The sequence below is a fragment of the Saccopteryx bilineata genome, chromosome 1 (assembly GCF_036850765.1).
Source record: "Saccopteryx bilineata isolate mSacBil1 chromosome 1, mSacBil1_pri_phased_curated, whole genome shotgun sequence".
Lineage (NCBI taxonomy): Eukaryota > Metazoa > Chordata > Mammalia > Chiroptera > Emballonuridae > Saccopteryx > Saccopteryx bilineata.
Window position 1 is genome coordinate 60,449,005 of NC_089490.1, and position 286,877 is coordinate 60,735,881.

The 286,877-nt window shown below is 38.7% G+C and overlaps 5 protein-coding genes, 1 non-coding gene and 1 pseudogene across 10 annotated transcripts in view; 5 read left to right on the plus strand and 2 right to left on the minus strand.

The window, feature by feature from the left end:
* The first annotated feature begins 18,344 nt into the window (after window positions 1-18,344).
* ZNF292 (zinc finger protein 292) lies at window positions 18,345-149,681 on the plus strand. Of its 2 annotated transcripts, XM_066254232.1 has the most exons (10): window positions 18,345-19,459; window positions 21,545-21,705; window positions 22,175-22,371; window positions 94,503-94,657; window positions 94,847-94,925; window positions 97,812-97,947; window positions 115,285-115,487; window positions 122,657-122,793; window positions 125,081-125,222; window positions 140,221-149,681. In XM_066254232.1, exons 3-10 carry the CDS (start codon window positions 22,204-22,206, stop codon window positions 147,355-147,357), a joined length of 8,157 nt encoding a protein of 2,718 aa, XP_066110329.1. In that variant the 5' UTR covers window positions 18,345-19,459; window positions 21,545-21,705; window positions 22,175-22,203; the 3' UTR covers window positions 147,358-149,681. The 2 variants fall into 2 exon arrangements, with proteins under 2 accessions (XP_066110329.1, XP_066110330.1); XM_066254233.1 differs by lacking the exon at window positions 18,345-19,459 and having other exon boundaries at window positions 21,036-21,705.
* Window positions 149,682-165,722: 16,041 nt separating this feature from the next.
* GJB7 (gap junction protein beta 7) lies at window positions 165,723-173,828 on the minus strand. Its single transcript, XM_066253017.1, has 2 exons — window positions 173,741-173,828; window positions 165,723-167,488 (listed from the first exon to the last, which is right to left on the minus strand). The coding sequence occupies exon 2, from the start codon at window positions 167,459-167,461 to the stop codon at window positions 166,766-166,768; it is 696 nt and encodes a 231-aa protein (XP_066109114.1). The 5' UTR covers window positions 167,462-167,488; window positions 173,741-173,828; the 3' UTR covers window positions 165,723-166,765.
* Window positions 173,829-184,908: 11,080 nt separating this feature from the next.
* LOC136319887 (ubiquitin-conjugating enzyme E2 variant 1 pseudogene) lies at window positions 184,909-185,348 on the minus strand (annotated as a pseudogene).
* Window positions 185,349-185,975: 627 nt separating this feature from the next.
* SMIM8 (small integral membrane protein 8) lies at window positions 185,976-196,515 on the plus strand. Of its 3 annotated transcripts, none has more exons than XM_066253018.1 (3): window positions 185,976-186,022; window positions 193,557-193,711; window positions 196,094-196,515. In XM_066253018.1, exons 2-3 carry the CDS (start codon window positions 193,577-193,579, stop codon window positions 196,250-196,252), a joined length of 294 nt encoding a protein of 97 aa, XP_066109115.1. In that variant the 5' UTR covers window positions 185,976-186,022; window positions 193,557-193,576; the 3' UTR covers window positions 196,253-196,515. The 3 variants fall into 3 exon arrangements, with proteins under 3 accessions (XP_066109115.1, XP_066109117.1, XP_066109116.1); XM_066253020.1 differs by lacking the exon at window positions 185,976-186,022 and adding an exon at window positions 188,180-188,318; XM_066253019.1 differs by lacking the exon at window positions 185,976-186,022 and adding an exon at window positions 188,180-188,272.
* Window positions 196,516-209,891: 13,376 nt separating this feature from the next.
* Window positions 209,892-231,174, plus strand: C1H6orf163 (chromosome 1 C6orf163 homolog). The gene is made up of 5 exons (XM_066252582.1): window positions 209,892-210,039; window positions 214,226-214,320; window positions 216,009-216,116; window positions 225,037-225,239; window positions 230,594-231,174. The coding sequence occupies exons 1-5, from the start codon at window positions 209,892-209,894 to the stop codon at window positions 231,024-231,026; spliced, it is 987 nt and encodes a 328-aa protein (XP_066108679.1). The 3' UTR covers window positions 231,027-231,174.
* Window positions 214,487-214,562, plus strand: TRNAS-GCU (transfer RNA serine (anticodon GCU)). Its single transcript has one exon. It is a non-coding gene; the product is annotated as a tRNA-Ser (tRNA).
* Window positions 231,175-286,629: 55,455 nt separating the features above from the next.
* Window positions 286,630-286,877, plus strand: part of CFAP206 (cilia and flagella associated protein 206) — a 58,018-nt gene continuing 57,770 nt past the window's right edge. For both annotated transcript variants that reach the window (XM_066253021.1, XM_066253022.1), the window contains exon 1: window positions 286,630-286,877. This exon is cut by the window's right edge and continues 7 nt beyond it. The gene's annotated coding sequence lies outside the window, so the exon portion shown is untranslated.

The window sequence follows — 286,877 nt, forward strand, 5'->3', positions numbered from 1 at the left end:
AAAAAGTCCACACCAAGACACATCATAATTTAAATACGAAAGGTTAAAAATAAAGAATGAATCTTAGAAGAAGCAAGAGAAAGACAGCTATCTACAAGGGAGTTCCCATAAGACTTCCAGCTGATTTTTTGCAGAAACTTTGCAAACCAGAAGAGATTGGCATGAAACATTCAAAGTGATGAAAAGCAAGGATGCACAACCATGATTACTCTACCCAGTAAAGCTATCACTTAGAATTGAAGGAAAGATAAAGAGCTTCCCAGAATAGGAAAAGCTAACAAAGTTTATCATCACCAAACTAGTATTACAAAAAAATTTTAAAGGGTCTTCTTTAAAAAGGAAAGAAAAATATTTTAAAATATGAATAATAAAATGGCAATAAATACATGTCAATTAATAATCACTCTAAATGCAAATGGATTGAATGATCCAATCAAAAAACATGGGCTGGCTGAACAGATAAGAAAGAGGACCCTTGCATATGCTGTCTATAAGAGACTCCCTCAAATAAGAAAGAAAACACATACAAAGTAAAGAAGTGGTAAAAAATATTCGTAAAAATAGAAACAAAACAAAACAAAAAAGCTGGGTAGCAATACTTATACCAGGCAAAATAGTCTTTTAAACAAAGGTTATAATAAGAAACAAAGAAAGACCCAGCAATTCTACTTCTGGGCATTTATCCAAAGAAATCCAAAACAATAAATCAAAACTACATATGCATTTGTATGTTCATTTCATCATTACTTACAATATCCAAGAGATGGGAGTAACTTAAGTGTCAATCAACAATGGATAAAGAAGTAGTGCATATATAAAATGGAATATGACTCAGTCATAAAAAAAGAATGAAATCTTGCCATCTGCAACAACATGGATGGATCTAGAGGACATTGTGCTAAGTAAAATAAGTCAGAGAAGACAAATGCCATACAATTTCACTTATATGTGGAATCTAAAAAAACAAACAAAAATGAACAAGTAAAATAGAAATATACTCATAGACACAGAGAACATTTTCACAGTTGTCAGATGGGAGGGGCATTGGGGAAATGGGTGAAGGGGAGAGGGGATCGAGAAGTACGAATTAGTAGTTACAGAATAGTCACGGGGATGTAAAGTACAGAATAGGAACATAGTCAGTAATATTGTAAAACTACGTAGGGTGTCAGAGGGATACTCAATTTATCAGGGTGATCAATTAATAAGTTATATAAGTATCTAATTACTGGATAGTATACCTGAAACTAATATATTATATGTCAACTATAATTGAAAAATCAGAAATTATTTAAAAAGTAAATAACATAGAAGATAAAATATTATATTCACCAAGGTGAATTGACATTAACAGTTTTTCAATTTTCCCAACTCATTTTGTATGTATTGAGCTGCCTCTAAGTGAATGAGTAAAAGAAAATAACGCTTATTTGAAAACTCTTAGAAAGCCTCTTTGGGAGATTTCCTCCCAAATGAAAAACTAATGACTGAGTAACAAATACTATGCAAGTTAGGTGGTTTCTAATTCTGTGTTTTCAACAAAATTGAAGAAGCACATTATTGAGTTGTCAGTTGCAATACTTTTAGCAAGTAACTTGAAAAAGTTTTTAAAATTGAGCATTATAGAGTCTGACCAGTGGTGGCTCAGTGAATAGAGCATCAACCTGGGATGCTCTATTCCCAGGTTCAAAACCCCAGGTCGCTGGCTTGAGTGCAGGCTTACCAGTGGGGTCATCAGTTTGAGCATGGGACCATCGGCTTGAACCAAGTAAAATAGAAATATAGAAACCTGAAGTAACTGGCTTGAGCCATGGTTGCTGGCATGAGCATGGGGCCACTGGCTTGGCTGGAGCCCCTCAGAAAAGGTATGTATAAGAAGCAATCAATAACCAACTAAAATAACACAACTAAGAATTGATGCTTCCTGTCTCTCTCACTTTCACTAAAAAAAAAAAAAAAATTTTTTTTAAAGTAATATTGCCACAATAAAACTTCTTCCATTCCTTTTACTTTTGGGAATAAATATTTCTCAGATCATTACAGTAAAAATATAGAATAGAATTAAGACTGAAAATCTCAACTTCTTTTAGTCATAAGCAGTGATAAGTAATACAATAGCTACCCATAGATACATGTAAAAGGTGAGAGTCACCATATTATAGGATTGCCATGAAAAGTAAACAAACACAAAATGGACTAAGACAATAAGTGGCACAAAATGAGTGGCAATACACATCAGCTATTACTATTACGTAAAAAATTTATGACAGAGACCTTAACCTAGACCTGAATCGAGAGGGCCTAGAAAAGGGACTCGAGTGCAACTGGCTTCTCTAGAGATACTACACATACTAAAAATTATTTTTTTGTGGCCTGCTTCTTTACTCAAATGTTAAAACCATTCTGTTCTTTGCCTTAGTCTCTTCATGTATAAAGTGTGAACTTTGCCCTGGTTGGATAGCTTGGTTGGTTAGAGCATTGTCCCAAAGCACAGAGGTTGTCAGTTTGATTCCCAGTCAGGGCACATATAGGAACTGATTGATGTTCCAGTCTTTCTCTCTCACTCTCCCTTCCTCTCTCCCTAAAATCAATAAAATAAACATTTTAATAAATAAGTTCTGGCCAGATAGTTCGGTTGGTTGGTGCATCTTCCTGAAACACAGAGGTTGCTGATTCGATTTCAGTCAGGGCACATACAGGAACAGTTAGAAGTTCCTGTCTCTCTCTCAAAAACAAACAAACAAACAAACAAATAAATAACTAAAACTAAAAATAAATAAATAAAATGCGAACTTTTACTGTTGCCTCCAGAATCCCTCCCTAGGCCTGAAGGGGTCCATGATTCTCTTGACCCTTTAGTTGTTCTAAGGAATGTAGCAGGTTGGTTCCAATATTCAGACTTTTTTTTCACCTTTGTTTCTGTGGCTCAAGATTTTTAAAATCCTGTTCTGCTAATCTGCCATCAATTCTTTTGACATTTTCCTCTTTTCTGTTTGCAATTCTCTCTTTCCTTAATTGCACCAAAATAATCATTCACCTATTTTGGAAATAAAATTTTTATACTTACTAAAATGCATACAGCTATAAAATTGAATACACTAAAATTTCATATAAAAAGAACTTGCACTTAAAGAAGGATTGCTGGTTTTACAAGCTTTTAAGTATAATTTCTAGTCACTACTTTTTTTATTTTTTATTTTTATTTTAAGTGAGAGTAGGGAAGATACAGAGAAAGGCTTCTGCATGCACCCTGACTGGGATCCACCTGGCAACTCCCATCTGGGGCCAATGCTCTGCCCATCTGAGGCTGCTGGCAACTGAGCTATTTTTAGTGCCTGAGGGGGAGGCTCAACAGAGCCATCCTCAGCACTTGAGGCCAATGTGCTTAAATCAATTCCCCTTCCCCATAGTTGTGGGAGAGGAAGAGAGAGAGCAATGGGGAAAGGGGAGGGAGGGGAGAAGCAAATGGTCGTGTGTGCCCTGACCAGGAATCAAACCCAGGACATCCACATGCTGGGCAATGCTCTACCACTGAGCCAACTGGCCAGGGTCTCTAGTCACTACTTTTATGCAGACAGCCCCAGATTCTGTTTCTGTAACACAAACACAATAATTTACAGAATAATGTGACTTTCTCCAAAAGGCGAAGCTGATAATTTGTATTCTGGCTTATGAAAAGCTTAAATAACTCAAGCAGTTTCTCTCCTGCGCTATCCTCACACTTGGTTCAGTCCTTTAACCAATCTGGAATTAGTTTCCTCATTCAGTCTAATCCTTCTAATCCTGAAGGTTCTTGAGACCATACTTTCCATTCAAGAAGAAATTTCTACAGAGTCTAGCATTTACTGTCGTAGGTGGTTCAAATCATGAACAGTATGTTGTTTTTTTAGGTTTATACTTGTTCAACTAGACATACCTATTAAGCAAAAAATTTTGAGCTCTTTCTATGTAATAATAATTAGGCACAGAGGATTATTTTCCATAAGACTCTCAGAGAAAGTTTGTGATCTCTAAAAATTGTAAAAATATGGCCCTGACAGAGGAAGACGTGAGACTTACTAATCCCTGAGATAATAACATTAGGGGTTTCTCTATCATTTGTGCATTTGTGCATAGTTCTGTTCTCTGAGAAATATACTCTGTTAAGTAACAATTGGTGTCTCTTCACTACTGGCATTTTATGACTAGACCCAGCTTCAGCACTGACATAATGATTTATAAGTGGTAAGAAGCAGTAGTTTGTGTTCGTCATGCATTCCTGTAGACTAAAAGTCAATAACCACTTGACATTCAGAAAACGTCCTCATGCTGGCAAGTCCAATGCTGCTGTCGTAGTTTGCTCAGGCTGCCATGACAAAATACTAGAGATACGGGGGCTTAAACCACAGAAATCAATTTTCTCACAGTTCTGGAGGCTGGAAATTTGAGACCGACCAGGGTGCCAGCATGGTCAGGTTCTGGTGAGGATCCTTCTTCTGCCTTGAGGTGGCTGTCCTCTGGTTGAGTCCTCACATAGAGGAGAGAAAGGGCAAGCTCTGGTATCTCTTTCTCTTTTTTAATAATAAAAAATTATTGATTTTAGAGAGAAAGGAAGAGAAAGAGAAACAGGGACATTGGCTTTTTCTTATACATGCCCTGCCCAGGGATTGAACTGGCAACTTCTGTGCTTTGGAGCGACACTCCAGCCAGCTAAGATATCTGGCCAGGGAAGTATCTCTTCTTAAATTGGCACTAAACCCATCATGGGGGCTCCACCCTGATGAGCTCATTTCCCAAGGGCCCCATCTCTAAATACCATGACATTAAGGGTTAGGGCTTAAACATATTAATTTGGGAAGGGAACACAATTTAGTCCATTGCACCTTTATAATACCTTTTCCAAATATATAATGAAATAGTTATGCAGAGACTTCGCTTTGTGGGAAAAGCACCTGGAGGAAGTGATGTAGCAATAGAGGTACAGATGCAAGAGTTTTATCATGAACTACAAACACACACACAGGCACACACAGACACATACAGTATCACAACATGACATCTTAGAAATTCCCTCAAATCGCAGTGCCTGGACTTTTAACATAAGCAATGCACTTTCCAGTTGGTGGATCCTATGAAGGAAATTTATATTGCAGAATAATTTTGGCTGTTTTGTTGTTGTTGTTTACAATTCGACCTGAAGACCAGCCAGAGAAACAAAAATAAGGAGCAGTATTTCTCCCTGTGTGCCTGTTGAAGTGAAGTCACCTCATGTATCTGTATCCATGACTGAGTCTTCACAAAGGAGGAAAGGAGCTGTTTGTCATTTATTGTTAGTTCTTAATTCTTTTCAGTTTCTATATAGCCATGCTTCAGTGATCATGTTTTACTTAGAGGAATCCCAGGAATAAAATATTACCCTTTTGAAGACCTATTCCTTCCTAGTCTGGTTTTGTGTTTTTGGTTTGTTTCATTTTTACTAATAACTAGTATGTCTCCACCTCCCAACCAGATCTAGCTCCTCCATGAATCTGAATATTCCTTTCTCTGGCTCTTCAAACATGCATTGCATGGACTGTACTTTAACTTTCTCAAGAATTCTCAAAGGAGGTCACACACAGCATTAAATTAATATTTTATTGATTAATTGACATGTTTTATAAATAGCTCTAGTCCATTAATTATGTATCTGCTATGTACAGCTTTTAAAAAGAGAAAGCAGCAGAAAAGAGAGCAAGTTGTGTGCAATTGGACTTCTTGGAAGCTTCTTTATTGTTCATGCCACCCAAAGCGTATCATCGGATCCATACCCCCACCTGGCATAACACAGAACACCAGCCACTCACACTCTTGGATGCCCAAATTTATCTAGAGAGTCTGTCACCCTTCTCCCTCTGCCAATCCAGGGCTTTGATTGGAAAGGTGCAGACCTTCTTTTAAGGGGCCACTCACTAATATCTAATTAACTCTTATTTCCTTTCCAACGATCTCTTTCTCTCCCATTGCAGGATTAAGTTTTTTTTTTTTAATTTTTGTGTTTGCTTTTAAATTTGCTCTCGGGTAGGAACAAAGGGAAATAGGGGCAAAGTGGAACTGACTTATCTAGTATTCTTTCTAATTTTCCTGGCTTATTCTTGGTCCTAAAGATTTGAACTTAAAAAGCAAGTAAACAAAGAAACAAACACAGGAAGTTGCTGCCCTGGTTCTCTGCTTCTATTGTCCTTGAAGCAGTGGTGTCCTAACATCCAGTAGCTCTACTGGGGAAGAAATAGGGGAGCAAAAATAGTTGGGGGGCCACAGTCATTCATATTTTGAAACATCATCCAGTTGCAGACTATGGCAATTAGGTTCAATATTAAAGGTAACCTAATAATTATTAGAACACTTATTGAAGTAATACTTTTAAGAAACAGGATTTAGTAATAGATTTAAACAAGAATTTTTAAATGAATTATTTAAAAAATTAAGTTTGTCTTAGAGTCCTTTTGTTTTTCCCAATTCTTAGCTCAAGCAACAATTTACTCTACGAACAACTTTTTTTCCTATGAAAAATTTCCTTGTAATTTTTTATCTGTAAAATGAAGTTTTCATCATTTGATTGCTTGAAAAGCAGTAGTTTACTTCCAGCAAAAGTGACATCTTGCCCTAATCAAGTAATAGAATAAGTGTGTAAAGAGCTCTTATCTTGGTGTTAATAAAAACAACTTAGAATATACATTCCTAATAAAGAATGTATTTGCAAGTCATTGATCTCAGGGGAGTTAGTTATACAGGAGGAAGGTCATAATTTTTTGCTAAATTTTCTATCACCATAATATTATGAATTAATTGTATATAATGCAGATATTTGTATGAGTGCAAATTATTGATATATGAAGAGCTGTGAGAAGATATATAGCTGTGAAGATAGTTATAAAGCTTTTTATTAAGAAATGTTTAACATTACATTCTTCTCTCAATGTTTTTACATTCTTATTATTTCTAGCCAACTACATCACTAAAGAAATTTATTACATTCATTGTATTCCCGTTAATCATTTTTAAAAATAAATATTATATTGCTTTTTATTTTATCATTTACAGCTATTGTTTTTCCACTAGCAATGATTTTTACCATAAGGCTGAAATCAATAGACATTTAACAAGTCATGTGCACAGGTTTATCATCAATCAAAAACTCCAAGGACCCTAACAGCACTTATTAAAATTGAGTTTGAATTCATCTTTGCTATTATATTTTATGCAAAAATCTCTTAAAGGCTTTGGTTTGTTTTACTAAGAAAATAAGGCAATTCTCAATACTAATTGACAAGAGGTTTAAAAAGATATAATTCAAAAAAATACTGCACATAGCTGGAATGTGAAAATGTGGAACATTTTTGGCCACACTTGCTCTGCCTCTGGCAATATAAGATAATAAGATAATTTGAGACTGCTATGATTTTGTATAATTTTAACCTTCACTTAAAAAAAAGGATTGGAGATAGAATGTTTGCTTTCCAGGAAGGCAAAATCAAACTAATATCTTCAGGAAAAGCTACCTGAAAAGTGAAATTACCTTTTGTTTTCTGATTATAGTACCTGGCTCCAAGTCAAGGAACTAAAATGAGACAAGCTAAAAACTTAAACATCAAATTATAAAGAGATGGGTATACCTACATTAGACTATAACCCTAATTAAAAGAGACAGGAAGAGAAAACACAGTTAAAAATTAGGAAAGTTGAAAATATACCGCTATATCAAAAGAATCTAGCCAGCAATTAGAGGCCCTGGTAATGAAAACAGACAACTCCAGGGTATAGAGTATACAGAGATGATGAAATGAGCTGCTATGTCAGGACCTCACACTTTTCATACATCAGTTTCTTTATCTAATCTCTCTTGAGGTCCTGGCTGGTTGCTCAGTGAATAGAGAGTCGGCCTAGCATGTAGAGGTCCGGGGTTTGATTCCCGCTCAGGGAACACATAAGAAGTAACCATCTGCTTCTCTCCCTCTTTCTCCCCCTTCTCTCTCTCTTCTCCTCTCACAGCCAGTGGGTTGATTGGTTCTAGCATTGGTCCCAGGTGCTGAGGATAACTCAGTTGATTTTAACATTGGCCTCAGACAAGGCTTGCTGGGTGGATCCCAGTCTCTCTATCTCCCCTCCTCTGATTAAAAAAAATAGTAAAGTAAAAACAATACCCCTTGATATGGTTACCTAGTCTTTTATCATAGCCCATCATAGTCCACCCTGCACTACTTCCTTAGGTTCTGGAAGCCACCTGCATGTTTCTGCCACCTGCCAGGACAAATATGATGGTTGAATGTTTACCAAAAAATAATTCTCACTTTTACTGACATGACACAGCAGCAACAGTGCTAGAAACACTCTCCTTAGACCTGAAGAAACTTGCAGCAATTATTTTGGCACAATTACCTTAAATTGTACTTAGTAAAATGGCGATGCTGCATGTATATGCATGTATTTAAGGTTCTAGAGGAAACTTCTCAGGGAATGATTTGACAGTAAAGGAGAAGAAAGGAAGGGATTCAACACTTTTTACAGAATAAAGTAACAACTGGAAATAAATCTCTGCAAGAAATTGGGAGTTTTATAATACCAACCATAACAACTCTGGGTTCATAAACCTTTCAGTAGTCATTCTGACCGCTCCATAAAAGCTCTCAGAGAGGTATTCCTCCCCCTCCTCTTGTATTTTGGTTTATAAATTAGAATCAGAGGTATTTTATTGAAAAGGACCAACAAACCTAAAGGGCTGTAACCAAACCCATTTAAAATTTGTGGTTTATGAAAAGTCAGGACCTCTAGTCTGGGCCAGAAACTTTTTGACTTTTCTACAGCTAATGTTATTTTTTCTGAATATGATACAACTTGAATATACAATAATCTATAAAATATTAGAAGTAAAATGAGGGTGAATGAGAGTGACATGCATCAATCCAAGCTTTAGTTACTATTTCTTCAGAATAGGACGATTTTTCTTAATTGCTTGAAACTGAAAACAGCTTTCATGAATAAAAATAAGATAGAGTCTTACCAGATCAATACCTTGTTTTCCAGGGGCCAGGTTCTCATTCTATGTAACTATAGAAATTAGACTGCACAGGACAGCAACCTTCCCCAGAGAGGGAGTGGTTACAGGTGAATTTTCTGATACTGCTAGTAAAATTGAAATTCTAAACCCAGCTATGTTGAATGAAATCAGCACACTCTAATGGGCACACACATCATTTTAACAAGTTTTATGTTGGTAAAGGGGAACAAAGTACAAATCATATGTTTGAAAGGCTTCCTTGGGTTCTAAATATATGCTACTGAACAAATATAGAAACATTCTCTGAATCAAGAATTTCTTGTCAATTTAATGTAACATCCTTTAACTATCTCCAGTACTAAACACATTAACAATTTATTTTGATAAATTATTATTTGAGCCAAATTACTGGGTTTTTTAAAATGTCTACCTTAAATATATTGATATCTATTGGAAGTTTTAAGTTGTTGTTCCCAATGATACTAAAATTAACCAGTTTACAGACTATCTTCCTTTTTTTATATATAACATTTGCATTTGCATAAGGTTCTTATGACTGCTGTTATAAATTACCACAACACAAATTTGTTAACTGACAGTTCTGGAGATCTGAAATTCTAAATGGGTCCTCCTGTGCTAAAATCAAGGTTGGGCAGGGCTGCCTTCCTTTAGGAGTGCTAGGAGAGAATCTGTTTTCTTGCCTTTTCCAGTTTCCAGAGGCTGCTGCATTCCTTGGCTGCCAGCCCCCTTTCACCTGCAAAGCCAGCAATGGCTGTTCAAACCCTTCTCCCATCAGATCATTTTGACCTCTTCTGCATCAATGTGGAAGCACATTTAAAGGCCACTTGTGACTATATTGGGCCTATTTTGAGAGTGGTCACCTTATCATTAAGTCAGATTAACAACTGTAATTCTATCTGCAACCCTAATTCTCCCTTGTCAGGTAACCTAATACATTCCCAGTCCTGGAATTAGGATGTAGATATCTACTGAGGGATGAGGGACATACTATCCTGACTACCATAGCACTCTAGTATTTACTGTGATTTATCAATATCATATCCTTACAGATTCAGTTTTGTACTAAAATATATTTACACTTCAGAAGATCTTTGTAGGTCATAATCTTTCATGGGTTGTTCCCCGAAAAAAGATATGCTGAAGCCCTAACCCTGGTACCTGTGAGTGCGACCTTATTTGGAAATAGGGTCTTTGCATATGTCACTGAGTTAAAATGTAGTTTTTAGGGAAGGCCTTAATCCAATATGACTAGTGTCCTTAAAAGAAGAGGAAAACATCATGTGACACATAGACAGATAGACAAAATACCACATAGACACACAGGGAGAAGTGATAACAGAGGTAGAGATTACAGTGGTGCAGCTGCCAACCAAAGAATGTCAAAGACTGACACTCAACCACCACCAGAAGCTAGGAAGACACAAGAAAGGATTCTCCCCCTACAAATTTCAGATTAAATGTGGCCCTGCCAACATCTTGATTTTGTACCTCTAGCCTCCAGAACAATGCTTTTCTGTTGTTGGAGTCATACAGTCTGTGCTATTTTTTTTACAGCAGCCTTTAGAAACTAACATATAGTCTCTATTCTTCTTACCACACTCTGTATGGATACCTTCTACTGTATCAGCAACTTTCTCCTAAAGGGCCCCAAAGCACACAAAGCTTTACATAAAAAGGAGTTAACCCGGTGAGTTGAGATGACATCCTGCGTTTCTTCAAAGTTCCCTTGTTTAGATACGTTCAAGTATTTCCTTCACTTTTTGGCAAAATTTTCCATTGCATTGTGAGGTCTTATAACTTCCAATCAAGCTTATATCATTTTCTGCAAAGTAAATTATAAGTTTGACTGCACTTTTATTGTCAGTATCATGTTTAGCAACTTCTCAGTTGAAAAGTTCAGATCTTTCTACAAATATTTTTTGAAGGCACAGTTGCAAGAAAAATGAGAAAATATAAAGATGATAAAAACGCTACTGATACTCTAATGATCTTATTTTCTGATACCTCAAATATCTTTGGAGCATCTTACTCTGAATGGACTTTCTCTAAAAACTGCCCGGCACACACAGGGTGGGCCCCGGCAGCCAGCTTGGTCTCAGATAATCTGCCTTGCTGGTATAACTGACTAGATTGGAATGTACACCAACATGATTCTCTTTCCCAGAGATTTGAATTGGGATACAGGGTCATTTGAATGAATGGAAATAAAAGATATAAATCTGACAGGTGTGTTGCTGCTTGATGTAAGAATCAGGGAAAGCCAACGTGTTGGGTCACAAATTAAGCTGATATAGAGAAAGAAGTGGAACCCATGTGGCCCAGAGTGACTGAGTGAGTGCCTTCCGTGGTTCCTTACAGCTTTCTAGATCCTGGAGAGCCCACATACATAAGTTAAAATTTTCTCTCCATTTTTTTTTAACTTACTGTGAAAGGAGTATAGGTCAGATGCAACTAACTAGTTGTTGACTAAGGTGGAAAATTTAATAAATAGCAGTAAGTCAAACTTGAAAATAAGCAACATCTGAGATAAACAAACTGTATACAGTGAACAATTCAATAGGCATGACTGAAAAAAATGTCTGTGAAGGTCAGAAAGCAGAACTCAATGCTAGAAAGGTACATTATAGCCACACCATTTATTGGGCATTGTGGCACCACAGACAGCTTTGAGCAGTAAATTGCTATGATGATAATAACTGTTAACATTTATTGAGTGCCGACTAAGTATCAGGGATACGCATTTTATGTGCATATTTTTATTCAATCTCAACAGTTACAGTGCGGGAATTCTTATTATCCACTATCCAGGGAAGAAAATAGGATGTGAAAAATAAAGTGGCTTAACCAAACCCCCACACTTAGCTCATCCCAGACTTGGGGGTTCAACTTTTCTAGATTGAGTTGCCTTAAAGTCAGAGTTGTCTTTCAGAAGAAAAGCTCTATCTAGACACTCTTAGCACAAAATAGAAGAGGCAGAAGGTAAAGAGACAAGTTAAGAAACTTTTCCTTAAGAGAGATTTATGAGAACCACTGGGGGATGACATTGAGAAAGGAGAAGAGAAGTGATACAAAGACTTCTTTGGTAAGTCTGCATAGCTGATATAGCCTTATTATATCACTGGAGGCAAAAAAACAAAGGAAAAGGAAAGCAAAGAGTCAAAGCTGAACTCAAGATTGCAACCTAAAACTTGTAAGGACAGCCATGCCCTGTACAGAAATAGGAAAGCAAGAGACAGCTTAGCCTGGCTGAGAGCAAGGGTGGGAGGGAAACTTGATCCACTTATTTGGGATTGAGAAGCCCGCAAGAATCTAGTGGAGCTGTCCAGCAGGTGGATGTGTGAAGCTGAGGCTCCGGGAAAAGTTCAATTTGAAGATATTGATTTAGGAGTTACGTTCATAAAAATGAAAATTAAAGTCATAAAAATGGATGAGATTGCCAAAGTAGAGGATAGAATGAGAAGGTTGATGGCAGAAACTTAGAAAAATATTTAGCAACCTGAAGGAGTTTCTAGTGAGATCAAAAATCGAATGTAATAGAACCACATTATATCACCAGAAACAAAAAACAAAGAAAATAATTCATCAATAAATATCCTGAGCAACTAAGACAGAAGTTCAAGTCTTAAGAATCTTAGAAAAAAAGAGAAAAATCTCATGGACATGGACATCAGTGTGGTGTTTGCGGGGGGTAAGGGAGTGGGAGGTGGAGGAGGGTATAGAGGGGAATGAACGGTGATGGGTGGAGACTTGACTTCAGTGAACACACAATACAGTGTGCAGGTGATGTGCTGTAGAACTGTGCACCTGAAACCTGTATAATTGTGTCAACCAGAGTCACCCCAATAAATTCAATAAAAAGGATAAAAAGAACCTTAGAAGATATGCCTCACAGATCTTGATAACATTATATGAAGTGAAATAAGTAAATCAGAAAAAAATAGGAACTGCATTATTCCATACGTAGGTGGGATATAAAAGTGAGACTAAGAGACATTGATAAGAGTGTGGTGGTTACGGGGGGGGGGGGGAGAGGAGAGGGAGAGGAAAAGGGGGAGGGAGAGGGGCACAAAGAAAACTAGATAGAAGGTGACAGAGGACAATCTGACTTTGGGTGATGAGTAAGCAACATAATTGTTTGACAAGATAACCTGGACATGTTTTCTTTGAACATTTGTACCCTGATTTATTGATGTCACCCTAGTAAAATTAATAAAAAAAAAGAAGATATGCCCCACAAATAGAAACTTGACAGTGTAAAGATATCAAAAGGAAGCTCTTTTCCAAAACAATTATACAGAAAATGGCTTTATGAGAGCAAAAGTGAAAGTGAAGGTCTTGGGCTTAATTCATAAAGGTCTTCACTGCAGATTTTCTGGGCATCCCATGCTACACACTGCAAGGCACATGTATTAATCTGCAGTCCTCTTTATCTGAATGAGTTACTTTACTTTCACTATGTTTTGGGGCCAAAGTATTAGGAGTAACTGAAAACTCTTGGTGCAAAAAACTTATACAGGGAAGTAATGATAATCAATTACCTTTTTAAAAGTAATCTTTTGCTTCCCATATAAATAAAGTATATGAAAGATGCAAAATATGCCAAAAGATTGAATTTGTCATAAAACTAACTTTCATATTTACAGACTTATGGACTCAAACAAGTATGTGCAGAGCAGTTTTTAATAATTCTCTGAGGAGCAACACATACTGATCATTTGGAAGTTAAAAATTAATGTTTTAACTTGAATCTTGAAAGTTCGTTTGAAGCATATTTGGTTCGTTTTTAAGTCCTGGTCTTCTGCATTTGACAGGAAACCCAAGCAGAAAGAAAACAGAAATTTCTCATGGTTTCTTCTTTCAGCTTTACTCCCCTGCTGTGTTGTGCCAGTCAGCACTTGCTGAGAAATGAGTCTTGCTTTCTAAATGATGCACCAAAGCTGCACACAGTTGAGTGTTTACAAGTGTTCTGTTACCTTCTACACTGGAAATAGGGCAGAGCACCAAAGAAGAAAATCCTACAGTGGAATGGAAATAAGAACAAGCCTGGGATAACCTGAAGGAAAGGTAAAGGAAGCAGCCTCCTTGCTTCACTGAATATTTCATGCCTACAATAAGTAACTCTTCGAGGAATCACATCATTTACCTTCTGTTACTAATTCAAAGGGAGAATAATATACCAAAAACCTATTCTATGGACAAAAGTATTAAATAAGAAATAAACATTAACTCCATTTCAATAATCCCCTATTGACTTAACAGAATAAATTATCATCCCCTTAAGGCTGTATTTTAACATCTTAGTTAACAAACAATTTAAAGCATAATATGTCATGACATTTTATATTAATGCTGTATGGAGTTAAGATTAATGCCTGTATATATAGAAGAAAATTTCCTAAGAATAAATAAACTGACCAGGCCCTGGCTGGTTGGCTCAGCGGTAGAGCGTCGGCCTGGCGTGCGGGGGACCTGGGTTCGATTCCCAGCCAGGGCACATAGGAGAAGCGCCCATTTGCTTCTCCACCCCGACCCCTCCTTCCTCTCTGTCTCTCTCTTCCCCTCCCGCAGCCAAGGCTCCATTGGAGCAAAGATGGCCCAGGTGCTGGGGATGGCTCCTTGGCCTCTGCCCCAGGCGCTAGAGTGGCTCTGGTCTAGGCAGAGCGACGCCCCGGAGGGGCAGAGCATCGCCCCCTGGTGGGCAGAGCATCGCCCCTGATGGGTGTGCCGGGTGGATCCCGGTCGGCCGCATGCGGGAGTCTGTCTGACTGTCTCTCCCCGTTTCCAGCTTCAGAAAAATACAAAAAATACAAAAAACAATAAAAAATAAATAAACTGACCAGGTCAGATAGCTTGGCTGGTGAGAGCATCATCACGAAGAGCAGAGTTTGCCAGTGAGTCCTGATCAGGGCACATACAGGAATAGATCGGTGTTCCTCTTTCTCTCTCTCTCTCTCCCTAAAATCAATAAGATAAACATTTATTTTAAAAAAAGAATAAATAAACTGTTACTGAGTCTAGTGACAGGGTGGGCTTATAGATTAGAAATGGAATATTTTTATTTTTTATTCTAGGTCTTTCCTTACTTCTTGAAAATTTTTTCCAAGCATGAATTATGTTTATAATTTTTAAATTAATGGTACCCATCAGCAATTACAGGAACTAATAAAACCGTGAAATTCACAGATCAAATTTTAAATTGTCTTTCTTTCCTCTCCACTTACCTTTACATGTATAGAAAAATGCATTCTATTAAGGCAGATAATTACAAGAAAAGCTTTGAAGTCTCTTTGTCTTATCCCTGTACATACTTTATGATAGGGCTGTTAAGAAGCAAGGAAGTTCTGCTTAACAAGAAGCATCATCAGAGAAGGCATGAGTAGTTGAAAAATGCACTTTTATTAAGAACACACCTACTGTGTGCCAAACATTGAACTAAGGGCTTAGGCTCCAAATTATTCACAAAGTAGATGCTTTGACCTGAGCTGTGGTGGTGCAGTGGATAAAGCATCAACCTGGAACACTGAGGTCACCAGTTCTAAACCTGGGCTTGCCTGGTCAAGGCACATAGGAGAAGCAACTATGTATGAGTTGGTAATTTCTGCTACACTCCTCCTTTCTCTCAAAAACAGAAACAGAAACAAACAAACAAACAAAACAGGAGCTTTGGGTAATTAGGATGATTAGAACAAATTATGAAAAATTGGTTTTAACTTTTTAAAAATGTGGTTTGTGTGCGCTTCCCTGGTGGGTGGAGCAAGAAGGAAGAAGTTCAGGCATTTTTTTACAAAAATAGTGCAAGGCCTATGAGCTAGCAGAGAGAAAGGGAAGGCAGAATTAGACAACTACAGTCTGCAACAGTATAATCTGAAGCACCCTGAACTGGTGGTTAGAAATGTAGGTTTTCAGGGCCCAGTCTACAGAAGCACACTTTCTAGATGTGTGGCCTGAAATTGCTTTTCAATTAAATTGTCTAAGTGACCTAAAGTTTGAGAGGTTCTGCTCTAAGATAATTCAGATTCTGAAGAATTAGTCCTACCTGGAGTCAAAGGTAATCTTCTTACATTTATTTTCTTCTTTGATTTCTAGGAAGGTAGTAGATCCCATATTAAGCAGTGCCCTAGATATTAATGGATACTCATGGTGAAGAAACTGAGAAAAGATTCAGTCATGTTAAGAAAACAATTAGCTTAGAAATTTATAATTTCTTGAGAGGATGATAAAAAAATCCATATTGTGACAAAATGTATGAGCCAAGACAAAATTAAATTAGACCTAAAGCACAGATTAAATTTGTAAAAGAGAAAGCTCGAGCCCACATTTTTGCAGTTTATCTGTTACAGTGAAACAAGTGAGCATATCTCTTGTCTCCTTTTGATTATACTATTATAACATTACAATTTTATTAATAAAAGATAGAGCCTCAAGATATTTAAAAGAATGTTGTAAATAAGTTCCTAAAGTTTGAAGAGCATCTGATCTCCCTGTGTAGTCTCGGATAATTAAATAGTGATGGGTATAAATACTGAGCTGAATTTAGTTCAGTGGGCATTAATTGACTACTCATCACTACCTTGCAATATGCCAAAGGGTGTTAGAGAAGGGAGACTGGATTTAACACAAGGTCTCTATCCTCAAAGGGCTTACAGGCTTGTGAGTGAGGCTTATCTATTGATGAACTATGATAAAAGGCAAGATGACAGATTCCAAATCAAGTACAGTAAGTGGTCAATCAAAGATACCAAAGTTTTAAGGCGTGGTTATGTCTGTATAGGAAGGGTGGAGAGGTTAAGGGAAGTAGAACAAATCAGTGAAATCTACTCTGGTGACAGATGTTTTATTCAGACTTCACCCAAGCAAAGAAAGTCTTCACAGAGGAGCTCTGATTAGAGAGGAGCTTAAGAAGATGAGGCTATGGGGGGAGAAGAGTGAGTAAGAACATTTGTGTAAAGGTGTGATAGATGGTAAATGCTTGGTGGGACTGATACTGGTCCAGTATATGAATAGAATACTTAATATTCAAATTCATATTAATTGAATTATTATTGTTGCCATTATATTTAAGAATATGTCTGGGCCTGGCTGGTTGGCTCAGGGGTAGGGTGTCTGCCGGGCGTGTGGAAATCCCGGGTTCAATTTCTGGCCAGGTTACACAGGAGAAGCGTCCATCTGCTTCTTCCCCCTTCCCCCTCTCCTTTCTCTCTATCCCTCTCTTCTCCTCCCGCAGCCAATGCTCCACTGGAGCAAAGTTGGCCTGGGCGCTGAGGATGGCTCCGTGGCTTCTGCCTCAGTTGCTGGAATGGCTCCAGTTGTAACCAAGCAACACCCCAGATGGGTTGAACATTGCCCCATAATGAGCATGCCAGGTGGATCCCTGTCAGGCACATGCGGGGGGGGGGGGGGAGTCTGTCTCTCTGCCTCCCTGCTTCTCACCTCAGAAAAATACAAAGAAGAAAAAAGAAAAGAAAAGAAGAAGAAAAAGAATATATCTGTAGGAATCACTGACATCAGCAAAACTCCTAAGAAGTTGATGTCCTCAAGTGTGGAGAGATCTGTGCATTTCTAAGTTCACCACACTGACAGTTCTATTTTTTAAAATCTATATGCCACAAAAGTGATATTCTCTAATGGATTCTAGTGAGGTAAATAAGATACAGTGATTAAAACTTAGAAATATAAATAAAGTCACTTTCTATATTTCTTTATGTTTTTGCTTCTTTGGAGAGATGTTGTGAACCAACTCAAGGATTTTCTAGAGACAGTATATACCACATTTATGCTTACAAGATTTTATTTTGCTTCATTTCTCAATTATTTTCACCTTGGTTAATTTATAAGTTTGAGTAATTGAAATTCTATTAAAGGTATTGTATTTTCTTTAAAATGTTATTACTCTTTCTCATTCACATTGGCTTTTCCTTATATGGGAGGAAAATAAATATCCAAATAGGCAATACACACATCATTCATCATTTAATTACCTGCTTATTTAAATATATATGCTATTATCTTCCTGGGAAGAACTTAAGGACTTAAATATGGGTCCAACGTTTCCTGTGCCTTTGGAGTTATTTCAGTTCTGTGGTATAGCACCTGCCTGTGTTTTCAACATTTTATTTGACTCCGCTTCGCTATCCCTCTCAAGGAAAATATGTTCCTAGAGAAAGTGTAGTGTTTTTAACAGATTCCATAGAGCTTTAACCCGTGCTCCCTCTTTGTGTCTGCACAAACACAACACTGGTTCCCAGACTCTGGAGAGGACTTTCTCCTGGACCAAGCCCCAGACAGACGCCAGCCCTCCTTCTCTGCTCCAGGAGGCGGCCTGTCTGGGGCTGGCCGCCCAGACCTTTGGAAGTGAGCAGATTGAGTCAGTGAGCCCCGGCTGCAGGCTCCGCGTCCCGGCCTGCGCCGGACAGACTCCAGCATCTCCACGGGGTCGGCTTCCGAGGCCCGGCGCCCCGCCGCACCCTGGAGAGGCTCCAGCGTTTCTCGGCCTGGAGGCCCCGGCAGCCGCTGCTCCCGGGCCAGGAGCCACAACCGTTCTGTGGGCTTAATACGCAGCCCTGGGTGGAAGAGCCGCCGTTGCAAATGCCGGAGCGGAGGCTGCTGAGCGCCGGCGGCCGGAGACCAACGATCCGAGCACTCACGCGGTTGCCGAGCGGGCGAGCGCCGGGCCCCAGCCCACAGAGCTCGGGCTGGCCTCGGCCAAGGGAGGATCGGCAGACAGGGTTAGCGGAGCAGAGCGGAGCCAGCCTTTAGCCCGGCACCCGCCTGCGGACCTTCTCGGCCGCCGGGGCCTACCCAGGGAGAGAGCTGGGGGAGGAGCAGCAGCAGCTGGAGCGCGGCGCGCGCTCTCCGCCACCTCCTGGCTTCGCACAGTCTGCCCGCGTGCACGGGCCGGGCTATAGGGTTTCCCTGGGCCCGGGGTCGGAAGGACCTGCGGGTCCTCGATCCTGAGCGATCCGTCAACTGAAAACGCTGTTCTGGCTGCGTTCGTGGGGCAGCCTCCCGTCTCTGTTAGCAGGCACTAACCTTTCCTGACCCTAGGTCCTGCTATTTCAAGAATTTTAGAGAAAAAAATGCGCACTAGCGTGGTACGGGTCTGGACAGCCCAGGGAACTGTGAAGCAAGGAGGAACGCGCGGCCTGCTTGCAGACACATTTGTCCCCTCTTGTCTTCCCAGCTTTAAGATCGCAATGGTGGAGTAGAGGTCTTTCTCTTTCTCCCAGATTTACTCTGAGATCAAGTCTCTTGAGAGTGAAGGTTCATATGGTTATATCACCTCTCCGTAGCAGTCGCACTGTGTCCAAAATGGGCACCGGCACTAGCCTCACAGAGTTCCCCGCCAGTCGCGGAGTCTCTTGGCCCTGGAGTTTATTCTTGTTTTCTCGATGGAATGGGCCTCCGAATTCCCCCAGGAATGTCTCAGTAAGTACGTGTGTAATGTTTCCCATTAACTGACAGCTTGGGACTTAGGTACAATAAGCCATGAGTACTTGTTGGTACACCTTTTCTTTCCCTTCCTTCCTTTCTTTCTTAATGTTTATTCATTTGAGAGAAAGACAGGAATATCAATCTGTTCCTGTATGTGCCTTGACTGGATATTGAACTGGAAAACTCTGCGCTTCTGGTGGATGCTAACCAACTGAGTTATCTAGCCAGGGCAGTACACCTTTTCTATAGACAAGGATATTTCTGAGATCTCCAAGACCAGGTCGACCTGTCAAGAGACAGCATATCCAATCCTTCTCATTTCATCAAAAACCTGCACTTCTATAGAGATTTGGTGGACAATCTAATAACCTTAGACTACTTGAATGTTCTGTGTTAAATCTGTATGAATTTTTTTTCATGATACAGCACTTATAGTGTATGTATTGCCATTGCAGCTCACTCTTCCACAACACTGTAAGTTTCCTCAAGGAAGAGAGTTTTTATCCACCTTTTGATTTTCCCACCAAGCAATGCCTGCACATAAGTACTCAATAAATAATTATTAAATAATTACACAATTCACTTTTAGTTCTTATATTTCTACACACTGAAACAGAAGAATGAAGGAATGGGAAGACAGGTCTTAAAGATACCAAATAATCCATGCTGAGCAACATTTGCAAGACAGTAATAGTGCTCAGAATCAATTTGCTAATCAAATCTTCTTGATTTTTAGGACTATCATGCGCAAAAAATGGGAATGACCTACATTCTCAGGCTAGTTTTTCTTAACATAAATATTTGGATATATTTTCTTTCTACAAAGTAAGTGTGGTGTATGCCATTATACTTGAAGGGAAAATGTGCTTTGCTAACCTATAATGCCTTATTTGTCCTTGGATTTACTGATATGATACATTTGGCTAACCCCACATTTCTCACTTTTTATATTTTCACTAGCATCCTAAGATAACATAAAATGGAGAAACCGGATTTGGATATCTAAAATACTTAACTTGGAAAAGTGTGCTGCAAATGTTAAAATCCATTAGCTGTCTGCAGTGTTGCTTTTTCAGCTGTCAGTGATACTTTTAAATCCTTGTGCCTTAGCCTTTGAATGTATTCCCCAGCTTCTTCCATGAGTAAATACATATTTGAAGAACCTGTCTTGTTAGTATGTAGTATCAGCACACATACATTGCTTGTACTAATAATATTTTAGCTGGTGCCGTTTTTCATAAAGGGTTCATTTGTGCCCTCTCACCTTACATAACGGCACTTCAAAAACATCACCACTACTGTTGCATTACTAAACATTCATTCTAGGCAACATACTACATAGAACACTTTCTATTAATACCAGAAATCTCTTGAGGAGGATGCTGCACACAATAGGAATTCTTATTTTAAATGCTTGTTCTAGAAAAATATACCTCATTTGGAATATGATGGTGAAAAACTACGTGCCTCATCAATATCAATGTTTCTGATTTTCTGTAGATAATTCAGTAAGAAGTCTCCTATTTTCTGCTGCCAACAAATTAATTTTATTCTGAACTTAAGGGTTAACCACTTGAATTTTTGTAGTATTTCTTTTACTCTTTGTTCAAGTGCCAAGTATTCATTCTTTCCGGGTTGAAAATAAAATATGGTTCAGAATGCTGTTTCTATTTGCAGAACCAGAAAAAAAATGCTGTTTAATTTATAATCTCGATAACCTTATTATTTTATTTTGGCATCAATTTCTTCTCCTCCGTTGTGACTTTTAATGGAATCCTTATTGCTTTTTTCCTTGACCTACTTTCATTTTAAGTACTTTCATATGTAGCATGTTTTCAGTGATAGTGATTTCTGTAGTGTAGGAGAAAGAATCTTGTATCACAGTGAAACAGATTAGTTGACTATCGCTTATTCTAGAAATAATTTCGTGGTTTAAAAATGTTGTTACAATGTCCACAATTCATAGTCTGAAATCTTTCAAGCTATGCTTTTCACGAGTTCGCTCCGTTCTCTCAATGAGGATTTAAACTTCATTCTGTTCTGATCCAATTATTTTTCTTTGTTGCGTCCACCTCGTAGAGACTGTGTTTCCAGGGAAGAGGCGTTCTTGGGGCTGAAGAGGAGAGTGGAGAGAGAGCTGGTACCCCAGGCACTAGTTCCCTCCTCCCCAGCTTGATAAGAAGGCAGACAATTTTGACAGTTCTTAGTCTCGCATTGACTCTCACGCTTCTGGTCCAAGGGTAGGTTTTATCTTCTCTCTCTTCCCCTGCCTCACGCCTGCCTACAAGGCCAACCGCAAATGCAGCCATTGCCCAGCCCACCCAGAGCTTTCCCACACCCTTCTCAGGGACCTAGGGCATAAGTCGGTAGAAGACTCCGGGGACTGGGAAAAGCCACGCCAGGATAGAGACGCTTTAGAGCGCAGCCCCTCCCCACACTTTTCTTCGGTGAGGCGCCCACGTGACCGAGAACAGGCCTGAACCGGCCCGCCCCTTTCGGCCGCCGCTGCCCACTTACCGCCCCGGGAAAGTAAACCGCAGTTCTCCGCACCGCCCCAACCCCGCCCTCCTCCTTTCTTCTTCCCTTTACCTCCCCCTACCTCCCCCGCGCCATCCTCCCCACCGGGCCCTTTGTACGTGCTCGGCGGCGTGCGAGCGCCCTCGGCACGTGACCCCTCCGAACGTGGCATTGTGTTATCACGTGACCCAGGTGCGTACGCGACGGAGCGGGGTGTGAAGATGGCGGACGAAGAGGCCGAGCAGGAGAGGTTGAGTCGCGGCGGCGGCGGCTGCGTCGCGGAGCTGCAGCGCCTGGGCGAGCGGCTCCAAGAGCTGGAGCGACAGCTGCGGGAGAGTCGAGTGCCGGCCGTGGAAGCGGCCACGGAATACTGTCAACAGCTGTGCCAGGTGAGAGCGCCTGGGGGTCCCCTCCCCCTTTCTCCCAGCGAGAAGGGGAAGAGGGCGAGCGAGCGCCTGCTGGCCGAGCGGTGGTCGTCCTTGCCTTGGCGTCGTTGGAGCCGCCTTCCGGGCGGGAGCGAGGCGTACGAGGAAGGCGCCTTTGTGTGGCTGCCGTTGTGGCGGCTGTTGTCGGCAGCTACCGGCTGGGGGAAGGGAGTTGTGGTCTGGGCGGAAAATCCCCCACCTCTTTCACTCCCCGAATCCGGGCTACGCGGTCCCCGGGGCCGAGGAGGATGTAGACGGCGAGGACTGGAGCGCTCTCCGCTGCAGGGAGAGGGCAAGGGGGAATGGAGGCCAGGTACCCTGCCTTCTCCTCCTCTTATTGTGCGCTGGGGATTACGCGGCCCCCGCCTCTACGCTTCTGTTTCCCACTCCGACGGGCCTCCGCCCCCTCTGGTTTGATTCCTGTGCCTCCCCCTGCTTTCATCCGTCCCGCCTCCGGCCCCGTGCTCGCTGTCTGCGGGCCTTTGTTGTTCGAGTTTCGCCTTGAGACTGAAGGGGCCTTTGTTGATGTTCGGAGGAGCAGTCCCTGCCGATCTCTTCTAGCTGGGCGAGAGGTCGGGGTGGGGGCGCCGAGGGTGTCCCTTTCTGCCTTTGCTTGCTCGGTACACCACTTCCATGGTAAGGTTGCTGTCTTCGGTAGAGAGAAGCTGTGTGTATGCATCCTAGGCTCGAATGTCCCGGTGGGGCGGCTTTTCCAGAGTCCGCTTCTCTTTTGCTTTCGCTCTTGGAGGAGCACGGTTGCCTCTGCCTAACCTCCTCCATCTCCGCACTCCCCTGTTACTTGAAGTCTTCTTCTCTGTTCGGCCTCCTGGTGAAATCAAGGGGACTGAGGTTCTTGTCGACCTGTGCTCAGGTCAACTCCAGACCTTTCTTTGCACAAGGACACTGCTTTCCAGTAATTGCATGCTAACCAGGATTTAGAATAACACTTTGATAAAAATCTGAGGGTTTGGGTCTACATTTGGACTTGATTATAACACCTCCAGTAATGTCTGAAATTGCAAGGAGCTGCTGCTGGCTATGGTGAAGATTTTGGTTAGAGTATTTTCTTGAGGAGGAAAAAGATGGTTTATATAGGTCACATTTAGAGTTAGCTTGTGAATGTATTATGCAAAAGTTATTTTGAAAAGATACTGAATTTAAGGTGGAACAATTGTGGACCATTTTAGCATTTCAGAGTATTGGATTACATTTTCACTTAATTCTTAACTTCTTTTATATCAGGGATACTTGATACTATACAAAAAACTTTCTATTGCTGTGTGTACATTATTGTCACTAATTGGGTGGTGGTTCATTATCTTAAACAACAAAAGAACAAAACTGTGAGATCAAATGGGACTTGTCTAGGAGGATGTATAGGCAGTGGGAAAGCTCCCCTGAGGTAACATACGTGAACACCTATAGCAAAATTAGAGGTTCTGTTATTCTTTTGAATCATAGTTTTAAAGAATTGTTGGAATTTGTGAATTTTGCTACCCTGGTAGTACCCACTCTTCTTTCTTACTTGGTCCTTTAGTTATAAATTATAAAGACTTATTTTAGATTTAGAAATACGCTTCAGTAAGATTCCCATAAAAGGAAGTCTTTCATTTATAAGTTAGGTCAGCTTTTTAATCAGTGAAAAGTATTAAAGTCTTGCTTTGCCGAAAGACATTTTTTTCTCACATAATAGAAGTCCATTGATGGGTTTAACACTATTTATTTTAAGTACTCTTGGCCAGCAGTATTTATGTGGAGGATTAATAATTTTGGGAAAACGGAATTTCATGCAAGTTGGACTTTTTGGGGGATGTGCAACATCATAAAGTTACACTTTAAAAATATTTTAAATGGATGAAACAGCATTATTTATCAGTATGAAAGTAATTTCCTGTTTTAGTTTAAGTGATTAGTCTTATAACACATAAATTATTATTATTGACCAGTGCTGTATGAAGCAGTAACAAAGCACATTCTGGGTTTGGGGATTTCAAAAAATAATGAAATTTCATACCCTAAACTCAGATAATTTAAATGCATTTGAAAGTGATCTCCATTATTTGAGTAGGTGCAAAATGTATCTAATGTTTGATACCCTGTAAAACATTTTCTATAGTTTTTTAAAAAGTAACCTATTTGTGTTAGTGATCTTGACAAGAGGGAGTAACTTGAAGCATAGTTGTTTCTAAAATTGTATCCTAGCCATTATTACTTAACCTTCTGATGTGAGAACAAAGCAGTGGTTAACAATAGTACATTTTATTGGAATAATCTAAAAGCAGTACTAGAAATTCTAGGAGCTAGAAATTGTCTTGGTTTCTAACTTTAGGATTATTATTTAATGTTCTCTAAGCTTTTCTTGTAAAACTGAGATATTTACAATACTTCAAGAAGGCAAAGGAGAATGAATACACATTTGTCAGTGGGTTTCAGAGTTAATATTCTTTAAGTGTTGATGCTTAATGCTTGTGTAATCTTCATTGTTGCATTTACTTTTAAATGAATTAGTTTATATTATGAATTTTTACTTCAGCAAAAGGTGAATTTTTGGAGAATACAGTGAAAATTACAAAAACAAGCTGCTTACACTTTCTTTTTGGGGGGGTATTTTTCCGAGGTTAGAAGTTGGGAGGTGGTCAGACAGACTCCCGCATGCGCCCCACCGGGATCCACCCTGCATGCCCACCAGGGGGTGATGCTCTGCCCATCTTTGGCCTCGAGAGCCATTCTCTCGTGCCTGAGGTGGATGGAGGCCATGGAGCCGTCCTCAGCACCGGCCAACTTTGCTCCAGTGGAGCCTTGGCTGTGGGAGGGGAAGAGAGAGATAGAGAGGAAGGAGAGGGGAAAAGGGTGGAGAAGCAGATGGGTGCTTCTCCTGTGTGCCCTGGCTGGGAATCGAACCCGGGACTTCCCACACGCCTAGCCAATGCTCTACTGCTGAGCCAGCCGGCCAGGGCCTTACATTTTCTTTTTGAATGAGGCAGGATACTAGATTTCTTGAATTCTGAAAAATAAAATAGCAATGAGAGACATTACTGACTGTTAACAGTATTGTTTTTTTATATTGGGTTGCTTCCTGGAAGTATGCTCCACTTATTACATTAACATTTGCATAAAGCTTAATGTGAAAGAAGGGAAGGTGGTGGAGGATGTGGGCATATTAGGAGTGGCTGTCAAAAAATTTAAATTTCCTCATATCTTTACAAGCTAGTTTTAATCTGAGTAATGTAGTTGACTTACTAGTTTTCTTAATTTTTTGCATTTCTTTCAGGATCATTGCTATATATAAAATTGATTAGAGTTGGAACTTCTTGGACCATTTATTGCATTAGGCTGAGCCAGTCAGTATTCACTCACACATTCAGCATTGTTATTGACTATCTGAGCAAGGCAGCCATGATTATGGTGTCCCTGGCTTCAAGGAGCCTATAATCTCTGGAGGGAGGTAGAGCAAATTATAGTAAACTGTGATTTATATGTTTTATTTCTGAGATGAGTGCAGTACAGTGGAAGGTTGGGGGGTGGGAGGTTAAACAGGAGCATTCCAAAAGAAGAATTCTAAAATGATTTTTAAATAAATATTTATTTTAAAAGTTCAGCCATTGTAATAATTAAAGAAGGATTTAGGGGAGCATGATATTTGTTGATGGTGTTATAAAGTGAGTTGGATGACTTGTTGGTTAATACATGAGTTAAGACTTTTATTGGTTATCTTCTGGTGGCTGATGATTGTTTTAAAAGGTTGAATTGCAGCTTTGGAAGTATGTGTATAACACACACACACACACACAACTTTTTTATACTTTAGTTCATATAAGCAGTGTTTGTCAACTGGGCATAGTATATATTTTTTGCCTGCATTTCTCCCTTCAAGGGCATTTGGAAATATGTGAGGTCAGTTGTTTGGTGATTGTAGTGACTGAGTATGTGATACTGGCATTTAGTGCCTGTGGACCGTGGATGGTAAATTTTCTGAAGAAAACAGGACAGTCCCACCCCATTGAAATTTATCCCTCTCCCTAAATACCCACAATGCCCTTTTGAGGAACACTGAACAGAATGAAAAAGAATGTATTTATATCAATATAAATCATTGTGCTCTTTTCATGTTAAGATAATATATAGTTATATTAAGAAATGTAGTTAATCTTAATCACGTCCAGGTAAATGATCTTCAACCATATTTAAATTCACACTTGCAAGGTCAAGAAAATTTCTAATTCTGTAGCACAGATTACAAACAATTACTAAAATAATTCACTTTTACTAGGTTGAAGTTGGTATTAAATTCAGAACTTAATTGTTCTGATTGAAACAGATTTGACCTTTTGATATTTTAATTAAATTGATCATTTAATTCTGTACTTTTAAGAAAACATTTAATGCAAGGGCTAGGTTTAGATGTTAGCAAGGGATTTAAGATGCAGGAGAAGCTAGTACATTATACTGTACACTAGTAAGGTAAAATTTAAATAGCACTTCAGGGTAACAGTTGAAGTCATTAACCAATTTGTTTATTTTTCAGTTCTCTATTTTTTAAACTGAAAATATAGGACATTGTTTTTAAAAATTCAAAACACCAAGAAAGGGCATACAACAGAAACTTAAATTTCTTTTCTACACTAGACCTCTGGTCCCCTTCTGCAAAGATAGGCCCCTAATATTTAGTTTGTTGTTGTTTTTGTTTGTTTGTTTTAGCGAGAGAGATAGAGAGACAATCAGGAAGGGAGAGAGATGAGAAGCATCAATTCTTTGTTGTGGCACCTTAGTTGTTAATTGATTTCTTTCTCATATGTGCCTTGACTAGGAGGCTCCAGACAAACCAGTGACCCCTTGCCCAAGCCAGCAACTTTAGGCTCAAGCCAGTGACCTTTGGGCTTAAGTCAGCGACCTTGGGGTCCTGTCTATGATCCCATGTTCAAGGGGGCAACCCCACACTCAAGCTGGTGAGCCCGCACTCAACCTAGCAACTTTGGGATTGCGAACCTGGGTCCTCTGCATCCCACGCTGATACTCTATTCACTGTGCCATCACCTGGTCAGGCCCTAATAGTTTTTTTATGTATATTTTCAGAAATAGTTTGCTCTTTTAAAAAAAAAAAATCTCAAGATGAGGACATAGTAATACTGCATCTTGTTTTTTCACCTCCCCCAAGTGTCTTTGAGTTCATTCCATAGCTGTCTATGTAAAATTTATGTCTTTCTGTTTCAAATATCATAACTACAGTCCTCTTGTGTCTAATTAATCAGTTAATTATTGGTGACTATTTAGAGGAGTAAGTTAATTTTATGTATAGTAATTTCAATAAAGCGTTCAAGGTAGGTAGTAAGCACTTTAGGCTGGGGTATCAAAAGGTTTTCCTGAGGCAGTAGGGTTTGAGCTAGACCTTAGTACCTTTATTAGTTATTCTTAGTGCCTTATTGATATAAGAAACAAGAATCAAATTAACACTATCAGTAGAACCACTCAGTATTTAAATTATGTAGCTGAAATACTTCTTTGTATATTTTTTGTGTCATCTGATACATGTTGATTGCTTATCTGCATGTTTAGCTTACCTTTAGTTATAATGGCAAGAAGTTTGAAAATGCTTGAACATTTTTCCTAAAAACTAGATTTTTTTCTTTTGATTATTAGAGGATATCTTAAGTTAATTTTTGGGACACTTCAAATCAGAAAAAAAGATGGCTTGCTTGTTAATTAGTGATAATTACTTTAGGTATTAAGGGAATGATAAGTCATTTAAATTTTAAAAGTTTTGGTAATGCTCAGGGGAAATAATTTTTAAAGTGTTCATAATTAGTATGGCTACGTGCTAGAGACTAAATTTTACTTTTCAACCAGTTTTAGCTAAGGAAAATTTTTACCAAATTTTGCTTACGTTCTTGCCACTTTCTGGTCCTAAAGTAAAAAGGGGGAAGAGAACATATTCTGCAATTACCTTTTGTGATACTTTATTATATATGACTGACCTGAAAAGCCAAGGATTTTTTAAAATATATATTCTTAATACAATATGAAACTGCTGCTGTACTTATTTTCCTTGAGAGTCTGTCATAGTGGAGAAATTATCTTTTTTTTCCCAATTCCCACACATAAATCTAGTGTTTTTTTTTGTTTGTTTGTTTTTTCCCTGAAGCTGGAAACAGGGAGAGACAGTCAGACAGACTCCCGCATGCACCGGACCGGGATCTACCTGGCCCGCCATGGGGCGACACTCTTCCCACCAGGGGGCAATGCTCTGCCCATCCTGGGCGTCGCCATGTTGCGACCAGAGCCACTCTAGCGCCTGGGGCAGAGGCCAAGGAGCCATCCCCAGCGCCCGGGCCATCTTTGCTCCAATGGAGCCTTGGCTGCGGGAGGGGAAGAGAGAGACAGAGAGGAAGGAGAGGGGGAGGGGTGGAGAAGCAGATGGGCGCTTCTCCTGTGTGCCCTGGCCGGGAATCGAACCTGGGTCCTCCGCACGCTAGGCTGACGCTCTACCTCTGAGGCAACCGGCCAGGGCCTAAATCTAGTTCTTAAATCAATATGTGTGTAGCCTCATTTATGAGATGGAAAGTTTGCTCATTAATGTGTCACATACCCCATGTAACTTTTAACTATATACTGTATTGTTTTCTAGGAGAGCATCTTGATTCATTGTTTCTCCTTTGGCATTTAGAGTTGCAAAGTGCACCTCCTGAAAAAAAAAATGATACCTTCCCCCCCTTCACATTACAAAATTTAATAGTCTCCATGTATGCATATCTAGCTGAGAAGAGTTGTAAAAATTCAGTCAATTCTGTATGTTATTTTAAAATAAAGTTCTGTATTTTATTTTAATCAGACATTTTAATTTCTCTTATGCGGGAACACTAAAGGAGCTGTGGAGAATTATAGAGTAGATATCTGCTTTCAAAGAATTTACCAAATCTCTTGCATATATTAATAGTTAAGCAACAGTATTAGGTACTAAAATATTTAGTAATAAACATATAATAAGAGCCTGAATTTAGAGAACTACAATGTTTTGAAATTACTTAATTTTGCCGAAAATTGAGAAGGAAAGGAAAACACTTTACATTGGGTTTTGAATTAATATCTATAACCGGAGGGAAGTGGGAAGGATGGGAATAAACACTCAGAGAAATGAAACAACTGTTCAAGTTGTCATCTTGGAGGAAAATGCCAAGTTTGGGATGCTAGATTGTATAGAAACACCAGACAAAAGGTTTAGAATCCAAACCAAGGAATTTTAATTAATCTTGTAAGTGTTAATAGTAGTACATGGTTGTATGACTTAAAGATTCACCCATACATGTTAGAGATGTTGAAATAAAATTAAGTTCAGAATACTAGAATCTTCTTTTAAGTATCTTGTAACAAACTATCCCAAAACTTAGTGGCTTTAAAAGAACAGAATTTTTTATTACTTTTCTCAAATCTATGAGTTTTTTGGGCAGTTCTGCAGTCACTTGGTAGGTTGTTAGGGGCTGAATGGTCCCAGAGGGTCTAACTCATATGTCTTATGGTTGTCAAGTGGGTTGGTAGAGGTACCTCAGTTAGGTTGGCTCATCTCTGTTTACTCTTCTCTAGAAAGGTAGCCTGGGTTTTGAAATTTACATGGTAGCAAGAGGGCAATAGAGCACAACTGTTTTTCAAGACTCTGCTTGTATCTTGTTTGCCATTGTCTTATCGGTTACATCAAGTGACCAAACTCAGCCTATGTTGGTGCAGGTAGATGTGATTCTTTAGGAACCACTGCTGTTACAGTCTACTATATATCCTTTTTCCTTTTATTCCTCAATGCGAGTCCAGGCACTTTTATGGGCTAACCTTAATTTTTTTTCTCTCTGTAGCAGCGGTTCTCAACCTGTGGGTCACGACCCCGGCGAGGGGTCTAACGACCAAGACACAGGGGTCACCTAAAGCCATCGGAAATACATATTGATGGCTTTAGGCAACCCCTGTGTTTTGGTCGTTCGACCCCCACCTGGGTCACGACCCACAGGTTGAGAACTGCTGCTTTATAGCCTCTGCTTTCTTTTCTGTTACCCATATTCTATTATCAAAATACATCTAACCCTTCCTTTTCCCTTAGATTGGCAAAAGTTATTTCCATCCTACGTTCTAATCTTAATCTAAATAAAAGAAGGGCATCCCATTCCATCACTGTCATTTTGGTATTTTTGTGGGACAACCTCTTTATTTACATGGCTCATTACCTTAATATAAAATCTGGTCTGAATTTGGTGTTCTGTATTGTTTCTACCATATAGTCTAATAGTAGCATCCCAGTCCTTGTCCCAATCTTTGGCCTTCTTTCTTCTTAACTGACGAACTTGCTTTTAACTTTCATTTGTGGAATTTCCCCAACCTACTGCTTTTATCTTTCCACCTCATTGGGAGTCCAGTACTTATAACAGTGTTTCACAAGTTTGAGTTTGCTGAAACCCAAGAAAGTGAGTCTATAGATCTTCCAGTTAACAAGATTTTGAACTCAGCTCAAAATAAGTTGTAACTTTTTTCATTTCACTACTTAGTTGTCACACTAAAACCGTTATCACCAAAAGTTACTTATCCTTATTATGTGTGACGCATTCTATTTTATTTATTAGTTTTAGTTTTAAACACTACTTTTGATTTTATGGTCATTACCAACAGTTTGAAAAACAATAGTTTTAAGGGATTACTGGGTTCAGTTCAATAGTAAACACAAATGCAGGCAGTTTTAAGTTTTAAAGTGACCTCCAAACTAGTTGATTTTAAACATTCTTATATTTTATTAAGGAAGTGCTTCAAAATTTAAATACAGTTTTAAGCTTCTTACTGTAAATATTAGAAATCCAGCATTATATATATGGAACCCAATTTGAGAAATATTGGTGCATAGGATAAAATACACATTTAAGCTTGAGCCCAGTGCAAACATTATGCCTTAATGCCACCTTTAAGGCAGATAACATTAATACCTTCAGTTGATAGATGAGGACCCAGGCACAAAGCTAGGCCTGAAGTCCCACAGAAAGTAACATAGTTGGAATTAAAATCATAGTTAAAAATCTATGCTTTTCTAGTCCCCAGACTCTCAAATCCCAGGTTTAACATTTTGGGAAAAGAATAAGTTCTTAGAAAATAATTAAAGATGTACAAAAAAAATCTAAAAATAAGTAAAATTTTGAGTAAAAAAAGGTTTCGATTATAAAGCCAGTACTCTCTGACACATTCATGTACCCCAGTTATCTGCCCTCCATCCCCAAAATAAAACAGTCTTTTACAATAAAATTTAATCATGCTTTATCTGAAATGTAGCCTTCAAACAAGTTGGTAAGTAATGTTATTTTTCAAAGTAATAACAATAAATGACTTGAAAATTACTGAATTATCAATGCGTTGCAATTGTACTAGGCCATTATCATATATAAAACATCAAATGTGTTTCTAAAATACTCTCTAAGTATAAATGAAAATGTCACTTTACCTTACAACAGTCATTTTAAATAACTGTCTTTAATCAATTCTTATAACACTATATCATCTCCATTTCTATGACAAGGAAATGAAAGTTATAAGTGGCTTGCCATGGGTCACAACAATTTTGTTAAAATTAAACGTTGTTATAATGCCATGCCTTTAATTCACACTATCAGTGAGTTGTCAAGCAAAGTATACGGCAGGGGTCCCCAAACTTTTTACACAGGGGGCCAGTTCACTGTCCCTCAGACCATTGGAGGGCCGGACTATAAAAAAAACAACTATGAACAAATCCCTATGCACACTGCACATTTTAATGCACATCTTATTTTAAAGTAAAAAAACAAAACGGGAACAAATACAATATTTAAAATAAAGTACAAGTAAATTTAAATCAACAAACTGACCAGTATTTCAATGGGAACTATGCTCCTCTCACTGACCACCAATGAAAGAGGTGCCCCTTCCGGAAGTGCAGCAGGGGCCGGATAAATGGCCTCAGGGGGCCGCATGTGGCCCGTGGGCTGTGGTTTGGGGACCCCTGGTATATGGTCTACCGGAAAGTTCTGTCCGTTTTTGGAATAAAACAAAATACAAATTTTTCTTACCGTCAATAAACTTTATTAAATAATATAATTGCCATTATTATTAATGATTTCTTGCCAGCATGAGGGCAATTTGTATATCACATTTTTGAAAAATGTTTTATCTTTTGATGCAAAAAATTGAACCAGTGCTTGTTTGGTATCTTCTTCATTTCTGAATTTTTTGCCCTTCAAAAAAATTTTTTTTTATAAATAAAATTTTATTTTAATGGGGTGACATCAATAAATCAGGGTACATATAGTCAAAGAAAACATTTCCAGATTATCTTGTCATTTAGTTCTGTTCCATACCCATCACCCAAAGAGAGATCGTCCTTCGTCACCCTCTATCCAGTTTTCTTTGTACCCCTCCCCCTTCCCCTCTCCATCCTTCCCTCCCCCCACCCCCCATAACCACCACACTCCTGTCCATGTCTCTTAGTCTCGTTTTTATGTCCCACCAATGTATGGAATCCTGCAGTTCTTGTTTTTTTCTGATTCACTTATTTCACTCCGCATAATGTTATCAAGATTCCACCATTCTGCTGTAAGTGATCCGATGTCATCATTTCTTCTAGCTGAATAGTATACCATGGTGTATATGTGCCCCATCTTCTTTATCCAGTCTTCTCTATTTTTTTTTTTTTACAGTGATTAAAAGCCTTTAAGCAAACTCTTGGCCAATACAGCAAGAATCCATAAAAGAGTAGTGTCCTTAACATGTTCACCAAGTCCAAGTTGGCCCCATCACCATGCCAAATCCCTGAAAAATGCAACCCAACCACAGTTCAGTCTGTTAGGAGCTGTCACAGGGAGCAGGAGTCCAGGAAAAGTCCACATCCAGGAAAAATCCGCATGGCACTGGAGTTGTCACCATTCTATACTTTGCAGCTCATGTCCAAGTCCCAATGACCGCTGCTTCTAGCTGGTAATGATTCAGGTAGACTGGAAAAGCCATTTGCAGCATGCGTGAATATGGAGCTTCTGTTCTCTGCCAGTCTCGGTGTGGCTTCTTCACTGTTCCATGGTTGAAGAGTCCTCTTAGTTTAGTCCAAAGTTGGTTTTTCCAAATGATAGTTCTTAAAATTAGTTTGTAATCCACTTTGGTTCTGGGAGGTAGATGTTGGTAAGTCCGCCTACTCCAGTGCCCTGAGGGAAAAAGTCCAAAAAAAATTTTTAAGGACAAAAACAAGTGATAGTCGGAGGGTGCTAACTCCGGGGAATACGGTGGATGCGACAGCATTTCCCAGCCTAGTTCTGCAATTTTTTGACGTGTCCCCAAAGCAGCATGTGGCCTGGCATTATCATGATGCAGTATGATGTTCTTCCTATTGAACATCGCCGGCCTCTTTTCTTGGACTGCTGTCTTTAAATTATCCAGTTGCTAACAATACTTCTCCGAATTGAGCTTTTCGTTCGGTTTTAAAAGCTCATAATGTATTGGTCCTCGAATGTCCCACCATATACACAACATTCTCTTATTCAGAGTCAAATTTGGTTTAGAGGTGGGAGGGCTAGATTTTCCGGGTTCACAAATGCCCTTTTCCTTACGATGTTTTTGTAGGTAAATCCACTTTTCATCCCCAGTTATCATCCGGTTCAAGAAGGGCTCGATTTTGTTCCGAGCAAGCAGAGATGTGCATATGACGACTCGATCATCCAAATTCTTTTGACTTAATTCATGTGGCACCCATCTTGAATATTTCCACACCAATCCTATCTTCTGAATATGGTCCGAAATGGTTTGCTGAGCTGAATTAAGCCTTTCTGTGATCTCCGATGTTGTCAGAAAAGGATCTTGCTCCAACATGGTCTTAACAACATCGTCATCGATCAAAGATGGTCGCCCAGAACGTGGCTTATCAGAAAGGTCGAAATCACCTGTTTTGAATTTTTCGAACCATCTTCTGCATGTCCTATCAGAAACTGTACCTTCACCAAACACTTGCAATAAATTTCTACATGCTACTGTAGCATTTCTTCCTTGTTGAAATTTATAAAAATTACAGTGGCATAAATGAACTTGATCAGTAGCCATGGGTACACTATCGCTTCACACATAAGACTAACGTGAATCAACTTTGTTTTAATTTGCTACGTCAGTATGTATACATTAAGTGATAAAAATAGAGGCACACATGCGCCAAATAAACATGTGCTTACATGTTGAAACTTGTGATAGAAACGGACAGAACTTTTCGGTAGACCTGATATATATGGAAATCTAGAGTATAGGTCTTTTCATTAAGAAAAACAATATGTATGAGAGAGATTCTTGGGAGGGTGTCATCAAACATCACAAAATACTGGGCACTTGGCATATTACAATACCTTTAAGAGGACTAGGTTGGAAATTTTCCCTCATTAACGAACATTGATCTTGGTGTTATAGTAAAATACGCTTTAGTTTCTTGTCATCTAAGTATTAGTATTCAAACTTTAAAAAGTCAGGGGAACACTCTTTCCCCCTAACATCTTACTTGATGGCTTGATGTATACAACAGAAAAGTTAATTCTACAGAACAGTTTGAGAAGTCCTAATCTAGACTATAACAGCATCGCCTGACCAGGCAGTGGCGCAGTGGATAGAGTGTCAAACTGGGATGCAGAGGATCCAAGTTTGAAACCCCAAGGTCGCCAGCTTGAACGCAGGCTTATCTGGTTTGAGCACAGCTCACCAGCTTAAACCCAAGGTCGCTGGCTTAAGCAAGGGGTCACTCGGTCTGCTGTAGCCCCCCTGGTCAAGGCACATATGAGAAAGCAATCAATGAACAACTAAGGTGCTGCAACAAAGAATTTATGCTTCTCATCTCTCTCCCTTGTCTGTCTCTATCTGTCCCTCTCTCTTTCTGTCTCTGTCACAGGAAAAAAAAAGAAATCTATAGTAAAAAATATAATAGCATCATTGCTAAAGGATGTAAAGGGAGCTCAAGCATACTTCTGACATTTTCTTCTTAAACAGGGGTTTTTCCTATTTTTCTTTGTTCTATGGCTTCCTTCTCCCAAAGATAATGAGTGTTTCGTTTTAGAGACATAGTAAAACCATCACTGAAGACTTTCATATATTTAATTTTGAAAGACTTAATTGTGCTGCTTATTCTTGTCTCACATACTAAGGCACATTAAATAATATTATTTTATTGTACTTAAGCTTTAAAATAAATTTATGACATTCTGGAAGCATGGAACTTGACATGCATATAGTATGAATGGAGACATTGAACTTTACAAGAGGAACAATAAATAATTACGTACTAGTGAAACTTAATGTACAAACAGTTCCACAGATATACTCAGTGCTAATGTTTAATTCTTTCTGAAAATTTATTGAGACCTAGGCATGTACATTCCTCCAAATCATCTTTATCTTATATGGGTCATATTTTCTATGGATCTTTCCTTTTCTTCCTTGGGTTTCCAAAGAAGTGGCAGTTCTCTGGAAAGTGGATCTTTTATCTGTGCACTTCATCCTCACCCCCCTTAGATGACCTTTCCACTTTCCTCTCTTTTCATCAGTTTTCTTTTCATCACTCCTGTCTTTTAGTCTATAAGTGAGTGTGTCTCCTTTGGGTTTTTTTGTTTGTTGGTTGTGTGTGTGTGTGTGTGTGTGTGTGTTGTTGTTTGTTTGTTTGTTTTTACTTTGATCATCTTCAGGTTTCTCTCTTTTCTCTACTTCTCTCCACATATGAAATTTCTTTTATCCTAAAAAGTATTCATATTTTCTTTAGACTTTATTGGCAGGCTTTTTGGAAAGGTACCATATTTATTGCCTTCATTTCTTCCATTGCAGTTTGGACTCTCACCACATTTAAGAAAATGTCATTTGCTTCCCATATCTGTAATACTTTATTAACTGTAGAACTGAGTAGTATTTCAGCAGCTCTGATTACTTCATGTTCCTACATACTGTTTTTAAGAAAATTTAATTGTCAGCTTTTTTAAGAAATCATCTTTTCATGTTGAGATGAAGATGTTTGGCCTCTCTTGGAAAGTCAGAAGATCTGGTAATATTGGACTAGTGACTTACAGCCTGAAATTGCTACCAGCTTAGACCCTGTTAGCATTTTTGAATGTTTGTGACCCCATCTTAAGTTCACATCCCTTCAATTTACAGTATTTACACTGCACTCCTGATTCTATTACCTTTGTGACTGCTCCTTACTTGACTTTAAAGGAAAACTCCATTTTCTCTTTTCTATGTAGGATAAAATGCAGTTCTTTTGTACTGTGAGTTTCTTCCCTGTGAATCTACTTTACTACTCACAAAGTACTGTGGTCACCAATGTATGAGGGTTTTTTCCTGTAACAAGCGGGAAGTTCCTGACACCAGCTGGGTGTCCTACAATTTAATTCAATTCTGATAACTGTAACCCAAAGTGTCAGATCTCACAGCTTAAGGCAGTGGTTCTCAAAGTGGTGCCAGTGTAGGTGCACCCTAAAAGATTTCCAAGTGTGCCCTATGGTATTCCAGAGAAATATGTGCCTGGGGACCAAAACACCATCAGGGTTTTAAGAGTTTAGATTTTGGGGGGACAGAGGTGTGGGGAATTGGCTGTAAGCTGACAGTCTGCCCAACCCCCCACCTCACTTGCCTGATTAGGTTGCAAAAGGCTGTTAAGCTGTGGTGCTGGATTGTTTACACTACCCCCCATGTTCCCTGGAAAGTCTAGTGGCAAGTTTCTTCTGTCCTTTGTTTGGTGTAAAGTTAAGATGATATGTATGGTGGGGGTTTTCTGCATTCAACACAATTAAGAGTAAAAAGAGAGGAATTCTTCAAAGTATTGACGAGGAAATGAGAGTTTGCCATTCAGATATATGCCCAAACATTGAAGAAATCGCTAGGACACATCAGGCTCATGTTTTTCATAAACACAAGAATGAAAAAACTTAACACATTCGTGCTGGGACCTGCTGAATTTACTGAATCTTACGAAGAATGTATCTATATATATAAAAAGATTATTTTTTGTCGTTTTTAAATTTTTTAACCCCTCTTATGAATTCTAAAAAGCATAACAAAAAATGTAACATAAAAATGTTTTTTAATGTCAGAATAAATTTAATTTTGTCGTATTTATTTCATTAAATTACCATAAAAGCATGCTTGGGCTTTTTTTTTCTTTAATATTTGACTTAATTATTATAACATTTCTCAGAAATTTGTATATAGTGCACCTACAATTATTTGTAGGATTTTAAATGTGCCCTGACTTCAAAAAGTTTAAGAACCACTGGCTTAAGGGCTCAGTTCCATAACTGTCCCTCCCCACCCACACTTCAGAGGTCAGTCACAAAGTCAGGTTATCACTTGAACTTCTGACCAGATCGGTTATAAATCTGAGGTTCCTGCAACCTTCTCTTCAGTTCGATTAATTTGGTAAAATGGCTCACAGAACTTGGAGAAAGATTTGCTGTTCTTATCTTGATCAGTTTATTAAAGGATGCGATAAACAATACAGATGAACAGCCAGATAAACAGATATATAAGGTGAGGAATGGGAGAGTCCCAAGGGTAGGAACTTTTGTCCCTGTGGAATTGGAGTGCATCACCCTCTTCATGTAGATGTGTTCACCTAAGTGGAAGCTCTGTGAACCCCACACTATTGGTATTTTTATAGAAGCTTCCTCATGTAGGCATGGTTAATTATTAACTCCATTTCTAGCCCTTTTCCCCTCTCTGGAGGATTGGGTATGGGGCTGAAACTTCCAAGCTTTTAATAATGACTTGGTCTTTTGGTGACTAGCCATCCTCCACTCCTCTAGGAGCCTTCCAGATCCACAGTAGAACAAAAGTGCTCTTATCACTTGGGAATTTACAAGGGTTTTAATAGTCCTGTATCAGGAATGGAGGTCAAAGACAAATATTAAAACAAGAGATGCTCCTAATGTTCTTATCACTTAGAGAATTGCAAGGATTTTAGGAGAGACCAATATATGTATTTTTTCTATTATTTTATGTCTTCACTATTCCTTTAATCTGGTAGAAGTGCACAGTAATTATTACCTAGTATTAATGTATTTAAGAGTACTGAGCTTGACCTGTGGTGATACAGTGGTTAAAGCGTTGACCTGGAACACTGAGGTTGCCGGTTCAAAACCCTGGCTTGCCCGGTCAAGGCACATATGGGAGTTGATGCTTCCTGCTCCTCCCCCCTTCTCTCCCTCTCTCTCCTCTAAAATAAAAAAAAAAAAGTGCTAAGTTCAAAATTTCAGAGTGTTTGTGTGTGATTTCTTCAATGTTCTTTTTTTTTTTAAGAAAAATTTTAAAGTATTAATTTTTTTGAGGAGGGAGAGGGAGAGAGAAGCATCAACTCATTGTTTCACTTACTCATGCCATTGATTGCTTCCCATATGTGCCCTGACTGGGGCTTAAACCGGAATCCTCAGAATCAAGTCGGCAACCTTGGTGCGCCGTGCCGATGCTCTGTCCACTGTGCCACTGGCCAGGGCTCCTCAATGTTCTTTTCTTCCACTCTTCATTAGTGAATCTCAACTGTTTTCTCCACCTTGTTATGGCATCTGAAACAGGACTCCCCCAAGTATCTCATAATGCCCTGGTTTATAATCCATGCCTTACATACTAGTCTTAAGTAGTCATCCACTCTCACAGCATCCCCTGTCACTCATGCTGGGTATGATTTCCAGGTGTGCATTGTTTTATTTAATTAACTAGTTATTGCTGCAAAAACCTTTATTTCCGTTTGGCCCAATGCATGGGAGAGGGCTCTAGGGAGGTTAAAAGGATACCTAATGGTTTTAGAGAGAGGATCAGGCAAAAGCCAAACACTAAGGGAATGCAGAGGGGCCCCTCAAAGGCCTCTGGGCTCCAAAGGCTCCTAGTTGTGCTTTAGTGGTCATGCTTGAGGGTGAGCCTGGCAAGCCTTTCGAAGAGATACTTACTTGTCCAGCCAATGTTGGATGCCTGCCAGCCTGAGGGGGTTGGTTAGGTGGTCGCCCATATTCTACATAGATGAGTTTCACCTGCTCAGCCAGGCAGTGGTTCTTGAAGTCACAGAGGTGAGGGTCTGTACAGGTAGAAACGCCCAGGGCATGCAGATCCAAAAGGGCCTGGTTTAAGTTCTCCAAGGCCATGGTGACCTCTTTGGCATCCTGAGTTTTACCTCACTCATCTTAGGAAGGCTTTAGAGAGGGAGGGGTAGGTATAGGAGTCCCACAGATACAGGTTGACCTGTGATTGATGGCAGCTTCCACCTCAGTGGAATAATTCTAACAAAGTCAAGTGCTCATGGTTGTTCGGCAATAAGGAGTCAAGGTCAAACAATGTTGTTGTATGGTCTCGGAGGCTGAGGATGGCTGAGGTGGTTCTAAAGGTGGTGACTAAAAAGCGGTTTGAGGGTGGCTAAGGTTAGAAGAAGAGGTGTTCTTGGGTCTCTTCTGTCCAAGCACTGTTGAAGCAAGAGACAGATGCAGGGGACCACAGAAGGCACTTCTAAGTGTGCACTGTATTAGACATTACCACTTTTCTTAGCTCTTGGCTTCTGTTTGCAACCACTTGTGAAACTTTTCCAGTGTTTAGTAGGTACTTTAAACTATGTCTGAAATTGAAACTCATCCATACTCCTTTCCATTTCCTCACCCTCCAGCAAAAAGAAAGCCTGATGGTGTTGCTGACAGCCCTTTCACCCCCAAATTTAGGTTTTGAAATCATAAATCATTTTTACCTCCCGCTTACATCTCCACAGCCTAGGCGCCAAGTTCTGTCAGTTTTATTCATGCACTGTTTACTGTATCCTTCTCTGGTTAGATCTGATGTGTTATTATTGCCCACTTAGTTTTTTTAAACAAAAACGTTTTCTTTAATGAAGATACTTTTCTGTTCTGTTCTTCAATCTGTCTTCTGTATTGTCACTAAGATTATCAGTTATTTTTTCAAAGAACAGAGTCATATTCTGTCCTTGAACACTTTAAAAAGGCAATGCCATATTAAAGAATCCATACGTTGAAATCCTGCATTATCATTTACTAGCTATGGGTTCAGTACCTTAACCTATTAAATGATAATAATACCTATTTCATAGGGTTGGGGTTTAATGAGACATCAGCATGGTGCCCATCACATAAGTACCACATAAAATGCTGTTCTGTGAAAAATAAAATTTGTTTACTAGTCGCCTTAAAGGACTCCAGTGTTGCCAGCTCGGCTGATTGGCAGCCATATCTCTTTTTTTTCTTATTGGCAGCCATATCTCTTATTTTCTTTGTAGCCTTTGGCCTTTATAGTCTGTTCTTATAATATACTTTACCTATCCTCCCACTCTTCTGCTTTGGCTTTAACTGTCTCCGTTAGTGTTTTCTTCTTGTATCAACCCCATTTCTGCATGTTTCTTTTCCTCAATCTGTGGTGAGATTATTAGATAGTATTACATTTTTCCTGAGTCTTTCCTATAGTCCTAAATAGATGTATTCCTCATTTTTTTAATTGGACTGTGTGTTTTTTTCTGGTTTTATTATTGTTTCTCAGTGTTATCATTGTGTATCTCCTTACCCCCTTCTCCCAGATTGTAGCTCCTTAAAAGGGGCCGTGCCTTATGTTATTGAATGATTGTCTTTTCATTTTTCCTTGAATAAGTGGTTTTAAATTGTTAAAAGGAAGAGTGAAATTTCTGTTCATGAGAGGCCATTACTTACTGAAATTACCACATTTCCCCATGTATAAGATGCAGTATTCCTGAAAAATTTGGAATCTAAAATCTGGGTGCATTTTATACAGTGGTTGTAGATTTTTTACTTGCATTTCCCACCTTTTCATGCTTGTTTTTGCGCTCCTTGTTGAAGACAATGATTCATCATCAGACACAGATGAAGAGAAGCTAATGGATGGGAATTTTGACAGTGATGAGGAGTTGTATGAATTTTATGATTAAAATTTGAGTTCAATAACTTTATGTAATACATTTTTTTTTTTTTAATTTCAGGCCCCAAAATTAAGATGTGTCTTATACATGGGGAAATACAGTAGGTTTCTTCTGACCACTGTTGTTTCATTGCAATTCTGATGTTGGGTTCCTATATTCAGGGCAGGCAAGGATTCAGTTTGATCATATATATTTACTTTATAGTTCTTTTAAAGTAAACGTGTATATGAGTGAACAGGAGGGGGTAGGGAGAGAGAGAAACTCATTTAATCTATAACAATCCTCTTTAGTTACTATCCGTCCCTATTTTAATAGTAGAGACTGCTGAGGCACAGAGAAGTAAAATAATTTGCCCAAAGTCAGGTAACTAGGATTTACTTTTTAAAATTATTTTCAAAAGATTTATTTATTTTTAGAGAGAGTATATATAGAGAGAAAAGTCGGGGGACGAGTGGGAAGCATCATTTTGTGGTAGATGCTTCTCATGGTGCCTTGATCAGGGAAGGCTGGGGTTTAGAACCGGCAACCTCAGCATTCCAGGTCCATACTTTATCCACTGCGCCACCTCAGGTCAGGCACTAGGGTTTAATTTTTAAAAAACAAACCAACCAAAACCCAAATTAAATAAAACGTTTTTGTTTTTGGAAGGTATTCATACATTATTAATTGTTAAAATTTGTTTTATAGGGTACAAAGGTTATTTAGAATAGTAAATTTTAATCATGGAAAACTAAACTTCAGAAAACAGAGAGTAATTATAAATCTTTTTTTTTTTTTTTTTTTTTTTTAAGACAGTCAGAGAGGGATAGACAGGGACAGACAGACAGGAACGGAGAGATGAGAAGCATCAATCATTAGTTTTTTGTTGCACATTGTGACACCTTAGTTGTTCATTGATTGCTTTCTCATATGTGCCTTGACTGTGGGGCTACAGCAGACCGAGTAACCCCTTGCTCGAGCCAGTGACCTTGGGTCCACGCTGGTGAGCTTTTGCTCAAACCAGATGAGCCTGTGCTCAAGCTGGTGACCTTGGGGTCTCGAACCTGGGTCCTCGACATCCCAGTCTGATGCTCTATCTAGTTCGCCACCACCTGGTCAGGCTAATTATTGTATATAAATCTTATATTTACACACGTGCATAAACACATGAACTATTTCAACTTATATAGTTATTCTGGTCTGCTTATTAAATAAAGTTTGTTTTAGATAAATTTAATATAAAAAGACATTTCCCCTCTGAAATTCATTGTATACTCTCTCTTTGGAAACCACAGGTTATAGTGCTGTGACTGGCTGAAGTTTTTCTGATGTATTGTTAAATAACTGTCTGAGTTATTTTCCCCTTTTTCAGAATGTTCTGGAGAAGTGACAACAGTGACCCAATCAGACTTTTTATACTGGTTTTTTTTCATGTTTTGTTTTGGTTTTTTTTTGTAAAATTTAATGTAATATATATTTACCATTTATTGTTTTTTTTTTGTTTTTTTTTATAAACTTTTACTAATTTTAATGTGGTGACATCAATAAATCAGGATACATATGTTCAAAGAAAACATGTCCAGGTTATCTTGTCATTCAATTATGTTGCATACCCATCACCCAAAGTCAGATTGTCCTCCATCACCTTCTATCTAGTTTTCTTTGTGCCCCTCCCCCTCCCACTACCCTCTCCCCCCCAACCACCACACTCTTGTTAATGTCTCTTAGTCTCGTTTTTATGTCCCACCTACATATGGAATAATGCAGTTCTTGTTTTTTTCTGATTTACTTATTTTACTCTGTATAATGTTATCAAGATCCCACCATTTTGCTGTAAATGATCTGATGTCATCATTTCTTATGGCTGAGTAGTATTCCATAGTGTATATGTGCCACATCTTCTTTATCCAGTCTTCTTTATTGAAGGGCTTTTTGGTTGTTTCTATGTCTTGGCCACTGTGAACCATGCTGCAATGAACATGGGGCTGCATGTGTCTTTACGTATCAATGTTTCTGAGTTTTGGGGATATATACGCAGTAGAGGGATTGCTGGGTCATAAGGTAAGTTCTATTTTCAGTTTTTTGAGGAACCACCATACTTTCTTCCATAATGGTTATATACTACTTTACATTCCCACCAACAGTGAATGAGGGTTGCTTTTTCTCCACAGCCTCTCCAACATTTGCTATTACCTGTCTTGTTAATAATAGCTAATCTAACAGGTGTGAGGTGGTATCTCATTGCAGTTTTGATTTGCATTTCTCTAATAACTAATGAAGATGAGCATCTTTTTATATATCTGTTGGCCATTTGTATTTCTTCCTGGGAGAAGTGTCTGTTCATATCCTCTTCCCATTTTTTTATTGGATTGTTTGTTTGTTGTTGAGTTTTATGAGTTCTTTGTATATTTTGGATATTAGGCCCTTATCTGAGCTGTTGTTTGAAAATATCATTTCCCATTTAGTTGGCTGTTTGTTAATTTTGTTGTCAGTTTCTCTTGCTGAGCAAAAACTTCTTAGTCTGATGTAGTCCCATTCATTTATTTTTGCCTTCACTTCCCTTGCCTTTGGAGTCAAATTCATAAAATGCTCTTTAAAACCAAGATCCATGAGTTTAGAACCTATGTCTTCTTCTATGTACTTTATTGTTTCAGGTCTTATATTTAGGTCTTTGATCCATTTTGAATTAATTTTAGTACAAGGGGACAAACTGTAGTCCAGTTTCATTCTTTTGCATGTAGCTTTCCAGTTTTCCTAGCACCATTTGTTGAAGAGGCTTTCTTTTCTCCATTGTGTGTTGTTGGCCCCTTTATCAAAAATTATTTGACCATATATATGTGGTTTTATTTCTGGACTTTCTATTCTGTTCCATTGGTCTGAGTGTCTATTTTTCTGCCAATACCATGCTGTTTTGATTGTTGTGGCTCTATAATATAGTTTGAAGTCAGGTATTGTAATGCCCCTAGCTTCGTTCTTTTTCTTTAGGATTGCTTTGGCTATTCGGGGTTTTTTATAGTTCTATATAAATCTGGTGATTTTTTGTTCCATTTCTTTAAAAAATGTCATTAGAATTTTGATGGGAATTGCATTACATTTGTATATTGCTTTCGGTAATATGGCCATCTTGATTATATTTATTCTTCCTATCCTAGAACAAGGTATATTCTTCCATCTTATTGTATCTTTTTCGATTTCCCTTAACAATGCTTTGTAGTTTTCTTTATATAAGTCCTTTACATTCTGTGTTATGTTTATTCCTAGGTATTTTACTTTTTTTGTTGCAGTCGTGAAGGGGATTATTTTTTTTTGTTCATTCTCAAATGTTTCATTGTTGGCATATAGAAAGGCTATAGACTTTTTTTTTATTATTATTAAATTTAATGCAGTGACATTGATAAATCAGGGTACATATGTTGAGAGAAAATATCTCTAGATTATTTTGACATTTGATTGTGCTGTATACCCCTCCCGCAAAGTTAAATTGTCTTCTGTCACCTTTTATCTGGTTTTCTTTGTGCCCCTCTCCTCCCCTAATCCTTCTCTCCTTCTTGACCCCACCCCCCGTCCCCCAACCCCCCGCCCCTGTTGCCATCACATTCTTGTTCATGTCTCTGAGTCTCATTTGTATGTCCCTTCTATGTATGGATTCATCTCAGTTTTTTTTTTCTGATTTACTTATTTCACTCCGTATAATGTTATCAAGGTCCATCCATGTTATTGTAAATGATCCAATGTCATCATTTCTTATGGCTGAGTAGTATTCCATAGTATATATGTACCAAAGTTTTTTAATCCACTCGTCCTCTGATGGACACTTGGGCTGTTTCCAGATCTTCGCTATTGTGAACAATGCTGCCACAAACATGCGGGTGCATTTCTCCTTTTGGAGCCGTTCTATGGTGTCCTTGGGGTATATTCCTAAAAGTGGGATAGCTGGGTCAAAAGGCAGTTCGATTTTCAGTTTTTTGAGGAATCTCCATACTGTTTTCCACAGTGGCTGCACCAGTCTGCATTCCCACCAGCAGTGCAGGAGGGTTCCCTTTTCTCCACATCCTCGCCAGCACTTATTCTGTGTTGTTTTGTTGATAAGCGCCATTCTGACTGGTGTAAGGTGATATCTCATTGTGGTTTTAATTTGCATTTCTCTGATGATTAGTGATGTTGAGCATTTTTTCATATGCCTATTGGCCATCTGTATGTCCTCTTTGGAGAAGTGTCTATTCATCTCTTTTGCCCATTTTTGGATTGGGTTGTTTGTCTTCCTGGTGTTGAGTTTTACAAGTTCTTTATAAATTTTGGTTATTAACCCCTTATCAGACGTATTGTCAAATATGTTCTCCCATTGTGTAGTTTGTCTTTTTATTCTGTTCTTATTGTCTTTAGCTGTGCAAAAGCTTTTTAGTTTGATATAGTCCCATTTGTTTATCCTGTCTTTTATTTCACTTCCCCGTGGAGATAAATCAGCAAATATATTGCTCCGAGAGATGTCGGAGAGCTTACTGCCTATGTTTTCTTCTAAGATGCTTATGGTTACACGGCCTACATTCAAGTCTTTTATCCATTTTGAGTTTATTTTTGTGAGTGGTGTATGCTGGTGATCTAGTTTCATTTTTTTGCAGGTAGCTGTCCAATTTTCCCAACACCATTTGTTAAAGAGGCTGTCTTTACTCCATTGTATTTCCTTACCTCCTTTGTCAAATATCAGTTGTCCATAGAACTGTGGGTTTATTTCTGGGTTCTCTGTTCTGTTCCATTGATCTATATGCCTGTTCTTATGCCAGTAACAAGGCTGTTTTGAGTACAGTGGCCTTGTAGTATATCTTGATATCAGGAAGTGTGATACCTCCCACTTTATTCTTCTTTTTTAAGATTGCTGAGGCTATTCGTGTCCTTTTTTGGTTCCATATAAATTTTTGGAATATGTGTTCTATATCTTTGAAGTATGTCATTGGTATTTTAATTGGTATTGCATTGAATTTATAAATTGCTTTGGGTAATATAGACATTTTAATGATGTTTATTCTTCCTAACCATGAGCACGGTATATGCTTCCACTTGTTTGTATCTTCCTTGATTTCTTTTATCAATGCTTTGTAATTTTCCGAGTACAAGTCTTTAGTCTCCTTGGTTAAGTTTACTCCTAGGTACTTTATTTTTTTGGTTGTAATTGTGAAGGGGATTGTTTCCTTAATTTCTCTTTCTGACTGTTCATTGTTGGTGTATAAAAATGCTTCTGATTTCTGAGTATTGATTTTATATCCTGCCACTTTGCTGAATTTATTTATCAGGTCCAGTAGTTTTTTGACTGAGACTTTAGGGTTTTCTATATACAATATCATATCATCTGCAAATAATGATAGTTTTACTTCTTCTTTTCCAACTTGAATGCCTTTTATTTCTTCTTCTTGTCTGATTGCTGTGGCTAGGACTTCCAGGACTATGTTAAATAAGAGTGGTGAAAGGGGGCACCCCTGCCTTGTTCCTGATCTTAAGGATATTGCTTTTAATTTTTTTCCATTGAGTATGATGTTGGCTGTGGGTTTCTCATAGATGGCTTTTATCATGTTGAGGTATGTTCCCTGTATTCCCACTTTGCTGAGAGTTTTGATCATGAATGGGTGCTGGATTTTATCAAATGCTTTTTCTGCATCTATTGAAATTATCATATGGTTTTTCTCCTTTTTGTTTATGTGATGAATCACATTGATTGATTTACAAATATTGTACCAGCCTTGCCTCCCCAGAATAAATCCCACTTGATCATGGTGTATGATTTTTTCCATATATTGTTGGATCCGGTTTGCTAATATTTTGTTGAGGATTTTAGCATCTCTATTCATCAGAGATATTGGCCTATAATTTTCTTTCTTTGTGTTGTCTTTGCCTGGTTTTGGAATCAGAATTATGCTTGCCTCATAAAAGGAGTTTGGAAGTCTTCCTTCCTCTTGAATTTTTTGAAATAGTTTGAGAAGGATAGGAGTTAGTTCTTCTTTGAATATTTGGTAGAATTCCGTTGTGAAGCCATCGGGCCCCGGACTTTTCTTTGTTGGGAGTTTTTTGATAACTGTTTCGATCTCCTTTGGTGTAATCGGTCTGTTTAAGTTTTCTGATTCTTCCAGATTGATTTTTGGAATATTGTATGTTTCAAGGAATTTGTCCATTTCATCTAGGTTGTCTAGTTTTTTGGCATACAGTTCTTCATAGTATTTTCTTACAATATTTTGTATTTCTGTTGTGTCAGTTATTTCTCCTCTCTCATTTCTAATTTTATTTATTTGAGTCCTCTCTCTCTTTTTCTTGGTGAGTCTACTTAAAGGTTCATCAATCTTGTTTACCTTTACAAAGAACTAGCTCCTAGTTTCATTGATCCTCTGTATTGTTTCTTTAGCCTCTATGTCATTTATTTCTGCTCTGATCTTTATTATTTCCTTCCTTCTACTACATTTGGGCTTTACTTGCAGTTCTTTTTCTAATTCTTTTAGATGCAGGGTTAAGTTGTTTATTTGAGCTTTTTCTAGCTTCTGAAAGTGTGCCTGTAGTGCTATGAACTTCCCTCTCAGCACTGCTTTCGCTGTGTCCCATAAATTTTGAGTTGTTGTATGCTCATTATCATTCGTTTCTAGGAATTTTTTTATTTCTTCTTTGATCTCATTCTTAATCCATTCATTATTTAACACCCTGCTATTTAGTTTCCATGTGTTTGAGAATTTTTGAGCTTTTCTGCTGTGATTCATTTTTAGTTTCATGCTGTTGTGATCGGAGAAAGTGCTTGATATGATTTCAGTCTTCTGAAATTTGTTGAGAGCACTTTTGTGCCCTAACATGTGGTCTATCCTAGAGAATGTACCATGAGCACTTGAAAAGAATGTATATTCTGCTGCTTTAGGGTGAAAGGTTCTGAAGATATCTATTAAATCGAGTTGATCTAGTGTTTCCAATAAGTCTGCTGTTTCTTTGTTAATTTTCTTTCTTGAAGATCTATCTAGTGATGTTAGTGGGGTATTGAAATCCCCTACTATTATAGTATTGCTGTTGATCTCGCCCTTTAAATCCATCAAAGTCTGTTTTATATATTTGGGTGCTCCTATATTAGGTGCATAGATATTTATAATAGTTATATCTTCCTGTTGGATTACTCCCTTTATCATTATGTAGTGGCCTTCTTTATCTCTTACTATATCCTTTGTTTTAAAGTCCAATTTGTCTGATATAAGTGTTGCTACCCCAGCTTTTTTTTCATTTCCATTTGCATGAAACGTTTTTTTCCATCCTTTTACCTTCAATCTGTGTGTGTCTTTTGTTCTAAGGTGTGTTTCTTGTAGACAACATATGTATGGGTCCTGTTTTCTTATCCACGCAGCTACCCTATGTCTTTTGATTGGATCATTTAATCCATTTACATTTATGGTTATTATTGATATGTAGTTGTTTATTGCCATTTTCTTCTTTAAAGGTGTATTCCTTTTTTTTTTTTTTTTTCTGTATTCTTTTCCCACTTTATCTGTTTACACCAGGCCCCTTAATATTTCCTGCAGCATTGGTTTGGTTGTAATGAATTCCTTGAGTTGTTTTTTGTCTGTATAGCTTTTTATTTCTCCTTCAATTTTAAACGATAGCCTTGCTGGATAAAGTAGTCTTGGTTGTAGGTTCTTGTTCTGCATTACTTTGAATATTTCTTGCCATTCCCTTCTGGGCTCAAGTGTTTCTGTTGAGAAGTCAGATGTCATCCTTATAGGGGCTCCTTTGTAGGTGATAACTTTTTTTTCTCTTGCAGCTTTTAATATTTTCTCTTTATCGCTTAGCTTTGGGGTTTTAATTATGATGTGTCTTGGTGTAGGTTTCTTTGGGTTTCTCTTTAATGGAGTCCTCTGTGCTTCTTGGATTTGTGAGAGTTTCTCTTGCATTAATTTAGGGAAGTTTTCAGCTATGATATGATTAAACAAAGTCTCTATCCCTTGTTCTTTTTCTTCTTCTTCAGGAACCCCTATGATGTGGATGTTATTTCTCTTCATGTTGTCACAGAGCTCTCTAAGAGTTTCCTCTGACTTTTTGAGTCTTTTTTCTCTTTTCTTCTCTGCTTTCATGCCTTCATTCCAGTTGTCTTCTAACTCACTGATTCGATCCTCTGCTCTATCTATCCTGTTTTTAATTTTTTCCATTGTGGTCTTTATTTCTGATATTGTATTTGTCGTCTCCAACTGATTCTTTTTTATACTTGCTATTTCTTTATTTAGGTTTTCAAACTGCCCCTCCATTGTTGTTCTAAGATCCCTAAGCATCCTTACAATCATTATTTTGAACTCCGCATCTGGAAGTTTGATTATTTCCATATCACTCAGTTCATCTCTCGAAGGTGTCTCTTGTGGTTTCATTTGGATTGCACTCCTTTGTCTTCTCATCTTCTTTATTTATTTATTTATTTATTTATTTTTATTTGTAGAGTTGGTTGAGTCTAGGCTTGGTGTTGTCTGCCTCCAGTTTTCAGTTGTGTTATTTTTAGGTCTTCGTGGGTTGGTATCAGCTATTATTTGTAATCCACTTTTGGATTTGGGCAGCTTTGAAGTCTTGATTTGTTTGTTTTCTTAACAGGTGATAGTCTTGTTAACTGATCTCAGCAGGGGGCTTCCTTGAAACTGTATTCAGGAATGCTGTGGGTGTAACCTGAGACGCTGAAGGTCTCTTCCACCAACTAATCTCACTGGGGGCAGGGTTCTTTCTCAGCTTCAGTAGGGGGAAGTGTATCTCAGATCTCCATGGAGACCTGAGTTACTGCCCCTCCTCCCCACTTCTTGTTTTCAGCTGTGTCTTGTTGTGCTGATTGGAGCTGGATAGATGTCCGGAGATCTCTGATCCGGAAGCACTTCAGCTCTGTTTTGTGAAAGGTTCAGTCCCTCCCCCAGCTATGGCCGCCTCCAGCACGAATGAGTCAGCTTTTTTATTTCGTTTCTTGCATACCTTAGCCCCTCACAGTCTGTCCCTCTCCCTGTCTTTTCCACTTGGGAGATAAGCTGGTCTTTTCAACCCACCTTGCTCCCTGGTCGCCAGGTAAGTGGCTGTGAGCAGTAGTTTCTGCTCTTTTTCCTCTGTGAAATCCTCTCTGGGTTCTCAGCCTCACCCCCCTCCTTCCGTTCCTGTAAGCAGAGGAGATTCAGGCACTCCTTACCAGGATTATTGTGGCTTCCTCTTTGCTCCTTGGTTTTTGAGAGCTGTTCTTGCAGTTCAGTGTTGGTTTTTCATGCTGATTTTTTCTAAATTGATTTGTATTCCAGTTTGGTGTTGAGAGCTGGGCGTCTGTGCATCCGCCTACTCCGCTGCCATCTTCTCTCAAGGCTATAGACTTTTGTATGTTAATTTTGCATTCTGTGACCTTAGTGTATTGGCTTATTGTTTATAGTAGTCTTTTTGTAGATTCTTTGGGGTTTTTGATGTATAGGATCATGTCATCTGCGAAAAGTGATACCTTTACTTCTTCTTTTCCAATATGGATGCCTTTTATTTCTTTGTCTTGTCTGATTGCTCTGGCTAGAACCTCTAGTACCACATTAACTAAGAGTGGAGAGAGTGGACAACCCTGTCTTGTTCCTGATTTAAGGGGGAAAGCCTTCAGTTTAGTGCCATTTAATATGATGTTAGCTGATGGTTTATCATATATGACCTTTATCATGTTGAGATATTTTCCTTCTATACCCATTTTTTTTTGAGAGTATTAAACATAAAATTGTGTTGTATTTTATCGAATGCCTTTTCTGCATCTATTGATAAGATCATGTGGTTTTTGTTCTTTGTTTTGTTGACATGGTGTATTATGTTAACCGTTTTGCGTATGTTGAACCATCCTTGAGATTCTGGGTTGAATCCCACTTGATCATGATGTATTATTTTTTTAATATGTTGTTGTATTCGATTTGCTAGTATTTTGTTTAGTATTTTAGCATCTGTATTCATTAGAGATATTGGTCTATACTTTTCTTTTTTGTGCTGTCCTTGCCCAGTTTTGGAATGGGGGTTATGTTGGCCTCATAAAATGTGTTTGGAAGTATTGCTTCTTCAATTTTTTGGAAGACTTTGAGTAGAATAGGAACCAAGTCTTTTTTGAATATTTGATATAATTCACTAGTGTAACCGTCTGGACCTGGACTTTTATTTTTGGGGAGGTTTTTTTTTTTTTTTTTCAGAAGCTGGAAACGGGGAGAGACAGTCAGACAGACTCCCGTATGCGCCCAACTGGGATCCACCCGGCACGCCCACCAGGGGCTATGCTCTGCCCTCCGGGGCGTCGCTCTGCCAGAACCAGAGCCACTCTAGCACCTGGGGCAGAGGCCAAGGAGCCATCCCCAGCGCCCGGGCCATCCTTGCTCCAATGGAGCGTTGGCTGCGGGAGGGGAAGAGAGAGACAGAAAGGAAGGAGGGGGTGGGGGTGGAGAAGCAAATGGGCGCTCCTCCCATGTGCCCTGGCTGGGAATCGAACCCGGTCCCCCGCACGCCAGGCTGACGCTCTACCGCTGAGCCAACCGGCCAGGGCCTGGGAAGGTTTTTAATAGTTTTTTCTATTTCTTCCCTGCTAATTGGTCTGTTTAGGCTTTCTGCTTCTTCTTGACTTAGTCTAGGAAGGTTGTATTGTTCTAGGAATTTATCCATTTCTTCTAGATTGTGGAATTTAGTGGCATAAAGTTTTTCATAGTATTCTACAATAATTCTTTATCTGTGATATCCGTGATAATTTCTCTTCTTTCATTTTGGGTTTTGTTTATATGAGTCCTTTCTCTTTTTTCCTTCATAAGTCTTGCCAAGGGTTTGTCAGTTTTGTTGATTTTGTCAAAGAACCAGCTCCTTGTTCTATTAATTTTTTCTATAGTTTTTTTGTTCTCTATTTCATTTATTTCTGCTCTGATTTTTATTATCTCCTTTTTTTGGCTGGTTTTGGCTTGGCTTTGTTCTTCTTTTTCCAGTTCCTTAGGTGTGAAGTTAAGTGGTTCACTTGGGCTCTCTCTTGTTTGTTCATAAAGGCCTGAAGTGATATGAACTTCCTTCTTATCACTGCTTTTGCTGCATCCCATAGATTCTGATATGTTGTATTGTCATTTTCATTAGTCTGTATAAATCTTTTGATCTCTGCACCTATTTCTTTCTTTCTTTCCTTTTTTTTTTTTTTTTTTTTTTGTATTTTTCTGAAGCTGGAAACGGGGAGAGACAGTCAGACAGACTCCCGCATGCACCCGACTGGGATCCACCCTGCACGCCCATCAGGGGCGATGCTCTGCCCACCAGTGGCGATGCTCTGCCCACCAGGGGGTGATGCTCTGCTCCTCTGGGGCGTCGCTCTGTTGCCTGGGGCAGAGGTCAAGGAGCCATCCCCAGCGCCCGGGCCATCTTTGCTCCAATGGAGCCTCGGCTGCGGGAGGGGAAGAGAGAGACAGAGAGGAAGGAGGGGGAGGGGTGGAGAAGCAAATGGGTGCTTCTCCTGTGTGCCCTGGCCGGGAATCGAACCCGAGACTTCTGCACGCCAGGCTGATGCTCTACCACTGAGCCAACCGGCCAGGGCTCTCTGCGCTTATTTCTTCTTTGACTCATTCATTTTTTTAAAGGATGTTGTTTAGTTTTCACATTTTTGTGGGGTTTTTTTCCTCTTTTTTGCAGTTGAATTCTAGTTTCAAGGCTTTATGATCAGAAAATATGCTTGGTACAACTTTGACATCTAAATTTGATTACATTTATAATTTTCATATTTATGTTTTTTTGTGGGTATTTAAAATCATTAGCTTTGTTAATTTTAAGATTCCCTTCATATGTTGAATAATATTAAGTACATCTGCAGTTATTTCTATGCAGTATACAGTTGTTTTGTATTACATTATTCCCAGGAACTTTTCTCAATTGAGTGTTTAATGGATCTCTGACTTCTTTGGCTTTTGTGTACCCTTGTTCTAATTTTTTTTTTTTTAAGTTGTGATATCCTATATGTAAAGTGGGTAATGATGATGTTTCCAGAAATTGAAGGAAAAAAGATTAAAAGTAAATTAATGATCAGATTATTGATTCTATTGCAAAATTTAATTTGCTTTAGCGAATAGGCTTTACACTGGTACAGAAGTAATGATTCTGCATATTGAATTGAATAAATTATATTATTTTTAAAGAAATCAGTAAAACAGCCTGACCAGGTGGTGGCACAGTGGATGGAGCATCTGCCTGGGATGCTGAGAATCCAGGTTTGAGAGCTGAGGTTGCTGGCTTGAGCACGGACTTATTAGCTTGATCACGGGGCCTCTGCTTGAACGTGGCATCTTAGAAATGACCCCATGGTCTCTTGCTTGAGCCCCGAGGTCGCTGGCTAGAAGGGCAAGGGTACTGACTTGAGCCTAAGGTCACTGGCTTGAGCAAGGTGTCACTGGCTTAGCTGGAGAGCCCTCCTCTAAGGTGCTGCAACTGAGTTGATGCTTCTCATCTCTCTCCCTTCTTGTCTGTCTGTTCATGTGTGTCTCTCCCCTCTCCCCTCTCCCCCTCTTTCTCTTAAAAACAAACAAACAGTAAAGCAGTAGGGTACCAGAATTTTATTTGAGAGGTTTCCTACCTCCTGGTCCCACTTCTTTTAGCTTAATTATTTGTGACAACTTTGGTTAGAGATATTGTTGAAGATAATACTGATAGTCCTGACTCTATAGATGATAGTCTTCCCAGTGGAACATATTTCCAGTTAATATTTAAAATAAAACTTTAAAAGCAAATTATGTTTTCTGTAGAGGAGCCAATTGTATAAATATTTTTAAACTTTAGTTATAATTACTATGTTTGCAGAAAAAAATGCTTTTCAATAAAGTTATAAATAAGATTTTTTTACTCTTGCAGTGGTAAAAGTAGTACTTTATTCAAGTCTGACCTGTGAGATCTAGTAAGGGTGTGATGTACTGGAGAAGGATTATGATTACAAGGAGATGACTCTAATCATTAATCATCTTAAAAGATAATAGAATTCTTTGCAACAGTAAAAATAATGGGAAGGAAAATATACTTGCTATCAAATACATTTTATTTATTTATTTTAGCATTGGAGAGGGAGGAAGGGAGAGATGAGAAGCATTAACTCATACTATAGTTGTAGCACTTACTTTTTCATTGATTGCTTCTCATATGTGCTTTTGATGGGGGGCTTCAGCTGAGCCAGTGACCCCTTGGCTCCAGCCGGAGACCTTTGGGCTTAAGCTCAAGTCCACAACCTTGGGGTTTCGAATCTGGGATCTCAGCATCCCAGGTCAGTGCTCTATCCATTGTGCCACCATTGGTCAAACTCAAATACATTTTTTATTGTAGGCTGACCTGTGCAAGAAAATATAATATGAAATTTAAGTATATTGTATGTATTATATCTTTCTAAAAAGTTACTGTTTTGCTTTTAAGGTCTCTTTAGTTGACACAGTATGGCATTGTATACAGTAACAGTTTTTATTTTGTTGGTGTTCTATTTATATTCTTTCAGAACTTAAAGCATACTCTTTCTGTGTTAATGGAGGTAAAATTCCCAGGCTAATCATGTCTTTCTTTATTCACAATGTGTGCTTTAATGTTATTTTGTATTCTAGGAACAGGATGTCATGTAGCAAAGAAGGATTTTCTACCATTTTTCTGAGTATAAGGCAAGTTTACTCTCCAATTAAGAAGTAACAGTTGTGTTCTTTGGAGGGAGGGCATTATTTATCACTTTATTTTTATTCCTTCTTCCCCTGTCTTCTTTCCTCGGGTAGCTACTGTTCTCATATTTCTGTGAGCCCCACTTTGCGTCCTTATTCAAACCATCTATTCTGGCAGTATAGGAGAATTCACATAACTGTTGAGGAACATCCAGACTAATTTATGATAAAGTGTGGATGTGTCATAAATAAAATTTCAAGTTGATAGTGAAAATGGGAAAAGATATGTAATTTGAGAAAGGATAATTTGGAATAGGAGGATCTCCAAAAAGACAAGCCACCCTGTTGCTGCTGCCTAAGTCCAGTCTTTTTAAGGAGTTGTTCCTATACTCCTGAACTCAGTTTCTGTGAAAACTTGAACTCAAAACTTTCTCCGGGCTACTACCATTACATTAGCAACAAGGGTTCATGGGGGGGATAAATAGGATAAGACTGGAGCATTTTGTGTGTATAATTTAGTAAATTCAGAATTCCAGTTGTGCTGTCGCTGTCACTCTGGTATTTTTGGTTGTTAGGTGAGTAAATAAATTATTTTCTTTTAATTAAGTGAGGTATTGAATTTCTAATCCTAATAAAAATCCAGAATTTTAGGGGGGGGGTATTAAGAAAATTTAACAAGTTGTCAGCCCTCTCTGTCATAAATATGTAACAAGTACTGTCAGTTATGGGTCCAGATCAGTCATGATAAATATCTGTAAACTTGTAAAAAATTTATCTTGTCCAATATCTCACCTGACTAAATCTCTGGATTCCAAGGCCTGGCCACTCAATACTGAAAAATAGACTTATCCTCAGCCAGATCTTTAGTTGAAGAGCTGTTGGATGAACCTGTTTTGTGGGTAAATCTTTGATATTTACTGATAACTTAATGTAGTTTAGTTCTCCTGGATTCAAAACTCCTTTCACTACTTGTTTGCTTATGCCAGCAGTAACAACATTAATGCCTATAAACTCCAGGAATGTAAAGTAACAAACTGACCTGGATAGGAGAAGAGCAATGAGGAACTAGAAAGCCCCCACCCTGGTTCACCCAACTGCTACCTAACTGCTGTTATTACTCCTATATAGGATGAGATTTACCCAGCCCATTGTTGCTAGATCTTGTGATTTTTTCAAGAATAAGCTAGAAATCCAGATTCTTATGTGTAATGTCCCAATTTGAAATATTGGCAACTAATTCCAAACGTCTAGGGGAAAAAAAAACCCAGAACACTATGTGAGCCAAATAAAGCATGTCTGGGGAATTTATTCCTGGATATTTTGAGCAGTCTATGGTTTGCCAGAAACAGTACATGAAAAACAGCTCTTCCTATGGAGTGAGTTTTGGTTCTATATAACATCACAGTCTGGGTGCTTCTGTTCTTCATTTGCATTCCTGGAAATTGTAGTCTCCTGAAAGCATCTGGAAAGAGGGGTGTGTGTACAAATGGCCATTACAGTAGGGAGAGGGAAACAACTCAGATTGTTTTGGCACTTTCTTTAGAGTGATCTTTAAGGTGATGATACCCATTTGCAAAAAGGTAGAAATCTTTTACTATTTCCTTGGTCTTCTATTCATAGAACTTTATGCTTTAATTTATTCTGAGGCCTGACAGATGTGTTTGTGTGTGTGTGTACTTCAAAAAATATTTTCATAATTGAGATTTTATTGTTTGGTTTGAGGATAAGTACACAGACATTTCAGTTTGTACATCATTCTAAACATTGCAGACCCAAAACCTAAAAGATCATGTAGTTGTGATTCTTTTCTAAACAGTTATTCTAGTTACTTTCCAGCTTAAAATTTGGAGGCAAAGTTTTCCTTAATAGAATATCAAGTACCAATGTCTTTGAATGTTGATACGCTGTTATATCAAAGTTCCACTAATTCACAATTTAATATCATATACATTACATAACCAAATTTTCAGTCTTTCACAGCACATTAACAGTTAATAGGAAAACTGGACTACCACACCAAAGATGTTAGAATGCATAAAATTCTGACAGGGAGAGCCAAGAGGAGTGATTTTCTTAAGGAAACAATTCTACCAAAAATGGAATAGAAGTAATCTAAAATGTTCAAGAAAAAATTAAATGCACGAATAACTGCATGTTGCCATTTAGTATGCTTTGTATTAGAGGATATAAAAATTACCCCATCTGTGGAATGAATATTAAGCTAATAACCAAGACAAAGTCTTCATAGTCAGTATTGCACTATTTTCTGGTTGCACAAACAACTACACATCCAGTAAACGATTTCATCTCTGTTTTTAAAAAAGGCATTTACACTTTAAAAATGGGATTAGGGAATTTTCTCCTTCAATAAAAGATTTCAAGAGCTTCTAAAAACCTCGCATTTACAAAATAGTTGATAAAAATATTTCTCTGGATTGTACAAGAAGGGAGACAGGGACCATTGATAATACATGGTATATATTATTAATCATACTTGGCTTTTGTTTCTAAATCATCAGAGGCTGGACTCTACTCATTTTTAGTTTCTTACTTTGCTGCAGGTAAATCTTTGTTAGTTTCTTGGTTAGCCTCTTTGGTCCGTTTTCCCTTTGCTCCCCTTTTCCTTTTTTGTTTGTAATTTTGTCTACAGATTTTCCTTCCCTGCTGCCTTTTTGGCTTTGTTTCCAATTTTGTAGGAGCAGATTTTACTGACAACCTCACAGATCTGTTGGACTACTCCTTTGACGCCTCCTGAGCAGAGGTGACCTTCTCTTGGGAATCTTGGTGGTAGGCAAGGCTTGCAGGAGCACTGAGGGACTTCCTAGCTGCTACCACTTCTGCTTCTGGAGCTGCTGGGACCTGCTCTCTGATAGAATTTAACCAGTAAGCTAAGTTTGCAGAAATATTTAAACATTGTGTATATCCAAGGGTTTTGTGTGTATGTGACAGAGAGAAGGACAGACAGTCAAGAGGGAAAAAGATGAGAAGCATCAATTCTTTATTGTGGCACCATAGTTGTTCATTGATTGCTTTTTCATATGTGTCCTGACTGAGGGTGCGGGGGTGGGGGGGGTGGGAGGGGCTGCAGCAGTCCTAGTGACCCTTGCCTAAGCCAGCGACCTCCGAGTCTTGAACCTGGGTCTTCTGCGTCCCAGTCTGACGCTCTATCCACTGTGCCACCGCCTGGTCAGGCATCCAAGGATTGTTTTAATGAGTATTTAGTGGAAGGATAGAGGAGATCAAATCAGATAACACTAGCACACTAGCTTACAACCATGTTAACCTTAAGTGATCAAAGTATAAAAATTTTACTTATGTTAAAATTAGTTTTTAGAATATCAATATTCTTACTTAACTTTTTGCATTATGTAAGAAAAATTCTTAAGTTTAGATTAATACATGGCCAGCTGTATTATCTTTTATTTTAGAAAGTATAGTTCAGTTGTCTTTCAAGTGAAAATGGCCAAATATCAAGTTTGAAAATGTACATCATAATGAGAGGGATTTAAAAAAATGCAGTAAGCCCTGGCTGGGTAGCTCAGTTGGTTATAGCATTGTCCCAAAGTACAGAGATTACTGGTTCAATCCCTGGTCAGGGCTCATACAGGAACAGATCTCTATTCCTGTCTTTCTCTTGCTCTCTTCCCTGCCTCTCTAAAAGTCAATAAACAGTGAAAAAATTTTTAATGAAGTAAATTTTTATTAGAATAGTTTTAGATTTATAGGAGCATTGTGAAGACAGTACAGTGAATTGCCATGTACCCCATAGCTAATTTCTCACATTAGTCATATCTTGCATTTTCATGGTACATTTGTCACATTTAATGAACCAACATTGAAACATTATCATTAACTGAAGTCCATACTTTGTTCAGATTTCATTAGTGGTGTGTGTGTGTGTGTGTGTGTGTGTTTTGTATTTTTCTGAACTGAGAAGCAGGGAGGCAGAGAGACAGACTCCCGCATGCTCCTGGCTGGGATCCACTAGGCATGTCCACCAGGGGGTGATGCTCTGCCCATATGGGGCATTGCTCTGTTGCAATCAGAGGCGTTCTAGCACCTGAGGCAGAGGCCATGGAGCCATCCTCATTGCCCGGGCCAGCTTTACTCCTTTGGAGCCTTGGCTGTGGGAGGGGAAGAGAGACACAGAGGGAAAGGAGAGGGTGAAGGGTGGAGAAGCAGATGAGTGCTTCTCTTATGTGCCCTGGTTAGTAATCGAACCTAGGGCTTCCACACGCCTGGCCAACGCTCTACCGCTGACCCAACTTGCCAGAGCCTCCATATTGCTTCTTGACTGGTGTCCTTGCTTGCTGTTTTTTTTTTTTTTTTGCTTTTATCCTAGCATCATGGGCTGTGTGATTTATCCTTAAGCATCTTTACACTGTAGGAGTAGGATCCCATTCTTTTAGGGTAGGGTAGGCCAAATGTTCATCTTTGAAAAAAAAACCTTTCTTTCTCCTTCTGCTGAACTTGCATCAATTGTTCTTTTTTTTTTTTTTTTTTTTTTTTTAGCTCTTTGAACACTTTTAGGAATTGGCATAGTTCTGGGAATTTTTAAAAATGTTTTCCATGAAATCTCGATAATCATTAATATCAACTTGATAATTAAAAATGTCATTAAATACAATCAGTTGTTCTTTCACTGCTTTCCACGGGAACTAGTGCTTCTTCAATATTCCAGTAAGCCGGCTTCAAAAAGTTGAGAAATTATAATTTATTTCTATCTTGAAATTGGCTACAACTTGCTTTTAAATGTTCACAATCCATTAGTCTTTTATTCAAATTTGTTACGATGTTTTCTAAAAGTCTTTCCTGAGGAAGCCCTACAAATTGATGATTTTCTACAATTTTTATATTTTTGAAGGTTTCTGAAGTAATTACTGTATTTTTCGCTCCATAAGATGCACTTTTTCACCCCCAAAAATGGAAGGGGAAATGCCTGTGCGTCTTACGTAGCAAAAAATATGGTATTTTATTAAATGTTTTAACACCATTTGGTCAGAATATTTTTTTCTTATTTTTGTCCTTAAAACTATAAGTGTGTCCTACGGTCAGGTGTGTCTTATGGAGCAAAAAATAGTTATTCGTCAGCTATTTTTTTCATATGGACCCTTTCTAAGCATTTGAAATGCTTTAATATATCTTACCACGAGTATTTCAGATTTTATTATGTCTGTATTTCTTGCAGTACATTTGAAAGAAGTGAAATTTCATTTAAAATATCAATCATCAATGCCAAGTCAGTTATAAAATACATATTTTCAAGATGGGCAGCCATACCTAAGTACTTTTTATTTGAATAAGAATAGTGATGTAGTGCTGGATAAGTGTGCTGCACAGCTAGGGTTGACCTTAAACTACAGGCAGTCCATCTTGGTCCCAAAGTTCTACCAATCTTTATCATTTCACTTCCAAGTTTAGGTATTTTGGTAAGTTCAATTTGGTTCTTATTGGTTTGATGAAAATAGTGTATATCTTATCAATAAATATTTTTAAATGATTTATTTGCTTCATTTACTTTATCAAATAATCTAAAACAAGATGGAGATGATGGTTTAAACAGTGCCAAACTCTTTTGCTATCTTAGTGCTCACTCCCGCTTTTCCCGCAAGCATAACACTGGCACCATTGGAGGAAAATCCTATTAATTTTTTTTTAGGTAGTTCTTGGTAAGCCCAACATTATCTAAACGTTCCATAACTGAAAAACATACTGTCTCTGCATCTTGTTTTTCCCATTCAACTAGCTCAATGAAAATTGTTGGTGATGAAACTGAATTCTCAACTTTTAAGAAAAGTATAATAACTGGTTTGCAAGATAATCATTGAAGCTTTGTCAGTAATCAGACATTTTCAGACTATTTTCAATAATTTTAGTAAATATTTCTTTTTAAATTTTCTTTGCAATAAAATCAACTACTTTCACAGCATTTTTACGTGAGTGTAATCCTATTCCTGTATCTAATCCATTTTTAATTTGCACTTCTATCTCATCTTTTATGTCTAAAAACAGTTTACATCTTTTTGCCAGGTTGTGTAAACTATATTAAATACTCTACAAGTAGAACTTAAATATTTTTCATTCATTGTATCTATTACTTTTGTTATTAAATCCTGCTCACAATTTTTTAAGTTCTCTTTAAAAATGTTACAAGCTTTTGATGAAAAATGTTCTTTCATTTTTTCCTTAGAGAAGTTTCTTTTAGTTCTTTATTTTTTCCTGATGCCTCATTCTGAAAACATTTCCGTTCTTTTGACACGTGAACACTTTTCTCTTTTATGAAGTCATATTTTGCATAATACACCTAACTTTTTCTTAGAAATTACCAGTCTGTTGTATTTTTCTTTAAGACTTTTTTTTTAAAGATTTTATTTATTCATTTTAGAAAGAGAGAGAGAGAAGGGGGCCAGAGTAGGAAGCATCAACTCCCATATGTGCCTTGACCAAGTCTAGGATTTTGAACCGGTGACCTCAGTGTTCCAGGTCGACATTTTATCATTGTATTTTTCTTTAAAATTGTTAATTTTTTAAGGTACTATACTACAGTACTGTCTTCATAATGGCTGTACCAGTTTCCATTCTCCAAGCGGCACCTTACCAGATTCTCAAGCTTGGACCTCAAGTCGACAAACACCTGAGCTCAGATGCTGTCTTGAAATTCTACAAGTTGCATCTTATGTAAATTAAGACAGCTGCTGCTATTTCTAATGACAGAAACGGCAACCTTAGCACAGGCCCTCGCCTCTCCCAGCTTCCCCCTCACTTATCTCAGTAAGATGGTCAATTAGAAATTCAAGACACCCCAGAACAGTAGATTGGATGATCTCTTTCCATAGGCTTGGGAAGTTATCAATTATTTGTTTGAATAGGCTCTTCATTCCCTTCTCACTCTCTTTTTCTTCTGATAGACCCATTATTTTTATGTTCCTCTTTCTGATGGAGTCAGACAATTCTCCTAGAGTTCTTTCATTTTTTAAAAATTATTTAGTCTCTCTCTTCTTCCCTCTATATCATTTCTAGTTGCCTTTCTTTGATGTCACTTATTCTCCCTTAGCTAAATTTGCTACCTCAGTCTTCATGTATTGAGTTACATCATTTTTTAAAAGTTTCAGTCTCCTTGGTGAGGTACTCATTTTGTTTTCTGAGGTTAATTAAGTTTCCCATCAGTATTTTCTCACATCTCATTGAGTATTTTCAGAACTTTAATTTTGAATTATTGTTTAATTCCAAGATTTCTGTGTGATTGAAGTTGCTTTCTGGAGAGTTTTCATTTTCTTACTGAACTGTGTCTCTTGAGTCACAGTGGTATTTGATTTTCTCTGTCTTGAGGGCATTTGAGAGTGCTATTATTAAGAAATCAAGTAGAAAACAAAGAAAAAATAAAAATAAACTTAAAAAATGAAAATAAAGAGTAAAACCAAAAGAAGAACAAACACCCAAAACAATAAAAAAAACAACAAAGACTAAAGAAAAAATCACCCCCCCCCATTCTGAATATCCAACCAAGCAAAACGTTTTCTCTAGTTTTTTTCCAGTCGGTAAAGCTGGATTACAAGTTTTAGTTCTGTGAAATTCCCAGGATGCTCTGTGCTGATAGCTGGTGTTGCAATGATAGAGGCAGGGCTGCAGTTGCAGTGATAGATGGGAGTTGATGTGAGGGCTTTAAGGCTTTAGCAATGGCGATCTCAGGCCTCTGGGTGCTCCTCGTGTCATAACAGACCTGGGGACAAGACACAGAGCACCTCTTTTCTTCAGGGGAAGGAGTGGTTCAGTAAAACTAGCTGTGGTGTATGTCTCTGACACTCTCTGTATCTGCAAGGGCAGGGAAGTGGGCTATAGGAGGTGGGGTTGGAGGGCGCACTTTGTATTTTTGCTTCTGTCTGGGTGCCAGCTTCACTTTGGTTCAGTACCTCCAAAATTGCCCCCAGTCTCGCTGCTTCTCCCAGCAGGAGGAGACCCAGTCACTCCAGGTTTCTCCCCTCCCAATCATGAGTATATCTTTTCTTCTGCCCCTTTCTCAACTCTTCCCACCTTTAGTCCAATTTGTGTGTGCATCTTTCAGACAAGCCTGCAAGCCCAGCTGGGATTCTTTGCTGAGTTATAGCTGTTCAATTTATTGAAATTTCAAGGGAAGAGACCAAGGGTATCTCTCATACCACCATTACTCTGATGTTATCCTGAAGAATCTTAAGTACGTATTAACTTGACCTAACATTGTTGATGTTATGATCATGTGGCTTAGTAGTGTTTTTCAGGTTTCTGTAATGTTAAGTTGTTCTTTTTTCATTCTTGCATACTGTACTCTTTGGAAGGAAGTACTAGGTACAGCCCACACTTAGAGGTGGGAAATTATGCTCACTGAGGGTGGAGTCTTAATAAATTATTTGGAATCCTTTTAAAATGGGAGGTTTGTGTCTTTTCCTGAATTTATTTGTTCAGTCATTTATTTATGTCATTTTGGACTTGTGGATATTTATTGTGTACTTTGGGTTATAATCCAATGCTGTTATATTTTGTTCCTCAAATTGTTTCAGTTTTGGCCATTTGGAGTTCTTTCAGTTGACTTGTGTTCCTTTGACATGCCAGGCCCACCTATCTGTGTGTGTATGTTGTGTGTTTTAGCACCGTATATCTTTTGATATAGAAGAAAGATTTTAAAGATAGGCAATCTTTCCAATTTTACACCCTTGCTAACCTTAAAATCCATAGTAAATAACAAATTCAGCTACTATGGTTATGCCTTACTCAGCATTCTTATTCAAGTACTTTCAGAGAAATTGGTAAATGTTATCTTAGAAGTGAACATTGTCAAGATAGAAGATCTTAGAAGAATGTGAAGTTCTTGAAGCAGTAAAAATGCCTCTGCTTGCTACAGGGAAATTTTCCAAGTAATAGAGTTCTTAGGCCAGTGGATATACATTTTTAGGAAAACTGTAGAAAAATTTCTTTAAAGAAATATTTAAATAACTAATAAACATATTTGAAGCATATGGTTGTTTCACTTTCGATCAACTTAACATTTTAGGTGATGTAAAACTCATTTCCAGCAATTGGATTCTAGAATATTATTGACTGCAGAGTTTGATTTACTAGGTATTAGTGAAGTTGGTTGGGTTGAGGTAGGGTGGAGGTAATATTTCCATAGAAATGTAATTTAGTCAGCATCTTTTGAAAGTCAATTTTAACACAGTTTTCTAGATAGTAGAAATATCCTTTAAATCAGATAAAATATTTTTGTGTGATTAGTTTTTCTTCATTCTCCAGTACATAATATTACGTCTTTCCATTTTTTAATTTTATGAGAACATTTTTTGTTATTGAAATTTCAAGCAACACAAAAGTGTTATCCTCTTCATCCTGTTCCAGTCATCACTCCAGAGGTAACTAGTTACAAAATTGAATATCTTTCTAGACATTTCCTATGGCTTCACATAAATATAACTTAAATGTTCATACAATAGTGGGATCATTTAATACATAGTGTCCTATACTGTGCATTTTTTTCACCTGACATTATGTTCTGGTTATGCCATATCAATAAATATAAACTCATTTTTAAATAAAACATTGCATAGTATGGATATATCATGATGATTTTTTAAAACAATGTCCTATTAGTGACATTTAGGTTGTTTCTAATATTTTGGGTTACAGAAAGTGTCATAATATTATTTCTCAATATCTTTGCCTGTGTAGCAGTATTTGGATTGTTTTATGGAACCAGAATCTTTGGTTCAGCTATATGCCTATGTTAAAATGATTGTTTTACCACATTGACCTCCAAAAGACTACAAACTATATGAAGGAAATTAAGAAAACAATCATATTCATAGAAACAAAAACAAAACTATCCAATTAAAAATGGGCAATGGTTCCTGATCAGGGCATACAGGAGAAGCAACCATCTGCCCCTCTCCCCCCCCTTGCTACCCTGCCTTCTTACCCTCTTTCCCTCCTACAGCCAGTGGTTCAATTCGATTGATTTGAGCATTGGCCCAGGGTGCTGAGGATAGCTCGAGTGGTCTGAGCATCAGCTTCAGGCACTAAAAATACCCCAGTTGGGGTGCATGTGGGAGTCTATTTCCCCTCCTCTCTCTTAAAAAACAAACTACAAAAAGGGAGCCTGGCTGGTATGCTCAGTGGTAGAGCATTGGCCTGGCCTGGCATGTAGAAGTCCTGGGTTCAATATCTGGTCAGGTCACATAGGAGAAGAGACCATCTGCTTCTCCACCCCCCCTCCCCCCGTCTCATCCTCTTTCTCCCTTGCTTTCTCGCAGCCATGGCTTGAATGGTTAGAACAAGTTGGCCCTGGGTGCTGAGGATGGCACCATGCCCTCTCCTCAGACACTAAAATAGCTCCCAGATGGGCAAAGCATCATCCCCAGACAGGGCTTGCTGGGTGGACCCTGATTTGGGTGCATGCAGGAGTCTCTCTCTCTGCCTCCCTGCCTCTTCCTTAATTTAAAAAAGTGGGTGGGGAATGGACGGGGGTAGACATTTTCCCAAAGAAGACATACAAATGGCCAGCAGGTATATGAAAGGTGTTAAACGTCACTAATCAGAGAAAAAAAGAAGATACCACCTCATACCTGTTAAGATAGGTATTATCCACCATTGCTAGAAATGTACACTGCTGCAGCCATTACAGATGTTTAATCCTTGCAGTTGCCACAGACCACAAAGTTTACCAGTCTTCACAACTCTTGGTTAAATGAGATGAGCATCTGACTTTTAATTCTCTTAACACAGCTTTCCTTTTGCTTGCAGAAAACGAAACTGTGCTAGTTTACATAGAAAGGGAACTTATTAAAGCATTTCATACACCTCAGTGAAACATTTTAGAGAACCCAATAGTGAAACTTGGAGGCTGTGTAGCCAGGACCATGGCCATATCACACGGCAGGGCATCTCCAGCAGAGACTCTACGCTCTAGCTGGCAAGCCTGCGCTCAAGCTAAATGAGACTGCGCTCTAGCTGGTGATGTTGGAGTTTCAAACCTGGGCCTCCAGCATCCCAGGTCAATTCTCCAATGCACCACCACCTGGTCAGGCTTATTATTTAAATTTTAAACAAATTAGAGTCATTCAAGGCATAGATCTGCTCTCTGGATTTTCTACTGATTTAACTCATGAAATATACCGAATCAATTTGAAACTAATGAAAAATAAAATACCTATCAATATATATTAAACATATTTAAAACATTAATGTTCAAAATATTTTTTCAGAAAACAGTAACTACTCAGAGGTACCCGATACAAAGGATTTAAAAATACTCTTAAAATAGAAGTTATCTGAAAACCACTTGACCTGTATAGCACCTTCATAACCTGAAATCATAGATGAAAAACAAAAACTTCCAAAAGGCTTCTCCATCACAAAGCATGAAAGGAAATTTCAAACCTTTCTAGTTGTCAGGAATATAAAAAATAAAGATTAAAAGTAGCAAAGAGATGCCATTTCACCATTCAAAATTGAAAAAAATATATATAAACCTTTTAAAATAACCAGTGTTATAAAATGTTTATCAGTACAGATCTGGAGGTTGGGAGTCTTATGAACAAGGTACTGGCAGATTAAGTATCTGGTATTCCAGTTCCTGGTTCAGAGTGCCTTCTCACTGTATCTCATATGGTGGAAGAGGGAAGGACGCTTTCTTGGGCATCTTATATAAGGACTGTCGTCACATGCAAGAGGGCTTCACTGTTAAGATGTAATCACCACCCAAAGGCCCTAACTCCTAATATCATCACTTCTGGGGTTAGTATTTAAATATATTCAGTTCATAGCGGTAGGGATGTCATATGTGTGGCAGTTAGTTCATGACAGATACAGTCAGTAGACTCTGGTGCCTTTTCTGGCTGAGAGCTAGCTAGTTGAGATTGAAACTCATGCTGTTATTGAGTATAGCAGTTTGACTCTGCTGCCTTTTTTTTTTGTGACAGAGACAGAGAAGGACAGATAGGGACAGACAGACAGGAAGGGTGGGAGATGAGAATCATTAGTTCTTCGTTGTGGCTCCTTAGTTGTTCATTGATTGTTTTCTCATATGTACCTTGACCAGGGGGTGAGGGCTACAGCAGAGCGGGTGGCCCCTTGCTCAAGCCAGCGATCTTTGGGCTCAAGCCAGGTGAGCCTGTGCTCAAGCCAGAGACCTTGGAGTTTCAAACCTGGGTCCTCTGCATCCCGGTCTGATGCTCTATCCCAGTGGATGGCTTTAGGCGACCCCTGTGTTTTGGTCGTTCGACCCCGGCCAGGGTCGCGACCCACAGGTTGAGAACTGCTGCTCTATCCACTGTGCACCACTTGGTCAGGCTGACTGCTGCTTTGAATGTGATAATGAACATATACTCACTGGGCTTGTAGGTCCCTGGTGATATGAAGGTTACATTCTGGGTAGAGGATTTCCTTTCTAGGATTATGGACCTACCTTATGGTGTTTAGCTATATGATGGAATGAAATTGATACTCTAGATTTGAACTATGTATTCACCAACATTGAGACTGCTCGATGTTGGAGTCATGATATGTTGGTATAGGCCAGTTAGACATACTGTCATGATTTTTGGAATATAAGTTCAAAGTTAGAAATATTGTGGAGACTAAAGTCAGAATTGTCATTTTTAGAGTGAGCTATACTGAGAAACAGTTATTTAGCGTTGTGAGAATTTAATAGATGGAATCCAAAAACATTTCCTCTTTGGATTATATACTAGACTTTAAAAAAAATCTCTACTTTTATTACAACTTTCTTAGGTAAGTAGTGTCATTTTGGGCATTACGAACAGGTTAGTGTCAAACATGTTCATATTGGTCCAAGTGTGAAACCGTCTATGCTGAGAGAGTGATTTGGTTGCTTCTGAAAACCTTCCCTATAGCCAAGGATGTATTCTACCAGAACTAGGGAAATTAATGAACTACTCCATGATCTTCATGCCACCAAAATGCTGCAGAGAAGTAGGCCTTGGAATCTGAGAAACTCTGGAAAGGAGACATTTACAGCATCCATATGGGAGATTATTTAAGTTTTAAAACTGTCAGTTCACCTGATGAATGATTATTTCACTCCCTAGAATGAGTGTATGGGAGTGTGATTTTTTTCAAATTCATAATTGATTTTTTAAAAATTTTTTATTTTTCTGTAGTTTTCTGAAGTGAGAAGCGAGAGACAGACTCTCGCATACACCTGGCCATCATCCACTCAGCATGCCCACTAGGTGACGATGCTCTGCCCATCTGGGATTTACTCTGTTGCAACCAGAGCCATTCTAGCTCCTAAAGCGGAGGCCATGGAGCCATCCTCAGCACCTGGGTCAACTTAGCTCTAATGGAGCCTTGGCTGCGGGACGGGAAGAGATAGATAGAAAGGGGAAGGGGAAGGGTGGAGAAGCAGATGGGAGCTTCTCCTGTGTGACCTGACCGGGAATCAAACCCGGAACTTCCATATCCTATGCTGACGTTCTACTGCTGTGCCAACCGACCAGGGCCGATTTTTTTTTGTTGTTGTTCACATCCTACTAAAATAACTGCCACAATGGGCATTTGCCAAGGTCAGTAGATTAAAGTTTATGGAAGTAAGTACCTGGACCAGAACAATGTGAAAGTAAAAATTTTAAATAACCTTGAATTTTATCACAAGTAAAAGATTCCTGAATTTGCAATGTTTCGGAGAAAGATGATATAAAAGCAGCACCCCCATAAAAAATATGGTGATGGACATGTTCAAACATGAGATGCTAAGGCAGATTTGAGAATTGGAGATGATACAGATGAACATCAGTTCTTTGAAGTCAAACTTCGAAGTCAACCTGTGGTTTTAGTTGATCACAGAATTTATCTTTATCTTGGTTTTGGGAAGGAAAAAAATTTACCCTTCTAGGTTCTTCTGACTGGTCTAATAACTAAATCAACATAAAACAGATTTAACTGGAGAGAAAAAATCATGCACATATGGGAGCTGCATAAAAGGTTGAGACTCAATGACCAGTAGGGCAGCTGAGGTTGGCCAGTATGCCATCCTGAGGTGAGGAATGAGAGTCTTGGGGCTCTAAGTGGAGGAGAGTACTTCATAGGACAAGAAGAACAGATGTTTGGTAATTATGTTTTTATTCTGCCATACAGATAGGTCATTCAGATAAAAGTTCTCTCTGGTAATAGATCTCTCTCTCTCTGAGCCAAGCCTCCTATCTAAATTCTTCTAGGTAGTTAAGGGAGAAGTTAAAGTTTTTCATGAGTCTGCTGAATCTTGATTGCCTTCAGCTCAAAATAACCCACATGCCAAAGTGGCATTATTTTGGTTTCACATATTCGGCTCCCCTTCACTGGATTAGCTACTTGTTTCTATCCTTGGCCCATTTCTGTTGGATTGTTTGTGGATTTGTTGGTTTTGTTTTTTATTTTTTTATTGATTTATGAGTTATTTTCATATTATGAATATGTTAATATGTATTTGGGAATTTAGGTTGCTAACATTTCTTCCCAGTTTGTAGCTTTTCATTTGATTTTTGTGTGTGTGGGATTTTGATGAACAGAAGTTTTAAATTCTAATTAGCTGCCATGGTCATTGTCGTCTTTCTTCATCATTGCGTGTTTTGTGTCTTAAGAAATCCTTCATTACCTCTTGAGATACTCTTGTCCGGTGTATTCTTCTTAAAGTTCTAAAGTATTGCTTTTTACATTTGTGTATACTTTCATTGTATGTTGGGAATAATTGTAGCCCCCTCCCTTTCCCAGTATAGCGGGTTGTTTCAGCATTATTTATGGAACAGTCTACTTTCCTCACTGATTTCTAATGCCACATATGTTATGTTCAGTTAGACCTCTCTCTAACTCTTTATCACCTATTTGCAGTGTTTAGAAGAAAGATGATATAAAAGCAGCACCAATATCACATTCTCCTAATTTCTAAATAAATGTTGTATAAATGTTGCTATCTGATTAGTGCAGATACTTTCACCTGGCTCTTCAAAATTGGTTTGACTGTGTGAATTTTAGAATTTTTAATCTAAAAATAAAAGTCCAAAGTGTGAGGCAATGAGCATTTATTTGAAATGGAAAAGAATAGCTATTTGAGAAGTACTCAGATTGAGGTGGAAACCCAAATAGTGTTCTGATTAGGATAAAAAGGCAAGCAATATTTATGAGAAAGCATAGGGGAACAATTATATCAATAGAAAGAATGCATTTCTGGTGGTACAAATAAGCTAATATAGTGATACCAATTTTATTTACCTATTTATTTTTCTTATTATCCAAGTGAGAGGGAGGGAGATAGACTCCCACATATACCTGGACCAGGATCCACCTGGCAACCCCTGTCTGGGGCCAATGCTCTGCCCATCTGGGGCCATGCTCATAACCGAGCTACTTTTAGCACCTGAGGCAGAGGCTCCATGGAGCCATGACTGTGGGAGGAAAAGAGAAAGAGAAAGAAAAGGGTGAGGGTGAGGGGTACAGAAGCAGATGGTCACTTCTCCTGTGTGCCCTGACTTGGAATCGAACCCAGGACATCCACATGCTGGGCTGATGCTCTACCATTTAGCCAACCGGCCAGGGCTGCGTGATGAAAATTTTAAAGTGTTTTTAATTTTCATTCTAGTAGTTATTAGTCTGGTAGTCATAATACCTGCTTCCTTGTTATCTTTGCTAACAGTTCTTTGAAATACAGTATTACTTTATTCCAGTCCAAAAGTTATTTTGCCCTGTTTTAACACTCCAAAGTTTAAGACCTAAGACATTCAAGGCAGTTCCTCTAGGATGAGAACTCCAGCTGTATTTTAATGTGTGTGTGTGTGTGTGTGTGTGTGTTTTATGTGTATTAAATCAGAGTCAACTTGTCAGGTTATGTGAAAAATCCTATGGGGAATATAACTGGCATTGCTTTGACTTCATAGATTAAATTTGGATCATATTAAATCAAATTTTGTCTTTCAACATCCATGCATGCAATAATTTCATCTATGCAGACAGACCTTTTATATCTTTTGTGTGTGTGTGTGTAAAGGTTTTTTTTATTTTATTTATTTTATTTTATTAAATTTAATGCAGTGACATTGATAAATCATGGTACATATGTTGAGAGAAAACATCTCCAGATTATTCTGAAATTTGATTGTGCTGTATACCCCTCCCCCAAAGTCAAATTGTCTTCTGTCACCTTCTATCTGGTATTCTTTGTGCCCCTCCCCTCCCCCACCCCCTCTCTCCTTCCTCGCTGCATCCCCCCTCCCCTAACCCTCCCACCCCCGTTGCCATCACATTCTTTTTTTTTTTTTTTAAATTTTATTTATTTATTCATTTTAGAGAGGACAGGGCGAGACAGAGAGAGAGAGGAGAGACAGAGAGAGAGAAGGGGGGGAGGAGCTGGAAGCATCAACTCCCATATGTGCCTTGACCAGGCAAGCCCAGGGTTTCGAACCGGCGACCTCAGCATTTCCATGTTGATGCTTTATCCACTGCGCCACCACAGGTCAGGCAACCATCACATTCTTGTTCATGTCTCTGAGTCTAATTTTTATGTCCCATCTATGTATGGATTCATATAGTTCTTAGTTTTTTTCTGATTTGCTTATTTCACTCCGTATAATGTTATCAAGGTCCATCCATGGTATTGTAAATGATCCAATGTCATCATTTCTTATGGCTGAGTAGTATTCCATAGTATATATGTACCAAAGCTTTTTAATCCACTCGTCTTCTGATGGACACTTGGGCTGTTTCCAGATCTTCGCTATTGTGAACAATGCTGCCACAAACATGGGGGTGCATTTCTCCTTTTGGAGCTGTTCTACGGTGTTCTTGGGGTATATTCCTAAAAGTGGGATAGCTGGGTCAAAAGGCAGTTCGATTTTCAGTTTTTTGATGAATCTCCATACTGTTTTCCACAGTGGCTGCACCAGTCTGCATTCCCACCAGCAGTGCAGGAGGGTTCCCTTTTCTCCACATCCTCGCCAGCACTTATTCTGTGTTGTTTTGTTGATGAGCGTCATTCTGGCTGGTGTGAGGTGATATCTCATTGTGGTTTTAATTTGCATTTCTCTAATGATTAGTGATGTTGAGCATTTCTTCATATGCCTCTTGGCCATCTGTATGTCCTCTTTGGAGAAGTGTCTATTTATTTCTTTGCCCATTTTTGGATTGGATTGTTTGTCTTCCTGGTGTTGAGATTTACAAGTTCTTTATAAATTTTGGTTATTAACACCTTATCAGACGTATTGTCAAATATGTTCTCCCATTGTGTAGTTTGTCTTTTTATTCTGTTCTTATTGTCTTTAGCTGTGCAAAAGCTTTTTAGTTTGATATAGTCCCATTTGTTTATCCTGTCTTTTATTTCACTTCCCCGTGGAGATAAATCAGCAAATATATTGCTCCGAGAGATGTCGGAGAGCTTACTGCCTATGTTTTCTTCTAAGATGCTTATGGTTTCATGGCCTACATGTAAGTCTTTTATCCATTTTGAGTTTATTTTTGTGAGTGGTGTATGCTGGTGATCTTGTTTCATTTTTTTGCAGGTAGCTGTCCAATTTTCCCAACACCATTTGTTAAAGAGGCTGTCTTTACTCCATCCACTGTATGCTCTTACCTCCTTTGTCAAATATCAGTTGTTCATAAAAGTGTTGGTTTATTTCTGGGTTCTCAGTTCTGTTCCATTGATCTATTGAATATATGTCTGTTCTTATGCCAGTACCAGGCTGTTTTGAGTACAATGGCCTTGTAGTATAACTTGGTATCAGGAAGTGTGATACCTCCCACTTTATTCTTCTTTTTTAAGATTGCTGAGGCTATTTGTGTACTTTTTTGGTTCCATATAAATTTTTGGAATATGTGATCTATATCTTTAAAGTATGTCATTGGTATTTTAATTGGTATTGCATTGAATTTATAGATTGCTTTGGGTAATATAGACATTTTAATGATGTTTATTCTTCCTAACCACGAGCACGGTATAGGCTTCCACTTGTCTATATCTTCCTTGATTTCTTTTATCAATGCTTTGTAATTTTCCGAGTACAAGTCTTGAGTCTCCTTGGTTAAGTTTACTCCTAGGTACTTTATTTTTTTGGTTGTAATAGTGAAGGGGATTGTTTCCTTAATTTCTCTTTCTGACTGTTCATTGTTGGCACATAAAAATGCCTCTGATTTCTAAGTATTGATTTCATATCCTGCCACTTTGCTGAATTCATTTATCAGGTCCAGTAGTTTTTTGACTGAGACTTTAGGGTTATCTATATACAATATCATATCATCTGCAAATAATGATAGTTTTACTTCTTCTTTTCCAACTTGAATGCCTTTTATTTTTTCTTCTTGTATGATTCCTGTGGCTAGGACTTCCAGGACTATGTTGAATAAGAGTGGTGAAAGGGGGCACCCCTGCCTTATTCCTGATCTTAAGGGTATTGCTTTTAATTTTTGCCCATTGAGTATGATATTGGCTGTGGGTTTCTCATAGATGGCTTTTATCATGTTGAGGTATGTTCCCTGTATTCCCACTTTGCTGAGAGTTTTGATCATGAATGGGTGCTGGATTTTATCAAATGCTTTTTCTGCATCTATTGAAATTATCATATGGTTTCTCTCCTTTTTGTTTATGTGATGAATCACATTGATTGATTTGTGAATATTGTTCCAGCCTTGCCTCCCCAGAATAAATCCCACTTGATCATGGTGTATGATTTTTTCCATATATTGTTGGATCTGGTTTGCTAATATTTTTTTGAGGATTTTAGCATCTCTATTCATCAGAGATATTGGCCTATAATTTTCTTTCTTTGTGTTGTCTTTGCCTGGTTTTGGAATCAGAATTATGCTTGCCTCATAAAAGGAGCTTAGAAGTCTTCCTTCCTCTTGAAATTTTTGAAATAGTTTGAGAAGGATAGGAATTAGTTCTTCTTTGAATATTTGGTAGAATTCCGTTGTGAAGCCTTCAGGCCCCGGACTTTTCTTTGTTGGGAGTTTTTTGATAACTGTTTCGATCCCATTTGGTGTAATCGATCTGTTTAGGTTTTCTGATTCTTCCAGACTGATCTTTGGAAGATTGTATATTTCAAGGAATTTGTCTATTTCATCTAGGTTATCTAGTTTTTTGGCATACAGTTCTTCATAGTATTTTCTTACAATATTTTGTATTTCTGTTGTGTCAGTTGTTATTTCTCCACCCTCATTTCTAATTTTATTTATTTGAGTCCTCTCTCTCTTTTTCTTGGTGAGTCTAGTTAAAGGTTCATCAATCTTGTTTACCTTTTCAAAGAATCAGCTCCTAGTTTCATTGATCCTGTGTATTGTTTCTTTAGCCTCTATGTCATTTATTTCTGCTCTGATCTTTATTATTTCCTTCCTTCTATTACATTTGGGCTTTACTTGCTGTTCTTTTTCTAGTTCTTTTAGATGCAGGGTTAAGTTGTTTATTTGAGCTTTTTCTAGTTTCTGAAAGTGTGCCTGTAGTGCTATAAACTTCACTCTCAGTACTGCTTTTGCTGTGTCCCAAAAATTTTGAGTTGTTGTATGCTCATTGTCATTCGTTTCTAGGAATTTTTTTATTTCTTCTTTGATCTCATTCTTAATCCATTCGTTATTTAACAACCTGCTATTTAGTTTCCATGTGTTTGAGAATTTTTGAGCTTTTCTGTTGTGGTTCATTTCTAGTTTCTTGCCATTGTGATCGGAGAAAGTGCTTGATATGGATTTCAATCTTCTTAAATTTGTTGAGAGCACTTTTGGTACCCTAACATGTGGTCTATCCTAGAGAATGTACCATGAGCACTTTAAAAGAATGTATATTCTGCTTCTTTAAGGTGAAAGGTTCTGAAGATATCTATTAAATCGAGTTGATCTAGTGTTTCCAATAAGTCTGCTGTTTCTTTGTTAATTTTCTTTCTTGAGGATCTATCTAGTGGTGTTAGTGGGGTATTGAAATCCCCTACTATTATAGTATTGCTGTTGATCTCGCCCTTTAAATCCATCAAAGTCTGCTTTGTATATTTAGGTGCTCCTATATTAGGTGCGTAGATATTTATAATAGTTATATCTTCCTGTTGGATTACTCCCTTTATCATTATGTAGTGGCCTTCTTTATCTCTTACTATATCCTTTGTTTTAAAGTCCAATTTGTCTGATATAAATATTGCTACCCCAGCTTTTTTTTCATTTCCATTTGCATGAAATGTTTTTTCCATTCTTTTACCTTCAATCTATGTGTACCTTTTGTTCTAAGTTATGTCTCTTATAAACAGCATAAGTACGGTTCCTGTTTTCTTATCCACGCAGCTACCCTATGTCTTTTGATTGGATCATTTAATCCATTTACATTTATGGTTATTATTGATATGTAGTTGTTTATTGCCATTTTATTCTTTAAAGCTGTATTTCTTTTTTGCTATATTCTTTTCCCACTTTGATCTGTTTACAATAGGCCCCTTAACATTTCCTACAGCATTGGTTTGGTTGTATTGAATTCCTTGAGTTGTTTTTTGTCTGGGAAGCTTTTTATTTCTCTTTTGATTTTTAAACGATAGCCTTGCTGGATAAAGTAGTCTTGATTGTAGGTTCTTGTTCTGCATTACTTTGAATATTTCTTGTCATTCCCTTCTGGCCTCAAGTGTTTCTGTTAAGAAGTTGGATGTCATCCTTATGGGGGCTCCTTTGTAGGTGATAGCTTTTTTTTCTCTTGCAGCTTTTAATATTTTCTCTTTATCACTTAGCTTTGGTATTTTAATTATGATGTGTCTTGGTGTAGGTTTCTTTGGGTTTCTCCTTAATGGAATTCTCTGTGCTTCTTGAACTTGTGAGAGTTTCTCCTGCATTAATTTAGGGAAGTTTTCCTCTCTGATACGATTGAACAAAGTCTCTATCCCTTGTTCTTTTTCTTCTTCAGGAACCCCTATGATGCAGATGTTATTTCTCTTCATGTTGTCACAGAGCTCTCTTAAGAGTTTCTTCAGACTTTTTGAGTCTCTCTTCTTTTTTCTTCTCTGCTTTCATGCCTTCATTCCAGTTGTCCTCCAACTCTCTGATTTGATCCTCAGCTCTGTCTATCCTGTTTTTAATTTCTTCCATTGTGGTCTTTATTTCTGCTATTGTATTTGTCATCTCTGACTGATTCTTTTTTTATACTTGCTATTTCTTTATTTAGGTGTTCATAATGACCATCCATTGTTGTTCTAAGATCCCTAAGCATCCTTACAATCATTATTTTGAACTCCGCATCTGGAAGTTTGATTATTTTCATATCACTCAATTCATCTCCTGAAGGTTTCTCTTGTGGTTTCATTTGGATGCACTTTTTTGTCTTCTCATTGTCTGTGTTTGGGTATTTTGTTTGTAGAGTTGGTTGAGTCTAGGCTTGGTGTTGTCTGCCTCCAGTTTTCAGTTGTGTTATTTCTAGGTCTTCTTGGGTTGGTATCAGCTATTATTTGTAATCCACTTTCGGATTTGGGCAGCTTTGAAGTCTTGATTTGTTTGTTTCTTAACAGGTGATAGTCTTGTTTACTGATCTCAGCAGGGGGCTTTTCTTAGCAGGTTAAGGATTATTTTTTTCTATTTCTTGAGGTAGAATTAGTAATTTTTTCTAACACACTAATCATTATATACTGAATATAAGCTATTTCATTGAAAAACAAGTAAATAGTGAAAAAGATGTGCTATTTAAATTTTTAAAAAGGATATTGAGTATATAATGATTTTATAAAAATTCATATAGCTTCAGTAGTTATGGCTTTTTTGTCATTTCTAGTTCTCTTTATTTGTTTTGTGCCTTCTCTTTCATTCTTAATTTTGCCAGAGAATTTTTTTAGCCTAATGACTGCTGTTTGGTTTTGTTGATCTTTGTATCTTTATTTTCTATTTTTTTATACTTACTATTTTTTAAAAATTGTATTTTTTTTAGTTCATTCTGTTTGTTTAACTTGAGTTGGCTACTTCACTCAGTTTTTTACAGAATTCAGCAAAAGTAACTACAAATACTGTAGCGGTATGTAACAGTAAGCATGTATTGCTCACTTCTCTGAGGTCAGGGGACTGTTGGCTGAGCATCTGATGGTCTTAACAAGAGTCAGACATAGATTTGGGGTTGGCTGGATGTCAACTGATATAGGTTGGCTTCAACTAGAGCAACAGGAATGATATCTGCTGCTCATTCTCATCATTTCTGCTCCATTCTTTTGGCCAAAACAAGTCACATAAGCTAGGAAAATATACTCTTCCGTTATGAGAAGTACTCCACAGCTGTGTGAGTAAGGGCTTGGCTATAAGGAGGAGTGAAGAATTTTATGAACCACTTTTACCATCGCCAGTATTTTGCTTTTCTAAACTTTATTACAGAGAAGTTATAAGACTTGTACAATGAATACCCATATACCTTTCACAATAGTCACCAGTTGTTAACATTTGGCTCTTCTTTGCCTTGTCTCACGCTTTCTTTTCTCTATTTTTTTTCTTTTAATCCTTTAAGATTTAGCAGTTCATGGCCATCATATATCTTGTGAACTGAGATAGCTGGTACATGTTTGAATTGTGTGGATTTTGCATATTTCTACATAGTTCAGCTGGGTACAGTTTTCTGTTTTTACTTAATGTTTCTCACTGAAAATATCGTATGTAAGCATATGGAAAATGCATGTTTTGTTCATACTGTGTTGTAACAAATTTGTGTGTTTTTAAATCTAACAGAATTTAAAGTATAAACATTTGCATCTACAAATTTCCCTCTTAAGCTTGCCCTAGTTGAATTTTACCAATTTTGATATGTTATATTTTTGCTGTAGTTCAAGTTGTAACTATTTTCTGATTCCTTTTATGATTTCTTCCACTAATGATTTGGAAATATTAAAAAAAATTTTTTCAAGTTTGTAGTTTTCTTTATAGGGGTATTCTTTTGTTAATAGCTCCTAGTTTGATTACATTGTGTAAATGTCTAATATTAACTCTTTGTTATTTCTTGGAAACGGTCTCTGGCCTAGTGGTCAGTTTTTATTAATTGCTTTGTGTTTGTAAGTAGTGTGCATTCTCATAATTGTTGAGTACAAGTTTCTGTAGACTTAAATTATCTAATTTCCTTAGCTGAGTATATGTATATCACTAATTCAGTCCAAACTCTCTCAGTTATATAAATTTCCTCTGAACTTATTCAGGCGCATTATAGTCTTTCAGGTTCACCTTGAAGAAATTTCTTAGAGTCGCCTGGTATGCTGTAGTTATTCTTTAGGCTCAGGACACAGTTGTCTTTGAGGGGAATCTTGATCATCTTTCTCATGTGTTAAATTCCCTTTTTCCTGTATACTGTTCTCATTCTTTTCCTGGCTTATCCCCTCATTTTGGTGGAATTTCCCTTTCAGTAACATCCTAAAATAATGTGCTTAGAAGGTAAAATTTTTAAGACGTTTTATACTAAAAATGACTTTTCTGTCTTAATACTTACTACAGTTGTATGGAAATAATTTCCCCTCAGTTATTAATGCATTGCTTCATGTTCCTTTGACCTCCAGTGTTGCTGTTAAGAAGTCTGCTGTTAACTGCTTCTCCCACCTTATTTTGTTCTTCTTTGTCCTAGAGTCTGAAATTTTATGAAAAGATACTGTGGTCTCTAATTCTACCATCAGTAATTGTGCTGGACACTCACTGGGTCTTTCCAATCTTAAAAGTTATTTCCTTAGGTTCTAGGAAATTGACTTAGTTCTTTGATTTCTTCCACTCCATTTCTCTGTTCAGACTTACTGGAATTACTGTTAGATTATGGGACCTTTGGCACTACTCTCCAAATTTTCCTATCTTTCCTATCCCTTTTTAACTTCTGGGGAAATTTCCTCAGTTTATATTTCAACTTTTTAATTGAGGTTTTCATATCTGCTATTATTTTTAATTTAAATCTTTTTTTTTCTATAAATATTCCTTTATGATACAGTGTTTTTGTTCATAGACCTAATACATTGTGTCACCTCTGACACTAGTAATGATAGTTTCTTGGGATTTTGTACTCCTCTTGCATAGTCCCTGCTTACTCCAACTTTCTCTCTTACTTTTTTTCTTATACACTGTTTTGATCTATCACCTATTAGATACTTCCTTCAAATATCTAGTAGTCCTTAGCCATCTACATTGAGAGCCTCAGAGATGAGGTCTAAGCCCATGAGTTATTGTAGTCTTTATAAGGGGACTTAGCTGGTTTCTTTCCTGGGGAAGTCCTGGTGTCAGAATCTTTGAGTGTTTTCTCTTGAGTTCCCAGAGAGAGCTCAGCTAAGGACTCTGGAGGTTCTGGCCATGATATGATGAAAAGGACTTGAGAAGGGAGCTGTCTCTACCTAGTCAATATGTAAAGCTGACTTAATACCCATTAAAGGTAAGATACCTCCCCTCAATTGTGTTTAGACACCTTTAAAAAAAACCCCACTTCTCTACAGAATAAACTTATGCTGGTGTAAAGAGGAATAGTGGCTAGCTTAGGTTACCAAGCTGTGAACAGAGGCTTAACTGCTTTTTAAATAAACTTTCTCACTCTTATCCTCACTCTTATCCTCACTCTTATCCTCACCTTTACCCCATTTCCTGAGGCACAGTAGTGCTATCAATTCTTGAGCCCTTGGTGATTTCTACAGAATTAGTGTTATGTTAAAACCTATTTAGAGGGCCAATATTCATCTGCTTTCCAGTGTTTTAATTTTTGTTTCTTTTTTCTCTATTACTGTTAGTCTAGTTGCCATTTTTTTTAAAATTGCTGTTTTGGTGAGGTTTGGAGAAAGCAAGGTGCAAAAGGTATATGTCTAATTTTGTCACACAAATATATATATTAAGATAAATTTTAATAGCTTTGAAATTTTAAATAGTATTACACATTCACCAAAAGTTCAGGGGATAAAAAGATCAAAACTATAAAATATTTGTCTTCTTTCACTGATGGATGGGGGAGTGTTTCAGAGATTACAATACACATCATGTGAGAGAACAACAAACTAAATGCAGACATGGATATAACTCCTCTTTTCTTTCTTTTTTCTCTTTTTTTAAAATTTTTGGACAGAGACAGAGAGCGGGACAGATATGGACAGACAGACAGGAAGGGAGAGAGATGAGAAGCATCAATTCTTTGTTGTGGCTCCTTAGTCTCCTTAGTTGTTCATCGATTGCTTTCTCATATGTGCCTTGGCAGGGGGGAGGAGGGGAGGCTACAGCAGACCAGTGACCCCTTGCTCAAACCAGATGAACCTGAGCGCAAGCCGGTGACCTTGGGGTTTCAAACCTGGGTCCTCCATGTCCCACTCTCACGCTCTATCCACTGCGCCACCGCCTGGTCAGACCCCTCTTTCCTATTAAGTCAAACGTTGAAGAGATCTGAAAAATGTAAAACAATGCTACTCTTCTAATTTTTTTGAAATGTTTATTTTCATTAAAATTGCCTTATTTATAGTAACATGTGATAGGTTTATTATTTTAATTCTGTTAATAAATAATTTAAAAATCTTAGTTTTTCTTTTTAATATGGTGAATATCAATAGTTATAACCCAATAAACAAAACAACCTCTTGATTCTCAGTAATTTTAAGAGAATAAAAGTTTATGAAACGCCAACACTTTTCAGAACTTCTAGAGAATCTTAAATGTAAATTGAAACTGAAACATGACTCTTAACACTACAAACATATTCAACATTCCACTATTTTTATCTTTACATAAGACAATAATATAATTAATTTTCACGTTCATTAAGTTTACTACCCTCTGCGGTTTTTTCTTTTTTATTGAATTTATTGTGGTGATACTGGTTAACAAAATTATGTAGGTTTCAGATGCCCAATCTATAATAAATCATCTTTACATTTTATTGTGTTTATCACCCCACGTCAAATCGATCATACTTATCCTCATTCCACTCTCCTCCGCTCTCCTCCACCCTCCTCCACCCTCCTCCACCCTTCTCTGCCTTCCTTCACTTTTCTAGAGCCTGTAAATCACAGCACTGTTGTCCTTGTCCATGAATTTTTCTCTCCCCCTCTTTTTTGCTCAATCCTTCTACCATGCATAGCTGTCAGACTGCTTTCTTTTTATGAGTCTGTCTAGATTTTGCTTGTTAGTTCATTTTGTTCATTATATTCCACATAGGACTGAAATCATATGGTACATGTCTTTTTCTGACTGGTTTTTTTCACTTAGCACAATACTCTCCAGATCTCTCCACACTGTTGCAAAAGGTAAGATTCCCTTCTTTTTTTATGGCCTATTAGTATTTATTGTATAAATGCACCACAGTTTTTTAATCCACTCATCTATTGATGGTCACCAGGGCTACTTCCAAATTTTGACTATTGTAAATAATGCTACAGTGAACATTTGGGTGCATTTATTGTTTTTCAAATTAACATTTTTGGTTTCTTTAGATAAATTTCCAGAAGTGGAATTTTGGGTCATAAGGCAGTTCCATTTTTAATTTGTGGGGGTTTTTTAAAGAGAGAAATGGAAAGTCAGACAGGGACAGACAGACGGAAAGGGAGAGGTGAGAAGCATCAGTTCTTCATTGCAGCACCTTAGTTGTTCATTGATTGCTTTCTCACATGTACCTAGACCAGGGAGGGGGGGGAGCTCCTCAGGGCCAGTGACCCCTTGTCAAGGCAGTGACCTTTGGGCTTAAGCCAGCAACCATTGATCATGTTTGTGTTCCCATACTGAAGCCAGTAACCCCTCACTCAAGCAGGTGAGCCCATACTCAAGCCAGATGAGAACTCAGGGTTTTGAGCCTGAGTTCTCAGTGTCCCAGGCCAACCCTCTACCCATTGCACCACCACCTGGTCAGATCATATTTAATTTGTTGAGGAAACTATAAATTGTTTTCCACAGTAGCTATACCAGTCTGCATTCCTTCATATTGTTTTCCACAGAAGCTATACCAGTCTGCATTCCTACCAGCAGTGCACAAAGGTTCCCTTTTCTCCACATCCTCATCAACACTTGTTGCTTGTTGATTTATTGATGTTAGCCATTTTGACAGGTGAAATAGGTTTTGAACATCTTTTCATGTCTATTGGCCATCTGTATATCCTCTTTGGAGAAGTGTTTGTGCAGATCCTCTGCCCATTTTTTAATTGAATTGTTTGTTTTTTTGGTGTTGAGTTTTATAACTTCTTTATATATTTTGAGTGTTAACCCCGGATCAAATGTATCATTTTGAAATGTGCATTTTCATTAAAATTGTCTTATTTATAGTAACATGTGATAGGTTTATTGTTATTTTAATTCTGTTAATAAATAATTTAAATATATTCTCCCATTCAGTGGTTGTCTTTTCATTTTGTTGATGGTCTCCTTTGTTGTGCAAAAGCTTTTTAGTTTGATGCAGTCCCATGTGTTTATTTTTTTTTCTTTTGTTTCTCTTACTTGTGGAGATAGATCAGAAAAAATATTCCTATGAGAAATGTCGGAGATTTTACTGCCTGTGTTTATATCTAGGATTTCTATGGTTTAGAGTGTAGTATTTAAGTCTGTATCCATTTTGATTTTATTTTTTATTTTTTAGAAAGAGAGACAAAGTGTGGGGAGAGGAGAAAAAATCAAAAAGCATCAACTCATAGTTTCATCACTTTAGTTGTTCATTGATTGCTTCTCATATGTGCCTTGAAGGGGGTGCTCAAGCTGAACCAGTGACCCTTTCTCAGGCTAACAACCTTGGGCTTCCAGCCAGTAATCTTTGTGCTCAAGCCAGCAGCCTTGGGATCATGTTGATGATCCCGTGCTCAAGCCAGTGACCCTGTGCTCAATCTGCCAAGCCTATGCTCAAGCCAAAGAGCTTGTGCTTTAGCTAGTGACCTTGGGGTTTAGAACCAGGGCCCTCAGCATCCCAGACCAACACCCAAACCATTGTGCCATCACTGGTCAGGCTGAGTTTATTCTTGTCTGTGGGGTCAGAAGGTGGTCTGGTTTCATATTTTCACATGTATCTATCCAGTTTTCCCAACAGCATTTATTCAGTAGACTGTTTTTACCCTATTGTATGTTTTTGCCTCCTTTGTCAAATATTAAGTGACCATAAGGTGTGGGTTTATTTCTGAGCTGTCTGTTCTCTTCCATTGTTATATGTCTGTTTTTGTGCCAGCACCATGCTGTTTTGATGATATGGTCTTATAGTATATATTTTGATATCAGGTAGCATGATTCCTCTGATTTTGTGCTTCTTTCTCAAGATTGCTGTGGCTGTTTGGGATCTTTTGTGGCCCCATATAAAATTTTGGAATATTTGTTTTTATTCTGTGAAATGCATCATTGGTATCTAGATAGAAATTGAACTGAATCTTAGATGCTTTGGGTAGTATGGACATTTTAATGATGTGAATTCTTTCTGTGCATGTACACAGTATATGCTTCCACTTATTTGTACCTTCTTCAGTTTCATTCTTCAGTGTCTTATAATTTTTGTGAAGCATCTGTGAATGGAATTTTTTTTTTCCTCAATGCATATGCAGGCACGAGAGAGACAACCAGGGACAGACAAGAAGGGAGAGAAATGAGAAGCATGAACTCATAGTTGTGGCACTTTAGTTGTTCATTGATTGCTTTTTCATGCGTTCCTTGACTGGGAGGCTCTAGCTGAGTCTGTGACCCTTTGCTCAAGCCAGTGATCAAGGGGTCATGTCTGTGATCTCACACTCAAGCTAACATCCCCACACTCAGGCTGGTGAACTCGTTCGTGCTCAAGCTGATAACCTCAGGGTTTTGAACCTGGGTCCTCAGCATCCCCGGTTGATCCTCTATCCACTGTACCACCGCCTGGTCAGGCTGGGATTTTCTTATTTTTTCTTTCTTATAGTTCGTTATTGGTTTAGGAAAATGCAACTTATTTCTAGGTATTTATTTGAATCCTGCTACTTTACTGAATCAGTGATCAGTTTGTGTGTGTGTGTGTGTGTGTGTGTGTGTGTGTGTGTAATCTTTAGGGTCCTCTATGTACAATATTATGTCATATTCAAATAATGACAGTTTTACTTCTTCCTTTCCCGTTTGGATGCCTCTTACTCCTTCTTCTTTCTGATTGCTGTGGCTAGGACTCCAGTACTGTGTTGGATAAGAGTGATGTACTATAGTAGACATATCTATCTTGTTCCTGATCTTAAGGAAAACACTGTAGTTTTGTCCTTTTTTTTCTTGATGAATCTGGATAAAGGTTTGCCAATCTTGTTTATCTTTTAGAAGAACTAACTCTTGTTTTAGTTGATCTTTTGTAATGTTTTCTTAGACTCTATTTTATTTATTTCTGCTCTGATCTTTATTTCCTTCTTTCTGCTCACATTGGGGCTTCGTTTGTTATTCTTTTTCAAGTTTCTTTAACTGTAAAGTTAGATTGTTTGAAACTTTTGTTTTCTGAGATTGATTTGTAATGCTATAAATTTTTCTCTTAGGATTGCTTGTTCTGTGTCCCATAGATTTTGGGTTGTTGTGTTCCCATTTTTATTTGTTTCAAAGTATCTTTTGATTTGTTCCTTGATCTTATTAACCCATTCATTGTTTAGTAACTTTATTTAGCCTCCATGTCTTTGTGTGTTTTTCAGTTTTTTGTTTGTTTGTTTTTTGTGATTGATTTCTAGCTTTATACCTTTATGGTCAGAGAAAATGCTTGATATGATTCCAATTTTCTTAAATTTATTGAGACTTGTTTTTTCTAACATGTGGCCTATTCTAGAAAATGTTCCACGTGCACTTGTAAAGCGTATGTACTCTGCTTTGGGATGAACTGCTCTCAAGATATCGATTAAATCCATCTGATCTGTTGTGTCATTTAAGGCTGCTGTTTCCGGCTGATTTTCTGTTTGGGAGATCTCTCCATTGATGTCAATGGTATGTTAAATTTCCTGCTATGACTGTATAATTGTCAGTCTCTCCCTTTATGTCCATCAAGATTTGCTCTACCTATTTAGGTATTCCTATGTTGGGTATATAAATGTCTACTAGGGTTATAATCTCTTGTTGGATTGCTCCCTTTGTCATTATATAGTGTCCTTCTTTGTCTCTTACTTCAGACTTTGTGTTAAAGTCTATTTTGTCAAGGTAATTTTTTTCCTTTCTGTTTGCACGAAATATCTTTTTCTGTCCTTTTACTTATAATGTATGTATCTTTGTCCTGAGGTGGGTCTCTTGGAGACAGCATAATACATGAGTCTTGTTTTTTATCTATTTAGCTACCTTATAGTCCTTTTGATTGGAGCATGTAAGCCATTTATCATATTTACCAATGTATAAGACGCACCCCTTTTCAAAAAATTTGGGGTCTAAAAACTGGGTGTGTCTTATATAGTTGCAGATTTTTTTTACTTGCATATTCCACTTTTTTGCACTTGTTTGTGCACTCATTGTTGAAGACAGTGATTCATCATCAGACACGGATAAGGACAAGCTAATGGATGGGAGTTTTGACAGTGATGGGGAGTTGTATGAATTTTATGATGAATAAAACTTGAATTAAGTAATTTTATGTAATACATTTTTTTTTTCAAATTTTGGGCCCCCAAATTAAGGTACGTCTTATACATGAGAGCGTCTTATACATGGGGAAATATGGTACATTTAAAGTAATGTACCATATAGGTGTGTATTTATTGCCATTTTATTTTTTTAACTCTGTTCTTCTGGGTTTTTTTTTCCTTCCTCTTCTTTCTTCTCTTTTCCCCCCTCTTCTTCAGGCAAGCCATTTATCACTTCTTGTAATACTGATTTGGTGGTGGTAAACTTTTGCTTTTCTTGTCTGGGAAGTTTTTTATTTCTCCTTCAATTTTAAATGATAACCTTGCTGGGTAAAATTGTCTTGGTTGTAGGTTCTTGCTTTCTTTGAATGTTTTATACAGTCCATTCTGGCTGAAAATATTGTTGAGTATATTTTTTTATTATTGTTTTTTAAGATTTTATTTATTGATTTTAGAGAGGCGGGAGGGAGAGATACGGGAAGCATCAACTTATAGTTGTAGCTTATCATATGTGCCTTGACTGAGCAAACCTGGAACTTCAAACTGGTGACCTCAGCATTCCAGGCTGACCCTCTATCCACTGTGCCACCACAGGTCAGGCAAGAAATCAGTTTTATGGAAGCTCCCTTGTAGGTTACTATCTCTCTTGTGGCTTTTAAGATGCTCTTTTTAATTTTCACCATTTTAATAATGATGTGTCTTGATGTGAATCTCTTTGGGTTCATCTTGTTTGGGACTCTTATGCTCCCTGGTCTTGTGTGTCTTTTTTTCTTCACTAGGTAGGGGAAATTTTGGTCATTATTTTCTTCAGCTAGATTTTTTATCTCTTTCTCTCTTCTCCTTCTTGTACCCCTATAATATGGATGTTGATCATGTTGTCCCAAAGGATTCTTAAACTATCCCAATTCTTTTTAATTTGGGGATTTTTTTTTTCCTGCTCTGATTGGATGTTTTTCTCCACCTTGTCTTTCAAATCACTTATTTTATCCTCTGCTTCATTCAACCTACTGTTTATTTCTTCAAGTATATTCTTTTGCTTTTTTAGTGTATTCTTGATGTTGGATATTATTCATTACTGATTGGTTTATTTTTTATACTTTCTGTGTCCTTTCTTAAGCTTGCTCTGTCAAAGAGGATGTACCATCCTCCATTTTTTTACCTCTATATCTGATAAATTGCTTGTCTCCATTTCATTTAGCTTTTTTTCCTGGAGATTTCTCCAATTTTTTCACTTGGGCCTATTTTTTTGTCTTCATGTTTTGGCAGCCTCTCAGTGTTTGTTTCTATGTATTAAATATATCTGCTCTGACTCCCATTCTTGTGGGAGAAACCTGTCCTCCCAGCTCACCTTGATGTTGGGAAATTCGGTTACTCCCCTTATGTCTTTGCTGCCATTCAAGCTGCTACCCATTACTGGAGCTCAGAGTGATTCTGAGTAAGTCAGTGTGCAGGTCCTTTAAGAAGAACACCTGGACTCTGGCAGCTCCCATTTACTCTCAGTTTCAATCCCTGCTGGTTTTTACAGTTAGAAGTTATGGGAACTTTTGTTCCTGCACTGGAACACTGGATGGGGGTCTGGTGTGTTGGGACTTTTCACTCATCAAGTCCTCTGCAACCAAGGTGTATCTCCCAATTTTTATTCACTACACATGGGTGTGGGACCAGCCTGTTCTACATCGCTGCCACTCCTACCAGTTTCCGTGAGGCTTCTTTAATTCTCTAGTTGTGGGACTTCTAACAGCCAGATTTCAGGTGGTTCTGAATATGGTTGTTCTGTAGTTTAGTTGTAATTGTGATATGGTTGTGGGAGGAGGCAAATAAGGTGTATGCTGCTCCTTGGACTGGCCTGGAAGTTTTCTCCTCTTTGTTTTGTCTCCTAATAATCCTTAGAGGAACTAAAGGAAGCTCTGCTCCAAGTTGATCTGTACTGTTTTTTGCCCTAGAGCAGATTATCAATTGGTATGCAGCAGGAGTTTTTAAAACATGCAGTACCTGACAATTTAGTGAGTGGCCCTGACCTCTTTTCCCTTAGATTGTCGAATACACACACAAAAAAGACAACAGCCAACAAACACAATAATAGCTGTCTGGTATAATGAATCAAAACAATTATTTTGTTAGACTGGTAAAAAACATAGTTTTTGGTGCGCCGCAAAATTAGTAGTTCATATGTGTCAAGATGAAAGAGGTATAAATTGCTGCCCTAGAGTATATGTGTTCTAGTGATTTAGATAATGAGCAATCACCTTTGTACCCACATGGTAAAACATGCATTTTTCTTCCCAAGGGGGGCAAAAATTGTCTTGGCAAACAAAAAGGGAAAAGAATCTTCAATATTATAATAGTTTATGGTCCATAAACAGATATATTACAGTACAGCTATAGTATTAAACATCATTGGAGATGTGGACAGTTAGGGAAAAACATTAAAAGAAAGACGAGGGGGTGTTAATGAAGAGGTTAAGTAATACTGTTAGAGATCTCATTAGAGCATGATCCTTTAACCTTTCTTTTGTTTGTATTTTTTATTCGTATTTCTTTCTCTAATTTCAGGGTTGTCTATAATACACACTATAGACTAGAGAGTGTCACCACTAATACCCTGTAGGGGTCCAATAGTTACCTTAAAGAGGGAGACAGCTGTGTGAGGCTTTTAGCAACCAGGGAGCTCATGACTGGTCTCAGTTCTGGAAGCTTGGCTCTTTCATCACTGAGCTCCGGCTATTTGTTGCCATACTGGAATATGGGTTGCCTAATTTTCCAAAAACTTTTAAAAACTCGGATCTAAAATTTATGTAAAACAGTATTAAAATATTAGTAAACTAATTAAAATTATTTTTAAGCAATATGTATATTAGTAAAAACTTATGTAAACCCCTACATACTCATAATACACACCAGTGTAGTTTCTTTTCTGGTATGATGGACTATGTCTACAAAATATGACTTCTCTAGAGCTTCCTGAACTCAGAGTCATCTTGCTCCAGCTTGAATAACTTCAGTGCTTAGTACTTTTGTCCCAGGAGGCTAATTTATTGTTTTTGGTTAACTCTAATAGTTCCGTTGTATCTGCCTCATGTGAAGCAGAAATGTATTTTCTTCAAACTTGAACCAAGAGGTCTTGGTTTGTCTTGTGAGACCACAAAGATAAAACTCTTATGTGACAAGTTTTCAGATTTGTGATTTTGGCTGTGAATCAAATTTCTATTTGTCCAGAAATGTAGAGCATAGTAGTTAAGAATTTAAACTTTGAAATCAGACTACTAGGGTTTGAATTTTTTCTTTGCCTCAGAACTAACTCTGTGTTCTTGGGGCTTGTTACTTTATTACTTTATCCTGTTTATGCCTTTGTTTGTTCATTTTTAAAAGAAGCATATTACTGGCCATGGCCAGTTGGCTAGGCAGTAGAGTGTCAACCTGGTGTGTGGAAGTCCCAGGTTCAATTACTGGCCAGGACACATAGGAGAAGCAACCATCTGCTTCTCTACCCCTCCCCTCTCCCTTTCTCTCAGTATCTGTCTCTTCCCCTCCTGCAGCCAAGGTTCCTTTCATTGGAGCAAAGTTGGCCGGGACTCAGGATGGTTCCATGGCCTATGCCTCAGACGCTAGAATGGCTCCTGTTGCAACAGAGCAGCAGCCCAGATGGGCAGAACACCGCCCCCTGGTGGGCATGCCAGGTGGATCCTGGTTGGGTACATGCGAGAGACTGTCTTTCTGCCTCCGAGCTTCTCACTTCAGAAAAATACAAAAATAAAAATAAATAAATAAAGCATATTACTATAATTTATCTAATTACCAATAGGTAACACATGTAAAGCTCTCAGAACAGTCCCTAGTTTATAGGAATATTCAGTTATTTGTTATCCAGATTATATATTATTTGTTATCCTGATTAAGCATCCTTAGTTCCATCAATCTTCATATAACACAGTTTTAAATATTCTTACTATGCTTAGTTTATCGTTTACTCATTGATATAAGCAATGTGAGGCCTTATAGGAATACTTGGGCTTCTTTCCTCTCTTATTCTTGTCCCATCCTCCAAACCAAATCACAGTGACTTTTATCTTTATATGTGTATGTGTATATAATTATAAACATACATATATACACATACACATTCACTTATTCATTCTTGAGGGCATGTGTGAATAAAAACCATTGGTGAAACAGCTGGTGTGAGACTTTGGCTCCTCCTCCTCTTCCCTAATAAAACCCTGATTTTATTCAGACATTTTCCTTCCCCTACATGGCTTTGTGCTTCAGAGATGCAGGCCCTTTCTCTAGCCTTGGAGAGTAGAATCTGATTGGTTTAAGAGTCAGGTATGGGGTCCCATTATTACTGTGTGATGTGAAATAGATAACGGGTTTCAATTCTGGCCAGTGAGACCTGATGAGAAATCTGCTGATAGGAATTGGTTTGGGAGATTCTGGGAGAGGTTTCCTTATTCCTGAAAGAGATGAATGAAGAGATGGTCTTATCTTTTCTCATTATTACTGTGTCTGGGTTTAAGAAGCCCGTTTCACTAACCTGAGACCTGGGTATTGGGTGGGGGCATCACCTGCTGATGGCAGAGTGAAGACATAGATATGTGGGTCCTTCAAGACGTTGTTGACCATCTAAACTACCCAATCCTGGAAATGTCCTTTCCTCTTAATTTTCTGTTATACGGTGAACTTCCTTATTGTTTATGCTGCTTTGAAGTGGATTTTCAAAACTTTAGCTAAAATAATCTTAACAGATAAAGAAGTCAAATTATTCTATTTTAGCCGGCAAATTGGATAAATATTATTTAACCTATTTCTGATTATAAGGATTAATCGAAATAATATAGGTCAAAGGCATTTTGTAATTATGAAATAATTCCACAGATTACATTACTACAATCAGTATTTGTAGTGGACAGAACATTTCACAGAGAATGAGGCTGTCTGGCTTTGCTAATTACCAATTGTATTAATATGGTGCAGGTCACTGGACACTTTAATTACTGCTCTGTAAAACAGAATTAAATGATCTTTCTGTGAAAAGAATGAGTCTGATTGTTGTGGGGTTCCTACCTGAAAGCCCTTGTATAGATAAGGCAGTTAGTACAAATAAGTAAGTATTTTAATTGAATAAAGCATAATTTATTAACCAGTTATGTTAGGGATGTTTCCAATTTTATAATGGTTCTACTGTATTAGAATCTTGAGAAACTAGGGAAGCTCTACCATCAGTATACTTACTGGCTATGAATATCAACTCTCATAGCTTTAAACAGATAGATATTTGCTTTTTAACCAGACTTTCAGTATGAGCATGTCATCAGTTTTCTTTTTGGTGCCATCATAATCTGCTGTCACATTTTTTCTACCCTCTCCCTAGTTATATTATTCCTAGTCCATTCAGTAGCCACCTAAATGGTCTTCTTTTCACCAAAAACTGCTTTCTCTCCCTCTTTACTCATCTGTAAAATAAAGTGAAAAGATAATTTTTAAGGTGTTTTCTGGTCCTAACATTCTGTGATCTGTCAGTTATTTTTCTCATCACTTCAGATTCTTTTGTATCCAAAAAAACTCAGCCTTGATTATGTACTAGAATTAAGTTGTAGAACTCAATAAAGCAAAGAAGTAATAATGTGTGAGAACCCTTTGCAGAACTAGACATATCAAGAAATGTAGGGCCTGACCGGGTGGTGGCGCAGTGGGTAGAGCGTTGGACTGGGATGTGGAAGACCCAGGTTCGAGACCCCGAGGTCGCCAGCTTGAGCATGGGCTCATCTGGTTTGAGCAAAAGCTCACCAGCTTGGACCCAAGGTCGCTGGCTTGAGCAAGGGGTTGCCCGCGGTCAAGGCACATATGAGAAAGCAATCAATGAACAATTAAGGTGTTGCAATGCGCAAAGAAAGACTAATGATTGATGCCTCTCATCTCTCCGTTCCTGTCTGTCTGTCCCTGTCTGTCCCTCTCTCTGACTCTCTCTCTCTGTGTGTAAAAAAAAAAAAAAAAAAAAAAAAAGAAAAAAAGAAATGTAGGGCTTGGGCAAACTGTAGGTATATGTAGCTGTGTATGATTTTTTCCCCCCTGAGGTTTGGGAGATAAGAAAGGGGAGAAGCTTATAATTTTAAAGCTCTCAGGAAATTTGTCTGATGCGTTTTCTTTTCTTTTTCAGCAAAAGTTAAAACTACAGGGTGGGGCACAAGTAGCTTTACAGTTTTGAGTATGCAAAAGCTTAGTTTTGTAATATATTATTTTCCATATGAACAACTGTAAATGTACTTTGTCTCACTTTGTGTTATGGAAATTGATTTTGTTATTTAAAGAGCACCAATAGGGAAAACCTGAGTGTTCATTCAGTTTGATCTATATTAGATTGGGATCATTTGCCAGACATGAAGGTCCCTAGATATCTAATCTTGTTCTTCCAGAAAAAGAAAATATTATTTAATAACTTTGTGTAGCAAGATGAATGAAAGCTAAAGTAAGAATTGTATGCATAGTTGAAGTTAATTCTGATATGTTTGAAGATGTGAGATATCACTTACCTCTGTTAGATTATCATAAAATGCCCAAGGAAAATATTAAAACCAACCATGCCAACATTTGCCCTTGTAACATTTTTTAGACACAGAACATCATACTCAGTCTTATTCCTAAAAGTAGAGGGATAATCACAAAAGAATCTCAGAATACAGACTTTTCTTTGTTCATTTGGTGAGTTTTGTTTAGATTTTTCTAAGTCCTGTTCAGAGATTTTTTTTAACTGCTGAGACCAAATACGTGGTGGCTTTTCCAGTACTACTACTCCAGCTCTCCAACACTAAAGAAGTGTCCTACAATTCAGTCCAGTTCTGACCCTAGGTTGAGTTAGTGTCAGACTCCACAGGTTAAAGGGCTCAGTATAACACGGTGGCCCCTACTTCAGTTGGAAGTACTGGGTCTTTGGGTTATTTACACTTCTGTCCAACTTGTAGGAGGTCAAGGTCTATGGATATATGATTACTCAGAAAATGAGTTATTATGTTGCCCTTTAATTTACCAGATTACCTTATTCTTTTCTTTCTTCCTTATTCTCTTACTACTTCTGCTAGTTAGAGGTTAGTAGAGAAGACAAGGCAGTGTTTTTTTTTAAATATTTGGTAGTAGAATGTAATTCATTCTTTCCTTCCTTCCTTCCTTCCTTCCTTCCTTCCTTCCTTCCTTCCTTCCTACCTACCTACCTACCTACCTACCTACCTACCTACCTATGGTCTTTTCTTCCTCTCTACCTACCAAGACTTTTTTTTTCCAGGCTGCTTCTGTATGCCAAAGGATATAATCTTTCATGGAGTTTTCCTTAGCTACCCTCTTTCCAAGATATGACATCTATAATGTCTCATATGATGATGAAATGAGTCTTAAACCCTAAAGTGTGAAAAGGGCTGTCTTTTATATTATAAAAATAAAAAAATAAAAACATTTAATTAGAGTCATACTTTGTTTAGCATAATTGTAGGACCTTTCAGATAGTTTTTGGTGACTCGCGGTTTTAGTATAGAGTCTTAACATGTGAGTATTTAACTACTGTAGCCAGGTTCTTCTGTCCTTTATTCTGTAGGATAAACAGCATTTTTTTATTTTTAGTAGTTTTGATAAGGTGAATTTGAAGTACGTACTTCATTAATGGATGAGGAGTGCTTTTAATTTAATAAATAAGCACTGTATTACAAAAATATCACTTGACCTTATAATCAGTCTTTAATATTGATTACATATGTTGAAGGTCTTTAGATGATTTTTAAATGATAAAATGACATTAAAAGCAGTCATATGTTATACAGTATAATTTTTTTTTTTTTTTTTTCTGAAGCTGGAAACAGGGAGAGACAGTCAGACAGACTCCCGCATGCGCCCAACCGGGATCCACCCGGCACGCCCACCATGGGGCGATGATCTGCCCATCCTGGGCGTCGCCATGTTGCGACCAGAGCCACTCTAGTGCCTGAGGCAGAGGCCACAGAGCCATCCCCAGCGCCCGGGCCATCTTTTGCTCCAGTGGAGCCTTGGCTGTGGGAGGGGAAGAGAGAGACAGAGAGGAAGGCGCGGCGGAGGGGTGGAGAAGCAAATGGGCGCTTCTCCTGTGTGCCCTGGCCGGGAATCGAACCCGGGTCCTCCGCACGCTAGGCCGACGCTCTACCACTGAGCCAACTGGCCAGGGCCAGTATAATTTTTTATTAACTGAAAAATTACATGTCTTTTTGACCATAGTGATTCATTTATTGTTATGTGTTGAATTTTATGCTCCTTATATAAAATATAGGTGGCTGCATACAATACAGTGTATATAATATATATATATATCTATATATATACAGTGTATACAGATGTGTTGTAGAATTGGGCACCTGAAACTTTATAATTATGTTAATCACTGTCACCCCAACAAATTCAATTAAAAAGAAAACAAATATTCTTTGAAATTCTTCACTGCATGTCTTGTCTGATTCAGTATTACTTGCCCAGGTGTATTCTATTAAAATAACTTAAATCTTAGAAATTTTGTGTTTTTGAAAGATGACATTTTAATGAGGGTAGAGAAAAGATAATGCTTACACTATTTAAAACCAGCCTTCATGTAATGATGCTATTGTTGGATGAATTAACAGGTTTTTTTTTTCTATAGAATTATTCATTTCCTATAAAGAACTACTAGAAATAAAGCTTTATCACTTTATGCCTGACCAGGTGGTGGCGCAGTAGATAGAGCGTGGGTCTGGGACACGGAGGACCCAGGTTCGAAACCCCAAGGTCACCAGCTTGAGCCCATGGTTGCTGGCTTGAGCAAGGGGTCACTTGGTCTACTGTAGACCCCTGGTCAAGGCACATATGAGAAAGCAGTCAAAGAACAACTGAGTGCTGCAACAAAGAATTTATGCTTCTCATCTCTCTCCCTTCCTGTCTGACCCTATCTATCCCTCTCTCTCTCTCTTTGTCTCTGTAAAAAAAAAAAAAAAAAAAAAAAAAAAAAAGGCTTTATCACTTTAAATGTTTTAATGAAGTATAAACTAGTTTTTGTTCTTATAAATAAAAATATTTTTAAAATTTTTCAGGGAGGAAAAAGAAGTTGATTAGTCAATCTGTATTTTGATTTACATTGAATACTTTTTATTATTCCCTTCAAAACAGACACTCCTTGAATATGCAGAGAAATGGAAAACTTCAGAAGATCCCTTACCTTTATTGGAGGTATACACAGTGGCTATCCAAAGTTATGTTAAAGCCCGACCTTATCTTACCTCTGAATGTGAAAATGTAGCCTTGGTTCTGGAACGCTTGGCATTGTGAGTAGACCTTTGAGTGAATAAAAATTTAGATTTAGCTTTTATGTTTTAACTTTATACCTTAGCTCTTATTATAGTTTAATTTTAAATAGTTATGGGAAATCTACTGATGATGATAGAATTATTCTTTTTTTTTTTTTACTTCACATTTGAATAATTATGTGTATTCTTACTGGCTTTGTTTTTTAGAAGCTGTGTTGAACTTTTACTGTGTCTGCCTGTTGAGTTATCAGATAAACAGTGGGAGCAATTTCAGGCACTGGTACAGGTGAGAATATTTACCTATTTTAATATAGGTACATTTTAAGTTAGTTTCTTTATTCTTAATAAATTATTGGGTTAAAATTTAAAACATCTAAGGAAAAACAAACATTAATTGCTGTTATTAACTCTAGTGTCTTGCATATAGTAGATGCTCAATAAGTGTTTCCTAAATGAATATATACACTTAGTTTGGTTGAATAATGTACTGCTCTTTAAAACCTGATAATTAGAGGACTTTGCCAGAGCAGTAAGGGAACACAAAAGAAAATGTCCTCATTTGAATTTAGAAACAGTTTAACTGATGCTAAATATCTGTAATATGCATTATAAGAATTTAATATATCTCATTTAATTCTTATGAAAACTTTATGGGGATAGGTATATTTTTCCCATTTTAAAGGTGAGGAAACTGAGGCTCATAACTCTAAAATATTTTATCTGCTCATACTTATACAGCTAATGTCATGGAGTAGTTTTGAACCCAGATTCTTTATTTCAAAGCACGTACTTTTTTTCCTAGAGCTGAAAACACACTCTTTGTCTCTTCTACTTAATATGAATACTACGCAATTTTGCATTTACTGGTTTTAGAGCATTTTTAAGAATGTTAAATTTTGTTTTAAGCACTAGATTATGCTGGCTGTATTATAGATTCTGAGTAAATTTTGATAATTGGTTAAAAAGAAAGTTTCTGCTACCTGGTTTTAAAAGTATAGTTGTAATTTTCTCTAGCCAGAACTCTTAAAATATCCTTTGGCTTTATGTTTTCCTGTAAGAGATATGTATATTAAAGAGGTTTAGTCTCAAATTTTGGAAACATGTGAAATAAACTATATAGTTAGAGAAATCAATTTTCCTCTTAATATTAAACATTAACATCTATATAAAATGCAAAATTCTTGAAGTTAGGATTTATATCATATTATCATAGGATTCTATTATGTCTGACACATAATAGATACTTAAAAACTGTTTGTTGAGCCTGACCAGGCAGTGGCGCAGTGGATAGAGCATCGGGCTGGGACGCAGAGGACCCAGGTTCGAAACTCCAAGGTCACCAACTTGAGCATGGGCTCATCTGGTTTGAGCAAGGCTTGCCTACTTAAGCCCAAAGTTACTGGCTTGAGCAAGGGGTCAGTCGGTCTGCTGTAGCCCCCTGGTCAAGGCACATATGAGAAAAGCAATCAATGAACAACTAAGGTGCTGCAACAAAGAATTGATGCTTCTCATCTCTCTCCCTTCCTGTCTGTCTGCCCTATTCCTCTCTCTGTCTGTCTCTGACACACACACACACACACACACACACACACACACTGTTGAAAGTGTCTTGTCCTGTTTGTCACGTTGCAACTAACTTTTTGATCATGCAATTTCTCTTCAGCATATTAGTACCTTGTGTCTTAGATATTTTTTCTCAATGTGTTTGTTTTTAAATAAATCAGAACTTTTCATTGTTTGGCACTCAGATACGCTCTTCCACAGAATTAAATAAGTTTTTTATATACAAATATAATACTGAATTCCTCATGTTACTTTTTTTGTCAGCATAAGATAAACTTCTAAACTTTACTTTTTGAAACAATAGCAAAAGTTGATACTTTTTTATATGAGTTAATGAGAAGAAAATAACTCTTTAAATCCCTTTATGATAACTTTTCAGTATTTGCCCAAAGAAAAGTACTGAAATTGTTGCAGCCGGAAAGTTTTTATGATATTGAGGAATAGATGTTTTGTATAAACATAGCATGAAGTTTTAAGAGTTTCTATAATAGCTCTTATTTTAGAACTTCCTCAGGGTTATTTTATACTTGCTTAACAGTATTTGTTTCATTTTTCCTGTGTGTTAACGGTTTAAACCAGTGGTAGTCAGCCTGGTCCCTACCACCCACTAGCGGGCGTTCCAGCTTTCATGGTGGGCGGTAGCGGAGCAACCACAGTATAAATAAAAAGATAGATTTAACTATAGTAGGTTGTTTTATAAAGATTTATTCTGCCAAACTTAGCAAAAATCTAACGTAAAGTACTTGGTAAGTAATTATTATTATATGCTTTAACTTGCTGTAACTCTGCTTTATAAATTTCATAAAGTAAAGTTACTTCCCTACTTTATAAATCACCATTACTGTGGAACCGGTGGGCGGTTAGAAAATTTTACTACTAACAGAGATACAAAAGTGGGCGGTAGGTTATAAAAAGGTTGACTACCCTGGTCTTTACCACTAGCGATTAAACCCCATATATGCAGGGACTAGTTCTCTTCCCTAGTACTTTGCTTACAAAAATTCTCAGTAAACATTTTGTGAATTGAATAAAAACTATCTGTCTTTTGTGGCCTGAAGAATATATCAATTGCATGAATACTTGGGAAAAATAATAAGATTTGTATTAGCTTTAGTAGGATTTTGCCAAGTTTATTTAGTGAATAAATGAAAAATCATACATTTAGTTGTTTCTGTTCATAAGTCTCTTACTGGAATGCGTGTAAGTAAGTTGTCACTTAGGCCTTAATGCTGGCTGTCATTTATTAATGGTAGAAGTTCTGGGGACATTTTTTTACTGACAAGATGTAAAATGCCTAAGGTTTTTTGTGCTATAGATACCAATAGCTTCCTTGAGAAATAACTTTGCTCTTGGTTTATATTTTGGGAACAAAATAATATGGACTTATTCATAAAACTACATTGTATTTATTTAAAATTTATAATTGATATAATGCCTATCCTTGAAATTTGACTTCAAAAATCAGAAGTAAAGGAATTTAGCACTTTGTAATATGATGTGAAAATTTTAAAATGAAAGTGTTGTTTTTCAAAAGTTTAGTTTTAAAGCCTGATAAGCTTGCTTTTAAAAATCTGTTGTAATTCTTTGGATGTTTATTTGATATTTATAGGTAGCTCATGAAAAGCTGATGGAGAATGGCAGCTGTGAATTGCATTTTTTAGCTACTCTAGCTCAAGAGACTGGGGTATGGAAAAACCCGGTACTGTGCACTATTCTTTCCCAGGAACCATTGGATAAGGATAAAGGTAAATTTTCTAGAGAGAGAGACAGAAAAAAAACCCAAAAAGAATTATTAAACCAGAAAAAAAATAAGTGCTTAAAATTTGTTTTGATATAATTCATCTTAAGATATCCCAAACAAGAAGCGTTTAATTAAATTTTATCTGATGTGGTTGAGGCCCTTTATTTTTATTTTATTTGGGAGAATGATGTACTTATAGGACTTTACAATCTTAGCATTACAGAGAAACTAATTTTTTTCCCCAACATCTTTTTAACAGAGGAATTCCTCTGCAGCATCATGACAGGTAGAAATCTGGCTTCTATTTGAGAACTTACTGACTTGACAGATGGAGATGCAGAAATAGGGTAGTTAAATGATTTTCTTCAAAATAAAATAACAAATTAATACTAGAATTCCCAAGGCCTCTGTCTCTAAGATTAATACTTTTTCTCAAGCAACTTATTGCTCAGTCTTACTTTACCCTACTTTGTTATTGTATGAGTGGCTCAGGCAGTAAATATCCCAGTTAAACTCAGAGTGGCTGATGTCCTATTGAAATAGATGACTAAATCACTAATATGCAATAACAAGTGTTCAGAGTTCAAAAAGAACCACAAAGAAAAGCACAGTAGTTGTCTTTGGTACTTTTCTTCAAATTATTTTGGGATGTGCCCAACTTTAATTATAACCTTTCCCAAGTTACTTAATTAGAGAATTAAATAAGTTGCTTTCATTGTTTATTGCTGCTTTTCCTGTTGATTGATGGCAAGCTAAGTATTTTGCAGTGTGATAGCAAATCATGAAAGCTCTGATAAGGGAGTATAAAGCCCATTGCCTCAGAACTCTTCTGGTACTATGATATTTACTAAAAGACTTACCAGCTAATCCCCAAACCTCTCTTAAAGCTGGTTGTTCCTACTTAACATCCCTTTTTTATTTTATCATTTCTCCATGCTTCCCTGATAGTTCTTAGCATTGTTCTCTGTTTTCTTAGTTATCACAAGAGGTTATTTTTAATACCCCCTTCCTTTGTGGATGTCCATGAATTAGCTATAGTGTACTCAAGACCTTACAGAAATAGAGTAGACATTCATTATTTAAAATAATAAGACATTTAAAAGTTGAGAATCTTAGGGGTTTTTGCCTTTGGCATATTAGTTTTATTTTTATATTAATACCACTATGTTTTTATTCTTATGATCAAATTATACTTTCTAATATTGTCAGCTTTTAAACATATTGGATGTAATATATTAATAATTTTATCCAATTACGTTGTATAGTTCCTAACAGTTTGAAATGTGCTTTTATATGCATGGTTATATTTAACCTTCACAATGAAAAAGGTAGGCTCTCTATTCCTATTTTACAGATCAGAGAATGGAGGCTCAGAAAGATTACTTGTCTATTCTACATCACATTGCCAGTGATGTGAGGCAGAGCCAGGAAATGAAATCAGATCCTCAACCTCTCTCCTTTTTGTAATATGCCCTGTTGCACCTAGCCTAATAAAATAAAATTTCATTTGGTTAAATAAAGAATTAACTTTTTTTCTGTTGTCAATTTCTAAAGAACGTTTTTGCCAATTCATGCATTATGCTAATATAGGAAAATGAGACTTTTTACCTTAGCAGAGATTTAAAATTTATTTAAAAAGAAATTGTGCTCTATTTCCTTATGTGTTTAAGTGTGCCTAACATTGTTTCTGATAACAAATGTCTGCCCATCTCTGTGCTGCTTTATATCTTGGTCTTCACCTGACATAGCCACTGACATAATTTATACTATACAATCAAGAAGAATTTCTACAATAGGAAATGGATTGTAGTGGCCAGACTTTAATACAGCTCATGAAGCAACTAGAGAAATAGCATATAATTAAGAGATTTCACAGCCATATCTTTCCTTGGTTCTCTGTTATTTAGAATGCTTCTTCAATGGAAGTTATTTTATGTATAATCACACAAACTAGAAATGTATATTCATTTTCTCCTTTGAAAGAGTTAAAGAAATGAACATTTTACACATATATACTAATTTATTTACATTTTTTAATTTGATGGTTCAATAGGATGGGCACTTTTAGGTTTTTTATATTATATATTCAGCCCTTTTGTTTAACTTAATCTAAACCTACATCACATTTGAAGAGAACAGCTAGATTTCAGCGAACAGTGAGTACACCTCAGTAGGCATTGCTCATTAGTTTATAATGAAGCCTTTAAGTTTTGATGTAGTGTTTCAACTGTAGATAATCTGCTTTATCTCAAATTGTTTTTGGTATTTTGTTTTAACTTTTTTTAGACCCATAAAACCTAGCTAAACCAAGAACTGTTCTTTGATTTGGGGAGATAGAGGGTAGGCACATCTCAAAATTTAAATGCTGGTTTCCCTTTAAGATGTAGCCCTCCTAGAATAAGGTAACTAATAACTAAATCAACATAATTCAAGTAGATGGCCTTTGACTATTACAGGAACTTGATTGAGGCTTACAAATTACTCGTTCCTTCCTATTGCTCTCAGGATTGGAAAGGCACTGAATGCTCACTTATTTTTTACTCAATTTTAACTCTCTTCTAAAACATCACTGATGAATCGACCTTTGCTTGAACACTTCCAGAGAAGGGTAACTATATAGTTCAGTCCATTCTTAGCCATCTGTTAGAAAATATTTGTTATGAAAACTTACAGTCATTCCAAATGAGTATAAATCCATCATTTGCTCCATAACAATTGAGATGTTTAAAGATTGCTGTCATGTCAATGTTTAGTCATCTCTTTTTTTGTGGACTACAAACCTTTCAGATATGGGATGCTTAACTCTACAATCAGATACCTAATTTTTTAGTGCATTTTGTTGGTTGTTGTTCTCTTTAATGTGTAATTCTCGGAACTTAATGTGTACCCTAAATATGAGCTGGCCAGCTTCGAGGTCATTGGTGCTCTCTCCTCTATCCTAACAACTTATACTGGAGTTAGTATAACTTAAGATGGCATTGCCTTTTTGGGCAACCATATCTTTCTCACAACTCAGAGAGGTCACTAAAACCACAAAAAAACATTTAAAATAAATGCTATTATTTACATGGATGTACTTTGTGTTTTGGCATATAAGGTATTGCTTTTTTCTCTTTAATTTCACTGTTTAATAAGATTTATTCTGTTTCTAAAACTTGTCCAGATCCTTTTAAATCCTGATTTTGTTATTCAAGGTTTTTTGTTTGTTTGTTTTTGTATTTTTCTGAAGTAAGAAGCAGGGAGGCAGACAGACTCCCACATGCGCCCGACTGGGATCCATCCGCTATGCCCACTAGGGGATGATGCTCTGCCCAGTGGGACGTTGCTCTGTTGCAACTGGAGCCATTCTAGCACCTGAGGCAGAGGCCATGGAGCCATTCTTGGTGCCAGGGCCAACTTTGCTCCAATGGAGCCTTGGCTGTGGGAGGGGAAGAGAGATAAAGAGAAAAGAGAGGGGGAGGGGAGAAGAAGCAGATGGGCGCTTCTCCTCTGTGCCCTGGCTGGGAATCGAACCCAGAACATCCACAGGCTGGGCTGATGCTTTACCACTGAACCAACCAGCCACAGCCTCAAGGTTTTTGTCATTCCCAGTTTCCTCTAATTACCAGACTTAATAGTGTACATTCTGTTAGCATCTAAGTCTTTGATAATAATCATGAAAAGCTCATATCTAGAAACCTAGCCCCTAAAATACTTACAGAAATTTTTCTGCTTGCCTTCAGTCCTTTAATCTGTACTTTCTGAATATTATTGATTAATCAAAAACACCTATTTTACTTTATGTCTGACCCGTGGTTCTCCTTTTTTGTCTGTAAAGATTTTTTTTTCTTTTACATAGTCAAGAGAGAAAGAGTTAGAAAGAGGGATAGATAGGGACAGACAGACAGGAAGGGAGAGAGATGAGAAGCATCAATCATCAGTTTTTTATTGCGACACTTTAGTTGTTCATTGATTGTTTTCTCATATGTGCCTTGACCATGGGCCTTCAGCAGACCAAGTAACCCCTTGCTCAAGCCAGTGACCTTGGATCCAAGCTGGTGAGCTTTGCTCAAACCAGATGAGCCCGCACTCAAGCTGGCGACCTTGGGGTCTTGAACCTAGGTCCTCTGCATCCTAGTCCGACACTCCATCCACTGCACCACCGCCTGGTTCGGCTTGTCTGTAAAGATCTGATGAATAACTTTAATATTTGGCTAGAGGTTTATTAAAGTTAGACTATTTAATATTAAGATTAGCCTGACCAAGAGGTGGTGCAGTGGATACAGCATCAGACTGGGACACAGAGGACCCAGGTTAGAAACCCTGAGGTTGCTGGTTTGAGCGTGGGCCTCATCTAGTTTGAGCACAGCTCACCAGCTTGAACCCAAGGTTGCTGGCTTGAGCAAGGGTCACTTGGTCTACTGTAGCCCACCAGTTAAGGCACGTATGAGAAAGCAATCAATGAACAACTAAGGTGCTGCAACAAAGAATTGATGCTTCTCATCTCTCTCCTGTCTGTCTCTGTCTGTCCCTCTCTCTCTCTCACAAAATAATAATAATATTAAGGTTAGTCTGACCTAATTATTTTTTAAATGAACTTTTCATTTTAGATTTATTTTAAAAAATTATGAAGTTTTCACAACTGGTGGCCCTAATATTGATATCTTACATTATTATGATACATTTGTCATAATTAATAAATTAATGTTGGTACTTGGTTATTAATTAAAGTCCATACTTCATTCAGATTTACTTAGTTTTTACCTAATATCCCTTTTCTGTTTAAGATCACATACAGGATTCCACATTACATTTAGTCATTTTGTCTCGTTAAACTCCTCTTGGCTGTGACAGTTGTTCAGACTTTCCTTGTTTTTGATGACCTAGATAATTTTGAGGAATACTGGTCAGGTATTTTGTAGAATGTCTCTTAATCAGGATTTCTCTGACGTTGCTCTCTTGACTAGAACCTGTCTTGTAGATTTGGGGGAGAAAGGTCACAGAGGTAAAGTGCCATTGTCACAACATTATATCAAGAATGCATACTGTGTACATTGCTTTTGACTGTTTTTAACCTTGATCACCTGGCTGAGATAGTGTGTTTATCAGGTTTCTCACTGTAAAGCTACTCTTTCCCTTCTCATGCTGTACTCTTTAAAGGAGGTTACTCTATGCAGCCCATGCTTAAAAGGTGGAGAATTAAGCTCCATATCTTTGAAGGGACAGTATCTACATAGATGATTTGGAATTCTACACAGGAGATTTGTCTTTCTTCCCCATTGATTTATGGACTCATTGATACTTATTTTATACTTTTGTCATAATCCAATACACTTTGTTGCTCCAGTTGTTCCAGGGTGGGCCATTTGGAACTGTGAATTAACTTCTTTGTTCCTTTGACATAGTCTCATCTTTGTGAGTTTGCATATTTCCTTGCTTCCTGGTACTACAAGATGCTTCAGGGTTATATTGCGTATTTCCTGCCTATCCTGAAATCAGCTGTTTGTCCAAGGAGCCCTAGTTCCTTTTATTGAGAATAGTGTTAGAAATGAAGATCTGGTAAGTGGGTGTGCTTATTGATACTGGGATGACATTGCTTCTAGGACCTCTCAGTGGACAAAGCAAGAAAATTTATGTTGGTATACTATCAGGGGTCCCCAAACTACGACCCGCGGGCCACATGCGGCCCCCTGAGGCCATTTATCCGGCCCCCACTGCCCTTCCGGAAGGGGCACCTCTTTCATTGGTGGTCAATGAAAGGAGCACATTGACCATCTCATTAGCCAAAAGGCCCATAGTTCCCATCGAAATACTGGTCAGTTTCTTGATTTAAATTTAAATTTTTTATTTTAAATATTGTATTTGTTCCCGTTTTTTTTTTAATTTTTTTTTTTTTTTGTATTTTTCTGAAGCTGGAAACGGGGAGAGACAGTCAGACAGACTCCCGCATGCGCCCGACCGGGATCCACCGGGCACGCCCACCAGGGGCAATGCTCTGCCCACCAGGGGGCGATGCTCTGCCAGGACCAGAGCCACTCTAGTGCCTGGGGCAGAGGCCAAGGAGCCATCCCCAGCTCCCAGGCCATCCTTGCTCCAATGGAGCCTTGGCTGCGGGAGGGAAAGAGAGAGACAGAGAGGAAGGAGAGGGGGGTGGAGAAGCAAATGGGCGCTTCTCCTATGTGCCCTGGCTGGGAATCAAACCCGGGTCCCCCGCACACCAGGCGGACGCTCCACCGCTGAGCCAACCGGCCAGGGCCTGTTTTTTTACTTTAAAATAAGATATGTGCAGTGTGCATAGGGATTTGTTCATAGTTTTTTTTATAGTCTGGCCCTCCAACGGTCTGAGGGACAGTGAACTGGCCCCCTGTGTAAAAAGTTTGGGGACCCCTGGTATACTATTCTGTGTGTGTATATGTACATGTATACAAATATTTCTATATGTAACCAGCTTTATCTATATTAACTAAATATGTGAGTTTATAGTGGTCTCTAACCCTAGTTTACACCATATCCACATTGATTATTATCCTCCTCTTGCTTATCTGTAACCTTCACTTCAACAAAATATCATATAGTTGGAATCATACAGTGTGTAGTCTTTACAGATTGGCTTCTCCTACCATTGACCATGCATATACTTATTCAGTCCTAGTATACATGTATAATGGTTTCAGAATTGAGAACCTGTATCTCTGTTGAAAACATATTTATCAGAGTACAGTGCTGTATATTCTAACTTTTGCCATTATTCTTAAGATTTCACTTATCCAAAATTAGTTAAATAAGCACTTTATTTCTCCACCTTTCAGTGAAGTTCTTTCATTACATTGTTAATACAGTTAGATTCTTTTGCCATATTTTGCACTCCATCCTAAGGTCCCCAAAACTCCTAAATTTTTTTCTAATTCCCATACCTTAAGATTCCCTCTGTGCTGTAAAATTCTTTAGGTTTAGACAAATGCATTGTGTCTTGTATCCACCATTACAGTATCATACAGAATAGTTTCACTGCCTGAAGAAAAGCAACTGCTTCACCTGCTCAACCATTTCTTGCGCACCTGACAACTTCTGACCTGTTTACCATCTTTTCCCTCTTTGAGAAGGTCATATTTACAACCTTTTTGGTCCACTTTCTTTCACTTAACAGTATGCATTTAAAATTCATATGTCTTTGGCTTAATAGCTCATTCCTTTTTATTGCTGAATAATATTCCATTGTACGAATGTGCCATAGTTTATCAGTTCACCTAGTAAAGACATCTTGTTGACTACCAGCTTTTGGTGTTCTGAATAAAGCTATTATAAGTTACATGCAAATAAGTTTTCACATTAGTTGGGTAAATACCTAGGAGTACGATTGCTAGATCATATAGTAAGACTGTGTTTTGTTTTGTAAGAAACTACCAAACTCTCTTTGAAAGTGGCTGTACCATTGTGCATTTTCATTAGCAGTGAATGAGAGTTCCGACTACCAGGGGTTGGGAACCTATGGCTTGCGAGCCAGATGTGGCTCTTTTGATGCCTGCATCTGGCTTGCAGACAAATCTTTAATAAAAAAATAATGTTAAAAATATAAAACATTCTCATGTATTACAATCCATTCATTTCCCACCGCTCATGTTCATGGTTGCAGGTGGCTGGAGCCAAACACAGCTGTCTTCCAGGACAACACCAAATTTTTATTGGATAATGCCTAATTTACACAGGTCGTTGTATGGCTCTCACGAAACTACATTTTAAAATATGTGGGTTCATGACTCTCTTAGCCAAAAAGGTTCCCGACCCCTGCTTTAGACCCTCACCAGCATTTAGTATTGTCTATATTTAGAATTTTAACCATTCTCCTAGGTGTGTAATTTGCATTTAAAATTTTTGTAAATTTTATTTATTGATTATAGAGAAAGGGAAAGAGAGAGGAACCTTGGTCTCTTCTTGTGTGTGCCCTGACTGGTGATGGAACTAGCAGCCTGTTCTTCGGAGTGATGATCTACCAACCAAGTTATCTGGCCAGGGCTAATTTGCTTTTCTGTAATGACAGATGATCCTGAACATTTTTTCATATGCATATTTGCTATATTACATCTTTCATGAAGCATGTGTTTAGTTTTCTGTTTGGTTTTTGCCTAATTGTGTTGTTCATTTTCTTACTGTTGAGTTTCAGCAGTTCTTTGTATATTTTGGATACAAGTACTTTATCAGAGATGAGCTTTGCAAATATTTTCTTTTATTCTGTGGTTTGTCCTTTAACAATGTCTTTAACATAACAAAGCAGGAGTTTTAAATTTTAATGAAGTCCAACTTACTGATGTTTTATTTCATGAATCATGTTTTTGGCATTTTATTTAAAAAATTATTATTGAACTTAAGATCAACTTGATTTTTCTCTTAGAAGTTCTTTTATTTTGCATTTTACATTTGGACCTGTGATATATTTTGAGGTAATTTTTGTAAAAAGTATATCCTAATTTATGTTTGGTGACTCTTGTCTTGGCTTTTACCAGTCACACTTCTCTTTCTGAATAATCACATGCTATGTTGTTAGTGTAATTAATTTTGAGACTCTTAGGATTATATCTATTCCTCTAGTCTACAGTTTGTACAATGTAACTTTAGCCTCATTTTGTGAAAATGTTTGTTTGCTCCATTATTATTCTACTCTTTTCAGTATAAAGCTTATCAGAACCACCATAAGAATACAGAAATTTTTTAGCTTGACCAGGCGGTGGAGCAGTGAAAAGAACATCGGACTGGGATGCAGAGGACCCAGGTTCAAAACCCCGAGGTTGCTGGCTTGAGTGTGGGCTCACCAACTTGAGCGCAGGTTCACTGGCTTGAGCATGGAATCATAAACATGACCCCATGGTCACTGGCTTGAGCAAGGGGTTACTCTCTCTGCTCTATCTAGCCCCCTGGTCAAGGTACATATGAGAAAGCAATCAATGAACAAGCAATCAGCGAACAACTAAGATGCCGGAACAAAGAATTGATGCTTCTCATCTCTCTCCCTTCCTGTCTGTCTGTCCCTATTTGTCCCTCTCTCTGTCTCTGTCAAAAAAAGAAAAAACACATTTTTCTTTTCTCTGTCACCATAAATAATATATCATCAAACTCAAGCAGCAGACCTTTTTCCTCCCCTCAAGAAGTTACTCAACCTCCACCAATTTGATTGTTCTCAGCATTCAGATTTCCCCATTTGATTGTAAATTTTGGTGAGCTAGGGTTCATCTCGGGTCCTAGCTTAAATAACATTTTGCATACTCATGGTGTATCCTTGGTCCTTTTGAGGACCAGTTGAGATTTGAACATCTCAATTCTGAGATAATTCCCCTCACAGTCACAGTGATTCCCTTTAGCTCTTTCCTTTCTACTTTTATATTGTGCTAGTCCTTACTTGAACCTAAAAGCCTTGTAGTTTTCTTTTTATGACCCCGTTCGTTTTCAAAGGCAGTTTTCCTTCCTCCTTCCTCCCTCCCTCCTGTTTCTTTTCTTTCTTTTCTTCCTCCCTCCCTCCCTCCACCAATTTGAGAGAGAGGAAGTGGAAGTGGGGATGGGAGGGAGGGAGAGAGAGAGAAAAAAGCATTAACTCATTGTTCCATTTAGTTTTGCACTCATTGGTTGCTTCTTATATGTGCCCCCAACCAGGGATAGAACCCATGACCTTGGCTTGCAGAGATGATGCTCTATTCACTGAGCCAACTGGCCAGGGCCTCAAAGGAAGTTTCTAAAGCTTAAGCATTTCACAGTACTTATAAATACTTCAGAGCTTTGTGAGAAATTATGTCTTTATTTCAGTCATAAACTTTGTATTTTAAAGTGAACATGGAAAAATTGGTACTTGATTTACCAGACATTAGCATATGCATAGATGTAATAATATCAGAAAGAGGGAGGAAATGGGAGGATGGAGCAAGTGATAACCTACACTTTCCTTGTAAATAGGACAAGGCCAGTCCTGATGATTGCATATAGGCACAGCTGCATTTGCTTTCAGATGGTAAATCTTCAGTTCTTTCGTTCTTGGATTCATATATAGACAGGTAAAAATAGATATGCACATGCACAGCATATTTTTCCTCAAGAAGTTACCTCCACCAATTTGTTCTCAACATTTTTGGTGAGGTGTAGGGTTCATCTTGAGTCTTAGCTTAAATAACTGCATTCTCACGGTGTAACCTTATAATTATATTCTATTATAAAATTATATATAAATATAGTGATCCCAAGTTTTTCATTTTTACTAAAAAATGATTTTAAAAGTTATTGAAACATTCTAGAAGAATATATTAATGTTTTAATGAGTATTTTATAATTTTATATGAGTTGATTTTTTAATGCATAAAAACATAACTGTATATTTAATTGTTCTTAAGTGTGCAGTTCAGTAGTGTTAAGTATCTTCAAATTGGTGTGAAGTAGATTGCCAGCATATATATATATATATATGTGCATGTGTGTGTCTGTGTGTTCCTGTGTGCATCTATTTGTATTTGTCTTTACCTGTCAATACAGAGAATTCCAAAAGTAGTAACTTTGAGACCTAGACTTAAATCTTTTGACAGTGTTTTTTGTGTTAAGGCATGTCTTATAGGGAGTCACTGAAAGAGCTCCTTAAAATAGCCTTTTACTTATATAGAACCCTTATGTCATTGAGAATCATTGACTGGATAGAATTAAGTTGATAGAACCTAACTGCAGTAAGCTTATAACTTTTATAAACACTTTTATAAAAGTGTTCATTGCCCCATTTTAGGCTGGTGAGATGTTTTGTGTTTATTTTGTGTTTTGTCAATATTCTATTATTATAAAATTATATATAGTGACCCCACATTTTTTCATTTTTACTAAAAATTATTTTAAAGTCCATACTTATTAAATATTCTAGAAAATATATTATGTTTTAATGAGTTTATTTTATAATTTTATATGGATATCAGTTATTTTATTTCACAAAAATTTTGCTGTCTCTTGCTAACTAGGTAGATCTAGGGCATGAAATATTCAATCTTTAAAAATTAATGTTTTTTATCAATCAAAAAATCATTTATAATCATGAAGTTTACCATAATTATTTACAACCATAAAATTTTAGACTTAATAAAAAAGGAGCCAACATGATTTTAGAAATTCTGCAATCTTGAAGTGAGATTTTTATTTCTTGTAAATGAAATAGGTTCCCTCAGGAAAGGGGGAGAAGGGTGAAGATTAATACTCTCTAATTGGTAATTTTGACAATGAAATATACTTACCGAGGGCAGTTTTTCAGTCCTGGCTTGCTTAACTCTCATGGAGACTTTTTAGACATACTAGTGGGGAAGGCTTACCTTAGGTGAATTACATTGGAGTCTCCACATGTGAGCCTCAGGCATTAGTACATTTATAGATGTTCAAGGTAATTGTACAGCCAGGATTAAGAATCTAGAGCTTGAAGTGTTTTATTAACTTTCCAAATTTGTTTTTTTTGGACTAATGCTGAATTGATTTTTTTTGATGCATTAAAAACACGTAACTGTACATTTAATTATTCTTAAGTGTACATACAGTTCAGTAGTGTTAAGTATTGTATATTTCAAATTGCAAAAGTAAGACTATATAATCAAACAACTCCTTTTTTTCCTCACCCTCCACTTCCAGCCCGTTAACCAGCATTCTATTTTTTGTTTTTTGTGGCTGCTTACTTTTGCTTTCTCATATAAGTGGAATCGTACCATATTAACTTTTGTGTGACTGGCTTATTTCACTTAGTCAGATGTCCTTAAGGATCATCCGTGTGGCATGTGACAAGATTTTCTTCCTTTTTATGGGTGAATAATATTTCATTGTACATATATACCATATTTTGTTTATTCATTCATCTATTGATGGACATTTGAATTGCTTCCACCTCTTGGCTATTTTGAGTAGTACTTCTGTGAAGATGGGCATGCAAATATTTCTTCAAGACCCTCCTTTCTATTCTTTTGCATTTGTACCTAGAAGTGGAAGAGCTGGACCACTTGGTAGTTCTTTTTTAATTTTCTGAGGAATTTCCAGATGCTCCCATAAGGGTTATACCATTTTACACTCCTGTCAGTAGTGCACAGAGATTCCAGTTTCTCCACATCCTCGTAAACACTTGTTTTTTTGATAGTAGCCATTCTGATGGGTGTGAGGTGATAGCTCATTGTGGTTTGATTTGCATTTCTCTGATGATTAGTGATGTTCAGTATATTTTTATATGATTATTGGTCATTTGTATATCATCTTTAGAGAAATACCTGTTCAGATTCTTTGTTCACTTTTTAATGGGATTTGGATTTTTGTTGTTGTTATTGGAGTCCTTATGTATTCTGTATATTAACTCCTTATCAGATACATGATTTGTAAATATTTTCTCCCATTATGTACATTTTTCACTCAGTTGACTCTGTCCTTTGATGGACAAAAGTTAAGTTTGATGTAATCCAATTTGTCTATTTCTTTTGTTGCCTGTACTTTAATGTTATATCCAATAAATCATTGCCAGTCCAGTGTCTTAAAGCTTATTTGTTTGTTTTCTTCTGGGAGCTTTATACTTTTGGAGTCTTAAGTTTAAGTCTAAATCCATTTTGAATTAATTTTTTATATGGTGTAAGATAAAAAGGCAGCTTCATTCTTTTGCATGTGGATATCCATTTTACCCAGCACCATTTGTTGAAAATATTGTTCTTTTCCCATTAAGTGACTTTGACACTCTCGTTGAACATTATTTGACCAATATGTGAGGATTTATTTCTGAGATTTCTATTTTATTGTATCACCTATATATATCTCTATGCCACTACACACTATTTTGATTACTATAACTTTAAGAGTGAGACCTCCTTGTTCTTTTTCAAGATTGTTTTGGCTATTTGAATTCCCTAGAGATTACAATTGTAGTATAAATTTTTCTCTCTGCAAAAATTCCCATTGTGATTTTTATAGGAATTATTGAATCTATAGATTGCTTTGGGTAGTTGTACATCTTAGCATTAAGTCTTATAATCTATGAACTTGGGGTCTTTACTGTGTATTGTGTCTTGATTTCTTTTAGCAATATTTTGTATGATCCAGTGTATAAGTCTTTCATCTTGGTTAGATTTATTTCTAAGTATTTTTTCCTTCTGTTGGTATTATAAGTAGAATTTTTTCTTAATTTTCTTTTCAGATTATTCATTATTAGTGTATAGGAAAGTCACTTATTTTTGTGTTTAGCTTTTTGTGTTCTGTAACTTCGCTAAATTTGTATATTCTAATAGTTTTTTCTTGTGGAATCTTTAGACTTTTCTACATAGAAGAACATGTCGTTCTGCAATCAAATGATTTTATTTCTTTTCCAGTTTAGATATATTTCATGCCCAAATGCTGTGAATTTTTTAAGAGAAAATAAAAATGTATTTTTAAAAAGGAATTTGTGGTGCCGATTCATGTGGACAATGAGAATTTTGGAATTGACCCTTTGAAGGCAGAGGGAAACCATTGGAGAGTTTTAAACTGGGAGAAGATGATTGTTAGCTTAAAAATAATAATAATAATAATAAGCCCTGGCCGGTTGGCTCAGTGGTAGAGCATCGGCCTGGCATGGAGTCCCAGGTTCGATTCCCGGCCAGGGCACACAGGAGAAGCGCCCATCTGCTTCTCCACCCCTCCTCCTCTCCTTCCCCTCTGTCTCTCTCTTCCCCTCCCGCAGCCGAGGCTCCATTGGAGCAAAGATGGCCCGGGCGCTGAGGATGGCTCTGTGGCCTCTGCCTCAGGCGCTAGAATGGCTCTGGATGCAACAGAGCGATGCCCCAGATGGGCAGAGCATCGCCCCATGGTGGACATGCCGGGTGGATCCTGGTCGGGCGCATGTGGGAGTCTGTCTGACTGCCTCCCCGTTTCCAGCTTCGGAAAAATGAAAAGAAAAAAAAAAAGAAATTAAAATAATAATAATAATAATAATACCCTGGATCCTAGTGAAAATATGATGGAGAAAGTAAGAGTGGATGCTGGAGGATACTAAAGTACTACACCTCCTGGCCCAAATGACGAGTAGAAATGGAGAAGAGTGAGTGGGATTAGGTATTTAGAAGTTTAAAAGTAACAAGTTAGGTGGTGGATTGGACGTATGGGAGAGAAGAAGGCAGGAGAGCATTTTTAAGGCCAGCTTGTTTCTGGTCTTTAGTTGTGCTTGTTTCTGAGCACAACTAAGTGGACTGAGATAACACACAGTGCAATATAGAGATTTTTGTATGCAGTTCCAGGTCTTTGTGAAACAGCTAGTCAGATGCTATGAAGGAAATTCTGTGTTAGTTTGATCAAGGAAATGATACAGCCAGTAAATAAATTGACTCCACTTTGGGGACAATTCAGGAGCTAATCTTAAGTTTTGGTGTATTAATTGTACATGTTCAGTTAATATTTATATAATGATTTCTCACAGAATTTCAACTCGTAATACATTTAATTATCTTTAATGTGGGAGCTAATATTTTCTTTTTTAGTATTAAGTAAGTGGCATTTTATGTGAAGAAGGCCATTATTTGTTAATTGAACTGGCTTTATTATGTTTATATTGCCATTTTATGTCATCCTGCTCTCTTGTAAGGTTCAAATGTAATATAGTAAACTCTGCTTTTCTATTCAAGTTCATAAATATAGAGAAAATAAATTAGAAGGTTACACACAAGTAAAATTCCAGATATTTTCTTTTTCTGGGATGGGAGTGGAAAAAGCAGGGCACAGAGTAAAATTTGATGTGACTATCCACTGAAGGATAAAATGGTAGAACTTTTTTCATAAGCCTGGTAGTCTTTGATGTGATATTGTAACTACAAGGAGAAAGATGTTCTGGATTAGAGAGAAGTAGAGTAAAATACAAAAGAATGGGGGGAAATGAAAGCAAAAGAAAAATAAGCAAAGAAGATGGGGAGAGGAAAAGAGTTTTTAACAGGTTCTCGATTGAGTATTAGAATGTAATCCACTTTTGATCCGTTTGAATCATGAGCATCATACATAATTTTTTCATTTAAAAGCTAATACTACTCACAGCTCTTTACTGCTATGAAGTGTCATTCTAATTTGTAGACAGTAATTAAATGAGAATATTTTTTTTTCTCATCTTACTATTATATAAAGCTGGAAATCAGAAGATTCTATTATCTGGTCCTGGTTCTGTCATTAAACTGGCTTTATGATCCTGGGCAGTCACTTGCCTTCTGTGAGCCTCAGTTTACTCACCTGCCAAATGATGGAGCTGGACAAAATGATCTATAAAATTCCTTCTGCTCTAATATTCTGTATTTCTTTGAAATCAGTTTTGCCCTGAGTATGGCAGTGGTTTCCCATGTTTAAATAAAAAACACACAACTATGCTTCTGAAGTTTATACTATTAACATATATTCTCCTTTACATCAAGTTAACACAGAAATTATTTTGCACATTCTGACGTATATTGCTGCTATTTGAGATTTTAGGGGCTATTTGAGATTCTCCTATTAAAATTGTCATCAGTTTTGTTAAATACTTGCCACCTGTAGATAATTTCTTTGCATGATCTTCAGAATTTGTTGGTTATGAGTTTTTGTGGAAATTTTGAAATAATTTCTAGACTTGGTATCATTAGTTTCCTTTTGAGAGAATTATTGTATTAGGAAACTAAAGCCATTTTTTTTCAAGTCTATGACTTATTTATAGCCAGAATAACTTTATTTTAACTTTACTTTTCTTAAAGTTTTTTAGGTGAGAGGAGGGGATATAGTAAGGCAGACTCCCACATGCAACCCAACTGGGATCCACCTGGCAACCCCATCTGGGGCCAGTGCTCAAAAGTACTGAGCTACTTTTAGCATCTGAGTCTGATGTGTTCCAACGAAGCTCTCCTCAGCACCTGGGGCCTCACTTGAACCAGTCAAGCCACTAGCTGCTAGAGGGGAAGAGGCAGTAAAGGGAGAGCTTCTCCTGTGTGCCCTGACTGGGAATTAAACCCGGGACATTCATACGCCAGGCCAACGCTGTGTCCACTGAGCTGCTGGCCAGGGCCTTAAAGTTTCTTTTTTTAATCCTTACACATTTTGCTTTGATAAAATGAACTGAACTATGAAAATATATTAGCAGTATAATTGACCTAATAGGATCATATAATATTAAAAAAAGTAATGCCCCTGTATATGTAAGGCATAGACAGAGGCACCAGAAAGTTATGCATTTATAAACTTTGTCTTCGGTCTTCATACTTTTTAGTTTAGTTTAATGTAGTAAAGAATAAAGAGTAGAAGGTACAAAGGTCTATACTTCAAGAAAAGGATGAAATTTGGCATCCTTTGTTAAATTGGTTATGTGCTCATGGTTTTACTGCTGAGGAGCATTGACCATATTATCTCCTAGACTTTAGAGGGCAGCAATGAATATTTATAGAAGGGAAGATCGTCTCTCATTCTTCATCTTCTAACTTGCGAATTACATACTAGACATATCTTCTAGTCTGTTCATAAGTAGTGAAATTGTGTGTTTTATTTAAAGGACATTTATATTTTTATTACTAAAAGCCTTCCAAAGATTTCAGGCCAGCCATCACCAAGTAAATTTTTCAATGTGATTTTCATCCTAATAAAGAAATCTTTAGGGAAAAGTTTAAATTTGCATTTGTTTAAATTCTTCACAAAGAGAAAAAATGTAAATTCTTATGTTTAGTGGATCAAACAAGCACTAGAATATTTTAAAAAATGAACAGAATAGAAATTTATGCCTAAGTGATACTTAAGCAGATGTTGAGGTTTACTGATTGATGGTTTAAAAATAACAGCAGAAATCTACAGAAAGTTCAGCAGACTTCCCCTGCCCCTTTATTTTTCTGTATATTTTAATTTGTTCTAAAATACCTAATAAAGCAAGATAGACTTGAGTCTTTAGTATTGAAACACAATTGTAGTTGAATATCATTTTCTTGAGTATCCAAACATTCATTTGTGATTGTCTATATAACTATGTAATACCTTTCTTGCACTGCTAATTTCTAGGGATGCTAATGCCTGGTATTTAAGAATAAATACTGTAGGGGGGGAATTAGTATAATTTTAATAACATTGACTATTAGAATTTAATGTGAAATTGTTTTTCTCACCAGGAAGTTAATTCACCCATTTTAAATGGTACTCTCAGGGGCAAAAATACTTATCTAACTGTAAAAAGTTAGCTATATAATCTCATTTTGCATGTATGGTATCATATGTTTTGTGATAGCCTAACAGCCTAACAGCAATACATAATTCCAAAAAAGGGGGAGGGTGTAGTTCCTGTTTTTCTAAAAAACATTCCTGATAAGTGTTTTATTGCAAATGAATTATTACCAAATGTTAATAATCTATTATGTCTTATTTTTTAAAGTGAATGAATTTTTAGCTTTTGAGGGTCCCATCTTGTTGGATATGAGAATTAAGCATCTAATCAAAACAAATCAGTTAAGTCAAGCAACTGTTCTAGCAAAGCTGTGTTCTGACCATCCAGAGATTGGTACAAAAGGTAGTTTCAAGCAAACTTACCTTGTCTGTCTTTGTACATCATCACCAAATGAAAAGTTAATCGAAGAGGTGAGTATGTTTTCTTTTGTTAGTAATTATTATTAAAAGTGAACAGACTTGTAAATTAGATTAGAATGCTTTGACTTCTCTGTCTCTTAGTGAGGGGCCATTATTAATTTAAAATTTTTGGTATGCTCTTGGATAGTGATTCTGAACAACTTTTAGAATTATATGTGAAGTGATTTCATCTAACTTCTACTTTAAATAATTTGGATCTTTTAACTGCTTTGGCTAAGTTATGAGAAAAATAGTGGTCACTTAACAATTTAATAGGATGTTTTTATATGTCAGCATTTGGGCCTTAGCTTAGTTTTACCTGACTTCAAGATACTTTCAGATCTTTTAACTGTGGCTAATCTAAGTAACTTTATAGAATTTATATGACTTCCCCCAGTAGTACAGTAGTATATTTTTTGTATTTAATGTGTGTATGTATATGTAGCTATATATAGTGATCATTCTCTCACAAGAGCTATATCTATATATCTCTCTCTAAATATATCTCTCTATATGTAAAGATAAAGTTTATATTTGCATATTTAATGTAAAACCTTTTTGTGAGACTTTTTTTACTTCTAGTTTGACATAAAGCATAGTATTCACATATTTTTATGTTTTATATTACAGAATTCTGAGAATAGAATCATGGTTCAAATGGGATTTTTGCCTTTTGAATGATGCATAGTTCCAAAATGAAGTTGGAGACAGTTGTAGGAGAATTAAGTTGGTGATCAAGAAACAGGGAATATGTATTTAGAGAAAGCTATAATACATTAAACAGTATTGTGTGAGAATATAATGTATAAGTGTCTTGTATCTAATAAAGTATCCGTCAACTCCAGAACAGTAGAGAAAGAACAGAGGGACTGTGGGACAGACTTAAGGGTATGTAAATGAAACGTTGAGATGCAAGACAGAGGACAATTAACAGAGTATGCATGATTACCTGAGTAGCCAGAGATTGTAATCAGAGTCCAGAAGGAGAATAGCCTCAGACAGAAAGCTGAATGCCCGTATATAGAGGTTGTAATTATAATGGGGATTGTATCATTTTTTTTGAATAGGAAGTGAAGAGGAAGATAGTAAGTAGGCTTGGACCAGGTTTAGAAATAAGCCTTTTGCGTATGGCAAGGATAATGACGATACTGGAAGGAGTGATTTCAGACAATTTCTAGGTTGGATGGAACAGAGACACAAGTGTTCTAGCCTAGGTGATTATTTATTAGTGTGAACATTGGCTAATCTATAGATTTTTTTCTTTACTATTTCTCTTTTACCTCAAGTAATTAATTGGCTTTTTAATCACTGTATTTCAGAGCAAAGTAGAAGATAGCAGTTTTCTCATTAGTTCAGGATAACTGTGTAGATGGTAGGCAGATTGTGTCAAGTTTCTTGAGATAGTCTTTGATATGTGTGTAACATTTTTTTTTATTTCTTAAATAAATTATTGTGCTGCTACATCTGAGATGTTTTTCAGTTCCACTAAAATTTTTATAATTGATTCAGTCTTTGCCCTTAAGTCAGTCTGTCCATCTGTCCTTTCCTCTAACAATTTTTATGCAGAGAATGATGTGTGCTGTCTAAGCACTGGGGGGAAGGAGGGTTAAAGGTGAGTGAGGCATAGGCCCTGCCCTAAAGAAGCATCCCTTCTACTAGGATATTATCTAAAGATAGGGTTGTTGGGTTAGCTTTGAAATACTATTTGTAATTCAAATAATACTTCAAATAGTACTTCAGAGAACTTGAAGACTATGAATTTGTAATCTCCAGGGAAAATATTTAGCTGTCTTGAATAATCAAAAGATTATGCAATACTGAACCTAAATTAAATTCCAGAGTTGAGTAGCAGCCGCTCAGCGTGCTCTGGGAGATCCTAAGAAAAATTCTCTAGGAGGACCCTGGTAACTCTGATGTCATATGAAATGACTTTTTTCCTTTCTCATGTTAAGCAGGAAGAATTAATACATTTCATGTTCTTAAAAAGAATTCACTGAAGTCTCTGTACCCTACCCCAGGCACAAAACTAGATCACAGTACAGAATATATGTAAAATCTACACATTTTTTGTTAAACATCCCTTTTTGCTTAGATTGTTCGATTATTCTTTTATATTTCTGTTACAAACATAGAAACATTTTCTTCATCGTTCCATGTGAAGTAAGTTCTCTTATTTCTGCTCCATGCTAAGATCGTCATTTTGAAACAATTGTTCAAAGACATTGCCCCCTTCACAGTAGGTATGCACACATGACCCACTTCATTTATTTATTTTACCTGGCTGGTTCTTGTAAGCGTTTGTGTTTTTTACCCATTCTTTAAAATATATTAGAAATAAATACTGGAAAGAGTCAACCAAACCCTGAATCTGTGGTCCTTTTGTAGAAATCGTTATCCAAGTAAGCCAGTTTGGCATGGGGTTGGCTATTTTTCAGGACACTTTCAATGTGATAAAAGTAGCAGCTATCCCTGGCAAAGGAGTTGTGGCTGAAGGAAATTAGTGTTTACCTGGCTTCTCTGGAAGGAATGAAGTTTGTCCTGGATTCATAGTTTAGGTATGAAAGCAAACTTGTCAGAAACCATGTTAACACAATAAATTAAAAATTTTAATAAAATACTTGAAAACAAAGTTAACTGTTTATTTTAGATTCAGTATTTCTGTTGGTTTTGTCATTAAAGTAAACTTAGAAATTTGAATGATAGAAACCTCTATTTCTTCCTAGCCATCATATCTCCACTTAATACTCCCCAAAGTATTCAAAATTTGAAATTTAATATATAACCTTTCTGACATTTTCCTTTGTTTATATGTATTTATTTTATATACTTAAAACATACATACACACACCTTGGGTGCTAGTCACTTCTTTCCTCTTATTATGGACATCTTTTTATATCATCCAGACAGATCAACCTCATTTTTTTTTTCATGACTGCATAATTTTATATTACAAGTTTGTAATATCTTTAAGTCGCTGGGGACATTTAAGTGGCTAGCTTGTACATACATCCCTTATTCTTATGGATGCACTGATAGGATAAATTTCTAGAAGTGATGAATTGCTGTATCAAAGAACCTGCACATTTTAAATTAATACGTAGAGCCATACTATCATCCAAAACACATTATGCCAGTTTATGCTTCCAAAAATACTAGATGAAATTTTTTCTTTCCTAACATTAGGGATTATTTATCTTTTAGATCTTTGGTAGCCTGAGAGTTAAAAAAAAAAAAAAAAAAAAAAAAAGTGGCTCATTATTTGAGTTTATATTTTCTTAGTATGACAGGTTTACCATTTAAAATTTTTTCTGGATGGGAAGATATTTTATTTTAATAAGCAGAAGACTATTTTTGAAATGTGATTAGAGCCAGTACATTTTAAAAGTACACTTGGTAAAATATTTAATAAAGTACTGATGAAGTGTTCTATATTTTCTGAATACCTGACATATTAAAACATAAAAATTATTCACGTTTTTGAAGTGATTTTTTTGCTATGCAAAAAGACGTAGTGCTGTATGTTTTTAACAAACAGATCAACCTAATTGGCTTTAAGAATTTTATTTAGAGTTCTAAATTTTCTGGTGTTTAAATTTTTGTTTACTTTTCAAAGCAATAGAGAGTAGTTATCTGTAATATATACATAGTCCCTATATAGGTAATATATTGCTAATTCCTACCTTATTCTGCCTTAGATTTTAACGATAATTGTTGGCCATTGGGTTATATTTGTTTGACCTGTTCAGCCATTGATGAAAGTTTGTATAGTTTAATTTCCTCTGCCATTCTTTTTAGTATCACATTTTTTTTCAAGGGGGCCATCTAGTGGCAAATCGAAGATTTAATCAAGGCTCTCAAGTGTACAATAAAAATTGTCTTAGTATACCTGTAAAAAGTGAGGTGTTCTGTATTATTGAATTTAGCAAATGTCTCAGTTGGTATTTTGTATTTTTGTGACTAAATATACAGAGGCTACCTTACAGATATACAAATATGTTTTATATTATTAAGCATAAGATAATGTAGGTGCTATCATTAGAAAAATAAATTTTTTTCTTATACATAATGAACACATTTTGCATCATTTGAGCATTTAGCAAAAATAGCTTACTTTTAGAAGAACAAAAACAAATAATCAGAATCAAAATAAATCAGACTTTCAAGATATAAGAATTTTAGTTAAGCCTAAACATGTGAAAATTTTTATTTAACAGGAAAGGTCCTCAATATGCTTGTGTCTGTAGAACTCTGGCAAATACATAGACTTTGAAGCTAGACCAAGGTTGCAATCTTGACTGCTGCTAATTAAGCATGTGACTTTGAACAAGTAACTGCCTCTTTGAACCTTATCTTTAAAAAGAAGCAGTAGAATCTACCAGGCAAGCTGTTGTGCTGATTAGCAATGCTATTTCTGAAGAAGCTGGCACTGACAAATAAGTGGTAGCTGTGATTGTTATTATTAATATCTTACAAAAAAGTAAAGTAAAAATAAACAACAACTCATGGGTTGACTTCCTAACGTTTGTTTACATGGGTGTGCCGAGATAATTGTTTAAAATTAGTACAACTTGTAGTAAAAGATACTGTGATAAAATGGAAAGAGAATAAGGTCTCTAATGTCAGACATCTTGATTTGTGATTCTACCACTTAACTCACTGTGGTAACTTTGGCAAATTATATAATTTATTTAAACTTCATGTTCATTATATATAAAATGCTAATGATAATACTTAGTGGGAAAGTGGACATTAAATATATATATAATGTCTGACCCTGGCCTGGCTGGTTCCAGCATCGGCCCAGCGTGTAGAAGTCCCGGGTTCGATTCCTAGCCAGGGCACACAGAAGTGCCCATCTGCTTCTCCATCCTTCCCCCTCTCCTTTCTCTCTATCTCTCTCTTCCCCTCCCACAGCCAAGGCTCCATGGGAGCAAAGTTGACTTGGATGCTGAGGATGCCTCCATGGCCTGCCTCAGGCGCTAGAATGGCTCTGGCTGCAATGGAGTGACACCCCAGATGGGCAGAGCATCACCCCCTAGTGGGCTTGCCAGGTGGATCCCAGTGGGCGCTTGTGGGAGTATGTCTCTGCATCCCCGCTTCTCACTTCAGAAAAATACAAAAATATATAATGTCTGACAATGCATTTAGTATTGTAGGCATTTGAAAATATTTACTGTACACACACATACATATTTAGCCCCCTTTTTTTGTTTATTTGTTAAATGGGATAACTTTGTAACATTTGTAAGAAAGAGGCAGACAGAGAAGTAGTGGAAAGAACAAGGCACCAAGGAAGTTTCAAGACTTAGGTTTCAGTCTTAACTCTGCCATTAACTGCCATAGTTGCTTTAAGAAATGATTGTTGTTCAACACAGACTCAGAATTGGGTTTTTTTCTTGTCTTAGTTTTCTAGCCCAATTTAATGTATAAAATGGAACCTCTGAATCTATCTCCATGCAAACTTTATCATCATCATCGAAGATCAACCTCAGGATTACCCTCATTTCCAGTTAGACACTTGTTCCATCCCAAACACATTACATTTTACACCAGGGGTCCCCAAACTTTTTACACAGGGGGCCAGTTCACTGTCCCTCAGACCGTTGGAGGGCCGGACTATAAAAAAAACTATGAACAAATCCCTATGCACACTGCACATATCTTATTTTAAAGTAAGAAAACAAAACGGGAACAAATACAATATTTAAAATAAAGAACAAGTAAATTTAAATCAACAAACTGACCAGTATTTCAATGGGAACTATGCTCCTCTCACTGACCACCAATGAAAGAGGAGCCCCTTCCGGAAGTGCGGCAGGGCCGGATAAATGGCCTCAGAGGGCGGCATGCGGCCCGCGGGCTGTAGTTTGGGGACCCCTGTTTTACACACACGCAACACACATACTCAAAAATGGGTGGGAGAGATAGAAGATCAATAAGGAGGGGTGTGATTACCTCTTGTACACGGGTGCTGATAGTCTGTATTGGTCTCCAATTCTTTTTGCCATTTATCAGTTGTACCATGTTGGAATTAATCTTTCTAGTCTGTGAAACACCATTGGTTTGTGATTGTATGCTATCTGTTACATCCTTGTATCAAAGCAAATTCATGTGGAGATTGTAGGTAAATTTAGTTCATTTTATTGCAATTTTAATTTTTTAAGAAGTAATAGATGTAAGTGCGTAATTAAATGAAGCAAGTTGCCACCATCTAGGTTATTATACCTTTGCTTGCATGACTGTTAGCAAGCTTTGAGATGGAACAATTTTATATGAAAAGTACTGGAGATTTATAGAAAACTGAAGTGAGCTTAATTTAAAACTGTTTAAAAGTGTTTTAGCCCTGGCCGGTTGGCTCAGCGGTAGAGCGTCGGCCTAGCGTGCGGAGGACCCGGGTTCGATTCCCGGCCAGGGCACACAGGAGAAGCGCCAATTTGCTTCTCCACCCCTCCGCCGCGCTTTCCTCTCTGTCTCTCTCTTCCCCTCCCACAGCCAAGGCTCCATTGGAGCAAAGATGGCCCGGGCGCTGGGGATGGCTCTGTGGCCTCTGCCTCAGGCACTAGAGTGGCTCTGGTCGCAACATGGCGACGCCCAGGATGGGCAGAGCATCGCCCCCTGGTGGGCAGAGCTTCGCCCCTGGTGGGCGTGCCGGGTGGATCCCGGTCGGGCGCATGCGGGAGTCTGTCTGACTGTCTCTCCCTGTTTCCAGCTTCAGAAAAATGAAAAAAAAAAAAAGTGTTTTAAACATACTACGCTTTTTTTCCCTCAGATGAATGGATACTATTTATTAGTCTATTGCCATTATACCTTTCTTTATCTTTCTGCTAATTCTAATGCTTTTTAAATCTTTTGGATAAAGGGGGAAAATATAAGTACTGTAGCTTTTCTTATTCAGTATCATAGACATGATTTAATAGGTAGGGTGCTTATAGTTAGCACTAATTATTTACATATAAATGCATGCTTGTAAAGTTCTTGAAAATAGTTGGTTCTCTGGCTTGAAGAATGATTGTTTCTTTAAACTGCAGCCTGGTAATGGCAAATTATGAATTGATAGTGCTTGACTTATGAAGTTTTACTGGTGTAAATGATCTGTAAATATTTAATGAAAAATTTGAAGTATATTACTATCTGAAGATTAAACCATTTTATGACATATTTCTATATCCTTTTTCTATAGATTTCAGAAGTTGATTGCAAAGATGCACTAGAAATGATATGTAACTTAGAATCTGAAGGTGATGAAAAAAGTGCTCTTGTTCTGTGTACTGCATTTTTGTCACGTCAGCTCCAACAAGGAGAAATGTATTGTGCTTGGTGAGTTGATTTTCTTTTGTAAAGAAACATTTGTTAAATAAGAACACAAGATAAGTCATGAGAATTCAGATAGCTTACGAACATACTTTTTTAAATCTTGTTTTAGCAAGAAAAAAGCTTATTTTTAGATATTAATATGCTATTTAAAATGATTATTAAGTAGTTCATTTTATAACTTCAAAAACTTTTTGTATTAAGGACCACACACTGCTTAATATACCAGTAATGGTCACATAATGATCAGGAAATTTGTAAATGTTGGAAGATGAAAGGTTTATTTTGTCTAATGCCACAATAAAAAATTCTTCAGATATGTAGGCACCTTATGATTGAAAGGGTGTATTATTTTTCCTCTGAAGGTTACACACTTTTAACTCTTATGTAACTATTATTTATGTATGGAAATATGGTTTATTTTCTTTCTATGAAAGATCGTTCTACTTCACTAACTTTTACAATACACACTTCTTTGTATGGTAAATTTCCAAGTGGGAAAATCTTGTTATATAGTCTTTTGGGTGGGTGGATGGGGGGATACAGCTAATAGAGATAGATGTTCACTTCTGTTAACTCAAAAACCTTTATTTTAGACTATGTTAGCTAAAACTAACCATTTATATGGTCAGTCATTTATTTTCATTGTTGTTTCTGTTATTATGCAAACTAAAAGGAAAATTTAGTTTATAATATCTGACATTTAAGAATGTTTAACCAAGTGATACATGGCATACAAATGAGTATAGGACAAACAAGCTAAATAAATGGTAGTGTAATCAAAGAATAATGAAGTATACAATTATAATGGATTTTTTGAACAATTGTGCTATATTATGAAGGAAAAATTATATATGCAATTGAATTAATATAAAAGGTAGAAGATTCTAAAGGGAGAATAAATAATGTGTATTTATTGAAGACAAGTAAATTTTCTATAACAAGTATCAGTAATGACTAAGAAATTAATGTATTATATTGGTTTTAAAAGTCATCTAAGATTATATGTGAAAAGCAAAAGCATACTCATTTTAAGCTCTTAGGTAGAAGGAGAGCAAAATAGAAGTGTATGTTTAAGAAACATTGTTTAAGACAAGTAGTTGAGGATGATTGGGCATTGAATGGTGAGGACCGAATTAGGGGGAGCGGGATGGCAATATAAGAAGTTGAGTTGAGACAGGGAAATCCACTAGAAAGCCAGTAAATAGTCCAGCTGGTAAGTTATGAAGGCTTCTTTATGGATGTAGGATATAGTGAAAGATACATAAGGTAACAGCAGTCTTGATAATAAAAAGCAGAGAATCATAGGGTCAGTGATAATGATGCATTAAATTAGAAAGATGATGAACTGGAAAGAATGTATATCATTTTTTTTATACATTAAGTTTCAGGTTTCAGAAGAGGTTGAAATAGAAAAGTTACAAAGAACTAGAGGTGAAAGTGGTAAAGACTAGAGAGACACATTTTGAAGTCTTTATATAGCTTAAAATCCAGAAATGAACAAATTATTCAAGTGGATGGTGAAAATATCAAAATTTCTAGGAGTGAAAGCAGGAAATACTAATAGTTTGGCCTGTATTGAGGAGAGTAAATGGTAAAAATGTTGAAGCAAGGGAGATTAACTGTGGCAGACAGAAGAGAAATAGTACAATAGGTAAAAGGGAGAAAAATTGACAACTTCTATAAGATTTTTTCTATGAAAATACATTGTATTATAATTGCATTTGATATACATTTCAAAGTTCATTTTTCAAATTTTCTATTATTGTTTCATTGCTGTCACATAGGTTAGTTATTTTCTTCTGAGTTCTGTGTCATCATTGATTCTTAACATTTACCTAATAATTTATTTGAAATTTTAAATGTAATTGACCAATTTAAATATATTAGTTTTAAATTTGTTAGAAGATAAAATTAAATGATTGTAAAAAACCAGTATACCATCAGAGCATTTTATATATACACACATATTTTGCACTCTTCTTATTTCATATGTGGCTCAAAGTTACTATAAATTGTATATATTGTTTAAATGTCAGGTACTTTCCTAGTAAAAGTCCATGCTTTCTGTCTGAAATTGAAAAATATAATCAATAAAGTGATAAATTTACCCTGGTTTTATTTAGTCTTTAGAAAAGTGAGATCTGTATTTTTTATTTCAAACTTAATTATACGTGTAGAATTGAAATCTATAACCAATGTTAATTTCAAATGTAATGACTGCACTGATGTAGTCCATGATTAGATTACTGCTCCAACTTATTTTTTGTGCTTTTTTTTTTTTTTTTATTAGGGAACTCACTCTCTTTTGGAGTAAATTACAGCAGAGAGTGGAACCATCAGTACATATATACCTAGAAAGGTGTCGTCAACTTTCTTTGTTAACCAAGACGGTATATCACATTTTCTTCCTGATTAAAGTTATTAATTCAGAGGTAAGAATAATACAGGTATCTGTTCTTAATTTAAAATACATAAATTATCTTTAGTAAAAGACTTTATTATTTTGTCACCGTTTCCAATGATTTTTTTTTTAGTGCTTTGAACATTGATTTTTTTTATTAGTCATTTAAAATATTTGATACAGAGAAACAAATGTAAATGAGAACCACAGGCTTGCTTTTAGTCTGTAGAAAATTAATATTCTTAATATTTGTAATTTTTCATTTTGTAATTTTAACACATAGGTGTCATACTGTTTTCATAATTTGCTTCTATAGAAATGTAGAATAGAGTTAGCTTCCTTTGCCAGCCATCTGGCAGATCATATATCTGAAAATCCTTCTTTTACAGAATGCCCAGAAATAGTTGATAAAATAAAGCAAACATCTTTTTTTAATGTATAGCTGCTGAGATTGCAAGAATATTAGAAAAATCCCCAGGTTTTCCTATGGATTTCAGTTCTTAAACAGAAAAGTCTAGGTTAGCTAAAAGTGAATCTCCTCCCTCTCAACCTTACACCCCACTCACAAGGATACCTTTTTGTAGGGAGGAAAAAACAAAAGCTACACATTGTTGTAGCTGTTAGTCATTTGTGGCTGTTTAAATTAAATAAAATGTAAAATTCTTTTCTTCAATCACAGTAGCCATATTTTAGGGGCATAGTAGCTCCATGTGGCTAGTGACTACCGCATTGAACAGCACAGATAAAGAATATTTTCGGTCCTGGCCGGTTGGCTCAGCGGTAGAGCGTCGGCCTGGCGTGCGGGGGACCCGGGTTCGATTCCCGGCCAGGGCACATAGGAGAAGCGCCCATTTGCTTCTCCACCCCCCCCCCCTCCTTCCTCTCTGTCTCTCTCTTCCTTTCCCGCAGCCGAGGCTCCATTGGAGCAAAGATGGCCTGGGTGCTGGGGATGGCTCCTTGGCCTCTGCCCCAGGCGCTAGAGTGGCTCTGGTCGCGGCAGAGCGACCCCCCGGAGGGGCAGAGCATCGCCCCCTGGTGGGCAGAGCATCGTGCCGGGTGGATTCCGGTCGGGCGCATGCGGGAGTCTGTCTGACTGTCTCTCTCCGTTTCCAGCTTCAGAAAAAAAAAGAGTATTTTCATCATCACAATTCTGTTGAATCCTGTTTTTCTAGAGAGATTTTGGGTTCAGAAGTAAAGCACAAAAAAGCAGTTAACAGCATGAACCAGCTTGGTTTTCAGAACCATGGATGAAAACCAAAATATTTATGTATTATATTACAGTATCATGCCAGTATCAAGACAAATGAGAGAATGGCTTATTTGGGATGACAGTTACCTCAGTTTGCCTGGAATTAAAGGATATTTGGGTAGGGGTAAAGGTAAAAGATGAAGCTAGACAACGTGAGACAGGTGAATACCCTTTTGTATTCCATGCTTAGTTATATTTTAATCTGAAATACATAAGCAACCATTTAAGAATTTTAAAGCAGAATAAGACAGGGTGCTGTGTATGGCTAGGGAAGTGCTAATGGGATGTACATGTAGAACTAATATCAGCATGTGAGCCTTGGGTAGCTTTGGGTCAAGAATGCTAGGCAGCCAGAGGAAAGGAACAGAAAACGGGGATACCAAAAATAAAACCTTGCATTTTTTAGAGGTTTGCTTGGTGCTTCCCAGTGCCAGAAGGGGGGATTTGTCTCTAATCCTCCTTTGAATTGATATAATTTAGCTTTCTGATCCTGTGGCTCATAAATTTAAACTGATGCTATGAGTACTTATATCAAATAAGTTTATTTAAGTAGATTTTTATGGACTAATTTTTTTTTTTTTTTTCTTTCATTTTTCTGAAGCTGGAAACAGGGAGAGACAGTCAGACAGACTCCCGCATGCGCCCGACCGGGATCCACCCGGCACGCCCACTAGGGGCGACGCTCTGCCCACCAGGGGGCGATGCTCTGCCCATCCTGGGCGTCGCCATGTTGCGACCAGAGCCACTCTAGCGCCTGGGGCAGAGGCCACAGAGCCATCCCCAGCGCCCGGGCCATCTTTGCTCCAATGGAGCCTTGGCTGCGGGAGGGGACGAGAGAGACAGAGAGGAAAGCGCGGCGGAGGGGTGGAGAAGCAAATGGGCGCTTCTCCTGTGTGCCCTGGCCGGGAATCGAACCCGGGATGGACTAATTTTTTAATTATGTGAAATTGTAATTTCAAACTCAACTTTAAAAACACTTCTTATATACCCAGTTCATGATTTAAATATTACTTAGAAACTTAATTTTTAATCACACACAAAGTTGAAAACTCAGAGTAAAAATATTCATATAGTTTATTGTTTTGCTGGTGTTATTTGTTAAGGTTTCATATTTATTTACAAAGTAAAGATGTTTTTATTGATTAATTTTTTTAGAGAGAGAGAGAGAGACAGACAGGGACAGACAGGACAAGAGAGAGATGAGAAGCATCAACTTAGAGTTGTGGCACCTTAGTTGTTCATTGATTGCTCTCTTATATGTGCCTTGACTGGGGGGCTTCCGCTTAGCCAATGACCTCTTGCTCAAGCCAGTGGCCTTCAGTTTCAAGTGAGCAAGCATGGGATCATAGACATGATCCTGCCAGCAACCCTGTCAACCCAGCACCAAGAGGGTAAGTCTGTGCTCAAATCGGCTACCTCAGGGTTTTGAACCTGGGTCCTCAGCATTCCAGGCCGACACTCTAGCCAATGCACCACCACCTGGTCAGGCTACAACATAAAGGTGTTTTTAAAGCAAATCTATTCAAAGCTATTTGTCCTTAACAAGTTGAAATGGACCCTTGAATCCAGTAGTAGACTATTAAAATAGAAATGTCAGTTGAATTCCTCTGAAATAATTTTCGTTATGTTTTCTAAATAGTAAGTAGATTTTTTGAATCCATTTTTGTGATCTAAGGAGAAAAGGCTTGATATTTTGCTCATATGACAGAAAATAGTTAACCTTACTCATAGCATATATCTTTTATCCACAGATCCACTGTACCCTGAATACTTTCTTAAAGTCGTTTTTTTCTTCAACATTTTCTGACTTTTCTGAATAAGTACAGTTTTTTCCAGAATTCTCACTTTCTACACATTTACCAGTTTTTCTGGCATGCTTTCGTTACTACTTCAGATCATCTTTATGTTTGACTTGGTCTTTGATTCTTCCAAGAGTTCATTCTTTAAACCCCATTCTTTCCAGTATGCAGCTTCACTGGTGATATCTTTCTTCCCTCCCATATCATAAGTGGGAGTGCCCTAATTATCTACTATTATTAATAGTCCCTAAGGAACATAATAGAGATGCAGATGTTTTTACTATAAAAGCTATCTGGCTCAGATCTAACTCAAAACATATAGTATAAAATAATGATATAAGGTTATGTGAAAACTAGAGACAACCATAAAGTCCCACCTCTTTCCCAGTTGTCCTTTCTTCACTGTCATTCTTAAAAATAGGTTTCAACCCTGGCCAGACGGCTCAGTTTAGACAGCATCATCCTAAAGCACAGAGGTTGCTGATTTGATCCCCAGTCAAGGCACATACAGGAACAGATTGATGTTCCTCTCTCTCTCTCTCTCTCTCCCCCCCCCCTTCCTTCCCTCCGTCTCCCCTCCCTCCCTCCCTCTCTCTCTCTCCCCTTCACCCTTCTCTCTCTAAAATTGATAAAGGTTTTTAAATTAAAAAATATAGGTTTCATATCTATTCTTTTTTTTAAAATTTTTTATTTATTCATTTTAGAGAGGATAGGGAGAGACAGAGAGAGAGAGAGAGAGGAGAGACAGAGAGAGACGAGGGGAGGTGCTGGAAGCATCAACTCCCATATGTGCCTTGACCAGGCAAGCCCAGGGTTTGAAACTGGCAACCTCAGCATTTCCAGGTCGACGCTTTATCCACTGTGCCACCACAGGTCAGGCCATATCTATTCTTTTTGTTCATTATTTTCTTCTTGGTCTTTGTACCCTTTTTTCCCCCTGAAATCAAGTTTACTTCAGTATCCCAGCCTTCTTCCCTCACTATCTTTTTGGCCTACAAATCTAAGCTTTTGTTTTTGTAAAATAGTTTATTTCCTTCTTAAGCTATGAAAATACAGACCGTATCAGCTTTTTTTTTTACCTCTTTCTTGCTTATTGATCTTATGCCTCACACATTTCATTCTTATAAATGTGGCCACATTTTTGGCTGGTTTATTTTTCATATATTTATGTTCCCATTTAGCCTTTTAAGAACTTTTTTTGTCATCACTACATGTTTCTTTCAAGTGACTCTTACATTCATCTATGCTATCTTATAATAACAGTTCAAGATACTAATTCAAAAGGAAAAAAGTTTACTGTCTCCTATTCCTAATTCTTAAGCTGGTCTGGCCATAAGGTATGTGACTTAGCATTCAATTTTATGATAGAACTAGAATCTCCACTATAAGGGATAAAATAACTACTCTGTTAACGAAAGTTTTGTTTCATTATTCAGTTAGAAAATATGAGGATAGTCTCAGTTTTGTAATTGGGTTAAGAGAATTTCAAAAGGATTGTAAAGCAAACTTAGGAAATGAGATTTGTGATAAAGTTAATGGCATTTATTAATCATTTACTATGTGCCAGACACATAACCAAAACTATACCAAGTACAGTGTGTTCGTAAAGTCATGGTGCACTTTTGACCGGTCACAGGAAAGCAACAAAAGATGATAGAAATGTGAAATCTGCACCAAATAAAAGGAAAACTCTCCTAGTTTCATACCTATTCAGTGCAGTTCAATGTGGGCTCACGCACAGCTTTTGTAGGGCTCCTTAGGTAGCTATCCCGTATAGCCTCTACAGACTCGTCACTGACTGATGGCCTACCAGAACGGGGTTTCTCCACCAAACTGCCGGTTTCCTTCAACTGCTTATCCCACCGAGTAATGTTATTCCTACGTGGTGGTGCTTCGTTATAAATGTGCCAATATTCACGTTGCACTTTGGTCATAGATTCAAATTTAGTGGGCCACAGAACACACTGAACTTTCCTCTGTACCGTCCACATCTCGACTGGCATGGCCGTGGGCTGCTCCACTGTATACATGGTGTTAAGTCATCATCTGAGCATGCGCATATGCTGCCACATCATCCTATAGAAACTGGGAGGGTTTTCCTTTTATTTGGTGCAGATTTCACATCTCTATCATCTTTTGTTGCTTTCCTGTGACCGGTCAAAAGTGCACCATGACTTTACGGACACACTGTACTTTAGATACATAATATCCGTTAATGCTCACAGCAATTTTACAAACTTTGTACTGTTTGAGCTCTATTTTGTAAGTAGGATATGAAAGGTCAGAAAAGTTAAATAACTTCCCAGTTTGCCTAGCTTGTTATTGAATAATCTTGGCTGTCTGTGCTAATGCTTGTTCTGCGCACACATAACACACACACCTCCCCACACCTAGACTAAGCCACAGTGCTTTCGAAAGAGCATCATTTCACATATTGACTCGCAAAAATTTGAGAAAAGCAAACCTCTATTTTTAATTTCCAAACTTACAAATCTGTATTGATTAGTGTAGATTGTTAACATTTCCTTTTTTCTTTTTTATTATATTTAATGGGGTGACATTGGTTAATAAAAGTACAGGTTTCAGGTGTACAATTTTATAACACATCATCTGTATATTGTATTGTGTGTTGACCACCCCAAGTCAAGTCTCCTTCCATCATTATCCTCCCATACCCTCTTCTGCCTTCCCTCATCTCCTTTCTCTGGTAATCATACTGTTGTGTTTGTCTATGAGGTTTTTTCTTTCTTTTGTATGCTTTGTTTAATCCTTTCACCTTTTTCACCCAACCCAGCAACCCCACTCCCCTCTAAGAGTTGTCTATTTTCTATCTTTGAGTCCATTTCTATTTTGTTAGTTTATGTCAGGGGTCTCAAACTCGCGGCCCGCGGGCCACATGTGGCCCGCCGAACAATTTTGTGCGGCCCGCAGACTAATCCACGAAGTTCAAAATATTTTGGATAAAATTAAGTAAGCCTAGGGGCCTACTTGTATTTTTCATTTCTCTAGCATCCTAGCTAGATATTAGCTTAGTTAACAGCAGTTGTGATGCGAACTACAGTTTCTGGTCGTTTTGTGACACTGAGTAAACTGCATGTACGATTGTGCTTGTACTGATTTTTTTTTGTTTTCAACTGCAGTGAGAAAAGTGTTGCGTAACAGTTGCCTTTTGTAGACCTAGTGCGGCCCGCCAAACGGCTGTGATCTTGCTCTGCGGCCCACATGCTGAGTTGAGTTTGAGACCCCTGGTTTATGTTGTTCAGTCCACATATCAGTGAAATAATACGGTACTTGTCTTTCACTAACTGGCTTATTTCACTTAATATAACGCTCTCCAGGCCCATCTGTGCTATCACAAAGGGTAAGATTTCCTATTCTTAAGACTGAATAGTATTCCATTGTGTAGATGTAGCATAGATGGGCATGTCGGCTGCTTCTGAATCTTGGCTATTGTAAGAAACACTGCAATGAATATAGGGGTTTATATATTCTTTAGAATTAATGTTTTGGGCTTCTTCAGATATATTCTCAGAAGTGTGATTACTGGGTCATGAGGCAGTTCCATTTTTAATTTTTTGAGGTAACTCCATACTGCTTTCTACAGTGGCTGCACCAATCTGCATTCTCACCAACAGTGCACAGGTATTCCTTTTCTCCACATCCTCACCAACACTTGTTGCTTATTGATTTATTGAAGATAGCCATTCTGACAGGTGTGAGTTGATATCTCATTGTGGTTTTAATTTTCATTTCTCTGATGATTAGTGAGATTGAGCATCTTTTCATATGCCTGTTGGCCATCTGTATGTCCTTTGGAGAAGTGTCTATTCAGTTTCTTTGCCCATTTTTTAATTGCATTGTTTATTTTTTTGGTGTTAAGTTTTAGAAGTTCTTTGTAAATTTTGGGTATTAACTCCTTATCAGATTTGTCTTTGGTGAATATATTCCCATTCTATGGATTGTCTTTTAATTTTGTTGTTGATGGTTTCCTTTGCTGTACAAAACCTTTTTAGTTTGAAGTAGTCCTATGTGTTTTATTTTTTCTTTTATTTCCTTTGCCCAACAAATTTTATCCAAAAATAATATCGCTATAAAAAGTGTTCAGCCTGACCTGTGTTTCGTGGCACAGTGAATAAAGCATTGACATGGATCACTGATGTGTCACTGGTTTGAAACCCTGGGCTTGCCTAGTCCAGGCACATGTGGAACTTGATACTTTCTGCTCCTCTCTTTTCTCTCTCTCTCTCTTTCTCTCTCTCTATAAAAATGAATAAATAAAATCTACCAAGAAATGTTCAGATTTTATTGCCTATGTTTTCTTCTAAGATTTCTAACATTTAAGTTTTCAATCCATTTTGAGTTTATTCTTCTTGTATATGCTGTAAGAAGGTGGCCTAGTTTTATTTTTTTGCACATGTCTGTCCAGTTATTCCAACCCCATTTATTGAATAAGACTATCTTTACCTCATTGTGTGTTTTTGCCTCCTTTGTCAATATGAATAGATGGAAAGGTATGGATTTATTTCTAGGTTGTCTATTCTGTCCCATTAATCCATATGTCTGTTTTTATTCTAGTACCATGCTTTTTGATTACTGTGACCTTTTAGTATAGTCTGATATCAGATGGCATGATTTCTCCAAGTTCTGTTTTCTCAAGATTGTTGTGGTGGTTTGGGATCTTTTGTGGTCCATATAAATTATTAGAATATTGGTTCAAGTTTTGCGAAATATGTTATTGATATTTTAATAGGAATTGTATTGAATCTATAGATTGCTTAAGTTAGTATGAAAATTTTAATGATGTTAATTCTTCCTGATCATGAACTTAGTATATGCTTCCACTTATTTGTATCTTCAATTTTTTTTCCAATGCCGTACAATTTTTTGAGTACAGGTCTTATACATCCTTGGTTAAATTGATTTTTAGATATTTTATACTTTTTGAAGCAATTGTGAATGGGATTGTCTCTTAGTTTCCTGTTCTGATAGTTCATTATTGGTGTATAAAATGCAACTAATTTCTAGATATTTATTTTGTATCCTCCTATTTTACTGAATTTTATTTATTAGTTTTAGTAACGTTGTGATAGAATCCTCCATATGCGGTATCATGTTATCTATAGATAATGACAGTTTTGCTTCTTCCTTTCCAATTTGGATGCTTTTATTTCTTCTTTCCTCTTCCTTTTTTTTTTTTTTTTTTTTTTTTTTAATGGGGTGACATCAATAAATCAGGATACATATATTCAAAGATAACAAGTCCAGGTTATCTTGTCGTTCAATTATGTTGCATACCCACCACCCAAAGTCAGATTGTCCTCTGTCACCTTCTGTCTTGTTTCCTTTGTGCCCCTCCCACCCCCTATCCCTCTCCCATTCCCCCCTCCCCCCCGTAACCACCACACTCTTATCAATGTCTCTTAGTTTCACTATTATGTCCCACCTACGTATGGAATAATACAGTTCCTGTTTTTTTCTGATTTACTTATTTCGCTTCGTATCATGTTATCAAGATCCCACCATTTTGCTGTAAATGTTCCGATGTCATCATTTCTTATGGCTGAGTAGTATTCCATAGTGTATATGTGCCACATCTTCTTTATCCAGTCATCTATTGATGGGCTTTTTGGTTGTTTCCATGTCCTGGCCACTGTGAACAATGCTGCAATAAACATGGGGCTGCATGTGTCTTTACGTATCAATGTTTCTGAGTTTTGGGGATATATACCCAGTAGAGGGATTGCTGGGTCATAAGGTAGTTCTATTTTCAGTTTTTTGAGGAACCACCATACTTTCTTCCATAATGGTTGTACTACTTTACATTCCCACCAACAGTGTATGAGGGTTCCTTTTTCTCCACAGCCTCTCCAACATTTGCTATTACCTGACTTGCTAATAACAGCTAATCGAACAGGTGTGAGGTGGTATCTCATTGCCGTTTTGATTTGCATTTCTCTAATAGCTAAAGAAGATGAGCATCTTTTCATGTATCGGTTGGCCATTTGTATTTCTTCCTGGGAGAAGTGTCTATTCATATCCTCTTCCCATTTTTTTATTGGATTGTTTGTTTGTTTGTTGTTGAGTTTTATGAGTTCTTTGTATATTTTGGATATTAGGCCCTTATCTGAGCTGTTGTTTGAAAATATCATTTCCCATTTAGTTGGCTTTCTGTTTATTTTATCAGTTTCCCTTGCTGAGCAAAAACTTCTTAGTCTGATGTAGTCCCATTCATTAATTTTTGCCTTCACTTCTCTTGCCATTGGAGTCAAATTCATAAAATGCTCTTTAAAACCCAGGTCCATGAGTTGAGTACCTATGTCTTCTTCTATGTACTTAATTGTTTCAGGTCTTATGTTTAGATCTTTGATCCATTTTGAGTTAATTTTTGTACAGGGGGAGAGACTGTAGTCCAGTTTCATTCTTTTGCATGTGGCTTTCCAGTTTTCCCAGCACCATTTATTGAAGAGGCTTTCTTTTCTCCATTGTGTGTTGTTGGCCCCTTTATCAAAAATTATTTGACTATATATATGTGGTTTTATTTCTGGACTTTCTATTCTGTTCCATTGGTCTGAGTGTCTATTTTTCTGCCAATACCATGCTGTTTTGATTGTCGTGGCCCTATAATAGAGTTTGAAGTCAGGTATTGTTATGCCCCCAGCTTCATTCTTTTTCTTTAGGATTGCTTTGGCTATTCGGGGTTTTTTATAGTTCCATATAAATCTGATGATTTTTTGCTCTATTTCTTTAAAAAATGTCATTGGAATTTTGATGGGAATTGCATTAAATTTGTATATTGCTTTGGGTAATATAGCCATCTTGATTATATTTATTCTTCCTAGCCAAGAACAAGGTATATTCTTCCATCTCATTATATCTTTTTCGATTTCCCTTAACAATGGTTTATAGTTTTCATTATATAAGTCCTTTACATTCTTTGTTATGTTTATTCCTAAGTATTTTATTTTTTTTGTTGCAATCGTGAAGGGGATTATTCTTTTGAGTTCCTTCTCAGTTGTTTCATTGTTGGCATATAGAAAGGCTATTGACTTCTGTATGTTAATTTTGTATCCTGCGACCTTACTGTATTGGCTTATTGTTTCTAGTAGTCTTTTTGTGGATTCTTTGGGGTTTTCGATGTATAGGATCATATCATCTGCAAAAAGTGATACCTTTACTTCTTCTTTTCCGATGTGGATGCCTTTTATTTCTTTGTCTTGTCTGATTGCTCTGGCTAGAACCTCTAGTACCACATTAAATAAGAGTGGAGAGAGTGGACAACCCTGTCTTGTTCCTGATTTAAGGGGGAAAGCCTTCAGTTTAGTGCCATTTAATATGATGTTAGCTGATGGTTTATCATATATGGCCTTTATCATGTTGAGATATTTTCCTTCTATACCCATTTTGTTGAGAGTCTTAAACATAAAATTGTGTTGTATTTTATCGAAAGCCTTTTCTGCGTCTATTGATAAGATCATGTGGTTTTTGTTCTTTGTTTTGTTGATATGGTGTATTACATTAACCGTTTTACGTATGTTGAACCATCCTTGAGATTCTGGGATGAATCCTACTTGATCATGATGTATTATTTTTTTAATATGTTGTTGTATTCGATTTGCTAGTATTTTGTTTAGTATTTTAGCATCTGTATTCATTAGAGATATTGGTCTGTAGTTTTCTTTTTTTGTGCCATCCTTGCCTGGTTTTGGTATGAGGGTTATGTTGGCCTCATAAAATGTGTTTGGAAGTATTGCTTCTTCTTCAATTTTTTGGAAGACTTTGAGTAGAATAGGAACCAAGTCTTCTTTGAATGTTTGATAAAATTCACTGGTATAGCCGTCAGGGCCTGGACTTTTATTTTTGGGGAGGTTTTTAATGGTTTTTTCTATTTCTTCTCTACTGATAGGTCTGTTTAGGCTTTCTGCTTCTTCTTGACTCAGTCTAGGAAGGTTGTATTTTTCTAGGAATTTATCCATTTCTTCTAGGTAATTCTTTGTATATCTGCGGTGTCCGTGGTGATTTCTCCTCTTTCATTTTGGATTTTGTTTATATGAGTTCTTTCTCTTTTTTCCTTGGTAAGTCTTGCCAAGGGTTTGTCAATTTTGTTGATCTTTTCAAAGAACCAGCTCCTTGTTCTATTAATTTTTTCTATAGTTTTTCTGTTCTCTAATTCATTTATTTCTGCTCTGATTTTTATTATCTCCTTTCTTCGGCTGGTTTTGGGTTGTCTTTGTTCTTCTTTTTCTAGTTCCTTAAGGTGGGAAGTTAAGTGGTTCACTTGGGCTCTCTCTTGTTTGTTCATATATGCCTGAAGCGATATGAACTTCCCTCTTATCACTGCTTTTGCTGCATCCCATAGATTCTGATATGTCGTATTGTCATTTTCATTAGTCTGTATATATCTTTTGATCTCTGCACTTATTTCTTCTTTGACCCATTCATTTTTTAAAAGTATGTTGTTTAGTTTCCACATTTTTGTGGGATTTTTTTCCTCTTTTTTGCAGTTGAATTCTAGTTTCAAGGCTTTATGATCAGAAAATATGCTTGGTACAACTTCAATTTTTCTGAATTTGCTGATATTGTTTTTGTGGCCCAACATATGGTCAATTCTTGAGAATGATCCATGTACACTGGAGAAAAATGTATACTCAGTCACTTTGGGATGAAATGTCCTGTAGATGTCTATCATATCCAGGTGCTCTAGTGTTTTGTTTAAGGCCACTATGTCTTTGTTGATTCTCTGTTTGGATGACCGATCTAGAGCCGTCAGCGGTGTATTGAGGTCTCCAAGTATGATTGTATTTTTGTCAGTTTTTGTTTTAAGATCAATAAGTAGCTGTCTTATATATTTTGGTGCTCCTTGGTTTGGTGCATATATATTAAGAATTGTTATGTCTTCTTGATTCAGTGTCCCCTTAGCCATTATGAAATGGCCATTTTTGTCTCTAAGTACTTTTCCTGTCTTGTAGTCAGCATTATCCGATATGAGTATTGCTACACCTGCTTTTTTTTGGATGTTATTTGCTTGGAGTATTGTTTTCCAGCCTTTCACTTTGAATTTGTTTTTATCCTTGTTACTTGGCCTTTGCCCTGCCCCCGTGTGTGACGTTATGCTCGGTCCTGAGGGCACTGGCGAGCACCTTTGCTCAGCTGCGGGTCTCCGCCTGTTTCCGGGCTTTCACCCTGCCTTTGCAGGAGGAGCCTGCTCGAGGAACAGCTGCTAGCCTTGTCTCTACCACCGGGCAGTACTGCATGCCCAAGCTCAGCTCAGTAGCGGAACTCCGCCTCTTCTGGGCTTTTGGCTCCACCCCTGCGGGAGGAGCCGGCTACCAAGTCAGACCAAAAGCCTGGGTTGCACGGGTGGGGCAAGACTGTGCTCCTGTGCCCTTGTTCAGGGGCTGGTCTCCACCCTTTCCGGGGTTCCCGCCCTTCTCCCGGGATTACAGGCTGCCGTTGACTGCTTTTGCACGCCCCCAGCCGGGCAAGATTGAGCTCACACCTGAGCCCAGTGGTGGCCAGCTGGCTTCCACCCCTGTGAGCAGAACCGTGCTTTTGTCTCCCGCTGCCACCCGCCCTCCGGCAAGCCCTCAGCCGCGTGGGCCCCAAGACTCACTACTGTAGACCCAAAAGCTCCCTGCTTCTGTGCAACTCTGCTCTGAATGTCGCGGGGGAGCTTGTTTGGCTGCTCTCCTGCTTCCCTTTGCTGGTATTGCTGTTTTCAGGGGAAATATTCACTTCAGCTGACTCATCCCAGGGGTTAGGGTGGCTATCTCCCAAAATGTTTCTCCCTGTGCCTCCTAGATTACACTCTCTTCCTGTTACTCTGGTCCTCTCCTCTCTCCCCATCCCCAGGAGCCCCGGGTGAGTGGTTGTGAGAGAGATGTTCTGCGCGGTCCCTTTAAAAAGGATCCTGGGTCTGAGAAATCAGACTCTTTCTCACAAACAGTATCCTGACTTGTTTCCAGCTAAATACCGTCCTTACGCCTCTTCTAGGCTCTGGGTCTGCAGACTTGGACTTTGTTCCTGGGGCTCAAGACCCTCCCCTCTCTGCTAAACTCACTTCCCGCCACACGAGTCTCTCCCTGCTGCCGTTCGCTCTGGGGAGCTGGGCAGCCCTCTCCGCGTTTCCGCTTTTCCTACCAGTCTTGGTGTGGCTTCTTCAGTGTTCCTTGGTTGAAGAGTCCTCTTAGTTTAGTCCAAAGTTGGTTTTTCCAGATGATAGTTCTTAAAATTAGTTTGTAATCCACTCTGGTTCTGGGAGGTGGAAGTTGGTACGTCCGCCTACTCCAGCGCCATCTTGTCTCTCTGCTTCAGTTTTTTTTTTCAAGGTTTGACTCAGTTCTTGGAGTGTGGATAGTTAACCCAGGGCATGGCTTGTTTCGTTACCTTGCCTTCCATATCCTAGAAAATGCTTAGAATTGCTGCATTCTTTGATGTCCCTTCAGGTTATGTCGGATCATGTGGTTTTTAATCTTTCATTTTGTTTATGTCTTTTCACTTTGATCTGCGTATGCTGTACCAACTTTGTATCCCTGAAGTAAATTTCTTTTGATTATAGTGTGTGGTCTTGTTAATGGATAACTGGATCTTGTATTCTAATATTTCATTGAGGATATTAGTATCTATGTTAATCAGGGATATTGACCTATAATTTTTTTTCGTTGTAGTATCTTTGGAATTAGGATAATACTGGCCTCATAAAATGAGTTAGAGAGTCTTCTCTCGAATTTTTTGGAATAGTTTGAGAAGGATAGGTGTTAGTTCTTCTTTTAGTGTTTGGTAAAATTCACCTGTGAAACTATCTGATCAGGAATTTTGTTTGTTGGAGTTTATTTCTGCTTCAGTATTACTAGTTATATTCTGTTTACTTAGGTTCTCTTACTCTTCTTGATTCAGTTTTGGAAGATTGTATGTTTCTAGGAATTTATCCATTTCTTCCAGATTGTCCAACTTGTTGGCATATAGTTGTTTGTAATATTTTCTTAGATCCTTTGTATTTCTTTGGTGTCAGGTATTACTTTTCCTCCTTTATGTCTGATTTTATTTACTTGGATCCTCTCTGCTGTTTTCTTGATGAATATGGTTAAAAGTTAGCCAGTATTGTTATAGTTTAGTTCGTAGTTTCATTGACTTTATATATTGTTTTTTAGACTTAATTTTATTTCTGCTCTGATATTCACTTCCTTCTGCTTACTTTTGGCTTTATTTATTGTTTTTCTTCAAAGTTATTGAAGTGTAAAGTTAGATTGCTTATTTGAGATTTTTCTTATTTTTTGAGATAGATCTGTAATGCTATGAATTTCCCTCTTAGGACTGCTTTCTCTGTCTCCCATGGTTTGGGGTTGTTGTCTTCTCACTTTCATTTGTTTCAAGGTGTCTTTTGATTTGTTCCTTGATCTCATTGTTAACCTACTCATTGTTTAGCCCTTTGAGCAGTGAGTTTTTTTCATGCTCGCTGACCCCCGGGAGTGAGTTGTTTTTTGTTTTGTTTTGGTTTTTTTCAAGAAATGAACTTAGTTCCAGTTACAGTTTTATTAACTTAAATCATGGTTGTTTGATAACCAATTTATGGAAACCAGAACATACATTTGCCTTTTTTAATGTTGCCTTACACATTTTTAAAATAAATCAATTGTACTCTGGATGGTAATGTACTCTGTATATACATGAATGTTTATACTACTGAAAGGGTTAGTAACCTGTTATTTAGCTTCTATGTATTTGTCTGTTTTCCAGTTTTTTTCATGTTTATGATTTCTCGTTTTATACTATTATGGTCTGAGAAGATGTGTGGTATGATTTTAATCTTAAATTTATTGAGACTCATTTTGTCCAACAAGATTTACTTTACACATTTAGGTATTTCTATGTTGAGTACATAAATGTTTACAAGGGTTATATCTTTTTCTTTTACTGTTCTCTTTTCATTATGTAGTGTGTTTTTTTTCTTTTTAAGGTAACAATTTCTATTTGCTTTTTCACAGACTGAAGGGGCTGGACTTGCTACCTGTATAGAACTATGCATAAAAGCTCTTCGCTTGGAGTCTACAGAAAATACTGAAGTGAAAGTATCTATTTGCAAGACCATTTCATGCTTGTTGCCTGATGATCTGGAAGTTAAACGTGCTTGTCAACTGAGTGAATTTCTTATTGAGCCTACAGTAGATGCATATTATGCAGTGGAAATGTTGTATAATCAGCCAGACCAGAAATATGATGAAGAGAATCTTCCAATACCAAATTCTCTACGCTGTGAGCTCTTACTTGTTTTAAAAACTCAGTGGCCCTTTGATCCAGAATTCTGGGACTGGAAAACCTTAAAGCGACAATGTCTTGCATTAATGGGAGAAGAAGCATCTATTGTGTCTTCAATTGATGAACTAAATGACAGTGAAGTTTATGAGAAAGTAGTAGACTACCAAGAAGAGAGTAAAGAAACTTCTTTGAATGGACTTTCTGGTGGAGATGGTGCTAATTCTGGCCTTTGTGATGAAAAGCAGAAGAAGAAAGAAATAAAACAATCAAGAGAGAGGGGATTTATATCTGCCAGGTTTCGGAATTGGCAAGCCTACATGCAGTATTGTGTGCTATGTGACAAAGAATTTCTTGGTCATAGAATAGTACGACATGCTCAAAAACATTACAAAGATGGAATTTACAGTTGTCCCATATGTGCAAAGAACTTTAATTCTAAAGAAACTTTTGTCCCTCATGTCACATTGCATGTTAAACAGTCTAGTAAAGAGAGATTAGCAGCTATGAAACCATTAAGAAGATTGGGAAGGCCTCCTAAGATCACAACTACCAGTGAGAATCAGAAGACTAATGCTGTGGCCAAGCAGGAACAGCGGCCTATAAAAAAGAATAGTCTCTATTCAACAGACTTTATAGTATTTAATGACAATGATGGTTCAGATGATGAAAATGATGACAAAGATAAATCTTATGAACCAGAAGTGATCCCAGTCCAGAAACCAGTACCTGTCAACGAATTTAATTGCCCTGTAAGTTTTTGTAAAAAGGGCTTTAAGTACTTTAAAAATCTAATTGCTCATGTAAAGGGGCATAAGGATAATGAAGATGCCAAGCGCTTTCTTGAAATGCAAAGCAAAAAAGTTATTTGCCAGTACTGTAGGCGGCATTTTGTAAGTGTTACTCATCTCAATGATCACTTACAGATGCACTGTGGCAGTAAACCATATATCTGTATACAGATGAAATGTAAAGCTGGTTTTAATAGTTACGCAGAGCTCTTAACCCACCGAAAGGAACATCAAGTCTTTAGGGCAAAGTGTATGTTTCCTAAATGTGGCAGAATTTTTTCAGAAGCTTATTTACTATATGATCATGAAGCACAGCATTATAATACCTATACCTGTAGGTTTACAGGTTGTGGTAAAGTGTACCGTTCTCAGAGTGAGCTAGAAAAGCATCTGGATGATCACAGTACTCCGGAAAAAGTGCTGCCTCCGGAAAACCAACTTAATTCATCTGGAGCTTCTGTTCTTCAGCCTTCTGAAGTGAATCAGAACTCAGAAGGGAACACTGAGAAAGAGAGGTCTATGCTTTCAGAAAATAACATTAAAAATACCTCATCAGCAGATAGAGATGATGCTTGGGATAAAAGCAAGGCAGAATTAGCTATGGCCAAACAAGACCAGACTTCTGCTTCCGAGCTCAGGCAAGTTGATGCACCACCATCAAATGATTTGGACAATCCTACTACTCCTCTGCTACAGGCCAGTGAGGTAGCTGTGTCCATTAAGGTGTCCCTCAATCAGGAGGTTGAGGATAACTTTGGAAAGCAAGAAAACTCAACTGTGGAAGACACTGGTGAATCACTGGTCACAGACTTACATACAGTAGTTGAAGATACTTGTAATGATTTGTGTCATCCAGGTTTCCAGGAGAGAAAAGAACAGGATTGCTTTAATGAAGCCCAGATTACTGAAAATTCTTTAGTAAATTCAGAAACCCTCAAAATAGGCGACCTTACCCCGCAAAACATAGAAAGGCAAGTGAACAGCTTGATGACTTTTTCTGTGCAAAATCAGGCAGGATTTCAAAACAGTTTACCAACATCCAAGTTTGAATGTGGAGGTAATGTGAAAACATCATCCAGTCTTTATAATTTACCCCTTAAGACATTAGAAAGTATTGCATTTGTTCCACCACAGCCCAACCTAAGCAGTTCTTTAGGAATTCCATCAGTGCCCCCAAAAGCGCCAGTTCAGAAGTTTAGTTGCCAGGTTGAGGGATGTACTCGAACCTACAATTCTTCACAAAGTATTGGGAAACACATGAAGACGGCACACCCTGACCAGTATGCTGCATTTAAAATGCAATGTAAAAGTAAAAAAGGTCAGAAATCTAACAATTTAAATACACCAAATAATGGAAAGTTTGTTTATTTTTTGCCATCACAGGTGAACACCTCTAACAATGCATTTTTTATACCACAGACCAAAGCCAATGGGACTTCTACTTGTTCAAATCAGTTGCAGCACATCTCATCTTCCATTTTTCCAGCTCATTTAGCCAGTATGTCAGCTCCACTGTTACCCTCGGTGGAAAGTGTCATAAATTCAAATATATCTTCTCAGGATAAAAATGAACAAGGTGGTAGTATGTTATGTTCCCAGATGGAAAATTTGTCTAGTACTACCTTGCCAGCACAAATGGAAGATCTAACCAAAACAGTTTTGCCTTTGAATATTGACAGTGGCTCAGATCCTTTCCTTCCTTTACCTGCAGAAAGTAGTTCAATGTCTCTCTTCCCTTCACCAGCAGATAGTGGAACTAATTCTGTTTTTTCCCAACTGGAAAATAATGCAAATCATTTTTCCTCACAGATTGAAGGAAACACTAATTCCACCTTTCTAAAAGGAGGTAATGGTGAAAATGCAGTTTTTCCCTCACAAGTGAATCTAGCAAATGACTTTAGTAACACCACTGCCCAACAGTCTGCTGCTGAAAAAGTTAAAAAAGACCGTGGGCGGGGCCCAAATGGGAAGGAAAGAAAATCCAAGCACAACAAAAGGGCTAAGTGGCCTGCAATTATCAGAGATGGGAAATTTATCTGTAGCAGATGTTATAGAGCTTTCACCAATCCCAGATCTCTGGGTGGACACTTGTCTAAGCGATCTTTTTGTAAACCACTGGATGGAGCAGAAATTGCTCAAGAACTTCTGCAGAGTAATGGACAGCCTTCGCTTCTTGCCAGCATGATTCTCTCCACAAATGCAGTCAATTTGCAGCAGCCACAACAATCTACCTTCAATCCAGAAACATGTTTTAAAGATCCATCATTCCTGCAACTTCTTGCTGCTGAAAATCGCTCATCAACATTTTTACCAAATACATTTCCTAGGACTGGTGTGACTAACTTTAATACAAGTGTTAGTCAAGAAGGAAGTGAAATCATTAAACAGGCTTTGGAAACTGCTGGCATTCCCAGTACATTTGAGGGTGCTGAAATGCTTTCTCATGTTCCAACAGGGTGTGTCTCAGATGCAGCACAAGTAAATGCAACAGTGATACCAAATCCAACAGTGCCACCATCCATGTTACAGACTGTATGCCCTCAAAACTCCCTCCTGACAAACCAGAATAGAACACCAAACTCCAAAACTCCCTCCATTGAGGACTGTAGCAGTTTGTCTGTTTTTCCAACAAATGACTTACTACTGAAGACTGTTGAAAATGGTTTGTGCTCTAGTACATTCCCTAATTCTAGTGGGCCATCACAAAATTTTACCAGTAACAGTTCACGAGTTTCAGTCATAAGTGGTCCTCAGAATACAAGGTCCAGTCATTTAAATAAAAAGGGAAACAGTGCTTCTAAGAGAAGAAAGAAAGTTACTCCTCCACTAATTGCACCCAATGCTTCCCAAAACTTGGTAACAAGTAACTTAACAGCAGTAGGACTTATAGCAAAGAGTATTGAGATACCAACTACTAACCTTCATTCAAATGTAATTCCAAATTGTGAACCTCAGGGTTTGGTGGAAAATCTAACACAGAAATTAAACAGTGTTGACAATCAGTTATTTATGACTGATGTAAAAGAAAACTTTAAAACCAATCTTGAGTCTCATACAGTGTTAGCTCCTTTACCATTAAAAACTGAAAATGGTGATTCCCAAATGATGGCTTTGAATTCATGCACAACTTCAATAAATTCTGATTTGCAGATTTCTGAAGACAATGTTATGCAAAACTTTGAAAAGACTCTTGAAATTATTAAAAGTGCTATGAATTCTCAAATACGTGAGGTAAAAAGTGGACCTCAGGGTATTGGTGAAACATCACAAAATGCTCAAATAAATTATAACGTTCAGCTTCCTTCATTAAACACTGTACAAAATAACAAATTACCTGATTCTTCTCAGTTTTCCTCCTTCGTAGGTGTCATGCCAACAAAAAGTAACATTCCTCAGTCTGAATTATTACATAAGGAGGATCAAATACAGGAAATTTTAGAAGGCTTACAGAAATTAAAATTAGAAAATGACATATCCACTACAACATCCCAATGTGTACTAATAAATACATCAGTGGCACTGACTCCCACTCCTATTAAATCAATTCCAAATGTTACAGCTGTTCAGCCAGTTTCTGAAATGCTAAATAATATTCAGTTTAGTGACAAAGTTAATAAGCCCTTCGTGTGTCAAAACCAAGGCTGTAATTACAGTGCTATGACAAAGGATGCACTATTTAAGCACTATGGTAAAATTCATCAGTACACTCCAGAGATGATTCTTGAAATTAAGAAGAATCAGTTGAAATTTGCTCCATTTAAATGTGTGGTACCTACATGTACAAAAACATTTACAAGAAATTCTAATCTCCGGGCACACTGTCAGTTGGTACATCATTTTACAACAGAAGAAATGGTAAAGTTAAAAATAAAAAGGCCTTATGGAAGAAAGTCTCAGAGTGAAAATTTGTCAGCCCCACGAGTAACACAAGTAAAGAGACAGCTAGCTACAACAGAGGAAAAGGAATTCCTGTCTTCTGTGGAATTGGGAGCAATGGAGGAAAATGCCTTCAGTAATATAGCAGTGATTCCAGAAAAACAACTTGTAGAAAAAAAAAGTCCTGAAAAAACAGAAAGCTCTTCACAAGTGATTACAGTTATTTCAGAGCAATGTGATACAAATTCACTCTCAAACATACAAACCAAAGGACGGAAAATCAGGAGACATAAAAAAGAAAAGGAGGAGAAAAAACGCAAGAAGCCAGTTTCCCAATCCCTTGAGTTTCCAGCAAGATATAGTCCCTACAGACCTTATCGATGTGTTCATCAGGGTTGCTTTGCTGCCTTTACAATACAGCAAAACTTAATTCTGCATTACCAGGCTATACACAAATCAGATCTTCCTGCATTTTCTGCAGAGGTTGAAGAGGAAAGCGAAGCTGGTAAAGAAAGTGAAGAAATTGAAACTAAACAAACTGTGAAAGAATTTCGATGTCAGGTGAGTGATTGTTCTCGCATTTTCCAAGCAATTACTGGCCTAATACAACACTATATGAAACTTCATGAAATGACTCCTGAGGAAATTGAAAGTATGACTGCTTCTGTGGATGTTGGGAAATTTCCATGTGACCAGTTGGAGTGTAAATCTTCATTTACCACATATTTGAACTATGTTGTTCATCTTGAGGCAGACCATGGAATTGGGATAAGGGGAAGTAAAACTGAAGAAGATGGTATATACAAGTGTGACTGTGAAGGCTGTGACCGAATATATGCAACTCGGTCTAATCTCCTTCGACACATTTTTAATAAACATAATGACAAACATAAAGCTCATTTGATTCGTCCAAGAAGATTAACACCTGGTCAGGAAAATATGTCAAGCAAAGCAAACCAAGAAAAGACAAAATCTAAATATCGGGGGACAAAACACAGATCTGGAAAGGAAGGAACCAAAATGCCTAAGACCAAACGAAAGAAAAAAAATAACTTAGAAAACAAGAATGCAAAGATTGTACAGATTGAAGAAAATAAGCCTTATTCTCTGAAACGTGGAAAGCATGTATATTCTATAAAGGCTAGGAATGATGCTTTATCTGAATGTACAAGCAAATTTGTAACCCAGTATCCATGTATGATAAAAGGGTGTACATCAGTTGTTACAAGTGAAAGCAATATAATTAGACATTATAAATGCCATAAATTATCTAAGGCATTTACATCACAACACCGCAATCTTCTTATTGTCTTCAAACGGTGTTGTAGCTCACAATTAAAGGAAACTTCTCAGCAAGAAGTTGATAAGAATGATGTGAAAGAATCTGACACATGTGTACCAGAGAGCAATGATAACTCAAGAACAACTACAGTTCCTCAGAAGGAAGTTAGTGAAAAAAATGTAAAAGATGAAATGGATGAGCTAGCAGAACTATTTATTACAAAATTAATAAATGAAGACAATACAAGTGTGGAGACCCAAGTTAATACCTCTTCAGATGTAAGTAATGATTTTCAAGAAAATAACCCCTGTCAGTCAGAAAAACAAAAAGCAAGTAATTTGAAGAGAGCTAATAAAGAAAAAAATGTCTCCCAAAATAAAAAGAGGAAAGTTGAAAAAACTGAACCAGCACCAGCAGTTGAGTTAAATAATTCTCATAAAGAAGAAGAAACTGCTGTTGCAATACAAACCACTGAGGAACATCCTGCGTCTTTTGACTGGAGCTCATTTAAACCAATGGGATTTGAAGTGTCATTTCTGAAGTTTCTTGAGGAGTCTGCAGTGAAGCAGAAAAAAAATACTGACAAAGACCATCCAAATAGTGGAAATAAAAGAGGGTCCCATTCAAATTCAAGAAAAAATATTGACAAGACTGTGAATAGTGGAAATCATACATGTTCTTATAAAGAGAGTGAAACTTTTGTACAGTTTGCCAATCCATCACAGCTTCAGTGCAGTAATAATGTAAAAATTGTTTTAGACAAGACTCTAAAAGATTGCACTGAGCTTGTCTTAAAGCAACTTCAGGAAATGAAACCTACCGTCAGTCTGAAAAAACTTGAAGTACATTCAAATGATCCAGATATGTCTGTTATGAAAGAAGTCAGTATGGGTAAAGCCACAGGAAGAGGGCAGTACTGATAACTAATGTACTACAAATACATTATTTACAATTTTATTTTAAATAGAAAGCCATCAAGCATGCTAGAATTGTGAAACTTTTTTCATTATATTTTGTTGACATGAATTAACCTGGCCAAAAAAAGGAAGAAAAAAAAACATGACATTTGTCATGTAAAACATTTTTTTTATCCCTATGGGACTTGAAGAACAGAATCAAAACTTCAGTTATTGTAAATAATGAACTAAACCTCATATTTCTATCAACCAGTTGCCCTTTTCATGAACTAAAATGAATTATCTGTGATTGATATGTTTTACCAGGTCACTGCTCATGTATAACAGTACTCTTTGTTTGTAGATATTTTTTTTGTATATATTTATTATTGTAAATCATTTACTGCCATCAGCAGTATGTAAGTCTAAACTATTAAATGGCACATTTATATTTGGAATTTTAATTTTTAACTAATCAAGTTTTTAAAACTTCTTTTATTGTTTTAAATTAAGAATTTTTTGTACTAAACTAGAAACTCTGCCATAGTTCATTGATTTTTACATAAAGCATTTATTTACAAAATCTCAAAATTTTCACAAAGTAGGCACTTTCTATCAACACCTTGCTCTGCTTTGTAAATTTACCATCCAGGATTTGAGGTGGTATTCATGTGAAATTAAAGCAGATTCTTTAGTAGTTTCCTATAGTTACAGTTTTTTCCCATGAGTCCATAAAATATAATGGAAATGTGAATAAAGAATTTTCATAAAAGATTTTAAACATTTGGTATTAAAAAATCCTTTGTGAATGTGATAGAAATTAGTAGTGTGAAGCAGTGTAAATATTTGAGGTGGTGATTTGTGAAGTAGCCCAGTATTGCCTTAAATAAAATCACATTTCATTTCTTGTTTTATACATGTGATCTTATAAAGGTTTTTTTTTCATTTTCTGAGATTTATAGATTGGTGTATAGCTTTAAACAATATAAACTTTTGTGGAAAAAATTTTTAAACATTTTTATAAATCTTAAAATTGGTATCATCAAAGTGAACCCATCTTGTATTTATAAAATGCAAGAGTCCTTAACATTTATAAATTACATAGATGAAACACTTTCTATAAGGAAGTTGGATGTTTTTATTTTACTGTTTATAGATGTTAGATTGTACAGATTTGTCTGTATTTTCCCACCATATTTAATGATACTTTTTCATTAGATTGGTCTTCCAGAGCAGTATTAGTTGTTATAATTGATGATTTTGGTTATTCAGTATATAGTTAGCTACTATAGGTTAGCTCTATTCACTATATTTATACTGTGGATTCACAGCCAGTGAAAGACGTTATTTCAGGAGAGTTTTTGACCACCATTTGAAGTCCAACAAAAATCAGTGCTGGAAACAAAAAAAGCATCCTTTCAATTTGACTTTTGTTTCTGTTTGGCATAAGTAGTATCATTGATTTTTGACTTTGTTATAAACTATTTGTATTTACATTATTATTAGCCTGAGATATTGATGAAATTGTGCTGATATGAAAATATGTATATTCCCTGTGTAACATCAGTTTTACAGGAAATATGAAGCACTTAACAACTGAAATCGCTGGTACTCTGAGTAAATAAGCAAATATTATAGTTTTATTTTTAGGGCCTAGTAGGTTACATTGAATAGTTAGTTTCACCTTCTTAAGGTTTATTACCAATATGCATAAAACTTGACACATTAAAATCCCTACCCTTTGGTAAGTCCACTGTTATTTATTAAAATAAAAGTTCTTATGGGTGGTTAATACATGTTTTTTTTTCCCTAAATTAACAATAACTTAACTTTGAGTAATTTTAATATTGAAATTTTGTTAACTTATGTTTTTGTACAGTTTTCTTCAAAGTTGATCTATCTCTTAAAGGTAGGCATTTGGCAAAACTGCCCTGTATAGTGCAGCAGCAAGTAAATTTATTTCTGATGAACTTGGTGATGAGCCACTGTTAAGGTAAAATGCCAACATATTGGGGCTTTTTCTTTGCTCATTAACTTAAAAAAATTGACCACTAGACATTTTTGTTATTGTTCTGTATGTTAGGGGAAAGAGTTTGCCAACATTGAGTTACATTTTTTTATATTCCAGGTTTTTATACTAAAAGTGATTATGAAAGAGGGGGCTTTTTAGCATGGAACAGAAAAAATAAATTATGGTATAAAATGATGAATTTATAGAATAGCATGTTGGTAAAATTTGGTATGGAATGTAATGCCTAAGTATTAAAAGAAAATCATAAAGCATATATTTTTCATGGTATACTTCTCAGTCATTTGTCTTGAGATTTATTTTTCCTACAGCCTAAGTTTGCCTTAGATTTGTTTCATCATTAAAAATTGGGGTTTTTTTTTCTAAATCCAAAGAATTTGAATCTTATACATCAGAACATTGTATTTATTCAAAATATGTCACTGTTTTAAGTGAAATATAACAGTTTGGGAGATTTTCAGCAATGTTAAATACAGCATAAATTATTTTAAAGGCTAAACAGAATTTTAAGGCAAATTTTGATGGTTAGCAAATACACTTGCTGTAACTATGAAGATAAGTGTACATAAATAATACAGCTAAACACATCAAAGCAGGAACTCTCTTATTTGAGGGGAGAAAGATTGGCAGTTATGAGAGTCTTGTAGAAAAGATGAGTCTGGAAAGCTGAATGAGTAGACAGGATGGTCAGAGGAGAAAAGGGAATGGTAGGCATGGGGGGATAGTGCATTTGCAGTAGTTCAGGCGGTCCGTGTGTAAAGGGAGTGGGAGAAGCTGAAGCTGAAGAGGTATGTGGGACGTATTATGTGTCCTTTTTAAAAAGTAGTTAATTAGTGCATTTAAGTTGAACAGTTTGATCAGGTGCCAATTTTATTTTATCTTTGAATTTATTATGGTGACATTGGTGAATAAATTTTATAGGTTCCAGGTGTACAGTTTTATAATACATAATCTGAATCTTTTGTGTTAACCACTCCAAGTAAATTCTCCCTCCATCACCATTTATCCCTCCATGCCCTGCTCCACTTCCCCTTAGCAGTCACCACAGTTACTTGTTTCCATGACTTTTTTCTCTTTTTTAGTTCTTTTGCTCAATCCCTTTACCTCTTCACCCAGCTCTCTGCCATTAGCTCTCAGCCTGCTCTCTATGTATGAGTCCATCTCTGTTTTGCTTGTTTGTTTGTTTTCATTAGATTCCACATTTGAGTGAAATACGGTATTTGAGTGGCTTATTTCACTTAGCATAATGCTCTCCAAGTCCATCCATGCTGTCACAAAGGGTAATTTTTTCTTTTTTATGGCCAAGTAGTAGTCCATTGTGTAAATGTACCACAGCTTTTTTTTATCCACTCATCTACTGATGGGCACTTGGGCTGCTTCCAAATCTTGGCTATTTTAAGTAATGCTGCAGTGAACATAGGGGTGCATATAGTCTTTCAAATTAGTGTTTTCATCTTCATATATATACCTAGAAGTAGAATTGCTGAGTCATAAGGCAGTTCCGTTTTTTTGTTTTTTTTTTTAAGTGAGAGTAGGGGTGATACTGAGACAGACTCCCACATGTGTTCCCACTGGGATCCACTCAGCAACCCCCGGCTGGGGCCGCTTTCAACCAAACTATTTTTAGCACCTGAGGCAGAGGCTCCATTGAGCTGTCCTTAGCACCTGGGGTCTTTGTATTCGAATCAATCAAGCCATGGCTGTAGGAGAGGGAGTGGGGAGAAGTAAATAGTCCCCTCTCCTGTGTGCTCTACCTGGGAATTGAATCCTGGACATCCACATGCTGGGTCAACACTAATGCTGAGTAAATTGGCCAGGGCCTCTCTTAAATTTTTTGAGGTAACCATACTGCTTTCTACAGTGGCTGCACCTGTCTGCATTCCCACCGACGTGAGGGTTCCCTTTTTTGCCATATCATCACCAACACTTGTTCATTGATTTATTGATGATAGTAGCCATTCTCACAGATGTGAGGATATCATCATGGTTTTAATTTTCATTTCTCTAATGATTACTGAGGTTGAGCATCTTCATATGTCTTATAGCCATCTGTATGTCCTCTTTGGAAAAGTGTCTATTTGGGTCCTCTGCATATTTTTTAACTGGATTGTTTGGTTTTTTTCTTGGGAGGGGGGTTGTTTGTTTTCTTGTTTTTGTTTTTTTTGTGTGTTTTGTAAGTTCTCTATAAATTTTTAATATTAACAGCTTATCATATGTGTCATTAATGAACATGTTCTTGCATTCTGTGGGTTTTCTTTTTATTGGTGGTTCCTTTACTGTGCAAAACTTCTTAAGTTTCCTGTAGTCTTGTTTTTCTTTGTGTCCCTTGGCCAAGGGCATGTATCAGAAAAAAATAATGCTAAAAGAAATGTCTGAGGTTTTACTGTTTGTTTTCTTGTAGGGTTTTTATGGTTTCGAGTCTAACATTTAAATCTTTAATTTGTTTTGAGTTTATTCTTGTGTAAAGTGTAAGGCAGTGGTTTTCAACCACCAGTCTGCATACCCGTGCTGGTTTGCCAGAAATTTCATGCAGGTCTGCAAAAGAGTTAACTACCCTAATATTGTTTGAAGAATATAGACCCAGGAATTATAAATTCTATAATCTTCATGCAGACCAGTGGTTGAAACACTGGTATAAGGTAGTCTAGTTTTTTCTTTGTTTATTGACACATAACTGTCCAATTTTCTTAACACCATTTATTGAATAAGACTATCTTTGCTGCATCATATGTTCTTACATCCTTTGTCAAATATTGACTGTGAAGGCATAGGTTTATTTCAGGGCTCTATTCTGTTCCCTTGATCTATATCAGTGGTCTCCAACCTTTTTTGGGCCACAGACCAGTTTAATGTCAAAAAATATTTTCACGGACTGGCCTTAGAGTGGGACGGATAAATGTATCACATGACTAAGACAAGCGTTAAGAGCAGGTCTTAGATGGATGTAACAGGGAGTCTGGGGTTTTTTTTTGTTTGTTTGTTTGTTTGGTATTTTACTGAAGCTGGAAACAGGGAGAGACAAGACAGACTCCTGCATGCGCCCGACTGGGATCCACCCAGCACGCCCACCAGGGGGCAATGCTCTGCCCCTCCGGGGCGTCGCTCTGTTGCCACCAGAGCCACTCTAGCGCCTGGGACAGAGACCAAGGAGCCATCCCCAGCGCCCGGGCCATCTTTGCTCCAATGGAGCCTCGCTCCGGGAGGGGAAGAGAGAGACAGAGAAAGGAGAGGGGAGGGGTGGAGAAGCAGATGGGCGCTTCTCCTGTGTGCCCTGGCCGGGAATCGAACCCGGGACTTCTGCACGCCAGGCCGACGCTCTACCACTGAGCCAACTGGCCAGGGCTGGAATCTGGTCATTTTTTAAAAATAAAACATCATTCAGACTTAAATATAAATAAAATGGAAATAATGTAAGTTATTTATTCTTTCTCTGCAGACCGGTACCAAATGGCCCATGGACCAGTACTGGTCCACAGCCCGGGGGTTGGGGACCACTGATCTATAGTATATGTGTTTTTATGCCAGTATCAGGCTATTTTGATTACAGTGACATTGTAGTGTAGTTAGATATCAAGTAGCATGATTTCTCCGTTATTCTTTTTCCTCAAGATTGCTTTCGCTATTTGGATTCTTCCATGGTTCTGTATAAATTTTTGGAATATTCTAGTTCTGTAAAATTATACCATTGGTATCTTTTTTATATATGTATTTAGTGAGAGAAGGGGAGGTAGAGACAGACTCCCACATGTGCCCCCACCAGGATCCACTCTGAAAGCCCACTAGGGGGCAGTGTTCTCCCCATCTGGGGCCCTTGCTCCATTGTTAATCCTCCCACTTGCTCACACTTCTTCAGCTCATTCCTGTAATAAGCTGCTTCAGTTTACAGACTAGGTCCCACTGTTATACACACTCCTTTGCAAATATCCTGAGTCTGAGACCATGTCACACTCTGTTAAAATCTAGAAAAATCTCAAAACTTTTTGTCTACTCTTGAGCAGTTGAATGGGAGAAATTACACCATGCAGGTTTATCTAAAAACTGCCTGACAGTTTTTTGTGGTTTTGTTATAACTAATTTCCACAACTTAAATGATGTTTATGCTCTTTCAGTCTATATTCTCCACTCCTTTCATCTGACTCTCTTTTAATCACACTTTGCTGTGGAAATAAAAAAATTTGACTATAAAATTTTCACCTTCAAATTTATAAACCCATCTATATCTGCACTGTCTTGTACTTACTAAAAAAGCAACCCCTCCTCAAACAGTCTGGATTCCATGTCCTCTCAGCCTTCTTTTACTAGATCCTTTCTAACAGTTTATAAATATTCCTTACTAGCTACTATTCTTGAAAGAAGGGACTGCTTTTTATTTGGTTCCCATCATAGCTAATCTAAGTTGCCTACTCAGACACCGCATTTATTCGCTTCTGATTTACTACCACTTGTGTATCCCTACAACTCTCCTGCAGTTGCTCTCATTATCCCCAGTCTCTTCCATGTTGCCGTATCTGTTGGGTTTTCTGCCCTCATTTACTGCCTGAGGAGCATTCAGTAAGGTTAATGACTTTCTCTTTGAAATATTCTCCTAGATTTCTCAACATTTTCTTTTGGCTTTCTCCTTACCCTTACTGGTTGCTCCTTCACTTGACTCCAACCCTGTTCCTCTCCCAATACCTAACTGTGGCTCATTGTGTATGTCTTTGAACTCTCTTTGGATGATTTAGTCTATTCCATGGAGGAATAGACTTACCAAATACTTGTTACCCACATTGATACCTCTGAGACCAGATTTTTCATAGGTTAGGCCTATACTCAACTGTCTATCCCTTAGTTAAGCATATCACATCCAAATCATTATTTCATTCCCACCCCACCCTCAACCTGTTTCTCAATCGTCTACCTGGATAAGTAAAGTCACTACCTAAATTTCTCAGGCTGGGTTCTTTAATGTTGTCATAGTAATCCTTGCACTTTCCCTGTGTTTGTTCACAATTATAGTTATGTCTACATCCTGAGTTAAAGGAAGCCTTTCACTTCTCTTCATGTCTCACCCAAATCACCGTTATTTCTTGCCTAGTAACTATAACGTTTTCCTGAAGGGCTTTATTCCAGAACATTCCCCATCAGGCAGCTAGGTTAATTTATTTTTAAGTAATATTATTGGGTGAGGAGGCAGGCTTGAGGAACTCACTTGTTAAATTTGCACTGCCCTTTGAATAAAATATGGTTTATTTTTTAAACTGTGATTCCTGCCTCTCTAAGCACAGTGTTACTCTCTTTTGTCCATTATGTTCTAACTGCATTGGTTTATTTTGACTTCCTCAAACCAGCCCATCTCTTTCACTTCTCAAAGACCTACTGTTATATTTTCTTAGTCATTCCTCAGGTCTTAGGACTCTAACACCATGAGTGGTTACTCCCATTACAGCACTAAATTGACTTGATAACAATCACAAGTTATAATTGCCTTTTATTCTGCTTTATTTTCTTTACCCCCCAACCACCACCATTATTTGCCAGGTGCCTAATCCAGTACTTTGAATATAATAGGTACTTAACAGTAGTAAAAATTATTGAATGCTTAAATGGGAGCTGAAGTGAACATGATTCTGACTCGCAGAACTCAAGAGTCTACATAGGCGTTACAAGGTTATTATAAGAATAGATAATAGAGTGAGAATATGATGCCATGGAATCTGTGGTGAGGGAGAGCAGTTAATGACTTTCCTAAAGAAGGAGAGATTGAGGAAGGAAGGCAGAGGAAACTGTAGTACAAGATAAGTTTTGATAAGAATAGCTTTTGGGAAAATGGCTGACAGCTGGTAAATAGTTTAAAACCAGGAAAGGTAAGGACCAGGTCACACAGTATGTTATACCTAATTGTACTGGACTTCACCCTAAGTGTGGGTTAACATTTGAATTGTAAACAAAAGAATGAGATTCTTAACATTTTCACTTTAGAAGTTTACAGTAGTGAGGGTAGATTCCAGTGTGGAATTCAAACACAATTTGGAAGGCTGTCCAAGTCATCCAGGGAAGAATGGATACTGTCTTGGTATAGAGTGATAATGGCTGAGGGAGAAAAGTGGACAGACTTGAGAGATCTAGAATATTTGGCTAAACTTGATCATTGTGGATTTATAGGAAAAAAGGAAGGGGGAAATCCAGAACATTTCCAAGTTTTTGGTTTAAATAAATGTTGGAGAAATATTACTTATTTGGGTTGCTGAGGCTGAGAGAGGAGTAGCAGTATTGTGAATGGGTGGTTGCTGAGGGAAAGAGTATATAGAAAAGAGTAGCTCAGTATTTAAAAGATGAAATAGGAAAAATTTATGAGACTAGCAGAATGGAAGTATTTTAAAAAAGGTATGTTTAATTCTGTCACATTCTTCTGAGATAAGATAAGAATTATAGAGCATCACTTGGATTTAGTGGTAAGGAGTGATTAGTGACCTTTGCAATTACTGAGTGAATGGAAGTCGGTTTTAGGAATGTAAACAACACATGTAAATGCCTATTTTTTAAATATTTGGTCGTGAAGGAGAGTAGCGATTATGGAGGGTATCATACCCAGTTTTTCAAATTATAGACAAATAGGACATATTTGAATGCCAATGAGAAGGATTTGGTAGAGAAAAGGTTAAGATAAGAGTCAGCAAATATTATAGAATACTTAAGTTTCTTGCTTGGTTAATTGTGAATAGCAATGCTGTATTCTGAGATAATACAGGAAATACGGTTGGAGGAAAGGTTAATGTTGAGTTTGAGGTACTTGTAGGTCATCAAGGCAGAGAGGTATAGTGATCAGTTTATTATAGGAGTCTGAAACTGCAGTTCTGGAATTTAAACCCCTTGAGCACAAGCATTCTGGCTTTTTCTTCTGTCTCGTGAGCATTTAGCCCAGAATCTGAGATATTGTAAGTGCTTAGTACATATTGCTGGAATTGAAAGAAGCCGCAAGCAAGCATATAGGAGAAGGTAGATCACAAGGAAAGGACCCTGAAAAGCACCAACACTTGGCAGAAAGAAAAGAAATTAGCAGAGAGGAGTTGGGAAGGAAGGGTTACGTGAGAACCAGGAAAGGAGGTAAGTGTATGAGCATTATGGAACACAGAAGAGAGAATGATGAAGGGTAGATGGTCATACCAGATGCCACTGGGAGATCAAGTAAGAATAAAGAGGCTACTAGAATTAACCATTTGTGGCCACCAATCTTTAAAGAAGTTTTCGTGGATGCTAACTAATGGATTATTGTCCAATTGTGTTCAATTGGCGAATGAACTAACTAAAGAAGTGAAGGCAATGAGTTATTTATCTTTCTCTAAAGAAAATGAGAACACTTGAATCCATGTAAACACAATTAATTTAAAAAATGAAATTGGTTAGTACTTGACCTTATTTGAAGGCTTTTAAGATTAGTCTTGAATATTTGGATTCTGGAAAGGTGCCCATTAAAGAGCTCAAAGTTGAAATAGAAAAGTGTATAGAACCTGGTCCCAAGAATGTAAGTAGGTAGCAGTTTAGCATACAAAATAGAATGGACATCTCTTAGATGAAGTCTGTTAGGTAGAAATGTTGAGCTCCTTGTGATGGAAAAAAACCATTCCTGCAACAGCAAGCCTTGGAAGAGTAGGAAATCAAAGTGTAAATAGTGACGGCGGGAAATGAATGGAAGAAGGAGCAAAGTAGAAGACATGAATTACTGATCATCATTCCAAGCTTAGCTGAGCTATGAGAGCATAATCTTGCAGCACTGCATGTTATGTAATCTATCCAGTAGTAGTCTTCAGCTTGAGTGGAGAGGAAAGAGGTTGCATAGTCCAGGTATCGGTAATGCATCAATTAATTGAGTCTAGTTAGGGTTAGGAAACAAAGCCAAGAAGAAAGGAAGTGGTCAAGGAACTGGAGGTCTTACGCTGTCAAAGGGAGAGTATAGTGGGAACAAGGGCAAGAAACAGATATGAAAGACAAAGGCAGCCCTGGCCAATAGCTTGCTTGGTTAGAACATCGACCCAACACAGAGGTTGCCAGTTTGATCGCCCACCCCCAAGGTCAGGGCATATAAAGGAACAGATGTTCCTATCTCTTTCCTGCTTTTCCCCCTCGCTTCTCTAAAATCAATAAACTAAAAAAAAAAAAAAAAAAAAAAAAAAGCCTGACCAGGTGGTGGCACAGTGGATAGAGTATCAACCTGGGATGCCGAGGACCCAGGTTTGAATCCCTGAGGTTGCTGGCTTGAGTGCAGGATCTCTGGCTTGATCATAACAGGACTCCATGATTGCTGGCTTAAACCCAAAGGTCACTGGCCCAGCTGGAGCCCCCACCCCCAGTCAAGGCACATATGAGAAAACAATGAACAACTAAGGTGCTGCAACTATGAGTAGGTGCTTCTCTCGTCTGTCCATCTCACCAATAAAAAAGAAAACTAAGACATTGAAATTGAAGATTTACAAGTAATGCAGCTAGCTTGCAGTGTCTGGAAATGGCTATTGAAGTAGATTGCTGCATTAGAATGTAAATGGAGGTGGTTGTAATTGAGAAATTAAAGAACTTTAGTCTAATTTACTGGACTGTACACAGGAGCATTCTGTAGAAACTGGTTTAAGAAGACCAAGTGAGAGAGTGTCTCCAGGCTATGTGGACCATTGTAAGGAGTTTGGGAAAGCTTCCAAGTATCCACTTGGCCCAGAAGTCTTGGGAGACACAGGTTAACCTAAGTAGCATAATGAACAGGCTTGTAAGATTTACACAGATAATCAGGGACAAGAATTAGAATAGTAAGAATGTTAGTATAAGTAGTATAGAGCAGTGGTCCCCAACCTTTTTTGGACCATGACCGGTTTAATGTCAGAAAATATTTTCACAGACCGGCCTTTAGGGTGAGACGGATAAATGTATCATGTGACCGAGACAAGCGTCAAGAGTGAGTCTTAGACGAATGTAACAGGGAATTTGGTCATTTTAAAAAAATAAAACATCATTCAGACTTAAATATAAATAAAGTGGAAATAATGTAAGTTATTTATTCTTTCTCTGTGGACCGGTACAGGTCCGTGGCCCCGGGGGTTGGGGACCACTGGTATAGAGGCTATCTTTAGTAGCAATACTTATGGGCTGCTACAGTGCTAGACACTGCTAAGAGCTTTCCTTTTCGTTTCCATTTGTTCTTAAACCACCCTGGAGTGTTAGGTGCTCTTATCCTCATTTTAAGATGAAAAAAATTAGTAAGATGAGGAAAGACTGGGTAATACAGCTATTGTGTGACAGCTGAGAGTTGAAAACAGGGAAGCCAAATTCAGACCTTGTGTGTGCCTGAATTTGGAGAGCATGGGCAGCCAAATGATGTAACAGATGGTTCAGTGTCTTTAGTTGGAATAATGCTGTAAAAATTCTTCTGGTAGTTGAAGAAAAGTCTCTCCAGGTTATTAGAAAATGATATTAGGAGGTAATTTGTAGATGACTCTTAAACCCACATGTATTTTATATTTTTGTTTACTGTTTAATTAATATTGATTACAAAGGGAAAAAGTTGAAATTCTGGAGCCATGAAAGAGGTGATGAACATAAGTAACACAGAACAAATGGCTCACTACTAAAGATCTTCACTGAAGTTACGTACTCTTAAACCAAAGAAGTTAAGAAAAAAGGAAATGAGAAGCAATTATGGAGAGATTGAGTGGATACTGACCAGCCCTCTATGCACCCTTGTCAGTTGACCAGTGGCTTGAACCCAAAGGTCACTGGCTGGAGCCCAACATTGCTGGCTTGAGCAAGGGGTCAGGGTCACTGGCTCATCTGGAATCTCCCAGTCAAGGCACATAATGAGAAAGCAATGAATATAATTAAGGTGCCGCAGCTATGAGTTGATGCTTCTCATCTGTCTCCCTGTCTGTCCCAGTCTGTCTCCTCTCTCACACCAAAAACAAACAAAAAAACATGAAGGCACTGTATTGGGAGCACTGTAATTGAAACTTGTAGACAGGTTTGTTTGCTGCCATCTTCGCTAGCTACCAGGTTCTTTTGTTACTCCAAATAGCTATGGGCATGGGAAAAGAATATCCACTGTGAAGCTGCACTTACACAGGCTTTAGAGCTACCACTCCCTGATCCCGTGAAGAGCCCTATGTCCTGGGTTAGTTGAAGAAGAACATGGCATTGCTAATAACAGTTGCCCTCCTGTGTCAAGCCCCTCTATAACAAAGTGTTTTAGAAGTCAGTGGGCATTTGAGGACACAGGTGTATTTGAACTGTTCAGGAGCAGATCAGTCCAGGAAAATCATTTGAAATGAGTCCCTGGAAGTTATAAGGGAAGTGACCCCCCTTTGCCAAGTCAAAGTAGCCTCTTTTACATGGAGGCTTTAAGATGTTAACCAAGACACAAGGATTGAAAGGGGGGTAGAATATGCCAAGAATCAATCTCGTATTTCCAATTCATTTGTAGGCAGTACAGTCCACATGTTCAAACAATGAAGTCATTTTGGTAGTTCTTGTTTGCTACCTCTAACCCTAAAAAACCAACTTAGGTAAAATTACATTTATTTGAAAATTTCAAAACCATCTTTAATGTATTTACTAAATCTCCTTACGGCTACTTAAAACTGGAGCATTACGAAGTTTTCACTCAAGTGTATATGTCCTCAAATTATATAATCCCATGATGGCAGTTGTTTTATTAATGCAGTGTAAAACAATTCTCAACCCTGACTCATGAGAACAATAGGGAAATGAGGAACCCCATTTTATAGATGAATGCCAACATGGGAGATTTAATGGTTTGGCACCAGCCAACCTACAAAACAGGTCTCCTGGTCTCAGATTCATAATGCTTTTTCTGCTGTCCTGGTTGTAGGTATTTCTATTTCAAAGCAGAAAGACAAAAGTGGGTAGTGTCAGGATTATATGGGGAAGTTTTCATTGCAAGTACTAGAAGCAGTGTGATATAGTACTTATTTCTGTAAATTAAGGTAAAATTGTAAGTTCTATCACATGGCATGCATTGATGTTTTATACTTTAAAAATGTAGTCTACTTTGTTGTCAGTATAAAATGAGAAGCAATTCACTGCTCACAAAAATTAGGGGATATTTTATAGCTTCATATTCATTTTGAAATATCCTCTAATTTTTGTGAGCAGTATAGTTTATTCGAACAAAGTCTTGATCTCACACCAGCTCCCAGCCAAAGTAGACGAACCAGGAATATGAAAGGCAACAGATAGCTCGCTACTTTGCTGTAAGCGAATAGTCCAGATTATTCTACTTGATAGTGGTGTGGGCCTTTCCAACCACAATATGCTCGTGTTTTTAACTGTGTTATTGTACTCTTTCTCTTTCCCCATGTATAATATATATGATAATGAGAAAAATCTGACAAAAATAGATAAATCTATATATCTGACAATGAGAGAAAATCTGAATTTTTATTTTAAAACTATAGGCTTGAACCCAGCATTCTGAATGGCCTAGCTGGGTTTCCCCCTTTTTTCCTTTTCATTGGCTAAGCTATAATATCTATATAGGCAGCTTTTCTCAGTACAACATTGAACTGAAGGGAAGGCATGATCCAGCAGATTCAGCCTGACACGTTGCATTGGGTGCTCAGTGAAGCAGCAGTTAGAAAGTGCTGAGTTCCAAGGTACTGGAAGGGAAGGTTAGGAAGCCCAAGACTGAATTCTGGCGCTCTCTAGTAAAGACACTGTAATATTTAATCATGTGTCAGGCCCTGCTTTAACCTCCTCACATGTCAACTCATTCCATCACAACCACAGAAGGGAAGTAGCTGGCATTGGAGTTTATTGCCACAGTTTTTATTCAAGTGCCTGGCTGATCTAAGGAGTCCTTGTGTTCTTACTAATGCTAACAATCATAAGAATACTTCTTGAAGGAAAATGTATATAGTAGTCACAGAACTGTGTGTGTGTTTTGTGTGTGTACACCTTAAGCAGAGAAAGCATGCGTTGTTCTAGATTTCATAACTTTGTCAAGGTCAAAGTGAGAAGAAAGGCCACCTCATCATTTGGACCTGGTAAAAATTACATTTAAATCCTGTATTGCCTTGCTTTCCCATCTTTATTAAAAGCTGTGTTCACATTGGCTTCACCAAAAAAGTTAAGTACACTCCTTTTTAGAAAACATGTATGAATGTTTTATTCAATAAATATTCAGATGTTTTTTGAGCACTTGTCTCATAGAGCATATTTTTAAAATTAGTTAACTTGTAGCTAGCCAGCATCTGCCTTTCTGACTTAAGGTTTGTCAGTCTTTCTTTGCTGGAAGGAAATTGGCCTGGGAGTGAAGTAGGAGGTGTGATTAAATAAAATATGTTTAAAAGGGGATTTGTATGTATAAAACTCTTGAGTTTCATAGGCCTTACCCTGTGTGATAACTCAGATATTGAGCTGCACAAGAGTAAGAGGCCACAAGATGGCAAGCTAACAATGGTAATATGTGTGTAGCTAAGGTCTGGGAATTGGGAAATTACCTTTTCATTTTTTATGATAGATGTAGGCTAATATGTGGTGGTCATCTATAGTTTTGAATACTTACAAAAAAATCTAGCTGAACAGTTATTGAAGTCCAGTTTTAAAAACAGATGACAATGATACTTGGGTAGAATGACTAGACAACTGTTTGTAATGGACACAGGCCACTGTGTGTGGACTACAAATATTTTAAACTTGTTCCAAAGCACTAGTCAAAAATCTTGTAATTTGACAAGGTAGTCACACTGTTACTTCTCCATGCAAAGAAGACTTGGAAATGTGCTTTTTTTCTAAGTTGGCACATTGACACCCCCAACAAAATCAGTTAATACTTTGTCTAATGGGGTTAAAAAAAAAAACACACCGGGTGTAACGCAGTTGGTCATTACATGAGATACCAGTATTCTAAAGATATCTCACACAATTTTGTACAGGAAATCTTGGAGACTAGATTTGGAGTTTTAAAAAAAATTGAATTCTGTTACTTTATGAAACATTAGGCAAATCACTTTATCGTCCTGAGTTGTAGTCTTCAGATTTGTTAGTATTTTAAATTTTCTTCCAGTTTCAGAATGTTATGACTTTTTAGTTTGTACATCATAGGTTTGCTGTAAGACTGATGAATTCCTTAATGGTTGCTGAGTAGCTACTGTGGGTTAGGCCCTGAGGGTACGATGAAGGATGTGGCTCTTCCCTGCATTCAAGGTACTCATAATTTACAGGGAGGATACAAATATATAAGCTAATAAGAGAGGGATAAGTGATATGATGTGAATTACAATATCTAACATTTTAAATAACCTTTATAAGTGCCAGTGCTAGCCCTGGCCGATTGGCTCAGCGGTAGAGCGTCAGCCTAGCGTGCGGAGGACCTGGGTTCGATTCCCGGTCAGGGCACACAGGAGAAGCGCCCATTTGCTTCTCCACCCCTCCGCCGCGCTTTCCTCTCTGTCTCTCTCTTCTCCCGCAGCCAAGGCTCCATTGGAGCAAAGATGGCCTCGGGCGCTGGGGATGGCTCTGTGGCCTCTGCCTCAGGCGCTAGAGTGGCTCTGGTCGCAACATGGCGACGCCCAGGGTGGGCAGAGCATTGCCCCCTGGTGGGCAGAGCGTCGCCCCATGGTGGGCGTGCCGGGTGGATCCCGGTCGGGCGCATGCGGGAGTCTGTCTGACTGTCTCTCCCTGTTTCCAGCTTCAGAAAAATGAAAAAAAAATTTTTAAAAAGTAAAAAAAAAAAAATAAGTGCCAGTGCTTTGCATGGATCATCTCATTTAATCTCTTTAACAACCCTATGAGATAGGTGTTATTTACCCCCATTTTACATAAAAATTTTGATCTCTGGTAGAAATAATTTGATCCAAGCTTTGAAATGAACTTAGAATTTCTCAGGGTAGAGAAAAGAATGAAATTATACAAAATAAGTATCTTACATGTCACTATAATGTCATGATTTTAAAGATAAAGCTTATTATACCCAGTTCTGTGGAACTGCCTAAATTGTTCATTGTAATAACTTGCTATTTACTGTACATAAAGTTTGTTTTTTTAAAGGTAACTAATCAGAGATCTGTCTGTGGTACCAGTTCTATATAGTGGTATAGCCAATACAAAGTCTCATTTTGTCATTACCCAGTATATGTTCTAGGTATGAATATCAGAGGATCTTGAAGAATTACAAGGAAATTTAGAGGTCATCTGGCGATAGTTCCATATAATCCAGGAATATTTTTTATTATCTCTTTCAATGTTAGGGGTCGCACTACTTTATTGGGCAATCATTTTACTGTGAGGCAGTTCAGTTTACTAGAACATTTTTGTATTAGGCAAGAATTTTTATCTCATTTTCAGCCATTGATTCTAGTTCTAAAACCTTGAAAAAGAAGCTGTTTGTCTCTCAAGTATTGGGAGAAACATTCCCTATAGTCTGCACACAAACATCTAACACAGGATTAAATTAACTATATTTCAAGTTTCATACTATTGTGTTAAGGTGATGGACAGCTAAAACTCCAAGGATTAGGGATTTTATATCATGACCTAATATCAATCCTAGTCTCATGTTAAGATTAAATGTTGATGCAGAATTTCACCTGACTTGATCTGAACAAAATAATACTGAGATTTTTTTTAGAATGGAAATTGTTATTAGCTCTTTTTAAAATTTTTTACTTATTTTAATTTATTGTGTTAACATGGATTCAAGTGTCCCGTTCAATATAATTCCCTCATATACTGAGATTTTTAAATCATGTTTTGTTTCTGCCATCTAACATTCTGGTCATTACTTTGTTTAGTATATGTGTCTTCTGTGTTTTCCAGATCACTAACATGAATATAGTCAGGAAATGTGTTTGCCTTTCCCTCTTCCTTCTCATCTTTGCAGTCTGTCTGTCTTAAGGAAAGTGGCTTAATTTCCTTGGGAAGACTGGAGCCACAGCCACTTGTAGCCCTAGGTGTTCTTTTGTACAAGCACTTGAAAAAAAATGTTCTTCTAAAGCCTGTAACCAGAATGGTTTGGGGTACAAGTGCTAGGGAGTTAAAATAACTTGAATGAGATTATGAAGACACCTGTTTAGTGATTGGGGAAGCCTGATGTAGTGAGTAAGTGGTTTAAGGAAGACCAATGGTTGATTGTTAACTTTTACTAGATATATGGTCCTGAAAAAAAAAGTGACTGCCTTGTTGGGTCTCACTCTCTTCATCTCTAAGGTTATTGTCTGCTTTCTGAGCTCCAGAAAAGTGTAGAGTGGTCGAGTGAGGCAAACAGGCAAATACCAGGTACAGGTGTAGGGTAGGTACTCCACCCCATCTTCGCATTCATGCTTCTTGATAAAAGTGGAAATTTTCTTTAGACAAGAACCATGTATCTCTGAAGGTGCGTAACACAGTTTCTGACTTCTATTTATCATTGCTCTATAAATATTAGTTTATTGATAAGAAACAGAATAAAGATGGCAAAACTTGACTGTCAATTTTCTCTCAAATACTTTGGGTCTTTGCTGACACCAAGACAGCCTCCAGAATGTTCTTATAGGAAACTCACTTTGTAATTTATGCTTAAAGTAGAAAATATTCCCTTTTATATCTAAACAACCTCATTCACAGCCCTTTCTTTTGTTGCCTTTCAGTCTTCCCTCTGTGCACAGTGGAAAAGTAAGGAACGTGCGTATTCCACCAATCTTCACTTGAGCAGAATTTGTCATAACAGATGGAAAGAAGCTGAGCTTCCTAAGAACATTTTTGGAAGCAAGCTTGTCCTCAGACTGAAAATTTCCATTGTCTCCATTACAGTTCTGTGCACTAAATTCTATTTCCTAGATTTTCATGTCACGATGAGGGCTTCAGAAACATTAAACCTCTTTACCTATCACTGTCAATATATATATATTCCCTTAAGTACTTCAGTGCTTACCTGCATTTGAGAAGGCAAGATGTTTTATGTAAAATAAAGTATGTGGATATAACTCATGAGCCCAACAGTGATCTGGGCTGTAAACTGAAGGGAAAAATTACAATGTTGACTTTCCTCTCCAGTGTCAAGGACAGTCTTTAAGACAGATGACCATTGTTGGTGACATGGTCTGTAGACTGCATAACACAAATAACCTTCATTATACAAATTGTAGTGAGACATTTTATGCTAAAGAGGGCAGGCCATGGAGGACATGACATAGGTTTTATTTAAAATTACATTTTTATGCACTGAGTTTTTGTTTTAAAATTCCCAGTGGAGAAAAATGATTTCTGAGCTATCTTTACCAAGCAGAGTTGCAAATCCTGTCTAAAATTGTCAGAATAAGTTTATTTCATAAAATAATCATAGTGAAGCTGAGTAAAGATATCAATGACAGCCAAATAACACTACAAAACCATTTTTATTCTGGAGAAATGCCCGTATGTTAAAATATTCAATCCAAAGAGAATATATCTGTGATTTTATGAAAACAGGAAAGCAACAGCATAGTACACAATTATTCTAGAGGGAGGAGAGATGTGCTAGGAAATTGCAGGCAAATGGTGTCATATTGTATGATACATTGTGAATTCCTCGTTACAAAAACATCCAATAATATGGAACTTTATAAAGTATTTTAAAAGTCTATGGTTAAAGAGAAGTATTAAAACAGATGGGCATATTCTTTTTCTGGGTCCTCCCCTACTCTTATCAATGTGCTTTTTTCTGTGAAGACTGCCTTTCATTGTTACTCTACAGTGACCCTTTCAGATGTTAGTTCAGGCTTAAGTGGGATATCCCCCAGTAATATGTGTATTTAACTTGGAGACCACTAAATGATGGCTTGCTCTTCTCTATCCCCTTGTCCACTCATAGCCAGGGACACCTAAACTGCAGAGAGCTGTGGGCTCTGGTCTTGTCCCCAGGCTGGGCCTTCTCATTGAATACAGTTCTGTGTGCCCCTGGTTAGCTGTTACGCCACCCTCAACATAATATTTCTCTATAAGGATTGGGGAGGGCTGAGTGAATAGAGCCTTGGCTGCGGCCTTGGAAAGGTTGCCAGTGCATCAACTGCAGCCTAGGGGCCATCACATTTGTCAAAAGTATCACTTTTTATGTTTTCCACTTGACACATCTAAGCACTTAGAAGAATGTTGTTACATTTCTTCAGACTAATTTGCAATAAACTATTCAAACACAATTCATGTACCCACATGAGCGCTACAACAAAAGCAATGAGACCTCTGTTTTGTATACATGGCTGAGCATATACTGAAAAAAATTTTAATTCCTCCCAAATTATATTAAGGCTGACACCCTTTGTTTTCCAACCCAGCCTTGATCTTGCTTAAGAGGGATGCAGGGTTTTTTTTTTTAACCTTCCTGTGTGACACAAAGTAGCTTTGTTTCACTTCACTGGGGTGTGTTTATGGTGGAAGCTGAAGGGTGTTTCTGGAGTAGCAGAGAAGTTCCTATCTCGCCACATTCAGTATATCTGAGGTCGGGCTGCTCACACACTGAAGACTTGAGTGGTTTTGGAAATAGCACTTAATAAGACACTTGAAAACCAAAAGGCTCAATTCAGTGAAATTCAACACAATGCACAGGCATGAAGTAGTCACCATGAAGAGGATGAAGATAGTTTTTTCAGTGGGTTTGGACATGAAGCAGTCCACAGTGTTAGGACAAGGCTTCAAATCACACTTAATAAGGTAAGAAACACTAAAACCATCATACAGTTTGTAAAATAAAACCAGGAAGCCAATTTCAAAACCAATTTTAACAATGAGGCTGATAAGGTAAGTATACCACAGGCCCCCATCCATCGTACCTAGGCTAACATATAGTTTCTTTCTGTACCTTTTCTCTCTACCCTCACGATAAGCTACATGTAGAACCACCAGAAGTGAAGGCGTGGACACCATGATCAGTTGTAAGGCCCAAAGCCTGACCTGGGAGATGGGGAAGAAGTAGTCAAAACACACATTTTCACAACCAGGCTGTCTAATGTTGCACTCAAACTCTTTCTGCTCATCTTTCCACACATGCTCTGCTGCCACCATGTAGACCAGCAAACGGAAGATGAACACAACAGCCAGCCAAATTCGCCCAATCCCAGTTGAGTATTTATTTACTCCACTTAGGTCTCTGAGGAACATCCAACTCATGGCTTAGTCTCAAAAGAAGGCAAGATTCTGCAAAAGAAAATAATTTGCATCATGATTCATTTCCATTAATCATTTATTTCTACTGTCTTACTTGGTCATGGGATTATGGGAGAGAAACTCAAATTTCCACATCATTACAATTCTGGATGTTGAAAGCTCTTCAAGAATCCCTTAAGATATGTTCACTTTCATACAAGGGGATGATACAACTTGTCCACAGATCCAGCTGATCCCATGCCTGTTTAATTGGGAATTTGGTTGGTCATCCCACACACCTTACCGCACTTTCACACACTTTTAGTTTGTCGCTTCTAAGGATGAATCAATTCTGTTGCTGATCTAGAAAGAAGTGGATATAAATCTCAAAATTACTTTGGTACCTTGAGATATCCCTGACATGCCAGCTTCTTGAAGTTGCAGTCTCTACTCACTTGCTCTAATTTGTCAGTGTCCATCCCCAATCTTTAAAGGTTATTCCTTGCCCCTACTGCCTCTCATGTTCTGTGTCCCGTACCAGTAGCTGAGCTTTCCTACAATGTGATAGTAAAAAGTGAGGTTCTACAATATAAACTCTCAAACTCCTGCTTCCTCATCCCTCCAGACCTACTTAATCCATGTCCAAGTTACCCTCTTTACCGAGTTTGGAGAGAAGAGATCAGTCTCCTCTTGTCTCCAAATGATCATTCCACCTCTACACCACATTCTTGATTTAATTTCCCTGCCCTTTGATTTCTTTCTCTAGTTGAGTGTCATCACCAACACCCAAGTCAAATCTCATATTCATTCTGGAGTCCTTTCATGACCCTTTGTAATTGCTCAACAAGTTCTTCCAATTCCTCCTAATTATCTCTCAAATTTATCTCCAAGTCACTGCTGGAATCATTCTCACCTATACAGCTCTCCCACTGCTTTCTATCTTTAGTGTCATCATCTCTTCCCTTATCCTCTTAGTACATATTCCATGCTGTTTAATTCTATTGTGCATCTCTCCATCTCTTGCTTTTTCCCCCCTATAAAACCTGATAAAAAGGTTTTTTCCTTTTTAAAAATTTCAGTGACATTATCTTTCTGGCATTCTCTGTTTTTCTCTTGTTTATAATTGAACTTCGTGGGCTGGGCTCTGGTTTTTGTTTGTTGGACCCCAACATATGTTCAGTGCTTTCTGTTCAGTGCTTTTGAGTTGGTCTCTAACAACCACCCTAAAGTTGGGCTTTGGTTTGTTGTGGTTTGTTTATAGTGGTGGCGGTTTTTTGTGTTTTTTTTTTTCAGATGAGAAAGTAGACTCTTAAAAAAAAAGCCACTTTCCCAAGGTCACAAAGTAAGGTGTAGAGCAGGATTTAAATCCAATTTCAATTGCTTTATTTTATTTTCGGTTAAGGGTACAAGAAATTTATTAGGGAAAATGCCTGTGAAAGAAAAGAGGAATCTGGGAGAGGCTTGGAAAGCTGTCAGACTGTCATGCAAGTCTGACCCCAGGGAAGGAAGAAATGAAGCTTGGGTACAAATGACAAACTGCAAAGCAATTTTTCTTTCAACCACAGTGCACCTTCAATATTATTCCTCATTGGGTTCAGGTGTGCAGCACAATGGCCAATCACATACCTAACAATGTAATTTGTTATTTTAAAACACTTTCTTAATGATGGAACCATTGACATGTTGGACTGGAAAAGATTTTGTTGAAGCTATCCTGTGCACTCCAGGGTGTTTAGTAGCATTCCTGGCCCCTACCAGCTAGATGCCTGTAACACCACCTCCCGCCCCCATTTGTGACAACCAAAAATATCTCCAGACATTTCCAAATGTACCCTGGAGAAATAAGGCAAAATCTCTCCAGCTGAAAACTGCTGCTCTTAACTTTCTACTATAGTCAGATGATGTATGTGGGTTGGAGCTCCAGGCCTGCCACTAATATACTTTGTGATGTCTCAGATGAAACCTTGCCATTCAGGACTTGTTATCTATTACAGAAATAATTACATCTTACTGTCTTCATAGACTCAGCCAAAAGTATCACGGAAATGGTGCTGTGAGGGGAACCAGGAGGTTAAGAAAATTGGGATATTGTTATAACAGCACAGCTGTTGAAGCACATTCTGTTTTCTCTTACTGAGGGAACAATATATAGCAAGCCCATATGCTAGAGCCCTGAGGAGATGTATGAAGGTTAAGAGCCATTTTCAGAAAAAAACAGATTCATGTACACAGGCCCTGGCCAGTTGGCTCAGCAGTAGAGCATCATCTGGTGTGTGGAAGTCCCAGGTTCAATTCCCGGTCAGGGCACAGAGGAGAAAGGACCACCTGCTTCTTCACCTCTATCCTTTCTCCCTCCCTCTCCCTCTCCCTCTCCCTCTCCCTCTCCCTCTCCCTCTCCCTCTCCCTCTCCCTCTCCCTCTCCCTCTCCCTCTCCCTCTCCCTCTCCCTCTCCCTCTCCCTCTCCCTCTCCCTCTCCCTCTCCCTCTCCCTCTCCCTCTCCCTCTCCCTCTCCCTCTCCCTCTCCCTCTCCTCCAGCTGCCATGGTTCGAATGATTCAAGCAATTTGGCCCCAGGTGCTGAGGATGGCTCCATGGCCTTCCTTCAGGAGCTGAAATAGTTTGGTTGCCCAGCAACGGAGCAGCGGCCCCACATGGGCAGAGCATCGCCCTGTGGGGGGCTTGCCAGGTCAATCATGGTTGGGACACATGCAGGAGTCTGTCTCTGCCTCCTGCCTCTCACTTAAAGAAAAAAATATATACATAATGCTCTTCAGTAGGGAATAAATACTTCAATGTCCTTGATTTGAAAACACAAAATTGTATTAAATAAAAAGGATTCTCAAGTCCTTCTGAAAGGTTAATGTTTCTATGAATTATTAACACAAAGCTTCAAAGATTATAAATGAATAAAGGTACTATGTTTCCCTAGACCTGTCATTGGGCATTTGTCCATATTACTAAAGCAAATATTTATTATGTATTGTTACTAAACATTTGAAAGTAATCGTTAGGCATTTTAGAGAAGGGAGGAAGGTAAGAGTGGATACAGTCTGTTCTGTTAAAAGCAGGGGGAGGGAGTGGCATTTGAACAGAATCTGAAGACTCATGTCTTCAAATGTGTTAGGATAATGAAATTTTTTTATATGTCCAATCTATTTTTATTTTTTTATTCATTTTAGAGAGGAGAGAGAGAGAGAGAGAGGAGAGAGAGAGAGAGAGAAGGGGGATGAGCTGGAAGCATCAACTCCCATATGTGCCTTGACCAGGCAAGCCCAGGGTTTCGAACCGGCGACCTCAACATTTCCAGGTCGACACTTTATCCACTGCGCCACCACAGGTCCGGCTATGTCCAATCTATTTTTAAATTCTCTGCTGATGGACAGTGGTTTTTCTCAAGAAGGAGGGGTGTTCTCAAGAAGGATTATTATTATTTGTCATTAAAACCTCTTCTTGTCAAAGTAAAGTCTTTCCAGTTGCAAATGAAATACATATTTTTTTCTCTATCTCTGTTTCTGTGGGAAGGTGGAAAATAGAAATCTCTAATAGCCTTTAAGCATTTGAAAGCAGTGAAGTTATTAGCTCAATTTTTTTTTTTTTTTGGTATTTTTCTGAAGCTGGAAACGGGGAGAGACAGACTCCCGCATGCGCCCGACCAGGATCCACCCGGCACGCCCACCAGGGGCGACGCTCTGCCCCTCCGGGGCGTCGCTCTGCCACCACAAGAGCCACTCTAGCGCCTGGGGCAGAGGCCAAGGAGCCATCCCCAGCGCCCGGGCCATCTTTGCTCCAATGGAGCCTTGGCTGCAGGAGGGGAAGAGAGAGACAGAGAGGAAGGAGGGGGGGGGGGTGGAGAAGCAAATGGGCGCTTCTCCTATGTGCCCTGGCCGGGAATCGAACCCGGGTCCCCCACACGCCAGGCCAACGCTCTACCGCTGAGCCAACCGGCCAGGGCCAGCTCAAATTTTTTAACATTTTATTTTATTTTATTCAAATGTTATTGTTTCTAGAGAAAGGGAAGGAAACAGTGAGAGAACATCGATCTGTTTCTGTATGTGCCCTGACTGGGAATTAAACCGGCAACCTCTGTGCTTTGGAACAATGCTGTTCTAACCAACGGAGCTATCTGGCCAGAGCAATTTTTAAAAATATTTTAATATAGATTGTCTTCTTATTTTAATAAGGATCATTAATATATCCCTTTTACTAAATTACCAAGGATTACACTCAATTTTAAAGTGTTTCCACTTACGAATTCCAGTGCAGCAATTTTTTGATTTTCTTCTTTCCTTAAGAAGTAGCAGTTAACTGCATCAGAATTCAATCTGGAAAATTTGATTACTCAAATACTTTCAGAAAGTAAATAGTATTCTCAATATCAAGAATAATTTTGTAAAGTTACAAAATTTCCTCAAACATTTTGTCTAAGTTAAAAGTAAGGTGAGAAAGTGCTAGATAACCAGATTTTCACATGCATAAGAATGAAGTTGGATTCATACAAAAAAAAAATTTTTTTTAAGGGTCAGAGATGTTATATACCAGTGTTCATTACAGCATAATTTTCAATAGCTAACAGGTAGAAACAACTCAAGTTATATCAACATATGAATGGATAAACAAAATTGTTCAATTCAGAAAAAGGAAGTTCTGCTACATGCTACAGAAAGAATGAATCTTGAAGACATTATGGTAAGTGAAATAAGACACAAAAGGATAAATATTGTGTGGTTCCTTTTTTTTGAAGTATCTAGAAAATTCATAGAGATAGAAAATAGACTGAAAGGAAGACAAAATGTGGAGTTATTGCTCAATAGTTACAGAGTTTCTGTTTTTATAGTATGTATCTAGAAGTGGAATTGCTGGATCATATGATAATTCTATGCTTAGCTTTTTGAGAAACTGCCAAACTTTTTCATAGTGGCTGCAGCATTTCACATTCTCACCAGCTTTGTACAAGGGTTCCAATTACTCCAACATCCTTGCCAACACTCGTTACTTTTTAAAAATTATACTCATCTTAGTGAGGGTGAAATGGTATCTCATTGTAGTTTTGATTAGCATTTTCCTAATGACTAATGATATTGAAATCTTTTCATGTGTGGATTGGCCATCTGTATATCTACTTTGGAGAAATGTTTATTCAAGTTCTTGCCCATTTTTTAATTGAGTTGTCTTTTATTGTTGCGTTTTAGGAATTTTTAAATCTATTCTGAATATTAAGCCCTTACTAGATATACGATTTACATTTTTTCCTTATTTTGTAGGTGGCCATTTTTACTTTCTTGATATTGTTCTTTGATGAACAAAAATTTTCAATTTTGATAAAGTCCAATTTCTCTATTTTTTTTTCTTTTGTTGCTCATGCTTTTGGTGTTATATTTAAGAATGCATTGCCAAATACAAGGTTATAAGGATTTATCACTATGTGTTCTTTGAAAAGTTTTATGATTTTTAGCTCTTATATTTAGGTTATTGATTCATTTTGAGTGGTGACAAGTGGTGGAAGAACATGCCGTTACCTAGCCCACTGTGGGCCAGGCAGGACCAACTCAAAGAACCTGGGCTTCTGCAGGCAGTGTCTTAATCTCTTAGTTACTAGTGATTTAATTTCAGCAAGATATCTTTTGTCCACTAAATTGTAATTACTTTTAATTTTATTGATTTTGTAATGTTTATTTTTTCTTCTGTATATATAGTTGCATAAGAACCATAAGTCTAAGGACCTGTAGGTGTAAAATTATTTTATATCTAATTTTAAGTGTTATAGATAACAGTATACTTAAATAATAGTCCAACACCGAGTGTCCATGAGCAATGCTGAATAGAATGTACCCTACAGGCCAAAAAAAAAAAGTGGTACATGTACACATATACCACTTGCCTGGTACTTTAATATCTTGTATGAATAAAGGCACTGACATTTTAGAGGATCACCTCTTAGGAACAGTGCAAAGGTTATCCTCAAGTCACAGAAAGGTCCTGTGTTGTTTCCCTTTGTCCCCATCATCCCACTCATTCCCATTAATTCACACTCTGTGCTCAGGCCATGCGTTCTGACTTGGCCACAGCCTTCAAAAGCCCTCAAGTCAATGACACATTCCAAATGGGCAACATTACTTAAGATACGGTAGCTTATCCAGAAAGGGCATCTGTGATGTAGCCAGACTGAACGGCTGTATGTCTAGGTTTGTAATAATTAGCATTATTTCTCTCACTGAAACATTTTGGAAAGAAATAATGACTACCCAATTATAAGAAATGCCATATCCCTATTAAATAAATCCTATCATAAGAGAAATAAGCTTACCTCTTGACAAAGTTGTGGAGATTAAGAAGAAATCTAGTTGGTTGCTCATTTGATTAAAAAATCCCGAGTTGATTATATTATTTCCCGGAGAGGGAACTAGTGCTTTACACACAGGTAAATGGAGTTCAGTGGTTTCCAAGGTAGTGTAAGCCAAACAGGTGTAACCTGATCATTTGTTTTGGCTCATAACCTAGATGAGAATTCTGTGTCCTTGCTGTTTATAATATACATTAACAGAGAACTGAAACTGGAAGAACAAATTCAAAGCCACTGACGTACACACAGTTCATTGAACATCCTGTTTTAAAAAAGCTTGTCATCATCTACACAAAGAAGCTAGAACAATGAGAGTGTTTCATCTCTTTAAATGATTTTCCAAGGTTATTTCTTAAAGCCTGTCTACAAAAAAAAACAATAGATAAAAGAGCAATTTAAGTCTACCTTTGATGAGCTTATTTTAACTTTACTTTGTACATCCTATTCTTAGAAATCCAGAAATTAAAAAGGCATCGTAAAAATCACTTTCCCAACCCCAGAAGCATTGATAACAGACATTTTCTATGTACATAACATAGAGAGAGAGAGGGAGAAAGTACTCTTGATCTTTTCATAGGCCCATTTCTTGATGTGATTTTGGCTAAAATTAAAGATGTAGAAGTGAAAATGAAATCATGTCTTTCAGAATAAGAATAGCTTAGAAACAGAATTTTACAATTGGAAATGATATTAGATGTTATGAAATTTAATAACTTCATTTTAAAGATGAGAAAACAAAACTACAGAGTGTGGCCTGCCTCAGGTCCCAGAGCCAGCACGGAAAGCAGAGAAGAACTGGGGATGAAAGCCAGGTCTCGGAGCTCCTTCCCTCACACTGTGATAGCCACCTTTGCAGACCACGGGACTTCAGAACAGGCTCTCTCTTACTTCTCTTAACATTCATAACCTCTAACATTATTCCATGCATTTATATAGTCAATCCAAAATTCAAAGAATAATGCAGTTTATTTTGAAAATTCATCAATTTACATTAATTTTATTACTGGATCAAACTTCTCTATATCCTGTAAGACAAACTTGTTTTGTTTGGTTTGTTTTTTACAGAGATCCTAGGGTCTCAGAATGGTGACCCAATTTCCAAAGGGTTGTTATGATAAGCTCCAGAAGTCCTGCCTCTGCAGTTGATCATCTCTTTCAGTTTCCATTCCTTTGTTTATAATTAGCACTTACTAAACTCTATCCATGGTCTTAAAATATTACCTGTTTGTACTGAGACGCCTTCCGTCATGAGCAGTTGAACTGAGGTAGTTTGCTGTTAGGGCAACCTTCATGGTGGCCTTACAGAATCCCTATGTGCTAAGATTTATAGGATCCAGCTTTCCAATCATGTTAGCAATAACCCAGACAAAGACAGTATTCAATGATTCAGTGAGAAAGGGGCATAAATTTCTAGGCAAAGGTCCCTATCCTCAAAGAGCTTGCAGCACCTTGTACTGAAGTGAGGGGAGAGTAGAAATTGCCAGGGGCAGGGCCAATCAGGAAAGGCTCTACAGAAGAAGCAGGATATAGGTTGAAATTTTATGCAACAACAGGCAGGATCTGGGGTATATCCTGGACAAAGTGCCTCTGCTGAATCCTACATCTTCTCAATTATATTCATGATTTTCTTTCTATGCTTTTGACAAAGAGATTTAATTCTTCCATCTCTATTTTTTGCTTGGAAGAAACAAACATCATAAAGACTGCAAAAAAGAGTGGAATATAATAGTAAAAATAACATCATCTTTAAGTCAGAAAGCTAGGGATGGGGAAAAATAAGAGAAGGCAGACAGAACAGAGATTTGTATGAATACTATGAACCCTGTCCTCTGCTTTAAGATTTGGATTTTGATAGATTTCTTTTTAGTGTGAGAATGTAGGATGTCAGCAAGAGGCAGAACCTAGAGCAGAGTGAGGCAGTATAAGCCAGAGCCTTCAAATGTCTTATGTTCTGTCTTGATAATTACTCTGTTAAGAAAGACCACAGATGTCATATGAGAAGAGCATTACTATGGTTCTACAAGTTAATATTCTCGCTGGCTGTAGTGATGAAGTACTAGAGACATATATACTAAGAACCATAATGCACATAGCACTGTGCTCTGAAGATAGCCTGTGTTGTTTTGTGGCATAATGTCTCTTCTAAAGGAAGCCAAGGGTCCTTTCTCCTTAGCTTAGTCACACAGTTGGAGCACTATGTTTTGTTCTGGCCTCAGTAGGACCTAGGACAAACTCATGTAGGTCTAAAAGACATTGACTAGGGTTAAGGGGGTATCTTTAAACATTTTAAAAAGAAAGATTGGAGCAACTGAAGACATTTAACCTGGAGAAGCAAGGGACAAGGGAGTTAGTTATCAGAATTATATTTCAAGATTATATTTTTGAATTAAGTGAGAGGCAGGGAGGCAGAGAGAGAGAGACTCCCACATTTTCCCCAACTGGGATCCATCTGGCAAGCCCCCTACCAGGCAATATTCTGCCCATCTGGGGCCACTGCTCCATTGCTCAGCAACAAAGCTATTTTTAGCATCTTAGGCAGAGCCATAGAGCCATCTTCAGCACTGCTGGGGCCAACTTGCTCTTTTGAGCCATGGCTGTGAGAGGGGAAGAGAGGGAGAGAAGGGGGGGCAGAGAAGCAGATGGTCGCTTCTACTGTATGACTTGACCAGGAATTGAACCTGGGACTTCCACATGCCTGGCCAACACTCTATGATTGAGCCAGCTGGCCAGGGCCTCAAGATTTTTTTTTTAATAGTAGAGATTCCATAGACTCTGAGTTCAGACAAACCAGGGTTGCAATCCTGGACCTGTTTCTTACTTTGTGTCCTTGCTCAAGATGCGTGAGTCCTCTTAGCCTCCATTTCCTTGTCTGCAAAATGGGAGAGACTTCCTTTCTTCAGTAAAACTGATCAATAAGCAGTAGCTTTCATTATCTATTTGAAAGCAACACTGACTTTGGGTTTTAAGATTTCCTGTCAAAACAAATGGCACCAGAAATGAGGGAAGTATGCATAGATTTCAAAAACAAAAAATGTACCATTTGTGCTGGGCAGCAAAGCACATATGAGAGGAACTTGAGTCTGCATCTTTTTGGTACAATTTGTGAACATAAGATACCTACATGAAGAAGGAAGAATCCATCTCCTAACAGCAATTCTCAGTTATACTAAGATCTTGTAGGAGATTTGTAGCATCTAAAACAACCCCAGGAACACAATAAATATTCCTTAATAATGTTGATGTTTGTAGCATCAAATGTTTCTGAAGTTTCACAAAAGGATGGCTTGAAAAACTCCGTGCCTTGAGCCACTGCCTCTTGTTCTGGTGCAATAAAACTCATTCATCTTCTGACTCATACAGGAAGGGACTGAGCAGACATGCCCCCTGGGCAAGAATATTTTGAGGTGTAGGAAAGGGCATGTTTTAGTATAATTTCTGTATCTAAAATGAGTGTTCAACATCTTTAAGAAAAGGTAAGCATTGTCTGTCTGATTTGAACCACTTTTAAAAATTAAATTTATTGAGGTAACATTGCTTAGTGACATTTAAATTTCAGTTGTACAACACTATAATTCAATATCTGTACACTTTATTGCATGTTCACCACCCAAAGTCTAGTTTTCTTCTATTCCCATATATTTGACTCCCTTTATCTAATTTTCCCTTAACAACTATTTCAGTCAGCTCTTTCTGGACCCAGTGGTGTGACAAAGTGTGTCCTACACCACAGCTGGCTGTCAGCAGAGCCATTGCTCCTGGCCACATCCAGATGCCATGTTTCCTTCCAGGACATTGAAAGGGCTCACATTTTCAATATTTGTGCTCAAAGCATTAAATTTTCTATGCATTTTCCATGTCCAAAAAATGTTTGAGTTCTTATTATCCTAAGAAAAAGGAACTCACATATTATCTAGCTCAGTTTAGCCTCCACTTTCTCAAACCTTTCATGGCTTGACAGGGCTCAAAGTTGACAGATGCATGGCCTCTCACTCCAGTTAAGTTTTGTTGTTAAGTCAACAAATAAAAGGCCATATTTTCCTCATGAACATTTTGTGCATCTGTACTCAAGAAATGAGTGCACGGTTATCAGGAAACATTTAGCTCCAACTTATATCACAGTATATACAGTGTAACAGTAATTACACTTGGGTGACAGATAAGCCCAGGTTTTTTATTGCTGTCCCCTCATTTGAATTTGCTTTAAAAAATAATATGAATGGCTTTGTGTGCATATGGATGTTAATGGAGATACTGAAGAATAAACAACACATTTATTTCCTCTCCATGAACTTTTGCCAGGTAATCAGTTCTTAATTTAGTCACTTACATGCTCTTCCTGAAAGAGAATAGTTAAATTTTAGATGGAGACTTAATGGTGGGATTCAAATAATTTAACAACTGGTTCTCTACCCTAATGACTTTTAAATATAAAAAAGGAAATACTGAAAGGTAGTTTATTATTTTATTCACTTAATAAATAAGAATACTAAAAAAGGTACACAAAACTAGATTATAAGAAAAAAAATTTTAATATTAATGAAAAAATATTAAGTAACACCTGACAAAAAATAAAACTATTATTTAAGATATTTCCATATTGCTTTTTGATTGGCATCCTCACTTGCAAATTTTTTTCACCCATGGACAGAATAAATATTACTACAGGTGCTTAGAATACGCTGTTGTGCAGATGATCATTAAAAAAGATTAAGGACTGTCAATTTGTGATTTTCACATTGGGCGGCTGCCCAAGTGCCCACCTTAGAGAGAACCCTGATTACAAGTGCCATTTTAACAACCAGTTCACCAAACTCAACAAAAAATTAGGTATCAGTTCTGCCCAACCGGTGTGAACTGGCTGAATCCCACCACTGGACATAAGTATAGACAACAAAATCCCACTTCATGTAGAAATCCTATAAGCCTGTCAAGGTAACGTAGAAATTAATAATTTAAAACATAAATAAATACATACATCTTCCACTTCAGGATGGTTGAAATAAACTTACCATAACTATAACTTCATTATATGCTTGGGAACTGTTAGCTCTGACTACCTGGTAGTAATGTGGAAGTATTGGGTAACAGTTTCTGCCATATTATAGGCATTTGATAGTTCTGTGGTTCATATTTACTTTTCAATTTAAGATTGTAAAGGTAAAGTAATGAATAACAGTTGATGAAGCTATTTGAGATTCTCCTATGTAAAGAGATCTCAATATGTTAAAAGTAGAAGCATTATTTCTTCAGGTCATTGTTTATTCCAGTGGAATAGATGGACAAAAATGTTAGTACATACCTACATAGATAATTACAGAAATGAACTAATTAGATAAAATGCTTTTTCTAGTGCTTTACTAAACTAAAAAAAAACAAAAACATAAAAATAGCCTGATCTGTGGTGGCACAGTGGATCAAGCGTCGACCTGGAATGCTGAGGTCGCCGATTCAAAACCCTGGGCTTGCCTGGTCAAGGCACATATGGGAGTTGATGCTTCCTGCTCCTCCCTCCTCTCTCTCTCTCTCTCTCTCTCTCTGTCTCTCTCCTCTAAAATGAATAAATAAGAATAATTTTTAAAAATACATAAAAATATTTTAAAAGCAATTTAAACATCGTTTTTTTGTGTGTGTTCCAAATGAGAAGCACACAATTCATATCCCTTTCAGGGCTTAAGGTCTATGGATTGCACCTCTCTGCATGTTGCCATAGCAGCTCAGCAGGTGGTGTTCTATAAGGTAAACATGGACATAAAATAGGAATCCAGTCTTTTAAATTTTAATGGCTGAGTATGTTTACATTTCACTCCTTGAGGTATAATAACCACAGTTAACTGCACACAGCTTGCTTATGGTTATAAATAGTTTAAGATTACAGCACCCAATGCTGATACTCTGTGGCCACACCCTGAATCCCAAAGACTGTACAGCATCTTTAGCCTACTGGGAAAGCTGAGAAGTAAACCCAGTGTATGTAATGCCCTGCCCCTTTTTATTATTTTTATAATATATTTTTTATTCATTTTAGAGAGGAGAGAGAGAGAGATAAGGGGGAGGAGCAGGAAGCATCAACTCCCATATGTGCCTTGACCAGACAAGTGCAGGGTTTTGAACTGGTGACCGCAGCATTCCAGGTCAATGTTTTATCCCACCTCCCCCTTGTCTTTTAAAAATTTTACTTATTGGCCCTGGCCGGTTGGCTCAGCGGTAGAACATCGGCCTGGAGTGCGGGGGACCCGGGTTCGATTCCCGACCAGGGCACATAGGAGAAGCGCCCATTTGCTTCTCCACCACCCCCCCTTCCTCTCTGTCTCTCTCTTCCCCTCCCGCAGCCAAGGCTCCATTGGAGCCAAGATGGCTCCTTGGCCTCTGCCCCAGGCACTAGAGTGGCTCTGGTCGCGGCAGAGCGACGCCCGGGAGGGGCAGAGCATCGCCCCTTGGTGGGCGTGCCGGGTGGATCCCAGTCGGGCGCATGCGGGAGTCTGTCTGACTGTCTCTCCCTGTTTCCAGCTTCAGAAAAATACAAAAAAAAATTTTTTTTACTTATTGCCCTGGCCAGATAGCTTGGTTGGTTGGTGTGTTATCTTAGAGTGCAGAGGATGCCATTTGATACCCAGGTTGGGGCACATACAGGAGCAGCTCAATGTTTCTGCCTCTCTCTCTCTCTCCCTGCTTCTCTAAAAAAAAAAAAAAAAAAAAAAAAAAATTAATTATTGATTTTTAGAGAGAGGGGAGAGAGTGGGGGGGGGGGGACAGAGGAGCAGGAAGCATCAACTTGTAGTTGCTTCTTGTATGTGCCTTGACCAGGAAGTGCAGGGTTTCAAACTGGTGACCTAAGCATTCCAGGTTGATATTTTTATCCACTGCACCACCACAAGTAATGACCTATTTAAAGACTATTCCAGTGAGTTCCAGTGAGTTGTGGAGGAGCAATTGGGGAGTGGAGGGAGACAAGGTTTTATTCATTCCAGCCTTCTGTAAGGATAATGTATTTCAGAACACCCTCACCACTTTTTGTCCTCTAAGAATATTGAGAGTGAGAACGAGAGAGCTGGTAGTAGTAAATTTAATTGGAGACTTAGAGAAAGAAAGAATTTGGGTAACAATTATTGCTCTTACCCCTCCCTTCAGGATGTCCTACTGAAATGAGACTGTTAGAGGACAGGGTTTGATGTACTGCGTCTCTCCAAGACCGTGTATATAAATTTATATAAAGGGCAAGGACCGAGCTCTCCTTTTTTGGTCTATGATTATCCCAGATGAGCTAACTCTTGGGAGGGTTTTAAGCCCCCTTGGTCACACAGACCCCTCCAAGGCTGTGGAAGGGGCCCTAGCAATGTCTTTTCATAGTTATGTTTCTATAAAACTTGCAAATATAAGATATTTTAACTAACAAGATAATCAATTGAGAATGCTATCTCTACTGCAATTTCTCCTTTGCTGCACTTACCCTCCTGTCAGATAGAGTAGAAGTGGCAGTGCGCATTTTGAGGATGCAGCTAAGGGAAAGTCATTTCAGGTTTAGTTTTAGTTTAGTGAGATATATTTGTGTGGTTCACATTTACTTTTTTTCAGAGTTAAGTTATTGCAAGGTGTCTGATTTCTGGAATCATCCTGTTGCCCATTGTGCCCACTCACTCATTGCTTTAAGCAAAGGTGCAGAGATTGAGGTCTCACTGGAATTTGTATGTGTCTAAAGAAACCCAGCACCAGACGGATGTGTGAGCTAGTTAACGAGGCTCTGTAAAGCTGCCATCTCCTGGTCTGATGCTGGAGCTTGAAATCCAGGGCTGACAGTCAGGAAAGGAGGGTCATGAAGGGGGCAGGAACTCATAACCATGAGTTGGAAACCCTCAGGAGAGACTGAAACCTTTGTTCTTGTTGCCTCTAATCCAGGTGATGGGTATGCTCAAGAAGCCCTCATTTGTAGAGATAAACACAGGCATAGGAGTCAGGGAAGATGAAGGACCCTGGATAAGGTAGAGTGATTGCAGGTCCAGCTGCTGCTCCCCAGTAGCTCCGTGCATCAACCTATGAACAACGATGTGCCAATGCTACAGTAGCTGCTGCTTTCCTGTTACCGTCCAGATCTCCAAAGTATCTTGTTGCCCATCCTAATCAGGAACATTCAAGGAAGGGAATTCCAGGAAATGTAGTTCAGCCTAGACAAATGAACACTGTTCAAAGCCATCATGAAGTTGTTTATTATGTCTGTGTTATTGCTTTGAGGACAAGGAGATGGAGATGTGTTTCTTATAAGATTATTTTCTTTGTGTGTGTGTGTGTGTGTGTGTGTGTGTGTGACAGAAAGAGGGAAGATAGGGACAGACAGACAGGAGGGGAGAGAGATGAGAAGTATCAATTCTTCGTTGTGGCATCTTGGTTGTTCATTGATTGTTTTTTCATATGTTCCGGGAGTGGGGGTGGGGCTACAGCAGACCCAGTGACCACTTGCTCAAGCCAGCGACCTTGGGTTCAATCTGGTGAGCTGTGCTCAAACCAGATGAGCCCACGCTCAAGCCAGCAACCTCGGAGTTTTGAACCTGGTCTTCCACATCCTAGTCCAATGCTCTATTAACTGCACCACTGCCTGGTTAAGCATATAAGATTATTTTCACTTGGTATATAATTTTACGTTTTCACTTCTTTTAGGACTTCCATTAGTTAATGTATTGTTTTCTAGAGTCTTTTCTTTTTTTTTAAGCAAGAGACAGACAGGGACAGACAGACAGGATGAGAGAGAGATGAGAAGCATCAACTTGTAGTGTGACACCTTAGTTGTTCATTGATTGCTTTTTCATATGTGCCTTGATCAGGGTGTTCCAGCTGAGCCAGTGACCTCTTGCTCAAGCCAGCACCTTGGGCTTCAAGCCAGCAACCTTTGAGCTCAAGCCAGGGACCATGGGGTCATGTCTATGATCCCATGCTCCAGCTGGCAACCCCACTCTCAAGCTGGTGAGCCTGTGTACAAGCCAGATGAGCCCACACTCAAGCCGATGACCTCGAGGTTTTGAACCTGGGTTCTCAGTGTCCCAGGCTGACACTCCATCCACTGTGCCACCGCCTGGTCAGGCAGAAGTCTATTGTTAATTAATCAGCCATCAGTCTTATTTTGTTCTTTAAAAGTAATGCATCTTTTTATCTGGTTGCTCTTACAGTCTTTGTCTTCAGGTTTCATTGGTTTTGCTATGATCCACCTAAGTAGGTTATCCTTTATATTTAACCCTGCATGGGATTTATAAAGTTCTTAAATTTGTCTTGATAATTTTCATATGATTTAGGAGATTCTTAGCCAATAATTATATATTATTTCTTTCTATTTTCTCTTTCCTCTCCTTTGGGACTCTAATTATTCATATATTAAAACTTTTCTCTGTGTTCTAAATGTCTCATTTTTGTGTATTATTCATCCTGTTTTCTCTCTGTGCTTCAATCTGGATATTTTCTACTGACTTGTTTTTCAGATTGATAGATCTCTCTTCAGCTAATGTGAGATAATAAAAAAGGCAGAAACCTTTATTGTTTGTATATGCTTCTGTTGTCCCTTCCTATGACAATGACTTTATTAAATTTTCTTTAGAGAATAAACAAAAACAATTCAATCATGTCTCTAGCATAGCTGTTAAAATTTTTTCATTAATAATTTAGAATAATACTTTTTTCTGATATTTTCTGGTAATAGCTTATAAATTGGAGATTACTGTCAGTTTAGGGAAAGCCTCCATTAAGTTCTTCATAACTGGAAGAATTTTTCAGACTAAAATCTTTTTTTTAACACACTTTTTTAATTATATTAAAATCAGGCAACGGTCTGACAATAAAAAGGCTGCTTATGGAATATTGTTATACTTTACTTACAGGAAATTAAATCCTTACAATTAAGGATTTTCTCCAGAAAAAGATTAATGTAACATCAATTGTTTTTCAGACTTGACAGCTGCTGCTTCAAAAGGTGGTTTTACACAAACCCTAAATTACAACAAAGAAAAAACACGTTTATAACACAACGCATTGCTTTTATTGTGGTGTCCATCCACACCCCAGCATTTAGTGGTCCTGGACAGAAAAGTGGAAACATGCAGCAGTTTCCGGGAAGTCAAGCCCACCAGTTTCGGGGTTCTGCCGTGCACACCGAGTTTTTCTTTATTCCTGCTGAGAACCGTGAGAAGCTGCAGCACCAAAACCAAAGTATGCACCGAATTCAAGGGTTTTTTTGTTCCAGTTGTCGGATTCCAAACTAGACCCAAATGGATGGCAAAGGTGACCATCCATTCACCACTCACCTAGGCTGGTGGCGAGTCGTGAATGCAGGTCCAAAATTAAATGAGGGAGGTCGACTCTTTCCAACCTCACCTGATGGCTTCTGGCCAAAGCAAGGGAGCGTCATGGAAAGTGTTGAGGGGTGAAGGTGCAGAAAGGGACTTGAAAAAAAGGAAAGAGAAAGCAGCACCCCTTGATGTAAAGGTGGGCAGAAAAGATATGGGGAAAGCCCTGAATTCTTCACCAAAGGCTAATTTTGGAGGGCAGCAGAGGGGGTTACAATCTATGTTCGGCCAAGGGTGGTGGTAGAGTGGGGGACGGATGGCTTGGAAAGGGGCATCACTTAAGACTTAAAAAAGAAAACGGGTGCAAATGAAGTACCCACACACACCCAGCAGTAGTCCCACAGGCTGTGACCGGAAACCTTCACATCTACTCTAACAAACCACCCCAAGCTGGAGAGCTGTTCCAGGGAGAGAGAGGGATAGGGGAGGGGTTGGGGCGAAGGCAGAGACCCCAGGCCATGTAATCAGCAGCAAGGTGATTGTGTGATGTGTCTTTTCACAGTTGAGTTAGGTGTGCCCCACCAGTTATGATGGGAATCAATTTAAATATACTTTCTTGATCCCAGAAGTTCAACCATGTGGACAGTGGTTACACTTGACAGGATGATTTGTTATAGCACAACTTACATATTTCAAAAGGACAAAAAATTATTATCATTTACAGTATCTTAAGATAAACTGCCTTTGAATGGGAACTTTCTTTCTAGTACTTTGAGGTCTATAAGATGTAGCTATAAAATTTACTACTGTGGAAAATGAAGACTGCTTAAATTGAATGGAGGTGGGATGGGCCTTTGGTTTTCTTTTTGATTAATTGCTGTAACACTGTCCTTCAGGTGGCGGAGGGAGTCTCATATTTTTTTTAGACATCATTAGGCGCCGAAGCTCCAGCAGGACAACTTTGATGCTGTATGAATTCTGCCATTTTGCTAGTACTGATAGGGCTCTTGGGTCCACCATGCCATTAGAGCTATTAACTCCATTCATATTCATTTTTGTTACAAATCTTACAAAGTGGGGTGCTTCTGGGTATTTAGGTCCACATTCTATTTTAAGGCTGTATATTCGGTTTTCATAAATTGCTCTTGGAGGCCCAATTACCGTCCCTGTCCCTCTTGTGTCATGTCTTCGTCATCTTCTAGGCCCCAGCTAACTGTGCCATCTCCTACTCTTTTCTGGCCTTATTTGAGTTCGTTCAGCAGTTGAAAATTGCGAGAGACTTTTACTCCCGAGCCTGTGGTGGCTGCCATCCTGCGTTGCTGTCACTCGAAGGCCCCAGACTAAAATCTTGATATATTTCAAAGCTCATTTCTCCCCTATGACCCCCATCCTTCCGGTGTGGGATTTTTTGACACATACAAATTCCAGTGAGACCTCAATCTCTGCACCTTTCCTAAAGCAATGAGTGAGTGGGCACAATGGGCAACAGGATGATTCCAGTAATCAGACACCTTGCGATAACTTAACTCTGAAAAAAAGTAAATGTGAACCACACAAATATATCTCACTAAACTAAAACTAAACCTGAAATGACTTTCCCTTAGCTGCATCCTCAAAATGCCCACGGCCACTCCAACTCTATCTGACAGGAGGGTAAGTGCAGCAAAGGAGAAATTGCAGTAGAGATAGCATTCTCAATTGATTATCTTGTTAGTTAAAATATCTTATATTTGCAAGTTTTATAGAAATATATAACCCAAACGCCCCTTGCAAACTCCAGCGGGCCTCTCCTCTGGGGCCGGCACAAGGACCTGGGAGGGTACTGGAGCCGCGACCTCACAACCCCCGAGTCCCTGCGCCGCAGCCTCCGGGCCGCAGGGGCCGCTGTGGGGCAAAGCAGACGAGCGACTTAGGACGCTCTTTCCCGCAGGCGCAGAGAAGGCGGAGCTGTCGGGGACGCGGAGAGGACGTGACTCTGTGGCGGGTGAGCGGTAGGGTTGCAGGTTGGTGGGGAGGTCGCCCGACGTGCGCTCATTCTTGGCCTTCTCGGGGCTCTGGGGCCTTCTGTCGAGCTCCCCTAATCCTCGCCACTCGAGGGCGCCCTGAACCAAGTCTCGTTCATCCCTGACCCTACGGCGCCCGGCGCCCGTGGCCCGCCGCTCACGCCAGGAACCTAACACTCTCGTCAGCGACCCATGCACGGACACATCCACCTTAATTAAGAACCCTCCCGTTTCCTGGACAGTTCCTTGGTGTCCTAGCTCCCCGACCGCTATTTAGGGAAAATGTTTTTGTAATTTTTCACCTACGGTGCCTGTTCCTTTGAACAGTTCTATGTTCTCCCTGCACGACAGTGTCTGGAACTCAATTGAATGCAGGCTTCTCATGCATCTGTCTTTTGAGTCCTCCCCAGTGGCAGGGTAGGTACCACCACACTGGGGGGAGGGGAGCGGACCCAAATAATCCTTTACAGCCCTCAGATTGTCTGTAACAGCCAAAACCTTCCTCTTATTTCAGGTACAGTAAATGCAAGAGATGGAAAAATACTTTTTACTAGTGTTTTTTACATTAAAAACTACAGAATCCATTTTTCAAATTTAAGTGATTACAAGTTTGCTTCTTAAATCTTGTAATAACTTATAAATACACAGCCTTAGCGGTTTGGGAGTAAAGTGAGGTGAAGTAGTGGAATAGGGATGGTCAGAAAATTGAAAAACCAGGATTATCTCACTCTCCCATTTTCAAAGGCACAGTCTCTTTAGGTCTAGGTTTCTTTGTTTAAAAAAGGGGATTGGACCAGATGGTGAAGATAACAATAGCTACCATTTATTGAACATATCCTTTTAGAAATGCTATCTCATTTTATCCACACAGTAATTCTATACAATAGATAATAACATTACCCCTTTTATGAAGGTGAAACTGAGGTTATCACTCAAACACATGCGGAAATTGAGGATATGCTAGATTCCTTCAAGATACCAAGTCCTTTGATTCTATTCCAAATTTTTTTATTCTAATTTAAATTATTTTTAAAGTGTTCTGCCCCAGGCTTCAAGTTATTTTCTTAAATTATAAGGTAGTATGGTATGTGCAACTTAAATAACAAATGTTTTTATATTCAACTAAAGTATTTTGTCCACTTTACAATTCCCTAAGTCTTTTAAAAGAAAGGCTTTGATTATTGCTAACGTTCCTTCTCACTAACATTCGGTAACTCATATTTTTTATATCTTGGTCTAACTTTTATGTACAATATGATTTAGATAGTCATGTCACTTTAATGCCTGTGAATTGTTTAATATCAGTTGCCAAATACATTCTAGATCATTCCTCTAAGCAAGAATTTTACTGAAAGGGGGAAAATAATTCAGAAATGACCAGTCCTGACTATTTCAGATCATCTTGAACAACCTCGCAAATTGTGCATCAATTCCAATGGGGGCACCGTTCTCACTCACACTTTGAAGTATGAATGACCCTCATGGTGTTGTGCAGAGAAACAGTCCTTTATGTCTGCTGATTCCTTTTCCCATCACATATTTCCTTCAAAAGAGGTTGGGGAGGAGAAAGAAGTCCAGAACTTTTTACCAGCGAGGGATATATGAAATAAATGCAGCTTAGTTTAAATTATTTTTATAGGCAGATATGAAAAATTCTATTGTGAGTACACAAAACACAGTTTATTGTATTATTTAATTGTATTATTTTCTATACAAACAACTATAAACCTATGTTTGTCCTACCCTGTATAGTGTAGCAAGTAAACCCTAAATTTGTAAATGTCTTTTCATTAAACATTTGCAGTGCTTTCCAGCCCAGGTATTCTTTGTTATTTCTGGTAAAGAGTTTAACATACAGTGTGTTATTAAGGTGAATGTGGATGTCTGGGAGTTGCAGTGTAATAACTACTGAAAGGTCCAGGACCTGGCAGGAGTCACATTAACCATGCAGAGCCCAAAATGTAGAAAAAGGATTTATTGCAAACACCTGGGTGCAGGTGGGCTGAGTGCAATAAGAGAATCAGCCCTGAGCAGGGGTTAGAGAGTTAGTTTTATACTCTGCTGCCACCTTATGGTGATTTCTGTTGATGCTGGTTACCAGGCCTCCGGTCCAGGCTTGTGGTATTCTTCTGTTTCAGTTCCTGCCTCCATTGGTAACGAACGGGTCTGTTTTGGTTCCTGCCTTTGTTGATAACGGGCTCCTTCTGCTGTTTCTCCTCCTGCCTCCATTGGTAACAGGCTTCTGTGGTAACGGGCTCCTGTTTGGGCAACTTAAAGGTTAAGTACAGTTCATGTCGTACTGACTGAGGAAGGGTTGAGAGGGGACAGTTTTGAGCCCTGAGAATACATTTTGTGCTAACAAGTACTACCTGATCACTTATTTCCTTGATTCATTACAAAGGAAATGTAGGTTTGCTAACCAAAGCAGTAGACCAAAGAATTTTAAAATTTAAATTAAGTCATTGCAATTCACGTTAGAATGCTCTTTATACAGTTTTTACAGACATTTAATATAAGTTGAACTTCATGACATTCAACATCACTGAATCCCTTTCATTTTAAAATAGTGAAATGTGTATTGGCTGTAATTAGTCCTCTCTCTCTCTCTCTCTACACACACACACACACACACACACACACGCACACGCACACGCACATGCACATAACCATATATATTTCTGTATCTGAAGTGAGGAATGAGTAATCTTTTTTTTTTTTTTTATAATAAATTTTTATTAATGGTAATGGGATGACATTAATAAATCAGGGTACATATATTCAAAGAAAACATGTCTAGGTTATTTTGTCATTAAATTATGTTGCAAACCCCTCGCCCAAAGTCAGATTGTCCTCCGTCACCCTCTATCTAGTTCTCTGTGCCCCTCCCCCTCCCCCTAAATCTCTCCCTCCATCCCTCCCATGTCCTCCCTGCCCCCCACCCTTGGTAACCACCACACTCTTGTCCATGTCTCTTAGTCTCATTTTTATGTTCCACCAATGTATGGAATCATGTAGTTCTTGTTTTTTTCTGATTTACTTATTTCACTCCTTATAATGTTATCAAGATCCCACCATTTTGCTGTAAATGATCTGATGTCATCATTTCTTATGGCTGAGTAGTATTCCATAGTGTATATGTGCCACATCTTCTTTATCCAGTCTTCTATTGAAGGGCTTTTTGGTTGTTTCCATGTCTTGGCCACTGTGAACAGTGCTGCAATGAACATGGGGCTACATGTGTCTTCACGTATCAATGTTTCTGAGGTTTTGGGGTATATACCCAGTAGAGGGATTGCTGGGTCATAAGGTAGTTCTATTTGCAGTTTTTTGAGGAACCACCATACTTTCCTCCATAATGCTTGTACTACTTTACAGTCCCACCAACAGTGAATGAGGGTTCCTTTTTCTCCACAGCCTCTCCAACATTTGCTATTACCCGTCTTGTTGATAATAGCTAATCTAACAGGAGTGAGGTGGTATCTCATTGTAGTTTTGATTTGCATTTCTCTAATAACTAATGAAGCTGAGCATCTTTTCATATATCTGTTGGCCATTTGTATCAGGAATGAGTAATCTTGTACTCAGTTCTTGACACATCATCAGCACAAAGTGCATGTGATAACCGGTCTGAGGACCCTTTTATGTTTTACAGATGTACTCTATACCTACTTCCCCCATTATCTTGGTTTTTTTCCCAGTAAACAATTTTAAACCAGATAGCTGTGTTTTAATTACATGCAACTATTTAAAAAAAAAGATTTTATTTATTCATTTTAGAGAGGAGAGAGAGAAGGGGGGAAGGTCAGGAAGCATCAACTCCCATATGTGCCTTGACAAGGCAAGGCCAGGGATTTGAATTGGTGATCTCAGTGTTCCAGGTCGGCACTTTATCCACTGCACCACCACTGGTCAGGTGCAACTATTTCTTAATTAAAGGAAAATGCTGTTTTTGTAAGTTTCTGGTGAGCCTGATTTTTACCTTTGTATATTTGCTTTTTTAGGCCTTATTAGTATTTTTATGTAATGCCTCAGTTTTAATTAGTGGTATACTCTGAAGCTGTAATTCAGTCTGAACAACATGGCTACTGTGTGAACTCTTTCTTCACATTTCTAATCGCATGGCCTGTTTACACACTGTAATACTGCTTCCGCTTGAACAATTGCTACTTTCTGAATTTCTCTTACCCCACATTATAGTCAAACATGTTATTAGCATAAGGGAAATGTTCCTAGCATCAAGCCTAAGCCATCTGGTGACCAACATTTTGACTTAAATTCTAAATACATTTGTACAAAGGTGAAATGCCAGCAGATTTCACTGAAGAAAGTGAAGGCAGAAGAAGCAGCAGATGGTTGCCACACAAAAAATGTAACAGGAATTTAGCATCACTCCTCCTACATTGTCAACATTTTCTAAGATTGAGCCAAAATTGAAGTAGAAGTTAAATGGATAGCTGCTTTTGAATGTTATCAAGAAATTTATACAAGAATTGGGCATGTAAGTGGACCAGTTGTTCAGCAGAAAGTATTGGATTTTTTGACAACTTTAGGCATGATGAGTTTCAAGCAACTGCGCTGGCTGAACAAATTTTAGGCATGGTAGAGAATTGTTTCAGAAGTTGTATGTAGTAAAAAACAAAAACAAACCACCTTTCCTGGAGAAGAAATTAGTAACTTGCATGTAAAAGAAACTTAAAAAACAATTTCTCGTTATAGTTTGAATGATATTTTTAATGCTGATGAAATTAAGTTTAATGAGTTATTACCTTATCATATACTTCATGCCCTACGTAGACTTTGTAGAGGAGGTAAACAGAGATTGATGATTGCTCTGTTCTGCTGCAATGCCTCCTGAATGGAAAAGATGAGACCATTTGTTATTGTCAAGTCAGTTAACCCTCAGGGGTAACTGTTCATTTACTCCCCTGTGATTACCAAGTTAACATGCATGCCCGAAGAATGAGAGATTTATTTAACGAATGGCTAAGAATGTTTGGCAAGAGAATAAAAGGAGCAAAATGTAATATTCTCTTGCTTATAAACAGTTGCTCTGCCCACAACACTCTTCTATGCTTGGATCACACATGTGTTGAGTTTTTCCCATTGAACCACGTGCACAGCCATTCTGCAGCTATTCGTTTAGGGCAGTGGTCCCCAACTTTTTTTGGGCCATGGACCAGTTTAATGTCAGAAAATATTTTCACAGACCGGCCTTTAGGGTGGGATGGGTAAATGTATCATGTGACCGAGACAAGCATCAAGAGTGAGTCTTAGATGGATGTAACAGAGGGAATCTGGTCATTTTTAAAAAATAAAACATTGTTCAGACTTAAATATAAATAAAATGAAAATAATGTAAGTTATTTATTCTTTCTCTGCGGACTGGTACCAAATGGCCCACGGACTGGTACTGGTCCGGGGATTGGGGACCACTGGTTTAGGGTATAATTTGTACAGTGAAAGCTCGCTGCAGAAACAACGCTTCTAAATGTAGATGATGAAGTGAAAACAAAAAATAAATGAAGCCCTGGCCGGTTGGCTCAGCGGTAGAGCGTCGGCCTGGCGTGCGGGGGACCTGGGTTCGATTCCCGGCCAGGGCACACAGGAGAAGCGCCCATTTGCTTCTCCACCCCCCACCCCCTCCTTCCTCTCTGTCTCTCTCTCTTCCCCTCCCGCAGCCAAGGCTCCATTGGAGCAAAGATGACCCAGGCGCTGGGGATGGCTCCTTGGCCTCTGCCCCAGGCGCTAGAGTGGCTCTGGTCGCGGCAGAGTGACGCCCCGGAGGGGCAGAGCATCGCCCCCTGGTGGGCAGAGCGTCGCCCCTGGTGGGCGTGCCGGGTGGATCCCGGTCGGGCACATGCGGGAGTCTGTCTGACTGTCTCTCCCCGTTTCTAGCTTCAGAAAAATGCAAAAAAAAAAATAATAATAATAAATAAAATAAAATAAAATAAAATAAATGAAGCAGGATATTGGCATCATTGCTGAGACCTGGTGGTCTGTCAAGTCATCCACAGTAGTGAAATGTAGGCAGAAAACAGGCATGATTCCTGTGGAATCCCCTAAGGTCAACCTGGAAGAAGAGCACAAACCAAACGTGGTATTTGAACTAGTCTGGTACTGTCACTGGCCTTCCCAAATCAGTTTAATTTGAAAGACTTTGTGGCTACAGATATCAATTTAACTATTTAGAGAGGAGAGAGAGAAGGAGGGAAGGTCAGGAAGCATCAACTCCCATATGTGCCTTGACAAGGCAAGTCCTAAAATTGCTGCAGTATTGCTAACTAATGTCAAAATGGAACCAGAAAGTGATGATGATGACAATGACTGATAACCATGACATCCAAGAGGAACAAGCGATGATGGAACAGTGAACACTTCCCAAGTCATTCCAAGTGCAGAATGTGTCGACAAGCCTTTCCCTGAAAGCAGATGATCCTGATGAGGTGTTTACTTCATGGGACAGATAAATATTTAGTGACCACTGCAACAAAGATTTGCAAAAACTATAACAAAGTTGCAAAAATACTGCTTTTTATAAAGTCTGTGAAATGGAAGACTTAATGATTACTTGTATAAACAAAGCCCTAGTGAGTGTTTAAATGTGAATGTTTCACTCATAACATTTACTTCACACTACGGTTGCAGAATTTCCATGCCAAATATTATTATATTGTCACTAATTTCAGCCTTTCTTTAGAAGGTTTCTTTTCCTACCATCTCTCTCCCTTCTAACCACCCCTACCCCATCTTCAGCATTAGGTGGCAGGGAAGATAACAGCCTTTGCCTAATAATACCCAGAAGAGAAATATATTCACAAAATGTTGGCCCTCCAGCTGGGAGAACCAGAAGGCAAAAAACACACTTATATTTAATAGGATATATTTAGAGGAATTCAGAGAAAAGTGGATATTCGTAGTAAGGAGATAGCAGAGCAGCCCTTCCCACTCGGCAAAGGGGAAGTGAGGACAAACAGCTACTTACCCTTACTGCGTGGTACTAGTGCTTGGGCTGGGGAGGAAGGGGAGAGAAGCATGAAGGGATGGATAGTGGGACTGGGGTGAAGCTGTAGGAGAAACTGAGCAAAAGAATGCTAGTACTTCTCTCAGATTGTTGTCCTGAAAGGGCTATTGGAAGGTGAGAAAGAGTGAAAAGCTGAAGGAAATAGAGAAGGGTGTGGATAACCCATTGGCCATTCCTAGCCTAATACTTCCTTCATGTAACAAGCTACACTGTGATTCATAACAACAAGTAATTCTCCAGGCTTCCTTACGAAGGAAAACAACTTTGCCCACCTCGCTGGTTTGTTCTGAGAGTTGAAAAATAAAATCACCGTTTTGCCAAACAAAACTCAAGGCACCATTTACAAAGTATGTGTTATACACAGTAATAAAATAACTAACAATCACTTTTGGTATATATATCTGGACTAGAATTTAAAAACAAATTAATACAGTTTTTAAAAAAAGCATTATCAAAAAACAATCATGAAGGAAAAAATCTCATTTTATTTTTAGGTTATAAATCATTTGTCAAGATGTCTTCAGCATCTGAGCCTCCGGACTTTAAAAAGGAACCACCCAAAGAAAAAGACTTTCAAACCCCAGGACTCAGAGGGGTCCGCACAACAACCTTGTTTCGAGCTGTGAATCCAGAGCTCTTCATTAAACCTGTAAGAAATGTATAGGAGAAGACTTATTTAACTAGTCTATCAGAAATACTAAGTTATTTTCCTGAGAAATGTGATTTTACCATGGAAATTTTATGTTGACTCTTAAGATCTCTCTGAATAATGCAGATGGAAGGAAAATCTTAAATGCTTTTTCACTAAATACATATCTAAAATGAATTATTTAAAAGGCATTTGAGAAGTTTAATGGAAAATGGTTGTACTCTCATGGATCAACTTTTCAAATTTCTATTTAAAATGTTAATACTGTATTAATTTGAAGGAAATTTTTTGTTTGATCAGGTACTATTCTGATTATTATTATAGATTACAATTCCAGCTTTTATTAATGATGTTTTTCCCAAAGGCATATTACAAACGTTTTGTGAAAAATTTCAAGATGTAATTTGTACACTGTTAGGGAGTTAGCTTATCATTTATAGTCTTGATGCAAAATGTTGAATATATTTGATAAATTTTACTTTTAAATAAATATAAATCTTATTTTTAAATAAATGTAAATTAAATCAAATTATAAAATATATTCAAATGTATTGAATTTGTTTAGAATTATAATAACATAGGTGCCAGCATAAACTCTTGTACAGTAAAATAGGTCAGTTTAACAATCAAATCATTAAATCAAGGTAGAATGTTTTAAAAACTTTGAACTAATGTGTATTTTTTTTCTTTTTTTTCCTTCTTTTTCAAGTGAGAGTAGGGAAGATAGAGAGACAGATTCCCTCATGTGCCCTGACTGGGATCCACCTGGCAATCCCCATCTGGGGCTGATGCTCTGCCCATCTGGGGTCACGATTGCAATGGAGCTATTTTTACTGCCTGAGGTGGAGGCTCTACTGAGCCATCCTCAGCACCCAGGCTGATGTGCTTGAACCAATCGAGCCATGGCTACAGGAGAAAAAGAGAGACAGAGACAGAGAAGGAAAAGGGGGGAGGATTGAAGAAGCAGATAGTCGCTTCTCTTGTGTGCCCTCACTGGGAATTGAACCCAAGACATCCACACGCCAGGCCAATGCTCTACCACTGAGCCAATCGGCCAGGGCCTGATGTGTATTTTTAATTGCCAAATGCATTTTAAGAATTGCAAATTTAAACTGTTCTGAATTTGTGGCCTTTCTTAAAATGACCATCCAAATGAAAAATTTTGACCTTTATTCTTTTAAGATTTGAACTAGCAGTAAACAGCAGGTATGGTGACAGAAACAGAATTCCATTTGAAATGCATATTGTAGCTCTGCACCACACTGACCTAGGGAAGGCCCATTTGTGTAGTGAGAACACACAAAAAGGAGGCTCTGAACTATAATAATAAAGATACACACTTCTGTGGAGTTGTGAACATTTTTCCTACATTTAAAAAATTTTTTAAAATTCAAGGCTAATTGCTTTGCCTTTTAAGAGTGTTGGATTTTCCGGCAGAAAATCAAGGCTATTATAACAGCATCGTATCTGTTTCAATCACTAAATTTCTTAAGATGCTATCATCCAGAGAAGAGTGTCCAGGGGTCTCCAAACTTTTTACACAGGGGGCCAGTTCACTGTCCTTCAGACCATTGGAGGGCTGCCAAATACAGTGGTCCTCTCACTGACCACCAATGAAAGAGGTGCCCCTTCCAGAAGGGCAGTGGGGGCTGGATAAATGGCCTCAAGGGGCCGCATTGCGGCCCGCCGGCCGTAGTTTGGGGACACCTGGTGTAGACATTGCCATTTTTGCTGTACCTAACACATGACATGAAAGGCTTTTTGTTAGTTCATGAACTCAGGAGAGAATAGCATGTATAGTTCATACCTCACTTCCTAATAAAATTAATTTAAGGAAGTTAAGCAACTTCTTTTTTTTTTTTAATTTTTTTTTTTATTATTTATTTTTTATTTTTTAGAGAGGATAGAGAGACAGAGAGAAGGGGGAGGAGCTGGAAGCATCAACTCCCATATGTGCCTTGACCAGGCAGGGCTTTGAACCAGCAACCTCAGCGTTTCCAGGTTGACGCTTTACCCACTGCGCCACCACAGGTCAGGCAGCAACTTCTTTATGACACACAGATAAGTGAAAACACCAGACCAATTTCCTTGTCTCTTGTTTCCTCTGTCCCTTTCCCAGTCGTCACCTTTCTGAAGGTGGAGGTCTGAGATGTCCAGGCTATAGACAGAAGAAAGACTGGATAGGAGAATCAAGAGTCTTCTCTAATCTCTAAATTATCAGGAGTTGAGTAAATTAAATAAAGAACTAGATAAATTATTATAATTAAAAATATTATAGGTATGCTAATAAAGACTTGGTTTTTCAAGAGGAAAATGCAACAGATAATTTTGTTCTCAAATTATTAGTCTTAATGAGGCTTTGTAATTTTTTTTCTTTGACAGAACAAACCTGTAATGGCTTTCGGATTGATAACCCTTTCACTATGTGTGGCTTATATTGGTTATCTACATGCAACACAAGAGAATAAAAAGGACCTCTATGAAGCTATTGATAGTGAGGGGCACAGTTATATGAGGAGGAAGACATCTAAATGGGATTAATAGTGCTGGTTACTATGGATGGAACTATCTTAAGGGCTCTGGAATCATCAAATGATAGACTTTATAATTGTACAACATCATGTTTCTTGTGCTGTTGCATCCAAACATGCACTGTAGTAAATTTTTTTTTCAAAGCTGCAGGCATTATCTTATTCTTTTTCCACAGAAAACTTCTCAATGTATTTTTTAAATTATCTTATAAAAGTGCCATTGAGAACAGAAGTCGTTTTTGTTAATTATTAAGTTCTATGTAATAAAAGTACTCAGTGTTGTTAAATTTGTATGGCGTTTTTAATATTTTTAGGTGAATTGTGAAATTGTCAGGATTTAGTTTTGTTTTGCTGTTTGAAAAAAAAAAGTTTATTTTTTACCTGGAATAGAACCTATATTTATGAAGAAAAGGAAGTGATTATAAATTATTGTAAAGCCTGAAGTCAATGTTAAAGACAAGTAGTTTTTATAGAGTCTCAGATAGTTCATATATTTTGGTTTTTCATTTCAGCTGTTTGGTTCAGAATTTTATTTTATTTGAAAAGATACTTTCACTCAACTACTAAAACCAAGATGAAATGAGAGAATAACCTAAAGTAATTGGAGTATTTAAAAAAAAAAATGGAGAAAATTCCAGACTGGTTAAGATTACACTTTTGGAAGAGATTGAAACTACAATTAAATCAGTACAGGTTATGACAGTCTCAACATACAACGTTTTGAGTTTACAATGCTCACTCTCCCATTAAAACTTAAAAAAAATGAAATGTGTTTTGGCTTATGCCATTAGTGTCCTACTTACAGACTACGTGGGCAAACTAGTTTGGTTGCGTGGTGGAAGAATATGCAGTAACATGGTGTATGAGTGAGGGAGTTGGCCCCTTCCAGTGTAAAAGCCAACCACAGGAATAAAGGAGATTCTATTATGGTGACGGTGTAGACTGATGTTCCAACTGCCACTTCCTGGGACCAAATTGGATCACAACTTAATTTAAGAACAGTCATCTTGAAAAACCAATTTTGCATTAAATAAAGAGGAATCTATGAGGATCACAGAAGAAGCCATGAGACTTGTAGGAGGGGTGGAGACAAGAACAGGGCTGTCCAGCTCACAGGAGTGAGCAGGAATGGAGGGTCCAGAGGAACTCTCACTGTGGAGGGAGGGGTTTCCCTAAGAGGGGAGGGTCCTAAGCCCCAGGCCAAGTGCCCCAGCCTAGAGATCCAGAGCCTAGTAAAGGCACCCACACAGCATTTGGCGGTGAAAAGAGCAGAGATTTCTGTCTGAGAGAAAGAGACAAAGCTCTAGGAGACGCAGGCTCCATCTTAAAGGGCCAGCACAGAAAGTCTCATTCACAGCCACTTACTCCGGGCTGCAGCAGAGGGAGGGCTGATAAGACTAGAGTTGCGGGGGGAGAGTTGGTGGCCCAGAGAGAGACATCATGGGGGACAGCCACTGGAACCCCTGTGCTGAGTCATTCTCTAATACTGTAGTTGCCATCTTTTTTTTTTTTTTTTTGTATTTTTCTGAAGTTGGAAACGGGGAGGCAGTCAGACAGACTCCCGCATGCACCTGACTGGGATCCACCCTGGCATGCCCACCAGGGGGCAATGCTCCACCCATCTGGGGCATCACTGTTGCAACCAGAGCCATTCTAGTGCCTGAGGCAGAGGCCACAGAGCCATCCTCAGTGCCCAGGCCAACTTTGCTCCAATGGAGCCCTGGCTGCGGGAGGGGAAGAGAGAGACAGAGAGGAAGGAGAGGGGGAGGGGTGGAGAAGCAGATGGGCACTTCTCCTGTGTGCCCTGGCCGGAAATCAAACCCAGGACTCCTGCACGCCAGGCCGATGCTGTACCACTGAGCCAACCGGCCAGGGCCTGCAGTTGCCATCTTTTTTGAGTGGAGTAATCCCCTCTTTGTAGCATCAGCCTGGGGAAAAGCAACTGCCCCCCCCCCGGGAGTCTCTCCTGCCCCATCCCATGGAGACTGGACTATTCTGAAAAGTAAACTAGGAAGCAAGGGGTGAATCCTTGACTCAGTTTTCTGGTATTGAGGCCAGAGCTTTCCCCTGCACTTTAATCAAGTCCATGACTGGTGCTTCTGCTTCATGGGACACTCAGGAGAAACTGTCCTGCCTGTGGGCAGACCACATCTCTGGGTCTCAGAGGCCACACCCACTGGACTCCTGGGGACCACACCCTACAGAGTTCTGTGAAAAAAGTCTGGACAGACTCCTCCTGGGGCCGAGCCATACCCACTACCCTTCCTAATCCCTGAATTGCCCCAGGCTCTAGACTCTACCAGAGGTTTTTTCAATGGCCAAGCCCCACAAGAAGCCAGTGGACAGAAGCTACAGGAGGAGGGGCTCAGGGAACCTTGTCGTTTTGTGGTCCTTATCCCAGGCCTAGTGTGGATAAAAGCAAGCCTAGGTGTGCAGCTGTTATTTCCATGTGCACCTGGGCCCAGCAGAGGCAGCCATGAACCCTGGATTGCTTGTAGCTCCAAGAAAGTTGCTGAAGGCCAGTCATGGGCAGTGTCCCCCACTGGTCTGCACTGAGTTCCCTACAGGCAAGCCCAAGGCTGGTTCATCCACTGCCCCACTGTAGAGAGTTCAGGACCTAACAACCCTTGCTAGTGGTATGTCCTATGGAAGGACTCCTTATACCTGGCCCAGCTGAGGTGAGTTTTGCTTTCTGTGATCAATATTGGCACAGTGGCTCATGTGCATTGGACAGGGTGAAACTTCACAGTCAGCCAGCCTGGGTGCTGGATATCCTGCCCTGCTGGGTTAGGTTCCACAGGGGGAAGGGAGAGAGGCTTAGATCATGGACATTTAAAGTGTGGGTCCCCATGAACCAATTGTTGGATCTGGTCGAAGGGCTTAGCCACTTTCTTGGGGGCACAGTCATCCTCAGGAGAGGACTCTCTCAGTTTTCCTCCCAGAGACCAGGGTCTCACCATCTATATGTAAGAACTTCTGCAGAGGGGACTGTTTGCCCCACTCAATCTGAACCTGCTGCTCATCTTGCTGAGGAGAAATAAAATTGGAGTATACAGCAGTGGCTGAGGGATTAGGCTCTGGAGTAAGGGCCACTTTCCCCATACTGAGCTTCTGACCAAGAGACCCCTGAAATAGGGGGTTCCACTAACGTTGTATCCTCAACCTCAGCTTCCCTAACCCACCAAGCTTACAACCTGTAGAGAGGTTGGTTGGGTGAGGCCAGCCTGAGCCCACACTATATATACTCTTTCTATGGAAGACTCTGTGGGAAGACCAGGCAGCTACAAGAGGAGGAGCAGCAGCTGAAAGTGGAAGCAAATTTTATGGAGATTGGGGCCTTTATGGAGCTGCTGTCATCTCTAAGCAGGAGGAAGCTGATCCTTGTACACAGGTTGGTCCTGCCCACACTATCCAGGCACAGGAAACACAGACACAAACAGCAAACAGAACAGTAGCTCTAGACAGGTAGCCCATGGGAGGTTAAAACAATGACTGACACCAACCCAAGAAGACCTAGAACCAACACAACCAGTAGTGGGTGGTAGACATCATCAAACCTAGACTCAGCTAACTATACAAGCAGCATGCCCAAAGGAGGAGTCCAGCAGGTACCAGACACTGGAGAATAAATACACCCATGAAAGGACCAAATGCATTCAATATGCACATACAAGAAGTAAAATACTACCCTCAAGAAGCATTTCTAGGCCCTGGCAGGTTGGCTCAGCGGTAGAGCATCGGCCTGGCGTGTGGGGGACCCGGGTTCGATTCCCAGCCAGGGCACATAGGAGAAGCGCCCATTTGCTTCTCCACCCCCCCTCCTTCCTCTCCCGCAGCCAAGGCTCCATTGGAGCAAAGATGGCCTGGGTACTGGGGATGGCTCCTTGCCCTCTGCCCCAGGTGCTAGAGTGGCTCTGGTCGCAGCAGAGCGACACCCCGGAGGGGCAGAGCATCACCCCCTAGTGGGCAGAGCGTCGCCCCTGGTGGGCGTGCCGGGTGGATCCCGGACGGGCGCATGTGGGAGTCTGTCTGACTGTCTCTCCCTGTTTCCAGCTTCAGAAAAATATATATAAAAAAAGCATTTCTAGAGCAAGGAACTCAGGTGGAGGTCAGTACCACTGAGTTCCTCGTCCTCAAAAAGACACCACAACAAATTTAAAAGTCAGCCAGCACTAACTAATATACAGACAAAATGGGCAAACAAAAGAAATATGACCCAAATGAATCAACAAGAGAACCCCCCCCACAAAGAACTAAATGAAATGGAAGTAACCAAACTAGCAGACGCAGAGTTTAAAATAATGATTTTTAGGATACTCAAGGATCTTAGAGCAACAATGGATGGTGACAAGGAGAACATCAACAAAATGATAGCAAGCATCAAAAAGGATATTGAGGCCTGACCAGGCAGTGGTGCAGTGAATAGAGCATCAGACTGGGATGAAGAGGACTCAGGTTTGAAACCCCAATGTTGCCAGCTTGAGCATGGGCTCATCTGGTTTGAGCAAGGCTCACTAGCTTGAGCCCAAGGTTGCTGGCTTGAACAAGGGGTTGCTCAGTCTGCTGTAGCCCCCTGGTCAAGGCACATATGAGAAAGCAATCAATGAACAACTAAGGTGCTGCAACAAAGAATTGATGCTTCTCATCTCTCTCCCTTCCTGTCTGTCTGTCCCTATCTGTTCTTCTCTTTGTCTCTCTCTGTCTGTCATGAAAAAAAAAAAGGACGTTGAAATCATAAAAAAGAACTAGTCAGAAATAACAAATACAATATCAGAAGTGAAGACTGCACTAAAAGGAATCAGTAGCAGGCTGGATGAAGCAGAGAATCTAACCAGCAATTTAGAGGACAAGATAAATGAAAGCACAGAAGCAGAGCAGCAAAAAGAAAAGAGATTCAAAAAGACTGAGGAAACTCTGAGAGACCTCTGTGACAACATAAAGAGAAACAACATCTATAACAGGGATTCCTGAAGGAGAAGAGAATGAACAGGTGATAGAGAACTTGTTAGAAAGAAATCATAGCTGAAAATTTCCCAAAATTGATGAAGGAAAAAGTCAAACAAGTTCAAGAAGCACAGAAAGTCCCATTAAAAAGGAACCCAAGGAGGCCTATACCAGGACATATCATAATTAAACTGCCAAAGTTAAGAGACAAAGAAAGAATACTAAAAGCAAGAGAAAAGCAGTTATTACCTACAGAGGAGCCCCCCATAAGGATGACATCTGCATTCTCAACAGAAACACTTGAGGCCAGAGTTATTGGCAAAAAATATTCAGAGATGCAAAACAAGAACCTACAACCAAGATTACTTCATCCAGCAAGGCTATTATTTAAAATTGAAAGAGAAAGAAAAAATTTCCCAGGCAAAAAAGACTCAAGGAATTTATTACAACCAAACCAGTACTGCAAGAAATATTAAGGGGCCTGCTATAAAAAGAGGAAAGGATGGCCCTGGCCGGTTGGCTCAGCGGTAGAGCGTCGGCCTAGCGTGCGGAGGACCCGGGTTCGATTCCCAGCCAGGGCACATAGGAGAAGCGCCCATTTGCTTCTCCACCCCTCCGCCGCACTTTCCTCTCTGTCTCTCTCTTCCCCTCCCGCAGCCAAGGCTCCATTGGAGCAAAGATGGCCCGGGCGCTGGGCATGGCTCTGTGGCCTCTGCCTCAGGCGCTAGAGTGGCTCTGGTCGCAATATGGCGACGCCCAGGATGGGCAGAGCATCGCCCCCTGGGGGGCAGAGCACCGCCCCTGGTGGGCGTGCCAGGTGGATCCCGGTCGGGCGCATGCGGGAGTCTGTCTGACTGTCTCTCCCTGTTTCCAGCTTCAGAAAAAAAAAAAAAAAAAGAGGAAAGGAAAAAAGAAATTGAGAGAAAGAGGATTGTAAGTTTAAAGAATAAAATGGCAATAAATAAGTATATATCAATAATAACCTTAAAGGTAAATGGATTAAATGCTCCAATCAAAAGATATAAGGTAGCTGCATGGATAAGAAAACAGGAACCATACATATACTGTCTACAAGAGACCCACCTCAGAACAAAAGGTACACATAGAATGAAAGTGAAGGGATGGAAAAAAGTATTTTATGCAAATGGAAATTAAAAATAAAAGGCTGGGGTAGCAATAATTATATCTGACAAAATAGCCTTTAAAACAAAGGCTGTAGTAAGAGATAGAGAAGGTCACCATATAATGATAAGGGAGCAATCCAACAGGAGGATATAACCATTGTAACTATTTAAGTGCCTAATATAGGAGCACCTAAATATATAAAGCAGATTTTGATGGACATAAAGGGCAAGATCAACAGCAATACTATAATCATAGGGGATTTTAATACCCCACTAACATCAGTGGATAGATCCTCCAGACAGAAAATTAACAAAGAAACAGCAGCCTTAATCCCTTGACTAGTATGAATGTTCATGTACGTACTCATGCCTGCTGACCATCCAAAGTATGATCGATTTATTTTAAAAATGTGTGTGACGTCTTCCGCCTCCATGGTGCCAGGTTACTCTGAGGATGGTGGGGCACTCTGAGGAGAGGTTATTCCTGAGCATGAGTTTGCAACGGGACCAGTGTGTCCTGATGATGAGAATGAATTTCCCCCTATAGTCTTGTGCTGTGAAAGTCAGAAGGGCAAAACAAAGCAGTCATGATGAGATGCACTCCTCAGCAATAAGGGCACTCCCTGTCAGGTGGTTTTGGAGGAAACAAGGAAGGTGGAAGAATGGCGTGCAATTGTGGGTGCAGAATGGGGGGAAGGACTCCCAGGCACTGCCTGCTTAAGCCACAGGACATTGTTCACTTCTCACCAAGCCCTCCCCAGCTCTGGCAGCCAGTGGCTATGTGAGACACGGTATATACATCCTACTATTTAAAATATATTGCAGCCATAATGTCAATACTAACTAACCATATTGGTCTATAACTGGTATTTTATATATTTTTAAAAAAGGCATTCTTTTAAAGTGTATGGTGTGTAAAAATGTACTTATAGGAAAATGTCTTTGAATTGTATTTCTTGTATATTACATATATATATAAAGAGAGATGATTTTAGCCAGGCAAAGTATTTTTTTCAGTGATTGGAATCAATCACTTATTACCTTCGAGTCCCATTTAGGACACTAATAATAAAATCATGGAACAAAAATATGTAAGGCAACATTTAAAAAAGGCAAATGTATGTTCTTCTTATTTCCATAAATTAAATTGGTTATCATACAAACATGATTTTCAGTTAATAAAACTGTAACTGTAACTAATTTTATTTTTTGAAAATAAACTCAAGCCTGGGGGTCAGCAAGCATGAAAAAAACTTACTACTCAAAGGGTTAAATGACACACTAGATCAACTAAATTGAATTGATATCTTCAAAACCTTTTACCCCAAAGCAACAGAATATACATTTTTTTCAAGTGCTCATGGTACATTTCCTAGCATAGACCACGTTAGGACACAAAACAAGTCTCAATAAATTTAAAAAGATTGCAATCATATCAAGCATCTTCTCTGATCACAATTGCATGAAACTAGAAAACAACTACAATAGAAAAAACTAGAAAACATTCAAACACTTTGAGACTAAATACCATGTTATTAAATAATGAATGGATTAACAAAGTGATAAAGGAAGAAATAAAAATTTCCTTGAAACCAATGAAAAGGAACATACAACAACCCCAAATCTATGGGACACAGCAAAAGCAGTCCTGAGAGGGAAGTTCATAGTATTATAGGCATACCTTAAGAAGCAAGAAAAAGCTCAGATAAACAACCTAACCCTGCATCTAAAAGCACTAGAAAAAGCAACAAATAAACCCATAAGAAGAAAAAGGAAGGAAATAATAAAGATCAGAGCAGAAATTAATGACAAAGAGGTTAAAAATACAATACAAAAGAGCAATGAAACCAAGAGCTGGTTCTTTGAAAAGGTAAACAGGATTAATGAACCTTTAACCAGACCCATCAAGAAAAAAAAGAGAGGACCCAAATAAATAAAATTAGAAATGAAAGTGGAGAAGTAACAACTGACATTGCAGAAATACAAAGGGTTGTAAGAAAATACTATAAGGATCTATATGCCAAAAAATTGGACAACCTAGGCAAAAATGGATAAATTCCTAGAAACATACAATCTTCCAAAACTCAATCTAGAAGAATCAGAGAACCTAAACAGACTGATTACAACAAATGAAATTGAAATAGGTATCAAAAACTCCCAGAAAACAAAAGTCCTGGACCAGATGGCTTCCCAGGCAAATTTAACCAAACATTCAAATAAGAACTAACACCCATCCTTCTCAAGCTATTTCAGAAAATGCAAGAGGAGGGAAGACTTCCAAGCTTATTTTATGAGGCAAGCATTGTCCTCATTCCAAAACCAGATAAAAACACTGCAAAAAAAAGAAAATTATAGGCCAATATCCCTGATGAACATAGATGCTAAATTCTCAACAAAATATTAGCAAACCAAATCCAGTAATACATGAAAAAAATTATACATCATGATCAAGTAGGATTTATTCTGGGGAGGCAAGGCTGGTACAATACAGTGGTACCTTGAGATACAAATATACCAACATACAAATTTTTTAAGATATGAGCTGCAACTCGGTTTGTATTTTTGTTCGAGATCTGAGTGAAATTCCAAGATATGAGTCATGATTCAGGAAGCTGCTGCTAGTTGGCGCGTTGATGAGTCCAGTATCGGCAGTTTGATATACAAGTTGATTGTGTTGTGAGCTCAGAACAAATTAAATTCGTATCTCAAGGTACCACTGTATTCGCAAATCAATCAATGTGATTCGTCACATAAACGAAAGGATAAAAATCATATGATAATATCAATAGATTCAGAAAAAGCATTTGACAAAATTCAGCACCCTTTTATGAACACAACTCTCAGCCAAGTGGGAATACAGGCAACATACCTCAACATGTTAAAGTTCATCTATGACAAACCCACAGCTAACATCATAATCAATGGGCAAAAATGAAAAGGAATCCCCTTCTAATCAGGAACAAGGCAGGGGTGCCCCCTTTCACCACTCTTATTCAACATATTTCTGGAAGTCCTAGCCACAGCAGTCAGACAAGAAGAAGAAATAAATAAGGCATCCAAATTGGAAAAGAAGAAGTAAAACTATTATTATTTGCTGATGATATGATACTGTACATTAAAAAACCCTAAAGTCTCAGTCAAAAAACTACTAGACCTGATAAATGAATTTGGCAATGTGACAGGATATAAAATTAATATTCAAAAATCAGTGGCATTTTTATATACCAACAATAAACAGTCAGAAAGAGAAATTAAGGAAACAATCCCCTTCACTATTGCAACAACAAAAATAATAAATGAAGTACCTAGAAATAAATTTAACCAAGAAGGAAAAAGACTTGTACCTAGAAAATTTTAAGACATTGAAAAAATAAATCGAGGATACAAACAAGTGGAAGCATATACCGTGTTCATGGATAGGAAGAATAAACATTATCAAAATGTCTATACTACTCAAAACAATCTATAGATTCCATGCAATTCCTATTAAAATGCCAATGGCATACTTCAATGATATAGAACAAATAATCCAAAAATATATATGGAACCAAAAAAGAACCTGAATAGCCTCAGCAATCTTGAAAATGAAGAACAAAGTGGGAGGTACCACACTTTCTGATATCAAGTTATACTACAAGGCCATTATAATCAAAACAGCTTGGTATTGACGTGAGAACAGGCACACACATCAATGTAACAGAACAGAGAACCCAGAAATAAGCCCACGACTTTATGGTCAATTGATATTTGAAAAAGGAGGCAAGAGTATACAATGGAGTAAAGACAGTCTCTTTAATAAATGGCATTGGAAAAATTGGACTGGTACATGCAAAATAAAATGAAACTATACCACCAACTCATGCCATTCACAGAAATAAACTCAAAATGGATAAAATATGATACTTAAATGTAAGTCATAAAACCATAAAAATCTTGGAAGAAAACATAGGCTGTAAATTCTCCAGTATCTCTCATGGCAATATTTGACTGATATATCTACAGGCAAATGAAATAAAAGGCAAAATAAACAAATGTGACTATATCAAACTAAAAAGTTTTTGCACAGCTAAAGACACCATTAACAAGATAAAAAGACAGCCCACACAATGGGAGAACATATTTGCCAATATGTCTGATAAGGGGTTAATAACTTCAAAAACTCAAAATCAGGAAGGTAAACAATCCAATTAAAAAATAGGCAAAGGAACTGAATAGACACTTCTCCAATGAGGACATACAGATGGCCAATAGGCATATGAAAAAATGTTCAACATCACTAATCATCAGAGAAATGCAAATTAAAACCACAATGAGATACCACCTAAAAAAAAAAAAGATACCGCCCCACACCTGTCAGAATGGCACTCATTAACAAATCAACACACAATAAGTGCTGGCGAAGGTGTGGAGAAAAGGGAACCCTCCTGCACTGCTGGTGGGAATGCAGACTGGTGCAGCCACTGTGGAAAACAGTATGGCATTTCCTCAAAAATTAAAAATGGAACTGTCTTTTGACTCAGCTATCACACTTTTAAGAATATATCCTAAGAATACCAAAGCACTGATTCAAAAGAAGATATGCACCCCCAAGTTTATTGCAGAATTGTTTATAATAGCCAAGATCTGGAAACAGCCCAAGTGTCCATCAGTGGATGAGTGGATAAAAAAACTGTGTTGTACATATACATAATGGAATACTATGCAGCTGTGAAAAAGAAGGAAATTTTATCTTTTGCAATGGCATGATTGGACCTTGGGATTATTATGCTAAGTGAAATAAGCCAGGCAGAGAAAAAAATATTATATGATCTCATTTTTATGTGGAATCAAAGTGAACTGAGGAATGAAATAGAGGCAGACACAGGGTTACAGGGAGCAGAGGGACAACTGTCAGAAGGAAGGGGGATGAGGGGACGGGATCAGAGAAGGTGAAGCGATTAGTGAAACTATACATACATAACACACAGATACAGATAAAAGGAGTTAGGGGGTGGGGGACAAAAGGGGTGTAAATGGGGACACGTGATTGGGGAATGAGGGTGTTATATTGAGTGGGACACTTGAATCCATGTTAACAAATAAATTAAAATTAATTTAAAATATAAATATAAAAGAAGAAGTATGTTACACTGAGGTATGATATTTTTATTTGACTATAACTGTTACCTATTTTAGTTTTGTAATTTAATGTTCCAATGATACGATAAACATAAGACCAAATGTTCATATAGTTATTTAAAAACTAGAACTACTCAACAGATAAGAAGGTCTCCTTACTGTCCTAGGTTTACCTTATATAATTTAATTTTTTCTGACAAGGATTCTGGACTTCTTTTGGTTCTAGATATTCACCCCATTTTCCAAATAATTATAAGTAAAACTCAGTGATAAATCTCATCTCTGAAATTTTGTTTCATTTATTATTACCAAGTAATAATAACTGCACAAGCAGAGTTTAAAAACATAATTTAAGTTTTTAATTTCCAGAACTTTATTGTGGTTTTGCAAAGATACATGAAAATGCAATTATGTCTGATTTGTAAATATTAGAGAGCTTAGCTAATTGTTATCTATGTGCAACTACATTAAATATTTACTATGGAGCCCTAAATATTTTTTTGCTATATCTCTATACAGTATACTTCATATAGTTTAAAATTCACTTAGGCGGTATAAAATGCCTTTTAATTTAAAATACTATCTTGCTTTTGGTTTTCCTGTCGACTTTAGTTATTAATGAAATTGAATTTCAACTTATACATTTACTGTCACATTTCTTCTTTTAGAATTCGTCTAGTTTATTCAGCAAAATAAATTGATACTTGGTGGGGGTGATATTAGTTAGGTGAACTATCAAGAGATCATCACAACATAGAAGGCTAGAGGGAACTGTGCAGAGCGCAGCCTTAAGCCATGTGACATCTATGTGAATGAACCAAGGTAGCAGTAGATTTGGTGAGGTACACGGTAGTGAAAAAAAAAAATAGTGGGAGGGAAAATCACACTGAATGTTAGGAACAAGTACCTAACTATGATGCTTTTTACAGGATGATTACAAGTTACAGCAGTCTTTATACGTGTAGAGTGTCAAAGACTGCCTGGCTGTGAGTTGATGTTTTCATTTATTCATTCTCTAAGGGAAAATACTGCTTTGTCAAAGTCAGTTGTGTCTAAGAAGGGCAAGATAATGCAAGTATTTGGGAGTGTGGGTTCTAGTAGTTAAAGCAAGGTCTTTTAATGGGGAATCTGGCTGAGATTGGGCAAAATTTAGTAACAGATTAGATCTTGGAACAAGCCTTGATAAGCAGACTATTGATAAGCAGCAAATGACCTTTTAGCCCAGGGAATTAATCTGTTCTGAAAGAAGAGCTATTTGCCTAGAGTAGCAAGCTATTCAATCAATAAATTGGTTTTCAATAATTTCCTGACACGAGCAGCAAAAGTATTTATTGGCTTATAGCCTTATCTTTCATAGCGTGACCAGTCTATCCCAGTTTGTCAGGCATCAGGGGTTCTGGGGTGCAGGACTTTCATTTTAAAACAAAGATAACAAATTAACTATGTGGTTTTAAAAACCAGGCTTAGTACTTTTGAGTCTTAACTTAATGAAAATAATTTTTTCTTTAAAATACTGTGATATTTTCCAGTTATTGCCATGGCATCAAAGCCACATTTATAGATAAGCTGGAAAAATTATTAAACTCCCTCCTTTGCTGGCCTAAAAGGAATTAATTATTTAAATAAACCATTTATAAGAAAATGCTTGTGGGCTGAATAATGCTTCCATTTTGCGACCTCCAAAGATGTTCATGTCTTAATTCCTCGAACCTGTGAATCCGTTACTTTACATGGCAAAAGGGACTTTGCAGACAAAATTAAGGATTTTGAGATGTGGAAATTATTCTTCATTATCTGGGTAGGCCTGATATAATCACAAAGTTCTTTATATGAAGGAGGTGAAAGATCAGAGGAAAAAGCAGTGTCACTGTGCAAGCAGGGAGAAGAAGAGCCACAAGGAATGTGGGGGGCCTAGAGAAGCCGGAAATGGCCAGGAAACATTCTTCCTTGAAGCTGTGCCGAAACTTTAATTTTAGGCCAGTAAGACTCATTTTGGACTTCTGATCTCCAGAACTACAAGAGAATAAATTTGTGTTGTTTTAAACCACTAAATATGTGGTAATTTGTTACAGCAGCAGTAAGAAACAAATACAGAAAGGATTTGGGAAATGAATGGCTGTGCCACTGCTGCACTTTTGTCATTTCTAGTTGCTTTTATGAGCAAAGCCTGTCTCACCTAGCAACAGTTGTTAAGTAAGATAATAATGTTAGTGTCTAGGAGGAAGCAGCTGCTTAAATCTTCTCAAATCCAGTGCCTCTACTTTACATGGCAGAGGCTTTCAGTAACGTTTCTTAATATTAGGCACATATCCACTTAACCATGACGAATCACTTAATTCTTACCAGCCTCTAGCATTGTCCTAAAATCTTGAACCAGTCTTCCAACTTTCTTAAATATCTAGCTTTCCTCAAAACCGAAGAGTATTTTAACTGTGCACAGTAAAAGACATCTTAAATTTAGTTATGATCAGAAATTCGAGTTACGCAGACTTTGTTTGCTGTGCCGTTTGTAATAAAATAATTCCACCAGCCCCTTTAGGGGATATCTTCAAACGGATCCATGAATACAAGCCATTTAAAACACGCTTTTACACTCACAAAGATATCCTGGGTAAGTGATTTGCTATTTTTCTTTGTTCTACTGTTTCATAACATTGTATGTCTGTCTTCCTGTTATATAGACTTTTATCCAAGTTGCTTGTTCTACAGGGTGTCCGTATGTCATGAGAACATGGGTTGAAATCCAGCATCTTACCATTTGTGTACTTTATATTCGTAGCCTCTCAATCTATAAACTTACATGTAAATAGGGATGTTAATAAATACTGTATCTTGCAGGTTGATTATGAGACTTTAAAGAAATATGGGGGGCAAAGTAGGTTTACAGTTGTGAGTACGCAAAGCAGTTTATTCTTGTATTATTATTTATTAATTATTGTATTATTTTCCATATGAACAACTGTACCCACTCTTGGCCCACCCTGTATTTGTGCCTCTTATAATAGTATGTGAGAGTTCTTTTGTCCTTGTCCACATTTGGACATGTAAGAGAGGAACTATCCCTACCACCTTAAAAATTATGGGTGAAAGAAACTATAACCTTTATTAGTAGCTAGTGACATACAAGTATCTACATATTGATAACATGAAAATATTTATTAGCTATACTCTTGTAATGAGCAAAGGAAAATTAACAGGTTTCCTTCTTTTCTTATCCCATCAGAATTTTCAGTTTGATTTTGAGCCTTAGAAGTGTTTTTTGGTTTGTTTGTTTGTTTGTTTGTTTGTGACAGAGAGAGAGTCAGAGAGAGGGGCAGATAGGGACAAACAGACAGGAAGGGAGAGAGATAAGAAGCATGAGTACTTTATTGCGGCATCTTAGTTGTTCATTGATTGCTTTCTCACATGTGCCTTGACCCGGGGCAATGGCAGATTAAGTGACCCCTTGCTCAAGCCATCAAACTTGGGCTAAAGCCAGCAACCTTGAGCTTCAAACCAGCGACCTTTGGGCTCAAGCCAGTGGCCATGGGGTCATGTCTTTGATCCCACGCTCAAGCCAGCCACCCTGCACTCAAGCTGGTGAACCTGCACTCAAGCTGGATGAGCCTGTGCTCAAGCCAGTGACCTTAGGGTTTTGGAAACTGGGTCCTCTGCGTTCTAGTTCAATGCTTTATCCACTGTGCCACTGCCTGGTCAGGCCTTAGAAATGTTTTCTTAAGACTCAAAATACTTCTCTGATCCTCTCTTCCTTTAACATGGAAAACTAGTGGTGATTTCATTTCACTCCTGATATTTGAAAATATAAGAGCTAGAGAATGGAGGGTGTTTTAAAAAACTAAAAGGTAGAAGATTAAATTGGAATCATCTTCTAGAAATTTCAATACCAAAACTTTGAACTTTAGTAAATGTTTTAATGTGACTTATTAACTAATCTCTAAAATGATTTGACTTATTACACCTAAGACAGTGGATATCCATTCTTAGATAAGCTTTTATTGATTAATTCCTTTTACCTTCTAGGATATCTGTATCTAAACATTAAGTGGATAAATTAAATCTAAGTAGTAAGAAATTAATTTTTTTATATTCCATGACCTGTATTGGTCATTGACAATTTTAAGTAAAAAAAGTCAATATTCTGTTATTTATAAGTAGATTCAAAGGCATGTATAAATGCTAATAAGTATCACATAGGTCAGTAGTTCTCAAGCCTAGCAGTGTATTACAGAATTTTTAAAAAATCTATCTTTACTACAGCCTGACAGTGGTGGCACAATGGATAGAGTGTCAACCTGGGATGCTGAGAACCCAGGTTTGAAACTCCAAGGTTGGTGAGCATGGGTTCACCAGTTTGAGTGCTGGTTCACCAGTTTGAGTTTGGGATCATAGACATGACCCCATAGTCATTGGCATGAGCCCAAAGGTTGCTAACTTGAAGCCCAAAATTTCTGGCTTGAACCCAAGTTGCTGACTTGAGCAGGGGGGTCACTGACTCGGCTGGAGCCTCCTGGTCAAGGCATGTATGAGAAGCAATCAATGAACAACTAAACTGACACAACTAGGAATTGATGCTGCTCATCTCTCTCCCTTCCTCCTCTCTTTCTCTCTCTCTCAAAAAAAATAATAACTCTATTTTTATTGCAAATATCCAAACACAGACTCGATTGGATTTAATACTAATCTAACACAACCCACTAAATTAGAACCTTCACAACAGTGGTAGTCAACCTGGTCCCTACTGCCCACTAGTGGGCATTCTAGCTTTCATGGTGGGTGGTAGCGGAGCAACCAAAGTATAAATAAAAAGAAAGATTTAACTATAGTGAGTTATTTTATAAAGATTTATTCTGCCAAACTTAGCAAAAATCCAACACAAAGTACTTGGTAGGTTATTATTATTGTATGCTTTAACTTGCTGTAACTCTGCTTTATAAATTTTATTAAGTAAAGTTTCTTCCCTACTTTATAAATCACCATTACTGTGGAACCGGTGGGCGGTTAGAAAATTTTACTACTAACAGGGATACAAAAGTCGGCGGTAGGTATAAAAAGATTGACTACCTCTGCTTTAGAATCAGGCCTCAGCATGTGTTGTTTTTATTTTTTTATGTTTTTACTTATTTTAATAACTTTTTATTTGGAAATAGTTTAAGACTCAGTTTTAAAAATAGAGCCAAGAGTTCCCTTGTCCAGAGTCTCTTACTGATATCGTATAAAACACTAGCGCATTGTCAAAACCAGGAAATTGGTATTATAACAAACAATTAACTCAGGTACAGGACTTACGCACACTTTCTCCCCCTTGGTGTATAACTTCATGAAATTTATTATGTAGCTCTCCTGAAGCGAGAGAGGGAAATCTTGATAAAAATGGGTCCTGTTACCAGAGGGAGAGAAGGGATGTTGGGCAGACAAACACACAAGCCTGTAATGTCTTGTCTGTGCTTATTGACAGGCTAGGCATGATGAGACGAGACATGTACTGCAGTATCAGATGTGCTTTGTAATTTTAGGACATTGGTCATCAAGACCTTATCACAGGAAAAGTTAATTCAACAGATCTTAGATGTGAGAAATGAATGGAATGAAGAATAAATACTATACAGGTTTGGATTGGAAAGAAAGATCATTGTGTGATTTCAACACGTACTGACAGGGTTCGTCATCCCCATGTAGGCCACGGGTCACCTCTGACAGCACACTCTGGTACAAGATAAAGAAAACCCTGTTCCCAGCTCAGTGAGCTCAGTGAGCTAAGGACTGGGCTCCAGGTCCAACTCTCTCCCCAGCTAACTGATATTGTGTGGTCTTCTAACCTCTTTAGGTTTTTATTTCTTTTTTTGGGTAGGGAAGGTATTATAGGAATATTATTATTTAGAAATTAAATTATATCATTGATGGAGAGGTGCTAAACTCCTATCCCTTAACTCACAACACAACTGAAGCAGCTAAATCCAAGAAAACCTGCACACTAAAAAAGGCATGGAATATGGAGGGCATTCTGCTACCACGTTCTGGGTGAAGGTAACACCAACACCTAGAGAGGAGCAGAGCTAGATGATCTTGAATATTCACTTGCTCTTCTATTTTGGGAGTTCGAAACATGCTTCTTTCTGCTCCTTCCCTTCCCTAGCTGCCCACCTTGTGGACTGGCATCTCATCACTGACTCTATCCAGGCCTAACAGTGCTGTACATTCTATCCTCATCAAGTAGGAAACAGCTTACCCCTTACATAGGTATCTTTAAAGTAGAGATTGACGCCCTGGCTGGTTGGCTCAGTGGTAGAGCGTCGGCCTGGCGTGCAGAAGTCCCGAGTTCGATTCCCGGCCAGGGCACACAGGAGAAGCGCCCATTTGCTTCTCCACCCCTCCCCCTCTCCTTCCTCTCTGTCTCTCTCTTCCCCTCCCGCAGCCGAGGCTCCATTGGAGCAAAGATGGCCTGGGCGCTGGGGATGGCTCCTTGGCCTCTGCCCCAGGCGCTAGAGTGGCTCTGGTCGCGACAGAGCAATGCCCCGGAGGGGCAGAGCATCGCCCCCTGCTGGGCAGAGCGCCCCCCCTGGTGGTCATGCCAGGTGGATCCCGGTCGGGCGCATGCGGGAGTCTGACTGTCTCCCCGTTTCCAGCTTCAGAAAAAAAAAAAAAAAAAAAAAAAAAAAAAAAAAAAAAAGAAGAAGAGATTGACATCTCTTGAAAGGATATATGTTTTAGGTGACTCTAACAAATAACTAGAGCATAGTAAAAAGGGAAGCCAAGAAACATCTATGGACACTTGTAATTATTTCTTTTCAAACACACAGATATTGGAGCAGATATTTTGAACGAAGAAGAACAATTTCAAGAGTTTGTACTCAAAGAACGTATTGCAAAAGCAGAAGCTAAAGTGTGGGCTCAGGTAAAAAGTTGTAAATCAACCTAAAGGGACTTTACATTTCATTCACTTTTTGGATTTGCTTGAAACAGTATAGTCAAATAGAACTGATAGGGAATTCTGGCTACCTTTAGGATCTTGGACAGGTTCTTCAACTCTCTAGTCTTGGCTTCTTCAAATATAAAAAAGGGCCTTGGCCATTTGGCTCAGTGGTAGAGCATTTGCCTGCTATGTGGAAGTCCTGGGTTCAATTTCCAGCCAGGGCACACAGGAGAAGCACCCATCTGCTTCTCCACCCTTCTCTCTCTCTTTCCTCTCTATCTCTCTCTTCCCCTCCCACAGCCAAGCCTTCATTGGAGCAAAGTTGGCGCAGGCGCTGAGGATGGCTCTGTGGCCTCTGCCTTAGATGCTAGAATGGCTCCAGGTGCAATGGAGCAATGCCCCAGATGGGCAGAGCATCGCCCCCTGGTGGGCATGCCAAGTGGGTCCCAGTTGGGCACATATGGGAGTCTGACTGCCTCCCTGCTTCTAATTTCGGAAAAATACAAAAAAAAAATGTAAAAGAGAAACTATAACATTCACTCTAGGATGTTCGAGAGAATTCAGTGAAATAATGTGCCTGGAACACAGTAAATTGCCTCTATGTGTGAATGACTCCTGCTCCCTTTATTGTCATTGGGTTAAGACTTTTAAAAGAGACATTCTTGTTGATAATTGTTGATAATTGTTTATTATTGCTTAGTATCTAATATGTAGACCATCCACTTGTGCAGTACGTAACACATGCCTGTTTTTCCAAATGTTTCATTTGGCTACTCCCCTTTTTTACCTTTCTCCTTGTTCCCCTTCTCTCTAAAGTCCTCGATACCTTGTTCATGAGACTGCTGAGGGCCACAGGGGCCAAGTGAGTGTGTTGGGGCACACAGCCAGATCCCAGACACTTGCCTGAAGCAAAATCTCAATCATCCAGTCCCCACTTCTTCCAGCCATAGAGAGAATGACATAAATAACTTCCTAAAGGGAATTAATGCTCCTTGAGAGCAGGACAGTCCACAGTGCTTAGAATGTTATTTCTCGGTTTCTTTATAGAATAGGTATTATAGCAGAGAGTGTTGGAATTATCCAGTATTAGTGCCAGTGAAGGCTTGATATGTAAGTATGAAAGTCCAAAATGCTCCAGCGCAGAGTAACATATAGAGAAACCTTAGTAATCCTCTATCTTTATCAATAATAAAGTTCAAATTGATCATGAATACTAATTATACACCCTAATACAAGAGAATGCTTGTGTGGGTAATCTATAATTTGAATATAAGTGATCTAAGGTTCTGGGCATTCTCTTCAAATAAAATTGTAAGTTTTTGCTGAAGACCTGATGCAGGGGATCCGGGCCGGTGCTTGGCCTCCCTCTGCAGCAATTTCTAGCTTCGTGCATCTTCCCACTTCTCTGTACTTCTCAAATTTTCTTCAATGAGCACACATTACTTTGATAGTCAAAGTAATAAATACAGTGATAAAGGGAGGAAAAAAGACAACTCTTTAGCAATTCCTGAAACAGCGGTAAGTTGGCATCTGGCCAAGGCAACCAGTTTGCTATGGAAGGTTTGAGATGGGAGCAGAGCAAGTAATTAGAGGCCCCATGGTGTTTGCTAGTTTTCATTAAACATAAAAACCTAACATATTAATAAATAAATAAACTCTTTCTTTCAAAGGCTGATGAACGCCAAAAACAAGCAGTGGAGAAAGCACTTGAAGAAGCAAATGACATGCATAAAATTGAAATTCAGATTCTGGAAGAGGAACATCAAAAACATTTACAGGTTTTTACAGTGACTTATTTGCTGTGTGTGTGTGTGTGTGTGTGTGTGTGTGTGTGTGTGTATATATATATATATATATTTTTTTTTTTTTAATCAAGTGAGAGGCAGGGAGGCAGAGAGACAGACTCCCACAAGCTCCAGGACTGTGATCCAAATGGCAACCCCCTCTGGGGCTGATGTTCTGTCCATATGCAGCTGCTGCTCTGTTGCTCAGCAATGAAGCTATTTTAGCACCTGAGGCAGGCCATGGAGCCATCCTCAGCACATGGGGCCATTTGATCCATGGCTATGGGAGGGGAAGAAAAGGGGAAGAGAGGGGTGTTGCTTCTCCTGTGTGCCCTAACCAGGAATCAAACCGGGACTTCCACACGCCAGCTGAGACTGCTGAACCAACCAGCCAGGGCCCTGTTTGCTGTATTTTTTTTCTTTTTTTCTTTTTTTTTGTATTTTTCTGAAGCTGGAAACGGGGAGAGACAGACAGACTCCCGCATGCGCCCGACCGGGATCCACCCGGCACGCCCACCAGGGGTGCTGCTCTGCCCACCAGGGGGCGATGCTCTGCCCCCTCCCCCCGGGCGTCGCTCTGCTGCGACCAGAGCCACTCTAGCGCCTGGGGCAGAGGCCGAGGAGCCATCCCCAGCACCCGGGCCATCTTTGCTCCAGTGGAGCCTCGGCTGCGGGAGGGGAAGAGAGAGACAGAGAGGAAGGAGTGGGGGGTGGAGAAGCAAATGGGCGCTTCTCCTATGTGCCCTGGCCGGGAATCGAACCCGGGTCCCCCGCACGCCAGGCCGACGCTCTACCACTGAGCAAACCGGCCAGGGCCAGTTTGCTGTATTTTTAAAAGTACTTAAGTTAGTAACAGGGTCTGGCAAGGGAATAGGTGAGAAACAATAACTTGTAAGATCCCGATGGGTGTTTCTAGAGGTTAGCTGGGAGGCCCAGGATCATCACAGAAGAGATGCTGCACACTCACTGAGTACAGGAGAATCCCATGGCCTTTGACAAAATGAACCCAAACCTTTACAGGGTATCAAGGCCCGAAGGGGCTGCTTCAGCCTGCTTGATGCACCATGTCTCCTCCCACCTGTTCTCTTTTCCTCCTCTCACTGCCTTTCTTTGGGTCCCTGAACCAGAATGCACCATGCTCCTTCCTACCTGTGTCTGGGCCAGAATGGTCTTCTTGCACTTTATCAGGTTTTGTGCAAACATCACTACTCACAGGAAGCTTTATCTGACCAGCTCTGCCCTACCACCCACACTGACCTTGACTCCCTGCCGGCTTTTTTCATAGTCACCACCCATCACTTGTAATTGGATTGTGTGATCTGAGGCCTTCATAAGGGTATGTCTGTTTCATTACCGTCTAGCCTGGATTTAGCACAGTGTCTCAACTCAGTTAGTGCTCAAATAGGGGTTAAACGAATGAAGTAGGCTGCTCTCTTTCCTCTCTGGGCTCTCTGATTGCATCCTTTTGCCTAAGTTTGCCAAGAAGGAGGCCTGAGCTGTTTCTTTCTTTCTATACCCTTCAAGACCAGAGGTTATAGAATGAAGGGCGTACTCTTTCTTATGTGTTCAAGCACAGGACTGTTGGTAATTAGAAAATGTTCCAAGCAGAGGCCCAGGGACTCATTTAGTTCAGTACCTCAGCTACAAAGTCTGCTGGAAGGAAAAGGATGCAGAAGTATTTTCACATGTTGGTCACAGGAGACCCAGGACAGGGCCCAGGGCAGATGTGTTGATCCTTGGCAGTGGCTGGAGGAAAAGTGGCAGAAGTCTGGTTTGAAGTTTTGCCTAGTTTAATAAGAACATAAGTAATGGCCCTGGCCGGTTGGCTCAGTGGTAGAGCGTCGGCCTGGCGTGCAGAAGTCCCGGGTTCGATTCCCAGCCAGGGCACACAGGAGAAGTGTCCATCTGCTTCTCCACCCCTCCCCCTCTCCTTCCTCTCTGTCTCTCTCTTCCCCTCCTGCAGCGAGGCTCCATTGGAGCAAAGATGGCCCGGGCGCTAGGGATAGCTCCTTGGCCTCTGCCCCAGGCGCTGGAGTGGCTCTGGTTGCAACAGAGCGACGCCTCAGAGGGGCAGAGCATCGCCCCCTGGTGGGCAGAGCGTTGCCCCTGGTGGGCGTGCCGGGTGAATCCCGGTCGGGCGCATGCGGGAGTCTGTCTGACTGTCTCTCCCCGTTTCCAGCTTCAGAAAAATACAAAAAAAATAAAATAAAAATAAATAAATAAAAAAAGAACACAAGTAATAATTTTGGAACACTGGGCCCATTTATTCATTGTTTTGGCAGAGAGCACCTCCCATGTACCAGCTCTGTGCTAGGTAGGGTTAAATGGACTGTCCGTGTCTTAACTTGCTGAGAGGAGAGGGAGTTGTGCTCCACAGTCCTAAAGGGTACTGGCACCCTCTCTGCTTGGCTCCAGCAGTGGGGTCCCAGAGGAATTGGATGCCCATCCTCTAATTCGGTTCAAACCATGAAGAGAATTTATAGCACATCTGGGAAGGTCTGCTCTTCAGCTGGCATGCGCCAGCATGGCCATCGGTTCTTAGAGCATTGGGACACTTCTCTATCAGTTGATAACCGCCCCTCATGCCCCCAGATTCTTTGGTCATCCTGATTGTTCCCCACCAGGCCCTGGGCCTGCCCCAATCCAGCATTAAAGGGACAACATATTAAATTGGTAGGAGGTTCTAGGACCCTGCCCCAATGATGCAGTAAGAAGATATACATTTTGCCTGACCAGGCAGTGGCGCAGTGAATAGAGCATCGGACTGGGATGCCGAGGACCCAGGTTCGAGACCCCAAGGTTGCCAGCTTGAGCACGGGCTCATCTGGTTTGAGCAAAAGCTCACCAGCTTGGACCCAAGGTCACTGGCTCGAGCAAGGGGTTACTCGGTCTGCTGAAGGCCCAGGCAAGGCACATGTGAGAAAGCAATCAATGAACAACTAAGGTGTCGCAATGCTTCTCATCCCTCTGTTCCTGTCTATCCCTCTCTCTGACTCTTTCTCTGTCTCTGTAAAAAAAAAAAGAAAAAAAAAAAAAAAGATACACATTTTGAGTATTTCTCCTGACCTGAAGTTGTGACAATACAAAGATAACTTAAATGTGATACCAATTTCAAGGAGCTCACCTCCTAGACTTCAAGTACTTTGTACCCTGTATAACCTTTGGGTAGGGTTGATGCACATAATATTAAAATATAAGTCCTAAGAAGTTTAAAAGGGAAATGTTAGAGAAAAGTTGATCTTTCTAAAATATTTGTCTCGGGTTTGGGAATTTACATGTATACTGTTTTCTCAGGGACATTTTTTATATAATGAAGGAGTGATTTGTCTGAAAGGGAAGTGTAGACATCAGTACTGCTTCTCAGGGTGTTCATGACCCTCCTGCCTTAGAATCTCCTCACCTGGGAGCTTAACATGCAGATTCCTGGACCCCACCTGATCTACAGAGTCACTGGAAGTGTATTGAACCAGCACCCTATGTGATTTTCACGTAGTAAATTTTGAGATTACCAATAGTAGAGCAGAAAAGCATGTTATTTAAAACTAAATACCATTAAATTCTTATCTGTAGAGACCACCAGGTATTGCTCTAATATAATGTAAAGGATTTGGGATAAGTCTCAAATGCTTGATGGTAAACAAAATGTCAAGATTTTATCCAATGGAGATAGTATTTTGAAAAAGTGTTTATATTCTTTCATTCAAATTCAATAATATTAAAAAATAAATGAGAGAATGGGAGCTAAGAAAAAATTAGAATAGGAATTATAATGAAGTCAGGGGTGCATTTAAAACTTAAAAATGTGGCCTGGCCTGTGGTGGCACAGTAGATAAATTATTGACCTGGAATGCTGAGATTGCCCGTTCGAAACCCCGGGCTTAGCTGCTCAAGGCACATATGGGAGTTGGTGCTTCCTGCTCCCCCCACTCCACTCTTCTCTCTAAAATGAGTAAATAAAGTATTTTTTTATTTTTGAAAAAGAGAGAGAGAGACAGACAGACAGACAGACAGGAAGGGAGGGAGAGAGATGAGAAGCATCAATTCATAGTTGCAGCACTTTAGTTGTTCATTGATTGCTCTCTTAAATGTGCCTTGACCGGTGAACTCCAGGTGAGCCAGTGACCCCTTGTGCTTTCTGGTTTGTTTGCTTTCACAAATCTAAAACAGATTAAATGCTAGAAATTAGAAATGGCAAAGAGGAACTCACTGACAGCAGGTAGAACTGGGAGTACTTAGCCCAATGGCGTGTGAAGAACAAGAAAAATCACAAAAATCAGGAATCAAATCTAAAAAAGCAAAGCAGTCTGGTTCATTTATAACAGAGACAAATAGCCCTATGCACTTGTACAAGTAGTAAGCAGTATAAGCTTTTTAGCTCAGTGCAATCATTCATCTTTATCTACTAGCCTGGATCATCAAGAAACATTAAAGCGTGCTCATTATACTCTTTTTATGAACTAAGGTAAATGTTTAAAACATTTAGAAATATTTCCATTTGAAATGTTTTATTAAGAAAGTACTACAGCTTTAAGAGACAAAGCATTTCTAAACAGTCAATTTTATTGTTTGTTTGTTTGTTTTAATTTTTTCCCTAAATACATGAACTGAAGCCACCCTGGAGAGACTCTTAAAGGTGATTTCTGTTATCTTTTTCATTTAAAAAATTTTTTCACTTTTTGAACCACCAACGTGAGAAGCTGAAAGCTTTCTTTCTCCTGAAAAATCTAAAGCTTAACAAATATTTTAACTGTTGGGACATTTTTTTTCTAAAAAACTTAAGTGATTTCAGTTTTTCTTGAAACTTGAGAACGAGAAGGAACACTGTACTATCTTATAAGATTACAGGAATTCTGGAATGAAAGTATTTTGATGAATCTCTTGAAAAATCCTACATCAAAGCCAGCAATGAAGCCAGAAGCTGGAGTCAAGAATCCTGGTTTCAGTAGGAACTTCCAGTCAAGATGGCAGCGCAGATAAGCACAGTACTCGAATCCTCTCACAAAATTAAAACTAAAATTACGGAACACCATCATTCAGAACCACCTGCAGTCCAGCTGATTATAAGTCCTATAACCAGGGATGAAGGAAGAAGGCACATGGAGACTGTAGGAAGGGCATAGAAGGGAATAAGCTGGTCCCAAGTGTGGTGGTTTAAAATTGAGAGGGAAAGATAGCTGAGGAGGCCCCCCTGAGAAGTGAGGGGTTCCAGAGCCAGGAAGAGAAATCCCCATGACTTCTGGTTATAAAAACCAACAGGGACTGTGGCTGAGATGGAGGGCTGGGCTGCTGGAGTCCCAGGCAGCTCCTCGTGAGGGCCTGCACAGAGTCACTCCCTCTGAGCTCCAGTGCTGCGGCAGCAGCTTGAATAAACCAGAGGTATAGTGGGAAGAACGGGGTTGTCTGGCATCAGTGCAAGAGCTGGGGGGCAGCTTTCTGCTAGACAAAAGTGCTGGGACAGGCCTTGGTCTTTTTCTGAGAGCCCCATCCCCACAGAGCTAGTGGTGGGCACCGTATCTGAGTTTCCATCAACCTGGCTAATGCTGTTTGCCATGCCCCGGTGATTCCCTGAGATGCAGACCCACCAAACTTCAGACCCACCCAAGATGTGGCTTTTCCATACAAATGGCCTTTCTTGCTACATGCTTCAGACTTTCCTAAGTTTTTTTCAAATAACCAGCATATGGCTTCTACATACCCCATACCTCTTGCTAAGGTGCCTCAGGCCTGGCACTAACAGCAGCCAACCTTGGTTCACAACTTGGCCTCTTTTGGGCACCTCCAAGCCCAGCACAACTAGTAGCCATCTGCACATCACTCTGTAGTTTGTGCCTGGCAGCCCCAGGCCAGGCACAGGCAGTGGCTGACCTTGCAACTTCTGGGAGATCCCAGAGCCAGTGAACCTGGTGGACAGCTTTAGACCATGCCAGATTACAACCCTACCACCTCCATGATTGACATACTCAAGAGGAGAACTTGGTGAGCACCAAAGACCCAATGAAGCAAGTCTGCTCCATAGGGTCAACAGCACAGCAGCTCTTCAGCTGTAATCACAGCCAGTCCTCAAAGTTGATTGACCTGGGGGGGGGGGAGTCAATTGCTCCCAGTGAAGCCAACAGTAATCAAGGCTCAATCAACTACAATAGGACAGAGAACACAGCCCACTGGGGTGCACCTGTAGTGCCCAGCTCAGGTGACTGGGGAGGGTATGCCAATGGACCCTATAGAACACCTACTACACAAGGCCACTCTAAAAAGTCTGGGAGACATAGAAGCTCTACCTAATACATAGAAACAAACAGAGGAATCAGACAGAATGAGGAGACAAAGAAACATGTCCCAAATGAAAGAACAGGAGAAATCTCCAGAAAAGTAAACCAAATGGAGAGAAGCAAACTACTAGATACAGAGTTCAAAACAACAGTTATAAAGGATTCTCAAGGAACTTAGAACATCAACAAAGAAATTATAAGCATAAAAAAGGACATACAAACATAAAAGAGGACCAGTAAGAAATGAAAGATTCACTAACTGAAATGAAGAATAATTTACAAGGAATCAACAGTAAGATCAAGCTAAGAATCAAATCAGCAATTTGGAATATAAGGAAGCAAACAACAGCCAATCAGAACAGAAAAAAAGAATCCAAAAAAATTGAAGCTAGTGTAAAGAGCTTCTAGGACAATTTTAGGTGTACCAACTTTCACATCATGAGGGTGCCAGAAGAAGAGAGAGAGCAAGAAATTGCAAACCTTTTTGAAAAAATGACAGAAAATTCCCCTAATCTAGTCAAGGAAATAGACATATAGAGAGTCTCAAATAAGATGAACCCAAAGAGGCCCACTCCAAAATATATCATGATTAAAATGCAAAAGGTTAACCACAAAGAGAGAATTTTAAAAGCAGCAAGAGAAAAAACAGTTACCGACAAGGGAGCTCCCATAAGACTGTCAGCTGATTTCTCAATGGAAACTTTGCAGGCCAGGAGGGAGTGGCAAGAAATAGTCAAAGTGATGAAAAGCAAAGACCTACAACCAAGATTACTTTACCCAGCAAAGCTATCATTTAGGATTAAAGGACATATAAAGAGCTTCACAGACAAGAAAAAACTAAAGGAGTTCATCACCACTAAACAAATATTACATGAAATGTTAAAGGGTCTTGCCTGACCAGATGGTTGCACAGTTGTTCGAGCATTGGACTGGGACACAGAGGACCCAGGTTCGAGACCCTGAGGTCATCGGCATGAGCACGAGCTCACCAGCGTGCATGTGGGGTCACTGGCTTGAACATGGAATTATAGACATGACCTCATGGTCGCTGGCTTGAGCCCAAATGTCACTGGATTGAGCCCAAGGTCACTGGCTTGAGCCCAAGGTTGCTGGCTTGAGTGAAGGATCACCCACTCTGCTGTAGACTCCTAGTCAAGGTACATATGAGAAAGCAATCAATGAACAACTAAGGTGCTGCAATGAAGAATTGATGCTTCTCATCTCTCTTCATTCTTGTCTGTCTGCCCCTATCTGTCCCTCTCTCTCTCTGTCTCTGTCACACAAAAAAGAAAGAAAGAAACATTAAAGGATCTTTTTTAAGAAGAAGAAAAAATAAAGATAAAAATATGAATAATAAAATGGTAATAAATGCATATCTAGCAACAATTGAATCTGAAAAACAAAATAAATAAGCAGAATAGAAACAGACTCAGAGAACATTTTGACAGTTGTCAGATGGGAAGAGGGCTGGGGGGATGGGTGAGAAAGGTGAAGAGATTGGGAAGTTTGAATTGGTTCTTACAGAATAGTCCTGGGGAATATAAAGTAAAGCATAGGGAAAATAGTCAATATGTATGGTGTCAGAAGGGTATGAGACTTACCAGCATGATCCCTTAGTAAGTTATATAATGCCTAATCACTGAGTTGTATACCTGAAACTAATATTGTATGCTAATTGTCATTGAAAAATAAAAAATGCTTTAAAAGAAAAAGAGTCCTGCATTCTCTTCCTTGTCCTTCCACTGACTCACTATGTGAAATAATTTCACTTCTTTAGATTCTCATATTATACCTACAATAAAGATCTAAATTTATCTTGAAATGAAAGTTTTGAAATTTCTGGACAGAATTAACTACTTCTTCTTTGCATGTATGTCTACTAAGCCACTCATTGCATGATTAGGTTGTTGGTCTCTTCCACTAGACAGTGAGTCCCTGAGGACGAGGATTCCAGCCTTCTCATGTCTGTAGTGTCTGGGTGAGAGGGCTTGGCACACCAAGGAGTTACCAGGCATTTCCAAAATGGTGTCAGGATTCTCCTTGTGATTCTGGTCCCTTGGAGTCTTGTTTGACTTGTACCTCCTCTCTTTACTTGGCCAAAGGCATCCACAGGTTCTTCTACCCCAGAGCAGATGAAACTTATTCCTGTCCCCTCAGTGAATGAGAAAGGGCCCCTCAGCACTAATGACAGTCACAGCTTCCTGGGACTGCAGTAATGTTCAAATGTGAGCTGCATGAGACACTCGGGAGCCATAGTTATTATTTCTGCCATTTCCCAGGACTTACTTCCTAAAGTAGCATCATAGTATGTATTTCTAATTATATATAAAGATAAAATGACACTGTAGAATATTTGCACTATCAAGGAAAAAATACCTGTAATTCAACTGTTTTCTCTTTCTGCATATTTCCTTCCAAAACTATCTACATAAATATTTTTGCTATATAGTTTGCATGTTTCTGGTTTTACTTAGTGTCATATAAACGAAAGTTTTCCATATTCTAGCCACTATTTTTTTAAACCATCGGTGTTCACAGGTGCACATTTTATCAGATTGTTGCACTATTATTTGAATAAGTTTTTAGTGTGCATTTTTAAACATCAAAGCTGTAACATCTAAACCTAGCTTTTACTCTTGCTTAAGGAAATGGCAACTAAAACCCAGCTAGAGATGCATCAAAACCTGGAAGATGAACTGAAGAGAGAAAACATGGCTGCGGAACAACGCATGGTCCATAGAATCCAGAGGATCATGATGGAGTGCCATATGGAGAAGATCCAGGCTGTGGAGAAGGCCAGGGCTGAGGAGAGACTCAAGGCTGCGGCAGCGATCAAAGCCCAGAAAAGGTATTTCAGAGAATGCATTTGCAAATCAGTGTCTTACTCTGTCAAGATCGACTTGGACAAAGGGATAAGATTGAGGCAACATAGGTGGATATTTCCCAGTTTTTATGTTTTTACATTATAGAATATATCAAACATAGAGAACAATATATCATGTGTTGTGTAATGTGTATGTGTGGTTAAAAAAATAATAACATGAATACTCAAGGGCCTGATAAACTCTTCTAAAGGGATAGAAATTGGTAACACTTCTGAAGCTCTCAAGCGTTTCTTCCTCACTCACATTTTCTTCCTCTCATTCCTTTTCAAAGATAACTACTGTCCTAAATATTGTTTTCCATTCTGTAGCTCCAGTTTTAAGAGGCTGAAGAGAAGAATCAGAAAATATATTTTCACAAACACATGAAAGTCAATCTTCACATTTTTTAGACTATACCATCCATACACAACTGTGGATGTGTTACTCTTTGCTCTTTTTCTTATTGTACAAATAATACATGATGTAGATGCATTATGAAAATATATCAAACAAAAATTGCTAAGTCCTGACTCACTGCTTCCCTATCCCTTCCAATCTCCCAGAGACAGTCATTAAACAATGGGGCCTGTGTCTCTCCATGCCCCTTTGATATATGTGCGGCCTTATATATGTATGTGTAATCTCAAACAGTTTTTACATAAATCTGATTGTGTGTGTGTGTGTGTGTGTGTGTTTAAGAATACTAAAGTAACCATTTGTATGTATGTAATGAACATTGGGTGGAATTAGCTAATTTTAACAAGACAGCAGTTGGGAACCCTCATGATTATCAGGACCAAGAGAAAAACCAGTTTCCAAATATTAAGTGACCTGCCCAAGATACTTAACTGTAGCAACAGGACAAGACCAAAACCTCTGTATTTTGCCTCCTAGTCTAAGACTTACCCTCCTAGTCTAGGACTTATCCCTTTTGCTTTGCTCCTTGAATTAACAAACAAATCTATTTGTATATAATTAACAGGCAAAATCTTCCTTGTTAGGACTGTTGAGAACAGGGCCAAAGGTAAAATCCTGTAGGATTCTTATTTTGCAGGTTAATAAGAATGCGGGCTATAGCTATGGCCATTTCAGTGGACCTTCCTTCTTGCATAGGTGATAAAGCATTGTTGAGATAGAAAAGGAAGATAAAAGAAGATTTCAGGGGAAAGTTAAAAAGGTGGTAACTCCCAAATGAGTGTGGCCCGGGCAGTGGGAAGTAGAATCCTCTTCTCCTTGCTCCTCCCTACCTGCCATCTGAGGGGCTCTGCCCGTCGTAAAGGAGCCTGTGGGCCCACTCCTCACGCACCTGCGGCTTCTGCTCTTCCCCTCACTCCCTTGCTTTCACCTTCCCCTCCCTTTTTGATGTGTGACTTGAGTGAAAGGTTTTCAATGGCTCCCTTTTATTGAATCAGTCGACTAAGATTAGGGAACGTCCGTGCCTATATTTGTTTCCCACTAGAATGTCCATTATGTTCACTGATGTGTTTCAAATGCCTGGAAGAGAGCCTGGCACATGGTAGGTATTCTTTAAATATTTACTAAATGTTCACATTTGTTACAGTCAGCTGAACCTACTCTATAGCAACTAGATCTTATTTCTAGACATTTGCTAGATTCCAGTGTTCTTTAAAACAGTGCTTTCCAACGTTTTTACACTTGGGGACTGGTGAAAATAGAAGAATTATTTCAGGGACTGCTAAGGCCAAAATCACTGAGCAGAATAAGTGAATTCAACTAAGATCATTGGTCCTGTAATCTTCATACTACATCAGGGCGGTTAATTCTATCAAAGACCAGCATGAAATTTCTGGCAGACCGGTCCACAGATCAGAGGTTAATAAACACCAATCTAAGATGTACTTTATTTGAGCAGTTTTACCTGAAATGACTTCTGGCGGAGCCTTCTGGTCAGCCCCCTAGGTGCACACCTCCTCTGTACAGGCCAGGAGGAAGCCAGGCCAACCTGGCAGGAAGCCCACGCCGCTCGCCACAGAGCTGTGGTGCAGCGGGAGTGCAACTCCTCCTTGGGGACTTGGGACTGGCTCAGGGAAGCTTCTTTCCAGTTCCTTCTATCTAAGCTCCAGGGGCCCTGGTTATCACCTTCACAATCTCACCATTATGCTGAAAATTTCATGAAATATCAGACTAAATTCTAAGGGTGTGTGTAGATGCACACTTCCAACTCAATTCATTGTATCGCTTTTTTAATGGCACCTCTATTCTTCTGTGACCCAGGCTGAACCTGGGAAGTTGGTTTTGATTCCACTTCTTTCTGCCTCCACTATCTCCTAGCAGTCAGATTCTGGCACTTACGGCTTTGTGATATTTCTCGGATTTAACTCTTTTTCTCTCTCCATTTCTTTCTCTTTCATCGTAAGATTGGACCCTAATCTTTGCACACCCAGGATATTAAAAAACAGTATAAATTGGTCTCTGTTCTATACCCCCACCAAGATTTCATTTATCACAAGAATAACAATTCTAAAACATTATTTTTAATGTATTAACCCTGATAAAAAGTTTATAGTGGCCTCTTACATGATTGGAGCAGGTAATGATGAAGGGCGGGAACTGTCCCACTTCCTCAATTGTGTGACATTGAACAATAACTTGCTCTCTCTAAGCCAGTGGTCCCCAACCTTTTTTGGGCCACGGACCAGTTTAATGTCAGAAAATATTTTCACGGACTGGCCTTTAGGGTGGGATGGATAAATGTATCATGTGACCGAGACAAGCGTCAAGAGTGAGTCTTAGCCGTATGTAACTGAGGGAATCTGGTCATTTCTTAAAAATAAAACATCGTTCAGACTTAAATATAAATAAAATGGAAATAATGTAAGTTATTTATTCTTTCTCTGCAGACCAGTACCAAATGGCCCACGTACCGGTACCGGTCCACGGCCCCAGGGGTTGGGGACCACTGCTCTAAGCCTTAATTGCCTCATCTGTTATGTGGGAATAATAAGAGGTAATAAATAAAAATCATACCAGCTTCAGTGGGTTATTGTTAAAATTAAATGGAATAGGCCCTGACCGGTTGGCTCAGTGGTAGAGCATTGGCCTGGCGTGCAGGAGTCCCGGGTTTGATTCCCGGCCAGGGCACACAGGAGAAGCGCCCATCTGCTTCTCCACCCCTCCCCCTCTCCTTCCTCTCTGTCTCTCTCTTCCCCTCCCGCAGCCAAGGCTCCATTAGAGCAAGGTTTGCCTGGGCGCTGAGGATGGCTCTGTGGCCTCTGCCTCAGGCTCTAGAATGACTCTGATTGCGGCAGAGCGACGCCCCAGACGGGCAGAGCATCGCCTCCTGGTGGGCACGCTGGATGGATCCCGGTTGGGCGCATGCAGGAGTCTGTCTTACTGCCTCCCCGTTTCCAACTTCAGAAAAATACAAAAAAAAAAAAATTTAAATGGGATATAACACATGTAAAATGCTTAGCTTAGTTCCTGGGACACAGTAACTACTCAATAAAGGTTAATTTTTGTTATTAATAATAATAGATATAGCCTAGTTGGTGAAAAATGGAAGGAGAGAAATAGCATAACAGCTAGAGAGGCAAGGACAAACGGTGTTTGCCTCAGGACTGGGGAAGTTCTTCAGGTTTGAAAGTCAGGTTGAAAGAATCAGAGACAATGAGAGAATTACATCTGGGAGGACAGGCTTTAGAAGACAGGCAAGGCCGTAAGTCTTGGAAAGACTTAGACAAAGAGGCAGAAGGGAAGGTTTTTATTAACAACCATAAATATTTGAATCCAACATTTGTAGGTTTTTTTAAATCTTCAAGTCTTTAGAGGTTCTATCAAATATGGTTAATCATAGACACCCATCAGAAGGGCGTCCCAGTGGTTGAGAGCTCCTGGGCTCGGCTGCCTGGGGCCTGGAGCTCATTCTGCCACTTTTACTAGTTAAGTGAAATTGGACAAGACAGCTGATCTCTCTGAACCTGCTTCCTGATCAGTAAAGTATATATATTAATAGGTCCATCACATGGGGTTGTTTTGAGGAATCACTGAATTAATATATGCATGGGATGCTTATTAACCTGCCTGGCACATGAATTCAATACAGTTGGCTGCTAAAAGTTATATATAATTACATACATTGTAACCAAAGGTCTGTGAACTCATTCAATAGTGATTCTCAAAGTGTGGTCCCACAACCCCTGAGAGTCCCTGAGACCTTTTCAGGGGGTCTATGAGGTCAAAATTAGTTTCTTAATAATACTAAGGTGTCATTTACCTTTTTTTTTTTTTTTTTTTTGTATTTTTTCTGAAGTTAGAAGCAGGGAGGCAGTCAGAAGCAAGGAGGGGTGGAGAAGCAGATGGGCGCTTCTCCTGTGTGCCTTGGCCGGGAATCGAACCCGGGACTCCTGCACGCCAGGCCGATGCTCTACCACTGAGTCAACCAGCCAGGGCCAGATTGAAACAATATGAAAATTCAGCATTTTTCTATTAAGCTAGACAGTAAAGAGTTTTGCAAAAAATGTAAAATTATGCCATTTTTCTCACCAAAAGTTCTTTTGATTTGCAAAATATATTCTCCATAAAAGTTATGTTAATATTAAAAGGACTTATTAATACTTTATATAAATTTATAAATATTTTTATCTTATTTTTAATTTCTAAGGTTGTTAATGTCACTAGATTTAACCCATATCTAGAGATCTTGAGACTAAAGTTTTAAGTTGGCTGTCATAAGAGTGTTGGTCACATAAAATCAAAATTAGAGCTAAACCTAACCTGTGAGCACACATTTCTCCCCTTCTGGCTAAAGGTACCGTGTTTCACTCCATAAGACACACCTGACCATACGACATACCTAGGGTTTTAAAGGAGGAAAATAAGAAAAAAAAAATCTGAACCAAATGGTGTGTTAAAATATTTAATTTTTTGCTTCATAAGACACAGGGGCATTTTCCCCTGCACTTTGGGGGGTGGGGTAGGAGTGCATCTTATGAAGCAAAAAGTATGATCAGTAGCAGGATTGATGTACAGAAATATTTTCTCTAGGTGTTTGGAACTCTGATCCTGTTTCTTCATTTTTATGCACACTGCTTTCATATTTTTCTGGCCAAGGTGAACTCAGGTTCCTAAAGGTACTGTCAGACACTAGACTGGGGCCTCCCCTTAGTCCACAGCAGGGGAGTCGATGGGGACCTCCTTGTTCTGAAAAGTGTTTTTTATTGTTAACAGCTAATGGAGTCCAAAACTCCTCTCTACCAGTTTGTCTCAGCCTGGTGTTTCACCTAAACATTGAAATAAGTTCTTGTACACCCACAGCGCAAATCTTTTTGCTTTTAGTGGGTAATCCATCTAACTTATAGACCCATATTATCTTTTGTAGCAAGGCCCTGGAGGAACTTATGAGTACTGGTATGACAGCTCTGAAGGATCAGACGAAGAGTGTGAACCAGATGGTAAAAGAAAAAGAGCATGAAATGAACGTCTACTATTGCATGGCTCAGAGGCAGAAGCAGGAAGAAGTTCAGGAAATGCTTCAAGAAACTGAGAAAACACATCAGGCCACACTTGGAAATGTGATGCATAAACTGGTTAACACTCAGGAGGAGCTGCTGTCTGTAGCAAAACAGCTGGGAATTATGACAAACTGGAAAGATTTCCTGGAGGAGGAATTACAAGAAACAAGAATGGCATTTCAAAAATACATCAACTATACATATCCCAACCTTTCACCAGGACATGCAGATTTTATTATGCCAGAAAGAAAGAAAACACCTTCCAATCTTATTCAGAAGAGCAAGGCAACTCTTAATTAGAAGTCTTCAACTGGAATTTCACTACAAAAGACATTGTTCCAAAGACTAAATAAATTCACTCGGACAGCATTTATTGTTCCCTGGTTATGTGTAGGGTAATACTGGGCTGTGAGTGTTTTGATGGGAAACCAAAGTATTCAAAAGCACATTCCAGGCTACAGGGAGTTCCAAGTCTCATTGAAGAGAGAGAGGTGTGAGAGAGATCAAAGCTGATTAGGAGGGAAAACGTTTCTTGGAAGAAGTCTAAACAAACTCTGTAGCTGGCTTTATTCATGTTTTTATCAGACATATAACTCTGTTAGAGCTCGTTGCAGTTGAAAACAAGTAAAGGGATGTGTTTTTAGACCCTTTGCATTGTGGAGAGCTGTACTTCAGGTAGAGAGATTATCTGGTGAACTGCAATAGCACCGTTGGGAAAAAAAGCGATTTTCCTCATAGTCAAGAGGGTAAAAATTAAATTCTGGGAACCCTATGTAAAATTATTCAGAAAAGATTCACTTGTATTTTCCAGTTATGAAAGAAAACTGTCTTTAGAGGACAGACCCCTTGCCTCAGGGATGGGGTCCTCCTGTGTTTATCCCCAAGCCCAGGAGTTCTTTTTTTTTTTTTCCGGGTCTGTTTTATTTTTTTTATTTTATTTTTTTTGTATTTTTCTGAAGTTGGAAATGGGGAGGCGGTCAGACAGACTCTCGCATGCGCCCAACCAGGATCCACCCGGCATGCCCACCAGGGGGCAATGCTCTGCCCCTCTGGGGCGTCGCTCTGTTGCAACCAGAGCCACTCTAGTGCCTGAGGCGAGGCCATGGAGCCATCCTCAGCGCTTTTTTTGCTCCAGTGGAGCCTCGGCTATGGGAGGGGAAGAGAGAGACAGAGAGGAAGGAGAGGGGGAGGGGTGGAGAAGCAGATGGGCGCTTCTCCTGTGTGCCCTGGCTGGGAATTGAACCCAGGACTCCTGCACACCAGGCCGACACTCTACCACTGAGCCAACTGGCCAGGTGTTCTTTGAACTCATCTCCTTTGGATCAAAATGCAGTCAACCATTAGGTACCACAATGCTCATGACCAACACATGTCAACATCTATTAAATTAAAATCAAACAAAGCCCAAGGCATAACGACTTTTCCCAAAATCCATCCACTCTAATGTAACATCCTTAAATTATTCATCACCAACTTATATTGGTGGCTTTAAAATTAATAACTTGGAAAACAGTTTCTAGTAAATTAAAAAGTGCTATTATTTAGTAAGACTCAGGTGGATTTGTTTCCATTGAACAGCCTGGGACTTTTTAATGGGAAAAGCAGCAGTTTGTTTATAAGGGACTACACTCCTCTCGGTGTTTAGCTCTCTGACGGTGCAGGACAACGGCATACTAATTGATTGCCTAGGAGCTGGAAGAACATTTACATAGAGCTTGACAATGTTTTTTTGTGTACATTCTCACAACTTTTGAAAATAATTATTGCCCCCCATTTATAAGAAGAGAAACCGAGGCTCAGGGAGGTTTAATAACTTGCCCCAGGGCACACAGCTAGTGGCAGAGCACAGACAGACGGATGCACGAGAGACCTATGGAGTGCTAGCATGTGCCAGAAACACGTACACAAGTGGACACATTCATCTTCACAGCAGTTTGTGAAAGGCAGGGACCAGTAACACAGGCACAAACAGGTTACTTTCTCTGAGTCACACAGCTCTGAAGAGGAAGAGCCAGTTTCAAACCCAGAAAGTGAGTTGTCAGCCTATGCTGTCATTATTTTGTTTAGCCTGAACGTGAAGACCTTGGTGGCTGGTTTGTTGACTCTGCAAGTGTGTGTCTGTGTATTCTGTGATGAGAACCGAAGAATGCGGTCTGTCCTGTATCACACATTGTTTTTGTCTCTTCTGGAAGTAAAAGGAAGTTGTACTTAGGATTGTGGTCTGAGTTATTGGAGCCATCCACAAGATTCAAATCTGAGCCCATACCGTGGGGGAAGGGAAGGAAACTGTCTTCTGAAGGGGTCACTTCATGGTCACAGGTGGGTGCATCTCCTCTAGCATCAGTGACACTGAACACCATGAAAAGAAAGTGGCAACTTATCTTTGATTTGGAGAAGGGAACCTAGCTTCTCAGTCTTCAGCCAGATTGGAAGAAATGATATGATCCTTGTTTTTAATGTTTAACTTCTTCAGACTCCAGTCCCTGCTCCCATCCCCACCCCAACCAATAGTGTCCTTAGGGTTTTAAAAGTAACTTGGATGCTTCTGAGAGTCAAGTATCTTATTACTGTCCTGATCCCAGCTTGAGTCCCAGGGGGGCTCACTACCCACCAGAGGACTCTCTCACCCACTCCTCCAAATTGCTTATCACCCCTCACATCATAGAGGTGAGCACAGGGGATCCCATCAGGACAGACTGACCCAATTCCAGACCCCCATTTGCCGCTCATCTTATGGCTTGGGGTCAGCACTCGCCACTGGCAGGGGTGGGGATTGCCTTTTCTCAGTTCTCTAGTTCTCACTCAATTTTACCTCTCTCAAGTCCAAATTAAAGAAACATCATCTTTGTCCTCATCCAAATCCTTTACCTTGATTTGATCACCTCAACTCATAGCTTTTTCTAGCTTGACTGTCTCTCAGATAATAGATTCTTGAGAATTAAAGTTCAAAGTGGGTGGATCGTTTGCCCTAAGGAGCGGAAAAAGCTGACAGTAGAGTAGAAATGAGACCTCACTCCTTCGAGCATCCCATTTTACGAAGCCTTTCAGCAGTTTCTTGTTTCTTTGACACTGATAAGGATGATCCTGACAGATTAAAAAAAAAAAAAAAAAAAAAAAAAATATATATATATATATATATATATATATATATATATAGCAATGACCATTTATTGATTAACTGCTAAATATCAGATATTGTACTAGGTTCCTTATTAAACTTTGTCTCATTGAAATCTCACAGCAACCTTGTAAGATACTATTACCCCCATTTTGAAAACAAGGAAACTGAGACTCAAAGAAGTTAAGTCAGTTGCTGAAGATCACACAATTGTTTGAGAAGCTCATGTGTTTTTCACAACTACAGAACATCAGCTTAATTTAGTCCCTACATGAACATTGAGTAGATGTCAAGAGTACATTGCTTCTAAAATGCATTGGAGTTGTAGGAGAAGGATTCTGAGTTATTGTAAAGAATCCTAACTCTTCCAGTGGACATGGCTCGGAGCCAAGAATGAAAGGGAGCAGAACTGTACAACCTTCCCTGACTGAGCTTGATGAGCTCTGCCATACTGAACCCCGGGGGTGAATTTATGGAGGGCATACACTGTACTCCCTCCCACCATTCTAATGTCAAGAAGGCCAATTCCCCCTGAGGGCTCTGGAAGTCAAGCGCCTGTAGCTCAAAGGTAAGAATTAATTGAAAGTGAGGCTTTTTTTTTTTAATTTTTTTTGTATTTTCTGAAGCTGGAAACAGGGAGAGACAGACAGACTCCCGCATGCGCCCGACCGGGATCCACCTGACACGCCCACCGGGGTGATGCTCTGCCCACCAGGAGGCGATGCTCTGCCCACCAGGAGGCGATGCTCTGCCCCTCCGGGGCGTCGCTCTGTTGCTACCAGAGCCACTCTAGCGCCTGGGGCAGAGGCCAAGGAGCCATCCCCAGCGCCCGGGCCATCTTTGCTCCAATGGAGCCTTGGCTGCGGAGGGGAAGAGAGAGACAGAGAGGAAGGAGGGGGTGAGGGTGTAGAAGCAAATAGGTGCTTCTCCTGTGTGCCCTGGCCAGGAATCAAACCCAGGTCCCCCGCACCCCAGGCTGACACTCTACCGCTGAGCCAACCGGCCAGGGCGAGGCATGTTTTTGAAATCTCGATAGGATCCTCAGTCCAAGGTTTTCTAAGGAAACTTGATTATGACTAAATCATGCTATTTTTGAAAAAAAGATTCCCTGAGTAAACCAAAATTTAGCATAATATGACTCAGGAATACTTAATAATGTTCCTGACATCATTTACTTTTAGAATAATACTTAGAGAGGCCATTGTAGACCTTAGATACTATGCTCCATATAAGTTATTAAAATTGTAAATATTTTGAAAAGTTACTTTAAAGAGACCTTGAAGAATGTGTTTTTCTTAGCTGTCTTAAATACTTTCTATACAGTAGGAGTGTATGCAGTTCCTGTGGTTTCTTATATTTATGAAGCTATGTTAATTCTTGGAGGTTATCTGTGAACGTAATCTGTAGACCCTAAGAGATTCCTGCAGTTTAATTTTCTGGAAGTCATTCCACCAAAAAAAGAAGTTTTTAGAGAAAATAGACCCAAGCGCTGGGAAACAGATGCTTAGTATCACTAGAAGAAATCAAGAAGCTCAGCCATCCATGCTAGGCACAAAGTACAAAGGTTGGATACTTAGGAATCACTGGACCTTTATGTTACACATAAATCAGAGATACTTTCTTCCTCTCACTTCAATTCTATTTGACCTATTTAAAGCTTGCATATTATAGCTTTGGGGGCTTTATTTACACTGATACCATATAGACACTATCTGACAAAATTTAGATTCATTTACAGATCAGAAGAGTTTGATGTTCTGTTGCCTCTAATAAACTTTTCTTTGGGGGGAGATCACTCAGACAGGGAAAGAAGAAAGCATTGTCATTGGTTACCCAGTTATTTTACACCAGGCAGCCGGCTTCTGCCCCACAGCAACCAGGTAAAGACACTCAGGCACTTTGAGATTAGCTGTTGTGCATAAGGTCACTCCATTTGAAAAGTAAAGATGCATTCATCCCATTGCTATCTGATTCCAAATCACAGGATTGAAAATGAATGGTTTTGCTCTACTTTGTTCCCAGTATAAGCACTTTAGTATCGAGTTGAATGAAGTTAAAATTACCCCTTTTTACACAGCAACTGCGTGTTAGTTCCTAAAACTGACAAGAATCCAAGTCTATCAATCTGCCTTTCCTTACTTTTAATCATGTATGGTATTATCTATCACAGCACTCTTTCCATTTTACCTGTTTTGGGTTTCTAATTCCCACCGCTTGACTTTAAGACCATAGAGGACTCTCTCTGCTGAGGACCTGTAACAGACTCCAGGGCCAGGTAATACCTTTGACGTATCACTGTGTGCTACTCAAGTATATATTTTTCACCCCTTTGCCTCCAACTCAGTGTTCCCAATGACGGCTATTGGTATTGTTTGCCCATTTGAAGGGATATCATTTAATTACATAATAAAATTATCCATGGAGTTGTAGGTTTCAATTAGAAATCTCCATATCTCTAGAATCTCCACCAAATCCATTCTAGAGAATCTACATGTCTAGAAGTCATAGAAGTGTATGGGATATTAATTATAACATGCATCAGGAAGCAAGGTATTGTATATCAGGTGCTGTGCTAGATGCTTAGGTTCTCGGTATACGAAATACTGTCGCCCCTCACCATACCGCGGTTCACTTTTTACAGTCTCACTGTATCGTGGATTTTTAAATTGTATCTATCTGAATTTCTATCGTGGATTTTTCACTATATCACTGGATTTTGTGGTATATAGGTATTTTTATATATTTATTATTTTAATTATTTTGGGGGTAAAAAAGCATTTTCTAGCCTAAAAAATTAAAAACAATATGAAAATATTAGTTAAAACATATTAAAAGAATATTAAATCAAAATAAAATACGTAGCGCACAGCAGATGAGTAGACAAAGACAATGTAGCTACTGCCGCTTCTGCTTGAAGTAGTTTGCCCACATGAGAACATGCACAGCACACCATTGGTTGATAGATGGGAGGCAACCAACCAGAGCACTGTGTTCTATATCCTGGGTGTTGATTGGCTTAGCCTTAAAATAAATATAAATAATAAAATAAATATAAGGTCACTACTTTGTTGATTTTTCACCTATCCCGGGTGGTTCTGGAACCTAAACCCCACGATAAATGAGGGACCACTGTAGGCGTAGTCCTTACTCTTTGAGAAGTCATTTAAGTGGATAGAAAGATAGTAAGCCCATGTGTTATAATACTATCAAGGGCAGAAGTAGCAGTAATGCCCTCAGAGCTCTATTTCCTGATTCACATTAGGCTGCACTGGCAGGTGTTAATATTTATCATCACTTGCCTCCTAGGCCAACTGATATTGTTGCACAGATGAACGTTAAAAAAGAAGGCATGGCCCTGGCCGGTTGGCTCAGCAGTAGAACGTCGGCCTGGCATGCGGGGGACCCGGGTTCGATCCCCGGCCAGGGCACATAGGAGAAGCGCCCATTTGCTTCTCCACCCCCCCTCCTTCCTCTCTGTCTCTCTCTTCCCCTCCCGCAGCCAAGGCTCCATTAGAGCAAAGAGGGCCCGGGCGCTGGGGATGGCTCCTTGGCCTCTGCCTCAGGCACTAGAATGGCTCTGCTTGCAACAGAGCAATGCCCCAGATGGGCAGAGCATCGCCCCTGGTGGGCAGAGCATCACCCCCTGGTGGGCAGAGCATCGCCCCTGGTGGGCGTGTTGGGTGGATCCCGGTCGGGCGCATGCGGGAGTCTGACTGTCTCTCCCGTTTCCAGCTTCAGAAAAAAAAAAGAAGAAGAAGAAGGCATGTAGGCCCTGGCCAGTTGGCTCAGTGGTAGAGCATCGGCCTGGCGTGCAGGAGTCCCAGGTTCGATTCCCAGCCAGGGCACACAGGAGAAGTGCCCATCTGCTTCTCCACCCCTCCCCCTCTCCCTCCTTTCTGTCTCTCTCTTTCCCTCCGGCAGCAAAGGCTCCATTGGAGTAAAGTTGACCCGGGTGCTGAGCATGGCTCTATGGCCTCTGCCTCAGGCACTAGAATGGCTCTGCTTGCAACAGAGCAATGCCCCAGATGGGCAGAGCATCGCCCCCTGGTGGGCATGCCAGGTGGATCCCGGTTGGGCGCATGCGGGAGTCTGTCTGACTGCCTCCCTGTTTCCAACTTCAGAAAAATACAAAAAAAAGAAAAAAAGAAAAAGGAATGTAAATTTGTGGTTTTTACATTGGGCGGCTGCCCAGGAGCTGAGGGAACCCTCATTACAAGTCCCCCCCCTTTTTTTTTCCTGAAGCTGGAAACGGGGAGAGACAGTCAGACAGACTCCTGCATGCGCCCCACTGGGATCCACCCGGCACACCCACCAGGGGGTGATGCTCTTCCCACCAGGAGGCGATGCTCTGCCCCTCCGGGGCGTTGCTCTGCTGGGACCAGAGCCACTCTAGCGCCTGGGGCAGAGGCCAAGGAGCCATCCCCAGCGCCCGGGCCATCTTAGCTCCAATGGAGCCTCGTTCTGGGAGGGGAAGAGAGAGACAGAGAGGAAGGAGAGGAGGAGGGTGGAGAAGCAGATGGGCGCTTCTCCTGTGTGCCCTGGCCAGGAATCGAACCCAGGACCTCTACACGCCAGGCCGACGCTCTACCACTGAGCCAACTGGCCAGGGCCACAAGTTCCCTTTTAACAACTGGTTCACCGAACTCAACAAAAAAATTAGGTATCGGCTCTGCCAAACCAGTGCGAACCAGCTGAGTCCCACTACTCATTTTACCTGAGACAAAGAAAGTACTCCAAGTGTTAGTTATTGGTTTTCATCCCTACAAAAATGAGACCACAGGACATATATGGTTTCTGCATTTCTCATTCAGACATTTATTCTAATTTTTAGAATGTATCAATTTTATTTATTCAGCCTTTTTGTGTTCTTTATATATAAATTATGGTTTGGATAGGACGTCAGAGTAATGGCGGGGTAGGAAGCGATACCGATAAATCTCCCCCAAAACTCAACAAGATCTTCAACCAGAAACAGAAAAACCTATACTTGGAGCTTCCAGATGCTTCGCAATACACCCAAAGGTATGATTGAGTGAAAAATTGGCTAAATATATAACCAAACCCCGAAGGAAATAGGGAGTAAGAAATGCTCCGCCTTCCTCACTAACCTAAACAGGGCGGCTTTCTCTGGTAACTGTGAATATAGAAACTGAGGCGCGCAAAGGGGGTGAATAGATCCAGGCCGCCGCGGCACAAACGGCCGAACCAGGCTGTGGCACACAGATCCAAGCCGAGGAAAATCTGATCCTGTGGCAACCCGGGCAATACAAGCTAACACTCACACCAAACCCAAACAAAGACAAGCGGAGCGGCCATTTTACCCGGTCTCCTGGTCGGTGCGCAGTTAGTGGGCGAGAATTTCTTCCTAGGCCCCGAGAGTGGGTGCCCGTGTTGCCCCACGGAGAGGCAGGGTCAGAGGCCTTTCTGTGGGCCAAGGACAGAGTCTCTGGGCAGCCCCAGCGCCCTGGGAAAGCCACGCACGGGAGGGAGTGAGAACTAATTCCAACGGTGGAGATTTTCCCTCCGTGCTGGAGGGTGTTTCACTCAGAGGGAACCACGGCCGGCCTCATATCCTGGTTTGCGCGTGCAGATAAGGAGTGAGTGATTCCTCCGAGTGCCTCGGCAGTGCGCGCCCGTGTTATCGCAGAGAGGGGCAGAGTCAGGGGCCTTTGTGTGGGCCAAAGCGGAATCTCGAGCCGCCCCAGCGCCTTGCAAAAGCCGCGCACGGGGACGGAGCGAGACTCAATTCCAACGGTGCAACTTTTCCCTGCGGTTGGGGGTTTCACTCAGAGTGTGAGACTGCTGGCTGGATATCCTGGTCACAGACAGTGAGTGAGAGTTTCCTCCAAGCGCCCCCCAGAAGTGGGCGCCCGCTTGTGTTACCGGACAGAGTGGCAGAGCCAGTGGTCTTTGAGTGGGCGGAAAGCCTGCCTGATTATGCTAGCAGCTCTGACTGACTGAGCCTTACCCAGAGCCCTGTGCTGAGTGGAAATAGAGTGGGGAGTTGCCAGCTCTTTGAGCCTCTTACTATCCAGGCAGAGGCAGCAGCAACCCCATAGCTGGATTATCAGGCTACTAATTGAGGAAGGAAAGACTAGGAGAAAGGCTCCAGGAACACGGACTCTCTCACTGTCGGAGCCTATAAATGCTAATGAGCCTCGACTCCCACGAGACTAAAGCACAATACATGACATTGCCATAGAGATTTATCAACTGCAAACTTCTACCTGAGCGTGCCAAAGGGGCAGAACCCGGGGTACAGAGTCACCGACCAGGAAGAGGGAGAGAAAAGAAAAAGCAAGAAGATAACCTCTCAAAATCAAGAATAATCTGAAGACTTTATAACCTATCACATTTTATTATATTTGTTCATTTGTTTCTCTTATCTTCATTCTTGATACTTTTTTTTCCTCCTCCAATTTGGCTGATTAACTCTCTACCGGTCTTACTCTCTCCTCTCCTTGAACTACACTACCCATAAGTGTTACATCTCCCATTATCTTTTCTCTTCTCTTCCTTTCTCTCTATGAGGGTTGCACTCCAAAACCCTTAACTCTCTCTCTCTCCTTTCTTTTTTCTTCTTTTAGTGGTTCCCTCTTTTTTTTCTCTCTCTCTCTTTCTTTTCTCCCTCTATATTAGTTTCTTCCTTTCTCCTTTACATCTCCTCACATTCAAACCTCAATAACAAACAAATTATTTTATCTGGGACTCAAACCTATGTTTGTGGCATTTTGGGGGGTTTTTACTTCACCTTTTTAACTCACTAGCAGTGCTCCCATCCCTGGCTCTCCATATTATCTAGTTCTTGTTCCACTAAATACAATAGTAAGTTTTTAATTTGTCCCCCCATTTTTCCGTTTTCCTCTTATTCCTCTCATCATAACTCTTAGACAACCAACACCTAAAAGCAAATCATTTTATTCTTGACCCAAATTTTTTCCTTATTTGCTTTTTGTGGGTCCATACGCCCTTTTTTTTTCTTTTTTCTTTTTCTTTTTTTTTTTTCCTTTTTTTCTTTTTTGCCCCTTTATTACTTTTCCCCAATTCAGGCCCTCCATCACAGGCACTGTTTGTTATAACTCACAGTCCACCACAAGATTTTCTCAAGAAAGAGGGGAGAGGAGAGGAGAGGAAAAAAGGAGGGGGGGAACAATTTCCTTTCTTTTTAAATTTTTATTTTATTTTATTTTTCTTTATTTCATTATTAATTTTTTTTAAAAAAACAACTCTATTCGATTTTTTATTATTTTTTATTTTTTTTAACTTTTTATTCTTTATTAAATCTCATTAATACTATCAACAAAACCACCCTCAGATGCCATTAAGGAAGAGAAAATCGAATATCATGGATACAAAAGAAAGAGAGGTAACACAGCTAGATGAGGAAAAATCTATGGAGAAAAAATTTAATATATTGGAAACCTTGGAGCTAAATGACAGAGAATTCAAGATAGAAATACTAAAAATCCTCCGAGATATACAAGAAAACACAGAAAGGCAATATAGGGAGCTCAGAAAACAACTCAATGAACACAAAGAATATATGTCCAAGGAAATTGAAACTATAAAAACAAATCAAACAGAGATGAAAAACTCAATTCACGAGCTGAAAAACGAAGTAACAAGCTTAGCTAATAGAACAGGTCAGATAGAAGAGAGGATTAGTGAAATAGAAGACAAGCAACTTGAGGCACAACAGAGAGAAGAAGAAAGAGACTCAAAAATTAAAAAAAATGAGATAGCCCTACAAGAATTATCTGACTCCATCAAAAAGAATAACATAAGAATAATAGGTATATCAGAGGGAGAAGAGAGAGAAAATGGAATGGAGAACATACTCAAAGAAATAATAGATGAGAACTTCCCAAGCCTGTGGAAAGAACTAAAGCCTCAAGTTCAAGAAGCAAACAGAACTCCAAGTTTTGTTAACCCCAACAAACCTACTCCAAGGCACATCATAATGAAATTGACACAAACCAACAGCAAAGAAAAAATTCTCAAGGCAGCCAGGGAAAAGAAGAATACAACATATAAAGGAAGGCCCATTAGATTATCATCAGATTTCTCAGCAGAAACTCTACAAGCTAGAAGAGAGTGGACCCCAATATTTAAAGTGCTGAAAGAGAGGAACTTTCAGCCACGAATACTATACCCATCAAAGCTATCCTTCAAATATGAAGGAGAAATAAAAACATTCACAGATACAGAAAAGATGAGGGAATTTATCATCAGAAAACCCCCACTCCAGGAATTACTAAAGGGGGTTCTCCAATCAGATACAAAGAACAAAAAAAAACAGAGCCACAAGTAAAAGCTCCAAGAAGAACACAATAAAACCAAATTTAAACTGTGACAACAACAAAAAGAAAGAGGGGGAGAAGATGGAGATTAACAGTAGCAAAGGACGATGGAGTGCAAAAGTACTCACAAAATAGTTCGCTACAATGAACAGGGTAGGGACCCTTTTCATTACTCAAAGGTAACCACCATTGAAAAAACCACCACAGAAGCACATGAGATAAAAAAGATAGCAACAGAGGAAAGATGTATGGAATACAACCAAATAAAAACAAAAGATAGAAAAACAAAAGAGAAGGATCAAACAAGACACAAAACTAACAGAAAGCAAGATATAAAATGGCAATAGGGAACTCACAAGTATCAACAATTACACTAAATGTAAACGGATTAAACTCACCAATAAAAAGGCACAGAGTAGCAGAATGGATTAAAAAAGAAAATCCAACTGTATGCTGCCTACAGGAAACTCATCTAAGTAACAAGGATAAAAACAAATTCAAAGTGAAAGGCTGGAAAACAATACTCCAAGCAAATAACATCCAAAAAAAAGCAGGTGTAGCAATACTCATATCGGATAATGCTGACTACAAGACAGGAAAAGTACTCAGAGACAAAAATGGCCATTTCATAATGGCTAAGGGGACACTGAATCAAGAAGACATAACAATTCTTAATATATATGCACCAAACCAAGGAGCACCAAAATATATAAGACAGCTACTTATTGACCTTAAAACAAAAACTGACAAAAATACAATCATACTTGGAGACCTCAATACACCGCTGACGGCTCTAGATCGGTCATCCAAACAGAGAATCAACAAAGACATAGTGGCCTTAAACAAAACACTAGAGCACCTGGATATGATAGACATCTACAGGACACTTCATCCCAAAGTGACTGAGTATACATTTTTCTCCAGTGTACATGGATCATTCTCAAGAATTGACCATATGTTGTTCACAAAAACAACATCAGCAAATTCAGAAAAATTGAAGTTGTACCAAGCATATTTTCTGATCATAAAGCCTTGAAACTAGAATTCAACTGCAAAAAAGAGGAAAAAAATCCCACAAAAATGTGGAAACTAAACAACATACTTTTAAAAAATGAATGGGTCAAAGAAGAAATAAGCACAGAGATCAAAAGATATATACAGACTAATGAAAATGACAATACGACATATCAGAATCTATGGGATGCAGCAAAAGCAGTGATAAGAGGGAAGTTCATATCGCTTCAGGCATATATGAACAAACAAGAGAGAGCCCAAGTGAACCACTTAACTTCCCACCTTAAGGAACTAGAAAAAGAAGAACAAAGACAACCCAAAACCAGCCGAAGAAAGGAAATAATAAAAATCAGAGCAGAAATAAATGAATTAGAGAACAGAAAAACTATAGAAAAAATTAATAGAACAAGGAGCTGGTTCTTTGAAAAGATCAACAAAATTGACAAACCCTTGGCAAGACTTACCAAGGAAAAAAGAGAAAGAACTCATATAAACAAAATCCAAAATGAAAGAGGAGAAATCACCACGGACACTGTAGATATACAAAGAATTATTGTAGAATACTATGAAAAACTTTATGCCACTAAATTCAACAACCTAGAAGAAATGGATAAATTCCTAGAAAAATACAATCTTCCTAGACTGAGTCAAGAAGAAGCAGAAAGCCTAAACAGACCTATCAGTAGAGAAGAAATAGAAAAAACCATTAAAAACCTCCCCAAAAATAAAAGTCCAGGCCCTGACGGCTATACCAGCGAATTTTATCAAACATTCAAAGAAGACTTGGTTCCTATTCTACTCAAAGTCTTCCAAAAAATTGAAGAAGAAGCAATACTTCCAAACACATTTTATGAGGCCAACATAACCCTCATCCCAAAACCAGGTAAGGATGGCACAAAAAAAGAAAACTACAGACCAATATCTCTAATGAATACAGATGCTAAAATACTAAACAAAATACTAGCAAATCGAATACAACAACATATTAAAAAAATAATACATCACGATCAAGTGGGATTCATCCCAGAATCTCAAGGATGGTTCAACATACGTAAAACGGTTAACGTAATACACCATATCAACAAAACAAAGAACAAAAACCACATGATCTTATAAATAGACGCAGAAAAGGCTTTCGATAAAATACAACACAATTTTATGTTTAAGACTCTCAACAAAATGGGTATAGAAGGAAAATATCTCAACATGATAAAGGCCATATATGATAAACCATCAGCTAACATCATATTAAATGGCACTAAACTGAAGGCTTTCCCCCTTAAATCAGGAACAAGACAGGGTTGTCCACTCTCTCCACTCTTATTTAATGTGGTACTAGAGGTTCTAGCCAGAGCAATCAGACAAGACAAAGAAATAAAAGGCATCCATATCAGAAAAGAAGAAGTAAAGGTATCACTTTTTGCAGATGATATGATCCTATACATCGAAAACCCCAAAGAATCCACAAAAAGACTACTAGAAACAATAAGCCAATACAGTAAGGTCGCAGGATACAAAATTAACATACAGAAGTCAATAGCCTTTCTATATGCCAACAATGAAACAACTGAGAAGGAACTCAAAAGAGTAATCCCCTTCACGATTGCAACAAAAAAAAATAAAATACTTAGGAATAAACATAACAAAGAATGTAAAGGACTTATATAATGAAAACTATAAATCATTGTTAAGGGAAATCGAAAAAGATATAATGAGATGGAAGAATATACCTTGTTCTTGGCTAGGAAGAATAAATATAATCAAGATGGCTATATTACCCAAAGCAATATACAAATTTAATGCAATTCCCATCAAACTTCCAATGACGTTTTTTAAAGAAATAGAGCAAAAAATCATCAGATTTATATGGAACTATAAAAAACCCCGAATAGCCAAAGCAATCCTAAAGAAAAAGAATGAAGCTGGGGGCATAACAATACCTGACTTCAAACTCTATTATAGGGCCACGACAATCAAAACAGCATGGTATTGGCAGAAAAATAGACACTCAGACCAATGGAACAGAATAGATAGTCCAGAAATAAAACCACATATATATAGTCAAATAATTTTTGATAAAGGGGCCAACAACACACAATGGAGAAAAGAAAGCCTCTTCAATAAATGGTGCTGGGAAAACTGGAAAGCCACATGCAAAAGAATGAAACTGGACTACAGTCTCTCTCCCTGTACAAAAATTAACTCAAAATGGATCAAAGATCTAAACATAAGACCTGAAACAATTAAGTACATAGAAGAAGACATAGGTACTCAACTCATGGACCTGGGTTTTAAAGAGCATTTTATGAATTTGAGTCCAATGGCAAGAGAAGTGAAGGCAAAAATTAATGAATGGGACTACATCAGACTAAGAAGTTTTTGCTCAGCAAGAGAAACTGATAACAAAATAAACAGAAAGCCAACTAAATGGGAAATGATATTTTCAAACAACAGCTCAGATAAGGGCCTAATATCCAAAATATACAAAGAACTCATAAAACTCAACAACAAACAAACAAACAATCCCATAAAAAAATGGGAAGAGGATATGAATAGACACTTCTCCCAGGAAGAAATACAAATGGCCAACAGATATATGAAAAGATGCTCATCTTCTTTAGCTATTAGAGAAATGCAAATCAAAACGGCAATGAGATACCACCTCACACCTGTTCGATTAGCTGTTATTAGCAAGTCAGGTAATAGCAAATGTTGGAGAGGCTGTGGAGAAAAAGGAACCCTCATACACTGTTGGTGGGAATGTAAAGTAGTACAACCATTATGGAAGAAAGTATGGTGGTTCCTCAAAAAACTGAAAATAGAACTACCTTATGACCCAGCAATCTTTCTACTGGGTATATATCCCCAAAACTCAGAAACATTGATACGTAAAGACACATGCAGCCCCATGTTTATTGCAGCATTGTTCACAGTGTCCAGGACATGGAAACAACCAAAAAGCCCATCAATAGATGACTGGATAAAGAAGATGTGGCACATATACACTATGGAATACTACTCAGCCATAAGAAATGATGACATCGGAACATTTACAGCAAAATGGTGGGATCTTGATAACATGATACGAAGCGAAATAAGTAAATCAGAAAAAAACAGGAACTGTATTATTCCATACGTAGGTGGGACATAATACTGAAACTAAGAGACATTGACAAGAGTTTGGTGGTTACGGGGGGGAGGGGGGAATGGGAGAGGGATAGGGGGTGGGGAGGGGCACAAAGAAAACAAGATAGAAGGTGACAGAGGACAATCTGACTTTGGGTGGTGGGTATGCAACATAATTGAACGACAAGATAACCTGGACTTGTTATCTTTGAATATATGTATCCTGATTTATTGATGTCACCCCATTAAAAAAATAAAATTATAAAAAAAAAAATAATAAATAAATTATGGTTTGTCTATTGCTTGTAGATTTATGAATATATTAATCAGTGACAGGTAGATTTTTTAAATTTTATTTTAGCGATAGAGGTGGGGGGTGGGGGAGACAGACAGGGACAAACAGACAAGAAGAGAGAGAGATGAGAAGCATCAATTCTTTATTGCTGCACCTTAGTTATTTATTGATTGTTTTCTCATATGTGCCTGGACCAGGGGGCTCCAACAGAGCAAGTGACCCCTTGCTCAAGCCAGCGACATTGGACTCAAGCCAGCAACCTTGGGCTTCAAGCCAGCGACCTTTGGGCTCAAGCCAGTAACCATGGGGTCATATCTATTATTCCACACTCAAGCCAACGACCCTGCACTTAAGCTGGTGAGCCTGCACTCAAGCCAGCGACCTTGGGGTTTCAAACCTGGGTCCTCAGCCTCCCAGGCCAATGCTCTATTCACTACACCACCACCTGGACAGGCTGGGTAGAACATTTTTAACTTTAGCTTTAAAAAAATGTAATCTTATGAAATGAATGCTGACATTTATTTAAAAATTCTTTTACCTGATTTTTTTTCTCTTTTATGCTATGAAGTATGTTTATTGATTGCAGACATTAAGCACTTTGCTAAGGAATGGAAGGAAAGCTACAAGTCAGACTATGTATTTCACCTGAGTGATTGCATAGAAAACAGTTGTGTGTTTGACTCTTGAACAGCTCAAGTGAAAAGTATGCTTGTAAAATTCAAAGGGCAGAATTACAATATACAGTTTGAATTGGAATGACTGCTAGATTGTTTCAGGATTATAAGACTTCTGCCTAAAAGAAATTAATAAAAGGAGTATTATGGTAAGTCCCTTATAATTACAATTTTGAACCACTTTAAATTATTCTATAGCATGAACTAATAAGGAAAATAAATAAATAGAAGGATATCAGGATTGCTGAGGCTCAGAGCACAGAACAACAGCCCAAGGCAGTCATGGAGTCGGGACTTCTGCAACCAGAAGCTCACAGACAGGACAGGAAAAGACCTTATCAGTTATTTCAATATGCTACAGGCAGCAGCTAAGATTGGAGCTGGAAACTATAAATGTAATATGAACCCACAGAAATACCTCAGGGTTATTGTTGCTGTTGTTGTTGGTCTTCATCCGGACATTTTTTGAGAAGTTGTGGACAAGCTGATTCTAAGTTTCAGGTGGAAAATAAGCAGCAAGAATATTTAGGGAAATTCTGGCAGTGGTCTTTTCACTATATGACACTTGACACTGAAACAGTAATTCTGGGGCATAAATAGAAACTAAAATCAATGACATAGAATAGAATTTCTGACTAAAATGTAAAGGCATAGGGAAAACTTAGGGATGCTGTCCCAAATTATGAAATATTTGATTTTGAATCCCCTTCATGTCACTTATTAGTTTAGCATATGGCAAGATGACATTTTAAAGTAGTAAAAGAGAGATGATTTATTCAACTAATGGCTTGGATGGGTCAAATAAATAGTTATTGAAGACAGAAATTACTATATAAAGAACTCCTAAGAATTAATAAGGACTATATTATCAATCCTATAGAAAAATAGATCAGCCTGACCTGTGGTGGCGCAGTGGATAGAGTGTTGACCTGGGATGCTGAGGACCCAGGTTGGAAACCACAAGGTCGCTGGCTTGAGCACTGGCTTATCTATCCAGCTTGAATGCATACTCACCAATTGAGCACAAGCTCACCAGTTGAGCACAGGGTTGCTGGCTTGAGCATGGGATCATAGACATGATCCTGTGGTCACTGGCTTGAGCCCAAGGTTGCTGGCTTGAGCAAGGAGTCACTGGCTCAACTGTAGCCTGCCCTACTCATTCCATCAAGGCATGTATAAAAAAAGCAGTCGGTGACGTCACGGAAATGGCGCCGTGAGAAGCGCGTCTGACAGATCTCCCCTAAATCACAACAAATTTATCAACTAGAAACAGAAAAATTTATCCTCGGAGCATTCCGGAGTTCCACACAAACTGAAAGCAAAAGGACTGTTATCACTTGAATCTGAGAGATGAGGGTGTGCAGGAAGCTACCGCAGCAGCGACGCTCATTCAAGCCGCGAGGGAGTGCGCCTGCGGTGAGTCAGCCCATATACTTGGGAACCGCGAGCCGCCGCGAGCCGCCACCTCGAGCCGCCGTGAGCCCCCGCGAGCCGCCACCCAGAGCGGCCGCCACGAGCTGCCACTGCGAGCCGCCGCGAGCCCCCGCGAACCGCCCCCGCGAGCAGCCGCCACGAGCCGCCGCGAGCCGCCGCGCGCGCTCGGTCTGGTCCGGTTGAGCACCGCTGATGTTCCCAGCGGCCCGCACACTGCGAGTGGGGGTCGCCAGCCACCGGTGCCCGGAGCGCCCCATTCGCGCGCGTGCCTTGGGCATTCCACGCGCCCAGGGTGCCCTGCTGGCCCGCACACCCAGGGGGCTCCATTATCCTGCGCCTGGTGCGGTCCAGCCGCCAGCGGCTGCGCGAGCGGGAGAGGCTTGGGAGATTCTCTCAGTGGGCGGGGCACCTCACCCAGCCATTCAAGCTAACAATCAAGCGTTGGGGGAGGGGCGCGCGCAGGCAGCCTAAAATACCTTCGGAAGCACAGCTGCGACCCAATCACTGAAATTAGCTTAACCCATAAAATCTGCGCACCCTCGGTTCTAATTGATAAGATCTCTCTCAGTTCAGCGATCCAAGACAAGAGGCGTGATATTTTTTAGTGCCTCTCGCTAAAGGGGCGGGGGCAACTTCTGATTGATAGAGCCTCCATATTCAGGGATAAACGCTAACAAGAAGGACTTGGCAGATAATAAGGTCTATACTACACTAGTCGTAAGCAGAGACTAGTGCCTCTTCTTCCCTGCAAAAACAGGCTACAAAGTGTGGAAAGCCTGGGTTGAGAGGTCCAACTAAATGATAGGCGCTGAACAGTCACCTTGACAACAATTGACTCCCACCCCCGCCTGATTACACTGGAGGCCCTGACTCTCAGAGCCTTTCCCAAAGCCTTGCACTGAGTGGGGATAGAGTGGGGATTTCCCAGCTCTTTGAGCCTCTTACTCCCCAGGCAGAAGCAGTTGCAGCCTTATAGCTGGATCACCAGGCTGCTAATTCAGAAAGGGGGGACTAGGAGAGAGAATCCAGGAAAGCAAACTCTCTCATCGTTGGACCCTGCAAACGCCAACAAGCCTTGACTTCCAGCAAGACTAAAGCCAATTATATGACATTGCCATAGAATCCCATCAACTGCAAATCCCTACCTAAGAGTGACACAGGGGCAGAGCCTGGGGTACAGAGTCACCGACTAGGAAGAGGGAGAGAAAAGAAAAAGGAAGAAGTTAACCTCTCAAAATCAAGAAAAGCCCACAGACTTTACAACTTGATCCACTAATTTTGTTGTTGTTGTTGTTGTTTGTTTCTTCTATCTTTTTGCCTTTATTTCCTCCACCTCGGTCCTTCTATTCTCTGCCCATCTTATGCTTCCCCTTTCTTGAACTACACTACCCATGAGTGTTGCATTTTATTTTTCTTCTTCATCCTCACCCTCCTTTAAGGTTATACTCCAAAACACTTAACTCTCACTCTCTCCTCTTTTGTTTTTTTTTTTGTCTTGCTTTATTTTGTTTTTTTCTCCTCCTATTTTATTTCTTCCTTCGTTTTTCTCTTTTTCTTATTTTTTCCTTTCTATTCGTTTTTTCTTTTCTCATTTTACTTTCCTCCCATATAATCCTCAATCACGAACAAATTAGTTAATTTGGGACTCAAGGCTTTTTTTTTGGCTTTATTTCTCTTTTTTGCTTTTGTTTTTATTTTTTTTTCTCTTGTTTGTTTATTTTTGTGGCATTTTGGGTCCTCCCAACCCAAGGTCTCCATTGTATTTAGTCTTTGCTCCACTTAATACAACAGATTTTTACTTATTATTTTTATTTTTTCTTCTTTATTATTCTTTTTTGGTCCTTTTTTCTGATTCCCTCTATCCCTCTCATTATATCTCTTAGTTGACCATCACTTACAAGCAAATCATCTTATGCTTGTCTAAGATTTTCTTCCTTTTTTTTTTTTTTTTTTGCATTTAGTAGGTCCCTACTCCCATTTTTTTGCCCCTTGAACTCTTCACCCCAAATCAGGCCCTCCATTATAGGCACAATATTTCCCTGAGGAGGGGAGAGGAGGGAAAGAGAAGAGAGAAAAAAAGGGGAAATAATAAATTATTACTGTTTTTTTTGTGGGGTGTTTTACCCTTTTTTTTTTTCTTTTTACTCTTCATTAATTCTAATTAGTGCTATCAATAAGACCACCCTCAGATGCCGATAAGAAAGAGGAAATCGAATATTATGGATACAAAAGAAAGAGAGGTAACACAAATAGATGTGGAAAAATCTATGGAGAAAAGACTTAACATATTGGAAGCCTTGGAGCTAAATGACAGAGAATTTAAAATAGAAATCTTAAAAATACTCAGAGATATACAAGAAAACACAGAAAGGCAATATAGGGAGATCAGAAAACAACTCAATGAACACAAAGAATATATTACCAAGGAAATTGAAACTATAAAAACAAATCAAACAGAAATGAAAAACTCAATTCACGAGCTGAAAAACGAGGTAACAAGCTTAGCTAACAGAACAGCCCAGATTGAAGATAGGATTAGTGAAATAGAAGACAAACAACTTGAGGCACAACAGAGAGAAGAAGAAAGAGACTCAAAAATAATAAAAAACGAGAAAGCCCTACAGGAATTGTCTGACTCCATCAGAATAACATAAGAATAATAGGTATATCAGAGGGAGAAGAGAAAGAAAATGGAATGGAGAATATACTCAAACAAATAATAGACGAAAACTTCCCAAGCCTGTGGAAGGAACTAAAGCCTCAAATTCAAGAAGCAAACAGAACACCAAGTTTTCTTAACCCCAACAAACCCACTCCAAGGCACATCATAATAAAGATGACACAAACCAATGACAAAGAAAAAATTCTCAAGGCAGCCAGGGAAAAGAAGAGTACAACATATAAAGGAAGGCCTATTAGATTATCACCAAATTTCTCAGCAGAAACTCTACAAGCTAGAAGAGAGTGGACCCCAATATTTAAAGCCCTGAAAGAGAGGAACTTTCAGCCAAGAATACTATATCCATCAAAGCTATCCTTCAAGTATGAAGGAGATATAAAAACATTCACAAATACAGAAAAGATGAGAGAATTTATCAACAGAAAGCCCCCACTCCAGGAAATACTAAGGGGGGTTTTCCAACCAGATTCAAAGAACAAAAGAAAACAACACCACAAGTAACAGCTCCACCAAGAACACAATCAAACCAAACTTAAACTGTGACAACAAAGGAAAAAAAGGGGGGAGAGGATGGAGATTAACAGTAGCAAAGGATGATGAAGTGCAGAAATACTTATAAGATAGGGTACTACAATGAATATGGTAGGTACCCTTTTCATTACTTAATGGTAACCACCCTTAAAAAAACCACCACAAAAACACTTGACTTAAAAAAGGTAGCAACAGAGGAAAGAAGTATGGAACACAAACAAACAAAAACAAATGATAGAAAAACAAAAGAGAAGAATCAAACTAGATACAAAACTAACAGAAAGCAATTTATAAAATGGCAGTAGGGAACCCACAAGTGTCAATAATTACACTAAATGTAAATGGATTAAACTTACCAATAAAAAGACACAGAGTAGCAGAATGGATTAAAAAAGAAAATCCAACTATATGCTGCCTACAAGAAACACATCTAAGCAACAAGGATAAAAACAAATTCAAAGTGAAAGGCTGGAAAACAATACTCCAAGCAAACAACACCCAAAAAAAAGCAGGCGTAGCAATACTCATATCTAATAATGCTGACTACAAGACAGAAAAAGTACTCAGAGACAAAAATGGTCATTTCATAATGATTAAGGGGAAGTTGAATCAAGAAGACATAACAATCCTTAATATATATGCACCAAACCAAGGAGCACCAAAATATATAAGACAGCTACTTATTGACCTTAAAACAAAAACTAACAAAAATACAATCATACTTGGAGACCTCAATACACCGCTGACGGCTCTAGATCGGTCATCCAAACAGAGAATCAATAAAGATATAGTGGCCTTAAACGAAATACTAGAACACCTGGATATGATAGACATCTACAGGACACTTCATCCCAAAGCGACAGAGTACACATTTTTCTCTAGTGTACATGGAACATTCTCAAGAATTGACCATATTTTGGGCCACAAAGACAATATCAGCAAATTTAGAAAAATTGAAATTGTACCAAGCATATTTTCTGATCATAAAGCCTTGAAACTAGAATTCAACTGCAAAAAAGAGGGGGAAAAACCCACAAAAATGTGGAAACTAAACAACATACTTCTAAAAAATGAATGGGTCAAAGAAGAAATAAGCGCAGAGATCAAAAGATATATACAGACAAATGAAAATGAAAATACGACATATCAGAATCTCTGGGATGCAGCAAAAGCAGTAATAAGAGGAAAGTTCATATCACTTCAGGCCTATATGAACAAACAAGAGAGAGCCGAAGTAAATCACTTAACTTCACACCTTAAGGAACTAGAAAAAGAAGAACAAAGAAAACCCAAAACCAGCCGAAGAAAGGAGATAATAAAAATCAGAGCAGAAATAAATGAAATAGAGAACAGAAAAACTATAGAAAAAATCAATAAAACAAGGAGCTGGTTCTTTGAAAAGATCAACAAAATTGACAAACCCTTGGCAAGACTCACCAAGGAAAAAAGACACAGGACTCAAATAAATAAAATCCAAAATGAAAGAGGAGAGATCACCACAGACATCATAGAAATACAAAGAATTATTGTAGAATACTATGAAAAATTATATGCCACCAAATACAACAATCTAGAAGAAATGGATAAATTCCTAGAACAATACAACCTTCCTAGACTGAGTCATAAAGAAGCAGAAAGCCTAAACAGACCAATCAGCAGGGAGGAAATAGAAAAAACTATTAAAAATCTCTCCAAAAATAAAAGTCCAGGCCCAGACCGTTATACTAGTGAATTCTATCAAACATTCAAAGAAGACTTGGTTCCTATTCTACTCAAAGTCTTCCAAAAAATTGAAGAAGAAGCAATACGTCCAAACACATTTTATGAGGCCAACATAACCCTCATACCAAAACCTGGCAAGGATGGCACAAAGAAAGAAAACTACAGACCAATATCTCTAATGAATACAGATGCTAAAATACTAAACAAAATACTGGCAAACCGAATACAACAACATATTAAAAAAATAATACATCATGATCAAGTGGGATTCATCCCAGAATCTCAAGGATGGTTCAACATACGCAAAACGGTTAACGTAATACACCATATCAACAAAACAAAGAACAAAAACCACATGATCTTATCAATAGATGCAGAAAAGGCTTTTGATAAAATACAACACAATTTTATGTTTAAGACTCTCAACAAAATGGGTATAGAAGGAAAATATCTCAACATGATAAAGGCCATATATGATAAACCATCAGCCAACATCCTATTAAACGGCATAAAACTGAGGACTTTCTACCTTAAATCAGGAACAAGACAGGGTTGTCCACTCTCTCCACTCTTATTCAACGTGGTGCTAGAAGTTCTGGCCAGAGCAATCAGACAAGACAAAGAAATGAAAAGCATCCATATCGGAAAAGAAGAAGTAAAGCTATCACTTTTTGCTGATGATATGATCCTATACATCGAAAACCCGAAGGACTCCACAAAAAGATTATTAGAAACAATAAACCAATACAGTAAGGTCGCAGGATACAAAATTAACATACAAAAGTCCATAGCCTTTCTATATGCCAACAATGAAATATTAGAAAACGAACTCAAAAAAATAATCCCCTTCACGATTGCAACAAAAAAAATAAAATACCTAGGAATAAACATAACAAAGAACGTAAAGGACCTATATAATGAAAATTACAAAGCATTGTTAAGGGAAATCGAAAAAGATACAATGAGATGGAAAAATATTCCTTGTTCTTGGATAGGAAGAATAAATATAATCAAAATGGCCATATTACCCAAAGCAATATACAAATTTAATGCAATTCCCATCAAAATCCCTATGAGATTTTTTAAAGAAATGGAACAAAAAATCATCAGATTTATATGGAACTATAAAAAACCCCGAATAACCAAAACAATCCTAAGGAAAAAGAATGAAGCTGGGGGCATTACAATACCTGACTTTAAACTATGTTATAGGGCCACGATAATCAAAACAGCATGGTATTGGCAAAAAAATAGACACTCAGACCAATGGAACAGAATAGAAAGCCCAGAAATAAAACCACATATATATGGTCAAATAATCTTTGATAAAGGGGCCAACAACACACAATGGAGAAAAGAAAGCCTCTTCAACAAATGGTGTTGGGAAAACTGGAAAGTCACATGCAAAAGAATGAAACTCGACTACAGCCTGTCCCCGTGTACTAAAATTAATTCAAAATGGATCAAAGACCTAAATATAAGACCTGAAACAATAAAGTACATAGAAGAAGACATAGGTACTAAAATCATGGACCTGGGTTTTAAAGAACATTTTATGAACTTGACTCCAATGGCAAGAGAAGTGAAGGCAAAGATAAATGAATGGGACTACATCAGAATTAAAAGTTTTTGCTCAGCAAGAGAAACTAATATCAAAATAAACAGACAGCCAACTATATGGGAACTAATATTTTCAAACGACAGCTCAGATAAGGGCCTAATATCCAAAATTTACAAAGAACTCATAAAACTCAACAACAAACAAACAAACAATCCAATAAAAAAATGGGAAGAGGACATGAACAGACACTTCTCCCAGGAAGAGATACAAATGGCCAACAGATATATGAAAAGATGCTCAGCTTCATTAGTTATTAGAGAAATGCAAATCAAAACTACAATGAGATACCACCTCACTCCTGTTAGATTAGCTATTATCAACAAGACGGGTAATAGCAAATGTTGGAGAGGCTGTGGAGAAAAAGGAACCCTCATTCACTGTTGGTGGGACTGTAAAGTAGTACAACCATTATGGAGGAAAGTATGGTGGTTCCTCAAAAAACTGCAAATAGAACTACCTTATGACCCAGCAATCCCTCTACTGGGTATATACCCCAAAACCTCAGAAACATTGATACGTGAAGACACATGTAGCCCCATGTTCATTGCAGCACTGTTCACAGTGGCCAAGACATGGAAACAACCAAAAAGCCCTTCAATAGAAGACTGGATAAAGAAGATGTGGCACATATACACTATGGAATACTACTCAGCCATAAGAAATGATGACATCAGATCATTTACAGCAAAATGGTGGGATCTTGATAACATTATAAGGAGTGAAATAAGCAAATCAGAAAAAAAGAAGAACTACATGATTCCATACATTGGTGGAACATAAAAATGAGACTAAGAGACATGGACAAGAGTGTGGTGGTTACCAAGGGTGGGGGGGGGGAGGGAGGACATGGGAGGGAGGGAGGGAGAGAGTTAGGGGGAGGGGGAGGGGCACAGAGAACTAGATAGAGGGTGACAGAGGACAATCTGACTTTGGGCCAGGGGTTTGCAACATAATTTGATGACAAAATAACCTAGACATGTTTTCTTTGAATATATGTACCCTGATTTATTAATGTCATCCCATTACCATTAATAAAAATTTATTAAAAAAAAAAAAAGCAGTCAATGAACAACTAAGGTGCTGAAACTATGAGTTGATGCTTCTGATCTCTCTCCATCTCTGTCCGTCTGTCTCTCTCATTTAAAAAAAAAAAGAGATACTTGCTGGTCAAATAAGTTTGTAAATATGATATATATGTTTGCTCGCTTAGAGTTTGCATTGGGTGTGGGAGACGGGCTGTAAGCCAGCAAAGTTGTTATAGCCTAAGGCTTAGTTTTAAGACTAAGCCTTTCCCGCCCTTTTAATACTAAGATCTTTTCAAAACTAAGCTTTCCCCACATCCTTGACTATTGCGTGATGTAAGGTGGTGCACTCTTATGAGGAATCCCATTTATGCCTCAGATAAATAACTTTGTATCAGAGATTTCCTTATTTGTATATTGGCTTAAAGGTTTTGATTTTTACACTATAAAATGAGACAGACCAGGGGCTTTCTCTCTCAGTTTTTACAATTAGCATTGCAAGGAGAAGCAGCCAAGATGGCAGAATGCTGAAGGAGAAGCCAGTTTGTGCAGAGAGAAGGAGATGGGGAACAGAGGTGAATAAGGCTGGTGTTGGGTAGATAAAATATGTTATGCTCACTTTGTTAAAGATGGTGCTGCCCATGTGGAAGCCCGTTGCCCAGGTGATATTAATGTGTGTTAGGGGCGGGCTGTGGGCAGGCAGGATCCTTGTAGCCTGGGGCTTGGTTTTAGGATTAAGCCTTTCCCACCCTTTTTGATGTGGAGTGATACAATCCCATCATGCCTCAGATAAGTAACTTTGTATTAGAGACTTCCCTATTTTGTATATTGAATTAAAGGTTTTGATTTCTGCACTATAAAGTGGAGCAGACAGAGAGCTTGTTCTCTCTCAGTTCCTGAGATTAGCATTAGAGCAGAGAGCAGGTTGGAGAGCAGAGAAAGGCCACATGGAGGAGAAGAGAGGCAGCCAAGATGGCAGAGTGCTGAAGAAGAAGCCAGTTAGTGCAGAGCTTGTGTAAAGAGAAGGAGATGGGGAACAAAGGAGAATGAGGCTAGTGAGCTAGAAACCTTTGATTCTAGGAAACTCGGATAAATCAGTGGCTTTGTGAGTGCTGAATGAGTGGGTTTTGGGCCTAGTGTGTGTTTTTACTTGCCCGCCGGGTGCAAGCTAGGATTAAAGATAAGGGCCCACCAGTTCATGGCTCCATTGTTTCATTACTAACTGTCCGAATCCAATGCGAACCTACATGGGCCGGGCGGCTGTGATAATGACTGTGGATACTGGCCTTACAGCTGATGAGGTAGAAACCTTTGATTCTAGGAATACTTGGATAAATCAGTGGCTTTGGGAGCCCTGAGTGGAAAAGGAAGTGTTTTCCCACTGTGTGTATTTCTCACCCGCCAGTGTGAGCTGGAATTAAATGTAATGGCCCACCAGTTCTTGGCTCCGTTTTTTCATTACCATCTGTCCGAATCAAATTTGAACCTGCATGGGCCAGGCAGCTGTGTTGGTGGCCATGGCTACTGGCCTTACAATACTGAAATTTTAAAAAATTTAATAAGATATAGTTTGTTTTTTAACACAATAATGTGTTAAATTTGAATATAAGTGTAACTCTGTCTTTTGGAACTAATTAACAGCAAAAGTTACATAATCTTTATTGGAATTAGTAAGCAGCTAATTTTATAAAGCATAGTTGTTGAGATATTTGAGTACAACAGGTGGAAAGCCAGTAGCCACGGCCACCATCACAGCCTCCTGGCCCGTGAAGGTTAGAATTTGATTCAGACAGTTGGTAATGAAACAATGGAGCCAAGAACTGGTGGGCCATTATCTTTAATCCTAGCTTGCAACCAGTGGGCAAGTAATATACACAGTGGGAAAACACTTCCCTTTTCATTCAGGGCTCTGAACGCTTGGCCTAAGTTATAAAATATCCTTGAAGCCTTTTATTTAAAGGGAGGTCTTCTTCCTCAAAACCAGATGAGCCCGCGTTCAAGCTGGCGATCCCAGGGTCTCAAACCTGGGTCCTTCACATCCCAGTCTGGCGCTATATCCATTATGCCACCGCCTAGTCAGGCCATTTTTACTTTTTATCCAATTCCAGAGATTTCCCCACTTTACTTTCTCCTGCCTCCCTAATTTATCACCAATTAATTTCATGTAACCCCTTCTATCTTTCCCTTTGATTCTAATTTATAAAATAAGTAATGAGACCACCATTTTCTGGAGCACTTTCTCAATCTGTTGAGACTTTGCTTCCCAGCAATTACTGACAATTTGACTCAAATAAACAAAAAATTTCTTAGGGCTTGGAAGGTATTTTTATATTGGCACCATAAAAGAATTACTAAGATGCTAAAGTCTCCATGAAATGAGAACATCTTAGAATTTCTGAATTAAGAATAAGAAACCAGCCCTGGTCAGTTGGCTCAGTGGTAGATCCTCTGCCCGATGTGTGGAAATCTCGGGTTCGATTTCAGTCAGAGCACACTCTCCTCATATCTCTCTGTCTCTCTTCCCCTCCTGTTGCCATGGCTCAGTTAGAGTAAGTTGGGCCCAAATACTGAAGATGGCTCCAGGGCCTCACTTTAGGCACTAGCTTGGTTGTTGAATGTTGGGCAGATAAAATATTATATATTATGCTCACTTTGTTAAAGATGGTGCTGCCCATGTGGAAGCCCATTGCCCCGGTGATATTAATGTGTGTTGGGGGCGGGCTGTGGGCAGGCAGGATCCTTGTAGCCTGGGGCTTGGTTTTAGGACTAAGCCTTTCCTACCTTTTTTGATGTGGGGTGGTGCAATCCCATCATGCCTCAGATAAATGACTTTGTATTAGAGCCTTCCCCTATTTTGTATTATATTGGATTAAAGGGTTTGAATCTACATTATAAAATGGGGGCAGACCGGGAGCTTGCTCTCTCTCGGTTCCTGAGATTAGCATTAGAGGAGAGAGCAGAGAGGAGAGCAGCGTAAGGCCATCTGGAGTAGAGGAGAGGCAGCCAAGATGGAGGCATGCTGAAGAAGCCAGTTTGTATAGAGAGAAGAAGATGGGGAACAGAGGTGAATAAGACTGGTGAGGTTGGAAACCTTTGATTCTAGGAAACTCAGATAAGTCATAGCTTTGTGAGCACTGAATGAGTGGCTTCTGGAGCCCAGTGTGTGTTTTTACTTACCTGCCAGGTACAAGCTAGGATTAAAGCTGATGGCCCACCAGTTTTTGGCTCCGTTGTTTCATTACTGACTGTCCAAATCTAATGCAAACCTGCATGTGAATAGCCACCATGGCAGCTCCTGGCCTTACATTGAGCAATGGAGTAGCTGCCCAGACTGGCAGAGAGCATTGCCTCGTAAGGGGCTTGCCAGGTGAATCCTGGTTGGGGCACATGCAGGAGTCTGTCTCTGCCTGTCTGCCTCTCACTTAATAATAATAAAAAAAAGAAGAAGAAGAAACCAATTTCACCAGACCTGTGGCAGCATAGTGGATAGGGTGTTGATCTGGAATGCTGGGGTCATGGGTTTGAATCCTTGGACCTGAAAGGTCCAGGCACAACATAAAGAAGTCATTATGAGTTGATGTTTCCTGCCCCTAACACTACCTTTCTCTCTCACTTCTCTCTAAAAATCAATAAATAAAATCTTTAAAAAAAAAAGAGAAAGTAACCAATTTCCCTGTGTTCTCTGTCTGGCCACACTACCTGGTGTACAACTATAGGAACTATAGACAGAGTGCCTCAGAGAAACTGACCAGCCTTACAAACCCAAATCTACTTCATTGATGAAAACAGTAAGTACTGATGTGGAGCATCTAGCAGGAATAGTTGAGTGTTTTAAATCTTTAGCTACTGCCTAAATGAGTTTCTGAATTGCTTCAAATACACGGTTTTCACCAAAAATGCCCTCATGCTCTAATAAAAGTGCACTTTACTGTTTACTTGTTCCTGGAGCAGGAAAAATGTTGAGAGGGGTCAGGGAGGCCTGTGGGTGTTGAAAGATCACAACTGAAGAGGAGGCCCTTGGACATGGTTTTACTGAATATAAAATCAACCTACTTTTACTCACAAGGCATATTTCTGAAGATGTAACCAAGGAGTCATTTCTTCCCAGAGACCAGGAACTCTGCTTGAGGATATGATTGGACACGTGACCTTATTTTATCAGAGGCTAGCATCAGGGACCTTGTTTGGAAATTCTTACATATGTGCATAGATGTCAAGAGGGTTGAGGAGCCACTGTGCCACCTCACCCACAGGTGTTGTAAAGTACCAAAAGCTACAGAATTAATATTAATATTTTGGGAGGCTTGAAGAACATTTTATTAATTTGGGTTAAGGTGTGCAGAGAAATTGTGAGAATAGTCTCTGTACTGTGTGATTGGCATGACCAGGATGGTCCTTGGCATTGTATTGTAAATGCAAAGGGGAGGAAAATATGGATTCCCAGACATCCCACCAACCCTGGGGGGAAAGGGGTGAATGGCTAGCCAGGTACAGGGAGAGAAAAGCCAAAATAAACCTTTTCTTATAGCAATGAACCATTTGCAGGCATTTGTCCCCACAGAAACTACCTCTCCTATGTAAATGCGTGTGGTTAATACGTGTGACTCTGGACAGAGAGATAGCAGATAACACTAGATAATATAGAAATGCCTTTTAATATGTAAAAGACATCTTTCTACCATTGTGTTGACTTGTAAATTTTGTTTTATCCAAAATAATGTATGGCTTGCAAATTGAACGTGGTCCTATCATGTTAAAGGACATATGACTATAACCAATAGTGGTAAGGGGCTCTAAATTACAATTTTTGCTTCTGTACTTCCCACTTGCAAAACTATACAAACTAAGTAGAACAAAGGGCCGGGGTGTTCTACCTCAGATTCCTTTCGGAGTTGCCGCCACTTGGCCAAGCTAGACAATAAAGCTTTGATGTGTAATCGACGGACTTTGTTCATATCTTCAATGTTTCAGGTCCCCCGGATTAGGCTTAACAGGGTTATCAGGGAAACTGAGGTTTTCTGCAAGGGAGAAGCTGATTGAGACGACAGGAAAGGTGACTGCCCGTCCCCCCCCATTGACACATCGGTCAAGTTTTCTCCATCATCCCAGGGTGGAGGCCACCTCGCTTACTTTGTTGGTCTCTAGTTTACATACTCTCCATTTAGGATTTCTACCACCATAAACATGTACTTCTCTTTAAACATAAAGAACCCTAGAACAGAGAAATAGGATTGTCATTTTAGAAAAAGGTCATAAAGGCCTGACCAATGGTGGCACAGTGGGTAAAGTGTCGACCTGGAACGCTGAGGCCGCCAGTTCAAAACCCTGGGCTTGCCCAGTCAAGGCACATATGGGAGTTGATGCTTCCTGCTCCTCTCCCTTCTCTCTCAGTCTCTCTTTTCTCTCTAAATGGATAAATAAAATCTTTTAAAAAGGAGAAAAGTTCATAAAAATAAGTTATAAACTCTTTAAAAAGAAATATGAAAACGTTTGAGTGTGGGGGGAAATTGCTGATTTTGAAAAGGAAAAAAAACAGTAGCTTTTCAAGAAAGTGGGCTTTGAATTTTAACAAAATTATTTTCTTATGTTGCTAAGAAATCTGAGCTGAAAATATATTGCTTTTTCTTCCTGAGTAAGTGATCTTCATCTCCCAAAGGGCCATCTGTGGTCAATGTAATGTGGACTGGGCAGAGGCTTGAAGACATTAGTAGATCAGATGTCCTTAGTCTTAATAAAGCACCAGTTACGTTTAAAAATAATGATTCTCTACCCTATTTTTACTTTCGTTGTAGAGGTGGACATGTCCAAAAAGCATCATTAAGCATATTCTTTTTCAATTAAAAATGGATTCAAATGTATTTATTCCAGAATGTTAATGTCACATTTAATGACCCATTGTAGACAAATAACCAATTTGAAGTGTTTTGAATTACACTGGAATTTGAAAGCAAAGCCAGCCTTGAGGTCATGTGCTAGATTTGCAAAACCTAAAACCATCTTAAAGGTCAGCATCAGATTCGCTGCCATGTTTGCTTTGTCCTTAGTGATTGTAGTGCTTGAATAAGTGCCCAAATCAGATGTTTGTGACTTTTCCCAGAATTATGACTTTAGATAGAGAAACACCCAGCAGTGGTATAGCTATCATTATGTCATAGTGCTAAGGTAAAACCTGGTACTAAATAAGGAAAGTAATTGGAAAAATATATGTAAATGAAAATATTTTAAAATTGAATTTTTTTCAGATATTAAATAGAAAATTTAGGCTGGAAACAGTAGGTTTAGTCATGGAAAACCTATGGTGTCAGTCACTGTATTTGGTTCAAAGGATCTAGAGAGATACATCAGACAGCAGTGGGAAATGATGGATTCATTTACAATAATAATAACAACACAATGTCAAATCTGAGGAGTGTCCCGGCCTGTGGTGGCACAATGGGTAAAGTGTTGACCTGGAACACTGAAGTCACCGGTTCAAAACTCCAGGCTTGCCTGGTCGAGGCACATATGGGAGTTGATGCTTTCAGCTCTTCCCCTTTCTCTCTCTGTGACTCCTCTCTCTAAAATGAATAAATAAAATCTAAAAAAAAAAAAAAACCCATTAAAAAAATTTTTGGGGAGTGTCCCAAAGGAGGCATAAACAAAACAGTGTACAGCTAGTTTTGATCTAGGCCCTGAAGGACCAGTCCAATTCTGTTGGCAGATTTGGTAAGAAGAAGGGAGGGTAATTTAAGCAGACAGAAATTTATGAGGAAGGGCACAGTCAAAAAAACATAATCTGGTGCTACATAAAGGGGGGGTTGTAGGGCCGAGGGCCGCCACCGCCATCGTGGCCATTCACATGCAGGTTCTCATTGATAAAGTAACCAATTGTCCTCTTTTAGGGAGGATAGTCTTTCTTCTGTAAGTTCCGTCCTCCCTTGAAAAGTATCCTCCTACATGTCTTCCTTTTTGATATTGGAAGACTAATCTTTAAATGTCCGTATTCGATTGATGCAGAGTCGATCCATTAGATGTGATGTGACATATTTGTATCTAAATGAGTACTTTTTTCTTACAATTATTATTAAAAATTAATAAGCATGTAAGCTGTAAAGCTAGTATTTGCGACCGCCATCAAAGCTGCCTGGCCAACTCAGGTTCAGGTTTGATTTGAATCGATCATAAAGAAACAATTGAGCCAAAAACTGGTGGTCCTTTTTCCTTTAATCTTAGCTTGTACCTTGCGGGCAAGAAAATACACACAGTGGGAAACACTTCCCTTTCCATTCAGGGCTCCCAAAGCCACTGACTCCTCCGAGTTTTCCTAGAATCAAAGGCTTCCACCTCACCAGTCTTATTCACCTCTGTTTCCCATCTCCTTCTCCTGCACTAACTGGCTTTTCCTTCACCATTCGGCCATTTTAGCTGCCTCTTCCATGTGGCTTCCCTGCCCTGCTGCAGCCTTGGCTCTTCCTCTCTATAAGAACGTGATCACTGTACCTCAAATGGCCTCCTCGCTCCTCCTTTTAAAACTCTTAGGTCTCATTTCTTTAACCCTGCCAGCCTGAGTTTCGTTTCAGGGCTTGCGGCAGGTGACCAACCACAGAGGAATGTCCGATGAAGTCATGGACGGTTGAAACTGCTGACGATTAAAAATGCACCAACATCCATAATTAGTGAAAAAGCACCCCTGCACACAGCGATAGCGACTGCCGATCAGCAAATGCCCCGCTACCCTTCCTACTTCCCTAAACCTAGCCCTTAAAACATGGTCTGAGTCTGTAAGTGGGGCTGCTCTCCCTTACGAGACAGCCCGGCAGGTTTCCTTTCATTAAAGCCTGTTACACTGGTCTTTCCGACTCCGATTGATTCTATCAAAAACCTTTTGGTGTGAAAGCCCTCCCCCAACACACATTAGTATAACCAAGCCCCTTCACAAGCTAGAAGGGCATTTAGCTGTATCACGTGAGAGCATCACCACGTGAGGGCAGCATCCATCTTTAACAGAGTGAGCAAAATATAATTTATCTGCCTGACATAAGCATAATTACAGTATAAAATATTACAAATGTTTTTATTATGCATTTGTCATATTATAACGTATTATTGTTGCAACAAATAAAATGTTTCTTTTATTTACAATATTGTTTTCTTCCATTTATTTTTGTCCTCTTTTTCATTGTAAAAAAGTTGGTCACCTTATCATTAAATTTGGGCAGACAGTAAAGAAACAGTGGAGTGGAAGGATGGTGGGCCATTCTGTTTATTGGTGTCTCACCAAGACAGGCAAGCCACCAAAAAAGCCAAGGGAAGAGCCGCTTTTCCCATGGAGGGCAAGGGGTCAGGGAGAGGAGAAAAAAAAAATCCTCCCGCAGCTCTCAGTGCTGGGGCAGAATCTCCCCTCCGGTAAACATTAGCACAGGGGTCCCCAAACTTTTTACAAAGGGTCCAGTTCACTGTCCCTCAGGCCGTTGGAGGGCCGGACTATAAAAAAACTATGAACAAATCCCTATGTACACTGCACATATCTTATTTTAAAGTAAAAAAACAAAACGGGAACAAATACAATATTTAAAATAAAGAACAAGTAAATTTAAATCAACAAACTGACCAGTATTTCAATGGAAACTATGGGCCTGCTTTTGGCTAATGAGACGGTCAATGTCCGATTCCATATTGTCACTGCTAGTTGTAACAAGTGATATGACGCGCTTCCGGAGCCATGACACTGTATGTGAGCAACGCCGCGCTTTGCGACACTGCCACATACAGGACTCCAGGAGCATCCGCATCCTGTGCTCCCCTCACTGACCACCAATGAAAGAGGTGCCCCTCCTAGAAGTGCAGCAGGGCCGGAAAAATGGCCTCAGGGGGCCGCATGCGCAAGACAACGGTCCCTCCCAATCAGGAGGGCAACCTGCAGCCTCACAGACCACTATATCTGGCATTGCCCAGTCCCCAATGCAAACTATAAGCGAGCAAACAAAAATGATATTTACAAACTTACTTGACCAACAGCGATCTTGAGAAATAAGGCTGGAAAGAGAGGTTAACCATGGAGGCTCCCCACAACCATGCTAGAGAATTAGCAATTTATTTGCTAGGTAGTAACATGATCATGAGCATCTTTAAAAAGAATCAGAGAAAGTTGTCCACAGTAAAATTAGAAAATAAAGAACTAAATCAACCAAGTGATACTCCTAAATGCAGGAAGCTCTTTTCTTCAGTCGAGAGATGCTTGCCTATTCAGAAAAATAAAATATGGTGAAAGCTTTCTGTTAATATTATCCATTTTTATAATTTGGAATATTTTTTACTAATGGAGTTTTGAGAGGATAACAAAATAATGCATGTGAAACAACTTTGCAAGCAAGAAAGTATTTATTAAATTCTTTCTTAAGTGAGGGAGGAGAGTTGGGTTGGAGTGGGGGAAGGGAGATGAAAGAGGGAAACAGGGAAGACAGGAGGAGAAAGGAGGATGGAGACGAAATATGTAGCGGATTGGCAGAGGCAGAGAGGGTTTGCCAGAGAGAGGCCCAGGGTGGGTAATGCTTAGAAACAGAGCCAGGAGGAAGCTTCAGAAGATTCTTCATTTGTTCCCTTCCCTATGCTGACAACTTTCTCTTTTCTTTCATCACTGGCACTGCCTCTAAAGTTCTGAGCTGGCTACTTCTTTCTGCTCTCTACGTCTAGTGATTAAGAGAACTCAAGGGTTATATTTAGGTCATGGTTCACCTGATGACAATCTCTCATTGACAAATGAATAGAGAGCAATCTTCAAAATTGCCTACTTTTGCAAAAGGCGGCTTCATAGATATGTAATTTACTGCAGAGACATTTCACTTTTCAAAATGCCTTCATGTCTGTTATCTCCTTGGATTATCTATCTGTCTTCCCTTTTCCATCTTCTTTTCACCTCTTATCTTCCCTGTTTCCTTCTTCCATCTCCCTTTGAGCTTCCAGTTATGTAGGACACACATTCTTATTCTCATTTTATAGATCAAATCAAGTAAAATGGTTGTAGGGTCTTCCTGAGGAAATGATATGCATCTGCCAAAAGTTCATCAATGCCCATTATGATGTCACCTGGTAGAAACTTAAGGACATGAGTAGCTCAGATGTCTAGAGAGTGAGTGGAACCTCTCCAGTCTTGATAAAACACCCGTAACATTTAAAAATCAATGATTACATAACCTATTTATGTCTTTCTTTGAGGGATGAGTATTTTTTATTGTAGTGAATCAGAACATCTAAACTTTAATAGTAATAATGATATTAGCTAATAAAAACAGCTCCATTTGGTAAGTGTATATGCCAGACACTGTGCTAAACCCCTTACATGCATTATTTCCTTTCTTCTCCACCACGGCTGTATGACGTCAACACTATTTTCTGGTAAGTGATGTAACTAGGGTTGAGAGAGCTTACATAATTTGGCCAAGGGTTTTAGTTTAGAATCTGTATCATTCAAATTACTTACAAAATCTTTGGGTTTCTTATTTCTTCATCTGTAAAGTAAAACCACTAAGATGATTTAAAACAAATGAAGATATAGTTTATGCATCAAAATAGGAGGGTTTATTACACTATGTCAGGGGTTGCTAAACTTTCCCCATAAAGGACCGCATGTGAAATAGTTTAGGCTTTGCCTCTCATCTTGCGGCCCTGCTCTCCTGTGCCATTGTAGAGCCAAGGAGGTCTTGGTATGTACATGGATGAGCATTTCTGTGTCCCAGTCAAAATTTATTATGGACACTGAAATTGCCCATAGTTTTATAAAATTAATGTGAATTTTGTATAATTTTTTTAAGGAGAGAGAAAAAGAGAGACAGACAGGAAGGGAGAGAATAAGAAGCGTCAACTTGTAGTTGTGACACTTTAGTTGTTCATTGATTGCTTTCTTATATGTGTCTTGACTGGGGGGGGGGGCTCCAGCTGAGCCAGTGACCCCTTGCTCAAGCCAACAACCTTGGACTCAGGCCAACAACATTGAGCTCAAGCCAGCAACCATGGAGTCATATCTATGATCCCAACCTCAAGCTGGCGACCCCACTTTTAAGCTGCTGAGCCCTCGCTCAAGCCAGAGACTTTGGGGTTTTAAACCTGGGTTCTCAGCATCCCAGGTCAATGCTCTATCTACTACACCACCACTTGGTCAGGCAAATTTCATATAATTTTTACATGTCACTAAATAGTATTATTCTTTGTTTTTTTTAACTATTTAAAATATAAAAATCATTTTTAGGTTGTAAGCCATACAAAACCAGGGAGGGGGATGGAGTTGTCCTGTGGGCTGTAATTTGTTGATACCTGCTTTAACTGAAAGATATCACAGATATCTGTGTCTTTAGATTTTCTTAGAAAACAGTTGCATGTATCAAATTGATCCTTATTTCTCAATGACCAGGAGGGAAATATTTTTCAAGTAGAAGAAACTATCTCATCTGTTTTCACCAGTAGCCTCTGACCCTGCAGTGCCTTATAGTTCTGGTGTGTGCCATATTATAGTAGAAGAAATGCTGGACCATAGAGTATCTATTTATCTGGGGACTAGATGGGGTGGATTCATTAGATGCAAAGAACAAATTAATCTCAAAGGCAAACTCCAGAAAATAAATTTCCAGGTAAAGTATTGTTGCCAAATTCAGAAATAGTTGTTTGTTTTTTTTTTAAAGAAAAAGAAAAACATAAAACAAGAATTTAGTAAAATTAATGACTAGCCTTTGGGTATCCACAGTTATAGGCTGGGTTCTCCTCCAGGTAGTCAGGGTCTCCTGGCAGCAGGGGACACACAGGTTTGGAGGCAGCATCAGGTAGAAGTGCTGACGAATGTACTTCCTTAAATTTTTGTCGCTACGTGCTCTCTTCTCAGTGATCTCGCCATCACTAATACCTCAAATTACAGTATCTGGAAACAAAAATGCATGTCACAACTGCTTGTCGTTGGGATGTGCTTCTGGCTGGAGTTCATTCATCCTGTTGGCATCTCTAATCTCTCAGGCATCCTGAGGTGAGAATTTTTTTTGTCACTTGATACCCTGATCAAAAGAGTTGTTTTGTGGCCACCAACTACTGTACACATCCCTTAGACCTTTTTTATTATCCTAGAGGGAGTAGTTGGCAGGCAGGCAACTCCCCAAGAGAGCACTCATGTCCAATGTCAATCATCTGTGGAAGAGGCTAGCCCTCAGACAGAAGCAGAATTCTGCATTCTGTCTCACACCACAAGAAAGTTCCATCACCTCCCCCACCTCAACTCAGCTCTCTCAGAGCCTGACTTTGTAGAGGAAAGGGGCCGGGTGAGTGCTCTGGTGTGGTTAACACAAGGATGGAGCCTCTGCAGGACAGGAGGTCAAGAGTCACCCTTTTGTTCCAGCGCTGGAGCACCGACCACATCTTAGAATCATATTATGGGGCTGTTTGTTATATTATTTATTACCCTGGACTTCACTAAATTCTGATATAATGTTTCATCCTTGCTGCAGGACAGCTGTGGGTTTTAAAAGCAAGCCAATAAAAGCCGAGATGTTAAAAGGGGAGCCGCGTTCCTGTGAGGACAGCTCAGTACCAGCAGCAGTAGTCAGGAGCATCACCAGGGGACCGCACAATGCTTCTGAGGAGCTTCTTCCGCCCACACCACTCCCACAGGATTAAGAGTTGGTGTTTCATGGCAAAGGCCATCCTCCTCACTGTATATTCTCCACAATTTCTAAATGCTTCTGCAGTAGATGAGAGGCAAGATTAGAGCATTCTAAATGCTTCTGTAGTAAGTGTGAGAGATAGCATATAGGTTAGGCATGGGCTGGAGTCTGTGTGACTTTAAGCTACTCCATCTCTGTGCTTCAGTTTCCTTATCAATAGAATATGTATAATAGTACTTCTCTAAATTACTTTTCCAAAGCATTAAGTAAGTTACTTTATATAAATACCTAGCACAGTGCCAGACATACACTACCTACTCAGTTTAGGTTCCTTACTATGACCACAGTATCTTGCCAGACTTTTCTTCCTTCTTTTCTTTCTTTCTTTCTTTCTTTCTTTCTTTCTTTCTTTCTTTCTTTCTTTCTTTCTTTCTTTCTTTCTTTTCTTTCTTTCTTTCTTTCTTTCTTTCTTTCTTTCTTTCTCTCTCTCTCCTTCCTTCCTTCCTTCCTTCCTTCCCCCCTCCCTCCCTCCCTCCCTCTTTCTTTCTTTCTTTCTTTCTTTCTTTCTTTCTTTCTTTCTTTCTTTCTTTCTTTCTTTCTTTCTTTCTTTCTTTCTTTCTTTCAGCAGCCATGATCAACAGGACAAAATGGCCTTTTCCTTAGTCTTTGACTTTCTAAAATATTAGTAAACTTTTGGAAACCTATAAATATCAGCCCCTAAGATCCTAGCACTAGGCTAGGCACTGTGAGATCTCTGAAAGCATTTTACAACACAGCTCTAAACCTTAGAGAGCTTACAATCAGGTTGGTAAGGCAGATGCATGGGTTTAATCATGGGTCCACTGATTATTAGCCGTGGTGACTTTGGGAAAATTTTATTTAACTTCTATAAGCCTCAGTTTCCTTTTTTGCAAAATGGAATTATAATAGTAACTACCTCACAGGGCTAATCTGAGAATGCAATTTGTTAATTAAAGTAAAGTGCATACAACAGTGCCAACGTATGGTCAGTCTAGCTCTTGGCATGTATCACCATGAAGCAGTGCAGGTATGATGAAGTGCCAGCAGGAGTGGTGCCGCAGGGACGGTGGGTCCCAGCAGGAGAGGTCCCTGTGGGCTGGGGCAGTGAGAGTCTTCATAGAGGAGGTCAGACCTGAGCTGACACGACAGACTGGGTAGGCTCTTGGGACAGGCCAAGACAAGTTCCGGAAAGGATAGAGTTAGCAAAAATATTGAGAAGAAAATTGGCAGTAACATATGTTATTACAGACTGCATTTTTAACCCCAGTATGCCAGAACTCTCTGTGAGAATCACAATGTGTAATAAACAGATGTAAGTGCCCAATGAATACTTTGTCCCCTGCAAAAGAGATAGGGCATTGTGAGTACCTTCTCCCTAAAAGTTATTTTGTCAACTTTTTGAATTCTACAAAATACATGTTCTAGATTATTGGAGCTTAATTTATACAGTTATGTAGTTTAAAAAAAAAAAGAATTTGTAGCTGTAGGATACTATTTTGACAGCAGGTGGCTCCCTTACATATACGCAAGAAAAGTGACAATGGTCTACATAAGACTCATTTAAATCATTTGAGTAGTTGTCATATATTGTATATCATTGAGGTTGAATTAGAAAGCAATTATTTGCATTGATCTTTGTATGAAAGATGGCCTTAGTGCAGAAGGAGGGAATTTCTTCCTTCTTAGGAGCTATATTTGCCTTTAGAATAACAATCTGATTATTGTTCTTTCTGGAAATGAAGGTCAGACAGTTGGAGCACTAATTCTCTCATGGAGATTGCTGTTCAGCTTTAACATACCTCACTCATATGTGTTAAAGACATCACAGACTTGGACTTCTAACTATTCCAACATTAGATTACAATTTTAGTAACAGCACTGATGGCCCATCAGGAATTTCCTTTCACCATTCTTTGAGTTTTAGACCTCAGTTTCACCTTACTCAGTATCAGAAGCAATAGTTCTAGTCTCTCTTTCTGCCAAGTGGACCTTCTGAAATTCATGGTTGGTAAACTCAGTTCCCTCCTGGCCAGCTTGTCCCATTATCCCATACCATTTCTTCATTTAACTTTAAAGCTTTGCTAGCATACCCTATTTGGGGGAACTGCTGGAGAAAGTCCACAAATGGAACAAATCTGAGCCAAAGCAGATATGTAGATAACAAATAGCATTTGAAAAAAGATGCTTGATGTCATATATCGTTAGGGAATTGCAAAATTAAAGCAAAAACAAGATAACACTATACACTTAGAATAACCAAAACTCAAACATTGACAACACCAAAATGCAGATGAAGATATGGAGCAGATGGAATTCTTATTTGTTGCTGGTGAGAATTGAAGATGGTACAATGACCTTGGAAGAAAATTTGGCCGTTTTTGTAAAGAAAACTAGACGTGCTCTTACACTTCAATTCAGCAATGGCACTCCTTAGTATTTACCTAAAAGAGTAGAAAATTTATATCTACACAAAAAGTATCACATAATGTTTATAGCAGCTTTACTCGTAATTACCAATACTTAGAAGCAACCAAGATATCTTCAGTAAGTGAATGGACAAACTGTCGTACATCCTGGCAATGGAATATTCAGTGTTAAAAAGAAATTATTATATCAAGCCAGGAAAAGACATGGAAACAACTTAATTGCACATCATTAAATGAAAGAAGCCAATCAGAAAAGCCTACATACTGTATGATAATGGGTAAGATAGGAAGAAATGGCATATGCTATCATTATATACTTTGAAAATCCAAAAGAATCCACAGATAAGTTATTAGAATTAATAAGGGAGTTTAGCATATTTGCTACATACAAAAATCAACACACAAAAATCGATGTATATTTAGATACTGGCCACAGACAATCAGAATATAACAAAAGATGTTCAAGCCCTCTATGAGTAGAATTATAAAACTTTATTGAAAAACAATAAGAGGCCCTGGCCGATTGGCTCAGTGGTAGAGCGTCGGCCTGGCGTGCAGAAGTCCCGGGTTCGATTTCCGGCCAGGGCACACAGGAGAAGCACCCATCTGCTTTTCCACCCCTCCCCCTCTCCTTCCTCTCTTCCCCTCCCACAGCCAAGGCTCCATTGGAGCAAAGGTGGCCAGGGTGCTGGGGTTGGCTCCCTGGCCTCTGCCCCAGGCGCTAGAGTGGCTCTGGTCGTGACAGAGCAACGCCCCGGAGGGGCAGAGCATCGCCCCCTGGTGGGCGTGCCGGGTGGATCCTGGTCGGGCGTATGCGGGAGTCTGTCTGACTGTCTCTCCCCGTTTCCAGCTTCAGAGAAATACCAAAAAAAAAAAAAAAAAAAAAAAAAAAAAAAAAAAAAAAAAAAAAAAAAAAGAAAAGAAAAAGAAAAAAGAAAAGCAATAAGAAAGACCCAAATGTATGAGACATATTGTGTTCAGTGATAACAAATATTTAAAGATAAAAAGATTTAAACATGCCAGTCAGTGCTTCCCAGATCACTCTATAGACTCAAAACCATTTCAGTAATTATCCCAGCAGTTTGTTTTCTGGGCCATGAAAAGATGATCCTAAAATTCATATGGAAGAGCAAAGTGTCAAGAATATAAAAGGAGACCAGAGGAAGTCCAGGGGAAGAATAAAGTCTGGGAAGGGTTTAAAATCTGGGTGATATTCCTCAGCAGCAAGGTAAGAAGCTGCTGGTCAGCAAGTTCTCAAGGGCAGCGTTATAGACTGAATATTTGAAGGTCCTCCAGCTCCCCTTTCATGTATTGGTATTAGGAGGAGGAGTCTTTGGGAAGTGCTTAGATGAGGTCATGAGGATGGAGGCCCCATGATGGAGTTAGTGCCCTTATAATAAGAGATCTTTCTTCCATCTCCCACTTCCAGCCAACCCCATTCCCCAACCCCAATCCCTGCCATGTGAGTGAGAAGGTGGCCATCTGCAAACCAGGAAGGCAGTTCTCATGCAACCTGACCATGCTAGCACCTTGATTTTGGACTTCCCAACCTCTAGAACTGTGAGAAAAAATGTCTGTTGTTTAAGCCTCCGTCCTGTGGCATTTTGTTACAGCAGAGTGAGCTGACTAAAACAGGTAGCAAAGGTTTAGGGTCCTTTACAGCTACAAGGTTGTCATATATGGCTAAGTAAATGCTGGATGCCGTTTTGTGGGTTAGGCAAAGCAGACAGGCTTTAAGTGGCTAAAAGATATGCTTATTTGAGCTATATTTAAGGCAATTGGATGTGTAAGATTCTGAATTTGGCACTGGTTGTCTTTGAGCTAACAGTCTAACATACTGTGAAGAAGAACACAGAGGCCAACATACAGGGACCTTCTTTAACCGATTACACAACACCAAGATATTCCTAAAGAAAAATCAGACATAGGGCAATGCTTACCAAACATACAGCCTTATTATACGACCAGTTTAATTAAAACACTGTGGTATTGGTTCCACCTAGTTATCCCTCCATTTTACGCCCCCCACCAGCTCCTCTCACACCCTGCTCCCCAAATAGGGCTAATAGAATAGAAAGGACAACCTAAAAATTGGCCCACTTTTTAAAGAACATTTGATCAGTGAGAGATCTGTCATTGCAGAATAGTGGGAAAATGAGGCTTGTCACTAAATGATGCCAGGACATTTGGTTATTCATTTATAAAAGAAAAAGACTCAGACATTTCACATCTGGAAATCTTTCTTGAAGAAATTACATGAGATACAAACAATTTCTATACCCAAGGGTATTTGTCCCAGTGTATTTAAAATGATGAAAACTTGAAAAGATGCTAAATAATAATGAAAACACTTCAGTAAATTATGACATAATTACTCAATTACATGTTATACAGCTACTAAAAATAATATATACAAAGTCTATAATTAGATGTGGAATTATTTGTGTTGTACTGTTAAGTGTAAAGATAACATAAGGTATGATAAGGATGTAAAAAAATCCATGAATAAACAGAATCAAAATTACACAAACATATTAACAATATTAATCTTTTTGTGTGTGTGCACATGAGAGAGATAGAGAGACACATGGACAGACAGACAGAAAGGGAGAGAAATGGGAAGCATCAACTCATAGTTGTGGCACCTTAGTTGTTCATTGTTTACTTTCTCATATGTGCTTTTATGGGGGAGGGGCGACTGCAGCTGAGCCAGTGACTCCTTGCTCAAGCCAGCGACTTTGGGCTCAAGCCAGCAACCATGCGATCATGTCTATGATCAAGCCAGTGACCTTGGGGTTTTGAATCTGGGTTCTCAGCATTCCAGGCCAATACTCTATTCACTGTGCCACTGCCTGGTCAGGCATTAATCTTTGTTATTGAAACTATAGGTGATGGGCTTACCCCCAAAAATTTTCATAAAGAGTATGTGTTACTTTTATAATGACAAATGCCTAACAAACTATTTTTAAACCTAGGCACTTAATAGATGTTTGAATGCTAGCCACATTTTTATGCTTTTAATACTCTGGGTGTGTATCTAACAATTGCTGAAGCCAGAATTGCTTCAGTCTGCCTCACCTCACCGCACCTATCAAACCACCTCAATTATCTGCTCAAACTGTCAAGCCTCTGGTGGATTAACTTTAAATGGAACTCAATTCTAACATAAGACTGATTTAAGAGAGGCTATGCAGCATTTCGATGACATGACTGAAAATATATTCTTCTTCAAGGTTTTCACCTATCCACAAAGGATTTAAATTTCACCTATCCACAAAGTGCTCCGTTTCTGAAGACTGATAGAAACTTGACCTTATGAATATTTATTTGTAATATTTATTCATTCACCAAAATAGTTAGAAAGAATATAGTACAAGTCAGGCATTAGTCTAGGAGCTGGGGATACAAAGGTGGATAAGGTTGGGTCCCTGCTTCCACCCACCCCACGCTCACACTGTGGTAAAGAGAAACTCACAGGAACAGTAGGTGACATGGAGTGTTGGGGGCACTGTGGTAGAAGTCAGCAGAGAGTGCAGTGGGGACCCCAATGGGGAAGTGTCCAGTTGTATGGGGCTGGGAGATTGGATTGGGAAAGATCTCACTGAATAGCATGACATTAGAGCTGTATCTTGAAAGGCACTGTTGGGGAGGGCACATAGTTCAATTACAGGAAGCTGCCTCAGTTAAAGCACAGAACCTCCCAAGTGGAGTCATTTGGAAGTTTGAGTTTAGGTGTAACAAGAGTGAGGCAGGTGTCCCAACAGAACTTTCTGCAGTGATGGAAATGTTCCCTATCTTCACTATTCAATACGATAACTGCTAGCCACCTGAGGCTATTGTAATGAGGAACTGAATCTTAATTTTATGTAATTTTAACTAATTTAAATTCCCTTCAAGTGACTGGTGGCTACCATATTGGACAGTGTAGGCCTAGAGACAGAGAGCCCAGATCAAAAGGAACTTGCATTTCATGAAAGGGACTGAATTTTTCCCTGTAGGTCGTGGGAAGTCTTCAAAGGACTGTACATTGGGAATTATATGATCAGCTTTGCATCTGGGAGTAGGGCAGGTGAAACATGGAAGAGGTGCTGGTAACAGGCCTCGGTTAGAGCACAGTAATTAGGGAAGGGAATGGATATGAGATGTGCTAAGAAGGTAAAATGGGGAGGCCTAGTGACAGGTCTAAGTGTGAAGGGTGAAGGAGGGAGAGAAGTTGGATTATCTGAAGCAGGAATGGGGCTGCTTAAATCATTGGGCCTACTACTAAACCAATGACAATTCATCCCAATAAAGAATACAGGGGGTGGGATGGGTTTGGAAAGAAGATTCGTGTTGGAGATCATGAGCTTGGGGTGAAGTGAGAAATTCAGGTGATACATTATCATCTCCCTATTTGCTGTGTGCCAGGAACCAGCAGTCGAGACCCCACCCCCACGCCTCCCTGTCAGAGAGATGACTGATCTGAAATAATCTGAGGGGATCTTTGGCCTTTATTCAGTCATCAAGGAAAACAAACAAACAAACAAACAAACAGTTAAAACTGTTAAAAGTGAATGCAGCTCTTTTATAATTTGAGCAAAATTGGAAGAGGATCAAATTCCTCAGGAAAAATGAGGACTTATGGACTACAGTTGTATTCCTTGACAATTGAGAAAATGTTTTTCCTTTAATAAGGGTTTAGATTGTACCAGATTGAAGTTTGTCCTGGGGAGCTGTGCCACTGTGCCCATCAAAGAGAGGGTGTTTAATCTGGAGCCCAAACGCCAGTCCATGCCCCCCCTCGCACCTCTCCCAGAAGCCTTGGGAGCCTAGGGGTCTCTTAGCTCAGCATCTACTTTCTGAAGCTCAGGCACCATTGGAAACCACTCAGCTCTTGTTTGAGGCACGGAGGGAAGGAAGCAAGAGAGCACTCTCTCCTCCAGGGGATGCATAAAAGGGTGCTCGGGGCAGGTAGGGGGCCCTAAATCAGGAGGGCCAAAGGTATAGTTAAGGGAAGTTCTTCCAAAGACCTGTCATGTAACTGCTCCTTTCCCTCCAAATGTGTAATTTTCTTCTGAAATCGCCCAAAGCCTTCAGGAAATAACATTAATGACAACTAAAATTTCTCCTTTTCTTTTCTTTTTTTTTCATTTCACCCACTCCTATACTTACCTCCCTAAACCAAGTAGTCTGGTGTGACTGTCACACCCCAGGCTCTGTTTATAGGTACTAGAGATTTCACAGAATACATTACCTGACTACAAGAAGCTTATGGTCTAGTGGGGAGACAGACAAGAAAACAGTCTTCCCGATAGTATTGAGAGCTGCCAGGTATAAGGGCTGTGGGGAGAGGGAGTGACTGGGACTGCCAAATGGATATGGAATTTCCTCCTAGGGTGGTGGAAATGTTTTAGAATTAGATGTGAAGGTTTAGGACCCTAAACCCAATATTGACAGGTCAGATAAAGTTTCATAGCAGTTATGGCTACTGAAAACATATAGGAATTAACCAGGGGAAGTGGGAATGGGGACATTCAGATAGAGGGAGTAACAAATATGCAAAGATCTGGAGGCTAGTGGTCATGAGTAATTCAACATGGAAAGAGTGTGGCCTTGGAGGAGAAGGGGCATAGTTGTGAGAGCTGAGGTTGGCTGGGTGATCTGAGATCGGACCACGAAGTCCTCATATTCCATGCCACGTAGTTCGGACTATACCACAAGGCCACTGAGAAGCCTTCACAAGGTTTTAAGCAGGGGAACGACACGATCAGATTTATAGTTTTGAAATATGTTAGTGTAGGCAAAGATTTGGAAGAATATAAGACTGAAGGCAGGGAGCTCAATTAGTGGACTGTTGCTATAATCCAGGTGAGAAAAAGTAGTTGCTTTAATTAATTAAGAAGTGGGAACAGAGATAATTGAATGGATTCAAGAGACATTAATGAAGTTTTGATTGTTAATTACGGATTAGGGAAATGGTTGTGGGTCTGGGTGGTGGGTAAAATACAGGGAGAAAGTCACCTTATAAAAAGCTACACAGAAATATTTCCCACATATATAAAATAGACAAATAGGGCATTTCAAAGTTTATCATGGGATCTCCTAAGATATTTCTACTTTTTTCTTAACTCTCCAGAGCTAAGAATCGCTGCCATGGATACTATAGTAGCAAGGTTTTCATGCTTTATATACTGTTTTCCTGATTAGGACTAGGTGTGTGAAATTGTACTTGGTGTGAGGGAAAAATAATTTAAAGAAAGAACCACTATTGCCTCCATGTTTCTTTTGAGACTTGGATATGATTATAATAGAATTCACTGATAAAGTTTTTAAAAACAGTTGTGTTCTCATCAATTTAATTACTTTTGTAATACATGTAAGAGCAAGATCCTGTGCTTGGGTATCTGCAGTAAAAGTTTCAATTTCATCCTTAATTTAGGTTGTGAAAATTTGATCCTAAGGTCTCTTGTTTCTCTACTGACTGATTCATGTGATGAAGAAAGAGATGGAAACGAAAGAATCAAAGCTTTCATTCATCGGTCATCTTACCTTTAAATATGGTTGATAATCATAAGAAAATGTAGATTTTTAAAGGTCAGACTAATGAACTTACAAAACTGTCCTATTTTTGTGTCAGGAAACTCAACCATCTGCTTTTCCTCTGCCTTTCATATTGATGCCCATGTAACTAACATCTAAAAAGAAATCTCACTAAGGAAGATGGTTAAGAAATGATCTGGCCCTGGTGATTAGCTCACTGTATAGAGCAGTGGTAATCAACCTGGTCCCTATCGCCCACTAGGGGGCATTCCAGTTTTCATGGTGGGCGGTAGCAGAGCAACCAAAGTATAAATAAAAAGATAGATTTAACTATAGTAAGTTGTCTTATAAAGATTTATTCTGGCCCTGGCCGGTTGGCTCAGTGGTAGAGTGTTGGCCTGGCGTGCAGAAGTCCCGGGTTCGATTCCCAGCCAGGGCACACAGGAGAGGCGCCCATCTGCTTCTCCACCCCTTCCCCTCTCCTTCCTCTCTGTCTCTCTCTTCCCCTCCCACAGCCGAGGCTCCACTGGAGCAAGGATGGCCCGGGTGCTGGGGATGGCTCCTCAGCCTCTACCCCAGGTGCTAGAGTGGCTCTGGTCGCAACGGAGCCACGCCCCGGAGGGGCAGAGCATCGCCCCCTGGTGGGCAGAGCATCGCCCCCTGGTGGGCGTGCCGGGTGGATCCCAGTCAGGCGCATGCGGGAGTCTGTCTGACTGTCTCTCCCCATTTCCGGCTTCAGAAAAAAAAAAAAAAAAAAAAAAGGAAAAAAGAAAAAAGATTTATTCTGCCAAACTTAGCAAAAATCTGAAATAAAGTACTTGGTAAGTAATTATTATTATATGCTTTAACTTGCTGTAACTCTGCTTTATAAATTTTATAAAGTTACTTCCCTACTTTATAAATCACCATTACTGTGGAACTGGTTGGTGGTTAGAAAATTTTACTACTAACAGATACAAAAGTGGGCGGTAGGTATAAAAAGGTTGACTACCCCTGGTATAGAGGATCAGCTTAGCGTGCAGATGTCCCAGATTCAATCCCCAGTCAGGGCACACATGAGAAGCAACCATTTGCTTCTCTACCCCTCACTCTCCTCCTGTTCTCCCTCTTCTCCTCTCGCAGCCAGTAGCTTGATTGGTTCAAGTGTTGACCCCAGGTGCTGAGGATAGCTTGGTTGATTCGAGCATCAGCCCTAGAAAGGGTTGCCGGGTGGATCCTGGTTAGGATACATGTGGGAGTCTGTCTCACTATCTCTCCTCTTTTCACTTAAAATAAAAGAAAAGAGAAGAAAAAAGAAATGATCTCCTGATCTCAACTGAAAGGATGTAGGTAACTGTTCATGTTTATGCTAAGAGAAACTGGAATACCGGTGGCTTGCATTGTCTTGCTTTTTCCAGAATTTCTTTCTCACTTTACCCTGAAAATTCAGCTTTCCCCTCCATTACAAAGCACTTTTTTTAGAGAAGGAAAATTAAACTGGAAAAGGAATTGTCAGCTAATTTCAAGACTCTATTACTTCCACAGTTTCAAAGTTGATATACTGTATATATTACATGACTAATATAATGGCTGTTTTTTTTCTTTCTTTTTCTTTTTTTGAGTGCTAACTGTTGTGTAGCATATGGAGAATAAGAGTGAGATAGGCTGAAAAGCACAAGATCTGTATCCTTTTTTAACTTTTGAGGACTTAAAAAAATACAGAACACAGCTCTATTTTAATGATCTGTAGACAAAAAGTATAACTAAAAGTAGACAAATTCTATATAATTGTGACTTTTATTTACTTTTATCTTGAAATATATAATATATATAGAAAAGGCCAATTGACATATGCAACTTTGAATAAATAATTATAAAGTGAACATTCCTATAACCACTGTGCAGGTGCATTAGAGATTTGAAATCAAGAGTCCACTGATGCTTGCATGAGCTTCAGGGATCTGTAAATTCTCTGAAATTATATGTGAAATTAGGGACTTCATGCAGTTTTCTGGTGAATCTAGAAATTTTCTCAGAACTTTTAAAAGGAGTTCCCTTAAAATTTTAAATACTGATTAGAGTGATAGTACTAAGATGGCTCTGTCATTTAGTGGCTGTATAGTCTTTTGCTGGGCTCTGACACTCTCTGAGTCTTGCATCTGTACAACGAATGACAACAGTTCACTCTCTTGTGAGGCTGTTGTAAGGAACAGCTCATTGGTTATTACTTGTGAAATAACTTTGTAAATAACTTTGTAAACGCTAAAGTATTCTTACAAATGTTAATTCTATATCTCTGTTAATAGATGAAAACGTTCTTAGCAATGTTGTTACAATATCATAAGAACTTCTAAAGTGCTATCCTTGATCAAAGCTGGTTTAAAAGTCCTAGGCTATCATTATAACAGTCTGGCAACATCCTAATTCCAGAAGAGGCCAACCATCTACTCTGTCCATGCTCCTGAGCTACTGAATGATTTCTGAGGAAAGTCGCTTAATCTGGTATATTGCTTTTACTTTATAGTCATGGTTACAACTGTTAGATGAACAGTAATACTTACACATTTGAACTGAAAAATTTTAGTAAGCATATTTTCCTACTCTCCTAGATGACTAGTTCCAGTTTATCCTCTTGCCAAGATTACCCACAGTTCCACTTCTGACCATAATAGATAACAAAGACTGGACTTAATTTCCGGCTATAAACAACCAGAAAACTGGACAAGATGTATAAAGCAACTGTTTTCAGACATTGAAAAACAGACAGCACAGGACTATGATACCTGAGATAAAGAAACATATGAGATCGATTGCCCCAACTTTCTGTCTGGAGGCAATTTTGAGGTCACAGGAAAGTAGACCCAAATAGAGTCCTGAGACCTAGCCTAGCCGAGGAGACAGAGATTATCATTCCCAGAAGCCCAGGCAGCTGATATTTGAAAGGCAGAGTTTTTGGAAAGAGACAGCAATGCAAAAAACAACAACTAAAACAGCTCCATAAACCCTAGTCTTTGCTAAGTACTTAGCTGTGCATGCATAGGTTGGAATTACACACAGACTAGCAAAAAACAAGCAGGGTGTTGTAAGCAAAATAATTCCCAGAACACCTAGAGGATGTGCAGACATTTGAGCTCTGACTAATCAGAGTGGCTTCCATTGGTTTTCCTCAGTGAGAAGCTCTGAGCAGTCAATACTTAGTAGTAGGGTCAATTTATCCCTGGAGTGAAGAATACTCAAACTCATCCTAGTAAAACTGAAAAACAGTCCTCAATGGAATCACATTGATCCACAAATATAATTTAACTGCCTAAAGAAAAATGAAGTTCAGCACTCATGAAAGGTAGACAACAAAATTCATTTACTCAATATGGATAATATTCATACTGTCCAACATTCAACAAAAAAATTAGTAAACATGCTAATTTCAAATCATTTGCTCTTAAGACTTCAGGAAAAAGATATATACACACACACTTCTCTTTAAAAGTGTGATAGTCCCTGACATCTTTAAGTCACTTAGTCAAAAGAATTTAAGTCTACAACATTCTTGAAGGTAATTCTTTAGCTTTTATTTTATTTATTTATTTTTCACAGGGACAGAGAGAGAGAGTCAGATAGAGGGATAGATAGGGACAGACAGACAGGAATGGAGAGAGATGAGAAGCATCAATCATCAGTTTTTCCTTGCGACACCGTAGTTGTTCATTGATTGCTTTCTCATATGTGCCATGACCGCGGGCCTTCAGCAGACTGAGTAACTTCCTGCTCGAGCCAGTGACCTAGGGTCCATGCTAGTGAGCTTTTTGCTCAAGCCAGATGAGCCCGCGCTCAAGCTGGCAACCCCAGGGTCTGGAACCTGAGTCCTTCCACATCCCAGTCTGACGCTCTATCCATTGCGCCACTGCCTGGTCAGGCGATTCTTTAGCTTTTAGAGAAAAAATTTTTTCAATAAAATGGTGCTTAAGTCTTCTAGTATGACTTCAATTGCAATAGGTCATTGCTATTTATTTAATATTAAGTTAAACTCACTACTGTATGTAGATTTTTAATCTGCTTTTCTGAAACAAAGTTGCTTTCTAACAAAACAATATAATTCTCATGTTTTTTTTTTTTCTCAAGGTAAATATATACAATTCCTTTCATTATTTTCTGACAAGATTTTTATTCTCTGGAGACTCTAGTTCCTACATGCTTCCTTTTTAACTTGCTGTCATGTTAAACTAGGAGAATTAGTTCTACAAAAACTGGAAGCTCAGTAAGTATGGGAATATGAAATATATTTTCATACATTAATTTTTTAATAATAGTGATAAAGGTAATAATAATATTTTAAAATGATCAATTCCTGTATCTATGGCAGACACCATGCTAAGTGTGATGTTATGAGGTAGATGTTATTATCTCTTTTATAAATGAGAAATTTGGACTGTTGAAAGGTTTACAGATGAACTATTGCCATAATAATACCATATAATAACATGTGGACAAGGCCCACCAGGGGTGAGGATGATGGAGATGCAGAGACCCAACTCCAGAGACCAGGTTCAGTGACGCAGATCTGATTTATTCAGGAAGTAAGCTAGCTTATATACACAGGTTCAGCCTGTAGGGTGTTACAGTGTGTCCTTCACAGCCAATGGCTGGAAAGGTCAGGGAGCTGCCTGGTTGGTGCTGAGTCTCTTCCTTACAGTGGGAGAGCTCCCTCCTGGGTGTGCCTGGGAAGGTTTCAGGTGCTGGAGTGTTCTCACAGCATTGCATCAGCCACAGCTGCTAGGAATGTGCTCTGCGCTCTATCTACAATAACATACTCCAAATATCAGTGGTTTAAAACAATGTTTATTACACAGGCTGGCTGGAGTTAGGCTTGTCTAGGTCATGCCCGGTTGCACAGCTCTACATCTCACTGAAAGATTGGTTCAGGTAATTTTGTCCCATATGCCTCTCATTTTTCTGGGACCAAAGAGCTAACCAGGTATGTTCTTTCATTCCAATGGTATAGGCTGAAGAGAGAAAGCAAAGAATCTGATAGGGTCTTTTAAGGTGTTAGCTCTGAACTTGGCACACTGTCACCTTCCACACATCCTCTTGGCCAAAACAAGTCATATAGCTAAGTTGCGCACACACAGAGGAGGGAAGAATTAGGGCCAAAATTCAATGTAGCACAAAAGGCTAAATAATATTTCCAAAGTCACACCTATTGTAAGTAGCAGTTAGGGATTGAATTTGGCTGAATGTAGCAGAAAACCTAAATTATAATGGCTTAATAAGATTTATTTTCTCTGAATTATGGGAAATCCAGAAATGGCCAATCGAGAAGACTGATATCACCAGGAACTCAGGCTCTTTTAGATTTTTGTTCTACCATCTTTAAGGTGTGTTTCTTGTCTTTATATTCACAATAAAGCTGCTGGAACTTCAGCCAGTACATTCTCATTTCAAGTACAAGGAAAAGTGAAAGAGATAGACATAAAAGGAAAGGTCTTTTCAGACACTCCATCCAGTGATTCCACTTCCATTTAATTGGCCGGTACCATGTCACAGAACACCCCTAGCTGAAAGAAGGGCTGAGAGATGTTCTTTTTTTTTCTTTCAGCAGAGAACATTGTCATTCACAACATAATTAGGATTAGTAAGGAAGAAAATTGATATTAGGTATGTAGTTAGCAGTATTTAGACCTACCCAGAATGTATTGGTGCCAATATTTGCCCATTAGTTGAAAATTATACTTAACAGGATGGCATTATCCTTACCATCTTTTTTTTTTTTTTTTACTGAATGTTTTCTTAAATATCTTCCATGAATATTTAGTAAATGAGGGAAAAAAAGGAGCCAGGTTCACTAGTAACCTGGATTGTTCAATGATTTTGCTTGGCTTTGTTTCATTTAATTGCTATTTCTTACATTGAAAACAATTTTTATTAAATTATTGGGTAGACATTGGTTATTAAAATTAAATAGATTTCAGGTGTATAATTCTATAACACATCATCTGTATATTGTATTGTGTGCACACCACCCAAGACAAGTCTCCTTTCGTCTCCTTTCACCACCATTTATGCCCCTTTTACCCTCTTCTACCTTCCCCACCCCCTGTTCCCTCACCAAACTGTTATCTGTGTCAATCAGGTGGTTTTATTTTTACTTAATTCCTTCACCTTTTTCACCCAGCCCCTTCTAGCTGTCAGTTTGTTCTCTGTATCTAAATCTGTTTCTATTTTGTTAGTTCATCTTAAAAATATTAAATATTCTAAATTATAAGTAATATAAATTAAAATATAAATACTCAAGAAAGACATTTTGCTAGATATATTAAAGTATTAAGAAGATAACAGCCATGATCTCATTGTCCAGATATAACCACTGTTAAAGTTTTTTTGTATCACTTTGTTTATGGCTGTTTTATCTTGTATATTTACAGTTTCTAAAATAGGCTTAGTCTCTACAAATAGCCAGCTGCTCCTCTCCATATTTTTCTTTATTTTGTTTTATAGGTCATAAGATAATATATACTCATTATAAAAATGTAGAAATAAGGCCCTGGCCGGTTGGCTCAGCGGTAGAGCGTCGGCCTAGCGTGCGGAGGACCCCGGTTGGATTCCCGGCCAGGGCACATAGGAGAAGCACCCATTTGCTTCTCCACCCCTCCGCCGCGCTTTCCTCTCTGTCTCTCTCTTCCCCTCCCGCAGCCAAGGCTCCATTGGAGCAAAGATGGCCCGGGCCCTGGGGATGGCTCTGTGGCCTCTGCCTCAGGCGCTAGAGTGGCTCTGGTCGCAATATGGCGACGCCCAGGATGGGCAGAGCATCGCCCCCCTGGTGGGCAGAGCATCGCCCCTGGTGGGCGTGCCGGGTGGATCCCGGTCGGGCGCATGCGGGAGTCTGTCTGACTGTCTCTCCCCATTTCCAGCTTCAGAAAAATGATAAAGAAAAAAAAAATGTAGAAATACTAGAAAAGTATAAAAGAATAACAACTATACTCCGATAAGTAATAATAGATAAAATGAATGACTTAACCTTATCCTCTAAACACTGCTAATGATATCATAAAAATGGCACACACTTTTTTATGTATTATATGTTTGTGTATCTGAATATAATTGAATTTATTCAATATATACAATTTGCATTTGGCTTTTTAAAAATATAAGACAAACACTTAAGGTTTTTGTTTACATTACTTTTAATGCCTGACTAATATATATATATATATATATATATATCTTTATCCACATCCTTAAATATCAGGTATTTAAAATTCCAGTGTTTTTACATTACATATCTTGCACAGACATATTTTTGCACAGACTTTATCGATATTACAGGAAATTTTTCAAGAAGGAGAAAATAAATAAAAAATTTTCACAGTAGCCTGACCTGTGGTGGCACAGTGGATAAAGCATCGACCTGGAAATGCTGAAGTCGCCGGTTCGAAACCCTGGGCTTGCCTGGTCAAGGCACATATGGGAGTTGATGCTTCCAGCTCCTTCCCCACTTCTCTCTCTCTGTCTCTTCTCTCTCTGTCTCTCCCTCTCCTTTCTAAAAAAAAAATATTTTTTTTCACAGTATAAATTGTGTATTCTTGTGTTGATTTGTTTTTAGTAACCTGGGAATGTCCTTAAACAAAGTATATTCTGTATCTTTGTTAGAAATTTGAGAAAAGTTACTGGCACTAGCCTGTTTAAAAATAAAATTTTGTTGTTTGATGCTCTGCTTCCAATCTGAATTTAATGCAGTTTCATCCTTTTATGTTAGTAGGTGGGGCTAACATTATTGTTAAGGTACAAAACCTCACTACCCCGACTCCAGACAGGGATATGTCCTTACCATGTGCCACTTGAATGTGCAGTCTTCTCTCCTGGCATCCTGGACCATCCTGTTATGGACTTCCTTTAACAACAGAACATGAAATTAAACTGAGATCCTTTTTACTTTTTTTTTTTTTAAATTAAAGTAGATACTTTCAAATGAACTCCATTCCACAACGATACACCCCTAGGTTTTCCCATCCTCTCAGGACTAGCTCCTGTCTCCCCCAGACCCTCCTTTTTATCCTATAGGTTCCCATACTAGCAAGTTGATATCCTTGTTTAAGAAATCTTGCGTTTATCACCCTTGACCTTGAGGTGTGGGGAACCACCTACCTCTCTACCTGGACTTTGGGCCCTTGTGGTTTTTGCTTTTTTTTTTTTCATTGAGAAATTAAATTTAATGGGATGACATTGATCAATAAGATTACATAGGTTTCAGACAAACATTTCTATAGCCTTTGCACTTTTGATTATTTTATGTGCCCATTACCCAAAGTCAAATCATTTTCCCTCACGCCATCCATTTATCCCTTTTTACTCCCCTCCCCCTGGTAACCACTTCACTTCACTTCACAGACTCATCTATGTCCATGAGTCTGTTTTATATTTCATTTGTGTGTGAAATTATATAGTTCCTCACTTTTTATGACTTACTTATTTCACTTACTATATATATTATATAATGCTCTCCAGGTCAATCCATGTTGCTGTAAATGGCAATTGTTATGGCTGAAGTAGTATTCCATTGTATATATGTACCACCTCTTCTTTATCCAAATCTCTAGCAAGGAGCACTTTGGTTTTGCTTACCCCGCCCCCTAATATGGTCATTTTTATTAGAAGAAACTGTTAAATGGTTTTGCTTGGTTTTTAAAATCTCTCGCTCATCCCTTCAGAGACTCGCAAGGCTAACCCCGCCCAAATGCAGACCCCGCCCCCTTGGCCTCTAGCGTTCCAGCTCCATGGTAACGGGACGGCCGCGAAGAAAGCCCAACGGCGGAGAAAGCTACGGGGAAGAGCTGGTCAACACGGTTCTTGCTCTCTATTCCGGCCAACGTCGGCCCGCTCGGCTCCGTGCCCTTGAGCTCCAGATGTACCGCATGATGAGGCGAGCGTAGGGTGGGCGAGCCGGGGCGCTGGTGGATCCCGTCCTGCCTGGTGGAGCCCTAACGGTCAGCCAAGATCCTGCCAGCGCGCTGCCGCTGAGCCAAACGGCGGCCGCTTCCGACGGCAGGCGCGCAGG

What these genes read in the sequence shown, in the direction of transcription:
- C1H6orf163 (XM_066252582.1), top strand. Translation starts at nt 209,892, where the DNA reads ATGATCAGAAATTCGAGTTACGCAGACTTTGTTTGCTGTGCCGTTTGT. An exon ending in AACATCAAAAACATTTACAG is followed by an intron (nt 216,117 to 225,036) that starts GTTTTTACAGTG and finishes CTCTTGCTTAAG; the next exon opens with GAAATGGCAACTAAAACCCA. An exon ending in GCGATCAAAGCCCAGAAAAG is followed by an intron (nt 225,240 to 230,593) that starts GTATTTCAGAGA and finishes TATCTTTTGTAG; the next exon opens with CAAGGCCCTGGAGGAACTTA.
- ZNF292 (XM_066254232.1), top strand. Translation starts at nt 22,204, where the DNA reads ATGGCGGACGAAGAGGCCGAGCAGGAGAGGTTGAGTCGCGGCGGCGGC. An exon ending in GTTCTGGAACGCTTGGCATT is followed by an intron (nt 94,658 to 94,846) that starts GTGAGTAGACCT and finishes TTTGTTTTTTAG; the next exon opens with AAGCTGTGTTGAACTTTTAC. An exon ending in TTAAAGTTATTAATTCAGAG is followed by an intron (nt 125,223 to 140,220) that starts GTAAGAATAATA and finishes GCTTTTTCACAG; the next exon opens with ACTGAAGGGGCTGGACTTGC.
- SMIM8 (XM_066253018.1), top strand. Translation starts at nt 193,577, where the DNA reads ATGTCTTCAGCATCTGAGCCTCCGGACTTTAAAAAGGAACCACCCAAA. An exon ending in CAGAGCTCTTCATTAAACCT is followed by an intron (nt 193,712 to 196,093) that starts GTAAGAAATGTA and finishes TTTCTTTGACAG; the next exon opens with AACAAACCTGTAATGGCTTT.
- GJB7 (XM_066253017.1), bottom strand. Translation starts at nt 167,461, where the DNA reads ATGAGTTGGATGTTCCTCAGAGACCTAAGTGGAGTAAATAAATACTCA.